The sequence below is a fragment of the Apus apus genome, chromosome 2, assembly GCF_020740795.1.
Source record: "Apus apus isolate bApuApu2 chromosome 2, bApuApu2.pri.cur, whole genome shotgun sequence".
NCBI classification, from domain to species: Eukaryota; Metazoa; Chordata; class Aves; order Apodiformes; family Apodidae; genus Apus; species Apus apus.
The window spans coordinates 109488595-109699706 of record NC_067283.1 but is presented as its reverse complement, the minus strand read 5'-3'; the positions used below and the strand labels follow the sequence as shown (position 1 = coordinate 109699706).

At 41.1% G+C, this 211112-nt stretch overlaps 2 protein-coding genes across 6 annotated transcripts; one reads left to right on the top strand and one right to left on the bottom strand.

The window, feature by feature from the left end:
* Positions 1-19284: 19284 nt before the first annotated feature.
* Positions 19285-94796, bottom strand: TAF4B (TATA-box binding protein associated factor 4b). Its single transcript, XM_051610278.1, has 16 exons — positions 94502-94796; positions 94228-94395; positions 77958-78106; positions 77110-77217; positions 72728-72895; positions 72500-72622; positions 69611-69700; positions 65982-66560; positions 60725-60860; positions 60042-60147; positions 54749-54921; positions 51880-52010; positions 46331-46456; positions 45246-45302; positions 32197-32316; positions 19285-20962 (listed from the first exon to the last, which is right to left on the bottom strand). The coding sequence occupies exons 1-16, from the start codon at positions 94794-94796 to the stop codon at positions 20795-20797; spliced, it is 2697 nt and encodes an 898-aa protein (XP_051466238.1). The 3' UTR covers positions 19285-20794.
* A 23073-nt stretch (positions 94797-117869) lies between these two features.
* On the top strand, positions 117870-156798 carry SS18 (SS18 subunit of BAF chromatin remodeling complex). 5 transcript variants are annotated; one of them, XM_051610558.1, is made up of 11 exons: positions 117871-118016; positions 120938-121014; positions 123349-123433; positions 135042-135195; positions 139293-139514; positions 146218-146385; positions 147086-147190; positions 149347-149439; positions 150159-150281; positions 152912-153045; positions 155099-156798. In XM_051610558.1, the coding sequence occupies exons 1-11, from the start codon at positions 117948-117950 to the stop codon at positions 155123-155125; spliced, it is 1257 nt and encodes a 418-aa protein (XP_051466518.1). In that variant the 5' UTR covers positions 117871-117947; the 3' UTR covers positions 155126-156798. The 5 variants fall into 5 exon arrangements, with proteins under 5 accessions (XP_051466520.1, XP_051466518.1, XP_051466521.1 ...); XM_051610560.1 differs by lacking the exon at positions 147086-147190 and having other exon boundaries at positions 117870-118016; XM_051610559.1 differs by lacking the exon at positions 149347-149439 and having other exon boundaries at positions 117872-118016.
* Positions 156799-211112: the final 54314 nt, after the last annotated feature.

Sequence of the window (211112 nt, the reverse complement as noted above, 5' to 3'; positions counted from 1 at the left end):
CATTAAGCCAAATTGCCCACAATAGGCAGCTGCCTCATTGCACTGCTCTTAGAAGTCCAAAATGTGTTTTCTGAACCTGAGGCATTTGTCTCCTTGCCGAAGCGCTGTGCTGGCGAGTATTTCACCAAGAGGAGAGGGAAGCATGATGGGGGGGGGGAGCATGTTGCTCTGCTTCTGAGACCCTGGATAAGCTGTGGCCAAAAATTTCCAAGCACAAGAGAGAGGACAGGAACAAGAAGAGAGGTCAAAACTGCACTCCCAGCTTCATATACATGGACCTGCTTTGAAACCTGGTGGTCAAGGAGCATTCTGTACCATCAGTGTATGTCACATCATGTGCCTAACAGTGACAGAGTTGGGTCTGTGCAGTGAGCTGCCCACCCTGGTTAACTCAGCAACCTTTCAGGCCCCCTTGCTCCCAAATATCTACGTGCCATGTAGGTGTGTAGAGGCAATGCAGAGCTGCAGCCCTTTGGCCACCCATGTGGGCCATGGGTACCCCCTGGTGCTGGCTTGCAGGGTGGGAGCAAAAGGGTGGTGTAGAAAGGGGTGTGCAGGTGTGTGTGAGGGCAGGGGGGATGTGGTGGAGGAGCCATCTGGCTCTGCCCTGCTCACTGTGCTGCACACCCTTGTACCGTGCTCCTTGGTCCTACAGGAAACCCTGAACCCCCTGAGCAAATAGCAGGGACTCCTGCAGCACCTGCCTAGGCTTGGTTGCTGGGGCACATGCAGCAAGGTGGGTGAGACAAGGGGACCCTACCTCCATTCCTTCCCTGCACCATTACCTCTGTGTTTTTTTCCACAGAGACCACAAAGAGCTCAGACATTTTACAGCTTCTCTGCACCTCAGAGGAGTCTCTTCCTGTCACTGATGAGGCTCAGATGTAAAAGCCCTATTGTCCATGCCTGTACCCAGCAACTTCTGTGTTTCACACCAATGTTCCTCCACTTCTGTCCTCCTTTCATGTCTTCTTTGGCCTCTCCCTCATCCTGGGGTCAATTTTCCCATTCATTTTCCCAGCTTTTATATTTTCCTCCTCCCTTAGCCCATTTTTCATCATCTCTTTCCAGTCATCTGTTTTCTTTCTTCTCCTATAATCCTGTACATTTGGATAATTTTCATTTGGACTGTTTAACATAACCACTGGATTTGTGTTTTAGCCTTGTTCGGCAGGTTAAAGGCTCCCTTTTCTATCTTGTGTTCTGTGTTTTCTTCTCCATCTTAATACATCAGGGCTTACAGACTTGGGATCCAGCTCAACTTCAGCAGGAAGCTTAACCAGTGATTTCCACAGGAACAGGGAGAAAACTTTCAAAATGTTCCAATCGGAGAGGCTAAAACAAAGCGTCTAGGTTTGTCTGTGGCTATATTTCTTCATGCTTCCAGCACCTCCCAGCTTTAAAGGGACCTGTAAGTAGAAAGAACTATGTTTCTGAAAAGCAGGCCATTTCCTCAGGTTGCAGATGAATGGAGGCAGCATTCTACCTGGTTTGATTCAATGTGTCAGAGCAGGGACCTCAGCCTCAGCAAGTCCCTGCTACACATGGTGCCCAGTCCTTCTGCTATATTTATATGTATCAGTACTGTGTTTGGAAGAAGGAAGAAAATCTTTTTTTCCTCCCATCTTCCTTCCAGGGGCAAATCGTAGACGTTCACGTGTTTCAGGCAAGCCAGAAAAGTCTGTCCCATCACCCAGTTTACACACTCACATGTAACCTGACTCTGACGTCCCACAATAGTTTTTCTGAGCATGTCCTGTAGATGTGCTGTGCCCATCTCAAGCCAATAGCTAAGATGGGTGAAGCTACGCATCCACATAGCTAATCTAACAACAACAAAAAAAACCCATCATGTACTTTCAGTGATGTGTTAGAAAAATCTGCTTTTTCTGGCAGAATTTATCCTGTGACCCTGCTCTCGTCAGACAGCAAAGCAGGGACTGATGTGAGTGATGCCTGCAGGAAGTCTGCTCAGCCTTTGCATAACCTGGTATGGCTGCACTGGCAAAGCACTGCTAATGCAGACCTGGAGACAGGCAGCCGTGGCTGTGTAGAAAGACAGACTCCCACACTGTGCTCCCAACACATTGAGATGTTTTTTATTCTTCCATTGCAAAACACTGAAGAAAAGTAATCCAAACTGGTCTCAGGAGTGAAAGAAAAATGGAGGGCCAGCTGTTTTTGAGAGAGGCTCCTTCATCAAATGGTGTCTGTTCAAACCCCTTCTGCTCAGTAGGAAATGTCGCACCAGAAGGAGTCCCCCCCGTTTCCAGCTTATGGTTTCTGCAGCTGTCATTGTGCTGCTCATTGCTCATGAAGTTACCAGCACCTGTGTCTCCCTGCGATGAGATCTAGAGGCTCCCACTGTTTATTTCAATGTAAATATTTTTTTTGTTGAGAAACAAAAGGACTGGAAAAAAGGGAGGTTATGGGAATATTCAGGATGAGATAAGGAATCTGAGGCAGAAAAGAACACACCAATTACCTCAGCTCACACGCTCATCTGCCAGATGAAACCAGTTTTACCGGCAGTTGCCCAAAGGCAAAACACCATAGGGCTTCTGATGTCATGTTGGCCTTTGGTTATGAGCCCGGGTAAATGGGTACCTGGCAGAGAGAGAAAAAGGGCTGTGCTGCTTAACGCCAGCTTCATCTATTTATGTTCGTCTAGCATCAATTAAAAATACCTCTGTCTCATTCTGCCTGCCTGCTAGTGTGGTATTCGTTTTCTTTCCATAGTGCTGCAGATTGCCTTGCCTTACAGTTTACAATACTGAGACCTGGCATTTGCCTCTGGCAGGGCAGAGGACAAGAAACCATTTCACTTTCATGCTCTCCACGCAGAGCAGTGAAGGTGTGGGTTGTCATGGAGGGGTGATGTATAAGGCCAGGGCTGTTGTTAATTTGCAGTGCTTCAATAGCATGAGCTTCTTCCTTAAGATTTAAATTGAATTTGGTGACATTGCTGGGACAACATAGTGCTGTAGATCTGAAGTGTGTTCTGTGTACTCATCTGTCTTTTTTTTCTTTATTATATTAACTATTTTTTTCTTTTTTTTTTTTTCTTTTTTTTCTCCCATTTTTCTATCAGCAAGACGCAGCGAAGCAGACTTTATGTTGCAGTAATTCTGCATGCTTTGGTTATAAATATCCTGAAGCAAAGTTAAGGGTGGTTTTTTTTTTTTCATATAACTATCAAAGCAAGTGTCTGCTTCAGCACAGAGTGAAAGGAATGTTTTACACATAAAAGCTCACCAGTGGGTGGTAAACAGCTTTTGCCCTTATACACATTGCAAATACTCCGCTGCGGCACAGACTGACGGCTTAGGTGAAATTGGTAGCACCTGACTGAGAGGCAACAGTTCCCCATGCTAGTAGCTATCGTGAGAGCCTACCAGGGCCTGAACACTCAAGAAATCTCAGGAAAATCAAGTCTTTTGCCTGTTGCACTACAAAAGACATCTCTCGTGTTTTAAATTTCCAGTTGTCTCCTTGAGAACAAATAAAGGCACGATCTAATTTAAAACTAGAGGAGGTAAAAATCAGTAACTTCAGCATTAGCAGCGTAGACAGTTTCCTCCATCGCAACCTCCCATCTAGATTTGCAGAGCAGACTTGTGATTTCAGCAGCTGCCTTGGCAGGTGCCCAGCATGATGCACCTGAAAGCAGCCAGGCTGTCTGAGAGTGGATGCACAGTGGCTTTGGAAAATCAGGGTTCTTCAAGAGTTCTCAAGTCAAGCATCAAAACCTACTAAATATTTCAGTTTTCTTCCTCCTCAGTGTTGCACGCCCTCAGAATGGCAAATGTTTCATGATCTGAAGGCAACACAACAGCTCTGGTGTATCACTGGCTTGCAACAACATCTATTTGAAGGCAAGTTTTAAAGCAGTCTGCAGTGCTGGAAGGTGGCTTTTTCTGTAGTGCTTCTAGCAAGGATGTGCTGATCTGAGCACTCAGCAGCATGATTTATTTATTAGAACTTCATACCATTTTTTTTCCTCCCCATTGACAGAGGATTAAAATTAAACATCCTTAACTGCATGAGTTGAAAGTACAGCTTAGCTCGTTCAGGTAGGTCTGTACTTGACAGGTGTGTAAGTGCTGGCTCCCTGCTGGCTGGATCTTGCATTTGTGTACAGGCAAAACTCACCCTAGATAGCTTGCTTGAGTTGGATGTTCAGATGTACCATGACTATGCACAGAGGTGGCAGCGACTGGACTAGGCAAGGACAAACCTTTACAGCCTTGGATTCTCCAAAGACCCCATCAATAGCTGTCATTGGTGCTAAGGGGATCATTAAGGTTGAGGTCCTTGGGAATGCATTGGATTCGTGGCCCTATCATTTCACCTGCAGAGCATAGTGCTGCACCAACAAGCATTAAAGCCTGGTAACTCACCTCTTCACAAGAGGGTGAAGAGGAGATGTGTTCTCGGGTCATGCAGCTGCTTGACCACTGAGCACTGCTCGCTGCTGGTGCCAAGAGGCCATGGAGACACTAGCACTGGAAGAGTCCGGCCAGATAAGAGGCACCTCCACAAGTGACTGTGTTGCGGTGGGGGGTTGAAATTGTAGGAGCACTGAAGCAAAACTTGATGCATTGGCCTCAAGTGAGGTTTCTGTTCAAAGACCCTTTAAAGGTGTGCTGAGATAAGGATGGTGCTTGAGCACATGCAAATTTCGCACGGACCCCCAGGGAAGCAAGGGAGTGCAAGGGAAGGCTGTGCTGGAGGCACAAGGCAGCCACCAGAGGGATAGCCAATGGCTGACTCCACTTGAAGACTTTGCTCATAGCAGTTATCAAGTCTCAGGCTAGGGGAAATGGTGGTACGTTACAGTAGTCTCATCCCTTTATGCTGCCTCTCCCAGAGACAGTCCAGGAAAGTCTAGCTGACTGGGTGCTCTGTTGCTGGAGCACAGCAACATTGCACGGGGTGGCATCATGGGGAGCCAAAGTGCTAAAATCAGCTCTGGCCAGGAGACGGAAAGGAAAGTATCCCTCACCAAAAGGTCCACTGTCAGGGAACAGCACTTGCTTCTTTGGGTGCTGGGAAAGGAGCAGGTGCATGCAGAGACCTGGCTGGCTGATTTCTGGCCATTGCTGTGGGGACCCAGGTGACCAAGCCCTGAAAACACTGCTGGGCCAGACATGCTGCTGCAAGCAGCTTGCATTCTGCCAGGCCATCATTGCAGTTTCTCCTCCTCCATCAGGCTCAGCCACCCCAGTGTCTGGACTGACAGGCATGAGCTTGAGTGTGGAATTCAAAGAGGACAGATGGAAAAGAGCTCCAGAAGATACCACTGGCTTTTCAGGGCAGTGGTTTGCCTGCACCTCTGCTTCCCTCAGGACCTCCGCTGCCCTTGCAGCTTTCAGGAGGGCGCTGGGAGGTGGTTGCCCATCCTGGCTGCAGGTCAAGGGGCCTGCTGGTCCTTTGCTGATGAACAAGGCATGGAGAAGTAGGAGTCAGGCAATCCAGAGTCATGGTTTGTGGCAAACTAGGACCATGCATGGTTCAGACTTTCTTGGACCAGGTAGAGTCTGAAAGGACCTTATTGGGGATGCAAAGGGTTTTGTTTTTTTTTACAGAAGTGTTTCCTACAGGGGCCCCTAAACTTTGCAAAGCATGGAGGTGAGCACAGTGCTCTGAAAGGAGCAGAATGGATGGCGGTGGAAAGCGGGATCTGCTCGCTCTGCCAAGGGGTCTACATAGCATCCAGCAGAGCAGCACAGATCTGGGCTTCAGGGGAAATCAGCCCCTGTAGTGTTACCTAGAAGCAGAATGCTTCCCCAGTGAGGATCACAAAGGAGAGATGAAATACACTTCTTGCTGGAAATATTATTGAATGCACAACTTCTTGCCTTTTGCACCAGCTGCTTTGAAACACAACTTCATCCTGCATGCAACCAGCTACAAAAGCAAGGTCTACTTTACCTTCAGACTGAGTTTCCCTCCTCTTGCTGTAACAAGTATGTTACTTTGTCCATTGCTCTCTGTGCATGTTATGTATTGACATATAATGTGGTGACAACACTGGAACCAGCTGCCCTGTACTTGAGATTCCCCAAGGTTTGGAAAGGTGGCCTGGAATGAAGGCTATCTCTGTAAAGACCTTCACATGTGGGTTGGCTGGTAGGTGATTACAGAGTATGGAGGGATGAGCTAGTAGAGCTTGGGCAGTTCTATTGCAAACACTATGGTCAAGGTTCTGCTGTAGATCTTGAGGTGTCCTCATTCATGAAGCTTAGATCACACAAGAGAAGCAGCCGTGTTACCAATGCTTGCAGAAGAGCAACGTATATGAAAGTACTTCCAGTGCTTCCATCTCCCCAGAAGTAAACAGAAATTAAAAGTGCTCTAAGTGTGCACACAGAATCATTAATTTGGTATAGTTAGGGACCAGAGGGAGGGAGGGAAGGGGAATTTTTGTTACTTTCTTTTTACCTTTTTTTTTTTCTTTTTTGCCCCGGGCAAAATTTTCAACATTAACTAATTAATGTTTATAAAGCACTTTGCATATATAGTGCCTTTCATCAGGGGATCTCCAAGTATTAGATTATATTATCTTGAAGGCCCTAGGCCTGTGCATACTAGCCCTATAAAGTATTAGCCTTATAAACTTCAGTAATTCACTTCGGGTTTTTTTCCTGGGCTTTTTTTGGTTGGGTTTTTAATCTTCCTTCTCCTGAAAATGTGCCGAGCATTTTGCCTGTGTATGTAAAAAGGTGGTAAAAAGGGTGGTGTCAGCCAGAATGACCATATGAAAAATCAGGGCCCCATAATGCACTTCTCAAATCCTCTAATTGCTGGAGCTGGGGAGCAGCAACCGTGCCAAGCTTAAATTGAACTATAAATCCCACACGTCAAGTAGGGATCAGGAGGAGACATCATCACCGGTGGGAGAAGCAGCTCTGATATTTGCTCTGCATTACCTGGTAGTGACAGTGGGTATAGGGAAAGAAAGGGAGACCTCTCATCTCTAGCAGCATCAGGAAGTAAATGCAAGCTCCACGATGGGGGAAAAGTGGCTTTTCTGTGTCATGTAGTGTCTGTTACTGGTGGCTGGGAGCTAGAGACTAAGGCTGGGCATGAAAATGGCCACATTTAGCCGATCTGGAGAGTCTCAGCTGCTGTTGCCCTCCTGGGTGGAGGCAGGAGTCAGAGTACCCAAAAGCCACACCAACAGTAGTGAATCTCCCATATGTTAAATCCAGAAAGCCTGCTTGGGCGCGGGCTCAGTGGATGACTCAAACAATTACTTAACAATAGCTGATTGCATGAGCTGGCAGGGATGTAGCCAGGTTCACAATGGAAAAAATGTGTGGGCATCTCGGCTTTAGCGAAACACTTGGGGAGCAGACTTGCTGCTGCATGCAGGAACTACCAACAGAGAAAGCAAGGCCTTGGGGAGCAGAAACTTGACAGGGACAAGGCAGAGGATGTCTTTGCCCTTACTTGCACGTCTTACAGGTGGAATTCCCCCAGCTGAATTTAGCTGGGTAAGGGCGGCTGCTCTGAGGGCAAAGACCAAGCAGCACATCCAGTGTCTCAAAGAGTCAGTGGTATTCAGAAATCAAGACTAAAGCCTTCCCATCTGAGGCCATCTTGCCCAGACCAAAGTACCCTTATGAGCAGTGAAAGTTCACAGCAAAGAGTGGAGAAGCCCTCTCCTTCAAAGGAGAAAGGGAGTTCAGCAGACTGACGGCACACATAGCTAAAACCAGACAGGTATTTCTTAATGAAAGCAACCTGAGAGCTCTTCCAGAGCCTGCACACACTGGAGAACTTGATGAGGAACTTGGGATGAGTAAAAAAAGTTCGTGTGCCCCTCTTGGGCTGTCTCGAAATAAGCACCGTGGGGAGAGACAGCTGGGAGAAGACTGCAAGGGTGCTGTGGGAAATGGCTCACCAGCTGGAGTGCAGGCAGCATTTGAACATGGAAAGTTAAATCAGAAAACCAAGCAAATAGGATTCACTCATTAGGCTTGCAATGTGGACAAGCGGAAGGCAAAGCCTTGCACCCCACACTGTGCACTGCTGGACCCAAGGAAGGGTGGGAACCCTGTAGAGACCTGGAGGATGCTCACTGTGTTGACCTAGAGCAGCATTCAGTGAAGTTGCAGCTGTAGCACAGCTCTTGCTGGTGGGGAGCAGCCAGACATAGCTTTGCCGTGGAGCTCCACGTTCACTGTCCCTGGAGCCAAAGCTGTGAGGGACCAGAAGGCCCACATGTTTTGTTGGCAGATTTCCTGGAAAGCATGGCCCACATGGGCTGCTCTGTTCTTGCAAGCAAGAGAGGGTTGTAAGGGCCAGCTGTGGATTGAGAGTGAAAAGGGAGATAAGTTTCCTTCTCTGCAGATGCTATAGCACAGAATTGGTCTGGGAGCAGCCAAAGGTCTCACCACTTTGAGCCAACCAACAGTGTAGGCTGATGTGCCATATGTGACCCCAGTGAACACTGAGAAGGACTTCTGGTCTTCTCTTTCTCCCTCAGATAGCTGTGGTTGAAGAGAGACTGGGAGAAGAGGAATCAAAGCAAGAACTACGCTGGGTCTGTCCTCCTAGGCTCTGATGGTACTGTTTTCCTGCGATCTCTAAATGTGCTGGGTTCGTTCTCCTCTTTCAGCTTCTCCTGTGCTACATGCACTATGTTTGTCTCCCACTACCAAGTATGTATTTTATTGGCAAATGAAACTATCATCTGCTAGATAAAGGGCCTCTAACAAGGCAAGCAGACACGTTTACAAAGCAGTGCTGCTGCTGGCTGTGCATGTGCATGTTATTCTCACTACTTCTTTGATACAGACACTTCACTTACAGGTCAGGCTAATATGCCTGGTCCTTCAGGCCAGAATACTCCCACACTTGCTTGTTATGCAGCAGGAGGGAGTGCTTGGTGCTTTTGGTATTATCTCCAACCTAGGGCAAGAGTGGATTAATTCACCCTCATCAATAGGGAGCCAGGCACCTTTTCCCTTTCACTGAACTCAGGAAGCAGATGTTGCTGCAGAAGGCCCCAGGGAGCCTGGAGCTGGGCACGGCAGCTCACAGGTAACCATAAAGTGGCTGTGAGTCATTCCTGCCCTGGAAGCCAACCAGCTCCTGCTCGTGAGCTACCGTTGAAAGAGCTACTGCTCCTGTTACACATCAGTGGTTTCACTGCCCGCTGGTTGCTGTCCCTGCCCATCGAGTTGAAAGTCACTTGCATTCCTCTTCCATGTGTGGGTGGTACAAGGGCTTTGGAGCAAAATATGATGCTCAGCTTGGAAGGAGAAAGGCTGTGGGGCTCTTCCCATTGCATGGCTGCAGCTCCACCCTTCACCAAAGCAGGTGCACTGCCAACTACAGACTTCAGCCTCAGAAGTTACGGGGTTTTTTGGTTGCTCTATCCATTTGCATGCAATTCCCTCTAACTCTTGAATCCTCTCCCCGCGCCAGGTAATTTGCTTACCCGATAGGAGCTTGGGAAGAGCCATGCAGTCTGGGATTTCCCCACGTTTCACACCAATGAGTCCTGATGGGTACAGTCCTGTAAGTGTGAGCTGGGATGTCAGAGCAACAAGGGGGCCACATGCATGGATGAGAGTGGCTTCTGCTGAAGCAGAAGAGAAATTGGTCCAGTGCAGTGAGACAACACTAATGTGCCTGGGCTTGGGAAGACGATCTCATGGTGTTGTGGAGGCAATAATCCTTGGGAGTCCTCTCCCACAGAGGTCACTTGGTCCCTCAGTGTGGACAGCTGTAGCCAAGCAGCAGCACAAAGAGCTTGCAAGGACCAACAGTGTGGCATTGGCAGTGGCTGAGGGACTCCAGAGGGATAGACAAGAAAGGACTTGCAGCAAAGCTGACTCTGCAAGGCTGAGTTGGGCAACAGCATTTTAGATCAGCTATAGATCTAGAGGCCCTCAAGTGAGGCAGGAGACAGAGGAAGCTTCCCTCTCCTGCCAGCACATCCATATTTGGAGATGTGGGTGAAGGCTGCTCACTGCCTGGGGGCTAAGGTGCCAATTAATTGGGTGACTTAGTCTAGCACTGGGGGAAGTTCACCACAGTGCTCTCCTCCCCAGGTTTTGGGGGGGTTGGGGTGACTTTAGGGGAGGAGGTATTAATTTATACCCCCAGATAAAGTATCTTCAGCTCTGTCTTATAGCGAGCTCTTGCATAGTACGGAAGTTTCTCCAAAACAGGTGTTGTGGGCAACTTTCCCTGCCTTGGTTTTACAGCCCAGGTTATGTACATCTTTGAACTATTCAAAGCAGTGGCTCTCAGTAAAGTCTGTGGGACAAAACAGAGATGTCGCTTTCTCACAACCTATCCACAGGGAGAAGACAGACCTTGGTGCAAGCAGCTGTTGTTCCCCACCACGGCAACGTGAGCACTGGGGCTCAGCCATCCTTCCAGGCAGCTCAGCAGGGATGTAAGGGAGCAGCAGCAATGCCCCAAAGCAGGGGAGAGCACTGCAGTCAAGCAGGATTAGGGGATTGGGAGGGTGGGATGACCTTCTCAGGCTTCAGTATAGGGAGGATGGGTTCCTATAAACATGTGTAAGCCTTGGCTCCAGCCCGTCAGCAGTCTCTCCCTAGCACAGGGCATGCACCTTCCCCTAGAGCATTGAAAACATGGAGGGAAATACCCTTCAGAAACTGCCCAGATTTTGTATTTGAAATTCAGACCACCAGTCTTGCAGTTCCTAGAGATCTGATTCATGCTTTTTGAACATGTGGGTTTGGCAATCCTATGCTGTTTCCCAACCTCTTTTTTCCCCAGAGGTGTTCTTACTTTTCCCTTTTTTAGTCTTGTATACATGAAATAAACTGCTTGGGGGTTAGGGGAGTTGTTACCAATAGCAAAACTCATCTATTAAATTCACAGTGAACTGCTCAATAAACAACAACAACAAAAAATCCCCTACAACTTTATAGTCTAAAATAACCATGGTGGGTTGGAGCAACTCCTCCCTCTCTTGCTTTTCCTTGAAGTGGGATAGACTGAGTGAGGGCTTCTCTCCTCAAGGAGCAGCAGAAAAATGGTGTCCCCCCACTGCAGCCATGCTGGGGGTGGTGAACAAGCTCTGGACCATCGTGGTGGACATGACCATGTGTTTCCATGGGACAGCTGAGCTCCTGTCTCCATCAGCTACTCTGGGGATGGAGGTCTGGGATGCATACAGGCATATAATTCCCTAGGAGAGCACCTAAGGGCCTCTCCTGGGGTCATGAAAAGAGGGTGGTCTTGATTTGGGAAGTTAAAGGTGAGAGTTTTGGCCCAATGTCCAGACAGGTAGCAAAAAACCCTCCTGTTTTTTCCTCTCAAATATTGTTTTCACCCAGTCATGGCAGGGACTGAATCTTAATCGCCATAGATATCAATCAGGGGCATAAGTGCTACCTTAGCTCAAAGAAGCAGAATAATTATCCAAAGCCTGTGCTGATCACCATTTGTATTCCCACAGCCAGCCTGCTGCTGGCATGATAGAAGGCAAAACCCCACACCCATGGGAGTGGAGACTGTTTTCCATTCCCTGCAAGGATCCCTGCCCTCTTGGAGACAGAGCAGCAGTCAGGGAGCAAAGAGGAGCCCTGCTACAAGGGAAAGGGTGCCAACCTTGAACTGGGAGGCAGCATGCTCTGAGCATGCAGGACCAGGCATGGAAGGTGCTACGAGAAGTGGCCTTGTTGGTGGGTTTGGGACTCACAGCTAATTTCAAGAAAGGGCTTTGTTGTGGTAAATATTGGGGAGGTATAAATAGCCCCTGCTACCCTGGGACTCTACTGCCTCAAGCGACATGCCAAGGAGATCCCCAGAGGATGGCACATCAGGAAGGGAAACTTCCAAAACTGGATGGAGGGAAATCCCCAACACAGGGCTCGAGCTCCTGAGAAGCAAGTGCTTCCTTCTCACTGCATTTGCTGTGGTGCTGCAGGAAGCCTGACAATGGCAAGTTTTTATTGGCATCATTGCAAAGCCCAACTTGAAGGAGACATCCAAAAGGGAACAAACAGCTTAATAGCCTAAAATCACTGTGGCTGCCTAGGACAGCCTGCCTCTTCTCTGCAGTAGGTGCATGTGAGGGTCCAGGAAAGGAGAACTGATCCACCCCAGCTGTTCTCCCCTGGAGAGAAGGGAACCTGCATCTCCAACCCCTTGAGAAGCTGGAGATGACGGTGGAGACCTCTGCAGCCAGCACTCCCCAAGGCTCTTCAAGAAGTCAAGTTCAAGATTTGGAAGCGCTTGAGAGGGCAAGTGCAACAGGGGTGGCATTTCTTAGTCATTAACAGAGATCATGGGAAGAGAAAGTAACTGAGTCTTATTTTACCCCCACTTAATTTGATTTGTCAGCTGAGCATGCCCAGAGGGTCCCCAGGTGCTCACAATTTCTACCTGTGCAGAGGACAATGGATTTGCAATCAAGATCTGTGAGCTGTTAGCCCAGACAGGTGGCAGCTGAGGAACTGTTTGTGCAGGAGATACCTCCTGTGGAAGGTAATCAAAGCAACAAACCTGAAGAAGGCTGGGAAGGGACAGTAGTCATCCAAGACTAACAGATTATTTGAGGGATGGGGAGGAGAAAGAGATCAGTCATGGAAGGTGAAGAGGAAAGCAAGCTTTTGGGAAGAGCAGAAGTGCCCAACAAGCTGTGCAAGATGAGGGAAGGAGTACCCCATCTGGGCGTTGCTTGGCTGTGAGCATTTCACTTGGGTTTCACCTGAGCACAGAAGTTAAAGTCAGGCCGGAGGGTGCTTTGATGAAGAAGACAGTTTACTCCATGTTCACAAATAATTCCCCAGGCTTAAAACACTGAGAAAGGACAGTGGCCAGGGAGACCACCAAGGGAAGGCAGGCAGGGCTACAGCGTGTTTGTGCTGCAAGGCACGAGCATGGGGGCAAAATGCAAAACTAAAGCAGCTGTGCGGGGAAAAGGGAGGTGGGAAAAAGATCCAACACCATAGAAACCAGGTCAAGGGGATAAAAGGAAAGACTGCAAAAGGTGAGCTGGGTCACTGCACCTGCATCTCAGTCATACATAGCTGAAGATTGTTGTTCAAAGAGCCAGGGAGAATTTTTGCTGCATCCCAATGTTAGGAGCTTGAGCCTCTTATGTGTGCCTTATTTTCCACTATGAACACTGGCTTGTCAAGGAGGCTTCCTCAACTGGGGGCATGTCTGAGCTGACTGAGCATAGGGTGCTGTTGACATCACTGTGAGGAATCAAGGAGCGCCCAGGGGGGATCAGCTGGCCCAACAAGGGCCTCCACAGAGAGGCCTCCTATCCATGCCCCCTACAAGCTGATCCTCTGGCTAAGAGGCCCCGGACCCCAGCCCAGCCCAGCCCAGCCGAGGGGCAGAGCAGTCCTGTGGAAGCTCCATGGGGCCTGGCAGGCTGGGCTGGGCTGGGCATGCCTGGCTGCCCCGGGGCGTTGCTGTCTCCTGTGGGCCCTTGGCCAAGTAGGCGGCTTTCCCAAGGGTGCCTCCACCATCGAGGCCCCTCCGGGGAACCAGCTCCCCGAGCAGGAGCTGCAGGCCAGTCGCTGCCAGCCTCTGCCACCCATTGACCCTCTGCCACCCACCTGGCCCGAACCCTGCACTGCTTTGATGTCTCCTACATGTCAAAGCACTGACCAAGGCAGGCAAAAGCTCTTCAGAGTTTTAAATCCCTTCTTCAGCAGAAGCCTGTCTTTCTGGGGGGTGGAAATTACCAAAAGAGGCATCAATACACTGTCCCTGGTGCTCTGCAAGGACTGGACTGCCCCTCCTTGGCTTTCTTCCCTGGGGGATACTGTCCCTGGGTCACCTTGGCTTCCCCGCTCCCAGCCGTCATTGGAAACTCAGCTGTGGCTCAGAACTGCATAAAGTTTAGCTTGTAATAACGAAAAAGCCTGAAATGGCAGCCATCTACCTCAGGGGTTGGAGGAACCTCACCCAGGTATAGGGAGGTCTGGAAGAGATGGGTCCCTGCAAAGTTTTCTTAAGTTTTGACTTGATCAAGCACTGGGCCAGGCTGCCCAGAGGGGTTTTTCAGTCTCCTTCTCTGGAGACTATCAAAACTCCCTGGATGTGTTCATCTGTGGCCTGCCCTAGGTGATCCTACTTTGGCAGGGGGGTTGGGCTAGATGATCTCTAGAGGTCCTCCCCAACCCCTAACAGTCTATGATTGTATAAGTATAGTGGAAAAAACAGAAACAAAACAAAACCCTGAAAAAAAAAAAAAAAGGCCTCCTGAGTCACTTTCTTCCCAAGACTGCCCTAGCCCAGGGCATTTTCCCTGCCTTGGGAAGTGTTGCAAAATTTGAGCTTGCCCTAGAGGTATCTCTCACTAATTACTGGATATCCTGGTTTTGTGTAAGGACATAGGCAGAACCTTCCCACAGATTCTTCTTTACGGCATGGGAAAAAAAACTCGAAACACTGATTTCAGTTTCAGCATCCCCAGCAGACTGCTGTGAAGGGATGATTACCCACTTGAGGGGATCTCTTTCTGGAGCCATCCTCCCCAGCTCTGGGGCATCACTCACCAACAGTCTCTAAGAAGTGAGGAATTTCAAAGGCAAAAACCAACCTTACTTTTAATATTTGCCCTCTGTACCTGAAGTTTGGGTCACTTTCAATTGTGTTTTTTTTTCCCCTGTAATAAAGAAGGCTAAAGCTTTTAAATTAGAAGCAAAGACTCTGAGAACTGTGTGAGATGAGGCTTTTTTGAGTTTGCAGCGCCTACCAGCCATGCTGCAAAGGGCTGATGAATCGGCTGGTGAGAGGCAGGGTGCAGAAAATTACAGCCCCAGCCTTGACAAGAGGTCGCACAACCCTGATTACCATGTCAACTCGACACAAGGAAGATGCTTACATGGGCTGCAAGCCTCCATCTGTGGTTTATTCACATCAGTAGAGAAACACTGCTTCACATCTGAGATGTTGAATAGCCCATACTGTACCTACACAGTTTCTGGTATCTACTGTATCTACACATCTTCTGCACATTCCAGCCTCTTCTTTCAGTATCAGGCAGGCCACTGACTCCCATGGACAGCATATGTCCCCCTGTACTGCATTCCCCAGTGTTGCAGCTCTGTGGTTGGACCACAGCCCTGGGCTGCAGCTGGTGATAATCCTTCTTGCCACTCCTTCCAAGAGAGAGAACTACAGAGGTTTTTTCCAAATTTTAAGAGACACAAATTAAAAAAAAACTGCACTGAACAGGAGGCAACTATTTAAGAATTTCTTCCTCAGTTAGTTAATTTGTTAAATACATAGCCTGCATACACATACCCACTTACTTTGACAGATTTTATTTTTTCTAGAAAGGCTCTTTTGTGTCTTTTCTGTAAATGAAAGCCTTAGCCAGTACACACAAAAGGTATCACTGAAGCTCCTGGAGAGAGAAACAAGCTCTGTCTTCAATCCTCCGAATGCCTTCTCTTTTTCCCTACCCTTCCTTCTTGAGAAGTCCCACTGATCAGCTCTTCAAGGGAGTCTTTATTCTCTGCCCAATTTTGCACAAAGGTATCAAAGGATTTTAACATATTAAAACTTGCAACCTCTTAAAGAATTTGTCTCCTTCCTCCCTCTCTCCTTGTTGTTTGAGTTTCACACCTGGGAGCTCTTATAACTCAGCCCTTACAAGAAGTAAGGTATTTCTTTTAAAAAGTAACTTAGCTATCCTTAGACACAAAGAGTACATGTATATTCACACATAATTACTTGAAAAAAAAATACTCTCCCTATTCCCTTCCAGCTTCTAAGGACAGAAATAAGCAACACTTTCAAATAACTGTAAATAATAAACCCCGTCACGCTAAACACTTCAAAGTGCAAGAGCAAATATCTCAAGAAGCTTGGGGAACTACACATGATTATGAATTAGCTCGCAAAAACAGATACAGATTATCTGTCAGATAGTTTTTCATTCCAAGTAGATTTCAAAATACTATTCCCTGTGATCTGGTAGAGAGAATAACTCCTTACTGATAACTGCAGTTCTTCAAGGAAAGCCTGTAGAGCAGTAGCATGCACGCCAAGGTGCTAAGATGAAGATGACATTTTTGCTTTAGCAGTACACACACAAGAAGACCCTGACCCCACCCCCACCTCTGCACCCTCCTGCCAGGACACAGCCCCAGGGAAGCAGTGACACAACTGATGGGCAGACCTCTGGAGAAACACATACTGGTCACCCTCCGGGGCCTCAGTGCAGGTCCTGATACCACCCAATGTCCAGCTTAATCACACAAGACAGCTATACCCTTTCCTGCTTCTGAGACAGAAAGAGGATGAAGAGGAGATACCTGGAAGAGCTGTGGGACTGTGAGATGGGGTTTGAGGAAGAGAACGGATGACAGGCTCTGATAGGGTCTCTGGCGGGAACTCTAGGTGGCTCTGAAGAAACAATCCTGCCAGGCAAACATCCCTTGGAAGGTGGGAAGTACCTACTGCTGCAAGGATCTTGTAGAAAACTCTTGACTGAAGACAGAGTTAATGGCAGAAGTCTTGGCCACCAGGAAACACAAACTTTCTGTGAGAATCTGCTCCCTGCACAGAAAACAGCAGCCTCAGGGCATGTGTGAGCTGACCTGCACCACCACTTCCTCCCATCCCAGAGCAGCCGTTCAACTTTCAAGTCCAGGATCGAGATCCTCCTTTTCCTCTCTCCTTCACAGCAAAATCCTTTCTAAAGCAGGCTGCCTGGAAGTGAACTGTGAAGCTGGGGATCCTGAGGAGGGATTGGGGTAGCAAAGTTAGCAACTAACACATCAGAATAGCTACAAAGTACAGGCAAGGAGTGACCAGCTCATGCCAGTAGTAGAAGAGGACAGAAGAGGTGGTAGGAACAAGGACTGATCTATCTGGAACAAAAAGCCCAGGTTTCTTGCCTGCTCCTTCAAAGTGTTACAAAGCTAAAAGGGGTGCTCACCTAGCTTACAAAAGGCCTGCACCAAGTGAAACACCGGGACTGTGGCCTGCAGACAGGTAGCCTTCCTACTAGGTGAGGGTAGGATAAGCCACTGGCAAGTAGCAACAAGCCCCATACCGAAAGTGACAAACCAGAGAGGTCCCGTGTGCTATGTTCTTCAGTCATAGTACTCAATTTTGCACTCATTGAAGGAGTAAAGCCTCCACTGCAGATTGCAGTTATCTCCAGAAGAGTTATCTGCAGGCTGCAGCTAAGGGACTTTGGACAGCAATGGCTTGATCCCACTCTTGGAGGATGCGTAGACATCATGTGTGCTATGTGCAGAGGGAAGCGTGTGCTGCACTTGGCCTCCGAAACCCAGCCGCCCTCATTTGAAAAGCTGCTGGGAGCAAGTCCGTTTCAACAAGTCCAATCACTTGGACTGTCTGGCCCTTCAGGACATCCTCATTTGCCCTAGTCTCTCTTTCTTTACCCCAGTGACTACAAATGAAGAGCAAAGCAAAGAATAGAGCAGAGATGAACCTGGAGAACGGCTGATGGCACTTTTTGCCAAGCAGTGCACTCACATGGCAGGACACAGGTGCCTACCAGAGAGGAGGCCTATAACAACTTGATGCAAAAAGTAGCCTTAAGCTACTCATGTCAAAGTGTCCAAGAGAGTGCAATGGCTTTGAGGAATCATCTAGCAACGTCTCACGGGCCCCCACTACCTTCCTCATTAAACCTCAAACAAAGCTGTGGGGTATGTTAGTGCACTCAAGCTAGTCTTTCCCAGGGGGGAAAGGGAAAAGCTGGAGTCAAAGATAGTGCAAAAGGCTGGATGATGAAAATGGCAATAAAGGGAATAAGCAGCAGCTGGAGGAGGAGTACAGGGCCCCTTTTGTCAACACGTAACATATAAAACTTGGCATACTATGCTGCTAAGAGAGTAGTAGTCAGGAACCAGCAACAACAGCTTCCCCCCCCTGCAACTGTATATACTGTTTTCTCCAAAGGCTGAATACTTGGGAGGCAGGGACAATTGCCTAGACAGCTCAGTGCATCAGAAATAGCTGCTAGGCTAGCAGGCCATCTGGACAGCAATAAGTGCCTGGAGAAAGCTTTAGATCCCTCGCAGCATTGGTGGCATAGACAGCTCAGCTGCTAGGTCCCCAAGCTTGAACACAAGCATGGAAAGAACTAAGGCAAGGGAGCACAATGGCAGGGTTTGTCCTCATCATCTTATGACTGGGATTTTAGTAATCCCATAAAGTGCAGCAAGATTGGGGAAAAGCACGGAAGTGAACCCTCAGAAATCTCTCCTTTGACTCCTGCTGTGTCTGAGCAAAGCCCAAATGTCTCGTAAGTGCCACAGAAGCCAAGTTGAACTCAAATGAGAGGCAGGCTGAACCCTTGGGAAGGAGACAAGTATTTTTAGCCTTTGCACCTTGCCCTTGTCTGTCCCTGTCTGAAGAGTGTTTCTGAAAATATCTGTTACTCCTTGGAGAATAAAATTTTTGGGTTTGATGTGTGTTTTGAGGGGAAAGAAGGGGTGGCACAGAGGCAGGAACTATAGGTGAAAGAGACAACTTGCTGTGGCAGCAATGAAAGCATGTAATCTGCATTGTAGGCAGGCCATGAACACCCTTGAATCATCTATCACACTTTATAAACATCTGCTTCTCAATTAGGTTATTTTCTCCGACATCTCTCATTCTAAGTAGCACATGGATTTAAAGAGGATGAAGAGGCAGGGCAATATGCAGATGATCATCTTTGTTCTCCAACCTGCACTTAATTAATTGTGAGTTGCTTTAAAAAGAATGTAGGACAACACATATTGCTTAAGTCTGAGATGGTTTCTGTGTTTTTACTTCCCAGAACATGTGCAAAGGGCTCACCTCTGCCCAGCTGTTTAAAAAAAACAAACACCCACAACAAAACAAAAAAAAACGACAAAAAACACCCATCCACAGTGCTGACTGACTGAGGGAAAGCAGACAAACACGAGGTTGCTTTTTCTCCCTGCCCACCCCCCCCCTTCAAGTAATTCTTTGCTCTGTCACCTAGTTCTGTTTAAAAGCCTTAAAATCTAGATGTTTGCTGTTAATATGTCATGTGGGGCCACTGAGCCAGTTACTGTGACGGGCAGATAGCTGGGGCTCACTCCCAGAGCCACGCCATTAGTCATGGTGATGACAGCTTCAGACACCCAATTTTGCACATGAAGAAACAAGTGACCGACTTAGTATTTTTAATAAAATAATTGCTTTATTGCAATATTTAAAATAATTTTAAACATCTGATCAATAAGATGCAGTACACAAATATGGAAAATGCTGCACTTTACATAAAAAGTAAAGCTAAGCATTTAATTTTACAAAACAATTTTGCCTGATGCCATCAATATCTTGCAAACCATAGCTTAGTCAAAGTACTGCTTTTATTTTATATATATATGTGCTATATATACATATATAAATAATTTACAGCATTCATTTTCTAATTTGTTTACTACTGTTCCAACAAAAAACCCATAACCAATTCAAAACTTATTAAATTTGGTAACTATCTGCAGTGGTTCAGATGGTGGAGGGCATTTGAATAATTGCTTCAAGTTTTGAAGTAGCATGCCAGTTAACTGGAGGAAGCTTGTTCCTCAAGAGAAAAGATTTCAGCAGGAAGCCATTCAACACCGTCAGTGCCTTTCCCACCAGTCCCAGGAAACAGCCATGCCATACAGCATTGTGTCACAGAAGGCAAAATGTTTGAAGGCTGGGGAGAAGGGCAACCTGGAGGTTTTTCCTGCCACCACAAGGCAATCTTTACCAGCAAGCAGAAAATCTTTGAATCTATTCTAGCAGTCTTAATAATCGTCACTGAATGGAAACCAGGCAACTGTCATAATACTTTCTATTTGGGAAGTTTCCCTATTATACCACATTAAGGTATTTAATCAATATTCTAAACAAAGCAGTGCATCCTGTGCTTTGCAAACACTGCTCTTCTCCTTAAGAGTCTCCAGCTGCAAAGTTCTAATGCGTCTCAAGTTTTCCATTTTTTGCAGTCAGCACAGGTTGCTTTCATTAATTTCTTTCTACATCTATGCTCAAGTTCAATGCTATAGTTTCTAACTACAGAAAGATAAACTGTTCTGTTTACCTGTCTTTTTAGGCTCTTTTCACTCCTTGTGTTTAGTAACTCTAAATTTTCCCTGAACATCAAAGTATGCCTGAAATAGACTGTCTGATGTACTTCATTCACAAGAATGACCAATTTGTTCACCTTCCCTCAGACACTTTCTCAGAGGGAGGGCAGCTGAGGCAAGGTGGGGGCAAGAAAGCACCTCTCAATTCCCTTTGCTTGCTTCTTTGCTCTCCACAAACGAGCATCTAGTAGTAATTCTAAATCCAGAAACTTAAAGGAGATGCAAAGTCAGAGAGGCAATACATTAGCATGTTGACTGACTGCTGGTTCATGATTAAATACAGTTGCCATGCTATGCAGTGCCTTTAAAGTGTTATTTGTTTCCCTAAATAAGGTTGGATTACAAGAAGGCACTACATGTAGAACAGATGTTGCAGACTCCAGAGTACTGAAGCAAGCAATATACATAAACTAGGGACATGTATCAAGCCCTTGAAGCCTGCGAGACAGTTAAGTGCAAGCAGGTAGTCAGGTGCTTGTGTGTGCAGCTCAGTGTTTTCACTGGTGTACAGACTGGTTTAAGCCAAATATTATTAAAAACCCTACAGATGCTAAGTTTCGTATTTAATAAAAATGTTTATCTGTAAACAAGAGTTATCCTTACAACGGATCATATCCCAGAAATCGGAATTTCAAGACAGTGCAACAACGCTTCAGTGTTTTCTTTGGCAGTAGACAGCAAGTTGAAATGTAAAATTCAAATCACTTCAGAAGAGCACGGTACAAGGTTAGAGAATGCTTCATATCCCTCTCCTGTTCCATGCAGAATATCAAGTCCCTGAGACAGACGCGGGTTATTCTTGGACAGAGCAGCTGTTTCGTAAGGCTAAAACCTGATGATCCAGGAGCAATTCCGCTGCCTTTCAAATCCTAAATGGGGGAGGGAGAAAAAAAACATTAGAATTCCATGTAAATACAAGTTTTAACCAAACTGGTTGGATTATACTGCCTACTTGCACACAACTAGCCTGCTGAAACTCATGTTGAAAACCAGCAATCCAGAAGTCCTTGCGCATTTGATACTTCAAAAGACAAAGCAAGCACTTGCCAGTTAATGGTTTCTTTCACTCAAAGCAATGAAAAAACTCATAGTAAAAAAACCAACCAAAAAACTTTTTAAAAACCTATACTGTTATGGTGAGATAAATAACTGCTGTTTCACCGAAGTCATACTACATAAACATTTGAACTTGAGAAAGGACCACCTAACTACAAAGAAGGCACTACCATGGTTCCTACCCAGAGATTGGGTTGTGGCAAGGTTCTTACTCCCATGTGCAGAAAAGAAACCCCAAGCTCCAGTTTTTCCTATCTCTTCTTGAAGAAAACCATGACTGCAAGTGGGCTCTAGCCTTGAAACAGGGCCAGGAGAAACTCTTACCCCGGCCACCACCTGTGAACTGTCCTTTAAGGGAGCAACAAACATACAGTCAAAGCTTCCGCGTGTTCAGAACACTGTACCCAAGCCCATCTATCTCAGTTGGCTGCCTTGCTTGGTTATGAAAGCACAATTGGTAGGAGAAGATGATATGTAGTAGTTATACATTCAGGCTACTGGAATGAGCAACCCCCACGCATTCCAAAATGCCCCAAGATTTATTATTAGAGGCAGGGAGGAGGAAGATTACCATGAGCTGCACAATAGACTGGCTACTTATCTTGGAGCCAATCTATGCTACACAGCCAGTCTCTTATCACTACTGGAGGGTTCTCAGTAATGAATGCAATTTGTACAAATACGAGTGCTCAGTCTCTGTAACTTCAGCAAGGCAATGCCTGCCAGCATCAACACCACTTGGAGATGGTGCTGCTTGGATGCCGTGTTAACTGTATCAATTTTTACCCTAACGCTCTCTACAAGACTTCAGCAAAATGACTCTGCCCACTTTGCTTAGAGAAATTTGGTTTAAAACCCCATATATTAGAAACAAATACCAGTGCTGCACTATATAGCAGTGAATGCTACTGTTGTTAGCGGGGAAGCATTGAAATTTATTTAAAAAAAATAAACAGATTCACCAGCAAGCACACACTAACTACAGAAAACTACAGGGCATATAGCAGAAATGGAAGCTGTATTTCTTACTAGCAGCGTGCAGGGTATTCAGCACCATTTCATTTGCTTTACAGTCGATACTATTAAACACTATGAAATGCCATCATTTGAAAGTTTCAGTTTGTTAAATGGCTTGGAACAAATGCGTGCGTGGGGAAGACTGCTGGCCACATTGCACAGAGAGGGCACTGCTGTCCTGGTAAGACACAAAAGGGTCACAGTTCAAGTTTGTCATATGACAACCCTGAAGGATCCAAGGAAAAGATAGCTCTGCAATGCAGCTGCCAGCATGGGTTGAAAAGGAGGTCAATCCAACAGGATGCAGCAGAAGGCCTGAGGCAATGTTATAAATGAAACAAACCCCAAGGGTTTTCAGTAACCCAACAGCAATGTCCTTTATAATTCAAAAAACTTTATGGAGGTGAAAGTATTTTCTCTCTAAGTAGTCATTAGACTAGAAGTCTTATCTTTAAAGAGACACCAAACAAACGCACCTCAATCCTGTTCACTCCCTCGCAAAAAGGAGGCAGACAGCACAAACCCCTGAGCCTGCTTTGGAAGCTGCTGGAGCTGCAAGATGCTACAATAGGGCAGACACGTCAAGCTGCCTGTGTTTGAGACAGAGTTACAGACTTGTTTATTCTTAACTTGTTACCCATCATGCCCAGTGCAAAGACTTAAACCAATGTTATGCCTGAGTATCACATCCAAAGCCAAACTGGACTCTTGCTTGGTAAGACAGCCAGTCAATACTTTTAAGTTCACTTAGAATCACACCAGCGTATCAGAGCTACCAAGTACAGCATTCCAGGGCCAGGGACTCCTTGACTGGTTACAGAACATACCTAACCCAACAGCTGCTACCACATCCAAGTTAAAAAAAAGGTCCTTCTCTCCAAATGCATGATGGTTTAAAATTAAAGCAGCCACCTGTCAGCCTAGGTCTGTCCATTCCAGACTAGAACTGTGTTAGGAAACTCTTTCAACTAAGTTTATATGGGGATGAGCACCATTTCCTTTCAGCCACTGTCCCCTGCAGCTGCATCAAAGCACTGGTCTTCCATGGTTTATTTTGGACTTTGGACCCAAACAGTAGAGAGCGATGTGCTTACTACTTGTCATTTTGCAATAAAACGTTTGGGGAACCAGAAGTAAAAACAACTGAAGATGCCATCAGTGCATCAAAATGAACCATCACAGATGTCTCTGTTAATATCCAAGACCTTATTCAAGAAGCACCCAGCTCTGAGCTCTCCAGCTGACACCAGGCACACTTCAGGAGAGGATCCTCTGCTGCTCACTTCTCAGAGCCTCCTCTTCAGCACATTCCTGTTAGGCAGCAGGTCAATATTGTTTGGTCCTAGGCTACAGTTAGCAGTCTTCACCTTTGTATCTCATATAACCCCTTCTAGACAGAAGCTTCCCCACACTCCTTCTGAGACCTTAAATACCCTGGTTAGAACAATATCAGCCCACCCCCTGCTCAGACTTCTCTATTGTGTTCCCCCCTGTTGGGCAGAAACCCTTTGTACCTTGGTATTTTTGGGGATTCTTCATTGCAGAAGTCTTCAGCCTACCCTAAAACAGCTTTGTGAGCTCTTTCTTGTGAGCAGGGGAGTTGGACAAAATTATCTCCAAAGGTCCCTTCCAACACCTACCATTCTGTGATCCTGAGGGAAAGTGAAAAGTGCTGCTTTTCAACCAGGCCACACACAAGTATGAAGATAAATGAATCTAAAAAACATCCCCATAGAACAAATTCTAAGCAAAGGGTGCTGTAACCAGCCTGCACCTCCTTTCTGCAACATCTAATTATTATTGCCTTAACTAGCCAATTCTTTTTTTCTTTCTTTTTCCCACTTTTATTTATTTATAGTTTTTTGGTGGTAGTTTTTTTATTTATTTATTTTTTTAATTGGAAACACTTCTCCACAGGGGAAGTTGGAAGAAATCGGACATATCCCGAGCTTCCTGCCTTTCACTGAAGGCCAGCATCCTGCTTTCCTTCTGAAAGGGAAATGACACAGAAACATGCACCCCAGGAGGGGTAAGAACCAGCACAGGTATAACCAGCTGACCTGGATATCAATATCCATGCTCCAGGGAGCAGCAATAGCTCCAGCACAGCTGACAGACCCTGTTCATAAGCCAGGTAAGGTACTGTGGCAGCAGGCTCTGTACCACTGGAAGCAACTCTTCACCATACCCAGACCACTACTTAGCTTAAAGCCAGCCCTGTGAGGCCCCAGTGGGAGCAGTCCTGCTTTTGATCTATCCCAGAGTTGAGTCAAATCAGCAGTTTTCCCAAAGCAACACTCTCTCACCCCTTCTTGATCCTCAGAGCCTTTTATATACACCGGAGAGAGATCAGCTACTCTTGCTGATCTTGGCAGCAGAAGACATTGCAGAGCTCCTGTCCCATGCCTGTTGTGAAGCTAGTCTAGTTTGGGCAGTTGCCCCTGAAATCGGTCTTTTAAGATCTCTAGAGCTCTCTCCAGTGGCTGGACCGAGAATTAAATACTAACTCTCTGTAAAGGCAAGGGTGAAGTTGATACACAGCCACAGCTCACAATAAGACTCTTCCTTTACCTGAGCTATCATCACCATCCTATTCCTAGCCTCCGAGGTATTCACAGCATGTACTAAAATGTAAATGTACTAAAAAGAACATCAAAGTTGCTCAGAGCTGTTCTACAGGCCCGAATACAAAGCTCAAAGGGCTCAGCAGGCACCTCAGGCCAGGCTCAGTAAGTTGTTCCTGGTGGGGTACACACTCCATTCTTAAATTCAATGGCTTCACACCACTCATATTCAAAATTCTAAACTCTTAAGAGGAGAGCACTTTAAGAGGGCAAAGCATTCAGTCAAACATTAAAAAGTCAAGCCACAAGTTGTCATTTCAGTTTCTGGTGTTCCATAAACACACTCTGGTCCCAGAGCCAAGATCACAGGATAGCAAACTGTCATTGCAAAGCATGAGACAGTTTTCAGTGACATCTCCATACACTGAATAATCACAGCTGTGTCCAGCAGAGACCTTGTTGGAAGGTGGTAAGAGCATCTAGCAAATCAGAACAAAAGCATCCAGGTTCCCCCAGCTCTGTCACCTGTGGTCACACTCAGGTCTGTGATATTTGGTGCACCTTTCCTGTTGCAAGGTTAAAAAGCCATTAACACTTTCCTGGGTCCCAGCAGCAAGGGAGAAGGAAGAGACCCTATCAGAATTGTGACAGTTTTTCTTGTACAAATAAATGCTTAATTTAGGCCAGAGAAAACAAAGTGGAAGGAGTTGATATTACTTTGGTGACAAGCCAGCCTACTGATGCTGCCTGATCTAACAAGCCCCAGTCTGATAGATAGCCTCCCACACTCAGAATACTAAAATACTACATTACTGAATATTTACATGTTGATTTTTTTTAATAAACTTGGTTGTACTAGGTGGTTGGTGTTTTACGGATTATTTTTTTTTTAACCTTATAGATCATTACGATAGATCAAGCCAACATCTGAAAGGCTTGGATCTCTATTTCTAGGCTGCTTCTCATGCAGCTGAAAACAAACATGTATATTTATGATGCTATCTGCAGCCTACAAGGAAGCCTCACGAAGCTGTCAGATCTATATAATAGAGAATGCTATTCGACTATGCATTTTTCCTCAGATTTCACTGCAACATTCCTACAAGTCCCTTCAAATGTAGGCAACAACATGTTTTACATATTGAAACAAATTACCAGGAATGTAATGTCAGTTTATTCACTATTACGCCCAAGATTCATGTACGCATGTCACTTCGCATGGCTACATCAGATGCTTAATCTGTACCTGGAGGTAATGAATACTATACAAATATGTCATGTTAGTTAATAGACAATTATTAAGCTGAAAATTTCTGGCTCTTTGCCATATCATTTTAAGCTATGTATTGTCAAGTAAATTATAAATCTCTTGACCCTTCACATGTCATCAACATTTGCACATTACCAATATGTTCAGCCTAAAGCTACAATGCAATTAGTCATTTAAATTGCAGATATCTTTCACACATACGAAGAATTAAGTTCATCTCCAGCACAGAGAAGGCACAATATGGGCCAATGAACTGTATTTCTGAAGTGTGTGAATGGCAGTTGAGAATATTTTTGCCTATTTATTCGGGAAAAAAAATATCACATCAAGTGTATGGCCTAGACTGACAGCAGCCAGGAAATTCAGCACTGAAACTGAAACTCTCCAGGAGACAGGGGTGTGCTTAGGTCTTGCAGAAGATAAGTAAGATGCTGAAGCCATGTCTTATAATTACAGTAACACTTTTTAGCTCCCTTCTTCCCCAAAGGTATGATCATACTGTAAACTCTTCAATTGTCCTGACAACTTGAATAAGAACCAGAAGCTGAAATCAAGAGCCTTCATATGTTAAGCACGTTAAGAGGAGAAAAAGGAAAACCCCTTCTGTATCACACTAGGCCTACGGGCTGGAAGAAGGGGTGGTAGAGGCAGAGAGACAGAGAGGAAGAAACCCCTCAAATGTAAAAATAGATTTTGTAGCCTGGCTCTGAACACCTACTTACGTGCAAGTACTCTAGGTCCAACTTGAAGTGATTCCTTTTAAATTAATTTTCAGCAGCTTTTAAGAGAATGCTTTAGCAGACTATCATGTACCAATGGCAAGCAGCAGCCAGCAGCCTCTCTGCATCCTGTGGATGTGCATGGAGCAGCAAACCTATCATCATCTGCTACAGAGACAACTTCTGTGTTCAATTCACATTTAGACATAGTTACATCTTTAACAGTGCTTAAATTGATGAACTATGCTAGCATGTCCTCTCATCAGAAGAGCTTATGGCCAAAAAGGCAGCAATGTCTACATCTAATGCCTTTGAGAGTCCTAAAGCCACATACACTTCAGCTACCACACATCCCTCCTGCAAATGCCAGAGAAGTGAAAGCTGTTTGATTGTTGCTGTGGAAAAAAAACCAAACATCTCTCTTCTCCAATAATTTCAAAGAGTTGGGGCTTTCTTTCATTCTGAAGAAAAGGAATTGTTGCTTAAAGGTTTACTTCTTCAAAGATCACCCTAAAGAGCATTTCCAAAGCTTAAACCAGCACCATATACAGAATATGTTTCATCAACATGCATACTGCCATCCTCAGCTGTAAAGCAAGAAGGGTAAGTTTAAGTTCTGTTAACAATGATCAGATGTGGCAGAGACCTCACCATAAAAAAAAATTACACCAAGCTTGTTTTTTCCACAATAAATACTAAAAATTGAACAACGACCAGTGTGGTGAACAAAACATTTATCCCATTTCTTCCTGCCTAACTTCTTCCCAGAAGAAGGAAAATACAAGCTTATTTGTGGAGTGCTGTATTAGAAAATGTGCATCACACTGCCAGTATCACATTCTTTTATGCATGTTGGCCTGAGCTGGGAGTTTTACACATAGTACTCAAATAGCTCTGTACTGACCCCATGATATCAGCTGCATCATTTGCTTCTGTAGCAGCTCCTCAGCATCCATATAAAGTAATATAAATATATATATAAATATAAAATTACAGTTTCCACAGTAGAGCTAGGCTACAGGTGGCCACACTTACAGCAGTCAGTCTTGGTGGTGGATAGAACACCTACATGCAGCATATGGAAGAAAGAAGTTTCCTTTGTCATTGGATTAAGCAAAAAGAAAGAAAAGACACAAGATTTATCTCTAAGTCAATCAGTGTGACCAACCTGGAAGGAGGAAAGTAAAGGACAAACCACCAACAGCACTCTGGGGCAAGACAGACTGTAACACTTCTGAAGTAGCCAAAGTGTTATCACTGAGCCAGAAAAGGGATGAGAAGCATTCTCCCCCCAAAAAAACACACAAAGTGCAGAAATCCAATTAAGCTTTCCTGTGAATGGCCCAACCACAGTCTTCAGAGGCTGACCATAAGAGTAACAGTCATTATCATAACTCTACTTTCAAAGATGTAGGTAGAATTTTCTTTTTTCCTCCCTATTGCATGACACCGCTCTCAGTTCAAGACTGAAGACAACCTTGGACCCTGGACACTTTTGGATAGAAGGAATAAGTTTAAGGACTCAGAGATGCAGCCTGTTTCCTCACTGACAAAGGCTTTAAATATCTGCAAGGGTTTTCAAACTTCTAAGATTCCAGATGCAGAAAGAACGAGATAAAACTGTTTCCAAAATAGCTTTATCATCAGAAAAGCAGTAAAACTTAATCCAAAATAACCCCCAAGTATTTCTCAGCATCGAAAACATTATGGGGCACGTTACCAACCAATAAAAGCTATGAAACAGAACACAGAATTGCAAAAATAAGTCTATGGCTTCAAGTTTACTTTTTTTGTAATTTGTTTTAGAAGTGCTCTCCCTTCCCAAGATGAGTCATTTTTCAGTTCTTTCCACGCTTTAATTCATTACTGTTCACCACATGCACTCAAACTGGGGGAGGAAAAGAGGTGGGTAACAAATACACAAACCCGAAATCAAATCAAAAGGCCTCTCCCCTTCATTGTATCCAAGAGTGTCCAGAGGGACCAGCATGAGAGAGATGAAGATATTACCACCTCTGGAATACAAGTAGCATCAATTAACACATTTTCACAATAGAGGGATTTTCTTAATAGTGCTTTCTCAAATTACTCCTTCTGAACAATACCATTCAAATGTTAAACTGTAGTGAAGAGAATATGTAAAACTACACCAACTAGTGTTTCCAACCAGAAAGGGAAAAGAATTCCCATTATACTCATGCCTTTTTTTTTTTTTTTTTTTTTAAATTAGGCCTAGAGCATTAGCCTTGTTTTTTCATTTAATGATCTTTATGGATTTGCCCCTGCTATTTCAAGTTTAGCAATACATAAGCAATAATCATGGCAACTCAGTTTACCCTTTTTATATAGTTTTTAGGTCCAAATTACTTGAGAGACGCTCCTCTGGGCTCCTTCTGTGTTTGCTACCTGCCAATGTGATGTGGCTGCTGCTAAGCAGGCATGAAGCACATGTTCATGTTACCACATGTTCTAGTTCCCAGATTCAAATAATCCATAATAGGTCTCCTTAAAAGACCAAGTAAAGAAAGCAGAATTTCAGAAAACAAGACAGAATAAATGTGCAGGAATCAGGCTTTCAACTATCCCAGGAAAAACACTTTCCAGAAGAGGTGCAAAACCAGTATGGAGGAAACAGATATTTAGGACTGAAGAGCTATCACAGTTAAATGGAGATAGTAATTTATGGACAAAAGGAAACAGGGTATGCTAACAAAACGCTGTTCTTAGCCCTTCATACTTATTGTGAACCAAGCCAGACTGCTGAGCTGCACTCTTCCAGTACCCATTACATTCCAGTACCAAAGAAAGGCAGGCAAATATGTAATAAATGTGCTTAGAGAGTTTCATTGTTTTAATACATACTGTAACTGATTATTTCTTCCCTGTCTCCCTTAGGACTTCAGTTTACATCAATAATGGCTCGAAACAATTCCTTTCCTTTAATTATTGCAGTAGAAAATGATAAAAAGAAGCTGAGCAAAGTCAACTTCACTCTAACACAGACATGAGATATGAACATTGTACAAAGACCATTATCCAAGGATAGTTGAAGCCTTAGTTAAAAATCCAAATGCAGTCAACATCAGTAATTTAATTCAATACTGTCAAAGGACAATTCATATTCAGGAATAGCTTCTTCCACCATACCTGTCTACCAAGATACTAGACTTAAAAATAATTTTTAAAAAGGGTCACTGGAGTATCATGTAACAAATTTACTCCTTGCCATTGCACAGTCAGAAAGTTCCGACATTTAAGATTACTTGAGAATAAAGCTGTCTCCATTTGCAATTTGAAATGAGAAAGAAAGTACATCCTGCCTGTTTAAATTATTCTCAGACAGGTTGCCCAAAAAGATGATTTTAAAGATGCCCAAATGTGTATCAGCCTAAGGACGTATTGTACTTTCTTTCAGTTTCAAAGACCTCCTTTCATCTCTGAAGAATGGAATGTTGTTTACTGCTCAGTATGTTTTGCCATGTTATCATGAATGTATTACAAATATTCTGCTTCTTGAACTAGAGAGTCTGTCAAAACCATTCTTTATTCTACATGAGAAGTCTTAAGCCTTTTATAAATCCTGCTCAGATATATTGGGACACTTAAATGTCTAAGTCTAAACATCTTTGTCAAGTTTATTATCCTGCATATTTAATGAAAAGGAAAAAAGGTCTGCAGAGAATTGCTTTCTGGTAGCATGAAGCCTAAATACTAGGCACAGGAATGCAAGATTGCATGTGAGAAACGAAAGTAGTTTCACAGCCAGAACTACTTTCACCTACTGCTCTCACAACTCAGTCTAGTAAGGCCACCTATATGAGAAGCATCTTAAAATACAGCAGGTAAATTTGTGAAAATGAAATACCATCAAGGTTGATGGTCAGTTTTAGGCACATTATATCCTGGTTCTTTTAAAATGGCCGTGTAAGTCATGGATCACCACCCTACAACAGCAACACTTATCTGTCTCACTTCACCACAATCACATTAAGATTTTAATAAAGTAGACACCGCAGACGATGAGAAATAACTGAAAAGCACCTAACAGGCAGACTTGCTAACTATTCAGAAACAAATTCAGGAATAATTACAGAAAACCACTATGAAGAACAGGAGTTACTTGATAGAAGCTTGGGGGAACAGGAGAAAAGGCTGGGGAAAACTGCTAGTGCTAGACTAATTTTTTCAAGTTTTTCCAGTGGTATTTAAAAAACCCATAACTATACCTTCAACTTCATGTGAAAGTGCATTAAAAAAACTTCAAGGTAGTGAAGAGCAGCTGCTCCAAAGCTGGGAATGCTGCTTTCTGCAGCTTGTTTAGATACAGATTCCTTCACTTCACTTGTGGTATATAGGGAAAGTTCAATGAGCTATGTCAGAACAAAATCAGAGAAACAAGTCTACCTTGCCTCCTTAGAGAGGTCTCTTGCCACAATCCAGGATGAGGGAAAACCTACGGGACAGACTGTCACAGTCAGACTGCAAATAGCTGAGCTTTATACAAGGTCGTCCCAGATTCCAGCATGCAAAAACACTGCAGTATTTTCAATCCTAGTATCTATTTAAGCTTCCTAGGCCACAAGAATAAAAAAGCCTTAAGGCTTATCAAAAAGGACAACTTTACCACTGCTTCCTCCACACAGGAATTACTTTCCAGGCTTCTGCTGTCTGAGCTTGGGTCAGTGGCCAACCAGTCGTTCACTTGAGCAATACCAAGACTTTATGAGAAAGAGGGGCCAAACTGGCAACAACACTTGAATGACAGCCTGCAACATGTTTCTCCCACCTCCAGCCAAGATGATGATGTCTAACAGAAGTAGGCTGTCAGTCTCCTTGGAAAGAACATCTACAGCCCTGTAAGCTTTCCAAGTCCTGAAAACAGTTAACCTCCAGCACATCATTAAGAGATTTGTTCAGACCAAGATCTACTAAAAGCACCTTCAATGCACTTTTAAAATGCAGCGTGAGCCAGAAAAGGTGACCTGGCTCATTGCAGAACCTAAATGGTCTAGCTTTATTTACTGTTTTTTGAGGGGATCTAGCCAAGGCAAACTACTCAGTCCATATGCACTGCGCACGGAAAGAAGTCCACAACCAAATGTCATAGCAAGAGCCTCTTCAAAAGCCACCCAAAAGATCCATCATGATTTCAATAGAAGGGCCATGACAGCCAGCTACCATAGAAGACCATTACCCTCTACTGCAGATGAAAGTTTCCCTGAACCATCATTTCACTGAGTGCTTTACACACAGTGCTCTTACCCACAGTTTCTCCTACAGCACACAATTAAACATCCCCATCAAATTTACCAGAAACAATCCTTTCAAGTATCTATCACACAAACTAGTTTTCCTACAGTCTGTAAGCTGTCATTTAATGTAAGAGAATTCTCACTTCTTCCTACAGGGAAAGATAAAGATAATTCAGTAAGAAGATACAACACCATCATATAAATAATTGCAAGCCATCTCCATACCTCTAACCCAGATCCAACGTTGGACAAATCCAGTGGTCTCTTCTTCCTTGGTCCAATGGCTGCCAAAGCTGTGAGGTTGGCTTCTCTTTGTTGCATTTGTGCTAACTCCAATTGTTGCATCTAATTTGAAAACAAAACACCTAGATTAATTACGATATACAGAATCTTAAAGGTCTTGGTTCTCTTTATGGGAGCTTCAGACAGTTCTGCAGTCCCTCCTGAAAAAACGTATTTTGTAGCATCTTCTCCTGTCTTTCTGGACATTTTTGACAGATTCCAACACTCGGCCTTGAAACACTAATGGCCCCTATAGATAGCACTGTGTAAAAGTTAAGCTTTTTTATGGAGAATGCATCATAGTGTCAATGCAGTCTTAACAGGAGCCTGGCTCCTGGTTTCTCTGCTCATCAGCTTTGCCATTTCTGATTAAGAGAAAATACTGATCAGAACTGGCTTATGAATTTGTTTTAGTACTCAAAGTTGAAGTTAACAAGTTCTGTGAATTGGGTGTATTCTTAATTCAAAATCTCAATTAATGATTACACAAGCAAGACACTCAAATTTCTTTATGCTGTAGTACCCGAACCCAGCACTCAGTATTGCCATTCTGAAACATCTTATATCCAAGTGGACAGAATGCTGTCAGTTCACTGATGTTCTTTCTTTTCCCAGTACAATTTGAATCTTCATAAAAATTTTAAGCAAGTGAGAGATATACTGCATATATTTATTTTCACTCACCTCCAAAAAACATTCAACACAAAAAATCCTTAGAAACAACCTCTACTTGTGTTAGGTAAACTTGAAAAGGGAGAGGAATTAATAGTTCATAGGATTAAAGAAAAATAAATAAATAATCTCTGCATTTCAAGGTATGCACTACTTCATTCAATTCAATAACAGATGCCAGCTGTTCTGGAGCTCAAACCCACCCAAGTCTGCTGATTGATTAGCTTGGATTGGCCACCTTGCCAAAGCAATCATGCCACTTGCAGACCCACCAGCTGTCCAACTTGGAGCATGTGTGCAGGGGAGCACTCCCTCCCTCTCTCTGTAGAGAAGGAAGCTTTTTTATTTACTCAAGTTGAGTTTGTCCTTAAATACAAACCTCTGGGTTTCATGCTAACCCTTAGATGATCTAACATGCAACTAGAACAGCTTCTTAGCCCTTGCGCTCTCTACTCCCAGGACTTCCAAAATTGTTTGGATGAGAACTCTCTGCATGCCTACGTGCACGTATCTTTAAATAAAGTACAGCCTTGTCATGGTAGGAAAGCATCCAATTCTCTTCCCTTCCTCCCCTCCACAACCATAAAAACAATTAATTAATTAGAACTCCTCACCCAGTCAATACAGATATTTTGCTTACTAAACTTGTAATACACTATGGTTTTGCTTGCTTTTCAGCTCTCAGAGATCCCACTTGGACAAGAGAAATTCAGCTGGTAAGAACTGAGCTTGTAGCATCTACATAGTAGTATTACCCAATTGCTACTAGTTAAGCAAAGTAGAATCAAAAATAAAGTAATACTGTGGGGTTTTGCAGGGACAGGGGGGAGGATGTTTTGAGGAGGAGGGCTGTTTGGTTGGGTGTTTTTTTTCAAGTCCTATTTTACTTCAGATAGGCAGACTCATTCTTACTTTAGTGATACTGGCAGCTTCATATCACATACTGCAGCAGCTAGACTACTTAAAGAAAAACAGTATTTCAGGGCAAGATTCCCAAAAGGACATCCTGCCTTGTAAGATGCAAACTATAATATGCTCAAGATTTTTCAGCAGAAATCAAGGAATGCAAGACTTTGCCATACATATGTTGAAAGTACCTGTTTTGGGGGGTTTGATGTGGTTGATTGTTTTTTTTTTGAAGATGAGACAAATGCTTCAGTTATTAAAACAACACTATTTGCAAGTCAGCTTCAATCACATTATGTAGGCTTTTGCTTACAGAAATATAGTTGTACTTCTTCAATCCTAAATAGCATAATTCTCTTACCACACACACTAGTCTTTTTTTTTTTGTCTGCAGCATACATACTCATAGCCTTATTTATCAGAATTCATTAAGTTCTGAATGGAAATTTGGTTTAGAGAGATTTTAAGACTTCACATCCTTTAAGCTTGAAAATTACTAGTGTTCTGCAATTGTCTGAACTTACCTTCAGCTGGCCTACTCGCATAAAATGTTTAAGATAAACTTCTCTTTAATCTGAGTCTTAAATGTGTATACTTATACTCAGGAACACATTTTAGCCAATCAAGGAGGGGGAGAAGTAAGACTAAATCTGAAAAATTAACTTTAAAGTTCACAAACTCTGTGAAACATTGACACTATTTTTATGTGACATCTTCATCATTTCCGAATGAATGCTGAGGTTCTTTGCTGGAGGCACATGCTGACTACAGCCCCAGTTGCCCAGGCCTCCAACACCTGGAGCAACTCCTACATATAGACAGCCATAGAGCATCCCTGTAGCTGCACACCTTCCTGCTAGCAATGCAGTTCTGTTGTCACAGTAGTTGCATGTGCACCAAAGTCTCCTTGTGACAAGATGGGACTACAACATGCCAAGCACATGGCATCCTTCTGGGGGCAGATTAAATTCCAAAAGGCTCCAGTGGCACATAAAACCAGAAGGGAAAATATTATTTGCTTTACTTTTCAGAATCATTACATTTAAAATGAAAAGGACTTTTACAACCGTTAAACTTAAAAAACAAAACCAAACTAAATGCCTTTACTAACCTAATTTTGTGGTTCCATCCCTGGAACCTGTAAGAAAACATAACCTTCCTCTCCCTCAACCCTACAAAACACATAGAAACCAGCTTCACTGCACTTAAACATGTCAAAAATGGGTGGTTGCTAAACATTTATTTAATCATTGGCTTGAAGCAACATTGAAGTAAGACCCCCTCTCCTTTTTACAACTGATATAGATGGACAGCCATGGTAAAGACCAAGAACAAGAGACAGAGCTGTTCATTAAATAGTGAGAGGGCTTCAGGTTGTTATCGGTACAGGGTGGAGGGGACTGGGTGTGTTGAGGGCTTCTTGGTGGAATACCAGGATGCTGCTCTGGCTGAGGGCTGGGTAGCACCTGGACACCATCACTCATTTACCCAGCACGACTCCAGCTGACAAAGCATGCTGTCAACACAGATGCCCTGCAGGAGCAGGCACAGCTGCTGGCCGTGCTGGAGGGCAGTGGTGGCAGAAATCCCACTGCTACAAGGGACAGGATGACACTTGGTGGGTGGTATGGAAGATGTGCTTTCTAGAAATAGAACTGATGCATCTTTGACCAGGCAATTCCCAAGACAATGCCAGAAACACATGTCATTACCATCATCTGCTCTTCTCAATACATTTCCACCTCATAACCAGTCAAAGGATTTTTCAAATCAGGCAAAATCTCACCAGGGTTTCAGAGCAAAAGGAAAAAGAAATCATAGCCTTGTTGCATTCTAGACATCTTGGGGATTTTTCTGAGAACATAATTAACACAAAGAAAGTTAAACACTTAGTCTCCATAATGGACTCAACAGATCCCCATTAAGCGATACAGGCAGGCATCCAAATTACCCCACTGAAGCCAGCAAAATCAACTTTTCATCAAGTTTTGTTCCATAAAAAGCATGAGATTAAATGTCCAAACATTGTGTGAACAGTTAAAAGCACAGTATAAGGAGAAGACAGGCAGATAACATCAAGGGATACCCGAGGATACTGGCTGGCTAACTACTGCCGGATTTTCCTAAACAAGACTAGGAGAGAACAAGAGGCAACTATGTTGAGTCAGATCTTTTTTCAACAGACAGTTTTGTAGCACACAAGCTAGGGCAGATAGATCACTGCAGTAAGTGAAAGACAGCAAAAGTTGTATACACACTTTACTAAAATGTAACAGAGTAGCTACATCTAGTACTGTTTCCCTTCTGGGGGTCAGTTTTACCACTATTGGTGTCTGACTAAATCAGGATGCAATAGGAACTGTCATACACAGGTTTGTATCTTGAGAACAGATTTTTTTTTTTCCCCTTTTGAAGACAGAAGTGTATAATGGCAATACAAGTGGAGCAGGGAGAACTTGCGTTCTACATCGGACCCACAAACTAGCAGGTGTCCCCTCAACCTGACTGACTTCATATCCGCCGAAAAGATGCTGCTGTTCTATCACAACACAGGACTCCAACACACGCCCTGCACAAAATTCATTCAAGACAAGCGCTGAGAAGGGACAGTCTCCAGGCAAGAGGCAAATGAATGTTCATGCTCCTTCTCCCTCCTTTCCTATTTTTACATATGCTAAGAATCGCAGCACGGAGTTCTAAGAACCTGTGTATAAAGATCAAATTGCTATGAAAACGTCTCAGAATTTGTAAAATAGTCTTGGTTGCTGCTGGCCTTTTTAATAATAAAAATAGGGTTTAAAGTCTGGTCTTGCAGCAAGCAGGAATCTCTAGGGTGACACAATAACCATTTTAGTTAATCTGACCTGCAGCACAAATCAAGAAGTAAGGTATGTTTTTAAAGTCCTCCCTTACAGTGAAATGGCATTTGCAGCATGGCTGTAATCACACAAAATGAAAGGTTTTTAAATTGACCTCTCTGTTCTTCAATCCTTTACTGAGAAAAGTGTTTCTTTTCCTGTTCACAGAAATTCTATCTCACGTCTCATACTCCACATCTCAGAAAATACTCAAAATCTATTTTACTACTACACCAATGACATTTTTGCAGCATTTTACTATTAAAAATTAAATTTAAAGTTGCATAAGACAAGAAGTACGTCAGCTATGAGTTGCTGAGACTTTTTTTAAAAGCAATATGGCAAGTCGGTTTTAAACCCTTTAAGTTACAAAGCACAAGATGCGTGGCTGTTAGTGCTATCAGAGCTCAAATAATTCAAGTTATACAAATCTCGTAAGATCTTCATAGAATCATAAAATGGTTTGGGTTGGAAGAGGCCTCAAAAATCATAATCCAGTTCCAACCACCCTACATGGGCAAGGACACCTCCCACTAGACCAGGTTGCTCAGAGCCCCATCTAACCAGCCCTTGAACATTTCCAAGGATGGGGCTTCCACAACTCCTCTAGGCAATCTGTTTCAGTGTCTCACCACCTTCACATTAAAGAATTTTTTCCTAATGTCTAACCTAAATCTCCCCTCTTCCACTTTCAATCCTTTACCTCGTCTTCTCGCTACAAGCAAGAAGACTTGTAAAAAGTCCCTCCCCAGCTTTCCTGTAGGCCTCTTCAGGTGCTGGAAGGCAGCTTTAAAGTCTCCCCAGAACAATCTCTTCTCCAGGCCAAACAGTCCCAACTCTCCCAGCCTATCACAGCAGGGATGCTCCACCCCTCCTATCTTCTTCACAGCCCTTCTCCAGACTCACTCCCACAGGTCCATGTCCTTCTTATGTAGGGGATCCCAGAACCGGACACAGTACTCCAGGTGGGGTCTCACAAGAGCCAAAGGGGGAAATCACATCCCTGGCTCTGCTGGCCGTGGTTCTTTTGATGCAGCCCAGGACAGGGTTGACTTTCTGGGCTGCAAGTGCACTTTGTCTGCTCATATTGAGCATCTTGTCCACCATCACCTCCAAGCCCTTTTCTTCAGGGCTGTTATCAATCCATTCTCCACCCAACCTGTATTTGTGCTTGGGATTGCCCCAGCCCAGCTGCAGAACCTTGCACTTGGCCTTGTTCAACTTCATGCAGTCTGCACAAGCCCACTTCTCAAGCTTGTCAAGGTCCCTCTGGATGGCCTCCCTGCCCTTCCAGTGTGTCGCCCTCACCACTGTTTGGTGTCTTTGGCAAACTTGCTGTTTTCCCTAAACACTGCAAGGAAGAATCCCTTAACCACAACTGAAGAAAAGAAAAAGTACTACAAATAAAGTCAACTACTTCACACCAGCTAATCCACGATGTGTGCAGCAGCAGGTGGCTGTACTATCTAGGGGGGGAAATGGAAGTGCTACCCAGCTGAATACCAGTCTGCATTCTAAAAGGAGTAACAAAACCTCTCATGTTTGGTCACAAAATCCCCAAAGCAGAACATTGTACTTGGTATAAGCTTTCATAGAAGACAAAGCACATGAAATTGTTTACTCTCTAGATCCTCAAGGAACAGTTTTACCAGGGAAGATTTCTCTACAAGTAGAGACAAGAAAGTAAGCATCTGTATAAGCCAAGACTCACAGAACAGTAACAGGACTGAGGGTGAAGAAAAACCAAGCAGGTGGCACTTGTCCAGCATGATGCTGGCAGATTACATGCTTCTCAAGAAATTCATACCACTGCCCACTCCTGCAGGAGCTTCAGTATATTAAGTATTAGGAAATAAATTAAGAGAGATTTTTTTCCATTTCTCGGACTTAAGTGCTAGAACTTATGTTTAGGAAAAAAATCCCCCAAAATAATCTTTGCAATGCAATAACAAATAAATACAGCTCAGAAGAAATGCTGGCAAGACAGATGGAGACGCTAAACATCACAATTTTGGATTTGGTTATAATTAATATAAAGAGAAGACTGAGAAGCATATGTATAAGATACTGGGTTTAATATTGAGAAAAAGTGAGGATGTCTCCACATATGACATTGTAGGCTGACAGAATGAGACAGATTAAATAAATATTTAAAGTAACAGAAGAACTGGCAGGAAAGGAAACCAGGGAAGACTGAGGACAAGTTAATGTATGCCTAAGGGGTTATGTGTGCTATCCAGCAATAAGTACATCAGGAGTAATAAAAGCACTAAAGTAGATGAACAAGAATTCAGGTAAGACTTGCAGGGGTATAAAGCTAGGAATGTAAGCATACAAAAGAGGCAGAAGCTGCTGATTCTTCAAGCTTCCACAATAAAGAAATTATACAAGAAATTAATTAATATTAAAATTCAAAATAAGTCAAAGCAACTGTGACCAAGTACCAACATTTACTTCTTTATAGCTTGCAGCAGTGAAAAAAGAACCTGAACACCTATGTGGGTCCTTACTATTGCCCTTTACTGTACCATTTTAAAGAACTAAATATTGAGGTACCTTTAACGTAGGGCCACTTATCCCACTAAACAGACCTCCCTCTCTTTCCTTTCAATCCTTTCTTTTTTCTTGACCATTTTTTCAAAGTTTCACTGGGTTTCATTGTGTCCTCCACTCAGTGCTTTTAAAGGTATATACTGCTCCCAGTCAATTCTCCCTTCATTGTCTTTGGAAAAAAAGAACTCAATTTTTTTCACATTCCTTTAAGCATTTTTAGGAACTTGTGATGAAAATGAAAAATAAACCTTAAAAATCTGTTTTCAATCCCAAGCCTCTCATATTGGTTGTCATAAAGCTCAATGAGCACTACTGCCTCCAGCCTCCACCTTTCCTATACAAAACTTTCTGCCCTACAGGTTGAATGAGGCTGAATAGCAGACGTCTCATATGGGGGTCATTCTCTAAGGAAAACTGACATTTGAAGGCTGCATATTTAAACATTTATCATCTTCTCTTGCCTATAATGCAATTTCTCTTCTTGCAATTGCTTCCTTTCAAACTGTTTTAATTAGCCATACAATTAGTTTCCACTGACTTTTCCCTCTGTTGTAATTTATATTTAACAGCAGAAAGGCAGAATAGCATGCACTGGTTTGATAGGCACTCCTGACTCACAATAGGGCTGTATGCAATACTGAAGGTTTTTTTCAGGTTGATAATCCACATACACGCTTTGGTGGAGGAGCAGCCCCTATTGAGGCTGTGCTGTACAACAACAGGTGCCTTATTGGGCTAGAACTAAAGGGTGCAGTAAGATGTTTTGGAGAAGAAAAGAATTTTTTTGCAGGGTACCCATGCAGTAAACTACTTAGGGGGGTGGGGAGGGGAAAGTCTTCAGTTGATATTTGATGTTCTCCAATATATAACTAACTAGGGTGCAGTAACTTCTTGACTCTTAATTTTGCCCATTCTTGTTAAGACTTCCCCAAATGCGTGATATTTTGAATGATTTTCAGCTGCTGTTAACACTGTGCATTCATTCACTCACTCCTGAGATCTCAAAGCTAGAGAACATTCAAGACTTATCTTCCATCCACAGGTTTCTCCATCTCATTATGCGGTCCACCCAACATCTGTTCTGGGCACAGAACTCTCTGGCTTTTTCATTATCATCTTTTGTTGTACTATTAGTCCTAAAATTTCCTGTATTAGCAAGCTTCTAAACCAAGGCCACACTCTCAGCTGGTTACATGTCCATTATAGTGTCTAAGAGAAACTTAGACAAGGCTATTTGAAAATCCAAGAACAGGCTTAATGGAGTGGATGGGCTCGGGGGAGCCTAGGGGGTTTGTAGGGTTTTTTTCACTAAATGAAGATAGTTGCTATCATCTTCCAGCCAACTTGTTTTAGGGTATCTGACACAGTACCTCAGCTGTTTTCTTACACTCCTTTAAAATTCCAAGATGAATGCCACATAAAAAGGGATTTGGTTCACTCTGCAGTTTACTCAATAATCTAACAGTTTAAAGGATTTCCATCCCAGACTTTCTGCAAGACTCATAACACCCCGAATCTCTGATGATAGCCCTTTTAGCTACACTGCAGGTAACAAATTTTTTGTCTACTCAACCATCATGCTCTTTTTTCAAAACATGCAGAAGCAGGTAAGAAACAATACAGAACAACAAACATAATACAAATCAGATAATTAAGCAAAAGCTCTCAGGATGCCACTGAAGGCTCATAAAAAGCCAATTGATCGTGATGAGATCTTACTTTGCTCGAAGCATCTTGCTTGCTTTTTTGAGAGGTTATGGTTAACTAGGGAGTTTCCTCTTCCCCTGCCACAAGAGAGGTCTTAGAGCATTTGAACCATTAGGCCCAGAAGACTGAATACAGAAGCAGTACAAGAGGCATGGAGAAAAAAGAAGGAAACAAACAGTTTGAAAATGTGGGTTGGAGTTGACACAGAGAGCAGCAAAGAATTAGGTTACAGTTTTGTTATCTGAGAATGTGAGAGGAAATAAGCGAAGAGGATGGATACACAAAATAGAAAAACTGTATTATTTTTGAAAAAAGATACTATGGAACAACTAAATTTCAGTCATTACTGCATAGCACCTACAAATTCCCTGGAATCACGCAGACTTTTTTTCCTGATGGGGTTTGTTTTATCTCTAAAAAAAACCCAACACCCACAAACTAAAATTTCCTATTTTCCTCCTGTTCAGTTGATACTAGAGGTATTGAATTTTCTCAGCATATAATCTGCTGCTGTCTTGTGACAAGTCTGCCAAAATCATAACAGTAAAAAACACAAGTGCATTAAGTAGGGAGGAACAAGGAACTGGGAAGGCCTGTGAAGTCATAAGAGAGCAGAGCTCCTGGAAGGGCAAGGAATAGGACCTGCTGTCCATCAGGTGCTTGCTCCATGTGCTCCTTCTCCTAGTTCAAGGAGTGGCTGCTCACATTTATCCATGCGTAGATGCTGCAAGTTGCCACAAGTTAAGAGCAGAGATGAGGGTAGCTACTGCAGAATAAGCAAAGATGCTATCGGTATGATACCTGTTCAGCTGCTCAACCCCAAGCAGCAATCTTGCACACATACAGTCTGAAAGGTTTGACCAGTTTCAGCCTTAAGCTTCCCGTAGCCATGCTGCAAGCACATTCACTTTTGAAGAGGAGACAGAAGTACAAGAAGACCAAGGTTTATATTTAAGTTTACAGTACACACTGTTTAATAGTGACATTTTCACAGGTCTTCTGGGATGCACCGTTCATATAGCATGCTTGTGCATTTGATAGTATCCTACACCTACTCAACTCAAGTAAACTCATTTCAGAAAAGGAATGAGGCCAGAGATGAACTATAAATACTGCCTAAGAATTGCAGCAACAGAATTATTTTCTTTGTACACGGAAGAACAGTTTGAAAGTAGAAGAGGAAATAGCAGAAAGCACCTAAAAATGTTATGCTTTAAAAGCTAAAGTATCAGGGACAATGCAAGGACTGTATCCTCTCAGCGTGAAGTGGCAGATAAGGCTGAACAAAAAGCAGGGGTAATTTACCCAGGCTTTGGGAATGCAGTTGCACAAAGAGCTGGCCCATGAGGTGAGCAAGGACAAAATTCTTGACTGCACAAAGGAGCAGCTTGGGGCAAGCCCCGCAGCTGCTTCAAAAGGAATGTGCACTTTCTGTAGGTATTAAAATCTGCTGAAACAGGTGAAAGGGGGAAGTAAATAAAGGCTTGATTCACAGCAAACTACACAGACTAAGAACATAGGAAAGTAAATGACTTAGCACAGGGGAAGTCTGAGGCAACAGGTCATGCAAAAAGGGATGGAAAGGTCACAGCAATTATGTATAGCCTTTCAGATAAAAGAATCCACAACTGAGTCTCTGGATGTACTTTCAGCAATGCTGAGATGTTGCCTCCAGCTGCTGGATGAAAGCACATCCTGGATTTGTAAGTATTCATTGTCAGGATGTAGGCTCTGCATTTTGGAAAACACTGCTTTAGAACCACGCTCCAAAGCCAATACCACACACCCACTCCCTTCTCCCACGGGTCACCATCAACACATAAAAAACAGCTTTGAGGAAGAAAGGCCCATATTCATTCTTAAAGAACCTGAAGTGGATAAGATCAGGCTTTCCAGTGGATATTCAACCAGAGTTGCCTGGAAAGTATGATCCCAGCAGACAGGGGTATTAAAATTCTCAAGTGTGATTTCTTAGGAACAGGCTACACTTACAACAGGTCAAGGACAGACAAGAGTGAACCTTCTCAGGCTTTCATCCCAGCATAGACTGTGCTTCTGCATTACCAGTTTCAGACTTGGGATATTTGTTGTTTTTTTTTTTCTCTTATTCTTCTCAGCTCTACTCGTATTCGTATTTCTTCATGCAAATGGGTACTGACCATTTATCTCCAACCTGTCAATAAAGTGCCAAAACTGATGGGCTGCATTTGGGCTCATTTCCACTCAAGCTTAAGATGGTCTCACAGATAAGAAAGCATCCCTGGTACAGAACATCAGTCTCCCATGTAGCATGTGAAGCCTGGAGCAGTTCTGGCTGCCTCATTCTCTGGAGAACAAAGCAACAGGACAGAGGGCAAGGCAATACCAACACAAAGATCTCTGTTTCAAGAGGCACATCTGCCTCCTCCTCTTTTGGTGAAGCAGTTGGAGGCTGTTGCTCTAGGAGCAGCACAGCATGGAGAAATATGCAGAACAAGTGCAATGAAGGCTGTGTCAGTCTGGCACAAGATAAGATACACGAAAGGAGGTGAATTCAAGCACTTAATAGAACACCAAGCACTAAAATTAAGACACTTTATCTGCTCTGTTGGCTCCCTTTTTGTACACCTATATGCCATTTCTTTAAAAGAGATCTCAGTAACAACACCAAGCAATCTAAAAAAAAGATTCAAAACACACACCTATCTTCTTTCTCTTCTAAATACCCAAATCACTGAGTATTTTTCAATATACTACACATTATTTGTCAGAGGAAAATGGAAGAGAAGCTGCATAAATGAATTGCTTTGCAGTGTTTCATTAAAAGAAAGAACGTCTAGAAACAGCCAAATGATGCGGAGGTAAAGCCTCCTACAAAACAAGACAAATTAACATCACCCACTGATTGTTTGTCCTGGTGGCACTAGAGGCAAACCGGGAAGGGCTTTAGGGCAACTTTGTACTCACAGATTGTAAGCATGAAAAAAGAGTTATAAGCAGAAAGAAAAAATTAAAATATAGATAGTAAAGCAAATTCCTTCTCTCCCCTCTTATTTTACAAATTTCTTCTACTATGGTGCAAACCCAGAGCACTGATTTTAATACTATTTCACTGAATTTCCGTTTGTTTTTGCCTGGGCTCCTGCATTAATCCAAACAATAAGGGCCTTTAAAGCATTCATAAATAACCTGCTGCTGCTGCTGCTGGCACCTAGGAGCCAAGTGTAGCAATGTTAAGCAACAACAAATTTCATAGTTCAAGAGGCACAGTTAAGGAAAAAGGTTGCTCAGAAAATCACTCTCATTTAGCACAAAGATCCTTAAAAATTGCATGAAATCAGTCAAGTAACTATAGAAACCAATTTCTTCAGCTCTGTATCACACATCTCACACCTCAATTGTCTTTATTATTGTCTGCTGTCAGATCCTTAATCAGAAATGTGAACAGGCTTGATGATTTATTCAGCAGGGAAAAGAATCTGTAGGTCAAGTGAAAAATTTCACACACACATCCACACACACATCTTCAACCTTAGGTACTTTCATTTCATTCTGTTCCCAGTAGCTCTGGGGGCAACTCCAGTGAGATCCAATATTAAGGCTCAATTAAAATAAGCTCCAATTAGTGGAGCTTTTTTCTCTCAGGCTAGAAAAGTCAGGAAATGGATATTGGGAAATGTAAAAAGTCAGCTACTGAGAGGAGGCTGCAGACATAAATGAACTTATTTGTTGATTTCTACAGTTGCTATGCAGAGGCCTCTGGGAGTAAAAGCTTAACCAGTCTAAGCTATAAACTAAAACCCCTGCAGCTAAACATGAACTGTGTGAAACAAGGGCTCCATTCCAGAACAGAAAACTGCTGGGCCCAGAAAATTAAAAGCCAGAGGCGTTTTCCATTTAAAACTAAATCCCAGTACCGCCTCCCAGCCAAAGAATTATAAGCAGTATCAGATTTACAAAACGAACAATTACCCTGGAAAAATGTAGCCTATTGTACAGTCCCAGATGCTAAATCTCAAAGTTTCCTTTTTTTTTTTTTAATCCCACATTATATTCCTACCAAGTGTATGGCTGCAGTTTACAAAGGACCGTTTCTAGACAGAACTGAAACTACAAAATTAAAATGTTAAAAAAGAGAGCTCATAATTCATTGACCTCATTTGAAGCACTGCCCTTGCCTGTGGCAGTTCCTGTCCTTCCCCAAGGCCTCTGCAAATGGTATGCAGCAGCAAAATAAACCCTGACCTAATTGCCAGGACAGGGCTGCCAACCTTCTCTCAACACACAAAGGCAAGCATGGTAACTGGAAAGTCCTACCTCTTTCGCTTTCTGCTTTAACCGCAGTTGCTCAGGATCTTCTTTATTGGAACGGCTCTACCAAAGGAAAAGGAAAAAGATTGAATAGAAATTACTGGCATCCAAACACCATTGCATCCGTTAAATATTTAATAAATGACAATTTTCTCTGGTGATTGAAAGATTTAGCTTGAGGGCTGAATGCCTCAATCCAGACTGGCTTCCCTCCCCCTCGATGCGCAAACATGCACACTCCCCCCCCATCTGGGCTGGCTGCCTCTGCTCTAGCCTGAAGCAAGATTAAGCTGAAAATGATGCTAACACTGTCAGTCAGGTCCAGTCTAGGCATGATGTTGTTCATGTCAGCAGCAGACACTTAAAAAGGACAGGAAGTGTAGGAAAGGAAGGGAGTCATACTCATGCAAGTAAAACATGAGTTTTAGATTAGGCTTCCACCCAAGAACTCCAGAAATCAGCTTGAAACTAAAGAAAAAAAACAAGAAGCAGAAGATGAGCAAATCACATCTTATGGAGCAACAACCACTGATAATTTCTTTTTTGCTCTTGTGCTTGAAGGGAGGGAACAGGGAGGAAGGATACTCGTTCTGTCCTAACAGTGGTTTTGTCAGGGGTTTGCACATGTAAAGGTACCATCTCCAAGGCTAACCCTCTGATCTGACTACAGCAAATAAACACATCTGGCAGGGTGGTAGATCTCATCGGGCTTCAGCAGGCATAACAAACCCGTATTTTCAAACAGTACCATACACAGGTACAGAGAAAGACATACCAATTTCAGAGCCAGAAAAAGACACAGGATGGACATTTGTGGCTATATGAATACTTCTTTTTTTTCTTTTTTTACCAGCAGTAATAATTTCAAAAAGAACGTTCACCCCACCACACATCTGAATGAACTCCTGTGATTTTCTCAAATAATACAAAAAGCTAAATTCCTTTTCTGTATACCTTAAGCTATCCTAAACCTTACACTTTTCCAGTTACAAGGTTACTACACTTAAAGCACAAATAGAAGAATCCTGAAGATGTTCATCAGTCTAAAGGATAAAACTACTTCCTCAGAAAGCCAGAAGTGAAGTTCTTACCTTGGCTGCTCGAAGCAACATTTCACGTTCCTCTTCATCCTTTCTCTGCTTTTCTAGGTGATCGAGCTTTTCAAGAAATCTCAGCTGTGCTCTGGTGTCACTAGATATGATGTAGTTATCACTCCCCTGAAAAACAGAACTTTGTTATAGACAACCAGGCTTTTATACACACCACGAGAGCAAATAAACCCAATGGGAACAATCTGAAAAGAACAAAGCTTTTTTTTCTAAACTGAAAAGTGTAGGCTGTTTTAGAAATAATTCAAGTGGTAGGTAGTCATTTACACATCTCCTCTCCATGGAAGCACAATTCTTAGCATCTGTGACTAGTAAAAGGTTATTGCAAAAGTGAAACCAGTGATATCTAGTTCTATTGTTTATTGAGTGTAACAACAAAAAAGTTTTCAAGTTTAAAGTCTAAAATTTTGTTTTAAACATCCGTTTCACATCCAGTAAACAAAATGTACAAGATTGTATTCTGAACAGGTTAAGAATAAAAAAAGACTAATTGTAAAGACAAAGGGTGAAGAAAAAAATAAAACTTACAATTTCAAGTTTCTAGTGTTTGGTGTTGTAGTTAAACTCAGAGTTTGAAACCTCACCTGGTATTTCCAAAAAGAGGGTTTATGGAGCAGAGGGGTGATTTAGAAACAGTTATAATGAACCTTGGGAGGAGGAGAATGTGAGATGATTAATTATATATGGTTCATTATAGCTTTAAGAATACATTCTTCTGCCTCAGTGGACGCTCTCAAGTCATATAATAATTTCTGTTGAAAGGTGAGCTGTGGAAGTCATCTGGTCCAGCCCCCCACGCAAAGCTGGGCCAGTGAATACTAATGACAAATTCCAACAGCACCTGAACACATATGCATTGAAACAAGACTGGTTCTTTTAGGCTAAAAAATGCAATAATAAGTTTATCTTTCATACTAATTTTTTTCCTCACTGGAAAGTCTGAGTGACTTTAGTTTTAATTTGTCTAGATAAGAATTACAGAATGGTTTGAGCCGGAAAGCACCTTAATGATCATCTAGTTCTAAACCCCGTGCCATGGGCAGGGACACGTCCCACTAGACCTGGCTGCTCAAAGCCCCGTTGAACCTGGCCGTGAACACTTCTAGGGGGAGGGCAGCCACAGCTTCCCTGGGCAAAAGACAACAGAAAGGAAAATATCTAATACATGGTCAACTAGCAGTGAAAAGACTGGTTTTACTGTTCTGCTCTTCCAAACATGTGCTACTTAAGCCATGCACTGGCCAAAGGGCATTTGACAAAACAAGGCAGGGAGCCCACTCTACATGAGGTGTATTTCTGCCACCTGTTTGTACCACTCTATAATGCACATCCTAGAGTTATTTTCTGTCTCTGTTACTCTGTCAACTTGTCTTTTCTTGAAAAATGTATCCTTCGGCTTTTACCAGCCAAACACACTATGGATTTTCTGCAACCCTTACTTTTACCTCACCCCAATCTCACACTTGAATGAAGCAACCTTGACACATAACTGTTCTGGGATGAGCACAGCTTATGTTATAAACATAGCATATTTTACATATATATTTTGGACAAGGGTATATTTTAAGTATATGGATTATCAGGGACTTCAGTAGCTAATTTATTTTTCTTTTCAAACATGATCTACTCATTCTTCTTCCCTCACCCCACCATATAGCTGGAAGGAAAGTAAACTTCTTCTCTGAGGGGATTGCTGTCTCCCAATCTGAATTCTCACAATGCAGCCAGAGCATGGAATCAATCCCTCTTCTAGAACTAAGTTTGGTCCTTTTCAGTGACCCACTGTATTCTCACATATCACCAATTGTGGCTCAGACCAGGCCCTGTGTTGCAGCCAAGCAGACTGTCTTTTCCCAGGTGGAGTCTGTGGCTCTGCAACAAACTTTCCCCCCACCCCTTTTTTGACTGCTCAAGATTATTTTATTTTTACTGGCCCCCACAAAACATATGCTGCTTTAAGTCAGCCTCAGTACATTAGCAGAACTTGTTTTGAAGCAGCATTTTCTAATAATCCACTACCATGCCACAATCCTTTTGAAAGGGCAAAGAAGGCAGCCATATTACCCAAATATTATTTTTTCCTAAGTTTAGAAGTGTTTAGCTTTGGAATGCCCAGTTAGGTATCTGCATTTTTAGAGCCAAATCCAAGACCCTGTGACAATTAGGAATGCAAGTCTCTCAACCAGAAGCATCAAAATGCACTACCATAAGCCTATATGGGAAAAGAAATGGGTGCATTCATAACAGTATTTCAGCTCATCAACTGTTTTAAGATACCTTATTTCAGGTCTTTTTAGAAGAGGAACACTCGGAGTTATATTTTGTCCTACTCAATAAGTTCTTTTCTTGTGACTGTTTAGCACTGAATTACTTAGACAGAAATCATTATATTACATACCTGCTTCTAACTTGGATAGATAACTGTTATGATTAATACAGTTGGATTCAGCTTTTGTTTTTCTCCATGTTACAGTTTAACTTCCTCACATAAGGCCAAACTGTCCCCAGCGACAACAGCACAATCCTAACAAAACTCAAGGTACAAGTGTAATAGAGAGCAGAATTTAACTTGGTGATAAATACAGGACATAATCACAATACAATGTGGTTAGATTTGTATGTGCCAAAGCGAAACTTGCATCTGACAGTTAAAAAGGTGTTTTTACATTAACTGAGCTAAATTTAACTGAGTTCACTTGATATCCTGAAAGAAGCTTTCACACAACAATAGCACATTAGTGCACCTATACAGTTTTGTTATTAAATTCATTCCCCTCAAGATTTCTCCACAGATGCACTCTAAAGCACAGTCCATTCCTACAAAAACTTTTATGTTAGGTTTCTGCATATTTGAAACATGCAGCATGGAAGCAAAGCATTCCCAGGCATGTCTTTAGTGAGGAGAGAGCTGGCAACAAATTCAGGAACAGCTATATGCCTTGTCTGTGATCTGCAGCTTCCTTCCTAGATTGTCATATACCTATAAATTAATCTAAAACCTGACTAAGGCACTTGGGGTTTAGCACCAGAAATATTTTGCACACCTGGAGGTGCAAAGGAAAAACTCACATACAGTGAAGCCGTGCTCCACTTCAGTCCACCAGGAAAGAAGTTGGAAGAATCCCATAAAGACCTGTTCTCCCATGAAATCTGAACAGTTTCAGTCATGTTGAACAGCCTTGCTGAGGACAGAGAGGCAATGCAAGCAGCTGCAGAGGCTCAGCTATTTTGTGGGAATCTGTTAAGCTTTGGCTTTTATATGGTCAGCCCCTAAACCAAGTAAATAACAGAAAAGCTTCTGATAAGTTACTTCTGCACTCTGCAGCCTGATGGCAGCACAGGCTTGGCAGGAGGAGGCTGGCTGTTTTCACATCTAGAAGCACTCACTCTTTCCACTCCTTTGCTACATTTAGAGCTTATCCCTTAAACCAATACAGCTGCCACACCATATTGCCCTACAGACAGTGCAATTTAGGACTGCAGTGTTTTACTGCTACTGCACACGGGGAAAATGTTTTCATGGAGCAATGTTTATAGCACAGCACTGTGCAATGGCTCTCCAAGCCATGTGCTCATGGGCTTCAAAACAGGAGCACAGCAGCCACCTCACACCGCACTGAGCCCACCCTCCTCAAAACATTTTTCTAATCACTGCAGTGTTTAGTTGTCATTATTAATTCAGGTCTTGGGTATCATACTATGTCACATGCATACTCTTATACCTCAGCAGTTCTCCAGATTATGGCAGGGAAGCAGCTGAGGAACCAAACCAGTTAGCTAATTGCCTTTATGGTCTTACCAAGGCTCACTGCAACAAGAGTCACAGCACAGAGAGCAGCTTACAACAATCTGAAAGGCTATTCCTGCTTCAGATAAGGAGACCACCATGACAGTTTTATCCTAATTAAGGTAGTAACTTCCAGTTTTACACCTATTAATTTTCTTAAATTTAGCAAAAGAGAAGGGCCAAAAGTTGGCAAGTCTACATGGTGGCACAGTTATTACCCTGCCAACTCTCTTTCTCTGCAGGGCCACCCATCAGATGTAAGCTGCTAGGCATGAGCTGAGCAAACTAGGAAGAATAGTTCCCTGAATATGATCCCATGAATTACTAGCTTTTTGCACCAATTCTACCCTAATAATAGTTACCTTGTCATCTAGTCATCACACCTAACCCCATTACTGTCTGTCTTTTTGTAATGAAGATGGGCCACTACAAAGCCTTACAGGGCAATTACCCAGTCCTCTTGGAAAGGCTCTGGATAATTCTCTGCAATACATGGAGCCCATATTGCACACTGGTACTTATTGATAAGCTAGAGGGAAAACAGACTCCAAAACCCTGCAGTGTTCTGTTCTTGAATTTACATTTCTAAAAGTCTGTCAGCATCTCTCACAAGAATATTACTCACAAATGCAATCCTGTAGGACACTCCTCTGTAGTGTAATACCATCTTCCTAACGAAAGAGTATACCTGTGCCTCTAGGATTATTATGCCCATTACTTGTTTGTTTTCTTGGTTTTTCAGAAAAGAGGAAAAGAAAGAAAGCTTATTACAGTCTTACAATCTTATCACTGCTTCTGGCAAGTCAATCAAACAAAAACCTGCAAGTTTTTCTATTCCCCTAGTTCAATGAGAAAGAAATCAGCCCTATCAAGCTCACTGTCCAAAAACATTGCCTTGTGTCCTTGGTGGCTGCAAATCACTAAGACCTGCAGCTTACTCAGGATTTCAGCTTCCAATTCATTTTCACTCGTGAGCTCCATTGGATCTCCCACTTTGGAGAGACAACACAGAACAGATTTCTGACCTCTATACTTTTTTAGTATTGTTTCTTTTTCTACTGCATCTTCTTCTGGCAAGGAACAGCATACTCTTACAATGGAATGATTAAAAAAAAAAAAAAAAAGCCTTGAAGAGCTATTTTGGCCACTAGTAACTTACTGCTTCCCATTGGTACCATACAACCATCTTAAGGGATACTGGATCCCTGGAAGCCAATACCCTTTATATTGGATGGAACTAATACAACGGGAAATCTTAAGTAGCAATGGTGAAAAAAAGTTTTGGAAGCTTTAAGATCTAAGGGGTCTCTGCCTTCACATGGAGCACCTTCTAAAATAAAATACTCAATTCAGATTCCCAAGACTTTTTACTGAACCAATACTGCAGTTCCACCAACACTAAATGCATAAAGGAAACAAGCTCCTAAATCACCTTGACCACCAAAATAATTAAAAAACAGCTTCACATTTACCACGTATTGTGCAACAGCCACCACTTCCATGGAAGAGGAGAAACGCATACATTTACTCTTTTGCTGGGTTTTAAGAGCACTTATCCAACAAATCAGATGGAAAATACAAGGAATAGTTAGAGGCTATAAACAGTTAAAACAAAACAAACCTTTGGTAGATACTGAAAATGCACATATTGCATATGATGTACCTGTCCTTGGAAGAGGTTTACCTTCAAGGCTGCAAAGCAGGAAAACTTTGGTGCAAAAACTTGCTTAATGACTTCCTTTACCTTGTGGGTTGATACCCTGTGCTGAGCAATTACAGTTAGTTTTTCTAGGAGCCCTCGTAATCTCTCCTGTGTAGCATGGGAGATCAAGTTCACAACATCAGAGTTAAGTTCCATAATGTCATGCCTTTTACCTGTGGAAGCAGAGAAAATCCATTACGTGTTTTAGCAGTAGCTGATAATTGAAATAATTAGCACAGCAGGTATTCTGTTCCCCCTGGAAGTTATACCCATTATGAATAAAGGTTTGGAGATTATGATTTTCCTGGTAAAGTCACAACTTCAAAGATCTTAGACATTACATTAATAAAACTTAGCCTGGAGCTTCAGAAAATATAGACATTGTTTCACTTAGCCTCCAGAACCACTCTCCTTGCAAGGTCATTTATAGGACAAAGTTAATAAGAACACAAATCAAGCTTCATGTTCAGGGAGTGGGAGAAGTGGTAGCTGTAGGAATTAGTGCCATATTCTGTTAATTCCAGTAATTAAAAAAAAATAGAGAATTACATTTTGCCCTGCTTGACACCGTGCTTGTTAACAACTCATGACATTTATTCGATGAGCAGGGATGGTTTTTGCAGCACACTCCAGGCACACAGGACCCTCTCACCTGCCTCAATCAACTGGCACAGGGCAGACAGACCCAACCATCCCACAGCAGCAGCTCGGACAGCACAGATCAAGTCCAGCCAGGGTCACTGTGCCATCACCTTCAACCTTTTCTCCAGGGCTGCCACTGCCTCTCTGCGTTTCAGCAGCTGCAACCAAGGCTGGTGACAGCTCCAGGCAAAGCTGTCCCAGCTCCATGCCCAGAGCTGGGCATCACCTCTGCAACCTTCCTGTGGCTACAGGCTGTTGATGGGAGAAGCCTTTCTGTGCTTGACACCATCAATCATTCAATGCAACTCCGTGAAGACACCTGGACAGTAGAACTTTCCCCTGGTAGGCACGGCAAGCAGCAGTTTCACACGCTTCACATGCCGTACCTGTCAGAAGCACTTTTCCTTGCCCCTCACTGCATTTACAGCAGCTGTAATACTTTATGAGGCAATATACAGCACACCTTCAAAACCCATTTTGGTATTTACTGCCAAGTGGAGTGTTAAGAATGGATAAACAGTACACTGTAAAAAACTAATCACCTATTTCATTCACTTTTGCTGCTCTAACTGAAAATTACTAACAATCTCACAAGACAGGGAGAATCTACAATGTTTTCCAGATACAATCCCATTGATTGATCTTGGCCTGTACCTTAGCTGAGTGCAAACTCATTTTGCTCAAGCACCTTTCAACACTTCCTCAGCAGTTTCCTGCTATACTAACAGAATACTGAAATGTCAACCTAAAAAGAAAACAAAACCCCCCTAAACCCAAAGATCTTCCTACACACACACACAAACTTCCTAAAACAAAGAGAGCTTTGTTCAAGAGCAGAAGTGTTAATTTCTGAACTGCTGTACTCCCTGACAGTATTCCTCTCCCTGCAATCCAAGCACTTTTCATGTATTACATGAGTTGACGATTAATAATAATAATAAATAATAATAATAGTGGCACAGCTACAATGCCAGCCATGAAACACCCAGGCTTGTATTTTTCATCTTTCAGTGAACTGTATTCACACCCAAAACCAGACAATTAATCTAGAATTACTTTGTTTTTGAAGAGCTCTGTTTTTCCTTGTATCTGCTTCCCTTGGATGACTGGTTAACCCTCTGCTGAATTTTGAGAAGAGCTTCTAGGCACCAGTTTCAACATCTATTTCCCTTTTTCACTGGTAGCACAGCACTTCACTCAACTATACCCCACACAGCTCAGACAGCACATCTGTCTACATGGAGCAGGATGCACTGAGGCAGCAGATAGCAGTTGCAGGTTATACTCATCACAGGCTAGCTGCTTCGTGTGGACTAAGAACAAACTGCATGTAGAAAGACTTAAGAGATCACGTAGTTAAACCACTGTGACAGAGTTATGAATGCATGCATGAACTGCAGGCTTTCCTGAATGCTCAGCTGTAAAACTCACTGTTCCAGTACTACAAGCTACCAAGGCAGAAAGCAGGAGCAAAGAGTTGAGCAACATTCATCCAGTTTGCTTAGACAGCAGTGGTACCAATCACTGTGGTGCTATACAAATGCATGCTCCCTGCTCTGACATAACGCAACATTGCTAAGCAGCAGTTATTTTGCTCAGAAACTAACAGCTGAGATGATACATACACTAAAAACTTCTTATTACAGTTCAGTCTCAGCCATTCAACTGAGATATACATTCCACAGTATTAGTCATGGATACAAACAGCTTTAACATGTCTTTTGCATAAAATTAATGAAAGATTTTTCCACAGAGAGAGTCATAAACAAAGCTCTGCCCGGTGCATATTGGCAGTTTGAAACGTCTTCCTAATCACATGGGCAGATCTTAAATGCTGTTCAATAGAGTACATATATCTGAACAGGTTGAGGAATGTAAAAGCTATTAGGAGAGTCCCTGTAATTAACTGAGTTAAGAGCTGCAGAAACAGAAAATCATGCTTAAGTGTTTGATTTGACACTAGCACCTACATTGTTGTTATGCGACTCATTAACTCCAAGATAAATAAAGTTGCTCAGTTCTCACATGTAAAAGTGGCACCCGTTTCTTTTTTCTGGTCGTGCTTCAGACTATTACCACATAACAAAACTTAGAATATAGTTGTTTCCTAGAAGGGGAAGTAAAAACTCATAATACTTTGGTAGAAATACACAAATTGAGATGTCTGATCTTAATAGGCCCAGCTTCTTCAAAAGTTGAAGGCTGGCTGTTGAAACAGGCAAGGAAATAGTACATCCATACTTATCTGTTACATATGCTTTGTTCTCACCTATGTTCAAGATTTTCTTCTGAAGTGCTTCGGGGAAGAGAAAAGGTTCATCTGCACAAGAGTGGATCACTGTACCAATAAGCTCAGAGTTCGCTGCCCAAATGCATGCATTCTCCTCCTTAAGATTGACGCCAGCCATAGAAGTCACATCATTTATCTCATCTTCCTCCCTGCTAAAGAGAAAACCAATATTTTATGTTTCAGAATGGATACAAAGAAAGAGCCTCTCAACTATCAACAGAGTCACATTCAGGCATCTTGGAGGCTATCCCTAATAGAATAGATGTTTAGCACAGGTGTGGACAGGCACAGACGGCTCCTAAAAGCTTTCACACTTCAGTGGAATAGTTCTCAAATGTTAGCTTGACTAATGCCTCAGTTGCTAGGAGTGAAAATCCTTTACATGAAACTGAAATTTTGAACAAGCTCAGAAACTAGGGAATTAAGTAAACCTGGACTAAAAGTCCTAAGAATGCTCCCACCCTGCAGCACCACTCTGAGAGCCTTAAATTTGTTTTAAAACTCTAATTCACAAGATAGAATCAAGTCTTGAATACAGTCGAATACTGACCCATTGAACTTACAAACAAGCTCATTTTCTAATATGCCTATAGCAGAAGTGTATTAGAACACATGTGATCTACATTTTACTTTTAGCGAGTTCCCTTAAAAAGTAAGATACAAACACCCCTTGTCAGTAGTATTCAGACTCCACCCTTGCCCTTTGAATTAGCCCTACCACACGGTACTTATGTACATAGCAGGGAGGATGCTATGCTTCGGTAGAACAGCCTCAATAGCCTTAATCTTCTCCCACAAACTTCTAGAGAAGACTGGTTAGGAAAGGAGTCCAGCCTTCCCGTGCTCCTCCTCCCATTCATTTCCATGTCCTCATAGCTAAAAGTTTCTATGTGATTTGTTCTGGGAAAAGGAGACCCAACAGATTCTCAAAGCAGCTTCATTAATTCTTACTAGACACAGACTCCTGATTAGGCTTGTGCTCCAAACCCATCCTGCTAAGAAAAGCATTATTCCGTGATTCTGTAAACCCTAGGATTGTTGGAATGCTTAAGTGACCACAGTTACAACTCAAAGCTGAAGACATTACTGCCAGAACAGCTTTACTCCTCCTTATCCCTTCACAACCAGCAACCGCACAGTTCCAAGTGCATACTCATGCTCTATCAACCTAACAGAGACTCTGATCTTTCAAGAAGTGTGTAAATGAAGCTTCACTGCATGCTAATTGAGTGCTAACAGATCTTCACAAGTACACTCCAGTTTTCTCTTCTTAATGATCCCTACAGAGATGTCTTTGCTGGTGGCAGACAAGAATCCCACCCTAGTGTAGGATCTGCAGATAAAGGAGACAATAAAATCATCAGAACTAGCATCAAGAACATACATCACAAGTATCAGAGCTGGAGATGCTGGAACCTGACATTACCCCGATGGAGATGTTTATAGAATCATAAAATGGTTTGGGTTGGAAGGCACCTTAAATATAAATTAATTCCAGCCTCCCCCAGCATGGGCAGGGACAGCTTCCACTAGATCAAGGTTGCTCAAAGCCCCATCCAGCCTGGCCTTGAACACTTCCATGGAGGGGCAGTGACCACCTCCCTGGGCAACCTCTTCTGCTGCCTCACCAACCTCTCAAGAAAGAATTTATTCCTAATCTAAATCTACCCTCTTCCAGTTTAAAACCATTTCCCCTTGCCCCACTGCTACAAGCCCTTGTAAAAGGTCCCTCCCCATCTTTCCTGCAGGCCTCTTCAGGTACTGGAAGGTGCTATAAGGTCTTCCCAGAGCCTTCTCTTCTCAGATTGAGAATTTTCCTTTTTGAAAATGGCGGTTACATTTCCCCTTTTCCAGTTAGCCGGAACTTCACTGGACTACCACAAATTCTCAAATACGATGGACAGTGGAATCCAAGTAAGGGTGCTTGTGCCTCAGGTACAACTGTACAACATGCAGTTTCAGTAAGTAATTTTAGCTTTTAATGTGGCCTCATACTCCAGATACTCAAGCAAGGAGGTAAACTTCTATATTATAGAGCTATCTACCTTTCTACATACAGAAGTTTAAGTTCTCTAAAACCAGCCTTCCTCAGGTTACTATTTTCTTTAACATTTCTAAGCACACAGTCTCTCTAATGAGTACACACATACAAGAGCTTATATGCAAGTAGACATGGCTACCTGTACTATTTTTTCCAACTTATTCGTTGTGGGATATAAGCTTGCATTAAGCCACTGAGTCACTAGCCTTGATGAAAGATTAATTTACACCTATGAAAAGACTGCTGCAGTTACTTTACTTAACCTAAAGAATTTATCATTATATTTCCGTGGAAGTAGTCTCACCAAAGTTTGATGCAAGTTTCAGAAGCCATGTTAAGTTTGTAGTTTTTACTATTCTTTTTTCCTTGCTGTTCCAATGAACTTCAATCATTTTAAGATACCATGTACTTTGGGTGAGCTATAAAAATCACTCTATTGAAGTGATAAGTTTAAAATATTCCAAAGTACACATGCAGATGTTTATATCAGAAATTAACTTGCTTTTGTTTTCAGCAATCCCTCTGTAAAGCCCCTTTTCTATATCACTTCCTTTAATGCTTTTTGTATTGACCATATAACACCCTGAAATCAAGAAGAAAAAAATCTCCCAGCTGTTACAAGTCTCCAGTGATTTAAGCTTATCTAGACAAGGGGAAAATACAGAACTCAAAAGAGTTCTAAGCATTACTCTGCATGAAGTCAGGCTTGACACCTACACTGAATATTACATTAGAAAAGAAGCTCAAGCAATGCACATGCACCTCACACCTAGGAGTTTGCCTGTTTTGGCTGAAAAGTGAGTCTGTGGCACCCTCTGGTGTTCCACCAACACGTCTTCTTCAGAACACATTCTCATTTACTCCACTTTATGCAACCGTTAAAGTGAAAACTAGAAAGACACACTTAACCCAGACCTCCATGCCCCACCATGGACAACTATGTGGGACAGAACAATTTCAGCAGCGCAAGAACCACCAGCACTCCCAACCACTGAGGGGCAGGACGAGCAGCTGCCCAGATGTTCTCCCCTCTGCTATCTCCTGTTTGGCTGCTCATCGACCTTTCAAACAAAAAATACAAGTCAGAGCATTATGTGCTTCGGAGAACAACTCTATTAAATAAAATAGATGCAAAAAAAATTAAAAATGAAGATTCAAATACATGTCTTATTTTTCCATGGTGCTTTAGCACATACTCTACACAAGTATGCAGAGTTGTTTATAAAAATCTTCATGCTTTTAAAGTAGACTGCCCTTTATAATACATGCCATGGGGCAATCAAGTGCCAGCAATACCCATGCTTAGCTGAAATCTTCTCTTTCCTAGGTTTTTTATTTGTTTTTAATTTGGAGGTGGGCATCACCGTATTTTCTACTGCTTATCTCAAGCAACAAAAACAGCCAATGAAAGAGCAGACAAGGTCAAATTGCAGCTTATTAAGTACAGCTTAGTATTACATTCTCACATCCTAACCTAACTTAGTCACCCAATGGCAGTGAGGCTTGATGATGTACTGCAATAGAAGCTACAGTTTGAAGCGTCATATGTACAGTCACACCAACCACAAGACATGTACTCTGCCTAGTATGAATCTCATCACAAAACCTGAAAGTGGACCATGGTACTTCACTCTCCCTCACCCATGATCAGCCAGTTGATGTATCACAGGTCAAAGGACAGCTCTGCTGGGAGTAACAGAAGTCAGGCCAGAGGAGAGCAAGGAACATCTGTTGCCCAAGCCAGATTAACATTATGCGATGCTAGATCTGCTTGGAGAACACTGATACTTAACCTAAGAAAGCCAAAAGTTCAGGTGTGCACTGCCCAGGTTAAGAGATATAAAAATTCTCATACATCAGATAGTTTGTTTAGCATCAGGGATATATCCAAAAGGATACATTCTTTAGAGAAGAGACTTACTAGAAAAATTTGAGGTGAGCTAGAGATTTGAAATCTGAATTATCATGGATTTATACTACTTTGAAAATCATAATCCAAAAGCAGGAACAGAAATCCATCTTGAATCACATTGCAGACACAGTTTTTCCTACACTGAACTTAATTCAGGGAGAGAACATAAAGCATTTAAACTTTTTCATGTAAGACAGTTGATATATTCTGATTGGAAGATCACAAAAAATGTGTTTCTAGGCTGTTTGTGGTCATACTTGTTTTGCTGAGATATTTTAAAATGGTATTTATTAAGTAATTTTTGCAAACATCTCTAAATGAAAGTACCTCCCAAATTATATTTTGATGTATATTTCATAAGAGCTTGAGGGAGCTGAACAGATCCACTGCTTTAACATCAGCATTATATTTCAACTTTTGGCTACCAGTGTTTTAAGTCCTCAGTGTACACTGTACCTTACTGTAAACAACAGCAGCTCTCTGTCAATATCAGTGCACACAAAGCTGTAGCTTTCAAGAGATAAGAAGTAAACTGGTCAACAAGACAAAGCTGTCATGTCTACTTTTATCCCTGGAAGAGTAACTTCAAGCTTACCTTAAGGTCATAAAACCAGTCATGCAGTCTGTACCTCTGTTTCACCATCTTATTTCAGAGATACAAAAATTATTTCTGCTTTTGAAAAGTTAAAACAGTTACCAGAACTAAAAGCTTTAAGCCTTCTTGTAATCTAAAGGCCTAGAGAATATGCCAGAAGCCATAATTAGAGATGCAAGTCAAAGACTTTCACCTCTACATACAGGAACAAGCTCATAAGAGGAGCTAACAAAAGATTTTGTAATACAGCACAGAGCATTAGACAGGTTACCAGCCAGTATAAAGTTCTATGCTATCTGGTGGTCTGTAAAAAACAGGTTATATATGCCTTAATCCTATGGAGAGCTTCTAATACAAGGTAACTTTGCTTTAGATTAGATAGTAGTACTTACAGAATGCAGGAGATCAACATGCCTCCTCTACAAGTGAAAAGCCGATATATATTGATGCTCATTGTTTGTATAATTACACTCCTGTGACAGCATGATGAAAATCCAACCTCATCAGGACATTTTTTTAAAATTAAGAATAATTAACATCTCCTACAATGTAAAATACATTTAGGTTCCCCCTTGCCAATTAGTATCCTGACAGAAAAAGCACCTATCAAAAACAAGTCTCTAAAGAAAGTCACTTTTATTTGGGCTCTATTCCCGCCTCTATACCTGCTGTTGGTTCCTCTTGTTCCTTCCTATAGTAAACGTCTGATATTGTTTATTTTTACCTGAAGGAGGTTGCTCCATTCTCTTTTATTTTAGCTTTCTGAACAGGAGATGCTTGAAGGGACAGAATTTTATGTCCTGGCAGGGTAATTTGTTTCAGAATGGAACCTACAACAAAACAAAGAATATTGTCAAAACCAAAATTCTAAGACAATTCTTAAATCAATTCACACTTCTAGCAAAGGCAACTGCAGACCCAGTAACAACTAATTAGGCCCATTTGAAAACTAGATGATACTCTGGAGTCTTACATTCTACATGTTCTTAATGGCAAAAAACACTCTTCAAACACCCTACTCTGTGCTGACCACTGAAGGATTTTAGCGAAAACTGGCTGGCTAAGAAACTCACATTATGCATCAACCTGGACCCACTGAAGTGGGTCTCATGAAGTGATTCTCAACAGCATCATGGTTTAAAGGAAGTTTACTGAAAGGAGCTTACTTGTGATATTATAATAAATACAACGTTTAACTGACATGCTTTTAGCAGGTGCCAGGAGTAGACATGGCACTGAGTTTCTTATCAGAATTCCAAACAGACACTAAAAATGTCCAGCTTCTTGCACAGTGCTAGTTCCCCTCAACAGACAACTTCTTACATTCCTGTAATCTACCAATAGCCTGCATACATTTCTATACCTCAGCAGTCCTTCCCATTCTCCATTAAAGAGGTTCCACTGTACCTGCAGGGAACTGGCTAGTTTGAACAAGTGTATTCAGTGGCATCCTCTTCTCAGCAGATGTCTGTAGGGTCAGTATTGAGGGTTGCGGGAGTGTGGATACTTGCTTTACAACAGTTCCTGATGGTTGCTGGACTACCTGGAAGTGGAATATCCAATATCAGGAGTGAGAAGAGCTAAACAGAGAGAAGTAAATAGTATTAATGTGCTCATTCAGCCAGAAGTTACAGAGGGCATGCATGCAATGTCTAGCTTTCAGTTTAAAGCAAACAGAATGCTCAGAAAAAAAATAAAAAAAATATTTTTTTACTTCATGACACAGACCAAATCTTAACAACTGGTGGCAAGCTATAAGCTCCATCTCATTCAGCAAGCTCTAACAGGTACTTCAACCCTATGTCTCTACTGATTACTATATTACATAAGTTTCACTGAGTACTACACAATCCATCACACTAAGAGGCTTTCCACTCCCTAAGTCTTTCTGAGCAGACTAACAACTGAATATTCAGTCCGTTTGTCAACAAGTTCAAATGGGTAGGGATCACATACACCTAGTTAAAAAGAGAACACCAAAACAAACAGTTAGAAGTCTTGCATTAAATCCTTTTCCTGTTAAGAGTACACGCTGTAGTTACACTAATGCACTTTTGGAGCTGCAACATCAATTGTAAAATGAGATGCTGAGTTTCAAAGTGTTAAGCAAATGTATACTGAGCACATCAGTTAGCAGGAACATTAAGTACCAACTAGCAACACCTAGAGCGAGTAGAGCCTCTACACAAAAACATCAGTACACTGCTGAAGGGTGAAAAGGAAGGGGGTTGATAGTTTTGTTTAAAGAGGCTCTCAAAAGAAACAAAACCAGACAGCAGGATGTCATCACAACACAGACCTGCAGGCACAGCCCATAAATACTAATTCTTCCTCTTCAGGGGTAGCTATTAAAATGCAAGACAGTAATAAAACTGCAGTATTCCTAAAAGCCTCACTTCCAAACCTCCTAGCTAACAGAATGTGGGCTGCAGCTTTTGATACATCCTTTGAAAAAGTTATGGATTATAACATCTCCAGGTTGAAGTCTACTTTAACAGTAAAAAGCTAACACAAATGAATTTTCAGGGTAAGGAAACCACTTATTCTCCTCTACATCTTTCATTCTGACTTCAGAAAGAGTGTTTGTACAGCAACACTGGACAAGTTTAATTAAATAAAAAATTGACATTAATTACACTTCAGAAATTAGTCTGTCTCCTTCTGTCATCTAACTTTGGATTTATCAGTAAACATCATCAGCATAAGTATCACACACTCACAAAAAGATGTACTTTGCATATCAAGTAATCAAGACACACCACGCCCGCCTCCATGTCAATCTGCTAATAAGCAACATGGTTTGGCATAGCAGCAGGAACATAGAACAGCTGAGCTGAAGGTGATGTTTGAAAATCAAACAATGAATAGGCAGTTATTGAGAATAAACATAAGATCCATATCTCCTGACTTTCTATGCAGAGGAAGGAACCACAGGAGCACAGGGATGGACTGCAGACAGTCAAGGCTCATGCCTGCAGCCCTGGTACACACACTAAGGGGTGTCTCTAACGTGTTCTTATGAAAACACAATTTGATCTTTCTGAAAGATGCAGCTTCCATTGGCTGGAAGTTGAAATTCATATTACCAGCACCATTTATATGTTCACATAATTGTTGAATCATCAACCAGCTTGGATAAACTATTTACCCACCAAAACTATTGGATAAACTATTTACCACCCAAAATGGCATGCCCTTAGAGATCCTCACCACCACCGCTAAGAATGATGCTTCATCTTCAGCATGCAACATACTGAAACAGCACAGGGGGAAACATGAGCATTCAAGATGAAGGTGCAACACACAAAAGGAACAGAGATAGCCAGTGTTAAACCAATAGCCTAGGTGGAGACTGGGAGGTAAGACAAGTAACTGAGGAGTCTAGATCAACAAGAAACAGAAAGAATGTGTAGGCAGTAAAGCTGATTTTTTGTTTGGTATTCTAGCTGCTAAACTTACAAAAGTTGCAAGTCCCTGGGACTTGCAACAGAACAGGGCAACAAGAGAACAGGGCAATCCCAGAAATTTTGACATGGATTTAATGCCAGAAAATCATATTAAAAATAGCTAGTATCTGTAAGAAAGAACTGTTGCCTCCTTTCTTCAGGTTAGCAGCAAGAAGTAATAATGAAAAGGGACTGTTCCTTTCTGCCCCATTAAGTAGAAAACATCAGAGCAAAAAGCACCAACACTCTTTAAGTAAAAAAAAGAAATGCAATGTAACATCCAGCTGACAGCACAGGGACAGCTGCCTGAGAGAGACTTTGATTAGCCTTCCTTGAATGGGTTTTGCATTCATAAAGCAAAGTTTGGAGATCAGTGGAGAGATGGCAAGGTGTCATCACACACTTCATACGGTATTGCTTCATGAAGGAAGCCTCAGCAGCTGAATACAAAAGCATACATCTGGGACAAAAAAAAATATTGAAAAATAACAGAGGATATCATCTGCTCAAGAAAGCTCAGCTCTGAGGGGACTCGACACTAAAACCAAGCATTTGGAACAGCACAAGCACTTCACTCTTTGCTTCAACCACTAGCAATGTCCAGGGAGCACATTTCACTGGTAATTGCAGGGACTAAACCATAAAACTCTTGTTCTTTATGCTTAACTTGAAGTTGTAGTCTCACAGCAGCTTTCTCACCACTGGAAGCCAGTGGCTGGTAACGTAAATTTTCATTTATTTGTGCTTTAACAAGAGACAAAGAAATTCTACAGCAAGACAAGCTTTCTGTCCAAGATGAAACTTCTGTGTATGCCAATGCTCTTAAATGAGACTGAGTTAAGAAAGTCACTGGAAGGGAAAACCCTCCCCGACATGCAACTTCCACAGCACAGGCATGCAATCAACCCCAACAGCACCCCTGAAGAACAGGTCCTTTGGTGTCCACCATACAAATAAAGTTTCGATAATCATGCCACAGAAAAGACAGTTACACATTGCATCACTCTGGTAGCAATTTTGGTATTAAAATACTGCAGTGCTGAATTCTTACACAGCATCAACGTTACACCGGAGCTGGCACACGAAAGCACTTTACATTCCCCAGCAAAAGAGACCTAAATAGAAATGGGCATGCAGAGGGAGTGTATAGCATCAGACAACCCTGTGGGCTGGAAAGGAAATTGCTGGCAGCATTGTATGAACAGATTTGCACAGCTGGCATGTGCTTCTTTTCAGCTGGCAGCAGGACCCTCCTGTTTAGGGAGGGGAGGTCCAGATTTGTTTTCTTGTGGGAGGAAAACAGAACCTCTTGTCCTTTCAAGGAAATGCACCAGGGAAGCTCTAGAAGATGCAACTGCTTTTACTAACTGGCTCTTTGTGCTACTAGGTTGTCTGAATAAACACCAAGGTCTTGATATGGCTAAGCTGCAAAGTGGTCAACTCAGCTCTTCAACTACAAGACCAAAATTAAACAGGCATTTCGAAGAGCAAGTACTTTAATCACTTTACCTGGGATCTACCCAAATGGGGATAAAAACATGTTTTGTATGCAATACAATGTTTGTAAGGCACAGTGAAGAAAAGCAATTGCAATAGGCTGCCATATAGTAGTAGCAGAGGAGGCACGAGTCATTTCTTCAGTTCACCAATATCATATTCAAGAAGTGATTCGACTCCCCGGTGTAGAATTAATCTTCCTCATCTATTTGTACAGATGGTCAACCTTTCCCCTGGATTATACAGCTTGCTGTGTAGCCAACAAACTGCTCCACAGCCCTTGTACAACCTAAGAAGCCCTCATTTTCTTCTGGATGGATTTTCAAATTTATTGTCCTTAACGACAGCAAGGGTATCAACTCCTTTTCCATTTTGGCTTTAGCTACTACTATCAAACACTGTTGGTGCATATGCTTGATAACTGCTTTTAAACCAAACCCACTCATAAAAAGGCCCCTCCATCCTCTCCATATAGTTTAGCGCTTTGTTCTTTTTAAGCAAATCTGAAGAGGTGAAAAGCTGGTAGCTTAAGGTCTTTATTTAGAATGCAGGATTCTTGTATTACATCTACCTTAAGCACTTTGAAAGTAAGAAAATTTAAAAAGCAAAATATTTAAGGGTTTTGAATACTGTTAAACCAAGTATAAACAATATAGAAACTACAAAGGAAATTCCTGCATTAGATGGCCCACTGTACCTGTGAAAAGTTAATCTATCTTCATAGGAAGTCAAATGTTTTCTCCTCTTTTTAAGGAGCAAATCTTAACTAGCAAGCCAAATTCAAGAATCAAGTTCTTTATCTGCCAAAGGGTGGCATACTTGAGAACATTATTTGCAGGTAGAGCAGTCAGACAGCATGCTGCTTGTTATCTCAAACACCCATAAACCAAAACGAATGTATTTCACAACATTGCTCTTTTGAGTATACCTGTGGGCCACAGTTTTGTTAGTATTTAACATTAACATTAGCAAGAAGTTAATCTGTGCCGAGAAAAAAAAAAAAAACAACAACACAGTTTTTGAGGGTATAGTTTTAATAAGACTTTTACTCCTCCTGGAATTTGTTAGGTAATGAGGCCTGATACAAAAAGCTCACTTTTGGATGACTTCATAATTAACATGTCTTAGTAAATTTGGAGGTCAGAAGTCCACTCTGAAAAGCTCCTTGAGCTAGTCTATACAATTCAGTTATCACTAAACATCACCTAGCCATCGGTGCCAGCGAAGTATCCAGGGCAGGAACTATCAAGGTAAAGAGACTGGAATCCCTGGTGGCTAGCTGAGGTACAGCCCTAACAGGCTATCTAATATGAATTAATGTAAGCATTTCATCAGCAATTTCTGTTCCTGACACTAGCATTTCCTGCCTTCTCTTTCAGATGCCAACCCAGCCTGGCTGCATGCATAGCCCAGAACTTGTGTTCCCTTGCATTTCATGCTGGATGCTAAGTCTGGTGGAATGGTGGTCAGTATGTTTTGCAAGAGACTGAGCTTACACCTTGGCTTTAGATTCAACTTTTCAGCAAGCTGAATCTCCTTACAACAAACATAACTGATTAACTTAGAACAGACTACCTTCTGGTTAATTCATGTGAGACTAGCTTCACGTGTGAAGAAAAAAAAAAAAAAGGCAAAGATACAAATTGGTATCCTCTCTAAAAAATGGTTAGGAGTCACAATAAAAAAGCTGGATTACAGAGAAGCAAAGAAATTCATCTTACCAACTGCTTCACTTTAACCACCGGCTGAGCACCTACTGACTGCGCAACAATGGATTTTGGCTGAGAGATTTTAAAACCAAATGGGGCTCCAATGGCTGATTTCAGAGGCTGGAGAGGGGTTGTTGCTGGAGATGCCACTGTAGAGACTAGCAGTGGCTTTGCAGACTGGAGAGAGGACGCTGCTACCGCAGAGGTGAAGACTGGCTTGACAGTTTGGATAGCAGTCAGCCCTGATGTTGCTATCGTCGTGGTGAGGACTGAAGCTGCAGGCCGAAGAGATGCTGTGACCACTGCGGAGGCAGGAACAGGCTTCACAGTGTGCAGAGAACCTGTTGCCGACGTACTGACAAGGACTGGCTTTATAACTGGAGAGGCTGGGACTGTTACAGCGTCAGACACTGGTTTTATAACTGGAAGAGAGGTTGTTGCTACAGCTGAGGTTGCCACTGCTATCGAAGGAGCTGGGGCTGCAGAGGTAGAAGTAGAAACAGCTTCTTGGGTTGGAGCTGGCTGCTGGATACACTGCTGGATAAAGCTCTGAGCATTGGGCATTAGCTGTCGTAAGGCAAGTAAGCTTTTCTAGAAGAAAAACAAAGCAACACTGGACTTAACATCAGCAGAGTCTTGCACACTACCGGTATACTAGCAACTGAATCTTTTTCCTCATCTTCCAATTTAGGTTTTTATTAAACAATAATTGGCTCATTCCAAACAACTTTTGCTAGAGTTCAGGCACCCTTAAATTGCTGATGATATAGCTCAGTGAAGACTACAAGAATCACCAACACAGGCTGATCAAAGACCAACAGTCACCACTGCTTCACTGCACACAGCAAATCTCAATTATATAGGGGAATTCACCCATAACTTTGTTCTTTTGTTTATATTTTTCAATTAGAAATTTGTGTTCTAGAAAAAGACCATTTTATCTGTTGTACTACCTCAAAAGAAATTGTTTTGCCAAAAGCCCCTGCTATATCTTAACAGCTGTGTTTATTCCATGGAGTCTGTCTTGACAGTGAACTAGCAATTACCCAATAAACTCTGAAACAAGCTCTGGAGACAGGAACACTTCCATACCAATACAGCTGTATCGACACTAGGGGGGGATACCACTTTAGTAATGCCTGCATAGCTGCAGCAGCACAACTTAAGCTAGAGAGTTCTCTGCAAAGAAAGAACATTAGTAAATGCATCTGGCAACATCTCATTTTTACTCCAGCTATGTTTGAGAAGGTTAATGGACAAAATAATCTTCAAGCCCTCTACAGATTTTTCTCCTTGACTATTTACAATCTGTTATGGTACAGGATCAGGGGAAATCTGTTCTGCACAAACCCTTTTTTTCCCCTCAGTAGCAATTTTTGAAGTCTCTAAGTCTCCAGCACAAGTGCTGTTCCTCTGGGCTTCATGCAAAAGGAACATGTTGTCTCACATGCTAATATACTGAGTCAGCAAATTGTTCAGACATCTAGGCCTTTTGTGACACACCTATCTTTAATGTTCACTTTCTTTCTTTCAAAAGGCTCCTCACAGCTTTTCTCATGCTCCTGATGCAGTTTATTTACCAAAAGCATCCAGCACAGATCTGAAAACCAAGCAGGCTTTACAGCCAAAGTCAGCATACTTTCCCATCTATTGGAACAGACAAAACAAAGCACATGCAACAACTTCATTGAAAACCTGCAGCTCAAAGAGACAACTCCACAGAGTCCTCCCTAAAATTCCACTCGCTAGCTGAAAGTCAACTGGCAATAAGCCGTATCACATTTCTTTCCACACTCAAGCTGCAAGCGTTTCTCCCACAAACAAGGCCGGCACTGATGCTCGTAGCACCTTAGAGAAGTGCTCCTGAAGTCACCTTCCATTTGGCACTCATTCCTGTCACAGCTGCTCAAAATTACACACCAATTAAGACTGGTCTGTATCAAGTACACATCCTTAAGGTATTTCAGAAAAAGAAGTAATTGATGTGCAAGATGTTTTAAAGGAGGGTAACAATATAGTCAGCTAATGTTGTTTAGTCATTGTCATGGTCTAAGTTTCTGAAGTCAAAGTATTTAATTGTTAATATAGAGGAGAAAAGGGAGAGGGAGCACCTTGTTGAGGAGTATGGGGTATGGATACTACCCAAAACAGAAAATCCTCAATGACACCAGTACCTGGCAGCAACCTGCAGGAGAAAAATTCGACCACTCTGCTGTGAGGGATCAAGATCTGACCTATGCTGATGAACCCAACTTCTGTGGAACTGCCTCGAAAGTCTGTGAACCACATGTAGCAGAGCTCTCCACACCGTGGAGCGGCATCTTAACTAAGGCTGAGCACCTCCATGAGTGCATGAGGACAACATTGTGCCTGAGATAATATAACTCTTGGGGAACCCAAAGGGGTTGAAGTGCTAGCAAGTGCTGCACAGTCACCTCTTGGCCCAGTTCCTGTGCATGAATTAGCACCAGGCTGTCACGGCTGACCAGCCCTAGATGGGGTCTAGCCATGCCAGACTGAGCCTGGGTCTGCACGGACCTAGAGGTTCACCTGCAGCTTGCTTTGGGAACATGGCACCACCACAGGAGCACATGAGCTGCCCCCCCACACACACATACAGCCAGCTCATGTCAAGTGGGGTCCATCAGCCCTGCAGAAGGCAGCTACTGAGCTCTGAGATGTTTGGGTTTTTTTCCCCTTTAGCTTTTGCATGTGCTTTTAAGAAACCTCTGGGATTAGGCTGCCACTGTAACAAAAAAATTCATCACACACTTTAACAAATTGACATCAGCCATCTAAAGTAATATCAACATCATCACATGCATTGTTATATATGCTATCAAATACTGGGGGAAGAAAAACTCCAGAAAATTTCCGTCCCACCTTTAGACTTAACAATTCCTTCCTTGATTCTCAAGTGTCTATAGTAACTGGCAAGGAAAAGTACAGATTTATTAAGCTTAAGAATACTACATGCATTGCAACTAAATATAACCAAGTATTCCATGCTTTCACTGGAATGTAATACCTGCTCTACAACAGAGATGTTAATTTTTATTTTCATTGTTCACAAATTCCATTCTCCCATATGATTTTAAAAAGTTAATAGTGCATGCTTTTTATTTACATCATTATTTGCTTGAATGGCAGTAGAGTTATCCTGGTTTACTCTTCCCAAGTTGTAGTAGTCCTATGAGGACTTTCTAAAGAAAAGGATGGGGTTTTTTTCTGCCTCCAGTTAAACATCAACCAGAAAACAGATGAATACTAGATTTATGTACATTCTTAAAGCTTAAGCTTTGTGCACAGCCTGTTGTCAGTCTTCTGCATTTGAATTTATTACAGTTACAGTTTTGATGAGAAAGTAAAAGGTTATCTTAGTATAGCAGCTCTTCTGTAGATGCACCAGCTTCCAAAACACCAGTCGTCTCTAATGACTACAGGTAATTACTCTCCAATTTAAGACAACTCCTCTGAAATCCTCCCTTCCCAAAAAAAAACCTCTTTCCAAGAGCAACAAGGCTAGGTTAAACACAATTTCCTCAACTGACCTGAGCGAACACCTATTTCAATGCTCTGACTTTCTTTTTCTGGTCTTCCTCCCTCCCCTCAGTACTACATACTCACAATCAGACACTTACCTTGAGAAAAGGAACTAAATATGGTTGTGGAGATGACTTGAGCTCTATGTATAGCTTTTTTGTAAATTCTTCCGGTTCAATTTTTGCTTCCTAAGAGGAAAGTACAATTACAATAGTAAGTTATAACTATGAATTTACTTTTTTTTCCCCCCCCCAGTCAATCAAAAATCCATGAAAATTTACATTATTGGGGAACTGTTCAATGTCAATAGTCAAATGTTTTTTCCTCTTATATTTTTAAAGAAAAGGGTTTAGGATAGAATTACCTTGAAATTTAGATACAGTATTATCAAATTACATTACTTTCTTTACTCCAGGCTGGTAACACACTTAAGGATACTTGTTCAAACACCGCGCTGAAGTGAACTGATAGAAACAAGTTTAAAAGTAGCACTGAGTAGCAAGGAGCACCTCATCATTACACAGAAACATTTAAACTTCACCACAGACTCACGGAATTGTCAGAGTTGGAAGGGCCCTCTAGAGATGATCTAGTCCAACCGCTCCACCAAAACAGGATTCCCTAGAACACATCACTCAGGACTGCATCCAGGCAAGTTTTGAGTGTCTCCAGAGAAGGGGGACTCCACAACCTGCATGGGCAGCCTGTTCCAGTGCTTTGTCACCCTCACCATAAAGAATTTTTTTCTCATATTTAGATGGAACTTCCTCTGTTCCAGCTTGTACCCATTGCCCCTCGTCCTGTCACTGGGAACTACTGAAAAGAATCTGGCTCCATCCTCCTTGCACTCCCCCTTGAGATACTTATAGGCATTAATAAGGTCTCCTCTCAGCCTTCTCTTCTCCAGGCTAAAGAGCCCCAGCTCTCTCAGCCTTTCTTCATAAGGGAGATGCTCCAATCCTCCAATCATCTTTGTTGCCCTCCACTGGACTCTCTCTAGTAGTTCCCGCTCTCTCTTGAACTGGGGAGTCCAGAACTGGATGCAGTATTCCAGCTGTGGCCTCACCAGGGGGAGAATGACCTCTCTCGACCTACTGGCCACACTCTTCCTTATGCAACCTCAGATTCCATTTGCCTTCTTGCCCAGTACACAAGCATTTTGTTTTCTGTAAAGGTAATTTATGTGCATAACGATCAATTTGAAGAGACTGGAGACAAAAGACAACTCAGCACTTTTTAAAGACAATTCTAGTGTAATACACGCATAGCATAATAAAGAATACTTAACACTGTCTTTCAAAAGCAGGAGAAACTGAAGATCAGAACATCACTTCTGCATACCACTACCATAACAGTCATCTGGCATGCAGAGTACAGTCTCCTTTTGTAATGCTTTCTGCTCTTCCCCAACACAAACAACAGACCCAGAGGCTTGGGAAGGTTAGGAACCTGCAATGGACTTCTGAGACCCCTCACTCTACTTCAGTGTTATGAGGACAGGGCTACAGTTGTGGGTAGCTCCAGACACTGCTGCTCTTTCTCACCCTCCCAAGTGACACCCTGCCACAGAGTCACCAAGAATGTTACCACCTCCAGCAAGGTATAGAACCACAAGAGCAACTCCAGCATGAGGCCTCATCTCTGCAGAGAAACTACTCCTCTCATGCATACTCTCCTTCAGAACAACAGTTTCAAGGAGTTACACTAACAGTGAAGGGGTTTTAAGGACTGTATATTCACAGACAAACAGAACTTGGAGCACCTTTCCAATTTAGTCATTTGATCTGCTGCCTGTTAGATCTCACTGAGCTGTGCATACAGGTCCCTGAGGTCTCACCAATACAGATGCAGTGATTTGGTGGCCTATGTTTCAGTGCATGTAAGGTGCTTGACACCCACTTCATAAGGTGCTGCCTTAAGGACCATTTTAATTCACAGTTGTCAATTTACTCATTTCCTTCATGCATGTGAAACAATTTATTTTCCATTTAAAACATATACACATCCTGAATGGCAGAATAGCAGTATTTTTAAAATATTACATAAAGCAAACAAATGCACAATTACATGATATATTAATGTTTGGTAACAACTGTTCTTAGGAAAAAAGTAATTAAAGTACTCTAAGCACAAGAAGGAATGATTCTAGTATTTTCCTACAGAATCAAGGTGTATAGTCCACTAGGGACACAAACGCAGAAGAAGAGGAGTAATCGAGTAGTTTTACAAGGCTGCTTAAAACAGTCTGCTCTCTAAAATTACACCTTCATCTACACTACTCTTTTCTAGACTGAAAAGTCCTTTGGTACCACTAGTAAAGTCATTCCCTTCCACCATCCCACAGCCTTCTGCTACAGTGGAACAACAGAACAGCAGCAGTGGTCAAATGCCAAGACAAGAAGTGGCAGGAGAAATTGTTCTCAAGAAAACCCAGCTGTGCTGGGGTACAGCACAAAGCGGCATATGGAAGCCACCTGCAAGGAGAAAGAGAGAGAGGTTGGCAGCCACATTATTTTCTCCACCCCATTGTCTAAAGACATAGATCACATCATGCTTGTTCCACTGGAGCTTCACTATCAACGCGTATGTCGGTTCTGCCTTGGAGTAAAGCAGTAGTACGGACTTGGCACTGGCACTGCAACCTCCATGATAATAATTCTTGCCATTGATTACTCAAAATAAGACTAATATGAAAAAAAAAAACAAACAGGCAGCTCAGAGCCAGACACTATCAGTTCCTCCTGCTGTCAGTTATCTGCGTGCATAAAATGAAACAGGAATGTGAGAGGGAAAAAATACAGCATGAGATCTAGTTAAAAATAAGAGCTATAATGTAAGCTTAAAGAGGGTCAGATACACTCGGCCACAAATCCAACTCCTCAGTTGTTAAAAAAATAATAGTTAAAAAGACCAGGAACAAAAACTATGAAAAAGTCAATGTCAAAAATTATACCCAAATCATGCAGAATGTTTAAAAAAAGTCTCACCAATAGATTTTGCACCAGATTCTTCACATTCTGCCCCATCTCAGAGGCTTGAGGTCCACTAGATGCCAATTTTATTAGCGTAGCAAGAAAATTCTTACATTTCTTCACATTCTCTAACATCTCCTAGCATGAAAATAAAGAGAAGACCATTAGATGTGGCATTGGCTCTCCAACCTCTGATGAATATACAGAATGCTAATTTTTAATTAAAGCCTTTTTTTTCCTTACTGTAGAAGTGCTGGTCGGTGCTACTGTTGTGCCCTCTGCTTTCACAGAGACTGCCTTTTGGGAGATAGCTTGTGCAGGTGGTCCTGTAACTGGAAGTTTTACAGGTGTTCCAGTACTCAAAGGCTTTACAGCAGTAACTGTAGTAACACTAGCTGTTGCAGCTGCTGGCTGAAAAGGAAAATTAACACTTTTTAACCAAAGATTAACGTGACAAACATACCATATTCTGCAAGTGTATAAAGTAGCACCCTCACTTCACATTACTATTTAAAACATAAATTATTTTTATCTTTGAAGTTTGGATTTTGAGAGGCTCTATATAACAGAGAGAACCCCCACAGCTGTAATTCTGATTTTAAATCAAGGGCAGAGGGAAGAAATTACAAAGGCTTACCCAGACTGAAGCACTGCCTGCAACTTCAACTGAAAATAGAAAGGTACTTGAAGAAACCAACAGATTAACTTTGCCAGGACTCTACAGTCAAAGCCAGGAGATACTACTCTGAAGATAAATGTCTTTAAGTGATTATTTAACTTCCTTTCTTCTTCTGCAGCTCCTCTCCAAGTTGCAATATCCTTTACTCTTCCTATCACATGCACAGTAGGCAAAAGGCATTGTGTCTACTTTAGAAGGATGATCCATGTGGCAGCCGAAGCAACCAGCTGAGCAAATGCACCTAACAAGTTCTTCCTGCCTGTGGAAGTTCCTTCCCTGTGGGCAGTAATTTGGATCTCACTCTACTCTGCTTAGACACAAACCCTCACAAAATTCAGTTATTTTAAGACATCTTTAAAAAATCTTGTTAGAATTTAATAATAGATTAAAAAGCTCCAGCAACAGGAGAGTAATTCAGGTTTAGGAAAAAATAAGAACACAATTGCCAGTCTCCTTTGCAAACTATGCTAATAGTAGTTTCCAGAGGAAACCTACTAAAAACTGAAGTATTTCTACTTCAGATTTTGAAGTGGGGAAAAAGAAAAAAAAGGAACAAAACCCACACAGCCAAAAATCCCAACACAATTCTTCTGATAGAGCAGCAGACCGTATGAGTAAAAGACACTGCTTTTACAAAACCCACTACTTCTGATTTTTCAACTTGAAAACTAAAAAGCTAGATGGAACCCACAGCTTACAGAAAAACAAGAGTTTCAGGTTAACATTTGAAACCTGAAATTGCGTGTCATTTTTCCTCCAACCTCCCTAGAAAAAGGGAAAGTCTGGTTTTGTAGGCCAAATTCTGATCTGAGCAACTCCATTGCTTTCAATGACTTAGCACACTTAAACACTGTAGTTTACTCCAATAATCACAAATTAATACTTGCTAATTGCATTAGTGATAAGACAGCAGCACAAGAGTCCAACTTACCCTACCATGGATAAAACAAAATGTAATCATTTGGATGGACATAATGTAGAATATCAAAGAGCTTTTAGGTCTTAGAGTCTTTCAGGATAGGGAAAATTAATGAACAAACATTTAAAGCTAAAGCAAAGAAAGCAATGCCACTTTTGTAATTTATTTCTAAATTATTTTTTTTTCCTGGGTGTGTGTGTGTGTGTCATCCCCCTCCCCCAATAAGCTGCTGCCAGCTTGACATGAAAGGAGCAGACAGCTACCAGAAAAACTTCCCAGCTTAGGCTCCCACTGTTGGTAACACTTTAATAGCTCTCTGCAGGATCTCTGCCACCACCACTGCCTCTTCCAAGGATGAAGCTCAACAGTTCTAAGACCACAGGGAGGCAAACTGGGCACATGAATCCCACAAACAGATGGACGGGAGGAAGACCAAAGGGGACAGAGTACAAATCTGTCAAGCTGCAATGCCCTGGGCTTTTAAAAGCTGAAAACATGAGGTTTGTGGGAGCTGATCTTTTGCAAATTTCAACATGTTTACACATCAAGACCAGAACGACAACCCAGGGAGGGAACAACAGGAAGTCTGCTGGACCCTTTTCCCAAGAAGATGACTATATGGGAATTAACTTCTGTCACCTGCCCTCAACCTTTTCACTACTGACAATTCTCATTCTCACTTTGAGCAATGGAAACAGTTTCCACAAAAAAAAATGGCATTAATCCTGCATATTTTGAAGTAATTTCAAGAGAAGTGCTCTGCATCTAAATGAAAATGCCCCAGCATGATGCTAATTAGATGCTTTGCAGCTTCATTACCCCATCTGGGAAGAAGGTAAAAAATAAACGCGCAGATATTTTGTCTAACCTCAGAGCTTAAACATTCAGGAATGACAACAAATAGAAATGTTTTTGTAGATGAGGAGAATAATTCTAGAGTCAATAACCAGAGTTTTGTAGCCAGCAGTGTTCAAGTTGTACTCACCACAGTATAGGAGATACACAACCAAGCCAAGTATTATTTCCACTCCACCATCTCCCACTTTTTGTGATGACTATCATGCTACCACACCAACACTCCTCTCCTGTGACCTCAAAAAATTCTCAAGACTAACATCAGCAAGTTCTGTTAGGACTGATGAATGACCACTGCCAAGGAAATCAGACCCAAGGGCTCTTCCTTTCTTTCCCCAGAAAGTTTCTGCAACGTTACGCTTGGACTGCCTTGTCAGCACTCTTCTCCTGTCCACCCCAGGGTGAGGAGTTAAGTGGTCCTGTGATGGCAGGTTGTATCTATATTGCACCTAGTTACTCTTTATTGTACAAGGAGCTTGTACAGAGAGCTGTGGAATCCTCTGCAAAACAGAGGGGCTCCAAGGAAGCCATTCCAAATAAAACAACTGTACTAACTTTTCCTAGTCATCATTCATATTGTTTAAATCCAACTCTATGGCTCATTACAAGTGTTCAAGTTTCTACAATTGAAAAAAATACAGTTTATAAAAAATACTCCATGCCTACCTCTTGAAATATCTCAGACAAACGCAATTTAAATTGACTACATAAAAAGTGAACTAACAAAGTCCAGAAGAACTAGATATAAGTTTAAAAAGGAATAGTTAGTAGCATGACAAATCTCAATGTTTACCCAAATGAGAGTGTGAGGATGCAGGCAGCTTCATCCATTAGACCAAAGAAATCTTAACCTTCATCTCTTCTCCCCAGTGCAAAGGCAGTATAGTAGATTACTATTGCTTTTATATCCTAAAGATCTCTACGCAGAGATCACAAGCCCATGGTTTGTAAGTTAGTATTCCAAAGTAAAAGTGGACAAGGAATACCCATTAATGTTCTCAGACACAAAGCACATGTTGCTTCTATTCTAACAAGAAAAAATACTAAGAGAGACCTCTGGGTTTTTCCCTTTAGCCCCAACGTTATTCATCTGCAGTGAGAATGAAGAGAAAAAAAGATCAAAGACAGAGCTGTGTGTAGTTTTCATTTACTGATACAGAAAAACAGCAGGAGAACAAATTTGTAAGTGAGACTGTTAGCTACTGCTGTCAGCAAACATATCCCCCAACTCTTCAAACACCCTCAAGGTCAAGAACATACATCCAGCATATTTTTCTAAATGACTGATCCTGCTCATTCAGTGAGTGCTTGGTCAACTGCTACAGCCCAGTCTCTTTCAAGCTGTTGTTCACAAGATATGTGCAAGCCAGACTTCCCAATTTATCCTCCAGATTATGAGAACAGAATATTTTAGCTGCAGAAAGAAGTACTTCTCTTTTCATCACACATGCTTATCCAGAACTCTGGTCCCCAAGAACAGAAGATGAACTGTGTATCTAGGAGAAGCCTACACTCAACAAGTGGCAAGAACCTCTTCAGACAATTCCTATAACATTTTTCTCTGGAAAAAGATAAGACCTAGGAAATAAGACAAAAACACTACCTAAAAATAATGAGGCATTTCCAACCACTGTCTATATACAGTCATGTCTGTGGAACCTTTCTGCCAAACTCAATTAGTGAACTGAGGTCTTCAGCTACATCCTTCCTTCACTTCTCAGTCAGGTAAAACATGGAAAACAGTTTGACTGGTGCAGACAGCTCATTTTCCCCTCAATTGTATCTCAGGTATACTTCTTTTCCCCTTAAGGAATCAGGAAACTCCAACAGAAGAGAGCATTAGGAAGTCTCCATCTCCCAGAAAAGCTTCAGCAAGAGCTTGAAGGAGCTCTGTCACAGGGTACAAAGGCACTCCAAATGGCTCTCTGAACTATTTATTTTACCCATTATTCATGTGCTTTCTGCTGTAGTGAGAGGAGATGACCTGACATGCACTGGCAGAAGCATAATTAAATTATGCATTTAAAAAAAAAAGACATTTAGGAAAGGATTTATTGTGAGGACAAAAGTTACCAAGCTTAATAAAAAACAGTTAGAAATAACAAGAATGTATCCATATTTTCTTCAGTTTTCTGTCACTTATTCCACCACACCATAAAGCTTGCCACGTACCTGTACTATAGTACGTGGCTGAACAGTAGAAGCTACAGCATTTGCTGTTTGAGATAACGTTTTCACAGGAGTAGCTGCAACTTTCTGTAGTATCTGGGTGCCAGAGTTCTTCGGAGAAAAAAAATAAATTATACGTGTGCAGAGAACAGTTGTCAGACAAGTCAATAACAAAAGAGACACTGAAGTTTGTACTTGCTCTTGTCCAGTATAAGCCAAGACATGCACTCTTACAGTAACAATGCAGGCATCAATCACGTTGCCCATGTAGTTTAAACGCTGTTCAACAAAACTATTTGTCTACCAGTTTAATACTCCAGAACAGAATCAGAGTCATTTAGACACAAAGTTCAATCACAACAAAATGGTTAAAGGATGAGGTTGTTGGCAGGATCTATGCTGATGGTTACTCTTTTTGTACCCATTCTTAACTCCTGCATGCTGACCACATTAAAAGAGATGGAAGCAAAAAGCCAGCAGAGCTCAAGGAAAGACAAACATCCTGGGGACATGGGAGAGGTCCTCAGCTTCACTCAGCTTCAGAGAAGTATTCTACCAGAGGATCACAAGGTTGCAGTTACTAGCAGTAGTCATTTAGATAAGCTTTTTATTTTGGGTTGTTTTTGTTTCTCTTCTGAACATCTTTTACATTATCATAGAGGAATTCCTTAATTTGAACTATACCACATATAATGGCTAGCAGTTTTTTCAAACTGAGAAAGCAAAGCACATAGTGATGTTTATATGCAAAACTAAACACAATCATGCTATTCAAATGCTTATTTAACCCTCCATAACTTATTTAAAAACCCTGTTATAACTACATAACATAAAGCTATGAGAGAAGTTACCTGCACAGCACATATCCTGATTGTAGGTGTGCTGGTCGGTACAGATGGTCTCACGCTTGTGTTATTTTGTGGCTGACTCTGTGCTTGTGATACTGCTTGTTGGGATACTAGCATTAGCTGGCCATTACTGCTTCTGATAAGAACAGTTCCTGTTGGAGAAAAAACATCCAGACTGTTAGAAATTCAGTGATATTATGGCTTTCTTATGCTTCTGTGGAAGAAATAACTAGACCACACTGATAAAATAATGTAATATTTGGTTTCTTACTCCAAGGAACAGCTGCCAACAAATTTAAGAACTGAGAGTATATCAGCTTTACTCTTCATTTTATGACAGAAAGCAATTCTTAAAATCAAGAGAAAAACTTGACTCCACACACACACACTGGGGTTACTTTAACAGCAACTTCTTTAAGCATTTCTTCAACCTGCAAAATTAATCACCGCTATCAGATGTGGCTGCCTCTACACGCTTTCGCATTCTGCACAAACTTACAGGTGTCCCTCTGTCCCAGGGTCTGTCCAAAGGCATTAAAATGCATGGTTTTAATCAGAGCAGCTTGTAGCCAAACAGGGACATTCCAGTAGAGAGGGGAAAAAAACAACCAACCAAAAAAACCACAACAAAACCCAAACGGACTTTTCTGCCTTTTTTTTGTGGTCCTTTTTTTTGTTTTCCTTTCAAACCTACAGCTTCTTCAGCCCAGCACAATTTAACTCCTGCAACCTTCCTCGCATCCTGTCAGGCATCCCATCAGCCATTACTGCGAACAGTTACCAAACAATGAGTATTTTTACTACAGCTTTCAAATGGTAATCACCCTAAAGAGAATCAAGCAGATGCCACAACACAGTCTTATCCATTAGGCTACCCATTCCTCCTCCTCCTCCCCCAGACCCTAGGGGCTAGGCTCTGGAAAATCCAGACTTTCCATCAGGGTCACAAATACAAAATGCTAGCTGGATTCCTGCTCTGAAGGGCTTTGGATCCTTCAAGAAAGCTATGGCACACTCTACTGAAGGTGGTGCCTCACCTCCTTTACTTTCTGCAGCAGCTGCTGAAGAGTCCACCACTAAAACCACCATCTTCGATCACCTCATTTAACAAAGGCCTTTTGCATAAAAGAAAGGGGAAAGATACAGGAGAATGCCATTTTGGAGACCCGCATTAAACTTTCTTACAAGTTATCCAGTTCCTAAAGAATCTCAGATCTTCTTTCAACACTTAGGATATTTCCCAGTGTAAAACAAGCCTTCATCAATGGAACAGTCTTTATACTACCGGGTTAAGTCTGGAAGCTGTCAAAATATTGCTCTATAGTACAGCCCAACACACTGCTTCTGTTTGAGTTTAAATGAATACATCAGCAAAAGCCACAAACTCAATGAGCTGTTTGTTTTTTGTTGTTTAGGTTTTTTTTAATAAAATCAAGCTATAACCACAAGTTTAGAAATAGCTTGTCATCCTTCACATCTAAAAGCATAAGAGAAAATTGCAAGACAACACAAAACTTGGTATAAGATTCTGTAACATTAACATATTGCCATTTATCTAGCACACACAAATTGAGACTGCAACAGCAGCATCTGGGGCGATTAGCTTCTTTCTCAAGCAGCAGTTACTAGATGGGGCAGATGCACACAATAGTTGCACATCCAGAAAATACTGTTACTCCACCTGACTACACTTTCTCCTCCATCACTGAAGTCTTCTCTGTAATTATATCTAAGTACTGACAGATCTTTTAATTTAATAAATGAACACCTGGAATACAACAAAACATAGCAGATTTCTACTTTTCTTTTCATGCAATCTTATTTAGACAGTGATCCATGGCATACAATTTATCGTAAGTAAAGGAAGTGCTTTTCTTTTTCGTTGTTCTCATCACATGCTTATGCAGATTCTAGGGGAAAAGATAAAGATGATACATTTCAATAGCAGGAGCATTTCTCTTTGCTCTAAGTTTACATTCAGGATGGCAGAAGTGTTGCTAATGGGAGGTTTTAGGCTTTCCTAAGCTTGCTGTAAAATACTGCTAGCTCTACTCTTTGAGAAGGCACATATTTACCATTTAATTCCTTTAGAGACTTAGAATGCATTAAATGTTTTGGTTTTATGTATTTGGATATTCTGTCACTAATAATTACATTTGTTTTTAAAGTCAAACTGTTAGAAACACAATTTCTACTTTTGTATGCCACAAACAGCATTGCTACCAGTCAATTTGATTACAGGGTTGTTGGGTTTTTTTTCACTACTGCTCTGAAGATTCAGTTAGCATTTGTCAGAGATGGAGACCCTGCCTGAAGAGTATCCTCCAGTCACCTGAATGGGGAGTTTCCAGCAGATTTCACCTGACAAGAAATTAACTCAGGAGTAACTTGGCTAGCAAGCTTATGCAAATATAATACAGTTCATACGCAAATTCATAAACATCTAAAAAAAAGTAAACAAAAACCAACCTCCACAAATACTAACAAGTTCCAGTAGCCCCTTTACACTTGACCATGACTGCAATGACCCCTGACAGTGCTGTACGCTAAAACATTAATCAACCTTCCTCCTAGTAACAGGATTAGTCAACACAAGGACATCCATACCTCCTCAAAGCAGTGTAAAATAACTTCAGGCTTGTCGTGGTTTGAGCTAGGATGATGTCAATTTTCCTTTTGCTGATTTTTTTTTTTCCCTCTTTTAATTGTGTACATATTTTCTTTTATCATTAGAATTTAATTAAAACTGCCCAGTTTAGTTTTCATTCCAGAAAGTCTCTTTCTCTTAATTCTCTCTCTCCTTCTCTACCTGAGTGGGAGGGGGAGCAGATCGAAAACATTATCCTCGCTGGTTTAATTGCCAATCCTGAGTCAAACTGTGACAAGGTTCATTCCCTGTGACAGCATCCACAGAAGTTAACTAGGCCATTACAGTGGCCATAGTACCAAGCATTCAACACTGTCCTACACAACATCCTGGTCTCCAAAACTGATAAGATATGGATTGGACAGATGGACACACCCAGAGAGTTGTGGTCAATGGCTCAGTGTCAAGTGGAGGCAAGTGACAAGTGGTGTTCCCCAGGGGTCAGTATTGGGACCAGTGGTGTTCAACATCTTTGTTAGTGACACGAACAGTGGGAGTGAGTGTATGCTCAGCAAGTTCGCTGATGATACCAAGCTGTGTGGTGTGGTTGACACACTAGAGGGAAGGGATGCCATCCAAAAGGACCCTGACAGGCTGGAGAGGTGGGCCAGTGCCAACCTCATGAAGTTCAACAAGGCCAAGTACAAGGTCCTGCACGTGGGTCGGCACAAACCCAGGCACAAATACAGGCTGGGGGGGAGAATGGATAGAGAGCAGTCCTGAGGAGAAGAACATGGGGGTGGTAGTAGATAAGAAGCTTGACACGAGCTGCCAGTGTGCGCTGGAGCCCAGAGAGCCAACTGCATCCTGGGCTACATCAAAAGAAGTGTGGCCAGCAGGGTCAGGGAGGTGATTCTCCCACTCTGCTTTGCTCTGGTCAGACCCCACTTGCAGTACTGTGTACAGTTCTGGAGCCCTCCTCAGCACAGGAAAGACAGGGAGCTGTTGGAGAAGGTCCAGAGAAGGGCCACAAAGATGATCAAGGGCCTGGAGCACCTCTGCTATGAAGACAGGCTAAGGGAGTTGGGGCTGTTCAGCCTGAAGAGTAGACGCCAGGGAGACCTTATAGCAACCTTCCAGTACCTGAAAGGGGCCTACAGGAAAGATGGAGAGGGTCCTTTTACAAGGGTGTGTAGTGATAGGATGAGGGGGGATGGTTTTAAATTGAAAGGGTAGATTTAGGTTAGACATCAGGAATAAATTCTTCACCATGAGTAATAACGCACTGGAATAGGTTGCCCATGGAAGTTTTGAAAGCCCCCTTCCTGGAAGTGTTCAAGGCCAGGCTGGATGAGGCTTTGTGAAGCCTGGTCTAGTGTGAGGTATCCCTACTCGTGGCAGAGAGGCTGGAATCTGATTACGTTTAAGGTCCCTTCTAACCTTAAGGATTCTATGATTCTATGATTCCTGTTTCCTTCCAAATAAGTTACGGCAAGAACCTGTTCCACTTGGAACAAACATCAATTTCCCATATTTGATCAATTTTGCAGAATTTTTAATATTTATATATTTATATATATTTTTAATATAGGCTTTTCACGGCAGCAAATGTCTCCTGACAGCCAGAAAAATTAGAACTCCAAAACCAACAAAACCAGTATTATGGTACTGATTTTGTAGGTTTAATACTGGAAATGACTGATGCTAGTACAAAAAAAAGCAGAAAGTAAATGTGAAACAACTGTCATAGCTACAGACCTGTATAATGAGGAGCCACATGGCATCAAGCATGAAACAGTTTGGGGCAGTTATAAACTCATGTAAGGAAGTGACAGTAAATGGACATGGGAATTGTCTGAAACAGTTTGAAAGCTGTAGAGAAGGGTATTTATTTTTCACTTCTGGTTGCTGCAATTTACTTATACTTTTTCACAGCCTAAAAATACCCTCAATCATTTAGTACTCTCTTTTTGCCTTGAAAGAAAAGCAATGCTATGATCCAACAATGAAGTTAATGGTATAGGCTCCAAGAGGAGACTCAGAGGTGTCTTCTGCCAGAAGGAAAGGTTCCACAGCAATCAAAACCAATGCCTGAAGTTTTTCATACACCACATACAGCTGCACATGTGTGAAATGAAGTAACAGCAGGTGATGGTATCCTTGAGGTTCTCAACAGAAAGGTCATGTAAACACACTCATGCAGCTATCAAGAGGCTACCATCAGAAGGAACTGAAGACAACTGCAAGAATACACATTCTTCACTAAAAAAAAAAAAAAAAAAAAAAAAAAAAAAGGAAAAATATCATTTATCGTGACCTGTTTTCACATTTGCTAGGAAAGCAATTTTTGCCAAAATAAATGTGAAAACGGATCAGGTCTTTGCAGTCAGTCACTACATTGCAACTCCACAGGAAAACAGGGGGAAAAAACCTCTGAACAGCTGAAACAGTGAAGTTTCAGCTAACACCTCTCAGCACAGCATTTAAAAGTAGAAAAGACATCTGTAATCTCTCACCATATCAACACCAACTGTAGTTACTGAACAGCAACAGGCATCTTCGTAACATGAAAGGTGTCCTCTTTCAGGCAGCATTTCCAAGAAAGCAGTGTTTACAGGATACATACACAGTTTTGATAGTTTGACTGAAGCTGTTTCTGAGAGCAGAAAAGACTTTCTCACCACTGTGTGCTTTGATAGGAAAGCACAATCCCTTCAGGGCTACAAGGCTGTCCCTGTTTTCAGATAAACAAAAAAACCTAAGTGACCAGTTACTGGTGGCAGGGATTTGTTCATACAAGTTGGCTGGAGGACACAGGTGTGTCACCACGTATTAACAGCCCTTTATACAATAGAGACTTCTGACTTTAGAAATTCTGCCTGTCCTGCCCAAAACATCCATTGGAAAGTTATTTATTTTTCTTGACTGCCAGAGAAAGCAGTTAAAATCAAATCAGGTATTTTGGCCCTTTGTCCCCTGCACACCTTCCTTTGGCTGCAATCCTATAGGAATGCTGGAGGGGAAGGAACTAACAACTGAAACCCAGCTTAGTTTCCTCCAAAGCTATGCAGAGGACTCACACTGTAGCTTTACATCTTTAAGGGGCATCATTGAGATCTGTACCCCTTTCTTCCCAGTGATCTCCCTGCTCCTCGAACAGGAGCTCCAGGAACCGTATATCCAGAAAGAGCACCTGGTGTCACTCAGCAAAGGTCAGGCAGCCACCACCCAGAACAGTCTCTACCTAGGCACACCAGCAGTATGTGCCACAGAAAAACAGAGGCCTTCTATATTAAAACTCCACTTGCTGCTCAAACCTGAAGTGCCTCTGCTGTAAATTTTTGCTGCTCTCCCAGCACCACCAGCCAAGGAAATCCAGCTTTTTCTGAATGCACTTCAAATTTTCTAAGTTGTAGCATCCAACCCAGGAATGAAGAAACACAAGTTAGCAGAAGGAGCATCTTCCAGATACCTTTTCACTGTAACTTCAGACAAAGAACTGAAAACTCAATGACATGAACAAGATGTTGTGCAATCATGGCAGAGATCGGTTTATACCACTGTACATAAGGCCACCTGCGTGTGTTTCATCGTATTTCCAGGAACAGTGTTAAGAAAACCACACTGCTGTTAACATAAAGCTGCACAGCCAACCAAAGCTCTGGGTTTCATACAGCAAAACTCAACACCAATGCATGTTAAAAACATCCCACTATAAGGGCAACCGCAACTATTAAATTTCTACCACATAAGAGAAGCCCAAGGCCATATCTTGAGGGGAACATTCAGAAGGAAATGCCCAAGATGAACCAGCCAGCAGGTATGTTCTGGTGGAGATACACTATATGCTGTTATACGTGAAGCTGAAGTTGTCAGGTTAAGCCACCACTTCCATTACATGGTTTCCAAAACAACTGCTCAACACAACAACTCTTTGGAACTGCTGGCTGTGGAGCGACATGAGGAAATGCTAAGTCTCTTGCTCCTAAAATAAAAACCAAGAAAGCACCAACTGCATTAGACTCAACCAATGTAAGAGAAAACAAGTTGTGAAAGCTGCTTTCAAAAAAGGGTGAGTTTAGCTGCCTTCAAACCAAGGAGTGCCTGCACAGATATGTTGCCAATCTTGGTAAAGTTCACTTTAACACCAACTACAAATACAGGGCTAAATGAGACTTTCAGGTCCCAAATCAGTTAAATGAACAACAATAAAAATGTTTTAAAACAACTGGCATGTTTCAGTGCTCTCTGTTCCTAAACAAATCTCATTCTCTCACTGAGCTACTCAAAACAAAGGGATAGCTTTTAAGGTGGTTACAAGGTAAGAGCAAGCTTTAAAGGGGATGTGTTAACAGGAAAATAGATGGCAACTGGAAAGTAATACCGGTTTTAAATTTCTTAGCCTGACTATTTAGGATTACTCAAAATTCAGAAAATAAAGGGCCAAATACTATTAATCCATGCAGTAGCTCTGAAAAGCTTTTCTCTCTAAATGCATCCTTGATTAAAAAAATCAGGTTTTTTCTTCTTCAACCCCATTTACTGAGCCCCACAGAACAAGTCACTTAGAAGTTACAAAACCACATTACAGGACTGAAAAATACAGACCCAGAATGGACATTATTAGAGACATTGACTGTTCAGGCAGCCATAATACCAAAGTGCATTATGTTGTAGACTGGCTATAAAAGACTGCTGAGGAAGTAGAAAGTGTTAATGAAATAATGTGAAAGACACAATAGGTAAATCTGATACTGAAGTGACTTAACTTATACATGACTTACATAACCCTTTAATACATTTTCAGATGAAGTATGGACTGTATTGCATGCAGGAGAACTACTTACTCCCCATGACCCTCACTTGCTACTTGAGATTTCCTAGACAGCTACTGCAGTTTTCTGCACTGAAGATGAAGAAACAAAATACAACAGCCCAATCTGGGGGCAACACCTACCTATACTTCTCACTATCTTAGGAATGAAGCTACAATTAAGATCTGGTGGCCACCTGAGGTTACCTCATCACAGGCTCCTAAAGGTAGAGCTCTAACTCCTATTCTTTAATCAAATATAAATGGCTTTGGACAACTGATCTTCTGGGAAGCCACAAAGACTGCCTGTTTGGGGCTCTTCTTGGGAAAAAACCTCTGATTGCTACAGATTTCCCAGACAAGCAGAGTCGAGGGCTCACCTACACCGCATGTGTCCAGTTGAGTTGTTCAGCTTGCACTCTATATCCACAAAGCATTTTACTCTGTACAACAAATAATTCCAACCTTTTAAAGTCCATTTTAGTTAATGCAAGAGGAATTCAGCAAAGATCAACCCATAATCAACTCTGTTATGACAGTAACCAGAATCTCAGCACATATGCAGGCCCTCAAACACTTCACTATTCTTCACATGTATTTTCACTAACCAAATAATTACACATCTCTGAAATCGCACTCTGCACCCTTTCCTCCTGTTCCAGGTAAGTTTCTATAGTAATGATTCTTTGTAGCAATGGCTCAGGACCAGTGACTAGCATGCAGATATTGCAGTGCCACAAGGAGATGCCCAACATTGAGTCCCAAGGAAAGACACCTCGTTTTTCCCCACAATTATGGAATATAATAATTTCCAAGTCAGGAAAAAAATCAAGGGGCATAATCCCAATATGCTTTCATGCTACAAAGGAACACAGGTGAAATAAAATACAATATTACGCCCAGAGGTTCTTTAAAGAAATTGATTGCATCTTTGCCAGCTGCACAAATACTGCACTGCAGATTCTTGTAGACTCTGGCATTATCATCCAGTTGACAGAACTGTTCCACTAGCATTACTCTTTTTCAGATTGTCTGGGTTGCTGTGAGAAGCTTTTTATATCACCACGAACCCACAACTCTGTCACATTAACAGCTCGAGGGGCACCCAGCCCCAGAGAAGGCTGCTTCGGCCATTAACTTCTATCTTTCTCTTGCAAGGTTCTGTGCTAATGGTGGGCACCTGTTCCTGAGAGGCCCAGTGCAGGCACACCCATTTCATGTGTAGGGAGCCAAGAAAGGGATGAAAATCTCTCTTCTAGGCAGGATGAAGCAATCTGACAACCTATTATTCAAATAGCCTGGAATAATGGACACTACGCATTCTTCTGAAGAGTCTAAACAACATCCCCTCTTCCTCCAGAAACTAGGCACAAAGTGCTAAACACTCAAAAATCTGAAGCCAAGTTTCACATGTTGGTTACTCAGTATTACCCAAGCTGTTGGAGGCTAACTGCTCACCAATGCATTTCAGTGTTCAGATGGATATCTCTACTTAACACACCAATAACTGGGTCCCCATAGTGCTGATGCCTTTTCACAGAATACAACCCCACATTTTAGAGCTAAGAGTTCTCCTCAACAGCACGCTCGGTTGAGCTTCACCACTTGACAATACATTTATATCCACATAATTTTACAGTTATAGTAGAACTCTTGTGCAAAAACGTAACTGTCCCAGTCGCAAAGCAGTATACCTTTTATTTATAGCAAAAACATATGTCCATACCAGCCATCTAAAGAAAATCTGGACAATGCATTGATTCTTGGAGGGACTGTAAATAACTGACAGGTCATAGATGTTTTCTGGGCATACTTCCAAGATGGCAGTACTGTTTCTATTCAAATTCAAAGTATATTTATTACACTTGAATCCCAAGCGTTTTTGCTTGTATTGTGGGTAGGCATTCAGGATTCCTTGCCAATGCAGCATTCCACACAGCAAGAGTCTTATTTGATATCATGAGAACACCTAGCTCTTGTCCTTGGGCCACATCTTTCAGCAACCGGGATTATTTCCCATCAGTATTTCCTCATCTTATCTTTGTAGTTTGCAACTTCACTACTTAAGGCTTGACTGCTTGCCTATCCAAGTAATCAGAAGGTTCTAGGATTGTCTACAGATAGGATGATCTGACTTAATAGTTCTTGAGGACCCAAGCTACATCACAAAGGAGCTTCAAGTATTTGCAGAGGACTCAGCTGATGGCAGTGAAATAGTACCTCCAAGGAGCCAATGTGACACTTCCTTATTTTCATGACAACTCCTACTGCACTGAAAAAGGCACTGAATCTATACAGCACACCCTCTTCAAGTTTGCTGTGTACCCCTAGTATTCACTGGAGTTAAATTCTTTAAATAGCAAGTTAGATGCTTGGCACATTGCGGCCAAATTTATACAGGGCACAGCTTTGTAAGGACCAGAAGGTATGCCAATACTCTGCACTTACCATTTCTAGAACACTGTGAGTTATTAAGCTGTTACAGAGACATCTGAAACTTACAGGGTGCTGAACTATAAATCCTAATTTTATACCAAGAGATGCTAAAAACATAACAAACATAACTTGGTAGAGTTCTAATAAAAGACAAGATTAGCCCCCTTTAAATCTCTGTCTCCTTTAAATAAGAGAATCAACTCAATTAATCCAGATTAATTTCACAATGGGACACTTGTTTCTTTGGTGCTCATATGGGGACCAGCAGGTGGTTGAATTCTACTTAATTTCCTCTAAAAGCACATATTCACTCATCTGTTGGATGGAATTTCACTTATTTCAGCAGGGCAAGCAAGGGCTTAACACTGAATTTTAACACTGATTGCCACCTTGCTCTGAGTGGGAAGGAGTAAAGAAAATTCTTGTAGAAGACAGCAGAATCTTCATGGAAATATTAACTTCTGCCTACACAGATACTGTGGAAACTGCCACTAAAACTGTATTATATTTGTCAAGTGGCCAGTGTGCAAGCCATATATAAACATGTTCTGAATACATATACCCCCTTCAACACATCATCAGCTGCCCCAGGCAGGTTGCCCAGTCATACACCATCAAGCAGGACCTGGCTTTGAGGGCTCCACTTGAAGTAGATGGCAACTGCCACTTGGCAAGCTGCAAGTGGAAGTCCTCAGGTGTTGTGCCAACTAGGGTGTGCCATTTCACCCACTTGTTAATCTAACCTGGACATCCACACAATGTACTTTGATGGATCAGGCAACACCTAGGAGCAGCCAGCACTAACAAAGCCATCTATTCTGCCTCCACCAAACTGGAACTGTGACCTAGAAGAGGTCTGTAAACATGATCTACGAAAACCAAATGCCATCACATCTCTCTGTTCTTAGCTCACCATATCAACCCAGCAAGACCACTGAGCTTCATAAGTTCTCCATCCATACAAGATCCTGTATTTGCTCATTAGCAACAAGGATCTTCCATCTGTGGCCATTTTTACCCTGCTTGCTATCAGAATCTATGTCCTCAAGATACTGGTGGAAATGATCTGTTAGAGGACTTTGTTCTAAAGGTGACTGAGATGTCAGAACGGATCTTAATCCTGACAATCTGAATAGCAAGTCACTTAGAAACATCTCTTGTAATCTTTTTCACTTTGCAAATGATACACATTTTTCCATCTGAAATAATCATAGTTTTTAGAGAAGTAGCTTCCTGCAAAAATAACTCCAAAAAAAGAATTTGCCTTTGGGTTTTTGTCTAAGTGGTCTGGGCAGTACCAATTACTCATCTTTGATAGTTACCAGAAGCTTTGCAACTTACAGCAAAACTCACATAAACAACTGTAACACACAATCCTACCCACTAAGCACAGCACAGGTATCTACCAAAAGGCATGACAAATACTTGGTTCTCCAAGCTAACGTAAAAAAAAATAATAAACAACAACCTGGCACTGCAAACTACTAAAAATAACAACTCATGAGCTCATCTACTTTACCAACATATTTGGGAAAAGTATACTGAAATATAATTAGTATTTCTTCCAGCTGTCACTTTTGTGTAGACGATTCTATTTTTACTGCTACAAGCTGAAGGGTCCTTTAAGCACTGAAAAAGCAACAAAAGTCAGGCTCACATTCTCTTTTCTAAGAATTAAAAGAAGTTTCCTATTCACCATTCTGTTGCTGTAATTATTTGCAATACACTCCAATTGCTTGTAAAATCTCAACAGCATTTAACATTAATTTTACTGAGCATCATATTTCAGTGTTCAGAATCCATCTCGGGTTTTTTGTGAAGACCAGAAATCTAGAAGTTAGTTTTATATCTTCTGCCAAGATTTAAATCTTAATTCCCACAGGGCTGTGCATTTAATGATCTGAAGGCATTGTTTTGCTAGACACATTCAGTCCTGAAAGCAAAATCAAGACCTACAAAGCAGCTGAAATTTCTACTGGTTACAGTGGAAGACATTTACTCCTTATGTTTGAAGTCTGACTTAGTTCCTCTCAAGCCTGCCAAAGCTTTGCTGACCTCTCCTCAGGATAAAAAAAAAAGTTAACTGGTGTCGCCTAATGTGAAAAGAGAAGTCTGCAGAGAATTTATCCTGGTAAATCTGCTAATCAGAGGACACTGTTGGGATATAAAAGGTTGCAACCCTACAAGACATCCTCCAGCACGAGTATTATGCTCAGACTTCACGAGATTATCAACATCCAGAAATTGCAAACTTTGAAAGAGTATCAAGGTTTTTTTGTCTTGTTGAAACAAGAACTCTTCAGATAGCCTCCTCCTACCCAAACATAGCATAAATTAAGCAGTCTTTTAAAATCAGCACTTCCTCCTGTTCCAAAGTGAAGTAAAAAATGCAAATATGAAAATACCAAGCTTCTTATGCAGTTTTACAATGAAGAAACTACAACTAGAACACAAAGAGGGAGATTCAGAGCACTGTACTTGTGAGGTACTAAGCAACTTCTAAGGCAGAAGGCAGCATCCAGATGTTTACCAGTCCTTACCCCTTCAGGCTACCTTAGTTTCTATATCAAATTAAGAGAAACCTGATGAGATCAGGGTCTGTATCACCCTACAGAAGTTTTGGGATACCCACATCAGCTCTCCCCCACCCACAGGTGTCCACACACCAAGTACCAGCCTTCTGTCATGCAGTCCTGGCCACCTGCCATGGACAGTGCCTGTGCTTTCTGAACAGTTACTCACTATCAGCCTAGATAAGCTGTAGGCAGTGGAAAACGTGCCAAGGACAAGCCAAAACACCCAAGCAAAGACAACTGAGATGCAAACAGAAACCAAGAACCTGTACCTGTCATTCCCCTCCAAGTCAGGTGCAAAGGAAACTTTATATACTGGCCATGCCTTTCACCAGCCCACTAGCGCAAATTAAAGCAGACTTGAGGCAACCTCTCTCTTTGCTGACACCATACTTGTTCAGGTGTTAGGAAAAAGGGAAAGAGTAAAACAGAAATACACCAGGGGCAGTTGATGCTACAATGAAACATGCCAGCAGCTGCTGTCATAGCCCTGTAACCAGCAGCAGTGGCATGAGGCAAGCTTTTTGAAGAGCTTCCTGCTGTAAGCAGATCCTAAGGTAGCAATGGAGGATCCCTCGCATGTGATCAAGTTCTATATATTTTTTTTTTGTCCCTCCACAAGAGGGACATCTGCTAATTGTCCTTTCAACATCTGCTGTAATGAGCATTCCAGGGCCAGGGATAGAATGAAAGCCACAAAAACAGACACAAAAGTGACAAAAAACTAAGTTCAAGAAATGTAAAGATGAAAGGAAACCAAGAAATCACATTCCCCTTGTTATTTTTATGATGTTTCTATCCTTCATTTCTCCAAAGCAGTTTGGGGCCCAAAGACACCAAGGCGAGCTATAGATATTAATCTATGGAAACCTTGTCACTCCTTCCCCTTCCCAAGCCTTTAATTATTTCCTCCTTTTAAAAGTGCAGTCAAACTATTTCCCCCCCAACACTAAGCTCAAGTTAACCAAGAACACAATCTACTTTTAAGCAGATGGTCCATGATACAAGACATTTGGCATCAGCACAGCCCACCCAACCAGCAGAGCTCAGAACTGAGCCAGTACTGCTCTCACCATGCTGGTTTGCTCTTTGCCATCCCCACACACTGCCACATGCAGAGCCTTCTGAAATGCTGCTAACGTGGCCTTGCCAACAAAGAGGGCAACTGAGAAGGCAGGATTTGTCCAGCCAAAGGTGTATAAAGGACACAGTTGCCAGCTGGAATCCTAATGTGTGATAATACCCAGTGGTGGCCAGCTGTAAGCCAGGGATGGACTCACACCTCCTGTGTGTCCAGCAGATAGCCTGAGAAGGAAAGAGGAAGACCTTGTGTTCCAGCACTGGTCTAACAGCTGGCTATTCAGCTGAGAATCAGCACTTTGCAGAGGAAAACAGTGGAAGGTGATGAAGAACTCTTGTTTCTCATGAGAAAGTCTGGGTCCTGCAAAACCTGGAGAACTTGCAAAGCTCAGTCATCTTTCCTGGGTAACAGGTAAATTGGCACTTGGCAGAGGGACAATCCGTGCTCAGGGAGGTAAGGAGTCATGCTTGGTCATCTGCATTTCCCACCTCCTGGCCTTATTCCGGGCAGGAGGAAGCGGGAGGTAGAGACAGAAGAGAAAGAATGGCCTAAATCCATTACATGGTTGGACTTGATGATCTTGAAGGTCTTTTCCAAACTAAGTGATTCTGTAAGTGATTCTGTTTGATATCCATGAACCTCTTCTGCCCTCTGAGCTACAGGGGCAAACACAGCTCCCATGGTGCCCTTCCTTCCCCAGACTGCAGCCCTGGAGAAGCACAGGAGAAATGCCTGCTCCAGGCCACAAGCAGTTCAGGAGTACTTCAGAATGACCAACACGGGCAGTGCTATACAGCCTTCCTCAGAACAAGCCAGGTCAAATACCTCCTTTACTTTGTAACTCAGGAGGAGGATGCTTTCTGTAAGCTTCTTTCTTAGCAGGTGCCACAGGTTGAATGCTGTGATTTTAAAGCCAAATGCTTTCTCCCTTCTGTATTTTATCCTGCATGGCTAGATCTTGCCATTTATTTGAAATAGCAGTTTTTCAAGCCTAAAAATTTGGTTATTTATTCCACTTTCTTTCTTTTTTTTTTTTTTTAAGGATGCTAACATTTGTAGCTTTAATGCTATTAATCTTGCATTTAAATATCTGAATTGTTTTTATTATTAATTAAAAACTGAATCCGCATAGCAGACAGAGGTAGAATTCTACTGCTCACTCAAACCAGAATGTATTTTTAAATTGTCCTCAGGACTAATGATTTAGACAAGTTTCCATGAAAAACTGATCCATTTGAAATCTGACAACTACTACAGTCCTTTTGGAGCATTAAACTCCATACTATTGCTTTTAATTTACAATGCTGTACAGTACCAGCACCTCTAAACTTCCAATACAAAGTCTGCTTGCTTTGTTTCTTGTCCCTGGAGCAAGGAAAACAATCTGATGCAAACAAAGGGTAATGCAACTTTTCTTACACCTGCCTACTGCCATTATACAAGTCAGATGACAGTCAGCAACATTCCCTGATGTAATCAAACCCAAGCTACAAGGAAAAATGTTTCACTGAACTTACAGGTCCCAAACTACAGGCAACTCATATGAGCATTTACCTTCACAGAAAGGTGTTTAACTGAATGCAGATACATTCCAGAGAGTCAAAATATTACACAGAAATCCTAAGGATCCGGGGAACCCTGCTACAAAAATAAAAGTATTTCCATCGTGGTTCAATTCAGATGAAAGTTGGCAAAGACTTAGACTCATTCTTGACTTCTGACTACCAGGACATCATAGCATCATGTGAGTGCTGGGAAATCTTCAGTGAAATATACTGTTTGAAGGCTTTTTTTTTATTTAATTACATTAGCATTAGATATTTCCTTGAGAGGCACATGTCTTCGATAAAGACATGGGGGGAAAAGAAAAAAGAAGAAAAATGTAAATATGCAGCAACTGCACAGGAATCAATCTAAAACCAGTCATCCTTTTAGGCAACATCCTATCTGAAAGTAATTGCAACAGAAGCTCCAACAAAGGAACTGTCCTGGCAGGAAATAATTATAGCAACAATAGCAATAAAGTGATTACATATCTCGGGATCTCAATACAGCAAGTCCAATTGAATCAAAGTCACTTTCTTTTTTAAAAAACATTTAAATACCGCCTGACAGGGAAGAGTGTGAAGTTAAAAACCTACAGCGACTTCTTCCTCTTGAGAAGCTCCTCCTGCTACCCCTCGGATGCTATCCAAACTCTTAAACCATCATTACCACACAATTCCTACATCAGTCTTTTGCTTGCCGCTGTAGGCAGTACATCTTTAAGCGTGGTACCTCTCTCAACTCTTTGCTCCCCACAATACGCCTTACAGGAAAACAAAAACAGAAAACAACAACGAAAAAAAAAAAAACAAAACACCCCAAACAAACCACAAAAAACCCCAACCCACCACGTTCCAAAGGGCAACACGTAATGAAATGTCAACATTACACTCCTTATGCAGGGTAATGTTTTAATGACCGTTCACGCCGGCCTGGTACAACAAGAGAGGGAAGGGCTCCCGCGCCCAGCACCGCCTGCCCGGAGGGGCGGGCAGAGCAGCCCTCCCTGCCCCGAACCGCCGGCTTACCCCGCGTTCCCCGTTACTCCTTCATCCGAGTTCCACGAAAGCCTCAACCAGTCCTTCCCAAGTCACGAAGGAAGGCAGCTCGGCACCTGAGTGTCCGCTTAGTCCTTCTGGCTCCTCGTGCTACCCGGCACGATAAAAAAAGTTGCCCCAATCCAGAGACTTCCAGACACGCTTCAAGCATCCCCAGCGCGACCCTGCTTAACCACTTACGCTTCCAATGCGCAGACAAAAACACCTCAGCTCCCAGCAGCGTCAGGCAGAAAAGCGACTGGCCCCAAACTTTCGGCGCGCTCCCGAAACCCTCTTCCCGGCAGAGCCAGCTGCCGTTCCCGCAGCCGCCTTGCCCTTCCTCCCCACGGACCGTCCCCCTGCCACCCCCTCCTCCCGGGGAGCGCGACGCGCCAGGTAAGTCCCGACACACCAGGTCAGTAGGTCCCGACACGGGACGCGGCCCCAGGCAGGGGCAGGGCGGCCGCCCACTCACCTGGGGGCAGCTGGAAGTTGGCCGGTCCCGGCAGGGCGGCCGTTGGCGACGCCTTGGGCGCTACCGGCCGCGGGCCCCCCGGGGCGGCCACCCGCGCCACCAGGGCCCTGATGCGCGGCGGCGGGGCGGCGGCGGAGGGCGCCGGGCCGCCGGAGCCCTTGGCGGCGGGGCTGCTCCGGTCGGTGGCCGGGCCCGCGGCGGGGACGCAGAGGAGCCCGGCGGGCGGCGCGGCGGCCGCCTGCTCGGGGTGCCCGCCGGGCATCAGCCTGACGGGGGTGGCCGCCGAGGTGCTCATGGAGGAGGAGGCGGCGAGGGGACGGGGGGAGGCGGCCGTGTCGCGTCGAGCCCCGCACCGCCCCGCAGCATCGCGGGCGGGGGACGCTCAGGCGCTGCCCCGGCCGCCGGCTCGCTCACGGAAACACATGGTGGCCCCGCTCCGCCGGCTCCCGAGCGCCGCGCACGTGGGCCCGCCCGGCCTCCCCTGCCGGCGGCGGGCGGGCAGGGGAGGGGAGCTGGGAGGGGAGCTGGGCGGGCGGGCAGGGGAGGGGAGCGGGGAGGGGAGCTGGGCGGGCGGGCAGGGGAGCTGGGCGGGCGGAGGGCGGGCCCACGCCGCCGGCAGGCCCGACTGCGGCGGCCCAGCGCGGCCCGTCCGCTCCTCCCCTCGGCAGCCGGCTCAGCGCGGCGCGCCCCCGCCCGCCGTGTTGCTAGAGCCACGCGGAGCCTGACGCAGGCGCTGGGAGCCGGCTCCCTCCGCACCCCCCTCCCGCCCGCCGGCACGGAGGAGAAAGGTGGCAGCACCCTTAGGGTCCGGTGCGGGGGACGGAGTCTGGGGGGCTGGGATCTACCGCCGGGAGAGGCTGCGCTGCCCCGGGACGGGGGGTCTCGCCCCGGGAGCCGCGCCAGGGCTCGCTGGGAAGGGGGCGACCCGGCTCCCGTCCCAGCCGCCGCCGGAGCCCCGGTTGGGTTCGGGTTCAGCTGCAGTGGGTGACCGCTGCCGAGCCGCGAAGCTGGGAGCGAGCGGGCCCGGCCCTGACCTGCTCCTGCCGTGCTCCTCCGGGCCGCCAGCCCGCCGACCGCCCCTGGGGCTGCTGCGGGCGCTCTGGGGGCTGCCACGGAAAACGAAAGGTGCTCTGGCGGGGGTAGGAGGTTATCCGGCTCACGATCAGCTCAGGACCGGGGCTGAACTTGCTGACAGAGCGAGAAGGCCAAAGTAGGGCCCACCTGTAAGGATGAAGGGGGCGAAGGTTGCCCCGTTTGCCCTTCGTGCTCAGGGCTCGATGTGAGGAAGGGCTGAGGAGGGACCTGCGGCTCCGTCCCCTTGTAAAGCAAGCGTGGTTACTACAGGATACAACACAGCTCTTCAAAACAATTTCCGCAGTAAAACTGACAGTTTTTGCTTGTTCAAAAAGGGTATCAGTGATTCTCTGCAGCAATTCTGTTCTGAGATTTGTACTTATCTTACCTAAGTTTCAGTAGACTTCTGAAGCATGTTTATGCACATGCTGTTCTTTACCTGTAAAACTTAAGGTGCATTGGTCATCTGCCTAAGATGAGCACAATGTAAGTGAATACAAAGACCAAGGCCTGGTATTACAGTTCTTATAGTGGTGTGAAAAGCACAACATCCAACAAAATGTTAGGAGAGCAAAGAAGTTACTTTTAATTACTCTTATATTAAACATCTTTTGCAACTATATTTTTCTTGTGTACGTTTCTACCTGAAATTCTAATACTTGAGGATACACTGAAAATCATTAACAGAATGCAAACATCTATACAACTCTTCCATGTCCTGATGGATAGTTCTATGCACTGCTGCTTACAGGTTTGTTAGACAGCAGGAGTGAAGGAAACACTCTGCTTTTTGACGGTTTCCGTTCTCTCACCATGCCAACCATTCCAGAACAAACTGACCAAAGAGGTCACAGCAGCAATGGTTACAGTTTCTGAGCATGACAGGAGGCTAGAGAGACAGTGAAAAGAGACAATGGGATAACAGGAGGAGGCAGCCTCTGTACGCCTTAGAGCTCTGCCAAGTCTGAGCAAATATAGTCGCTTCTTAGGCATGTGAAGCTGTGTTACACACACAAAGTAACAACTGGGATAGGGTGAGTTACCTCCCACATGCCAAAGGATGCTCAGAGACCGTCAGACAGGGAAAAGTCAGTTCCAGCAAAGACCAACAGTGAGTGACGGCAGTAGGAGGAGGATGCGAAGGAAGGCGCACGGTGTCCTCAGACTTCAGGAAGAACGGAGTTGGCTTATTACTTATGACCAAGTTTTTCTCTTCCTGGGGCTATTTGACTTCTGAAGGAAGTTGAGACCCCATGCAAACGCTCAGGAGTGAAAGCTTATCTGGAAGAGACAAAAAGCTGAACCCAGAAGTGTATGCAGTAGAGCTGCAGGGTACAGCAGAGCATGAAAAGAGGAAGCAGAAATACAGCACTGTGAGAGAAAAACATACAGAGGCTGCAAAGGGAGCAAAGGAAGTGATATGAAAGAAAACACAAGAAAAGGTATAGGACAATGATAATAAAGAGAAAAAAAAACAACACTGAACAAAGCCCAGAAGATGTAGAAATATACACATCTTAAAAAAAAACAAACTGGGCTAAGTTCAAGTGCTTTAAGTGTCCTCTCCGAACAAAGCAGATGCACCCATCATTGTATGAAACTGCACAGGAAATAAAAGGAAGGGTCCTTTTCACAGTGGAAAAATGTGATTTAATTTATGCAGTCTTCATTACCCAGAGCAAAAATAAATGCAAAAAGTCAGAATAACAAGGAACAAAGAATGTCATGTAAGGAAAGTTACTTTTGTTACTGCCTAGAATTTGGCATGGTTTTTAATCTATTTTCTTGGGTGACTGCTACCAAAAAAACCCCAAACAGCTGCATTGAAAGAACATTGAAGTAAGTCATCATTCTTGTCTATAGCTTTTTTCCCTAGACCTTGTCCAGGACATACTGATAAATATGGTAACTGCTTTTCAAAGTCAGCTGAAGATACATCATTTATTCCAAGAATGCCTAGCCTTGGCAAATTGACCTGTGCTTTATTACTTCAAGTAACTTAGGGACAGACTTATCTGGCATTCATGTAGAAGTATCTTCTTTACCTTCCAGGCATAGGAAAGCATTACTGTAAACAATGGTTCAGATTTCCTTCCCAGGAGCTATTAGGTTATACACTGCCTGTAGTTTGGTCTGCATAACCCCTTCCCAACAGCTGAGACTTATACCATCCACACTGAACTGGTCTCTGCTGTACTAAGCTTTCCCCAGGGTTTCAAATAGGATATTTAAAACACAAAACAGTTATCCACCTTCACAAATTCCTGTCCAGAGAGCAGGCCTTTATAAAGACAGACCTTTATCAAATCCTCAGATCTTAAGTCAGTTTCACATTCAAGGCTTTGGGTTTAGTTTCCCACAACTCTATAAAATCCATCTAATATGCTTCAGGGTTTTTAATCTGTCACTGACTTCTTTACAAGTTTTATTTTCTCTCCAATTGATAAATAATCAATTAAATACAACCAGCAAATTGGCTGGAATAAGAAACTTGTAATATTTGCCTTAATCTTTTCTTAAATGACAGAGACTTGGCAGTACTATAGAATTAACTTAAGCATGTAACTGCAACATGGAGGGAAGAAATAGGTGTGAAAATTTAATCTCATTAGTTAAAATAGTTACTTTCAATGGGAAAAATTAAAAGCTTACTATGAAACAAGTTCAGTAGTAATACAGAACACTACCTCTTCAGGAAAAGATGCTGAAAGAAGTGAGATACTGTAGATAATAGTAGTAACAGTCAATTAATAGAAAATTATATTCAAGAACAAGTGAGAATTAGTTAGTTGGAAATGCAAAAATAGAAGTTATTAAAAAATTAATGGGAGTACAGTTGCAAATGTGAATTTATTTACTAATGAAAGCAACCAAATGAAATCATGATGTGTTATTTAATATAATCAGTAACCACCAACCTCTATGATAAGTTTGTGATTTGAGTAGATTTCTGCTAAATTTATAGTCAGTGTTACAGTCTGCCCTGCTTTTTACTGTGTTGACTGATGATCTTTTACAGAGGTGTCTCTTTCTTTTGGACATTCAGGTGACAGATGCCAAAGCAATTGTTACACTTACATAATAAAGCCAAACTCTTTGATCCATGAAGTAAAACACACTGCAGCTTCAAAGCCTTATAGAACATTTAAAAGTACAACAGAAGGTACAAGGAAAGAATTAGGCATATACTTTTATATTGTTCTCAGCTATAAAGTTAAGTTGACTTTACTGAGCTACTAATAACAAGAGAGCTAACTGAATGTGCAGCTTAGCAATTTGGTGAGGCATGTTAAGTCCCAGCAGAGGAAAGCCTACCTGGATGCACACCTGCAATTCCTGCTGGTTTGGGGAGCCCAAAACTGCAACATGAAGCCACAGAAGTGATCTTATGAGGTGGGAAGGTCAGGGGAGTGAGCACACACACCTCACAAGCTAGGCTTTGAGAGAGAAGGAAAGATCAGAAGACTAAGTGAACACATGGAAAAAGAGGGGAGGAATCAGCACAAGCAATAGAAATAGGATCCTGGAAATAAACAGGAACAGGAAATAGGTACAGTTAAAATGCCTCCACAAAAATAATACCCAGCATTAAAGGCTTAGCCACTGGGCACACATATATATTCTCTATAGAACACAAAGAGTAAAAAATATCTAAGACTTAACATTTTAAGAATTACATAACTGTACTGAGAAGTCATAATGGGTACCACTTGCTATCTGGTAAAATTCACTGAAAGAAAGCAATTTTATCACTGAAGCTGCAGTGGTCTATAGTAATACAGCATTATGTAAAGTGACATTGCTAATCTACTTTTCAGGAATAATGTACAGCGTTGCAACACTTGGTAAATGAAACAGAACAAAAATCAGAGCTTTACTGGACTCATGGTATCACTGAGCAGTAGTTATCCCATTTTCAAAAAGTTACCGTGGAAAAGGAAAAAAATATAGGGATTCTGACAGATTTTATATATCTGTCCTAACAGGGCAATATCTTATACCAATATTAACCAGGGCCAATGACCAGCTTCTGGAAAACATGTAACCTTTTCTGGCAAATACATGTTCAAGAGAAAAAAGAAGAATATCTGAATGTGTGCCTCTTTGTATAGTGCAGGTTGAATCAGCATACTTTGTTTAGCACAACTGTAGCTCCATCAAGTTTCAGGAAAATCCAGAACTCAGGAAGAAACAAGTACATTCAGCAACTCTGCACTGTAGACAATTACCGCCTCTTAGACCATCAAAAACATTGTAAGAGCTATCATAATTTTACTGTGGCTTAAGTTTTTTTCTCTTTTTCTTTTCAGATTCCCTTCCACTTCTCTGTTTCTGCAGCTTTCATTTTGATATCTTTTGCACTAAAAGTCTGAGCAAGACAATGATTTATAACAGGTTTCCCATTGCAATGCTCTCATCTATTTAGTTACATTCCAAAGCAAAAACTGTGCACCTAGATATTTGTACAGCATTTCAAAGCAATGCAAACAGTCAAAATTGGACTAATTAATCAGATCATAGTGAATTAAAAGACTGCCAGAAACCAACAGTGGAGTTACCAGAGGGCTAAATGGGGCTGCATCCCCTTCCCACCACTTCCCACCAGCCACTATAAGGCTGAGTCAAAGTCCTAACACAAACTGAACTGGTTCAATCTGAAATCCAACTGCAGACAAATTCAAACTCGTGATGGTGTTTACCTGCCTCCTTAAACAGAGATTGGAATTCTGTTGTAACATATAGAATATCTTCCTGTTCTTTCATGCTGTGCACTAGCATTAAATAAGCTCAGATGTCCCTTGGTACTATGCTACTCTAGGTACCTTCCAAAATTTACACATACTATATTTAATTGTGTTCATCAGCATTTTATAAACTTCTAAGTAGTTGTGCCAGCTATTAGAAATTTTTATTTCTAAAAGAAACAGAACACTCAAGAATTAATTCTCTGGTGAGTATTCCAACTTTGTTTGGAAAATAAACCTACAGCAGAGTTAATGTTTATCTGGGGAAAAAGAAAAACTGACACAAACCCAAACCAAAACCCAAACCCCACTACAGAGTGGAAAAAGGACATAGCAAATCAGTTTCATCAGGGCAAACCATGATTTCTCCTTCAAAGGACAAAGTTGCGTCCTTGTTTTCTTTTATTCCCCTAAGTATCACATTGTAGGAAATCATTGCTGGAGTGCTGTGTTTAATTTCCACCTCCCTGTCCTTGCATTAAGCAGGTACATGTTTTTTTAGCTGAACTGCTAGCCTTCCACTGTTCTCATAATGTGATTCACCCTTAACACACATAAAAGCATAAAAGTATGAAAATACATGATTTCTGGACCTGGAACTGCAATCTTGTTTCCTTCTTTTAGTTCCATGCATGTTTCAAACAAGCTGGTTTACTTGAGCAAAAATAAAAAGTGCCTGCAAATAACACCTGGATTTATCTTTTTACTTCCTTTGGTGAATAATAAAAAGAGCATGAGGTTTTTTTCTTCCTCTTCTCCTCCCCCTCCCCCTCCATTCTCACATTTGAAGGGGAGGAGAGATATTTTCAACGTTGACCAAATGTTAAAATTTTAAAAAATAGTCTAATTAATGTCAAAAGCATTAATGCAAGCAAACCAATTGCTTAACTTCTTAAAATATTTGGTAAAATGTGTTTACATATTGTTCTCTCCTCCGTTTTCTCTGTGCTGTTTACCTAAACATCCAAGTCACAGTCACTTACTGTATTATTGTATTGGGAGAGCTGAAATGCACACTGAATTTAAAGGCATACCCTCATTAAATTTTTTTATTCAAGCAGAAGGCCTAGAGACAGTCAATAGGAAACCCTAGGCACCTGCAGTTAGTCCACCCTTTCTCTCCATCCACACCTCAGAGATACTGGAGGGAAAAAAAAAAACACCAAACAACACCACCAAAACATGGTGAGCTGGAACAATGAACAGTTTTGAAGGTGATATCTTTATTTTTTCCACCAACTATCACAGAATCACAGAATGGCTGAAGTTGGGAGGGATCTCTGGATGTCCTCCGGTCCAACCCCTTCCTGCCCAAGCAGGGCCATCTATAGCCAGTTGTCCAGGACCATGTCCAGACAGCTTATAAATATCTCTATGGAGGAAAACTCCACAACCTCTCTGGACAACATGTGCCAGTGCTCAGGCACCCTCACAGTTAAAAAAAAAAAAATATTTCCTGATGCTCAGAGGGAACCTCTTTTGTTTCAGTTTGTGCCCATTACCTCAGGTCCTGTCACCAGGCACCACTGACAAGAGCCTGGCTCTTTCCTCTTTGCACCCTCCATCCATGTATTTACAGACATTGACTAGATCCCCCTGAGCCTCCTCTTCTCCAGGCTGAGCAGTCCCAGTTCTTTCAGCCTTTCCTCGTAGGTGAGATGCCCCAGTCTCTTCAGCCCCTTTGAGGCCCTTCACTGGACTCTCTCTAATATGTCCATGTCTCCCCTTGTACTGGGCAGCCCAGAACTGGACACAGCACTCCAGGTTAGGCTTCACCAGTACTGAGCAGAGAGGAAGGATCACCTCCCTTGACCTGCTGGCAACACTTTCTAGCATGTAGTAAGTATTAAAGTAATTGTTCCAAAAAATGAAAATACTGTATTCTGATAATATTTTTATTGTAATTTTTTGTATATACTTTTAAAGCCTGTATTTTCCACTTGTGATAGAAGCTATTAAACTACAAAGGGACCACAGCATGTCAGAAATACTGTGATAAGGATCACTACAGGATAAAACATTACTGTCATTTTCAAAGGCAATGATAATGTTTTATACAACCCACACTAGTAGCATGTTGCCATACACCTTCCTACACTGCTTCCTGCATGACATGTTCCCAACAGTGTCTTACACTATTATAAATTAGCAGCAATCACTATAGCTCCCAGCACTATCAATCTACAGAGACACTACAAAAGTCACCTAACATCGTACCACCAGATGTCAGGGGAGATTTCATACATCAAGTTGAATGCGCAGGTGTCACCTGGAATAATTTTTGTGAGAAGATTTTGTATACCAGTTATATACTTGTTTCCTATAAAGTCATTAATACATAAATGTGGTGACTGGATTCTCCTTATTATAGCAAGGTCAATGTTTTTTTTTCCACCAGATTTCACAGTGTAGCATCCTAAGAAATAATTAAAACAAGTATACTTACCAAGCATTTCACAGTTTCATGAAGGAAAGAAGTCCAAAGTTTTCTTGGAGCATTTACCACATGCTTCGTACTGGATCACTTCTTAGCAAAACAGATTGTTAATTCCATGGTGCCCTTTCGAGTTCCTGTAGCTTCTTCTGGGTAATTGTTTTCCAAAAATTGTTACTGTTTTAGCATTGCCACCAATTGCACTGGTCAGAGGAGGATGGAAAGGAAGTTATAAATCTCACTACAGCACACATTAACTTACCTGCTCTAAACAATCCTATAAAGGCTTGTGTACATTTCATCCTGGGACTCCCTCACTATCTACTAGGCAATGTGCAGTGAACAACTTGCCTGTTTGCCAAGTAAATTATTTCCCTTTGCAGCCTCTACTTAGAGTCTACTAATGTTTCAATACTTGATCTTAGGGTATCTGGGAACGTAAATATATGAGAACAGCAGTTCTCAACTTTTTCATGCCACATGTCTTTAGTAATAGTAAACTATTCTAGCAACTCCCTGTTTGCTGAAACCTTTTCTGATGTAGGACAGAAATTTCAGAACTATTGAATACAGTCTTGTGAGCAATAATTGAAGGAACTCAAATGGTGTCCATGGGAAAAGCCCTCTGAGTAAGCCAGGATGGAGAATACTTCTCTAACCAATGTATTCAGGGTTTTACAAATGCCGTGTTGTTTTTGGTATTTTTTCAGTTAAAAGCCAAGACATTCTGTTTAGAAGAACTGCCAAAGTTTGGTATCTGTATTTACATCGGAAAGGAAAAAAAGGCATACATAGGGTTTCTCTCAAAATAAATGAAAACCTTTTTTCAGTTTCACTGGCATCTAAATTGCTATCAGACCTTTCTGGTGAGCTGTGGAGTGTCCATGTGGTCTGCTGTGCAAGACTGGCTTTTCGGGATGCAGCTAATGTCTTTTCTTGCATTGTCTACTGAATAAATATTTGTTATCATTCAAGGATTATCTTACACTATCTGAAGTTTAATAATAAAAAATATTTAACATAATATTATTATTAATTATAAAAAAAGTACATATATTCATTTAAAAGGGAAGTGGAAGGTGGGCAGAAGTTTCATCTGGGTTTGCTGAGGAGCTGCTTAAGACCATCTCCACCCCATGCCATGACTTTGCCAACTAACTGTATCCCTGATGGCCCAACTGCCAACACACCTCTGCCAATCCTGCAGACAAGGTTCCTTCAGCCTTTTCTCAAATTAAAATGACAATGACAAGCACAGCGTCTTGCACTGTTTGCAATGAAAAAAAGAGTAGATTCAGAAAGCCAGAGGATTCCCTCAGCCCTGCCTCTGCCTGTATAACAACAGTGGTGATGATAATGATGATGATCATCATCATCATCTTGGTTGTTGCCTCCATGACCAACCAACATGGTAAAACCACACAGACTACAGGAATTAAGGCTTAATCAGATTATCCTTTAACATGATCTCAGGCACAGTTGTTAACAGAATCGAAGGAACATCAATCAGCCTGCTCACAGGTGTTCTGCTAGTCTTTAGTATTTGAACGTAAGAATTCGTATCTGTAAGTTTTACATTTAATTTGGCTTTTCACTGTGCTCTCTTCTGTAGTTTTTAAGTTTACATTTTTATCTCAACTATTTTATAGAGTAATATTCTTTGGTCTCTCTGCATTATTATTTCCAAATTACATAGTAAAGTTCTTCACATATCTTTACATATAAGGAACAGTTATGTTTGTTGGTGCTCCTTGAAATAAAAAAGCTCATAATGGTGATTATTTTCTTGTGAAAAAGTTATTTTTCTCAAGGTATTACCTTTTTTTAAAGAAGTCACAAAAAGGAAACTTAACCTGACTTCCTTTTTTAGCAGATAATAATAGAAACAATCAGTTTGTTTCTAATACTCAGGATCATCTAATGCTTTTAAGTGGAAACCTAGAAGTGTCAAGATGCTTACCTGCTGAAGTTGCAAAGCAAAGTGGATTTAGCACCCCCTAAAACACATATGAAAAGTACCAAGCTCCCTACCATAACATGTAATGGTTTTGGTATTGTACAACTCCTTTCACCCCACAGTACCAGGAAATTTGGCTTACAGCACCATAATAGCATGTAAGAAGAGAGGGCTGCTGAGGTACATCCTTGTTCTTCTTCATTACAAGCTACTGTAGAAAATCCAAGGCACATTTCAAATTATAACTTTCCTGACAATAAAGCCAGTTGAGTAGGTTCTTGATTTCCCAATTTCCTGGTCAATTATTCACTCCCCGGTGTATGTTTCTCCCACAAGTTCACCTGCTTGTAACGCTAGAAAGAACAGTCCAGTTCCAAAAGCAAAGGATTTATTTATTTATTTAAAAGTAGTATTATCGACTACAAAAAGCTGAAAAATTATTCTCCCACTTGGATTACCCATCTTGGGGAGCAGATAATATTCAGCATCAGCCAATCTAAGAGCACATTGCTATCAAAAGAGGAGATTCTCTCACCTCCTATCCTTCACTACATCTTCTCATTCTCTCCCTGTGTTAGGACAAGCTGTTCTGCATCTGTTAAATCAGATTAGTGTGTTGACCCAACTCAAAACTAATTTTGGGGGGTTTTTTGGTAACCTAAGTTTTGTTTTCATCCCTTCCGAAAGTATGCAAAGAAGACAGTTTCACATCCTGACAGCATGACCAAAATGGAGATTGCCACAAAAAGCAGCAGTTCTGTTCTTCCAAACCACTTTGACATAGACATTCCTGCAGCTTCCCCTGGACTGGATTTAACAATCACACAGCTTTGTGGCAGCTAACAAAACAAACAAACAAACAAACAAATCACTTTGCATCAAATCAGTGAGTTTAGGAGTGTTTTCTTCAGTAGCAGCTTGCACGCACAATTTGTTAGGTGTAACATCAAATTGCACCCTCAGTACGTGGTCATAATCACCACCAAAAAAATGGACAGCTCTATCTCCTCCCCCAATTTCTTCCTTCACTCCTGTCTTCCCTTATAGAGTTATGGGGTTCATACAGTTACACATTGAAAATTCTACAAGAAAATTTCTGTGAGGTTTCTGAGTTGAGTCAACTCACAAGGGGTCAAAGAAGCATCAAGAAAGGCACTAGGGAGGAGATGACAGTGCCTAGGGTAGAGCAAAGACAGGAGGAAGTGACGGCACCTGCCAGGAGCACACATTCATATGACAATTTAAGTCAGTGTGGCTCTCCTTTGTGAACTGCTCCCCTTCACCCTGAGACTGGTGGCTCTCCCCTGACCTTCATCAGATACTGCAAGAAACCTTTTTTTCCTGGCTCATCTCTCTGCTGGCCAAGCTTCCAGCCTGGTTTACCATGACTCAGCCAGGCAGCAAAGCTGCTGTCACAAAAGTGACAGTGAAAGAGCACAGCCAGGAGTAAGGTCTTTGTCTTGCAGTGGCAACTAGCCATGACCAGTCATTTTTGTTGCCACAGGAAACTTTACTTTGAGATGAGACGTATGTTTTAGGAAGTTGTGCTAAATGATTTGCTAAGCTCCCATGCAGTTTTGCCTTCATTCAACCCTTACCTGAAGGAAAAACTCCTTGCAGAGGCAAATGTTCACAAGTGCTAGTTCATATCCAGAAGAATAATCTCTCCTAAATGGGACAGGCATGTCAAGGAGCATAGATTTAAGCCCAAAGCTGTCTTCCAAATCTCCAGGAATATTTCCAATATCATCCTGGTTTGTTTTGCTGAATTTGATTTCTAGGTTTGCCCCTCTCCTTCCTTTCAGTTTGCTTATTGCTGTTGTGACCAGTACAGAGCAACTTATGCTATCCAAGGGGCTTGGCCCTGCTGATGACATGAAAACAGACCCATGTAAAATGGTTAAAAAAAAAACAAAACACAGCAAAGAAAACCCCAGTAAGTAAAAAAAAAAATTAAAACAAAATCCCACTGGCTACATAAGAATCCTTCAGCTATATTCAAATCAGTTCTGTAGGAACCCAAGCCTTCTTATCCTGGTACCAATCCCTCAAGCCCATCTTCACAGTTTTTCATAAAGGCAGTCTTTAAAGGACTTTTCCATACCCCATGCCTGCAACACAATGTATTGTGGAGCACTAACAGTAGGGACAATACCTGCAAAACCCAGACATGATCGCCAAGTGCATTCATTTTCCTCACAGTTCTTTCCTCTTGAAGCTTGGTGACAGATTTTTTTGTGTGTACCCAACATAGCTGTATCCAGCCCTCAAATTCCATCCTGTTAGATAAGAACAAAGACATTGTTATCACAAATATTGACTTCATTTATGTTATGCAGATGAGACATTATAATACTAAGTCTTTTTAAGAAGACATAGGCAAACAGCTATGTGGAGGCTGCACCATCCTCCTTGGAGAATAAATAATAATGTCTGACATCTGTTATAAAGGAAAAATGGTGGGGTGTGGTAAACATCACAGCAACAAGTTTCAAAGTTGCAAAAGTTGTGGTTTACAAATACAGTACAGAGAGGCAGCCCCTGAACAAAAGGTTTACAACCAAAATAGAAAACAAAGGAAATAAGGTGGTTACAGATGTAGGAGCCCAGGGAGATAGCAAGGCAATGTGGATCAATGTGATAAGCAGTATTCTCAGAACACTCACTGTTTATAGGTGCAATCATGGCTAAGCTGGTCTAAAAGCTAACTGCTGACAAAGAAAGTTGATGCTGCTCCACCCTTCTGCTCCAAGAATCTTCTTGCTTTGACATTGAAACTCCTCTGCTCCCAATCTGTGAAACTCAACAGGCAGAAAACTGCTTTTCTAGAAAAGCAATTGTTTTTCTGCTAATTTAGCTTCATTAAACATCTCACTACAAGATCAGATGAGTAAAACTGATGGCCCAGGAGGCAGAGTGGGACCACATGGCCACAAGTGACAGTAGAGGGAGCTTAAGGAAAAGCTAGCTGTGAGGTTTACATAGCTATTATGTAATGCCAGACTGCAACTTAAATGCTGGTTTCACGAGCATTTCGGTGGGGAAGAGTTTTGAAAGTGAACAATGAAGTACTGCAAACATTTATAAGAAGCTCCTGTCATATCCACAGGTAGAAAGAAGGATGAAGGCTGCTGCATTGAAAACTTCTAAGAAAGACTAATGGAAAGGATGTTAGGCTCAACATCTCAAGAGCAGATAAGAACATTGTTTCTTTCTCAGTTGGTTTGAAACTCAGCATTTCCCCTCATAAAACCTTTTCCGTAGAAGACGTAAATCAATGAATACTGAAAAGAAAAGAAAACCTGACCAGCTCTGTGTCGGGTCTGACAATGGGCTGAAGAAAATAAATGAACAATATGAACAATGTTAACTAGGATTTAGAGCTGAAAGTCTCAAGCATGACTGAAATAGCACATAAGCATCCCCTCCCTCCTTTGCTTTTTCTGATCTTCCTCAAGGACACTCTCCTACCTACACCGAGGAATTGAAGCAAAAGAGGGCTTACAGGAACACATAAGTAGTCCTTTCCTTGTAGAAATTTATTGTCTTACCCAAGTACTCAATAAATAAAAGCTGTCTGAGTACACTCCATCCAAACTCATGCCTTTTTTATGTGACTTCCTTGTGATGAATATTTACCTTATCACTTACCCAAGACCAAAGCTTTGCTACGTCCCAATCAACATCAAACTTCTCAGTTTCTGTGACTATTTTATATAAAGTACACAGAGGGTAAAATGATACATAAATGAATGCAGAAAAATGTACCTTATTTTTAAAATACATATTATTATATAATTAGGCATTTAGGAAGAATAACAGACTATGGTTTCTTACTTCTACCATAAAATGCTTGCTTTTAAAAAAAATCAAACCAAACAGGTACATACAATCTAGCCATCAATTCTACTTGTTTTAGAGCTCATGCAACTTCCATTATAAGTAGGCCAGCAAGAGTTTTCTTAGGCAATTTCTTGTTACATTGTCAATCCATTACAAGTTTTGTCCCCTGTTCTAGCCCTACAATTTATTACTTTGCTTAGAAAAATTAGATCTGAACCAATATATATTGATAAACATAGGTTTCATCTGTTTCTCTTCAACAGATTTGACCACTATCTCTTCCGCTTGGGCCTCTTCATAATTTCTGATGCATTGCAGGTTTTTTCTTTCCTATCCCCAGAGAGCAAAATTACTTTGACTCTTGATTCATGGGTTATAATTTTTTTGTCCATGCTGGTGTGTAATCAACTTTTAGAAGCTGATGCTGACCAAACACTATGAAGAGGTTTGGGAAAAACAAACATCAATGAAAAAGCAAATCTATATTTAGTATTTTCAGAAAACACATAAACCCTTAATCCTACATAACAGAATTATTCCAAATTGAATTATTCCTAATAGCTAAGTCAGCAGGGTAAAATGGTGCATCTCATAAGGCAGAATCAAAGGCCCACTTGGAAAGAATTTAGAAAAATGCATAATGAATTTATCTGTGCAACAGTACCTTATTCCTTTAAAAATATGTACACACTAGTATTTGAACATATTTAGAAATTTATGAAAAATCACATTTTATCTTTATCAAAGACTAGTAATATTTAATAATAAAGTGTAAATTACTTTGCTGAACAAAAGAATCCTTTTTTATTCGTATAGAATCAATACAAGAGAGGCATAGGTATTATTACGGCCTACATTCCCATCAGCAAGGTTTCTAATTAGTCTTTTAATTCAGAACTTTTCTTACTGATTTCCAGAACAAACTCAGCATTATTTTCAGATGGATTTAATAGTAAGTTGTATTGCTATTTTATTTGCAAAAGAATACATAGCAATTACGGAGTAACACAGTGATACTTTTCTAGAGTATAATTTTAGACTGAAGTCATGCTTTAAAATTTCATACTGAATAAAAGAAAAAGAGATGGAGTGGCAAAAAGCATTGCCATGTCCTTAAAGGAAAATAAATAGTAGAAAACAACCCTTACAAATTTTTTCTGGTTTTGTATGTTTCTGAGAGAAAATTACAGACAATTCCACTTTGTAGGTTAGTTCAAAGGCAGTTTAGCTATTTCTAGCACACATCGCTTGTTGCTTTCATTCGAAAACAAGGGAAGGCAAAGGCCTATAGTTCTACTTTGCAAATAATAACTCCCCATGGATGCAGTCTCCTGTTCTGTACAGCAGACCTCCTGTACCCTGGGACCCTGTTCTCACACACTGCACTCACGTGAAGCATCTTCCTTCTCCTCCCTTTTTCTCCTGTTTGGAAAGAAACACCCAGGCATAGATACATATTATACACCTATATACATATATGTTTATAGTAATGCAAGTTAGACACCATCCAAAGCAACCATTAATTGTACCTGCACTGTCTATGTTAGAGATTTGGACTAGAATAATAAAACATTTTGAAATGTCATAGTTGTTTTTTGTAGTGATATTCTTGGCTCTTGAATATACATACTTAAATATACACACATACTCAGTGTATTTCCACTGATGATTGGATTATTCAGGACAGGTATAAATGAGTAAACTTTCACGGGAAAGAAGTTTTGGCCTCTGGTGAATCATGGGCCTTCGGAGCAGTCCCACTAACTAAATGACTGCACACACACCAAATACAAAAATTGAGACAAAAAAATGGGGTCACACCTGGAAGGATGAATACCATGGTACAAACAATGATGCTCATATGTGTTCAACAGAGGTTTAGTTTGGTTCCTTTTTAAATATTATAAAATATGAATAAGCTGTATCTTGTCATCCCAAGCTAAAAGTAAAATGCGTGCATTGTGTATGTAAGAAATGTTACAGAGCCTCAATCTGCAACTGGATCTTCAGTCATCATCATTTTATCCTTGAAAATACTTGAGAAGTGGAAGAAAGAAAGCAAGAAAGAAGAATCCTACATTAGAAGTGGAAAACAGTAAAAGTACATTCAATATGACAAGATTTAAGAGTGTATTTTCCCAAATTGGTTTAAAGCACAGTAATACTCAGAAAGCATATTTACAGAAATGTATGTTGTTTCTTTTGCAGTGCATTGTTGTCACTGAGGTGCTGTGTAAGAGAAATGACACTGCTGGTTGTTAACAGTGACAAGACTATCTCCAGAATCTATTTTTAGTCAAATATAGCTGTATTTCCTGCTTTGTTATTAACTGTAAAAATTATTATTTTTAATTAATCTTTTAAAGTTAATATTTTAAGATTTTAAGATCTTCTGATAAAATATACAGTGACTTTAAAATATACTATGTATAGAAAGTTAAAGAACACAATCTTAAATTGCTATTTTTTGCTCTTCTATGATTTAAAAAGCAATATGTAGAGAATACCAACAAAGAAGGCAGAGAGAAGAAAACAAAGCCACATGTTGTTATGTGAGAAAACAGCAGGAATGGAGCGTGGAGCTCTGCCTTGTGATGGACGAGGGGTCATATGGGAGAACAACATGGAGGAAGTGGTTCTGGGTGTCTGCTACAGACCCTCGTATCAGGAAAAAGCAGAAGAGGCTTTCTTCAGACAGTTGGAAGAAACTCCATGTTTACAGGCCCCTATCCTCATGAAGGACTTTAACCATTCTGCTGTCTGCTGCAGGGGCAGCAGAGCAGGGCACAAGCAATGCAAAAGGACTGGGGAGTGCATTGATTGACAAATCCCCAGCAAAGGTGATTAAAAAGCCAATAAGGAGGGATGCTCTGGTAGATTACATGCTTACAAGCAAGGAGGGACTGGTTGGAGATGAGAAGGTCTGGGACAGCCTTGGCCACAGCGCCCATGAGAATGTGGAGGTCCAGATCCCAAGAAGAAGGAATAAGCAAAAAGCAGGATCACAGCCCTAGATTTCAGAAGACCTAGAATTTGGCCCATTCAGGCACCTGCTTGAAAGAATCCCATGGGATGTGAGCATGGACAGAAGAGAGCTTCTAGAGGGATGATCAATTTTCAAAGGTCATCTCTTCCAAACCCAAGAATGGTCCACCCTGACCCACAGGAAATTGAGCAAGGAGACCTGCAGGGGTGAACAAGGAACTCCTGACAAAACCTGAACTAAAAAAGGAAGTATACTAGAGGTGGAAGCAGGGAGAGGTGACCTGGAGCTATATAGTGACACTGTCTGAGCATGCAGGAAGGGGAGAGCAGTGGATTTTTTAAATCTCAACCTTGGTAATGTTTTAGACAGTTATGTCCCATTACATCACAGAATCACAGGATCCTAGGGGTTGGAATGGACCTCAAAAGATCATCCAGTCTAACACCTCTGCCAGAGCAGGATCACCTAGAGCACATCACACAGGAAGGCGTCCAGGTGGGTTTTGAATGTCTCCAGAGAAGGAGACTCCACAACCTCTCTGGGCAGCCTGTTCCAGTGCTCTGTCACCCTCAAAGTAAATAAATTTTTCCTCACATTTATGTGGAAACTCCTATGCTCCAGTTTGCACCTTTTGCCTCTTGTCCTATCATTGGACATCACCAAGAAGAACCTGTGTCCATCCTCCTGACACTCACCCTTAACATATCTGTAAACACTGATGAGGTCACCCCTCAGTCTCCTCTTCTCCAAGCTAAAGAGACCCAGCTCCCTCAGCCTTTCCTCATAAGGGAGATGTTCCACTCCCTTAATCATCTTTGTGGCTCTGCACTGGACTCTTGCAAGCAGTTGCCTGTCCTTCTTGAACTGTGGGGCCCAGAACTGGACACAATTCTCCAGATGCGGCCTCACCAGGGCAGAATAGAGGGCATTCCCATTGGCAAACTGAAGTACAGATTAAGTGTACAGTGAAGTGTACTGAAAAATAGCTGAACTGCCAGGCTCATACAGTTGTCATCAGTAGCATGGAGTCCAGCTGAGGGCCAGTTAGTGGTGATATATCTCAGAGGTCAATACTGAGGCCAATGCTGTTTAACTTCACTAATGAGCTGGATGACAGAGGACATTACACCCTCAGGAAGTTTGCAGGTGTCACAAGACTGGCAGGAGTTGTTGATATGCCAGATGGTTGTGGCCCCATTTAGGGGGACCACAACAGGTTGAAGAAACAGGCAGACATGAACTTCATTAAGTTCAACAAGAGGAAGTGCAAAGTCCCACACCTGGGGAGGAGCAACCCCAGGCACCAGTCCATGCTGGGCACTGACTGGCTGGCAAGCAGATTGGCAGAAAAGGTTTTGATGGAGCTGGTGGACAAGGTAAACATGAGCCAGCAATATGCCCTTGCAGCAAATGCCAACAGCATCCTGGACAGCATTGGGAGCAGCACTGCTAGCAGAATGAGGGAGGTCTTCTTTAGGGCATGGGATCAGGCTTGCTGAAAGAATGATCTCTCTATATTCCCTCAGCAAGTTGTTGATTAGGATTGTGACAATAAGGTAGAAGTATTGTCCTGTAACCATTCAGCCATCTCCTCTGTCCTTCATGGTCAAGTCTTCAGAAAACAGAAGCTGAGGATGATGCAGTTGATGCAGAAGTCAGAGTCCTGAGAAGTATCTTCAGAAGAATAGTATACCTCTACATTGCCAGTGTGTTGCCTGTAACAGATATGACTATTTAGATCAAGACCATTGCTACGTTTTCTTCAGCACTGCTTGGCAGTACCTTCTCATGTTTATCTTTCCTGCTTCACTTTTGACATTCAAAAAATGAGGAAGCTAGTGAACAGCAGTGCTTTGCTTCCGTGTCCTAAAATAAACCATCAACCTCTAAGAATTCTTGAAGAATTTTCAGCACTAAGGAGGCTTAGATTAGATATGTTATTCTTTATTTATAGCATAGGTTCCTAGTAGCTGGAGATTCCCTTTTGAAGAATAAAATCAGGACACAGAAAGATTTTCTCACTGCAGCTGTTGCACTTACTCCCAATAGTGCAAACTGCTGAACACACTGTCAATTTCTTTATTCTAAATATTTATACTTGCAGACGAAAATGACAGATACTAGAATAAAAATTTAGCATCCCATTGATTTTTTCTGGGTTTGTTATTGCCCCTCTGGAACATGGCAGAGAAACCAATATCTTTCTAGTGTACAGTGCTGTTTGGGTACTTCATTTTATACTAGAACATTGCATTTCAGGTGCTACTTCTTATTAATATTCTCTATAATAGTCAATGCAGAATATAAATGAGAAAATAAAAACAAAACAAAGCACAACAAAACAACAGGAAGCTGGCAGAATGAATCTAAGACAAACTTATGACAGAGACTAGGCATGTAGGAAATCCTACCAAAGTTATTAGATCACCCTCCAGCCCCCCTTTTTGATTTTTAAATTGCAAGATTGAAAAAGGAGCCTATTCTGAAAAAAAGGCTCCAATTCACCTTGTCATCCTTTTAGCAGTAGATCCTAAACTATCGTATTTAATATAGTAAAAAAAGTGGGGATTTTTCTATCAGTTTGAAGTGAATATGCTGTCACCAACATGTTAAGGCTTTGTCTGAGAAACATCTATCTCTCAGGAACCATTCTCAACTTTCATACCAAGTCTTTTAGTCAAGCAGGTGGTGCTACCATAAAATTCCTTGCTTTCCTCTTTCCTGTATTTAAAGCTTTGTAAATGCCAAGTTTTAAATCTTATTTTTAAATGTAAGTTTGAAAATTATGAATCAGCATTCTGTATTTTCCTGCTTGTGGATGGGAATGTCTGTGAGTTCCTTCTCTTATTTGTCGCTCCTATTATAGAGAATCTATGGAAACTCAGATAATGAAGATGGCAGAAAACAGAGAGAAACTGAAGATCAATTAGCATCTTTTCTCAAAATTGTTGGGAGATTGCAAATACTATAGGTTTATCCAAAACTAAATTAATTCCTCTGCAACGAGGAATTTTGACACAATCCTGAGAAGAATAAAATGGCTCTACTGCTCAGATTTCATTTTAAAAAGACAGCTTTCTCTAGGAAGTAAATGTTAATTCTTTCCAGATTCTACTCTCAGGAACTGTATCTTTACCTACTACTTGTTACTGAGAAATATGAGTTGGAAACACAGGGAAAAAAATCTTTCAGCAAATGACTCATTCTCCTCTCTCTGTACTCCTTTCTCTCCAAAAAATATGACACACTCAAATGCACATCAACAAAAAAGACACTACACTGACAAAAGTTGGAACAGAGGTGGAAGATCTGATTGAAATGTATTTGCATTTGAACTCTTGATGATGGTCTAGATTTATGCATCTAAATTACAATTAAATAATGTTAAGGTTGTGAGTAACTTGCAAGAGCAACGAAATGTGCAATTAAAGAGAAAATATACCATATGTCCTTTGATATCTAGGCATATTGCAGTGCATTAAGAACGTCATAAAAGAGACACCCTGTTGTGGTTATGTGTTCTGAGACATGTGGCACATTTCCATTGTAGCTATCTATTTCCCTGCTTGTATGCATCTGTGTCATTATTTAAATGTTGATTTTGAGTATGAATTTCCCTTTGCATGGTGACAAAAACAGAGCCATGGACTCTGTTTTCAATGTTTCTTTATCTCTGTTGCTATTTATGAATGTGGAAGTCCAAGAGGCTAAACATAAGAATGAAAAAATTATCACAAATGGGATATAAATGGATTTAAACATCAGACAAAATTAGGCAAAGGAGATGGTTTTAGTTACTATGAATGAATCATCTTATATCTTCCCTTAAAACAGATACAGCTGAATTCCAAACACTGTTCTCCTGTATTTTGCACGGAAATAGGAATGTACAAAAAATTTCACTTATTTAATTTGGACCATTTTGGGAAATACAATGGGAATTACTCCTTCCATCTTGAAGTTCCTCACCTGTGGCATCCCACAAGTCAATTTGTTTTCCTCTACTCAAAACCAACCTGAAAATGTGGGAGAATATGATGGAACATTCAGATCCCAAAAGCAGTATTTATGTGGCTGACATCTAACCCACACTGTCTCAAGTGCCATGATCACAAAGACACCCCACTCCAAAATATTTTATAAACAGTGGCTGGGTTACCAGAGGATGAGAGCAAGAGAAGTTATACCTGTGGGAAAAGAAAAACATTTTGTGGAATTTGCAACGTTCAGAGTATTTAATGAGAACATGTTTGTCTTCCAGTTGCTGAAGATGCCTGCAGCCTTGGGACACTTTCAGACACCTCAGCAGTTCTCCAGAGACAAGTATATATTTCTGCTAAAGAAATAAGTCCTTGTAATTCTATTTGCAGCTGGGTAGGAGATGATACCTTCTGATTACAGGCTGATTTGGACATGGCTGTCTTGCATTCTTCATTCCTAGGATTCTTTGTTGTCACTTGTAGTCACTAGAAATCGTATCAATCTGAGCACAGAGTTACTGCAACAGTTATGAGTTCATTCCAAGATCATACAATAATAACCATGAATCCTGATTAACTGCTCAATTTTAGGTTTCTTCAACCCTTGGTTTTCTTCTGGTTTCCTAAAGTTACGATAGTGATAATGATGGTGATAAAGTGCATGGAAAAAAACCCCCTCTAGCAGTGTAAAAAAATGGACCCAGATACTGTGGTGATTAATGAAATTGTTAGAAACACAACAACCTAATGGATATGCTGGCATCAATCCTCCTCCTTAGCATGACCTACCGTGCAAGGACTAGGCCAGAATTATTTTCTGAAAAGGAGACCAAGCCAGATTAGCATCACATCAACTCAGGGTCCTGTATGATCGAAAGAGACAGGGCAGAAGCAATGCCATTCTGGTAACAGGGACAGTCAGGCCTAGGTGGTGGGCCCTTGGAGAAGGGGATGCTGTGGGAATGCAAGAACAGCTTGGAGCCAGCATCCTGGCACATGGCTGTCAAGGCTAAAGAAAGTGGGGTGATGGACAGTCACAGTCAATCCTAGGACAGCAGAGCCAGGAAGAGCAATCTCCATGGGGCTGGGGAAAGCAGCCAGCCTAGAAACAGTCTGAGGAGAGAGCATGCCAGCTGGGAAGCAGCTGTACAGCCACAGGGCGGCCAGGGATGCCACTGACAAACGTGTGCTGTAACCAAAAGGGTTATGGCTTGCGGGAAGAGCCAGGGACTTCAGCCAGCAACAGCTGAGAAACACAGCGAGTCATGCACCGAGTAAGGAGCAAGGTTCGGGTTTTGTGGGGGGGTCTCATGTCACCGAGTCGTGTCGCAGCAGCCCCAGCAGCACAGGCTTCTGTCACCCGCCCTGACAGGGATCACGTTACAGCAGGCTTGGGAAAGCAGGCAGCACTCGCAGCCTGCAAGGTGGCCCTGAAAAAGCGCTCGGGCTGAGCAGGGAATGTGCCAGGGAAGAGCAGACTTAAAATGCTTTATTTTTTTTGGGGGGGGATTTTCAACTTGGGAGCACCGTTACCCTTGGAAACTCTCATCCACGTCAAGTACAGTCGTAGGCTTCGCGAACTTGTACGTGAGGATTTGCGGCGAAAACCGCGATTCCCTCCAGCGGCCGCCCTGAAAAAAACAAATCCAAGGCTGACTTGGGCGCTTCCGGCGCCTCTGGCGTATTGACGAGCTGCAGCGGCCACCGCTTCTCCTTCCTCCCTTTCCTTGTCGCAACAGAGAAGCCGCGGCCGCGCCGGCCGGCCCCCCTCACGGTCGGGCCCAGCGGTACCGGCACCGACACCGACCCCGCCGCAGCCTCGCCAGGGCACAACAAGACCCGGCACCAACACCGCGGCCGCCGCCGCCGCTTCTGCCCCGCCCCGCCCGGCCCGGCCCGGCCCGGGCGCAACCAACCGCGGCGCTTGGTAGAGGGGGGAGGAGAGCGCCCCGTTCGGCACCGCCATGGAAGGTGCGCACCACGCAGCTCCCATCCCCCCCCGTCTCCCCCCCCCGCCCCCGGCCGTACCATTTCGCTGCCCGCCCGGCGCGGAGGCGCGTTCGGCAGGAACGTACCAACGCCGCGTAGGGAAAGGGGTAGCCGAGAAAGTCGCGTGCTAAGGGGGAGGTCGTGTCCCAAAGGGCGCAGCGCCGATTCTTGGTCTCGCCGCTTTGACCGAGAAGTGCGAGACGGCCACAGTCTCACCGGCGCTTCCCCTCGCAGCGGGAAAGGGGGAAGGAGCAGCACGTCCTCCTTAACCCTTCCCCGGCGGGACGGGGATGGGCCGTCCCGCCGGGCAGCAGCCCTCCCCCCCCCCCCCCCCCCCCCCCCCCCCGCGCGCGCAGCGTTCTTCCCGGACCGCCGCTGCCGCCGCGGGGCGCGTGAGCGGGTGGCGGAGGGGCTGGGCCCTCCCGGTCGCGGCCCGACATGTCGGTGGCGTTCGCGGCCCCGAGGCAGCGGGGGAAGGGCGAGATCACGCCGGCCGCCATCCAGAAGGTGAGGGCGAGAGGAAGGGCCGGGCCCGGAGCGGCCCCGCGGGGCTGCAGCTGCTTTCCTGCCGCCGGGCCGCGCGGGGAAGGGGGCGGCGACGCCCCGGAGCGCTCAGGCCCCGGCGGGAAGGAGGGCGGCTGGGCCGCGCTGGGAGCACGGCCCGGCGGGGGGGGCCGGCAAGGCGCTGCTGCCTCGCTGGCTGCCATCCGGCGCTTGTTCAGGGGTCGCGGGGCCGGGGAGGGGGAGGCGCCGGGCGGGCGGGCCGCGCTGCCTGCGGCGGGGCGGGGTGCGGAGGCCGCAGCGGGGCCGGAGCGGGGCTGGCAGCCGGTGGCCCTGAGCCACCCCTCGGGCTGTCCCCGGCGCTGCCGGGCTTCCCTCAGGGCCGCGGGCGGGAATTAACCCGGCAGGACTCGGCCTGGCGCGGTGAGAGAACGGAGGAGTGGAGTAACCCCTTCCTGCGCGGGGGTGCCGGTGCGTCGGAGCTCCGCCGGGTTGTTACTGAAACCCCGCTTAACTTCGGGCTCTGCCTCCGCGGGGTTAGCGGCGACTACAGCTATCGAACTTGGCCCGTCTAGTAGTCAGGCCTGCCCCCCTAAACTTTTTAAGTGTTAGCAAAGAGGAGTATTGTGGTTGTAGCCAATTACAGCGATTCCGGAGGACTCCACTGAAGCTTTTGTGGGAGGGAGAAAGTTAACTCGCTGAAGCAAAGAAAAGCATATAGGGGATTTGTAATAATTCACGATGCCTTGTATCGGCAGAAGCCAAGGAGCATGTTCAAGTTCAGTGGTAGCTTAGTGCTATTTAGTAACTTAACAGAAGCTCTCACTGTTATAAATAGCCTTTAATCACAGTTTAGTACGGGCTCCTGGTGTAGGAGCCTTTTGGGTAGATGTAAGTAACACCTGATTTAGTAGAAAATACGAGCCTCAACAAGTTAGACATTGTAGGGGTCAAGACCTCAAAGAAAACCCCATAGTTACAATGGAGATCTTCGGAGTTAAGTAGCAGAAACGAGTGCTTGAGAAATACCCACTGGGTGGAGAGCTGCCTAAAGGTAGTCAGTAGAGACTTCAGGTCGCTGGGGTGCGTATGGTGAATGCAGACAAGTTTATCTTGTGCTGTAGTCAAAACATTAGTTTGGTGGTGGTGTACTGGCAAAACCCTGGTATAGTTAAAGCTCAAGAATCTGTAGTGTACATAAGCTGGCAGAAGCCCTGGAGGTGTCTTCATCCAGCTGGAAACTTGAATTTTCTTTTGAGGATAGGTGGTTATAACTCTTTCAAAGAACTATTTTCGTTTTCTATCAGCAGCTGCTCAGTCAAAATTGTACAACAGTGCCTGCAAGCCCTATCCAGGATACAGTTGTATTTCTTGTTTGTTTTCCCCTTGGCCCTTATATTCCTTTCCCACTGCATGCCCCCCCACCCCAAGGTCTAGCTTACATGGCACAGTGATGAACACAGCCATCTAACTGGCAGTCTGAAAGTCTGCCTCTCTGCAGTCTTCTCCTTTCTCTGGAAGGTGGGAGACATTCTGAGAGCCCTGATTGAGGGCTTCCTTTGCAAGTGCTCTATGAAAGATATTAGCTTCTTCTTCCCTATTTTTTTCTGGTGAAAGTGGCCACTATGTTTCTTACAAAACTTGATGGTAAGTGCATGTGAAACATATCTGTGTAGCAGTGTGTTTGTGATCGTCTTCAGAGTATGCAACTACAGTTCTGCCTAGTTTCTGAGGCTCAGACAGTAATTCAAAATACTTCAGTTCTGTCTCTGTTCAGTGCTTAATAACAGTGTTTGCAGATCCAGCAGTTTCAGGCAAAATAGCTCACTGATACTTCTAGTTAGTTCTGGTGAATTACTGGTTTGAATTTAGGAAGACCTGACTGGTTGTCTTATTCTTACATGGATATAAGTCCCAAATGGACTGCGTGAGGTTTCTGACTTCGTACTCTTTTCCTAGTAGAGGTGGATTAGTCGAACGAAAAAAAGTCAGTTTTTTTGGTGGTGTTTTGTTGTTTTGTTTTTTTTTTAAATCAATCAGTTCAACATTTTCTGTCTGGCAGTCAACTTTCCATTTAGTTCAGTTGACTTGTGTAACTTTGCTGGTAGCTCAGATTAGCCATGGCTCTGCTGACTCTTGTCTGATCAGAGTGCAGCAGAGTGGTTAAAATACAGGAGTGTTGGGATGTGCAGCTCTAGGTAATCAGGCTTTATTTTTTTTCCTATTTATAGAGCTTGGCGGACCTTGAATTCATGAGCTTTTTCTAGAAAGCCATGAAATCTCAATTTCCCATGACTTTAGGACTACTTTGTTTTTGTCAGAAAGTTAATTCACATATATCCATATTATTGGGTACTTACGAGGTATGATACATCTTTTTTGCCCATTAGGCTGAATATTTATAAAGTGCAGCTTAATTAGAGATTCTTCATGTAAATATGACCTAGCTTTCCAGTGTATTTCCTTGAAACAAACCTGTCTGGTAAGCTCAGTTTCTATCACTAACAATTTCAATGCTGTTTATTATTAAATTTGTAAGCAGTTGCAGGCTTTAGAAGGAGAAGGGAAACTTGAGGCATTAATTTTAAAGTAAATTTCATGGTAGAGATCAATCAAAGAAATGCAAAACTTTGAAAACTTTGTAAGAATCTAATGCAGAAGAAGCATAGGTATTTGACTGGGAAACTTCACAAATGTAGCTATAATAATGATATGAAATCCTTAAACTGAAAGCTGTAAAACTAGTAGAAGGAGGACAATGGAAGCAAAAGAGTGTTTTCTAAATAATTGGCTAAAATAGAACTTTCTGGAATACTACTTTTTTTTGATTATTTTTTAAAACTCTGAGAAGAGATGCAAGACTCAAACTTCAGTTTCTTTCCACAAAGAAATGAAACTTACTCCAAACTTGTTCTTTATCGTTTCAGATGTTGGATGAAAATAACCATCTTATTCAGTGTATAATGGACTATCAGAACAAAGGAAAGACGTCCGAATGCTCTCAGTAAGACATTAATCCAAATCTACTCCGGACTGGGTGAATTTTTATGTAGATCACCATTCTTGATTTGTTTAGCTCACCTTGTAGGAGAACTGTGCTGTGAAGAACAGAAAAGTATTGCTGCAGATACTACACTTGAAACTTATGGACTTATGGTTGTATTTGCCATATGACTATGACTTCTGTCACTGAAATGTTCTGACTTGCCTGCTGCAAATCAATGCCGTAATGTTAATGCTCGTAAAAATGGGGACTGCATAAGCCAAGATCTTTTTCCTCTGCATCATAATTACACATCAAGAAAAGGCAGTTTCCTTCTCAAGCCTATCAAAGTCTTGTAAGAATGGAACTTTGTTCCTGATGGCATGATTGAAAGCTACCTCCTTACTACTTGCCCAGGAACAAACAGGCTTGTCTTAAAAGTTTGGCTTGCCAGAATATCCCATGTAGACTTGCTGTCTGTCAGGGTCTCTGGAGAGTAATCTGAGAGAACTGTGGAAGGGGAGTGAATTTTTAAGGAATATTACTTTCCCATTACTATTTTCTGGCATGGCATGATCACAGCACCCTTGTAATCAGCCAGACAGAGCCATGTGACTGACAGGGTATTGCACTATGGCTCAAGTCCCTTACTAAGAGGATTGGTAGTCTGCGAGTAGGAGGGGTGTCATAAATAGTAGGTCTTTTTGCTTTAAGGGAGTGCTTTTTTTGGAGCACAGTTACTGCATTAAGCTCTTTGCAAGCCTGTAGTTATGTATTTGTCATTTGTTCCTACTTTCAAAGTAATTTTTGTGACTATGGGCTAAGTGTTTAAGCTCTGGAATGTGGTTCTGTAGGAGAAAAATAATTCCATAGCAAGCTTCCAAAGCCCTGGATCCTGATGAAATGTTAGCACTGTTCTTGGTCATGCTTCACAAAAATCTGTGATATCTGGGGACATAGTAGAAGGAGCTTTCTGTTCCTAGTGTTTGTGGTGGAAGATCACGAAACAGAAACACTGTGTATGTGTCCTGGTGACATAGTTTGGGGCAGGAAATGAAATGGGTGAGAACAGCATCACCCAGATTGAGATTTTTCATAGCAAGACAGAAGTTGTAGAGAAGATACAGGCTTTGATGGAGACATTGGGAAAGATTGGGTGGAATTGTACAGTCACAGAATAATTTAGGTTGGAAAAGACCTTTAAGATCATCAAGTCCAACCTTTAACCCCGCTCTCCCACATTCACCCCTAATCATAGAATCATAGAATCTTAGGGGTTGGAAGGGACCTCGAAAGATCATCTAGTCCAACCCCCCCTGCTAGAGCAGGGTCACCTAGAGCACATCACACAAGAACGCATCCAGGTGGGTTTTGAATGTCTCCAGTGAAGGAGAGTCCACAACCTCCCTGGGCAGCCTGTTCCAGTGCTCTGTCACTCTCACAGTAAAAAAATTTTTTCGTATATTCACCTTGAACCTCCTATGCTCCAATTTCCACCCATTACCCCTTGTCCTATCACTGGTCATCACTGAGAAGAGCCTAACTCCATCTCCCTGACACTCACCCCTTACGTATTTGTAAACATTAATGAGGTCACCCCTCAGTCTCCTTTTCTCCAAGCTAAAGAGACCCAGCTCCCTCAGCCTCTCCTCATAAGGGAGATGTTCTACTCCCTTAATCATCTTTGTAGCTCTGCGCTGGACTCTCTCAAGCAGATCCCTGTCCTTCTTGAACTGAGGGGCCCAGAACTGGACACTAAACCATATCCCCAAGCACCACATCTATATGACTTTTAAACACATCCAGAGATGGTGACTCAACCACCTCTCTGGGCAGCCTGTTCCAATACGTGATAACCCTTTCAGAGGAAAATTTTTTCCTAATGTCCAGCCTAAACCTCTCCTGGTGTAGCTTTAGGCCATTCCCTCTTGTCCTAACACTATGTGCTTGTGAGAAGAGACCAGCACCTACTGCTGCAATGTTCTTTCAGGTAGCTGTAAAGGTCAATAAGGTCTCCCCTCAGCCTCCTTTTCTTTACACTAAATAGCCCCAGTTCCCTCAGCTGCTCTTTTTAAGTCTTGTTCTCTAGGCCTTTCACCAGCCTAGTTCTAGTTCTTCTTCACCAGCTCTTTTCTGCACCCACTCCAGCACCTTGATGTCTTTCTTTACTGAGGTGCCCATAGAAGGTAATAGGTAAGTGTGAGGGAAAAGGTTTAGGATTCCTGATAGTGGTACTCTTGTAAGTCTCTTTAATCTTGGTCTACATGGTGACTTTATGTGTGTAGAATTGAAGTGAATTCTGATGTTACTGTATGTGTGAGTTAAGATCTGTATTGCTTTTGTTTATTTTGATAGATACCAGCAGATGCTGCATACAAACTTGGTTTACCTAGCCACTATAGCTGACTCCAACCAGAATATGCAGTCTCTACTACCAGCAGTAAGTACAAAGTAGTGTAAAAGTAGGGAATATATTTCATTTGGGTCCCTGGAGGAAAAAAAAAACACAACAAAGTGTTTGAATTAGTGACCAAACATTTAGCTTTTGGTTTACTGTACAGTGAATAGTTTTGCTTAAAATCTGACTAGTTTAACTGAAGACTGTTAGTCTGATTTAAACAGGCGATGCAGAGATTATCTACGAGGCAGACCAGATAGTATTAGATGTTTTTTTTCCTCAACACAGAACTCAAATAGTATGGCTGTTAGCTCCTACAGCAGTACTCTGTTTTTCCTCTTATATTAGGGAAAGGTGTTGCGGTGTGGATTTGGTTTTTTATCATTATTAATTTCTTCTTTCACTGGAATATCTTCCATTCTTTTGCCTTAGTGGAATGAGGTTGGGTAAACCTTTGTCTTCTTTTATGTACTCTAGGTGAGTCTCAAGTTCTTTGCCTTTCTCCTGTAATTTTTTTTCTCTCTTTTTTGAGGTAGATAGTGATAATATGCAAGAAATAAGATTGCACAGGCTTGAAACACTGGGTTGCCTTACAAATTAAGCATTTATTGTATAATACTTGCTACTTTTTTTTTAAATGGAGTTGTCTCAATCTGTGTTCCTGAGCTCTTTATAAGATATTTTTTTTTCCCCTTTTCCTTTGTATTTGTAGGAGTGAGAAGAGATACAACAAACACTGAAATAGCGTTCTATCTGTTTGCTTATTGTGTTAATAGGAAAGCTTGGGGAGTTCATTGTGAGTAACACAAGGAAGGTGTTTTTTTTTTTTTCGGTAATAAGACTTTACTTGAATTAATGTAGTCTTGATTCATTTCTGTAATATGAAACTAAAAAGAATACCTATAAAACAGCCATTCCTAGATACTAGTTTGCACCAACTGAAATTGAATTACTCTTTCTTTGGTCTCTGGAGAAGTGTTCTCCAATCATTGCTACTAGCAAAGCATCCTTTGAAGTTGGTACCTAGAGGACTATAGAAACAGTGCTTCATTATGTCCAACCTGTTGTGCCTGTAGAGGCTTCTCTTTTTATAAATCCATGCTTGTAGCTGGGGGGGAGGGAAAGAAATCTTCAAGAGGGCTGTGTGTATTACTCATAGGAGGCTTAATTCATATCCTGGTTCTGATGACAACTGAAAATGAATTTGACCTTATTCTAGTCTCTTGTGAACAGCCCTGTTCTTAAGGTTGAATGTGTGATGACATTCTCTTATTAAAAGAAAATTAAGATAGGGCCAGGAAAGACTTTTGCAGATCAGGGCTGCAGTGCATTTCTGATCTTGAGTGTAAGGAATATTCCACACCAGTGAGCAAATAGTGTAGTGTGTTTTTTTTTGGCGGGAGAGTTCCCTTTGGACCACTAAGGGGGGAGTGAAAAGGTAGCTTCTTGTCTTTTCTTTCAAACTAAAATACAAAATGACATTTAGATGTTCAGTGTTAGTTAAGTGTAGACACTCTGACCTACCAAGTCAAATCTTTGAAGCTGTGCTTGAAATGTGTTAAGCAGATAAAATTACTTTTTATTGCCGTTTTTAGAAAAATATCTAAATTCTTTGTCTTTCCAACAAATTCAATCAAATTAATTTGGGAACAGGTGAACTACTGCTTTTTGCAATGCAAGATGAACTACTTCAGGCTCTTTTCCTTTATTTGCTTTCCATTTAAGAACTGATGCAGCTCAAGTTGACGTGAAGTATTGTGTTTCTGTTCTCCGTGCTTCTGTGTCAGCTATTGAACCGTCTTATTAAATTCAGGGGTTGTTAGTGGCAACAGTTAAATATGGAGCAAGATACTGTCTGTAAACATCTACTATTCTTAATAGTAAAATACATTGATGTTATAATACTACCATTACAGTAGTTTCCCACATAACTTAGGAGCATTTGACTCTGGTTAGCTTCTGAAGTTGGGTTGCATCTGATCTACTCATAGCTGGAAGATTGTTCCCCTAGTAAACTATACTTCCTTTTTGTTTAAAGTTTATATTATTTTGGTTTTAATTGGGTAAATACACTTAAATTTAACAGTTTTTAACTTTTTACAAAAATGCTTTATGTGATAAAATGAAGCGAAAAAGAAAGTACTGCTGCTACTGTTCACACTGAAGAAAAGAGCTAAATGAGCAGGTTCATTGGAGCTTTTCATGTAAGCTAAAATGACTTGAACCTGGTAACTGTCTTCTCTTACAATACTCCTTAGACTTAATGCTTCATATTGTTGGGAAAAAATGCTTGTAGTCAGCTTCTGTGCCTCTATCCAGTTATCTTAGAATGCGCTATTCTAATCAGATGACTGCACATCGTTATAAATGTGTGGTATTACTGCCTGTAGAGAACAAGATAAAAGTTATACCAAACAATGTAGTGAACAAACTGTGTTGTGCGGAGAAGTATTTCTGTAAAGGGGGCCTGACAGTGAGGAAAAGATGAGACAGGCGAAGCAGGCATTACAGGGTGTGGGTGATGGGAACTAGAAAGACTTAGAAATGTCTGTGTTGTAACAAGGCTGCTGTTGTCTTTCTGTGTGTGATCACTTTAGAATATTAAATTATTATTTCTGAGGTTCAAGACCTTCCTTCACAGCAGAAGACAAAAGACATGCAAGGTTAATCTGCTTGAATCAACTGCATTTTTTCTCAGCCACATGAACAGCAGCATTATTAAGGGAGGGCTGATTTGGAGTGTCTTCCCAGCTGGAGGAGAGTGGTGGCTAAGGCCACATGTGAAGTTCATGCAACTTTTTAATGTCTCTTCCTGATTTATGGCAGGTATTCTCGTTTTTGGACAGTGGTTTAAGGTCTGTTTACCACCACCATGTGGGCTAAGCTAGCTTCCCAAAAAGGGCTTGTAGGGTGAGGAACACAACACTGTTGCATTTTTTTTATTTTCGTTAGTGCTACTTTTGAGGGAGGTCACAGCAAAAGTGAATGGTAGAGAGCAGAGATGTAACAAAGTTTGTTACTGAGACTTCCAAGTGAATTCCAAAAAACAGTAATGAAGATTTTTGTGGTCATATTTCTAAACACATTAAATTTCAAACAGTAGAATAGGCATCTTATCCTCCCCAGCTTCTATTTATCTTTTGTTTTCTTGAGAGTGTTCTAGTGGCATTAAAAAGTCATTGCAAACTATTAAATAAAAAAAAACCCCAACTTTTCCACTTGAATACTTTCCCTCCCTTATGTGATTTCATTTTGTCAAATATTTATAAGAAAACAACCCATGGCCATCACTTCATTGTGAAAAGTAGAGGGGAACTTTTGCTTGCACGCCAGCCTTTTCATTTTGACATTGGTTTTATAGCAGGCAAATATTGAGGCCTGGAATTATTTGGTTAAGGTGTCTTGTTTTTTTTCACACAGGTAAAGTGTGTTTTTTCTTAGTTTTTCTTGCATAAAGCAGCTTGCCTTCTGTCAGCATGCAAAGTGCTTGATTTCAGCCTGTATTTCAAGAAAGTGATGAAAATAAATGCTTATGAATATTACTTCTGTAACATAACAGGTTTCTTCTACATTGAAAGTGCTGGTTTCTTCCAGCAGCAAGCTAAACTCTGTATGTGAAGTGACTTCAAAGGAAACTCATTGTTTGAGTTGTAGAAAAACATGCACATAACATTGCATTATTTTTCTTAAAATCACAATACCGGAAAGTTCATAAACTTACTGATTAAAAAGTGCTTTATCGTTGCTTGAGCTACTTCTCTCAAAACAAGTGTTTTTTGTAGGACTTGTGAAATCCTTTAGTATAGCCTGTTCCTGAACTTGTCACACAGGTTAGGATGGAGTCCATGCCATTATATAAAACTGGTGATTCCTTTTTATAAACGCCCACATCAGCAAGCACTGAAGTGCTGGTTACTTCGAAAGAAACTGCTTGAAGAGGTAGAACCATTAAGCGTCATTACTAGCACCTGACTAAAACTTTTCTTCAGGTTCCTTGTTGAAAGATGAAATTTTATTGTGGGATTATTATTTTTAATTTTTATTTTTTTTTTAAAGCTGTGGAGTTTGGCTAAGTAGGAATCTTGAATGCAAGAATGGTTTTACTTGGTGGAAAGTCTCATATGATCTTAAATGCACTTTAGTATTTTTCAAAGGGGAAATGCTCAATCTCTAGTTTTAATGTGATTTTGTTTGTAGAAACAGCTCAGATTCTTACAAACTGAATAGTGTACTCTTTGTAGTAGCCTTCATTTTGAACATTAAAGTTGTCTTCAATATTAAAGTAATTATTTTTCTTGAAAAAAGCCAGATGCCACCAAGGAGAGTAAAATACAGCTCAGTTTTAATAGGTTAAAGTAAAATTTGGAAATACTGCAGATGAGAGGAATCCTAAATTGATAAAAATTCTTGTCCAGTTATGTACCAAATGCCTGGAAAAATCTGTTGTGTGGTAGTATAGCAGAAAGTCTGTTAATGGTATTTGCTTTCCTGCTGATCACAGCTGGCACTGGTCTTTAAACCTCTAGCTTAATTCTGTGTATATTGAATGTTAGTGTGTTGATTTAAATGAGTTTTAAATCAGATACCAAAAGCAGTATGGTGTATTATTTTCCATTAGTTTTTCAGAGCACAAGTCCATGCCAAATTCAAGTTCAACTATTTGTAAGCTGAGTTAATAGAAAATAGAGCAAAAGAAAGGTTGAGTGTTCTTTATCGAGAGGGAAGTGAGCTATTAGTTAGAGCTTGGATTTTAAAGAGTAGTTGCTCTGATTAAAGGTTTGTTAAGCAGTTTTCAGAAATCATCATAATTTCTAAGACTTCTAAAAAGAGAAATGTAAGGTATTGCATTTTTTGAGAAAGGGAGGCAAGATGTTGTATTTCTACTTAGCGTATTATGTGAGTGCTGTTCTTCATACAGCTACTATGGTTGGGAGGGTTAAAAAAATTAAGCGTCATGTTCCTGTACTGTTACTAGAAACTATTGAGCTAGTGTAAATCCATTATTGATAAAACTAATCTATTTGTGCGTGCATCTTCCCTGAAGACCTTAACTTCTTAAGTTATGCCTTACTTTAGCTCTTCATACTGTACTTTCTAATTTGCTATGTTTACTTTGCATAGCAATAAATATTTCCTGTGATTTGTGAGCTAGAAAAGGTACTACCAGGGTAGTAGTGAGTGAATTCATAGACCACTAGTGTGCTCTAATTTAAGTAAGAAGATCACTAACTTCGGTTAGCTGCTTTGAGTGTATTGCTAATCAGGTGTGTCCACATGGGGAGCTAGTGCACTGTACACAAAAATCCTACTTATATTGCTTACTAATTCATGTGGCTGATGTAGAAATCAGTGAAAATGGCAGCCAATTTGAATTAGAAGTCTGCTCTAAAGTGTAATTCTTTACGACTTGAAGATGAGATTTTCCTCTCTGTAGTACAGTATCTGCACAGTAAATGTCAACCCTAGGCAGTTTGCTGAGAGCTGTACCAGGCAGTCTGATAACATAGATGCGGAGTCCTTTAGTCCATACGGTTTTGCTGTTTCCCCAGTTAAATGTTTGGAGGGTTCTGCAAGATTCTTTCTGTTGTAATGTAGTTTATATAAGGCCATCTAGCTGGCATACAGATTAAATTATTCTCTTAGGTTACTAAATGCAAGTAAAACCTGTAAATACTGGCCTAGACATTAAAGCATCTTAAAAGCCAAAAAGGCAGCAGGTAAACAGTTGTGACACAAAGCTCCTGCTTTTGAGGACAGGTATGAGCTGCGTTTTATGGGGGAATTATAGAGTATCTCTGAAGTTGTCTAGTTTCTATAGCTCGGTGTTCCCCAAGTTAATGTCCACAGTTAACTTATTCCTGATCACTTAAAATAAAACTGTCTGAATTTGTACCAGATTTTTTAACTTTTGATTTCAATAATATCCAGTTATATCAAGAGTTAAGAATTTTGTGTTATTATTTTGGAAGTATCAGAAGGCCTATTGCTATCTGACCAGTAGGTATTTTAGGGTTACATTTTTTGCTTGTTAAAATGATGCTAAAACTCTTTGTACAGTGGTACATGGAATTTGAAACAAAGATTCCAATTTCATCTTTAAACAAAATGCTTATGTATGACATTATTCTCTATTTTAACATTTTGTTCAAGTATTAAGTCAGAGTTCTTCTGATTTTTGAAGGTTGATATTTAGAATGTGATTCTAATTCTAAACTTAGAATGCCTTAGTGCTAGTGTCACAACTGAAACTCCAGCAGTGAAAGCACAAATTACATTTGTAATTAACTTCATTGTTTAGACATGATTGTAAATGCTTTTCACATAGAAATCCACTATGTTCCCAAATATTACACATGCTGAGAATTGATATGTTTGTTAGTACTAGGAGTGTCCTAAATTAAAAAAAATAATACCTTGCACCTTGTAGAAGAAGAGTCATAACCCAGTTAAATAAATCTTGCCTCTTTTGTATCTTCAAAATGTATTCTTTTATGATCTTATTTCCCAGTCTGACACCTCAGTAAGTACTCCACAGGTGCCATCACCATCTATCAACAGAGTACTGATCTCTCAGACTGGGACAGGTGCCGTGATTTTATTATTAGCAGGGTAGGGTATCTTCTGGGATGGAGTACTTTGCTTTGCAGAAAATGGTATTTAAGAACTGAAAACAAAGATGATTCATTAAATCCTTAGTTAGAACTTTTCTTACAGAGATCAGAAGGCGTTTATGTTTGTGTTCTATGTCGTTTTTAATTGGTATTCTGAGAAAATTTGAAGAAAATTGTATTTTTTATAGTATACTTTAAATATTTATTGCTATTTTTATTGATTAAGTCTTTTATATTTTATTGATGACTGAGCTGGTATTCCATCTCCATTTTTTGTAACAATACATGTTCCACAAACATCTTTCAACCTATTGATAGTAAGAAAAATCTAATAATACAAAGGCAGAGAAGAGCTGATAGATGGAAGTTCCAGGTATACAGTTCCACCATGGCAACTTTTATTGTTTGCTCTCTTGCATTTGATCCAATTCACTATTTGAAAGAAAGTTTTCTAAAAAAAAATGCTCTTTGGCTATTGTTTTCAATGTGTGCTTTCAAATAACTTTTGGGTTCAGTAGGATATTTTTTGTTGAGCCCTTTTTAGTTACAACTGCACGTCAGTTTCAGTTTTTTTCCAGTTCACATTTCAGGAGAAGGACAATTTATAATTTATACTTTTTTAATGCTCTGATAAAGTTTAAATGCTCATAGCAGCTGTAAATTGTAATCTGTGTGTTTAGGGAAGTGAGCCAAAAATTAGTGTTTTGCAAGTGAAGCTGTGTCTAACATCTTCTAACTCTCCAATTTACTTTTTACTGATAGTAAAATATTTAACTTTTTCTACTTCATAATTGGAAATAAATCAGCAGTGATTTTTAATTTCCATTTTTTTCTGACTCACCCAGCAGAAAAGGAGGAAGTAGCCTTTCCTTTGGTTCTGTTAACCTAACTAGAGTTAGTGTCATTCCACCCTTCATATCTAGACTGAACAGGTAGGGTTAATGTGGGGTAACTTTTTTCCTCATAAAGGGTGAGAGGTTTGTTTTCCTTCTCTCTTAGTATTTGAGTCTTGAATATTTCGCGGTCATCTAGTATTTTTAAAGGTCTTTATCATGCATAATACATATTTCTGGGAATGGACAATTCATTTCTGTAAAGAACAAAAAAGGTTAAATGAGCTGGTTTTGGGAGGGAGTTTGTTTTGGTGTTTTTTATTTTTAATTTTTTGCATAATTAAATATGATGTAAAAAGTTTATGATCTGTAAAAGCCTGAATCAACTCTGCCAGAAGTAGGGAAATTGCAATTTTAAAACATTTTTTTCTTGTTTTCTTCTGATTGGCCAGTAGAAAAATACCCTGGGAGATTTTCCTGGAGAATAATTATATCTGCAAGACACATTTCTTTTTAATTACTATCAGGTAATTATTTGTTTATAGCCCTGACATGAAGGCTTATAACACAATTTTGAAATATCCTGTGTAACTTTCCATTCCATACATCTATGTGTAATTATCTCTGAGTCTTATTTAAACTTCTAGTGTCTCATGTTGATGCATTCCTCAGGTTTGTGATTTTATGTTGTGTCTTGTATTTTTAATGTTATTCCTCAATTTATTGACAATTCTGGAGGTTTTGTTGTTGTTTTAAGAATTAAATTGAATGATTTTTTTTTTTTTATGGACCATAAATTGAATCTTATTTCTGTCATATCCCCTTATATTTCTTTCCATTGTTGTGGCTGCCCCTCCCTGGAAGTGTTCGAGGGCAGGCTGGTTAGGGCCTTCAGCAGCCTGGTCTAGTGGAATGTGTCCCTGCCCATGGCGGAGGGGTTGTAAATAGATGATCTTTAATAAAAAATGATTTTTAAAAAGTCCTTTTTTTACTTGTTACATGTGAAAGAAATACAAAGTCATTAATCACTGGTTGCCTGTCTTTGGAGTCCTTCTGCTTTTATAATATCTTTTTGTGATTGCTTTCCTCAAATTACATGTGTATCATGATCACAAATACCATAGCATTTTTTTTCTCACATTTTTACCTCACTTTTGATATATCAATTATCAATGGTTCTCATGGATTTTTTTTTTCCCCACAAAACTAACTAGGTAGTGGCCAATACTACTTTTTTTGGAATTAAGTTAAAATTGGAGTTTCCTTTTTCTGAAGAGCAGTGGTTGAAAATTCAGTGTAATTGCCATATATCTGTCCATGTTGAATTTCACTTGGCACTGTTCTACTTACACTTTTTTCCACTGTTTTCAGTAACTAATGTTGCAGCATCTTCAAATGTTGACATTTACTAACAAATGTTTTCAGGTGACCCTTGTGTTCCTTTATTCTTTGACCTTCATGTGAAGTTATTGCCTCTTTCTTTTGGTTGGGCAGTTTCACTTCACTCTGGGAAGTGAAAAGTGTATACACCTGGACAATGTATTTTTCTAAATGGCTTTGTCAAAAAACTTGTATTAAGAAGTTTTTGTTAAATGCACAGCTAAGTGGTTACATTTATATCTTTGAAAAATTCTAATAAGAAAGATACAACTTCCCTATACTGATGCTAACTCACCTTTATCATCGTTAGAGTTCTATAGAACTCTAATTATTTTAATCAATTTACTTGTAGCTTTGGGAACAAGGCTCAGATTTATGATTCCTAGAATTGGTCCTACTACTTTTTTTATAAAAAGAGATAAAGTGTTTGTCAACCATATCACCTTCTGTGGTAGTTTATTTTAATGAAAGATTTAATTTTTTAGCAGCTTGGACCTTTTTTCGTGCATTATTTTCAAGAATCCGAAATGGGTTTGCATAGGTCTTTGCCTATTTCTGTATCCAGAAGCTTGTCTTGCTGAATTATTTTCTGCTAATACCTTTTTGGGTGCTTTCAGTTACTCCCTTAGTTCTCTCAATTCCCTGTGACTTGTTAAGTCTCTTGCAGGTTTTTGTATCTAATGGGATTTTAAAAATCTTGACTACTTTTTTTTCATCTTCTTAAATGCTTTCACTCTCAAGGCTGCTTTTTGATCACCGCAGTGTTTTTCTTAGTGTTAAACAATAATTGTTTTGAAAACTTATGGAATAAATTTCATAGTTGGAATATATAGTTTTTTCTTAAATAACCTTTGGAGATTTTTTCATGCAACTTCCTATGCATGAGGGTATGTCTGTTTGTGCAGTAACACCTACAGGATAGCTAGAACCTTGATATAATCCAGGTTTTTTTAGTACTTTATAGTATTTTTCATTATTAGCATGTTGAGGTAACATTGGATTTACTAATGATTTATACTTAGAATCCCAGAAGTTTATTTAAATTCTGAAAACATTTCAACTTGGATGTTTTTTGGCTTTGCTCTTTGCTGAAAGGGGGCTCCTGTTACTCTCTGAGCTCTAGCTGCTCATGTGGAGGTACCAAGTGTGTTGGTTTTCCTTGTATTAAAAATCTATTTTCTCAATAAAAATTAAAAATACGTCGGTTTTCCTTCTTGTTTGTTTCTCTGTGTATCAGTTTTATATAATTTCTGTTAGATGCAAAAGTTAAGATGATAGTGAGCTTTTGGAGGTGAAGGGAAGAAAGACTTCCAGTGAAGAAGCCTTGCTTTGCTTGCTCACTAGTGAAGGAGAATCAAGTAAAATGGAGAAGCATTTCACTCTCTGTTCAGAGATTAGAGCTGCCTTTCATTCTTACCTTTTTTACCTTCTGTCCTTTCTGCTAATAAATAATAAGCTTGTTCATAAAAGTTAATTATCTTAATAATGGAGAAATGAAAATAATTTAGTAAGAAGTTGCCTGCTTGCTTGCCTTTTCCTTAATCTCCTTTCTTCCTCCTGCTGAAAGAAAACCTTTCACTAATTTCTGGGGAAATTTAAAAAATATTTTGAGGAAAATAATACCTGCTTGCAAGGTATTTGAAGAAATGTTGAGAACATAAATTAATACCATTCCTCCCTTCCCCCTGGGAAGTGAGTACATGCGTGTGGGTCTATTACCCAGATGTTGCCATCTCCAAGGCCAGAAAAAGGGTCTTGCCTTAAACTAATTTGGAAAACGTTACTCTTTTCTACTGTTAAATGTTTCTTTCTATAAAGATAAATGTTGAAAAATACAGGATTGTCTCATGGAAAGGGTTTAGTATGAATAGTTAGGGCCTTTTAGAGAGGGTCTGCAAAAGCCTGAGACCCAGGCATTTGCTTTCACAGAGATTATTTTTATTCCCCTGAAAGCACTTGGCTAAGGTATGTGAGGAGGATTGTGCAGTCTCGCAGGTGTTTTTAATAGGAAAAAGAAGCTGGCTACTAGCAGTTTCTGTGTCTCCTTATATTGCTGTGAGTAGAACCTAATAGTAAATCCCCCCTTGTGTTCACTGTTTTTCTTGCTCTCCCTCTTTGAACTCTCAAGGTTATTCAGTTATTTTCCTCACAATTTCATTAGGAAATTTGCCAAAAACATCCTTTCTAGGCAGCTGTCTCTGGACCTTTGGAGGCCAGCACTAATGTGCTTCCAGTCTGTAGGGGGTGTTTGGCATGAAATTATGAACTAGGCCTTCAGCGCTTCAGGGGAGAGAGAGGAAGAGATCGCAAGCGTTTTACCATACCCAGGTGCAAATTTTTGCTATTCTATGAGCATTCAGAGGCTTTCATCTCTTGTTGTACCTGTTTTGTCCTGGTGCAAGGTCTGTTAACAGCAACAAATTGTTGATGTGAGAGAATTATAATGGTAGGGTTATTTTTCTGTTCCCCAAATGTTGCTTTGAAGGAAAGCTTTTGTGTGGGGGAGGAAGCAACTCCAGCAATCTTAAACTGTTCAGATATAATTTTTTAATGAGGCATTGATTCGTATTTTTTTTATAGTGGTGCTTGAAGGTGCTGTAGTGTTGTCTGCATGTAGTACTTCATGTAAAATTGATTGAAATATTAAACACTTTAACTCCTCTCAGTATTCATTTTGGCAACAGTATCAGAAAGAGCAAGAAATGTTTTTCAGTGCTTTCTTTCATACCCTGCTTAACAATATAGGCAACTGCTGTACCATATGTACATATAATATATTTGTCAGACTAACTGCTTCTTGTGTTTGACTAAGCTGTCTCCTTTCAGCCACCCACACAGAATATGCCTATGGGTCCGGGTGGGATGAGTCAGAGCGGCCCTCCCCCACCTCCACGCTCCCACAACATGTCTTCAGATGGTATGGTAGGTGGGGGCCCTCCTGCACCACACATGCAGAACCAGATGAACGGCCAGATGCCTGGTAAGTTTTTCTCCTCTAAGACATTAACACCAGCGTTGCCTGGCAACTGAAACGACATGGGGGCTCAAGGGATACTAGATTGTTGATGACAAAACTGCTTTGAATGCCCCCGAGTACAAGCTCTCTTAGAGTTTGTTAGCTACAGAGATACGTGACCTGTATTCAGTGTTTATCAGGCTGCCCTTGGGCTTTGATGTAGCTGACACACAGCATTCCTCTGATGAACAGAACTGGCTAAATTTAGTCTGTTTGAAACCGTGCAGTACAGCTGGCTTTAGAAGGCTTATTGGGGAAAGGTATTGGCCTGTGGCTGAGTGAACACAAATCCTTCCATAAAAAGATAATGTGAAATCATCGTAGCTACATAATTAGACAATAGTAAACTACATGCATCTTGGAGGATGTTTTGAATGTGGGTAAATGTTTTTGTTTTATTTTAAAAAAAGATTACTTTTATGCATAAAGTCATCCAGCTTCCACTAATCCTCTGTGTTCTTTATTATTGAAGATGTGTTGAGTCCTAAGGGATTTGTAAAGACATGGCCTCCAGGTTATTGTTCTAGGTGTAAATTTTAAGTCAGTTTTTCACAGAATCATAGAATGGTTTGGGTTGGAGGGGACCTTAAAGATCATCTAGTTCTGACCCCTCTGCATGGGCAGAGATGCCTTGCACTAGACCAGATTGCTCAAAGCCCCATCAACCCTGTTTTCTAAGTGCTCAGGAAGTCAGAAGCAGTGAACAAGATGGTAAAATTCTGCATTGTGCCTACCTGTACTAGCTTTGGAGTAACTATTCTGTTTAGCAGTCAGATCAGAATGGAGTAGGTCCTGTAAAACTTCTTCATGTAGAGGCTGTTTTCCAGAGTTTCCACTCATAAAGCCATACTGCCTATTCCACATGAATTGGCTTTCAACTTAAAATTGTATTCCCAGGATTGCTTTTATTATAATTATTTTTTTTTGTATGGAGGAACTTTTTGTGCAAAGCTCTTTGAGGTATTGATTTTTCCAAGCAAGGAAACTGCTGTCAAAGGATCTTTGCAGATTCACATCTTGATGGTCACAAGGATAAGCTTCATGATGACAAACACAGTAAATAACTACGCAAAACTTAATACAAAGTAAAAAATACAATTATTGTAGTAGCCCCTAATTTCTGTGCAAATCTGATAGTGACAGCTTTTCTGAGAAGAACAGCTGAATAGCCTCCAGAGGCCATGTATAAGAAGTGTAATAAAAGATCTAGAGAAGAAGTGAGTTTCATCATACAATTTGGTCATGGTCTTCATTTGTAAGTGGAAAGAAGGATACGTGCTGCTCCCTAAGTAGGGCAGTGATTCTGGTTTTGAAGTCCTCTATCCATCTAAGATCCATCAGCTCCCATGGAGAATAGCATTGGCTCTCACAGATCAGTCTCTTTGACCCTCTAGTGTAATCATATTATTGTTATTATAATGATCTTTTCCGAGGAGAAGGATTACTAAGTCACAATGTAAGCATAATGACTTCACTGCAGAGCCACGAGGGGAAAAAAGTCACTCCTTAAACATACATATTTTGTAATTAGGTAGAATAAGAAAAGAGCTCTTAGGGAAATACGTAAAAAGCAAATGGGTTTGTTTTGGTATTCACCTAGACAGATACTTAAATACGGTTTCCAACTAAGCTTTAATTTAGCCTTTCTTCTAACATACTCCCTTTTTTGAATGTCTCCTCCTTCCCTTGACTGTTTAAGGTTTTCTCTGAGGGTGTAAAGATAAACAGCTTAGGATGAGGGCATCTCTAATATCAGAAAGACATGCTAAAATAATTTCATAGTTAGATGTTGGAAAAGGGGAAACAGAATTATCTTAAGTGGATGATTTTTTCTTAAAGCCTATGCTAGTTTACCTCTCAGTAAGCCTTTCTGTATTTCAAGGCCATGTGTTTATAATACTTTTTGCAGTGCATGCATTTGCTTTCTGTTTATAGGGTACTTTAGTGTTACTTATACACTTTGTAATAGAAGCCAGATACAAAATCTTGAATATCTGAAGAGATAATCTGTCCAAAAGGAATAAAGTTGCTAATGTGCAGAGAAAATTCAGGGTTGACAACCACAAGTTGACAAGCCTGGAAGAAGTAAAATGCAGACTCTTGAAAATACTAGCTAAGACTTTCTGGAAGAACTTGTCTTAGTAAGGGCTTCCACAGCACTGAGGATGGGTGAAAGGGTTGATGGAATGATTAAAAGAACTGCCTAATAACGGTCAGGACAGGAGTTGATTTTAAGTTCTTCTGTAGGCCAATCCCATTACTTAAAGGACAAAGGATATTTTTTCTCGTTCTTGTGTTCTGTTTAATGAAAGACCTGAAGTGCTGCTGAAGCCCTTAATTGCATCCCCTGATAAATGAGTGTATCCTCTTCCCAGAGAAGACAGTCATGATGAGCCTTTTTCAGCCTATGCTGTACCTGTGACAGATTACAGCTTTTCACTGAAAAAAATTATCTCTGAAGAGAGAGTAATTAAGAGTTTGTGTGATGCAAAATAAGGGTGATCTGGATTTGGAAGGAGATGAGGAACTGGGTAGCAAGTTATCTTCCCGATTTCTTGAGCTAGTTTAATCATACATAGAAAGTTCAAAGGCAAGATTAGCTGTAAGGTTCTCTGACCTTTGACCAGGCACTGGTTGGTGACCTTCTGAATAACAGGTGCTTGTGAATTACCAGCAAGTTCTCTCAAAGTTACTTCCTTCCTGCAAATGTAGTCTCAAATGCACTTAGGCTGGCTTACAGCTTCTCATAGCTAAGACACTGTCTGTAAGTGGTTAAGAGGAAAAAAGACTTCTGTTTATTGTCAGGATAGACATGTATTTCCATAGCCTTTTTAAGACAGAATCTAATCAGTATAGCATTTAAAGCTGTAACTTTAATGGCAGATACACACTTTGTCTCACTCGTTCATATTTAATTTGTATTCCATTCTTCCTATTTCCTTTATTCAAATGAGGAAAAAAAAATCAACTAGTGTCCTTATGTGCAGGGGAACGCCTTGAAGTGTTTTGCCAAACTATATTAAAAAAAAGTGTATTTTTACTATTTTTCACTTGCGAGGTTTTTTGATAATGTAGTCCTAGTTCTCTCTCTGTCCTTATCTTCTTGTTTATGACTAATAAAATTACCTGATACTGACCCTGTAACACATTCCTGACATTTCAGGTGCCAGCTTTTTCTTACAAGCACTTTCTCCTCTTTTGGTGCTACTTGAAACGTAAAGCACAGACAAGCTGTTTAGAGAAAACGTTTTATTTTTTCAACAGTTTCTCTCTTGTGATGATTTTTGCTTTCCCTATTTTGCTTCTTGCATTGCCAGTTTTTAAAAAATTGTTCCAGTGTGCTCAGCTAGTGCTCTGAAATCTGTTCTTGACAATTTCTTCCTTTAAACAGAAAGGAACAAAACCACTTCCGGTCCTTGACTTTCTGGCAGTAACCTTGTGTATCCCTGTTTTTCCAGAGGTTAACAAAGTATTCTTCTAACAGTCCTGAAGCTGTTGCTTGACAGTACAGTCTGGAGCTTTTCTTCACCTTAACTTTAACACATTGATCACATGGTTAGAGAGGATCTCACTTTTTCAGAATTAAACTTTCTCCTTGTTCTCACTACTACAGAGTTAGGCAGTGTTGAATTGAAGAGGGGACTACATAGGCGTCTGTACTCCTCTGTCAGGATCATAATTCTATTCAGAGTTAATTTTTATGTGGTGGTCCTGTCTTTGTACAATTAAGCTGTCTTTGCTCACCTTATTTTGCAGGAACAGTGAACTGTGCATATACCTTTTTCAGATTTTTATCTTTCCTAGATACTTTTTTTTAGTAGGTTCAGCTGTGCAACAAAAGAAAATGTGTTGCATAGTAGAGCTGAGCTTTTAAATTTTGTTCCCAAAGTTGGGAAATCATGAGCAAGCACTGTTTTAGCTTTGTTTTAACATTAAAATATGATTACATTCAATGACTTTTATTTAGTTTTGTGATTCAGTATGTCTATATTTACTTGTTGTATGATACTTAATGTAGAACCTTTTCCCCTTCTTTTGTTTTTTTTTTTTTTTTTCTGAAGGACCTAACCATATGCCTATGCAAGGACCTGGACCTAACCAACTCAATATGACGAACAGTTCCATGAACATGCCTTCAAGTAGCCATGGGTCAATGGGCGGTTATAATCATTCAGTGCCATCCTCACAGAGTATGCCAGTGCAGAATCAGATGACTATGAGCCAGGGACAGCCAATGGGCAACTATGGTCCCAGACCAAACATGAACATGCAGCCAAACCAAGGTAAGTGAGGTACTTGTGAACTTTTGTCAAAAGGAGATATCTGAGGTACAGACTTTTTTTAAAGGTCGTATCTTGTAGATTTCAGTCTCTAAATGCAGTTGTACCCATGGTTGAAGGACTCTTATCTCCTTTCTCCCATGTGTAACTTCTAGTTATTTGCAGACACTGACCTGTTTTCAGGTGTTTTGTGAGAATCTGGGTATGGATCTGCTTTCATCAGTTATAAACTTGAACAACTGTTTATCTTTCTCAGACTTTACACACCTATCCAAGTGTTATTGTTGCTTGACTTGATAAACTACATCTCTACTTTTCAGTCTTGTGTAAACTGAAAAAATTAAACTCAGGTAGCACTTGGCTTTTTGTACCTAGTTAATCTTTGTTCTCTGCTGCATGCTGTTGTAATATGGAATGTCTGTTAATCTTAAAGAAATAAAATTCAGTTCCAGGAACAAATCTGTAAAATTCAAAACTAATTTTGTATCTAGGATAATTGCATAGCATAAACAGATGATGTGTCCTGGTGACAGTATGATCCTTGTTGAAGTGCAAGGATATTGCAGAATTAAAGTACTGCTTTAGAGTCACAACAGACCAAATTATTAAATTGTATATATACTGCACACATAAATGCACTTTACAGGTCAGCAAGTGTTATTTTCAGTTTACCTGTTAAGTCTTGTTACTACATTTCATCTGGTCATACCACCTGCTAGAAGATATACTGCAGAATCAAAAAAAAAGTTTCTGCTACATTTGCAGCAAGAATAGGATTTTTTTTTTCCTCAATATGGATGAACCATTATGGATATATTAGCTGAAGAATGAGTTGATTCATAAATCTCTTTTCTGATGTTGTAGGAGAACATGGTTTGTTTTTTTGTTAAGGTTCCTTTCCTGGTCATTGAAGAAAAATGTGGTGTGGTTTGTGTGCGTTTTTTTTGTTTGTTTGTTTGTTTTTGTTTTTCTTATATTTAATTACTCCTGTTGAAGACCAAAGCTCCAGTTTGTTAGGTAGATACCATTTTGTTCCTGAGGTGTACAAACAGACCAGGTCTTAACTGATCAGTTTGATTGTTAGATCACAGAAGGGTTCAAAACAGACAAAAGGCTGTTAATGAGAGACTAAAAATGAGTCAAGAAACATCTGTTTCTGCAGTTTTCTTACCAGTAGTGAAAGTGGGAAGTCTGTGTCCTTCATTGTCCACATTGTTAATGGCATTTTTCTTAACATTTAACAGCTGAGGAAACAAAGACAGGTACATAGCAGAGGAAACCATCTCAAGTGGGAATATTTTTATTGTCTCTCTGAACTGACAAGTTATCTGTGTCTTTTGGGCAGTACACAGTGGAGTAATTTTGTAAACAATGTAAGATGTTTGAGAAAAGTCCTGTGCATGCTCAGTTGAAGTTTCATAGTTGCATAGAGTTAGCAGTAACTATGCAGCAGTGTATGTGGGGGAGCCATCCAGTAAGTCACTCCACAGAAAACAACTTACTAAGTGTGACTGGCTTACAGTTGAGGAATAGGGATTATTCTAAAGCAGTGTTCTGTACTCTTCCTCATTCCCCTGTTGTAATTTCAGTACTCTGTCAAACTTGAAAATTGCTCATTAGAAATAGGCAGAAAGATACTTAAAAGGTTTCTGATCTGAACAAATAATAGTACTGAAGTGGCCTCAGTGAAGAAATAATAAAACAAACTAACCAAATCACATGTTCAAGAACAAGAGATAAATATCTGGTTAGAACAAGAGTGGTACCTCTACTTGCACTTAAGGCCACAGTAAACTTTCACATTGTATAATCCTAATTTTGCCAAATTTTGACCCTTTAGGCTGAGGCTTTTCCATTCCAGATGTTTGGGATTTTTATTTGTGGAAGTTTCACGGAAGTGGAGAGCCATTTCTGACAGTTGGGTAAAAAGTTGTGTTCTTTAAAATATTTCAAAGTCTCACAAAAACATGACTAAATAGTGCATCTCATATGTAAATGTAGGAGTGCAGGTGCCCCTTGCTGTAGAGCAAGGCTTTGAAACTTGTCTGTTATGCCAACAAGGTGCTATTTGCTGTTTTAACATAGTATTGTCCCAAATTAGTTAAACTTTAAATAGGGTGGGAAGAAGAGTTTAAGTTGGTTCATGTTTGTTATGTATTGGAGGTTTTTGGTCTAAGAATATTCCCGAACAGGTCTACTTAATAAATTTCCCCCATTCTTTACTCTTAGTGACTGCATTTGTATTGAGATTTGGTGACAAATTGGGGGAAATATTTATGTATATTTACTCCCTTGTGAAAGCAGGGGACAGAATGGCAGAGAAATCTGTGAGATCATGAGAGATACAGATAGGTAGCCAAGATCCAGCCTGGCTGGGCAGAGACACTGCAGGCTTGTCATCTAGGGGAAGAAGCAAGAAATGAGCTGCTAGCAAATGCAGCTTAACAAAATATGGATAACAGTTTGTGACTTGAAGATTTCTTAATTGGTAGCATGTGCTGCCATTCAGAAACAGGAAAAACCCAGAATTTTCTGACCCGTTCAGTAATTTTGTCATGAAACATATTTGAAACCCTAAACATGTTTTGTTTCCTATAAAGAGGCGATCTGTATTGACAACGAGAGATCCTACTATATCGGTCAGTTAATAACAGCCCTAGCTAAATATAATGCTAAATATTCTGCAGGATAAGGTCTTCAAGGCAACTCAAGCTGGCTATTAAAAATTAGTAGATTTTTTTTTTTTACCCTTATTCCCTTCCCTCCATGGGTTCCCCATCTGTAGCAGAAGGAATATGATGGTAAGATTATAATACCATCTGATTTCACAGGAGTGTTGTGAAAGTGTTCATTATGAAGATGTGGACGTTTTCGTTATGAGTGCCATAAGAAAAGCCATGAGTAATTTAATAGTTCTGTCTTCAGTGTTTGACTAGGCGTGGCATCTTACACAAACAGGGGGAAACAAAATACTGAAGTAGCTTTTTAGTGACTAATATCTGTGTACTGAATGAGATCAGTACTTATAGAAAAAAACCCATGCTATCATATAATAGATAAACACACCATATCATGCAGAAAGGTTTGATTTAACTTCAGGGTGGCTTTAGAATAACTTTTATACACTTTTTTGTAGCAAAATATATTTTCCTGTATATACACGTTTTGAGGCAAAAGGTGTTAGTAAGAAAAGTTTAAAGTGCTGATTAAGAAATGAAGTGCGTATTAACAAATCTACTGTTGGATTTTTGTTTTCATATCTTTGTACTCATGATTGATTTTTTGCTAACGTATAAAATGCTAGCTGGAGGAATATCTTAAATGAGAAGTAAACTTTTTACAGTATTGTTTCTGTATGATTCTATGATTCTATATAGTCAGTCCAGTTAAAAGAATTTTAGTCATTTTGGATTTAGAAAGCAGAATGTTGTAAGATTCTGGAGGTTACTTGGTTATAACAGTTGTTACAGTGGCCTGGGACATCCACAAAGAATACTGGCTATCTTTTTGGAAAAGGTAAGAAGTAGCAAAAGCTGAGTGAATGTGAAAGAAACTCCTTTCTATAGGTGCATTTCTTTTTGTAGGAAAAGCTACTTATGTTGGATGAAATATTTCAAGTCTTGGCAAATTTGAGTGTTCAGAGGGGAGGTGTAAGCTCAATTTTCTGAAATCTGAAGATCTTTCACTGTCAGAGAATAATAATAAACAGTAAAATTCAAGTACTTTAAGGACCAAGAAATTATAGTTTGGCCATCTCAGAAGCTTTGTTTCTCAGGTCTTTTGCTCAGATTCCATCCCCTTGCTAGAGGTGCTTCAAAGTTGCCAAACTCCACAGGCTGTATTTACTGAGCATTATATGTTGCTTGGGGTGAGGGAAGAGAGCTAGTTTCCTTCTAACAGGCAAACTCTACATGCGAATATCACGTTGACTTTCCCATTTGCAATGGTTGAATCTGGTTCTGAGATGTTTTTTAATGGCAGTTTTATTTATATAAGCTTACAAAAATTGCATCTGGTCATACCACCTGCTAGAAGACATACTGCAGAATTTAAAAAAAAATAAATGTTTTTGCTACATTTGCAGCAAGAATAGGGTTGGTTTTTTTCCCCAGTATGGATGAACCATTATGGATATATTAGCTGAAGAATGAGTTGATTCATTAATCTCTTTTCTGATGTTGTAGGAGAACATGTTTTTTTCTTTTCCTAAGGCTCCTTTCCTGGTCATTGAAGAAAAATTAGGTGTTTTTTATTGCAGTATACTCCTGTTGAAGACCAAAGTTCCAGTTTGTTAGGTAGATACCATTTTGTTCCTGAGGTGTACAAACAGACCAGGTCTTAACTGATCAGTTTGATTATTAGATCACAGAAGGGTTCAAAACAGACAAAAGGTTGTTAATGAGAGGATAAAAATTAGTCTTCTTACCAAGTCTGGAAGAGATCATGACTTCCACTGAATGTAGTTTGTTGTGACCTGATTGTAGATTCAAGAGCTGTGTTTTAAGTAGGCTGTAAAAATACGTGCTACAAATATTAAGAAGGTCTTAGATCACGAACTAATGATTTTTTATACTGAAGTTCCTTGAAGGGGTTTTCTAGGTTAGGTTTGTGTCGTATTATGTATCATATGATGAATAAATGTAGCTTTATTGTAGGCTTGATTTTTCACAAGACAAATTTAAAATTCTCTCAATCCTCAAAACTACTGCAAAAAATAGTTCTGCTGCATGAGATGATAGAGACCATGGTTGTTCTTCTGCATATCTTCTTAATAAGAGAGAGATGTGAACCAAACTGGAAGCAAGCCAGGCACTGTTATTAACACAATACACAGTCTGGTACAGGGTAGTGAATTCTCATTGTGGCTCTACAAGCGTTAATGAAGTTCTAATTTAAAAAGCAAACAGAAAACCTCTACATTGCACCATGGGGACCTAACACATTTTATCACATTGTATTGTGACTAATGTTAATATTGTTAATTAACAAGCTTTCTTGAGATCTAGGAATGTTATGGCAACAAGTTTTTGTTTTTTTCCAAGGCTGCCTAATGTTTCTTAGCACCTTCAAACAGATGAGCATGAAGTCTAATGATCTTGTTCAGAAGATCAAAAAATAATTTTTACTGCATTAAAAAAATTACAGAATCTTAGTTTAAGGGTCTTTTTTTACTTTAAAATCAGGACAGAGAAACTGCAGTGCAAAAGGATAAAAGCATAACTGGATCATTTTTAGGAATGGCCAATATTTATCTTCAGAGAAAAATGAAGCTTAACAGAACTAAGGCCACTTCTCAATGAGAAATTCCACACAGGGGTTTAATGGGATTTAACTAATGCACTTTGAATTCATATCATTAATTAATTTGACTTAACTTTCTCTTCTAACCCCACATAGACAGGATCTAATTGACTACATACTCCTTTCCTTGCATAAATCTATTGCCAATATTGACTGTATTTAGGTAATTTCCCAGTTTTGTGGTTTCTCTGTAAGACCGTCTGCTTGTGCTCAGGCACCTAATTATTATAAAATGCTAAATGCAATGGCAAAATCTAGCATGGAGAAAACTGTCTTTTTTTCTGGCATGTGGAGATAGAGTGGCTGTGCGAGTTTGTTTTGATTATTTTAGTAAAAAAGGCAAAAAAATGCTTAGGGTTTCACCATTACAAAGTCTACTTTGTGCTGTGGTTTGAATTAATGTATTATAAAAATATGTTGTTTAAGAAGTTTAGCTGCTTATCATAACTCTTTCCTTCGCATACTTTAAATACTGGAATAACTCTTCTGAAGTGGTACTACAGAGGAAGTGAAGAAGCTGTTCTTTGTTAAAAGTTATATCTACTTAACTTGCAATCTTACACAATGAAATGACATAATTTTTGTTGCTGTATGGTGTCTGGGTGCTCTTTAACGTTTTCACTACTGCACTTTGCAGTTCTCTAACTTCAGCCTTAAGATTTTCTCAGTTGATAAAACATGGAAAGTACTTGATCTCTCCTGGTCTCCTCTGGTGTCCCGTAGAAACTTGGTGCAGTTTGGTATGAAAGAAGTTTTGTCACAGGCTGCTTAGAACTGTTCAGTGATGGGCAGAGCATGTATTCATTCCTGTGGGCTTTTCTGTATTCCCCTGTTGTGTGATTGCCTGACTCACTGCTATGCCAGGTTTATCTTTACAGGCTGAATACAATTGTTTATTTTGTGGTAGGTCCCTTCCTACCCAAACCATTCTATGATTCTGTAATAGCTAAGTGATTCATTGATGGCCTGTAGCAACAACTACATTTGTATTAAAACTATGTCCTGAGGAGTTCACAATGTTAAATAATTTTTCCATGACTTACCAAGTTTTCACCATCAAGTTTTCATTTACACTTTCTTTGCAGATGCTTTTTCAAACAAAAAACCAAAAATGTTAAAAGCATTTGGTTTACCTTTGAGCATGAGTGAAAAGTAATGTCTCTGTAGTTTGAAGAAGAATCAACTGGAAAGCAGCCTTTTTTAGGCTGAGTTCTGTTTTGTAACTTGTTTACTGAATTGTTTGCCTGCAGTTGCATAGGTCTAGAAACTTAATCCTAAGGAGAGCACTAGAAGTACAGAGCCTTTTCTAGTCTATTTTTACAAGTTGGGTTTTTCATTTTCTTTTTGAAAGATTTAATCACAAATCGTGTTACAGAAGACTTGTTTGCTACTTTTCCTTTACCAGGTCCAATGATGCACCAGCAACCTCCCTCCCAGCAATACAATATGCCACAAGCAGGTGGCCAGCATTACCAAGGGCAGCAGCCACCTATGGGAATGATGGGCCAAGTTAACCAAGGGAATCACATGATGGGTCAGAGACAGATTCCTCCATACAGGCCACCACAGCAAGGTAGGACTTCACTTCAGTGTTTTTGCATTGATTTTAAATAACCATCTTTAAAACTATTTAAATTCACTTCCTTGGATACACCCAAATTTCAATCAAATCATTGGGTGTCACAGGCTTTGTTTGCAGAATCTTTTTGTTACCCTCTTAAGAGTGTTTCTTGCAGCAACAGATTACTGGTATCACCATGAAACACAAAACCAAGTAGTTTTGTTTCGAGTTTTTTCTGACAAAAAGCATCTAAAAATATGCATCTTAAATATGCTGATGCAAAATTCTGCTTTGATGTTTAAGTGATAGGTATAGAAAAGGAACAAAGTACCAGCTTGGTTCCGAATTTGTTCAGTTAGAAAAAAGGAACAGTGTTCCACAATCTTGTTTTTTTTTTTTTTCTTTAATTTTCAGTCCTTTTAGAAAAGGAATAACTTAAAGCCTTAGTCTGTTATACGCCTGTTCCTAAAATGAGCTCAAAACTGAAGTTTGGTATATGTGTGCTCAATCTAGTGCAGCCAAACAACTTGTGTGTGTATATATGGAGATATTTTTTTTCTTAAGTAAACCAGATTACATGTGTTGTCTGAAATGCAACGATATGGGTGGGGAGTACATTTGAGAAATATTTCTCATACTAAAATCAGAAATTAGCAGGCTTTATAATAGAGAAAACAAGTTATTTACGTATTGACTGGTTGTGGTTTTTCAGGCCCACCACAGCAGTACTCAGGCCAGGAAGACTATTATGGGGACCAATACAGTCATGGTGGACAAGGTCCTCCAGAAGGCATGAACCAGCAATATTACCCTGATGGTAATCTCTCATAAATGTTAACTTTCCCATTTTCTATACCTGCCCAATATTAATGTAGTCATATGCCCAAAATAAGGGAATGGGGCAAGAATAGTAATTGGGTATCATACCTCTACATTTACAAAACCTTCCAAATTCAGAATTGTTACTACAGTTTAAGTTACTATGACTAGTTAATTTTATAACGTACTTAAAGTATGTAATTTCTAATAGTCCCATTTGAAACTCTTAACAACAGCTTTAGTATTTCAAAATGAAAATTCTGTAATTGGTTAATCTAAAAGTATGGAGGGTTGCTTAGCATATCTAGTATAATTGAGGTTAATTAAAACAGTCATTACTTCTATTATAAATGAGATGGGGCAATATCTTGTTATTAAAGATGCTATTGAAGTGGAAAAACGTCTTCAAAAGATGTGGTTTTTCTGTAAATACTCCACTTTTCAACTTAGTGCTTAGTTTTAATATAAGTCGCACAAATGTGTTCTTGGTGCAGTGGATGGTATGGACCTTGAGCTTAACTTGTACAACAGAATAAAATGGTCCCTGCCCTGAGGAGCTTGTAATTGTGGAACCTCTTCAGAAGTCGCCCCAGTGTGTTCAAGACAAAACTGTGACTTTAAATTGCATAAATCTGTCCTTCTGTCTCGGAATTCAGAGCGCTCAAGGCTATTGGATTGTTCTGCAAGTTAGAAAAGTTGCAATTAACCTGTTTTTAGGCTGAGCAGAGAATTGGAGAACAAAGATGCTGACTCATGGCTCATATGATAACTGTGTGTGCAACTTAGTGGTATCTTATGAAATTCAAGGAATGTGGTAGCTGTTAAATCTTTGCTTTGTATACATTTTAAATGTTATAATTGCCAAAGCAGCTACTCATTCATTGCAAGGAAAAGGATACAAGTTAGTTGTTTGATTTTGAATTTCTATTAAATTGATTTTAAGATACATCAAGCCATGTCTATCTAAGCTTACATACATAATCTTTTGAAGATATATATGGAGTTACCTTACAAGTTGCATTAACTTTCATTTTGGAACTTTGCTGTTATGCACATGAACTTTAAATGGTCACAGGCATTTTACTCTAGTAGGGGCAGTTCTGTTACCGTCAACAGCTCCCTGGTAGCACAGATTTCTTCTCTACAGACCTATTCCTTCTTAAGATTCATTCTTCATCATTACCTCGTTATTAATCTTAGATCTTAAAGAGAATATTTTATAAGGCTTGTTTTAATGGTTATGCGTTTATATTCGGTTCAGTCGATGTATGGTACAGTTGCAGAATTAATAACTAAGACTGCTTAGTTTTATAACTGTTTTCTTCTTTCCTTATTTTATTCCAAACTTACTTAATTTGTATAATTGAACTTCAAATTTAAACAAAATATTAGTTTGTTTTCTTGGCCAGGTTAGCAATAAGATATATTTTGGTCATCTGCAAGGCAGAATATATTTGTTCTAAACAACAGGTGGGGTGGTTACTGCATATATTGGCTTCTTAATCAGAGATGACTGTAGTCTCTGAAAGGGAAGGTTTGTTGGTAATGATCCTACTCAGGACTGGAATGTAAGGGGAAAAGTTTTCTTAAGACTTGTAATAATTCTGTTTATAGGGAAAACCTTGAATTGTTGTTTTTCCTTCACTTAAATGCGAAATTCAATGTAGAGTTCGGTTCATAACTTCATTGAGCTTTACTTGTTATACTTCACACTGCTTTTAGCATATGCTTCTGAATTGGAGATCAGCCGAACAGGTGTTAGACCAAGTATGATAATTGCTTTCTTTGTTCATTCTAATTTAATTCAGGTTATTTACATGTGAAAGGCCTAAATTCTTTTTTCTTTTTTTTGAGTGAAAGAAAATTTTTTTTCCTCCCTCCCCCCAACAAGCATTATCAGAAGGTTAAGACCATCCGTTGCTGTGATGTTGCTGAAACTACTTCATTAAGCCTTTTTTTTTTTCCTGTCACATGTTAATTCAATATGAAAGGAAATCATATTAATAAGTCTTTGGCTAATACAATTGAAAAATTCTTTTTCATGTATATCCAGTTGACATTTTTTTTTTCATTTTTCTGAGAAATGAAATATTTTTAGGGTTTTCACTCAGAGGCCATTAACGTTTCTTCCTGTCTCTTGTCGAATTGATGTAGGTCATAATGATTACGGTTATCAGCAACCGTCGTATCCTGAACAAGGCTACGATAGGCCTTATGAGGATTCCTCACAACATTACTACGAAGGAGGTATCTATATACCTTCACACACATACGCACATACATTCCCTTTCCTCTCCCACCTGCAGCGGGAACAAGAATTCTTGCACAACACCACTTATACCCATGCAAAGCTCTTGTAGAATACTAGTTGCTGGCTGTCTTGAAAAAATTGCAGGGAACCTGAAGCATTCAGAATAATTTCTTGCAAACACCTAAAATATATAACCACAATTTGCCATTTCTAACAACAGTAAAATGACTAAAACACTCTAGAGACTTTTTTTTTTACCTCATCGGAAATTTTTATTTAAACATGAATTTGTTGGTTCAGTTGTATATCTTTTTGTGTGTGTATATATTTTGTATAATTATAGTGCCGTTAGGAAATAGCTTGCTGATCTTGTGTAGCTAGTCTGTGCTCTTGTAGCTGTCCTTAATTTTGTCTTTTTTTTTATTTTGTTTAGCATAGTCATGATCTTATGACTGTGATGTTCCAGTAAATGTAATGCTCGTTTGGCAGAGATGCTGAAAATGCTGCAGTTCAACTTTGCAAAATTGGCTTTAACTGCAGTTTGTTTGGCCGAATTTCTTCTGTTTGGTTTGAGTTTTCTTTGTTTTGTTCTGTTTTTGAAATCAATATTGCATTTTCATTTTGTTCTTGTGTTGTTGGCTGTGCATCTTAGAAGGAAAAAAAAATAATAAAGTAGGTATCTTTAAGTTTTTGCGTTCTTGCAATCATCTTACAGGGAGCTCGCAATATGGTCAGCAGCAAGATGCATATCAAGGACCACCCCAACAGCAGGGTTATCCACCACAACAGCAGCAATATCCAGGCCAACAAGGCTATCCAGGACAACAGCAGGGTTATGGTAAGAACCTGCAGACACAGTCAGAGAAGGCCAAGGGAGATCCTCATATGTTACTCTTATCCCTGTTTTACTGGGTTAAAAGGCCAGGCTTGTGCAAAAAACATGTATGCCTGCAACTTCACTGGGCCAAAACAACAAGGTGTAGAATACATCATCTTTTGGGAAGTAGAACTGTTGACAATCTAGGACAATGAGGTAGCATAGAAAAGGGTGGTGGCTAGAGCACACTGTTATAGTTGTATGTAATTTAGAAAGATAATTCTGCTGTTCTTTTCAGTCCACTGTAGGTCAACACAGGGTCAGGAGGGCAGAAAGATGGCAGAGGACCATTTATACCCTTTCATCCTTCGATTTAGAACAAAATATTTTAAAAACTAGTTTAAAATTTCATCCAGCATACACAAATCATTCATATAAAATTCATGTGCACATCATTTAAGGAATTGAATATGAGCATTGCCAATGCAGCTTTCAAGAGTTTGTCTTACAAATTTGTACTAATAGTTCAAACTTTTTGATGTATGGCAGAAACGAGAAATTCTCTGCCACAAGTGAGATAATGGAGTCCTTGGATTCAAGAAAAAAAACTCCCAAACAGGAAACTTAATGCACAGACATTACATACTACTTTGCCTCTAGAAACTTAAGGTCAGAAGAACATACCAAAAATACTGCTTTTTTCAGTTTTGCTTGCTTGCATGTTGTAAAGTTTTACATATTTATCTCAGAAGAAGGACCCTGTAAAGTCTACTTCCATGTATTTTAACTTTCAGCTTTGTTCCGAGTTTAAGTGCTGGAAGTTCTTTACCATGTAGATAGATGCCAGATTTGTATTAAATACACTTATGTTGAGGCAGAATTAAGCCTTAAGACAATCCACTGAGATTTAGCAAGTTTCCTCCTTTTGGAGGTTATGAATGAATTGATAGTTATGAAATAATACTCGTGTGCTTATATTCTGGTAAATGTAACATAGGGAGAGAATGAAGAGCAGAGTGAAGGTACATCTAGCTTACTATTGTAAATTTTTGAAGTAAAGAAATTACCATAGTAAGTCAGATTTTAAGTTAAGTATCAGAAGAAAGGAATAAAGAGACCTGTTGGAGCAACTTACCCACTGTAATTTATATACCCAAATAGTATGCTTCTCCATTTCTATTTTTTAGCAGAGATAGATTTTTGGAGCTCTATTTTTATTTTATAAGATCTGTCACTGGACATCTAGAATTCAACTATAAAGAACTACCATAAATAAGTAAAACCAAGTTTCATTTGTCAGATGAACACAGCATTACTTAGGATGTAGTATCCTTGCTCAATTGAATATTTAATTGCTTTCTAATTTGCAAAAAATAAATCAACATCCCAGTCATTATTATCAATCTTTAAGGTTTTGTTCCACTGTAGAAAGCTGAAAATTCATTGTGCAAGGGGATTTGAGGCCTGAGGAGAATGGTAATGGCCTATGGAGCTTTTTTCTCCAGGTCATGTTTTTTGACTGTCTCGTAGATCCAGAATTACTGAAAGAGTTATCAGTCGATAACTGATGTCTAGTCCCTGTAGCTAAAACTAGCCCTCTCCAGCACTAGTTCATATTACTGCTAAACCACATCTGTGGTGGGTGGGGGGGAAAAATGTTGTGTTTGGGTTTTTGTTTTGTTTTGTTTTTGTTTTTTTTGTGTATGTGATTTTTTGTGGTTTTGTTCTGGTTTTGTTTTTTAAGAAAGCACTTTGGAAGAGTAGCAAATCTTCCTGACTGCCAGTTTTTTTAAGAGGTGGTGTTAAGCTAACTTAGATCCACTGCATTTGATTCATATGCAGTGTTGCTGAAAAACACAGTACACCATCACTCCCAAGGTAGGAGGGGATGAGGTTAATTTTGTTTGGAACATGGCTGCACTGTAACATGGTAGTAACGTGGGAGACAGGCTGTGAGTCCCTGTGAATGGTAACAAGAGTTTGTATTGACAAAAGAAGTACTTCCTTCTGCAGCCAAAAAAAGGCTAAAAGGCTAGAGCCAAAGCTGTTGTTGTTACCCTTTTCTTGGAAAGTTAAGATGATCAAAGGGCTATAGAGTAGAGGGTGCTTTTTCCCATCCAACAATAGCATTTTACTAGTTGTCACATCTCACAATTTATGTATGTAACTTGCTTGTCTGACTCAATTGCCTGCTTTGGTGTGAGAACTGACTTTCTGGCAGTGCAGTGCTGCTAGTCTCTTCAGAAAAGAATTGCTAAATGCAGCTGATCAGCTGGCTGCTCCTGCCATTGTAAAGTTCTGGAACTGGAGCAGCATACAGCAGAAGGAGAGTGTGCCTTCTTTAATCCTGGAAAGTGCTCATGTTTATGATTTACCAATTCCTGCCTTGTTCTTCCATGTCCTGTGAACTCTTGTGTGGAACTACAGGCATTGGTAATAAATAGTGAATATATAAATAAAAGTATATGTTGGTTAAGGTGCTTTCCAGGTTGAGAAGAGGACCCCTGGATATCTTAAGGCAGGAAAAGACCAATTGCACAGTAGTGATACTACCTGCTCAGCTGTAAAATTCAATGCTTTTACTGTTCTCTTCTTCCTGTCACCTTAGGAAATATTTTTTGTTTGTTTGTTTACATTTTAATTATCTCCAGGCCCCTCTCAGAGTGGTCCAGGACCTCAGTATCCCAATTACCCACAAGGACAAGGCCAGCAGTATGGGGGATACAGACCCACGCAGCCTGGGCCACCACAACCACCACAGCAGAGGCCTTATGGATATGACCAGGTATTCTTTCATTTAATGAGAAAGTTGTGGTTCTTACACACTCATTTGATAATCCTAGATTCTTTGAGACATTTAAGCAAATTAATCTGACGTGTGGTTTCTCAGGTGTGTATGTATAATTCTCATGGATTCTACTTTCAGGTGAGTTACCCAGAATAATTTGTGTGGAGTGGTAAGTCATTCTGTTCTGGGTTTGAAAAGTTTTAATGCAGTTTGTCAAAGTGAGGCACTCCAGACAATAATTTTGGACCTCAAAAATTAAGGAGATCTATTTCATAGTCTCATGGAGAATGATTAATATGAAAGATAGTGTTCCTAAATCTCCTGGTGTACAGATCCAGTAATCCTCCTCTTCAGTGGCAGAACCAACGCTAGTGTGTAACTGAAGTCCCTCTACTGTAGAGCTGTGTAGGGGAGACATGAAGCTGAATTTTGCACAGATTTTCTTTTGAGCAATATAAAAGAACACTGACCATGGGAAAGAACTGACCTGGAAAATCCACTGCTTCTTTCCTGTGACTACTAAGAAAACAAACAAGCTAGACCCACCAAAACTCTAGGCTGAAAAAGTAGTGGAGAACTCCTGTAATGATACTATGTTCTAATTAAAGGATGAAGCAGAGGTTTTATTCCTGTAGAAGGTATTAAGCTGTAAAAGCTTAATTTTTGCAATATGAAACATCCAGAAATGTCAAAAATGTACACTGTTGCTCTTCTCAGCATAATAAAATGGAGAGTAACTAAATGCATCTTATGATCAAGTTGAGGTTCTAGTGTTTAAATAAAATTCTGTTGTAGTATAAGATAAGTCAAACTTCCAACAAGTGAGAATAGCCACAGATGCCCGTTTTTTCTACAGAAATTAGAAAAGACAAGGAAAGAACAAACTCTTTTTCAGTGTGGTAGTTCATAGGTGCAATTGCTTCTAATTATTTAACAGGAAAACAAAATGCTCATGCACTGAACTAATAGATTCCTCCTGCAAATAATAATAAGCGACAAGAAAATGCTTTGCTTGTAGCAAATACAGAGTCGAGGAAACTTAATCAGTTTGAGTTTCTTCCAGCTTTCTTCACAGTAGAAGTGGATAACCCTCTCTGTAGACAGGCTCTACTCCAGTTTGTGCAATCTAAGTTCCACTGGAAAGTTCAATCTCTTTCATGCTAGCCATTCCCATAGAAATTGTGCTGCTTAAATTCTTGTCTGGCAGCTGTTCTGAAACTCTTCTTCCTGACTGATTGTCATATTACAATGAAAAAAACCTGATATTGCAACATAAAACTGGAATTTCAAGTGCTGCCTTATCATGGTGACACTTAACATGAAATGGTGGTGGGACTGCAGTTTGGAGTATGTTCACTTGGTAGCACTCTACTTGTTTCTGCAAGCCTTCAGCTTGGTTGTGAAGGATCACAGTAAGCATGTGGCATTGATGCTTTCACCTCTTCCCACCTCTGCAGTACATGACATTGTCAAAACAAATAGAGAATATCAGTAAAGGTAATAATTCTATGTATAGGATCTATGGAATAGTTTGCTCCCATAGGATATGTTGACTGGCTTTTCATGTTCACTGGGATGTGCCTTGGAATTTTTTGAGATACACATATCAATCCATCCTGTGATGCTTGATACATGAATATTTTTAGGTATCTCTGAAAGCAGGTGAGTTTGCTGAATTACTTTGAATTTAGATGACTTTGACTTTTTGAAACTGTTTTCAAAGTTAGGTGGGAAATCGTTCCCATCTTTTATTTTTGACACTGCTCTGCAAATTTCACAGCAGTCTATTGAATTTAAAGATACACTCTTCTGATCAAATAAAGTTCCTGGCTTTAAATCCATATTCTCAGTCTTGCTTTTACATTAAAACACAGTAGATTTTTAATGAGATGAAATTCTGTACCACTTACTCACATTGATTTATCATTTATTGTTATTTGTTTCCACCCTTTAACATTATAGTTTATTTGGATGGACTTACGGCTTCAGCTTTTCATACAGGAAAATACACTTTGTGGTCTAATTATGTATTTTGAATTCATTTTTTTAGGGTCAGTATGGAAATTATCAGCAGTGAAGAAGTACTCACATTCCGGTAGGCAATATCTACTAGCAGCCATATTGTCTCCTCAGCACTGTGGACATCTTCCTGAGATGAGAGCCTTCCCATTCCATCTAGATTTTGGAAAAATCTTGTGGCTGTTTTATGGTATACAGTCTTTATGGGTTAATAGTTAAAGACTGTAGGTTCTCAGAAACTGGTTTCACATCTCTACTCTAGATGGCAATATTGGACAGAAAATACGTGACATAACAATTTGCAGTGAGTTGAGAACTGTATGTCAAATAAGACTGTTACATGCTGAAAGGTGCGAACAGCTTTGTATGTTTATGAAGGTTATGGGAATTTAATATTTTTTCCACAGATTTTTTTTGTAGGGGAAAAGGGGAAATGCACACTTTTTACAGCAGCAATATTTTGTATATTATGTTTTTCATGCGATGAATATGCAAGACAGTACACTATTCATGGGGCAGGATAAGAAATATACTGTTAAAAAGGAGTAGGGGCATGAATAAGTGATTGTATAAGTCTCAAAATGGTGTACAATAAAGATAATAGTAAAAAAAGATGGAGAGCATCATGCATCACTGATAGGTTCATGTACACAGAAGAAGAATCCCAGTTATCTAAATGGGAACATAATTAATGACAGTAGAATACAGTCTTGTGCAAAGATTAATTTTTTTAAGCTTTTCTGTTTTTCTGACTGAAGCATTTTTGTAAAAATTGTTTCTAACATAGTTTGGCAATTTTCTGCAGCATTTTTTGGGTAATAACAAACGTTTGGGTTTCATTTCTCAAGTGTTTTGTCACAGCTTTGCCTAAGTGAGCTGTAATAATTGCAATAACAAAGAAAATGACAAATGTTAATTTCACTTGACTTGAATATACAAAGGAGTTGAAAAAGAATGGGGAGGACAGGACTGTATTGTGTAAGTGTATTTTAACCTTTAGTTTAATAATTTGTATGTATCAAAATAGCCTAGAAGACTTTGTAAAACCTATCTAAACTTTCCTAACTGGGAGTTACTATCTTTAGAATGGTGGCATTTTTTGTGTGTGTCCATTTTTCTTATTGGTTAACATGAGACCAAGGGATGTTTTATGACATCAAATATAAAACCTGTTGGTGAGGTAAATGCCAAATTTTGGGTTGTACTGCATTAATGCTTATAGTGTTGCATGTGAGATAGAGGCAGCACCTTGATCCAATAGCATAGTACACAAAAATTAATTTTGAGACTGTCCTGCAACTGTACATCAGATAAATAAACGGATATTCTGTTGTGCAGGAATATATGCATTCAAGAATTTCTGGCGACTTCTATAAAGGACAAAACTTAAAATTAGCCCAGGTGTAAAATCTGTTTGTGGTTTGTTTTGGTTTTTTTTTTCCATTGAAGATCATGTTTGAGGGGAAAAAAGAAAATTGGTGTTCATAATATGTATGACAATGCACATGGGAGACAAGATTTTCAATTTGCTCACTTTAAAATGCAAAAACAATTTTCTTAAAATCAATAGAAAATATACATCAAGGTTAGAACAGATATGGCATGAGGAACATTATTGTGAATGAAATGCTTGTAGGTTCTGTGCCAATTTTCTACCACTGTGTACTTCATTGCTATTTAAAACTGTACTCCATCAATTCTAACAGAAGAATAAATTATTTGTGATTTTAATTTTCTCATTTGTTTCTTTAAATTAGATCTCCATCACTCTGATGTCTCATCTGGAGGCTGCTGTGGATTTTTATTTTATAGAAGTTTGGCCAGAGTAACCAAACTGTGTTTGCAGTCTAGGACTTTATCAAAATTCTCTTGCCATAGCCAAGTTAATTAGAATTAACTGTTCAGTAATCAGCATGTTGTGTAGGTTGTTTGTTACAAAATTCTTACTCTGAAAATGAAGGTCCATGAGGCTATAATCAAGATGACTGAATTAGATAAATGAGTTGAGGAGGCAAAAATGTGTTGAACCCAACCTGGTGTAGATATGTTATCTCATTTGAAACAAGCTCAACTTACATTAAGAAATAATTTGTCTTGCCAGCCCATCTTCTGTTGTCTTATTCTCCTTTTTAATGGAAACTAAAATTGCAATTTTAATAAGCAGAATTTCCTCCAGGGTTTCCCTCCTAGAGACTACTGCATTTGCAAGGTTTAATTGTTTTATAACGGTCCTGTTTCGTAAAAACTTTTTAATTGGTGGTGACAAAAATTACCTTATTCCTCTGATACTATGCCAGAAGAACAAGTTGTATGGAGAGAGCTCCACACAAAAGTATCTCTGCTAAAATTATATATTAAAAAAGAATCGGTTTTCCCTGAACAAAAAAGCAAATACTTGACAGGACCAGAATGAAAAATCAAAATGCAAGGTTCATTTTGGGAAGTATTCTTTACTGAATAAAGTCCAAGCAATAGGAAAGTAGTAAAAAAGGTGTGTTGTTTGGAATTTTACATGTAGAATGTAGAAAACAAAACCTAAGAGAGGGATTGACACAGCAAATCAAATACGTGAACAGAAATTATATGTCCAAAGAATACAGAGGAGGAGTTAATTAATTGACTTGTAGTTCTCTCAGCACTGTGATTTTTGCCGTCAAATTTTGCTCTTTTCAGATGGTTTTATTTTCTTTCTGCTCCGTGAGGGGCTCGCAGTAGGGAGAAGCTGGCTCACTGTTTCAAATAAAATCAGCTTCACAATACTGTAGCATAAGTAAGCAAAGGTATCACTTCATAAAGCAGGAGAAATGTATCTTTTTGCAAATAGTCCTGCTTTCATTTTCATATCTAAAATTACTTTTAAATGTTTGAAGTGATTTTTCTGAGAAAATGCTCCTGATTAAAGAGGATCAAGGACTTCAGTGCAAAAATACCATTGTACTTCTACAGTTCTCACCACAGAGGATGCTGAAACATACTTTAATGTGTTAATGTTTTAGATTCAAAAAAAGAAGAGAATGCTTAAATTTACAAAATTAAGAGAAACTGTTACATCAGCAAGTCCATGTGGAATTCAGTCAGAAGCCCTGAGGAAGTTTAAAAAGAAAGTATTCTTTTCATACATGGGCAACAGTTGCTGTATCATAAAACGGAAGTGTAAGGGTGAAAAACCTATGAAATGAAGCCAAACAAACTTTCTGAAGTGAACAGATAACTGGATAAAGTCATAAGTTGAATTTAAAAAAATAAATTCAATAGTATTAGTACATTTTTTTAAGAGACAAAAGAGATCAAAACCTGCCCTTTAATCAGCTAGAATAATTTTTAAAAAATGCTAACAGTCTGATAGTATTGATTGTTGTTTGTTGTGTTTGGTTTTTTTGTTTGTTTGGTTTTTTTACTTGTACATTCACAAAGCCTGAAGTTCTCTGAGAACCTGCTACTATAAAAATAAAACATGCAGTACGGTGGGCTGTGAAGCACTGGAAATTAGATAAGATGGGGGGGAGAATAGGAATAAATGCTGAGCATCGAAAGTTGTAGAGACTGACAATTATGCCAGAGCTCTTCTGGGACTGCTGATTAACACTTAGCAAATAAATGTAAAAAGAGAACACTTGATCAGGTAGCAAAAGAGGTGGAAATGGTGCTGCGTAGGTTATTCTGGACTTAAACCTTTGTGGAGATGCAGTGGACCATAGCAGAACTTAAAAAATGGCTGATGTTCACAAACCAAAGTAGGTACTGAGGAGAATAATACCAGTTTACTTACTGTCAGGAGACGTTCTGTGGCTAGTACGGTGAAACTTCTGTTCAGTGGGTGTCAGAAGTCACACAGCCACACGAATATTCAAAATGTGGTGGTAAGGGTATGCTTAACACAGTATCATAATAATCAGACTTACCAAAACTCTAGATTATCAAGAAGAAAGTAGCTCAGGTAAGAGATAAGTGGGTGATGAATGGTCAAGAGCACATGAAGTATGTTTGGGGTTGTTTATTTCAGAAGTCAGTATGTGGAAACCAGGGGTACATAACAGGTAATTTTTGCAAGGTTACAGACAAAAAGATAAAAATTAAAGGCAACACATTTTAAAATGGATAACACAAAATGCTTTTTAGGAAATGCACAACTGTAAACTCTGTCCTCAAGATAATATTGAAACCAGAGGCTTAGTAGAATGAAAAAAAACAATTTGAGATCTATATGTAGGAGAACATGCACAGGAATGTTAGATCAGACAAAACAGTTTATTTTGAAAGAATGTAAAGCCTCATGCTTGACAGCTTTATGCAAGAAGCAGCATGCAAGAGTTTGGAAGGTATTTCTGTTGGTGACTTGTCAGTAAGCACTGGAAGTATATTTAGGTTTTTTTATCATAACTTTTAGAACTTCATTCTGTGAAACCTGGAAATAGGCATTGTTACTATCAGAATGTTGGTTTGGGTTGCAGAGTTCAACTGAAATGTAGATCTGGAGTGGCAGTGTTCTGTTCAGAAAAATTATTAATAAAACTGCAGAAATACTGACTAGCAGAATGTATTATTTTATTGAGATCTGATCAAGAGGAGCGGGTTTTTTTTTTAAGATATGTTGTTTTCTATTTTTCCCCTTACTGTTTTTCAGTTCATCTTTAAGAAATGGAGGTAGTTCAGTATGTCAGTGACTGCATATATACACCCCGGGTTTCTGGCGAGGCAGAACAGTGTGGCTGGAAGGGAAGCTGCTGGAATAGCCAGAGCTATTAGACTGTGCACTCTTCAGAGCACTGTGTTACTTTTCACTTGCCTTGACACTTCTTAAACAAACGGCATAGGTAAATTGCCTTAAATGCTTTTGCATTTTGGTTCATGATTTTCATTTAATCTAAAAGTTAATTTTACACAGCATAAATTCTAATCACCTACTGCAGTCAATGTTGCCAAAAGTGTGCTGGCATCTTGACATAGGTCCATTACAGACACTTGTGTAGAAAAATGCCATTTGCTTGGGCAGGCTTGGTAGAAATACATTTTTATGAGATTAAGTTACATCAGTTATACTTCCTGACTGTTTTTCAGCAAACTTTAAATCAAGTGAAAAAAATTCTAGTCTCCTGTATTGATGCCATTTTTACATTTTTCCAGTAACATCTTTTCTCATCCTGGAGCCTTTAGGCTTCCTTTCCACAGTGCTACAATATAAAAAAGTGCCACTGTTCCTAGAGTTTCTATCTTGATACTGGCCTTACTTGTTAAGGTAGTTTCTTACCTAGTTTATATGGTGTCACTTGCAAAGGTTAATGATACGTAGATTTTTCTTCCCCCCCGCCCCCAGTAATGATGCAGATAATTTCAGAGCTAACTCTTATTTGAGCACCTAAATAACTTCTATATGTTTGCTCTTGAGGCTTTTTCCAGCTTGGATAAAACTTTAGAAACTTCCTTAGGAGAAAAACAGTTCTACTTATAAGCAGTAGCGTGTTTAATTTTTTAAGCCCAGAGACCCTGCCCTTCTGAGTATGACAAAGTATTTACTAACTTGACACTGGTCTCAGATTTATCACCTGCTTCAGTGTCCGTGTAGGCTCAGGAAAGGTAAGAACTTAGCAAAAACTGAGGCAGGTGTGAAGGTTTTTGCTGTATCCTCCAAAGGTTTTGGCTGATGGCTGTAAGTGGATGCTTGGTGGGCACCGGGATATCTGTAAGTGCTGCGAGTACCTCGTGTGCCTGCTGATGTGTCTAATGGAGCCTGGTGTTCACTGGTGCTTGCTACAACTGTCGCTGCAACGACGGCGCTGACACTTTATTACCTCAGAAGCTTAGTTCTGTATGGCCTGTATTATTTGCCCTTTAGTTCTCATTGCTTCATGTTTTCCTGCTCTCTGCCAGCAAATAAGGATGGCAGAAACCCAGGAATCTTATGTGAGACACACTGCTGAGGAAGGAGCAAGGAGCATGGAGATGAATTACTTTGCTTCAGTAGCTCTTTTGCCTGTTAAGAAGTCTGGAGTTTAAAATGTAGTAGACCTGAGGTCTGTGGGCCAAGCAAAGGAGAGGTGACCTGCTGACTAAGTTTTCTTGATAGCTCTGCCCTATTATCCGTATTTCATAGAATCAAAGAATGTTAGGGGTTGGAAGGGACCTCTAGAGATCATCTAGTCCAACCCCCCTGCCAGAGCAGGGAGGTGACTCTGGCAGCTGGTCACCATTTGAATGAATACTTGGAAGTATGTATGATCAATTTGTATCAGTTGTTTGAACTGAGTGAGTGGCAATAACTAATTGGAAGAGGGCAAATGCTGTCATTATGGTGAGAGTTCGCTACAGACTTGAAATTACATCTTCCTGTTGTACACCAGGCCATTCTGCAACTGATCAAGCTGAGTCATCTGAAATGCAGGAGTTGATAGTAATGGGGAATGGTCACTGTGCAAAAGGGCCAAAGCAACTTTTTTGAGCTGCCTACATTTCTGCTGAGAATTGTTACAGGAGGATGCTGCAAGGTGTCATGCTGGCTGCTGTGTATTTGACTCTGTCTTTGCAACACGTTGGTCCCCTTAGTAACTTGTAGGCTACTCCGTGTTATGCCATCAGTAGTGCAGACAGTTTGTGTATTAAGGTGAGTACAGAGAAGCTCTCTTACTGCTATTTCTCATCATGGGACCATGCTGATCATCTGTACTGTTTTTATAAGCCATGATCGCTCCCCTTTTGATCATGCCCATCTTCTAGAAGGATAGCAGGCAAGACTCACCTTGGAGCCTGACACAGGTGTGAAGGTAGAATTGCTGCTGGAGACACTGGAAGATGTCTGTGACAAGAGATAGCAGTTATTTATGGAACTGCCTACATGGATGGTAAGATCATTTTTAGTTCCTCCTTTGGTATGTGTTTGAGACCACCTTCTCCATTATTAGGTGGAAGATCTGAGCTTGAGACAGGCATGAATTAGTGGATTTATGTCATACCTATCATTTGGAAGCAGGGCTTTTGCATGAAGATCTCCATGGGGAACTGTTCCCAGAGTTTCTAAAGGAGCGTGCCACCTTCCAGGCACCAGTACATGTAAGGGAGAGGGTGCTCAGGAGACTTGCTTCTGTTACTTAGTGGCTAATGACTGGAGTGGGAAAGACTGGGACACTTCTCTCTACCACCATCTTCTGCGTGTGTAGATCTTGAGAGCAGGAGAGACTGGTACTCATTTTTCTTCAGATAAATGAATATCCAAGGAGAGTAGATCCCTAAGTACACTCTGGGCAGTAGTGCCAGCAATCTGTGGCATAAGATCATGAGAGTGTAAAGGGTCCATTTATCCACCATACTGTACATTGTTGAATCTGAGAGCTGTGTAGTCTTTGAAAGCAAAAAAAATAATGTTTGAGTAAAGGGAGAGTGTAGAAAGTTAGAAGGAAGTAGAGATGAAGAGACTTAGAAGCATCCACAAATATAAAGGCTTCTTAAATGTAGACCAGGAGACATGCAAGAACAAAGAAGTGTCTGTATCACCAGTGCTAACACAGGGACAGGGGAGAACTTGATGCTTTATAACTTTAATGACTAATGGCATTCTCAGAAGGTGAGGAGTCCGATCATAAACTAATACACGTTGGAAGGGACCTAAGGAAGTCTGTGGTCCAACCTCCTGCTCAAAGCTGTGTCAATTATGAAATCAGATCAGGTTGTTAGGTCTTCATTCCTTCACGTCATGAAAACCCTGAAGGACAGAGGATGCACAACCTCTCTGGGCACTATTCCCTTGCCTGACTTTCCTCCATGAGAAAAAGTTTCTTCTATTAACAAGTCTTAACCTCTTTTGCTTCAGCTCATGCTTGTCTGTTGTCCTCCAAGCATGCACTGCCATGAAGTACCTGGCTTGGTGTTTTTAGTAACCTTCCTTTAGGTTCTTGAAGGCTGCTTTTAGATCCCCTCTAAAACCATCTGACCTTAGCTGAACAAGCCCAGTGCCCACAACCTCTTCTTAAAGGTCAAGTGCTCCATCTTGAATTTGCTTCACTTCATCAATTCCTTTGCTGGGGGTAGGAGAAGGCTGGACACTACTGCAGGTCCATGCATCTTCTAATGCACACAGTCCCTAGCAGTCAAACACGTCAGTGCCCAGAAACAGAAAATGTCAGGAACTGAAGATTACATAGGAGGAGGTATTGGTTTGTAAGATCAGAGGAGGAACAAGAATGAGGACAGTGAATCAATATGCTTAAAACTTCAGATACTTGTTTATAAAAGCAGTAAATACAGGAAAATACAGGAAGATTCTTAAGTGTATCATCAAAATTATTACTGCATTGGCATAATAGAAACGTGGTTCTATTTATTTATTTATAAGGCTTGAACATTAACATATAGAGAATTCTTTTCAGGAAGGACAAAACTTGAAAAAAGAAGATACTTTGTCAGTGAACAGGGCAGTATGTCTTCTTGGAGATATGGAAGATTGACCAGTTGGTAAACCATGGCAATAACGAATTGGAAGAGGGCAAATGCTGTCATTATGGTGAGAGTTCACTACAGACTTGAAATTACATCTTCCTGATGTACACCAGGCCATTCTGCAACTGATCAAGCTGAGTCATCTGAAATGCGGGAGTTGATGGTAATGGGGAATGGTCACTGTGCAAACACCTCTTGGGGAGAGGAATGCTGCAGAACACAGGCAGGTTCCTAGGAGAACTTTGATACAGAAGGCACAAGGAAAGCAGAAAAATGGAAGAGGTATTCTTTGTTCATTCTTGCCAGTGAAGAGAGTTGCCTCATGCAGCTCTTAAAGTCAGCTTGAGTAAGAGATCATGAGGTAATAACAGTTTACTCTCAGAAAAGGAAGGAAGGGGAGGAGCAAATAATGTTTTGAGCAGCAGAACCAATATTGTCCATATTTACATTGTAGTGTCAAGAATAAGTTTATGATTGGATTCTCTGGTGTGTAACAAGTTGGGCTCTAGCCACAGCCTTTTCTGAACTGAGTCATTCCTAGATGAGTTTTTTTTGTGACCCTTGTAGGAATGTAATGTCTTGAAACATCTCTTTCAGATCTGGTGAAATGTGTCAAATTAGGCTGAAATTTGTCAAGGACTTCCCTTTTACCCAGGAAGCCTAACAAACAGCAAACTTCCACCAGGAAGACATCTGTAATGCCAGCAAATGAAGAGGCAACATCATTTGGTGAAAAAAATCTAAAGGAAAAGGAGTTCAGGAGAGCAGGCAAGTCCTTAAAGAAAATATATTATGGGTAGATGTACAAAGTATCCCCGTATGAAGGATCAAGAGCTAATCAGTGCCTTCAAACAAAGGAGGAAGTGCACAGGAAGCTCTCATTGATAGGATTGAGCTTAAAAGAACAGTAGAACACATTGGAGTAAAATCAAGGCAAGCCACAAAATGAACTGTAATATTCAGAGATACCAGTAGAAAAGGAAGAGGTGGTCTTTCAGGAAACAAAACCTGGAGACAGTGTTGCTGAGACTATTCAAGCTTAGGACATTCCTACCTAAGCTTCTAGATTTACACAGGAATAATCTGTTACACAAATACCTGATGAGGACCAATTAATTAAGTACAAAGAACTTTACTATAGTTACAACAAATTACTATATTACTACCCTATTTTAGGACCAAAGAACTAGTAAAATAACAGCGATAACAACAATACAGTCTAGATTTGTTATCTTAGTGTCTGTATCAGACCAATTTATGTCAGGAGGAAAGACAGTGGGCACATTAAAAGTAGGGTTTTGGTGGGGATAATTATCCCCAAAGGACTACTGGAAAGAGGTGAGTATGGAGAGATGATGGTGGTTGGATCTCAGAGGGGAATAACGTATTGATTGTATTCATCAAGCTCTGTGAGCTGACCACAAGATCCATAATAGTATATTGGCTCATTATAGTACAAAACATACATTATCTCTGACATAGATTACACCTTTACTTTTAATCCCCACCACCACTCAGGGAGCCATGAACTTCCAGCAAAGGATCTGACAGGGAAGGGAGTAAATGAATGGTCTTGGAAAGAATCTGGGCCCACTGAAATGGATGCTGGGAAACCAGAAGGAGAAACTCTTATTCTGAACATCAAGTGCTGCTGCTGTTCAGCTGTACTATTACTCCTTTTTAACTTCAGAAAACATCCTCTAATTTTAAACTCTGCCTATTCAAATTCATAATGTTATGATTCAGGGGGTCTCATAGTCCTGAGTGATTATCAACCTTACTGAGCATCAGTGCAAGTTTCCGAGTTGGTGCTGAGAAAATCTGGCTTTCAGGCAGGTGAGAACCCAAATTCTCCACTAAGTAGGCTGTTCTTCAACTCATAGAAGATGGTGGTGCTTTTTCTGTTTTTGATACAGGGACCCTACTGATGCTCAGGATATCCTTCCGCCATCTTCAGCTGAGCTGGAGATGTCCTGGCTGGAGCTGCAGACAGTGCTTGTGCTAGGCAAGGAGGCTGTATCACCTGCATGAAAGGAGTTCCCATTCCCTAGATGCTCTTGCTTGAGCAGGGAGAAAGAGGAGGTGTTCTTCCTCTTTCTCTGGAGGAAGAAGCAGGTCAGCTGAGCAGCTGGGTGCCAAGCACAGGGGCAACTGCTCTTCCTGGGGTGAGGAGCACTGGGGTGGCACAGCAGAATCGCTGCAAGACACAGAGCTCAGCAGGAACGTTTTTTCAGCTTAATTGACCCACACCTACTGCTTTTAGACTGTGCTAGCTGGAGCAAACACAAAAACAAGTACTTCTGAGGTGTGCTGAAAAAATACTTTTGAACCATCTGTGGATATTTCTTAGCTAGTAAGTATAGAGACTAGGAAGGGATATGTCAGGGAGGGGGGACACACATGGGTGGATGATCCGTATTATGCATATTTTGGCATTTCCTGGAACATCTGAGACCACAGGAGCAAAACAATCATTTGTATTTTATCTGCAATCCCCTCACATTTTCAAGAAAAACAATTCAAACTCTCCTTAAAGGTTTATGAGCAGAATCCTAAGGACTGCAGCCCTCTTCAGCAGCTGTAGCTCTAAGCCATCAAGACCTAGTACTTTAATTTCAACATCCCTCTCACTAGCAAGTTGTTGAAGCTCCATAGCAAGTTTGAGTACTTCAACTCCTGCCAGTTAGAGCTCAGTCTTCATTCCCACATAAACACAACCATTTTGCAAACATGATCTGATATTAATTACCCCCCTGGCACCAAAAGTCAGGATTTCCTGATGCAGCCCACTAATGTAAAATGCATTAGTGAAAATGCTGGCTCCAAGGGGTTAGGTTCTCTAAATAAACTCCCAGGCTATTCTGAAAGACTGATTTCTCCAACAAGAAAACAAAAAAAGACTGAAATCATCCTCGGGTTTTTAATAGGTTATAAATGCCTTTTTTTTCTATTCAGTTGCAGGAACTGAATGTCAAGTTGTAGATCAATTAAATCTGACTCTTTCTTGCCTTAGAATTAAGTTTGTCCAAACTGCAGTCATGTGCTTTGTATTGTGTCTCTAACAGCAGATGGCTGAGGATCAACAGGGCATGATTGCAGTTCTGATTTTTGGGCAAAGGTGGCAACACAAAAATCTGTGGGTAAAAAAGGAAAAATTTGTAAGAGCTAAGGAAGATTATTATGTAAAAAAAAATAAATCTTAACTTGTAGGGCACTGACTTAGAATTATTTTTCTTCCACTAAAAATGGGAAGGGTAATTCAAACAAAGCCAGCTTGCAATGAATGAGAAATGTTCAGCTCTGTTAATAAAATATGGCTGTGAGGCCAATGATTTCCATCTGAGAAATTGCCCGTGTCCTCATTGGCAATACCAGCTTAAGGCATTGTCACCTTCTGCCAGTACCGCAGTGCATTGCCTTCACATTTGTGCCAAGACTTGGACATGATCAGGAATCTCATCTGGCTTGAGCAGAAAAACAAGGAAACATTTTTAGAAAATACCCCAAACAACAGGGTAAATCCCCAAAGCCATCCTGGGCAGCGTTGTCTTGGGACACTTTACAATGAACAGTGGGAATGAGAGGCAGCAGCAGGACCCCATTACCCAAAGCTACCCATTGCTGAGCTGCTGCTGCACCCACCTGCCAGCAGTGAACAGCTGGGGCTGTAACTCCGGGGTTTGCACTGGAAGCATTGGCAGGGGGAGAGCTGCCTGCCCTGCCTGTGCCGGGCATGGCATGCTGGTGTTGCTGGGGGAGGATCCCACCACAGAAAGCACAGTGTAGAGCAAGGTAGGAGAGCATCAGGGAGAGGTGAGCTCTTCTTCCAGGTGTTCTTCCATCTCTCACTGGTCACACCACCAGATTCATAAGCAGCTCCAAAGTCCTATTCTGTAAAATTTCCACAGTGGGTAATAAAAGGCACCCTTAAAATGCCTGCATGAGATGCCACAGAAGTCCTAGTCCAACAAGTTATAAGGCAGCTTGAACTCCCCTGCCTCACTGACTGCTCCCCACACACTTTTTGCCGAGGGTTTTAGAGGGGTCTTTGGAAACGAAACTCTTGTTCTGCCTCTTCTATTGCTTGCATTTCCTTACCTTTCCATCTTTAGGAATTAGGGGAGTGTGTTAAAGCCCTAGTTTACCCTTTTATACAATACAATGGCACTGAAACAGTAATGAGGATTTCAAACCGTTAATGGCAAGTACTATATAATTAGATTGTCAAAATAATGTATACTTGGTCCTCTTCCTAATTCAGAGCAGCAAAAAATATATGCACTGGTACAATATGATCAGGTCCCAGTACAACCATCTCATCCCCACCTGATCTGGAACACAAATGCCTGTGTAATATTACTCCATTACAAATAAACAAATGTGTATCTGAAATGCTGTCCAGCACATATATTAAAATCTACACAGCTAATGGTCCTGTCATATTTATAAGAAAAGTTGAAACCTGTGATAGGTTGAAAGTAAATTAATCTACAGTTTCAACAGAATATTTTGTTTGAATCACCTAATGAGGCACATGTAATAGCTAGAAGACTGCAGCATTTTTTGAGCCATTTTCAAATGTTAAGTCTGAGAATAAGTGCATCTTTTTGTTTCAAGAGTTGGTGAATGCCATATTTGATTAGAAATCTAACTTTCTTGATTCTAGCTAAAATGAAAATCTTTTCTGTCTTGGTATTCTAGCCTTGCATATTCTGTTCTTTAGTTGAACCACATCCTAGAAGATGTTTTGCTTTTGTGTCGTACAGTTTATGGAGGGACAAGAGAAGTGGCAGCTTCAGTTTATTTCAAATTTTTTCCTTAATCCAAAAAAAAGGTTTGCTGTACAAGTTTTCTACCAGGGTCAACCTCTGGGGGAGGGGGTAGAGTATTCTAAAATTCTGAAACTAAATACATCTTTTCTACCCAGAGTTTTCAGAATTCATTCTTTGTCACACAGGTCTGAAAGGTTAAAAATAACTGTACCTCCTGAGACTTCTCCCTGGACTGTGCTCTTCCCTGGGATTCTGTAAGCTTTTTCCACCCAATCTGGGTCAGCCTCCATGCCTAATTTTAAAATCTCTGGGATCCAATGCTTTATAAAAATCAATGAGAACTTTCCCATTATATAATCCCAGCAGTCACATATGATACGCTCTCATCCGATTCTGCTGAAGTTTGATTTTATATATTGAAATGGTGATTATTAGTTCTAAAGAGCTGTGAGCTCCTTGTGGAAAATTATGAGGAAAATTCTTGATATGTGGAGTCTTTTCTCTGTCTCTTTATGCAGATTCTCTCCTTTTCAGGCAGGAAAACTACAGTTAAAATGAGAATGTTTCCTGACAGAACTTAGGAAATTGTATTTAAAGGTTGAGAACATACTTTTTTTTGGTACAAACTCTGATTGTGTTTGTGATCTCTTTTACTCTCAGAAAACGTAATTACAATAAATGTTAATGAGGGTCATAAATGTATCTATAAATATCGTTTTGCTAGACGTTTTGATACCAGAGTTGTTCATGCAGCTGCGAGGTCTGGGAAGAACTCAAGCAATATTAAATAACATAGAGGATCATTACTATCAAATAAATAAATAAACAAAAATTATTTAGGCATTTTATGTAAAATACCTCATTCTTTTTCCAGTCTTTGCTTAGACTCTTTACTGTGATGCCTACAGAATATTTTAACAACTGTTCAAGTGCTGGCACCTTGTACTCATTGACACGGCCTTTTTCTGTGCTCAGGCTTTTCTGGTGACACGCAGGTGTTTCTAGGCTTAGACTTTGTGTCTTGGATTTAGAAATTTTTTTTCATCTGTGTTTCTGCAGCATCTAGCACAGCGTCATCCTGATGCAGGAAGATGCTTTTGCAAAGCAAATTAACAGTGTCTTTGGGATTTGGAAGTGACATGAAGAATTATTCAAGATCCAGCTCCAGAAAGTAAATCACTAAGTCAAATTGTGACAGGCTGCTTGGTAGCAACACATGGTTTGGAGCATTACTGTAAACAATTTGACAAATACTGTAGGTAATGAACAAAGTAATAAAAAATCAATGTCAGTTTCCAGATAATTTGTGAAAAGGAAAAAGGAGTATATTTATCAAATATATTGTTTCTGCAAATAGTTCACCCAATAATTTCAGAGGTTAAACAGGCAGGAAGAGAAAATGAGCTCAACAAAAAAACCATTGGTTTCTATGTCAATATCCTTGTAAATGGCAACGACAGAAGGGAAATACAACTAATACAGTATGGGAACAAGATAATTTCTAAACTGAATATTTGGTTGCAGTTCTTCTGAACCTCACCAGCTCCATAACAAGGACAAATTCGAGGGGTCACACACTGCCACACTCTGCCGCCTGGGACAGAGCCATAGGAGAGCCCTGGCTGTGCTGCTGCAGGAGCACTTCCCAGCAATCCCACTCTCAGTCGCCATCTGGTGCCAGGTATTTCCTTTTGTCTCTATTTGTCTGAGGCAAAAGGCTGTTTGGGAAACAAACAGGCACATTTCTGAATTCCAGGAAAAAAACAGCCTGGCTGACCACAGATTTCCTTCTGACTTTTTAGGACAACAGTAATATTATTTATAGTCATCTTAATCATTTTCTTTGACAGAAACAACCTCAGAAGGGGGAAGCTTCTTCTAAGGGATTGATGCAGCCCCTTTAATTAGGAAGCCAGAGGCAGGCTTAGGAGCTGGCCAGGTTTGGAGGCCCCAGGACTCAGCCAAGGTACAGATCTGTCGGCATGGCCTGCTGTCACATCCTTTCCTCAGTGGCATAGAGTTTCACCACAGCTCTGCTCCAACCTCCCAAGGTCTTCATTTCAGTGTGGTGGTTGTTGGGGTTCACAGGTGGAGGGAAACAGCTGTTCCAGAGAGGTATGAGAATTTGTTTTGTTTCTGATTGGAGTCATCATTATTTTTTAATGGGTGATTTTTAGCCTGATCAGATGTAGGAGAGGGAATGGGTCACCCATAGCTGAGATCAGGATGGAAAGCAAAGCCAGAGGATTGTGGAAAATCCACCTGTGCTCAGCCTGCCCTTGCTGTAGGAACACCTGCAGAAACACCAGCTCATGACCTGGGAAAGCAAGGCAGTAAACACCTGCATATGTGGGTGGGTGGCATGGTCCTGCCAGTGCCCATTTCCACTCCCTTTGGTGCAGACGCTCCTCCTCACTCTTGTAGGAAAAAAGGAAGAATGTGAAGTTTGAGGTTTGCACTTTCAGGTCTTGTCTCCAGCCAGGAGGGTGACAGGAGTGTCTCTTGCAGTGGTGACAGCCACCAAGCACAGGATGCCAGCTTCAGCAGCACTCGGCACCTGGACAGATCCCACCATGCAGTCTCCTCCTGAAGAGCAAAGTGAAGCAGTGGTCTTCTGCTGATGAAATAGCACAAGGGGTAGTGGAGTCCTTAAGCTACTTCTGGGTCCTGAGGGCCTGGGAAGGTGAAAGAAGACCATGGTCAGAGCTGGCAGCTGCTTGCTGTGCTGTTCTACTGCCCCGGCTCTTCGGCTGTGGGCTTCAGCTCTGCTACTGCTCCCCTGGGTGGTTGAGGAGCAATTCCAGAGCTGGCATTCTGAGATCTGTGGCCATCCCTCAGACCTCAGTGTTTTATCTCAAAAAATGGGATCTCATTAGATTCTAGTGGGATACACTCTGGAAAAAGGATTTTATCTGCCAAATACCAAGACCCTAAATAAGAATGAGACTGCAACTGGAGAACAGGCTGAGTATTGTGAACCCCTCAGGAGGTCTCTTTCCCATTAAAGCCCTAAAACCAGGCAACATATATCTGTTTCATCTTCCTTCTTTCCACAGTATTAGCCTCCATTAGCAGCAGTAATGTTTTAGTGATGTGCTCTCATTTTCTGAGTATCCCACTAAGAAGAGAATCAGGTAAGTATGGGCTCCATGTAAGTGCCTGTTTGCAATGTAGGGAAAATGACATCTTGAGCAGGTGGGTGGCACTGAGTTCTCCAGCCTCAGCTCTACATTTGCTCACACCTCAGAAAATATTTTAGGATCCTGAGGAGGGGAGACCATTTGCATAGCTTAGTAATAAATGCCTACAATATTCAACCCATTTTTGGGTGTCAGATACTCTTCTGCCATTATGCTCATGCAAAGTTAAGATACCCTGCAGCAGGGATTAGAGTAAGAGTGCTTGGCAGCAGAGAGTAGGCATCAAATGCTGCTATAATCAATGAAGGTCTATGCTATAACTGACTTGTAGTAGTATTTAAATCTCAGACATCTGTGGAAAACATCAACTTAAGGAACTTTCTGTCCTCGTTACTTTAGAGCGTGTTCATTCAAACTGAATGAAGTCCATTGAGGACTCTAAAGCTCATTTAAAGCCTATGCAAAGTTACAGCCTCAAATTCATATTTAAAGTGCAAAAGAAAAGGAAATCTGACTTTAAAAAAGCAACTGTAAGTTCTAGTTTTAAAGGTTCAATGAAATTCCTAAGGAGGGGAACTGTGTATCATATCCTCTTTTGTTGGTTTCAGACATGCTCCTTGGCTTGGAGAAAAACAGAAGCAAAGAGTTGGGAAAGTCATTACAGGAGGGATTGATTTCAGTTTGCAGAGGTTACTCAAGTCTTGCCCTGGCTGCTCTAGTTCTCCAGGAGGCTAAGTGGTTATCTTAAATGTGAGGGAGTCTCTCCAGGTGCAGCAGCCAGTCAGGATACAGCAAGGAGCAGTAAGGATCTTAAAACCAAACCCAAAAAAACCCTACAAAAAAACAGTCCTGATATGCCCAGAACTAAGATTTTTCTTTTACCTACCTGACCTGATTTGCAGAAACGTTATTTGCAATACTAGCATTTTCCCTTCTGAGAAGAATGAATTTCCTTCTACAGACTCCAATTCGCCATCTGCACTTTGCTTTCCCTTGCACAGTCTGAATTTGCTTTTTCTGAGGACCGAAGAGCACAAAGACCAAATAGCACAGTGCAGGGGGAATCTGGCAAGCCTGGTCCTCCTGATGGGTGAAGTATTACATCTCACTGTACCTGATGGCAAATTCTATGTTTTGACAGCTTTAGATGTTTAGTGCCGGTTTAAAAGGTGGCACAGAGATCCATGCGGTTATAACATATTGGAAACCAATGAATGCCTAAGTCTTTTTATGCTAAATCTTAGGCTTCTAGCCAGAGAAGTTTGGCTTTTCCATACAATTTTCATGCTTGTAATTCTTTGGGCATTTTAAAGATTGTTTTTGAACTGTTCATTTTGCCCGCAGCTGATGTGGGAGCCCAGCCTAAAGCTGTTTAAATCTGTAGTAGTAGTTCTTCAGCTGAGTTTCACAGCCTTCCAGAATATCCATATTTCTGGTGCCTTGCCGATACGTTGGTTTGATAGAATGTGTCGTGGAGTCTGGGCAACTTTACCCTCAGAGCACTTGAGAGACTCCTCAACTACTCCCCAGGCTAATTCCCTGGGTGGGAGAGACCACAGCACCCACTGTTTGTGGGATCCATGCATCACATCCTGGCATCAACTCTGCAAAATGATTTTGCAGCTAAACTACATTAGATCCTTTGGGATTGATGTTAATGCCCTGCAGCATGAGCTGACCCATCCCAGAGCACCACCACCTCCTCATCCCAGTGCTTTGGATTTCCACGTTGGGTACACTGGGACTTGAACACACAGGTAAATTTGGAAAAGGATCTGAAATCCAAACACTTCTTATGATGGTGGGTACAGGGCATTTGCTGAGCCATCTTGCTTGGATCTGTCGTTAAATTGGACCCCTCCTTGCTAAAGGATGCCTCCCTGCCTCTAGGGCTGGAGGAATCCAACATGATGAGCTAGATTATCTCAGGAAAATCAAAGTGAAAAGGCTGCCCTCCCCCGTATTTAGATTATGAAAAAAATTCTAAGTAGTGTTTAAAAAAAAAAATAAAATCTGTGCCTTCAGTTCTTTAAACTCTTCTCTCCTTCCTTTGCACTGTTTGTGCATCAATTTTATTTGAAAAGCCAATTTTTAGCACATCCAGAAGATAAAACCTCTCCCTGCCTGCTCAAGTAGGCATTCTGCACATGCTGAAGACAAGGGAAATCCATGTCACCCAGCAGTATGAACTTTCTTCTCTACCATAGCCTCATCTTTCCCCTGTACTTCCTCAAGTGTAAGGGTTCTAAAATTAAGACGTAGGCATATTCTTTATGCTCCTACTGTGAAATTATTTTTCAATACATATTTATGTGAACTGCAAACATCTTTAAATGTAAAGCTGTCATTACAGTGTCAACCGTCTTGCTAACTGCTGGAAAACCCCTAACTTAAGCAGTGCTTTTTATAACTCAACACATTAATTATATTTAGAATCCTTAATTATTTCTTTCCCGTAGCCAACTCTAATAAATTCCAAACATTTAAAAATAATTTTAAATAATGCAGCTTTCTTTGCATATTTTCAATCAACTGCACAAATATCTAAATTAGCTGGTGATTATATGTCATTTGGTTTACTTTAAAAGAGAGCAATTTTCTAGCACAAGTCTTTTTCAGTCTCCGTTATTCCTCCCCCTCACTGCCCTGGGACCTGCTCCCTGGTGCTGGGATGGGGTCCCAGCTTTCCTCTGCTCCTCACTCCCTTCTCCAGCTGCCTGGGTGTCCCTCCTTGTCCTTGAGTCCAAGCAGAGGTTTCAGCCCCAGGCAGCAGCGGAAGCACTGGCTGCTGCTGCAGTGGCCACCACCTCCACCATCCTTCTGCACCTCGTTATTCTCGGTGGCTCCACTAATTGCAAGTTAAGTAATCATCATTTTAGGAGCAACTAAAATTGGTAGTAGCTACAGGCTGTTTGGTAGTAGTATGTTCTGGCCCTCAGTGCATGAGCTACTCTGACCAGGTGTCTTCTTCTTGGGAACATTTGACTTCATTAAATCTTTGGATACTCCAAGGACCTGTAAATAAAAGAGGAGCACAAATCAACTACAAATGTAAATGTAAATGGTGAGCAGCAATATGTTTAAGATTCAGCCACACACATTTAATAATCCTTTCACTTATACAGACTGTGATCAGTCACATTAATTGACTTGACAGAAAAATGTATTTTTAATTATTTTTTTTCAATACAAATGTACTTTTAAGACATTTTTTATCGTGGGATTTTTTGTGGGAAGGAGGCAGAGGATTGAGGGAGGCAGGTGATCAGAAAATGAGAGGTGTTCAGGCAAATTTTCAAAAACAATGGGAGAGAACATCAGAAATTGTAACACTTAACATTTTAATTGGTAACTTATTTTCTCCTTTTGTTGTACTGGTGGATATAGCATAGTGTACCTGCACAAGGTACCCACAAAAACTCCCCATACGGAAATGAGATGTCTTCAGAGAAACAAGATGGCATGAAGGGGAAAAAAAAATCATTCCAACAATCAGGATGAACAGCTCACACTTGACAGTTTCACATTTGTTAGAGAGAACTTCTTCCTGAAGAAGTGTTGGGTTTTTTGCTAGGGGACTTTCTGAAGTGATTGCCTTGGGGAGGAGCCACCTTCAGACCTAGCTCTCCTGTTTGTGCTTCGTTTAATAGTGTTTCCTGATGGGGCAGACCTGAAGAGTTACAGGTTGAGTGGGAGTACTGCTGTGTCCCATTGTGTGGCCTCAAGCAGGTCATTTAACCTCCCTGGGTGGATGGGACCCTCATTGCCTGCTCACCTTTGTAAAGCACTTTGTCAACTTTGTATGAAAACCCAGTGCTTTTATTTGGAGACGGTCCTGGCTCTGTGGCAGAAAAAGGCGATAATAAAACAGGGACTGAGTTTGCCTTTGGGGTAGTAAAAAAGAAGATGAACATTTGAAGATAGTTGAAGAAATATTTTCTGGCAGATCATCACATGTGAAAGAAGGAAAGTGGAAGCAAAGGGGAAATATGCCTAACAGGAACAGAAGAGAGATTTGTGTCTTGGGGCTTTCTTTTTTTGTGCCAGGACTTCTGTGATGCAGGTCTCCACCCTCTTACCATCCTTTAAATTGCTCTGTACTGGGGATTTCTTACTGTTATTGGAGTGAAGTGAAGACTCTCCCAAGGATATGACTGAGCAAACTCTCTCAAAAACTGACAGGCCAGAAAGTCTCTATGGCTTCTGTGAGTGGTGAGCCTGGAGCAATGCTGAAGAGAGACAAGAGCCAGAGAATGGAGGAAATTAAGACACGCATGTAGGCAGATAGTGAGGAAACACAGCCTCTCAAATATTGTCTTGGTGCCTGTCTCCTGCGGCACCAAACAGGCAACCTACAGCTAAGGAAAATTATGACACGCTAGAAAACTCAGGGCAGATCCTTTCATGGAATGGAATTAGGAAAGCTGGTGGTTAGAAAGAAAACACCACTCCTGACATCGTGGTAATGCAAAGATACTTTTCCACTGACAGGGCTGAGAATAAAAGTAAGAACTCCTTTGGTTTCTTCATTACTGACTATGAGAAAAATAATACCACCATTTTACAGATGGGTAAACTAATTGCCAAGGGAATGAAATTTCTTGCTGTAGTCACTCAATATATCTAACTCATACCTAGGCATGGATTCCCTACACATCAGGTTGTTCACCTGTCAGTTTGCCTGTCAGCTCTAAAGAAGGGTCATACCATTCACTCAGCAGAAGCTGATTACAAGGCACCCACTCCACCCTTCTCTGCCCAGTCTATGGCACCATTAATCTGTCCAGGCAAGGAGTTTCCATCATTCATGAACTGCAAAAGGGGTTTTAATTTTTTTTTTTTTTGTATCTCAGAGTTATCTTGTTATGTAGCTTCCCTCATGAACAAAACTGTGGATACACCATTTGCCTTTGTTTTTCACATCATGTGGCTACTAATGTTTGCGCAAAGTGCTTTCTGGGTCTTTTGTTCTTTTCCTTGTGTTTTGAACTCGTTCTGCACTGCGTTAATAGCAAGATACAAGGCAACAGAGACTTAAACCAACTGACTACCTGTTCACGTAAGGGCAATCTGTGCATGCTGGTTTTTTCTGCCTCTGATTCCTGTAAAGCATTTTTCCCTGTAGGATTATATTTTAAGTTGTGTTATAAAGCTGATGCACATTTCCCCTATCCCAGGGTTATTTGCACTGGATTGCAGCTATAGAGAAAACTCAAAGGATAGATGTGCAACGAAACAACTCAGACGAGATACAGACTGCTACGAAATACATTATTAAGTATAATGACATTTGATTTGTAGCTGTGAGACCAACCCCTTTTGACATTCAAGGGAGCACAGCTATGGGCTGTCTTGAAAGCCTCCACACATCAATAGTTTTTCTGTTGCTAGGAGGAAAGGTTTTGAAGTGGGAGTAGAAGCAGAGACCCTCCAGTCAACAGAAGGATCCTCATGTAAGGGTCAAGAGGGAACAGAACTCAGAGAGAGAAAAAAATTCAGCTGACCCTGCTGTGCTATTCTCTATTCACTTTAGTACCTACACTTAATGATATGCTTTAAAGCTAAACCTCAGGAATGTCAGGAGATTTTTTTTGTTTGTTTGTTTTTGTGGGGTTTTTTGGTGTTGTTTTGTTGGTTTTTTTGGTTGTTGTTTGTTTGTTGGTTTGTTGTTTTTTTTTCCTCATAGTGACATCCCATGTAGCAGGAATCTCCTGAGTTCTCTCTTTAAAACAGAAAGATGAAAAAAATCTTGCCTTGGAGAAATTTCCTCTGGATTTGAGCTTGTTGGTGTGTTGTTTACTCAAATGATTTATGGACTGGAGATTAGTGAAGTCATAGCAACACAGAAATTGCCAAGTGAAAATAAAACCGGCCCTGTATACTCTTATTGAACGTAATCAAGGAAGCAGCTGACAAACAGCTTTTTTTTTCTTTTTTTCTTTTTTTTCTTTTTTCCCTGTTATGCAGAGACTTTGCCTGAGACAAAGACAATTCTTGCCTTTCAAAACTCTTTGAGCAGTGTCTGGCATTCCAATAACTGGCATGTTTAATAATAATAACAGAGTATTTTGTATCCTGCCATACCCTGTATATAACTAACAAAGACTTACTTCCTTCTGGAGAAATGACCCTGTTCTTCTAGGAGGCGAGAGCTGGGAAAAGAGTCATTCCCAGCACTGCTGCAGACCTGCTGTCAGTTCACACAAGGTGAGACTTGTCTCTGTAAAGCTAGTGAAGAGCCACAGGGCTGAGCTGAGCTCATACCCTGGCACCTCCAAAGACCATGGAGAGGGCTGTGCACATCTACATGGGGTAGGCATCTTTTCGGGTGAGACAAACAGCATCTGGATGGCTGCAGAGGGAGCCTTTATGACTGCCTTATGGAGACAGGTTCAGGTCCTCACCTTCCTGCTCTGAAGCCTCACCTTACTTTTCTAACCACAAAAGTGGCATGATGAAGATGACTGAATGTGTTGCTACACCAGTGTAGCAGATCAAAATGTCAGTGCCATTTTCCACCAAGGCAAATCAGGGCTGGACGAATTTTAACTGGTTGATTTAAATGTTTGTGGGTTCAGCCACTGTATAAAACTTTTTTGTCATATCTCTTAATCTGTTTTATCTATTTAGATTGCCAGACTCTGCAGAAGAGGACTCTCTTGTAGTTTACTTTTTTGCACAGCAGAGTACACAGTAGGATGATGTTCATGGTGGCTGCAAGCTGCGGCTGCAATATCGTTAATAGCTCACCTGAGAAAGACCAACCTTGAAATCTGACTTTGGAAGCAGTGTGACAGGGGGATGGCATCTTGTTGGCTTCCTTCGGCACATTCATGAGTGGCCTTGTGAGAGTGCAGCAAAGCTTTGGGATCACTACATTACAGTGGAATTATTTATTTGCTTGTTCACAAATAGATAGTTTCCCCATGTCCTATACATACAAGGTAGGTAAGTAGGGAGAAAAGAAGAGTGTCTGTGGGCCTGGAAACTAGAGGAAGAACAGATAATGCACTTAGGAAAGATGCCAAACTTCAGCCTAGTGCAAAATCAGGGGAGATGTGTGTCAAGACCAGTGAGAAGAGCAATTTGTTGAAGTGGGAATTTAGGGGCAGGAAGATCAGTCTAAGAACTAAACTGAAAATATATCTGTTCCTTGCTGGCATTTCTATATGTAGCTGAGTAAAAGCACATCACTTGTAAAGAGAAGAGGAAGGACAACACTTCTTGACAAGTTCTGTATCCATGAAGACTTCTCACAGTCAGCCAATGCTGTGGTTCTTTAGGGAATGTTCACAACTTCAAAGTTGAAGATCCAATCAAGAAGCGATCTGGTGGCTGTCAAAGACAATACAAAAGTCTTGTGGAGATGCAGGTAGTAGATAACTTAGAAGATGCTAATCTAATAGAAATGCAGATCTGCTGGCAGGAAGAAGTGGCACGTGCCCAAATAGAGCTGTATGAAAATGGACCACCTTGAGTGTCTTAAAATCAGCATTGAAGAAAGCAATCAGAAAAGCTTTCCTCTGCTTTGTAAAACTCCACGTGAGATAGCAGGTCCTCTGATGTAAGACTCTTGTGATGGTGGATTATCCAAGCTCTAATCCATCGCTGTTGTCTGGGAGACAGTCATCTCCTCCATTAGATCTGATGCTCCTGACCCTGCTGGGCTATTTGCCGCAGAAGTCGATGTGTATCAGCAGTGTTGGTATCACCGTCCCAGACAGGTTACTGGGAGCTCATATCCTACCATGCAGCATTTCCATGTCTCACACTGTGGTTATTTTGGTCCGGCTACCTCTCTGTAGATGGAGCTCTGCCAGGACAGCTCAGAGAAGTGACATTACCTTTACCCAGTTCTTCTTGTAACAAGAAGGAATAACATCTTTTTGGTTTGTTTTTTTTTTAACTCAGCATTGACACAGTGGAATACTTCCAAACCCCTGGAAAGCCTCCAAATCAGCACATTTCTCCTGCCCATTAAAAACTAATACAGTACTACCAAAACAGAAAGCACTGTTGACAAAAACATATTTTTCCCACAATTTAAGATCCCAATTTACATATAAAATAAACATTGAATAAAGATTTAATTCACTTTTTACATCATATGATGGTGTATAATAGGAATAACACCTCCTTTAAAGTAAACTAGAAAAAAACCCCAGACTTTGATGCACTGAATAAAGATCTCAGCTCACAATTTTGGCTTCCTTGGCACACAGCGCTAGTTTAGTTCCTAATTTCCTCTCAAGTGACTTAATGGTACTGTATTGCTTAATTATAGCAGTTGCAAACTCCATCCTCTAAGAAATATCACTGGGACTCAAACATCTGCATGATTTTGAAGGAGGAAGATACCACATAAAATGCCCATTTCTGTATTCTTTTGTGTTTATTAGTCTGTCACACAAAGCACAGCTACTAAGCAGATGGAACACAGCAGCATTTAAATAAGAACCAATGATAATGAAATATAAGATATTAAGTTTCACAAACTGTCTCTCCATCAAAGACTCAGGCTAGAGCAGGGAACACTTGCATGTAATGTGAGTTTTTTAAAAGCAAATTACAGGTGAACCAGAGATCCTAAAGGTGGTATATATCTACTGGGACATCCTAGCCCATCCCACCCTTAGCCAGCAAGTGTTGTTCTCAGCTGCTATTGTGCCACATCTTCTTCTAAGTGTCCCAAGCAGAATTCTCCTCAACACAAAACCGGTTTTCACCAGAACAGGGCACAGGTTGCTATAAAGGAAACAGCATTTTCCTATTCAGAGTCTCTGTGATACTTGAAACCTTTAAGCCTGATGAGTAGGAAGAAAGTTCAAAATTTTTTAATGTAGTTGCTGCTGCTATAGGAACTATTTCCTGGGCATCTGTACGCCCCATGTGTTTGTCTCACTTAGTCCCTGGTTACCCAAAAGAGGGCCTGTGGGATGTGAATGGAGAAGGTAGGGGAAGACATCCAGGGTACAGTGAGACCATATTGTTTCCTATTGCCTTCTCTCGAAAAGGTGTTTCAAAACAGATAATTGTGTCTATTACCCATGAAAGAGAGGAAAAGAAGTATCAAGATCCAGAGAACTAAATGCTGACAAAGTAGCTCCAAAGGAATTTGTGTTTTGTAGTCTGAAGAACTTGGTCCATGTGACACCCCTGCCCAGATGTTTTCTAAAGGCATCTGATTTTTCAAACTTATGAAAAAGTTAAGTACTGATCTTAAGAGTTTCTCCTGTACTTTCTGAAAGGGATCAGATAGAAATACAGCTAAAGAAGTCTCCGGTTTCCAGGGGCTTGATCTCACTTTTGGAATAACAGGATGAGAAATTAATGGCAGAACACTAGAAAGGATGTTGACAATGGAGAAAAAAATTAGCCCAGGGCATTCCTAGAACTTTATCTCTCCTCTTTGTGTTTTTTATTAAGTTATTAAAATGTTAAAACTGAACAGGTAGTGCTTTCCTTTCCCATCACCTTCCTCAAGCACAGTGTTTAAGTGGGCCTATTTTGAAAGGTGGCTTTGTTTTTCTAAGCAGTGGATATGCAATTGCAGTGAGGTCAAGGAGAGGTCAGGTAATGCCAGTCAACAGGGAGGTCAGGCGATCTCTTTTCTCTTCCCTGGAAAGAAAAAACTTACCTCTCAGCAATCAGATTTCTTGTGGGAAGGGAGTAGAATCCAAATGGGGAATGAAGAGAAGAATTTATGCATGCAATTCCTGTTAATTGTGAGCTTGGGTTGTGGGTATTAAAATTTGTCTAGACTATTTTAAAAGTGCATCATGCAGTCAATAGAGAAGCAGTGTGGTTGTCCCCCTTGGAAACGCAAAAATGAAATAAATAAGTACACAAATCCCCATAAATAGCTGATGACATCTAACCCCAGTTGGTCTTCTGCTTTGCCAAAACTGTCAGCTAGATGTAAGGAGCCTGTTGCTGCTGGTACCTCTGCTGTTGGTCTTTTTGCCTCCACTCTTCTCTCCAAAGACCTCCTCTGGAACAGCAAACTGTTAGAATATTGAATAACTGTCTTCTGAAAAACAATTTCAATTCCTTTTCACTTCTTAATAAAACCCACTATGGTGGGGAACTTGCCTACTGCCTTTTGCATTTTTTAATGAAGACACCTAAACGTTCTCATCATTCTTTAGAACTGTGCTCCTCCTGGAAGGGATTTAAGGTTAACTTGCCTCCACAAGAAAATATTAATAAACTCCTTAATAGAAGTTCCCTAGTTCTCTGTCACATATCTCCTTCAGACATCTTGGCTGTTTTTCCTGGTGGCTTTGAAAAGACAAGGGGAAAACTTTGTTTTATAGACTACCAATTAAAATGCTGAGAACCACAAAAAGAGCTAAGAGAGATTTTTGGTTGAATCCATGTAATTCACTGAATAATGCTATTTCTGTTTGACCAAAGCTATTCCATAATGAAACCCAGATGAAATGAATGGATTTAACTGAACAGGACTGGAAGAAAAAATACAAGTTTTGCAAAGGTGTATCCAGAGGTAAGTGGAGTCACCTGCCCAGGGAAGAAGAGTAAACCCTGTGATTGCAGGAACAATTTTATGAGCAGCTGAATCAGGGAAGAAACAGGCTGCTCCAAGGGCAGCATGATGAGTGAAACCTGCCTTCCTACCTCTTGGCAGCTACCTCCACATGCTGCCCTGCATTACTGCCCACCGGCCTGGAGGCAGACCTGGGGGAGCTGGACCCCCAGAACTGGGGGCTGAGGCTGGTCTGAGGTGCCTGGGCAGGAGGCTGGGAACAGGCAGCAAACCCTGCACGGGCAGTTGGCCTCCCTTCCCCTCCGCCAGGTCACTCATCAGGGTTCTTCTCATCTATCCAGTTGTGCATTTTTATGACACTTGTAGGAGCTTAATATCTTTGAGACTTCTATTGCTCCTTTCAAATTTGTCTGAAAGTCACTAATGGGTTGGAGAATTATTAAGGGATGACTGACAGCCTGATTGAGGAAACTTTGTTTCCTCCTGAAGCCCGGCTGAAAGCTGTGAAATGATGGGAAAACTTGTGCCACCTTCTTTGGTACGGATTTTTCTTGCATGTCATTTGGATCCCTGCCCTATTTAATATACACTTTTTGACAATGGATGTCTATTACACAGCTAAGTTAGCTGTACATAAATCTGCAGCTTATTCAGCCTGTCATCCAGCTTCTGGGAAAACATCATCACTGATAAAAAGCACTTTTTTTTTTTTTTCTTTTGAGACCCATAAGTCAAACTTCTACCAACTTCCAGCATATTTCTTTCATTAATCCTTAAATTGAGTGTGACGTCCTGGTTCTTGCACTGGGTGCTCCTGCTGGATAGTTCTTCTGAATTGTTGTTGTTATTATTGTTATTAACAATTATTACTGCTATTAAAATGAGGGGAAGAGGGCATTACTTGCTTCTAGGCTTTTTTTCAAAAGTATTCTGACTAATATTTATGCCCCTTCTCCTAAAAGTACTGCAAGTGGCACCCTAGAATGTGCCCTGGAATATGGGAAAAAAAGGGATTGCATGAAGTATAGGGATAACGAAATAATAAATAGGATTTTCTAGTTTTTTACACTTGTCTTTCTTCCCACTTGATTCATAAGGACAAGAATAAATATCTTCCTCATTTTTGCTGGAGATCACCTTGGGTAACCAGAGGAGAACATTTCAGAACAATCAGATTTATCAGACTTTAATTTAGATGCTGAATAACAGAGATCTTTTCTCCTAACCAGTTTTAGGTATGGTAAAAAGATACTATGAAAATATAACAAATAGCTTTAAATCCTCTGACTAGAATTACGTTACTCTCATTTTTTTCAGATTTAATTTCTGTCATGCTTTTTACTCTGCTGTCAGTTGCAAACATTCCTGAAAAGACAAGAAAGACATGGTTTAATCTTTAGAACAAAAAACCAAGAACCTTTTGCCCAGCCCACTTTAATAATGGTTTATAAGGATAACAGACTTCACAGCAGAAAAAAAAATTAAAATATATAGATTTAAAAACCCCATGTTGATCCCTTCTGTTTTCAGGTCAATTTTATCTCTGCCTATTGCTACCTCCCACTACATAATAATAAGTGCTCAGTAGGCACAGACAGTGTTTTTCCCCCTCTCCCATTCAGTCTCTCGCAGCTGACTTTGCTTGGCTTCCAGGTTATATTAAGATTTTTGGCTTCGTGGCTGCAGGGAGAAATCTCAGCACAGACATGGAGCTTAGCAAGGGAGGGCTGTGAATAGAGTCAGCCAGAAGTACTGACAGTAAGTCAGAGGTGGGCAGCAAGGGACCAAAGAAGCAATTGACTACTGGAGAAGTTGAGGATTAAAAGCATATCATTGGGAAAAAAAATAATAAAATCAGCAGAATATGAGATTCCCTGAAATGCTCTCTGACTTAAAATCAGAGCCCAAATAAAAATGGAAACAAAAAAGTTCTGACTTGCTCTGCTTCATATAAAATTCCCTCTTTACCTTTCAGACACAGATCAGGTACAAGGTGTTTCCTTTCCTTCTGTTCTTTAAAAGCCAAATTAAATCCAGGATTGTTTTATAGAGAAAATTGTAAGCTAGGGGGGTTTATAAAAAGATCTATAGAATGAAAGGTTTAGTCTTTTGACAGGGAGCTAACAGGAGTGCTGCACATACTCAGTTATCGCAGCCTTTCTCCTGCAATAATTTTTACTGACCTCAGCTCCAATTTTATGCTCATTACTCAGGCAAATGGCTCATTGTTTTCACTGGCAGCTTTGCCTGAGTATGAAATTCAAGAGGAAGCTTAGAAACTGCAAAGACATTGTAGAAATTTGTAAAGGTTGGATTGATTTAAAGTGAAAGCCAGAGTAGTGATACTGCAAGATGTCTGAGAGCCCAAGGCAGCAAAGACCTGTAGCCAGACACCCTCTTTCCTGGCCAGGCATCCCCAGGTCTGAACTGGATGTCCTGCCTAAAATGGTAGGGGATGCCTGTCACATTAAGAGCTACATTTTAAATGGATTTGCAGCATGAGTACAGGCTGTGCAAGGGTGAAATCTGCAATAAACAAGTGTCAGTGCGTTTCTGTAGGTAAAACAATGTGTTGGGGCATAAGCAATTTGTGTCTGTGAAGATGTGTCTGGCATAGAAAACAAATCTTGTAAAGGATTGTTTAACAGCTCCACTCGAGTTCAAGAGCCCACCAGTGAGGAAAAGGCCATGTCTAGGGTGTGCTCCAGAGGTGTAGCCCCTGAATGAACAACCTTCCCAGGACTTGATGATTTTGCAAGTTTTTAAGGAGCAGCTGTTAGCAGAGATCCATCTGGCTTCCTTAGCTGACACTCGTGCTAGCTTTTTTGAAGAAAAAAAAGGAGCTGAAGGGAAGAGTGCCAGAGCTGCAGGGAGGCCAGAAGAGCCCACCAAGCATCCTCCAGATGGCACAGGCTGTAGGACAGGGCCACATTAGGGGAAGAGCTCAAGAGAATCATAGAATCATTAAGGTTGGAAGGGACCTTAAAGATCATTGAGTTCCAACCACCCTGCCATGAGCAGAGAACCCTACCACTAGACCAGGTTGCACAAAACCTAGTCCAAGCTGGCCTTAAAAACCTCCAGGGATGGGACATCAACAGCCTCCCTGGGCAACTCATTTCAGTTCCTCATCACCCTTATAGTGAAGAATTTCTTCCTAATATCTAACCTGAATCTCCTCTCTCTCAGTTTGAAACCATTACCCCTTGTCCTATCACTATCTTCACTGATGAAAAGCCCCACCTCAGCTTTCTTCTAGGCCCCCTTCAGAGACTGGAAGGCCACTACAAGGTCTCCCTGGAGCCTTCTCTTCTCCAGGCTGAACAGCCCCAACTCTTTCAGCCTGTCTTCATAGCAGAGGTGCTCCAGGTCTTTGATCATCTTGGTGGCCCTTCTCTGGACCCTCTCCAACAGGTCTATATCTTTCTTGTGCTGAGGGCTCCAGAACTGTACACAGTAGTCCAGGTGAGGTCTCACCAGAGCAGAGTAGAGGGGCAGAATCCCCTCCGTGGCCCTGCTGGCCACACTTCTTTGGATGCAGCCCAGGACATGGTTGGCCCTCTGGGCTCCAACGCACACTGGCAGCTCATGTCGGACTTCTCATCTACTACCACCTCCAAGTCCTTCTCCTCAGGACTGCTCTCTAGCCATTCTTCCCCCATGGATCCAGCTTATGCATGAAACTGTGAAGCATGTCCCACACAGAACCAGGGGTCGTGGAAAGCATGGACATACCTGGCATGGGGATGTGGACTGGTCATGTGGCCCAGTGAAGTTAATTTGTGGGGTGGGACCCAGTGCTCCAAGGCTTCCTAAAAGCAGCAGAACACCAGGGCTGGAGCTTGCTGTCAGGCATATTCTCCAGGAATGCCACAGTTATTAGGGCATAGGACCAGGCTCCTTTTTTTGCCTGCTTACAGCTCTGTGCATTTGGCATCACAGATCCCTGTTTGTCTGGGGCTCCTGAGAGCTTCAGGGTGGTGCAGAGGAAGACTGGCAGGGAGATGGGGTGACAAAAAAAACCAATGCTTTTGTAAAACTTGCCCAATCCCACCGGCGAAAGTTGACAAAAATGTTGTGTTCTGCAGGAATGTGTCAAGGTTGTGGAAGTGGCATTTTCTCGTGGGGGGAGAGCATTTACACATTTCTGAATATTTTTACCCAAGAGCAAGGAGTAAGACCTGCCTCAAGTGTTCTAGTCCACCTCTTCAATTACAACAGCTTCTCCTTTTATCTACAGCAGCTTTCCATGCATTGCCAATAGCAGCAGCATGTCACCTACTGATGCAGATTTAAGGAGCTATACTATAGAAATCTAGATGAGGGGCATCTTTTTCTCTGAGTCACAGACTTTATCCTTCTATATGATTCACCCGTTCACCTTCAGTGTGTTGTGTGAGGGATCTGCCGTGGCACTGGGTCCTCCAGCTATCCAGTGCCACCTGGCTTCTTCAGCCCTGTGTGTCCTTTGAGGTAACACAGAGAAAGGTGTGAGTGAGCTGAGGGAACCAGCCTTGGATTGCTGAGCCAGGTAACACTGACCAATAGGACAGGATTGGAAATGGGGCATGGGGCAATGCACCTCCTCCACAGGCTAGGCACCAGGAGGCACCATTAATACTTACATGTGCAGAAGATGAGAAGACAGCAGATGTACACAGAGATACTATCTGCAAGTGGGTACTCCATTTCAGCAGCTGTTGTGGATATACTACTTGCCTCATATTTTCAATTGTTTTTAACAAAAAAAAGAGGTAAGATTTAAAAAAAAATGCCACAAATACTTTTTCCCATGTTGACTGAACTCACAGTTGCTTTTACTCCTTTCCCTGTCTGCTGAGTTTATCATTAAGCCAAAAAAGCTTCTAAGCACTGGAGCTACGGTAGCAGGTTAAGTGATTTGGGGTATATAATCTCAAAAAAGCTACCAGTTAGCAGACCACATTGCCCTAAGTAGGACAGTGATTTCCTGCTTCATCCTAGAAAATTGTTTTTTGTTACTGGTGACTGCTGTTATTTATTTAATAATAATCTTTTTATAAGCTGTTGGACAACTGAGAAGGATGTAGAAACCTGCAGAATGTGTAAGTGTTTAAGATGGCCAACAACGTTGTCTTCTACGAAACTCCTACTTAAAAGTCTATGATGTTTGTTTGTTCTTTCTGTCCTTCCTAAACATCAATTTTCTCCCACAAGCTCTTGATTTTGTTTTCTGTAAGCTTTGATGTAATTTTGCAAGCTCCAACCACTGCCTCTTAGACCTTCGCTTCTTAACTAAAGCCATTTATTGATATACTACATCTCTCAGTGAAGTAGTACATCAATAAATTAAAGATTAGTTCAGTGTGTCAGCTCTCCCTGAGCATTCTGGGAAATGTTTGCCACTTTGAATGACTGTGGAGGCCATGCAACATCCTCACACAGGAAAGATAATAACTCTGGAAGATTTAAGCTTTCTCTCCAAGATATCTCCTCCTGCTAAATATTTTTTGAAAGTCACCTTTTAAACTAATTCATGGATTCTGCTTGCTACTAAACAAACAGGTGGCAGTAGGTTTATATACTATAAAGAAAGGTGCCCAAACCAATTTTCCAGTCTCTTACTGCATTTAGTTTTTTCTGCTCTCTGATCTGATTTTATGCAGGCTACTCACAATGATAAACAGTTTTGTCCTGTATTTAGATGCATCACATTCCCTGTGTGACTCAGGCTCCTATTGCACTTGTGACAAATGTGACTGCAAACTTTCTTTGCACCTAATTGTTTACACTAACATGGACTGAGGCGTGTTGCTGTTGAAGAGGATGCTGTCATACGTATTTTAACTGTTCATGTGAGCTACTTAAATGTTCTTTATTTCTACTCTTCTATTGGCACTCCTGCATTTCTCAGTGTTCAGGAGTTTGTACTATTTACTTGATAGATTTTATGCCTTGACCTTGTAGTAGATTTCTAGGACTTTACTTAGAACAAGATTTCAAAATGGGAGCCAAAAATCAAGAGTTTTAAAGACAATATTTGCATTCCTAAACAGATGCTTTATGTACAAATGTTCTGATGGCAGAGCAGATCCTATTAATTTGATTTTGGAGATGCAGAGTGGTCTGCACTAGTGCAGATACAATCCTCAATTTTGGTGCCCCACTGAAGCCTTGGCTTCAGTCCTTTCAAATGGTACCTCATTCTTTGAATGCACATCCACTTCTTCATGCTTCCCTGGATGAAGATGGATGAGGCATGGCAAACTGGAACAGTTGTAGGCAGACAAAAAGCCCTGAATAAAAGTAAAATTAGGCAAATTGGTTCACTCTGGTATTTTGAATCCACTGCTTGGGAACATGACTTTTCTCTGTGTTCTGCCTGTTGGTGAGACAATCCAGATTTCCGCTGTGCTTGCACTAGGATGGTACTTTGAAACCACTATGAAGGACCAGGGCTTACCTGTGTTAGATGTTACTATAAGAGTGTGTTTGTGACTTGGGGGGTGGTCTTTGCAAGTTGTTCACTTCTACTATTCACTGTTGGTGCTGAGCAATGAGGGGTCACTGAAGTCTCTTGACTGGGTACAGGGAAACATTTGAAATGGAAGAATAATGAATGATACATAGCAGATAGGCCTTGTAATGAATATTTTGTGCACAGAGACTCGTGTTAACATATGAATGTGGCCATTTGTATGAAGAGCAGTTGTTATCCAAACCTTCACATGGAACAAAACCCTGTTTACACAAAGGTTCATGAATAATGTATATAAACAGGGACATGAAGAGGGCACTTAGATACCATGGTGATGGGTATAGGATAATGGTACACACATAGCCAGATGGCTCTATACAACCAATTGGAAATTAAATGACTGAATGACTCCTGATAAACCTTTCCTGAGTGCTTAGCCCAGGCTGTACAAGAGATAACCATTAAGGTCATCTTAGAATAAAAGATATTTAAATATTTTGAGGCAAAGTCCTTAGCAGAAACACATTATTCTGGCTTGGAGCCTTTAGGAGCTGTACATTCTGGTGAAACTTTGCCCTGTTAGTGGCTATTATTATCTGTACTGCATTTGAAATGCAAGATGATGGTGCTCAGAGTGCCTGAGAGGATGGATGCCCTATGTGCCCGGTCATAGAATCATTTTGATTGGAAAGGACCTTTAAGATCATTGAGTCCAACCATTAACTTAACTCTACAGGGCCAGGGTGCTAAACCATGTCCTTAAGCAGCACATCTACATGTATTTTGAACAGCTTCAGGTGATTCAACCACCGCCCTGGGCAGCCTGTTCCAGTGTTTGATAACCCTTTCAGTGAAGAAGTTTCTTCTAATATCCAATCTAAACCTCCCCTGGAGCAACTTGAGGCCATTTCCTTTTTTTTCTATCATTTGTTATTTGGGAAAAGAGACCAACTCCCATCTCTTTACAACCTCCTTTCACGTAGTTGTAGAAAGTGATAAAGTCTCCCCTCAGTCTCCTTTTCTCTAGGCTAAACAACCCCAGTTCCCTCAGATGCTCCTGATAACCTGTGTTTTCCAGACCCTTCACCAGCTTTGTTGCCCTTTTCTGGACTCGCTCCAATGACAGTACTCTGTGTTCAGCAAAGCTGGGGTGTAGGAAAAATCAACAGCAATAGTCACATGCAGTGCTGACTCTTCTGCCGCTGTACAACCATTTGCTGTAGACATTAATGGATGTATTCACATCCGTAGTTACAGAATAAGGATGTAGATGCTTACAGGTGGGGGCATTTATCCAAATGGATATTTCTGCTATCTAGTTAAATAGGTAGTAGTTACCAGCTATTAAGAAACTTCCCATATGTAGGCCATTGATGAGCTTTTGCTAAAGCAAAGAGTGAAATGTAAAATGTCAAGGAACCATCTCTGACTGACACTTGGGAAACTCAGCTGCTGATGATTAGTATCCCATTTACAATTAAAATCTGGCCTCCTTTTCTAATTTTTGTTGACACGCTGTTGGTCTGTGGGCTCCTAATAGACAACCTGGGTTTTAAAATAGACCTTGCTTTGACTTCCAATTACCACACAATTAACAATTCTAAAAACTCTGCCTTTTCATTTCACTGCTTGTATTCATTTTAATGTGCACTCTTAATTTGTTATCCTGGCATGTCTCTTGTAGACTCTGGCTTAGTACATCAGATGTCTGTATTTCTATTTAAGATACAGAGGTATCTAGTCTATATATCTCTACTGGATCTATTCTTGCTTCTGAACAAAGGAAAGCTGAATATAGTTCCACAAGCTATCCTTCCCCTTAATCCACTGCATTTACTTGGAAATACCATGCTGTGATTTAATCACCGTGGTTTTGAGGCAGAAACCCCCAGCAGTGGGAACCTGTGCCAAAGGGCCTGTGGCCCCCAGCTGGGCCACACATGCAGAGCTGTGCCTGCGTGAATGGAGCTGCTCAGGTATTTCAGTGCATGGTGTGCAGCTCTTGACTGTCCCTTCCAGCAGCTCTGGGAACAAAAGGTTTAAAAATGCTGGTTAACCCAGCTGCCTGTTCCTGCATGGAGTGCAACAAGAAGGAAAATGATCCATTGCATTGGAAGCCAGTAAATTTTTCATGACTTGCCCTTATAAGATGCTGGCCCCTCATATATGTCCCTCTTCTAATAAAAACAAGACTTTGAAAATGTCTAGGGTCCCAGGAAGGATGTGAGGACACAGTGCTAAGTCAGAAGGTGCAGTTCAGAAGGAGCAGTGCCTTGTGGAGAGCTGCACTACCTCTGATGCCTGCCTATCAGCACCCTGCCTCTGCAAGGGAGACCAGGGCTCACATGGGACAAACAACCAGCAGTACAGTTTGGAGACAGATGTCTGGTAGAAAAAAAAAATTGGGCCAAGTCACCGGAAAGTATTTACAATGGTGCTTCCTCATTTTAAGAAACGAATTAGGTAAAATTGTTCCTTGCCATCACCCAACTTTGTACTAGATGACCCAAGGGGTCCCTTCAGCCCTGTGTTTCCACGGGCTGCAGGAATAGTCAAAAAACACTGTGGAGAGTATTCTAATTATCATTCATTTGGGTTTGTTTATTGCTGTGTTTTCCCAGGCTGATGCTATGTTACTTTTTTCCCCTAAGACTGTTCCTGCTTCATACAAATACTCAGAGCTTTGAAGAAGAGAAGTATTACCTATTAGTGTGCCCAGGAAAGGTATTTAGTAATCCTAGGTGCTTAAACTGGTAATTTAACTGGTATTTAATGGGTGGAGGCTTAGACTGGTAATGTTTGTTTATTTTATAAGACTTCCCCAGTAAACCTATCCTTCTTGCTGCTGCTAATCCCTAGCAGAAGGGATATGGGAAGATTACAAAAGCTGCCAGTAATTTTCAGGACCAAAATTCAGTCTCCTGGTACCTCCCTGATCTCTTCATTGCTTTGTTCCAGCAAAAGGCCCTTGGTAGCCAGAAGGACACTGGTTCCTGAAAGGAATTTCAAAAAGTGCATAAAGTTGGTATCTGCTTAGAAGTAATACAAAACAGGAGCATCTGCCAGAGACAGGAGCATGTTGCTGGCTTAGTAAAACAGCAGGGGAACCTGCTGTTGACCAGATTTGTCCGTATCAGTGCAGGTGTCTCTGCAGTTAATAAGAATTACTATTTACACTTGTTTTCAGAGATTTGGAGACATGGGGATAATACAGATAGTCTGTAAGTCATAAAGAGCAAGTAGATATGACACATGTTCCCATTAATGTATAGTGTTACTCCTTGGAGTTTGTGATATTGAGACATTACAAAGTATGGCATGAAATACAGATGGCTCTGAACCTTGACTGTATTTGTTTAATTACAGCAGAATATATATTCTGAGACAGATTTTTATCCTGAATTCACGATAAGCAAAAGGATGAGAGAAGTTATACGTAAATAGAGTGTGTTCAGAATTACCAGGACATGGCAATGGGGCATAAATGGGATTTGCTCTTTGTCTTCAGAAAAAAAGCAAAGGGAATGTTTAAGCACAAGCAATCATCTTTCTTTGACAAAGTGTGTTCTGATCAGTCAATAGTTGCATCACAGCTGTTATTTAGTTGGTGTAAATGAGTGTCTCTCCATGTACATCGGTGTCGCAGAGGCAGATTCACACCCCCCAGACGTGCCTGCCAGGCTGCTCTGGCTCTAAAGGGAGAAACTGGAGCGAGGGGTTTGGATAGAGGAAGGCAAACCCCTCAGCAGTGGGGCTTATTTTTCTTGCTAGTACTTGGAGTCCAGAGGAGCCTGGCAACAGCTACAAGGTCTAGGAGGGACTATTTTGCCTTCTTTTCCATTTGCCTCTCACCAGCAGTAGCTTCACCTTGTATGCCCTTACCAACCTGGCTTTGCTAGCCTCTGGCACAGGCGAAGGAGCCATGTGGCAAGGTGACAGTGACTATTTTGATGCCTCCATTGCTGATTTTGGAGTGGGTGATTTCTGTGAAGAAATAAGCCTCAGTGAGTATTTTGGTTTTGGTCCTACTCTCAAGTGTAAAATTGGATCACTTCCACTACAGAACAACCTCTGTGGCAGGCTGACTACATTCTCGTTCTCCAAGAAATTGTATTTTTCTTTACAATATCGGGTGGGAGTAAGAGAAAACCTTCCTTCTGGGAATCTGTATAATCTGTAATTCTTCCATGGTTTCTTACATTGTGGGTTACATCCCATTCTACCATCAAAACCACACAGAGGAAAACTACTAAGTAAGCTGCTCAGCTGACTTTTGTCCTAGGAGTATGGATGCTATCCTAACACGTGGTGGAATTGGCAAGAAACTGCCTTTGGTTCTGGACTCTCAGTGACCAGTCCTGCAGGATCTGTCACCTAATAGGGGACCTTGATCACCTGGTGGCACCTCCTGGCCTAGCTCAGGGGAATGGGAAAGGGGGAAACAGGAAGAAAGGATAGTCCATCCTTATCAGCTTATTCTCTGAGCTCACAGTGGCAAGAGGGAGGGGGAATGAGGAAAAGCAGGACCAGAGAAGGTGAGTCACCAGAGAAGGTGACTCATGCAAGGATGGACCAAACCAGAAATGGGTCTGGGTAGGATTATTGTCATGAAGATTTTTACATTTAATGCTCCTTCTAATTTGGGAAACAGCTTAATTTTTTATGTATTTATTTATTTATTTTTAAATTAAATATGTAGAGCATGTGAGCACATGTCTCTGTGGAAGAAGGGGAAGGGTCGAGAGAGAAGCCTGAAGTACTTGCTTCCTTTTGGATATTTACTGCTTCAAAATGCTGGAAAGGGATGATATCTTTCACACTTGATTTTTGCTGAAGTACAAAGCAAATCCTCTCTGCATTAAACAGTGAAGAGCATTCTTGAGAGTAAGGACCCTTGAAGACTCTTGTGTTTTGTTTTGTTTTTTTTTTTCCTTCTGGGCAATGAATGACTACTCCCTTGACACCACTAACTGTTTATGTAGAAAAGCTAATTTCACTTCTGCCAATAAAGTTCTCTTGCCAGTCTGAGTTTCTCATTAAAATTAATATTCTTATTGTATGTCCCTGTCTTTTCCCTTGCTGAGGGAGAAGCTAATAATCTTTCATTCAGGGCCAAATTCCCACCTCTTCCCTATCCCAAAGCAGAGGAGGGGGGGAGAAGGTAATTGCACATGGAAAGGCACATTGGCAGGAACACAGTCCTTTGGAGATGTGCTTCATTTTATGGTAAGGAGAAGCATTTCAGTGGCTGTATCTTTCAGTCGGACTGTAGAAGACCTTGGTTAACGTCTCTACTGGAAAAAGCTTCAGGCTTACATCTCATGGGGGAATACCATAACTAACGGGCCAGGGGCTGCAGGGGATTGTTCTCGATTTCTCTCCAGTGAAGCTGCTCTGTTTTGTAAGAGAGAATTAAGTAGCCAGGGAGAGCAAGTACAGAGGCATGGCAGGGAGAATTGGGCACTCAGTTGGGATGTTTCAGTTCCTGCCTTACTTAATATGAAAACTTCACAGAGTCATTAGATGAGAGGAGGCGTTATTTCCCCGCGCTCGCTCTGCCTGCTGCGATGCTGGAGCTGTTAAGGGAGTACCTACTGGAGCATTCATTGGAGGTGGGGAGGAGAAGCTGTTTTGAGGAGCCTGTCAGCACTTGCTGTGAAATAGGTGGGACCATCTCAGTGTCCCAGTTGTGTGATGCCCACTGGCACATGGGGATACATCATGCAGAAAGGAGAAAGCTGGGAACCACACAGCTTTGGGCTTAGCATGCCTGAAGGAGAAATGAGGTGGGAAACCCTCTGTGGCTCCAGCCTAGGAGGAACGTGTGGCCAGGCAACCATTCACACCTGAGGCTTAAGCAAGTGTGTAGGCAATCCTGAAATCCTTCCCCGGCCACAGTGGGGGATCGTTCACACACCCAAATAGCATCAACACCATCCTGTCCTCATTCCTGAAGGGAAAATCCCTTTTACTAAGCAGACTAGTTCACACTGGCGTTTTCTTTCTGCACTGGTTAAACTCAAAGACCTGCTCAGGGACAACAGGATGGATGGAAGCCCAGCTAGAACAAAGCGTCCCATCAGGTGGGACTATAATAAATGGGGGCTTCAGCTCCCTTTCCTCTTTAAATCTTCCTGCTGCCTTTTGGACTTGATTTTTCAGAAGGAGGGGAACTAAAGGGTGGCTTGGTGGGTTTACTGGATATCTTGGAAGTTGGCTTGGAAATAAGACCCAGCCCTTCAAAAAATGTCTAGGAAAGCAATTCCTGACAACACCAAGAACATAACTAATGCTAAATGTTCCTTTAATTTTAATTTTGAGACAGTTGCCAATCTTGCAAATTAAAGATTTATTGCCTCAGAGTACTCAGATCACAACCTAACACAGGTTTAGTTGCTTTGTTCCATCCTGTTTGGAGTCAGTCCAGAGGCTAAGCCCCCGTATTAGAAACATCACCAATGCAAAGATTGAACAATCCATCAAAGAAATGGAGATTATGAATTCTCCTATGCAGTCTTCCATAAAGGGGATCTAAAGAAGCAGCTATTTTCTTCTGTTTGTTTTTGGCAGTGAGCCTTATGTCAAAGTCTGTGAGACTAGTTTGTAACAACCTGTGTCCTTTATTTAAGGAGATAAACTTTGCTAGAATAAATATTTTTCAAGTGAACGAGGAAACGACATAGCTGAGACAAGACACAAAAATGAAATGTTCTGCACAATTCGTCAGGATAGACCAAAGATAGAAAAGGGAAAAGGTATTTCTAACTTCAGAAACTCTAGAATAAATAGACTGTTACTGACGCACACTCCTTCAAGAAAACAAATAGGATGCACTTTTGCTCTGTTTTGAAATTAATTCTAAGTCCAAGGAATGGAATACATAATATGTGTAATAATTTCAGTGTGAATCCCAGGGATATTAAACATTAAATCTGGGCTGAGATCTTGCATTATAAAAATTACTGAGAGCATGTCATTAACATACATCATTCAGCTTCTTACTGTGTTTGAAGGGGCTAGGTTTATACAAACACATCAGAGTAATACTTTGCATTCCAGGGCATGACCAAATAATCAAATTACAAAGAATGAAGTGGTTAGGGCTTGAGTTAGCATGGTAAGCACTACAACTCAAAGGATCCTCTGTTGTGGATCAGATCTTGCTCTCTCTAAACTGCTTGCAAAATAAAGGAATAATTAGGTGTGAAATCAGGGATGTCTTTTTCAGACTATGTAGGTATCATCCAAAACTTTAACACAAAAAGCAAACTCAACAATTGAGCAAGAAAGGAAACAATCCACATCAGGTGCTGCTCCACCTACTCAATTTGCCTCTTAGCCACTCAGTTTGAAGTTTGTCTGATTATTGATCATAATATTTACCCCATCACAAATCTCTCTCTCCCTATCAGTAAAGAATATTCACTGTCATTCTAGTTAACTTTCTATGTTTCTGGCACTTTTTCCCACTCTAGCACATACTGTTCTATTGCTACCACAACTATGAAAAAAAGTGTGTCTAAATCTGGATAAATCTTCTGAGAACCAAACTTGTAATTAACTCTTGGAACTTGTAAGACATGAGGTAGAAGATTCTCTTGAGCCTGTAGTTTTTAATTTAGGTTCTCTGCTAGAAAACACAGACCCGTTATCATGGTTCCTTTTTACTGTACTGCATCTCACCATGAAGGTGGGCAGCTTTGTGACTCCTTTTGATGTGAGCAGGTAGACAAAATTCTACATTATTCCTGATAGAAGGGGAAAATAGTGATAGAGATGGTGTATTCGAGAAAATTCTGCTTATTTACAGAGATGTACCAAATCCTGCTTTCCTGACACAAGAAGGATCCAGAGACAGGCAAGGAAAGCCCTTTGCAACTCGCTGTGAAAAAAAAAAAAAAAAAAAAGTGTACTTTCCCCTGCTCTCAGGCAGCACACGAGTTATTCCAAAAGTGGTTGATGCTCTGTTTTTCCTTCAAGTTGATCTGTCTCTTGTCTACTCTCTCTTACACACCCTTCCTGTTTTACCTCAAATACCAGGAAAAGCTTTTCTTTTCTGTGTCAAATTTTCTTTATTGCAGATGAAAACAGATGGTTATTTACCTTGTAGAGTTATGTTAGAGGCTGACAGGTAAACATCCTGGTCTGAAAGAGTTCAACCTGATGTGCCTCCTTCCCCTCAGCTCAGTCCACTGAAATGGTGCCACCTTCTTTCAGTCCAAGTCAATATAAAGTTTTTCCACTTTTTAACAACCCAAAAATAAATCACAGAATCATAAAATGGTTTGGGTTGGAAGGAACCTTAAAGATCATCCAGTTCCAAGAAAGATTAACCCTTCCCGCATTCATAAACTCTTTATTTTAAGCTAATTTCTCATCACCAGGCATTCTTAGTGCTGATTCCTAAATCTGATTTATTTTCTTCCAGTTGGAAGAAAATGGAAGTCAAATGGAAGGTTATCTTTAATGAACACTTGAATTTCATGTATCCCATATTTTCTCTGTAAGATTCCTGTATTTTATTTCTGGGTCTGTACTGTCCCCTGGAGAAAGCCACTCTCTCATTTTCCAGTATAAAGGAATTCTAATCACTGGTAGGCTACAAAAAAAGCAATCACTAGAACAGCATGGTCCATTTTTTCTAGTGCTACAAACCATGAACCAACAACTTGCTATGGTCACATGCATAATCAGGAGATGGGGACCCTCTAGGGATGCCCTACAGGAGGTAACAGTAACTGGGGCAAGGCAAAGTCCCGGTAGAAGTTGGTAGTGACAACTTCAATAGTACTTAACGGTTCAAATTTTGCCAGAGATCCAAGTGACTCCACTGAGGGTTGTTTGATATACTATTGGCTTGAAAGCAACTATAGAGATACTGAGGAATGTGGTTCATGAACTGAAGAAATGGTCACCATTTAGCAGACTTGGTCCTGGAGCACAGAACTTTGATAGGTAGCAAGAACTTTAGTAGGTTTCACCAGATTTTTGGGCCACAAAACAGATTTCTGTCACTTTCATCTTTCTTCTGTATAAAAGATAGCAGAGAATGTGGCTATTGTTATGGTTTCTAACCCTGGAAATAGGACATCTTATTTGCTGCAAACCAGCTAGAAAATAATTAGTTTCAGCTAGCCCACATCTTTAAAAGGATCTTCCAAAAATCATATTTGCAATACACTTTGCGTCTTGTTACTAGGCATGATAAACTCAAACTCACTTATTAATTCATCTACTACCTCAGTTGCTCATACTTCTTGTTGAAATTACAGGGGTCCTGCTTTCAGAATCTATTTTTCCAGTTTTTGGATGTGTTCACATTCCCCAGACATTCTCTCCATTTGAAATCAGTTAGGAGGTTCTGTTTTGGATCTCCCAAATCCCTAGTGTTTTTGGCTTGTCTAGTCTAATAAATGCAAGGTTTGAGACAATGCCTACGACTCCTTTACATTTCGCTGATTCTATTACACATTAAAAAATTGCCAAAATTCCAACTATTTTTGTTACCTGTCCAGCTTGAAATAAAAATGGTGTGCTGGTGCTTTTACAAGTCCCTGAGTTTCGCTTCTTCAGTTTGATGTCTTTCCATTTCCTGAGCTGAAGAAGTTCTCTAGGAAGTAAAGAAGGCCTGCCAAGGCCACATTATGTTCATAATAATCTTCCTTTTCACAGGGCCAGTTTTCAAATGAACTTGTGTGGGTTGCTTGTTTGCTTGTTTGTTTTCACTGGGCTAGTTTTTTCAAGTTTTCAAATTTAATTTTACTGGGAGAAATATTTCATTTTTATTATTAGTCAATAGCATCATGAGGCAGATTTGTATCCTCTTTCCCTGATACAGAACTGCACTGAGAGAATTTGTAGCGACTGTCTTTCATGCCTCTCACCAGAAACTGCTTCCTGCTTTGGTCCAGCTGCAAGGGGTGAATCACAATTTCCATGGTAAACGCCAGAGACCCCTTGGAGTGTCTTTGGCTGCCATTCACTGACCTTAGTGTGAAAGTCTAAGCCCAATTCAGCACATTTGATTGATCTCTTTCCAGTTTATCCTGACAGCCCCCGCTGTCATCTGCGCATGCCAGAAACACACGTTTCTGCAGCTTCTCTTGGAGTTCAGCTAGAATTTCCTTACCTTTTCCTTTTTCTTCTGGCTTTCAGTTGCACCTGGACCTGTGGATGGTTTTAATTGAGAAGCAAAGATTTGCATGAAGCCTCTTTTCAGGAAATCAGAGCTGTGGCACTCTCTGGGCATGGCTATTAAGGCCTGCTGCTAGAACTCCTCTTTGCTCTCCAACTTCACCAGTTTTCATTCAGTCCATGACAATCTATTTAGCAAAGTAAATATCAAATTGAGTTTTTCCTATAATATATTAGATATTTGCATTATTTGACCTATGAAAGTCCTGCCTCTCCTATGGGATTCTGAGACTTGCCAACCAAATAGAGGAACTGCAATAAATGTTTTTGCTTATGCTCTCTGATTGGCCCAACTGAACGTCCAGATGGCTGGCTACCATGGATGGGTCTGTGACCAGACATTTCTTCCAAGAGCTGAAATTTAGCCAGTGAGTCCTTGTTCCTCTTCATCTCTGTTAGTGCATCCCCAGCTGTCATCTCCCTGCCTTGAAGCATCTATAGCAGTATAGTTGCCATTTACCTTTTTAGGCTTACCAATTCAGACTGGAATTTTTGCATCTGGCCTTCTCAGTCTGTTAGGACATTTTGTAGTTATTACTCCAACAGAGAGTTCACCTCTGCCTGCAAATCACTTCAGCCATTTCTGGGAAACCTCCAGATGCTGCTGTAATTCCTTTTGTAAAGTTTCCAACTCTTGTTTTAGCACCTTCTGGTCTTGCTTTAATTCCTTTTCGCTAGTTTTGTTTTCTGAAAGCAGGTTTGCTATTGGTTCAAGAATACCAGCTCATAATTTCTCTATTAGAATGGGGTCCCAGTGTTGACACCAGGCTTTTATCTTGTGACCTGATCAGGTTATTCCAATTAGAAGGAGAAATCAATGGGGAAGATACTACTGATACACTTCCATTAATTTATAACAACATATGAAATTCTGCTCTCTTAGGGCAAGTTTTAATCATGCACAGATTTCTTGGCCACAGCTCTTTCTGCTGGAAACCTGTCAAAAAATTCCCCCTATTGTTCTTCCCTTGAGGCCTGTGGTAAGGTCATAGATCTGCACAATGAAGGCAGAAACACCTTAAGGAGACTCCAGTCACAGACAGAGGTAGGTATGGCAAGCCAAAGAGATACAGGCAGGATAAAAGGGAAATGTTCTGAAACCAGCAGCCACCAAGAAAAGGTCCAGATAGCACAGAGTATGCAACTGTGTGACAGGGTTAGATGTAAAGGGCATTTTAGTTTTCATTAGTGTTTTAAGACCTGCTCAAACGATAACCTACTTTGGGCCCCTGCATACAACAGCAGGCAGAGAAGAGAGAGACTTTTACCCTAAGGCAGAAACACAACAGCACTGAGAGGACTGTGCATTAGAGCTATTCAGACTGCTGCATCTTCATTCTCCTTGTACTTGGTTTCCTCTGCATAGCTCTACCTCAATAACTCTTCTCTATCTATGGAGTTAACACTCCTAAGCCTTTTTATGTCCTATATTTAGACAGAGACATGCACTAACCTCCTCTTACAGATCTCTTAAGTGAAGGACAACAATTACATTTAAGCTCAGTACCAATCACCATACAGATACAACCATTTCATCAGCTAGCCAGCAAGATACCTGACAACTGGTGAAAGAATCAAGGAGTCAAGATCGTTGGCCAAAAGAGCTTATAAGTTAACAGATCAAAACAAATTATAATCAATGTTGAGAGGAAAGAAGGCTTGGGAACACAAGTGGTGAGATCAGGATAGTGCTCCCATGGGTTTTAAGGCAGGACACAGAGGAAGGAGATGGGAAAAGCTAGCTCAAATGGCATGAAAGAAGACAGAGAGCAGAGTGGAAGAAGGGGTCATGGGGAGCACTGTGAGCAGCCGAGTCAGAGCAATAAGGGATCAATGAGGGAAACAGGATGAAAGAAGTGCGAAGATAAGATTGTGCATGTTCCCCTAAGGAACAATGGAGACAGCTGAGGTTGATACACCACTGTCTTCTGATTGCTAAATTCAGTTAAGGATTGGTACCTGTCCTGTACAAGGACAGTTGCAGATGAAGAGCACTGCTGCTTATGTGTTGCTGAATTCCTCACCCTTGGGAGAAGAAAACTGAAAGGACAGTAGTAGCAGGGCATGCAGAGGACTTCAGAGGACTGAGGTAAGAAGCAAATTCTTAGGGAAGTCCTCTACATGAAATGATTGCTGGCTCAGCCACTGACACAATTCCAGTTTGAATATATCTGCTGGCCTCAGCTATGGTAGTCTGCTACAGGGAGAGATACCACTTTAATTTAATGGATCCTCAATGATGTTGAGATTTTTAATTTTTCTCAAAACATGTCTTGAGTTTCAACTAATAAAACGACTAAAAGACTGTGAAATGGTCCGGGCTGGAGATAAGGTGATTTGTATGATTAAATGCAGACGAGAAAAAAGTGACATTTGGAGCAGTATTTGCACTTACTACAAAAAGAAGGGAAGAGGAAGAAAACAGGAGATGTCACTAGGATTAAAGAAATCCAAGGCAAGGAGAAAGAATTCTAGTCCTGTCTAGTGATGTCTCTCTTCAACAAAGCCAGAGGATCGCACACAGTGATCCCTGAACAGCATATTTCCAAGGCCACACCAAGTACCTGGAAAGATGATTTTCCCTCTTACCCTCTGATGTCTAGCCTTAGATGTTCATAGCACTGCTAGGAACACCTGCAACCTTCACAGTGAGACATCAGGCATACATCCCCTACACCCAACCTGAACTTTCTCCTAATGCTTCATTTCTTTTCCTGCCCTGTCAGCTGCACTGTCCTCTCCATTTCCTGCCAGATTTAGAAACAGCTTTTGCTCCTTGTCCTTATCATATTGTGGCTCTTCGTAAGTACCAGCATTTCCGTGCAGTCTCTCACAAACCTCTCTTATCCTTGTCTGTCCCCATTTCTAAATTCCTCCCCAAGGGCAGCATGTGTAGTACATGCACTGTGGCTCAGCCAGCAATTCCAGTGCCTGTGACTCGTGTTTCCTCCAGATGTACCTGCTTTCTCATGAGCAGATTGTTTTCATGCCTTTTCTGATTCACCACGTTGAGCCACCAGCTAGGCATCTGGATACAACTTTGAACATGTCCTGGTGGAGTTCCTCAGATTGCCTTGAGATTAACATAGTCCTTTAGTTTTCTTTTGTATGCTAAACTTTATACATTTTTGAAGGAGGCTGGATTGCTGTTCAAGAGGCTTCCATTCCTCTTGCAGGGGCCGTATCACTTCCCACTGCAAATAAATTCACTAGATTTTTGTCATCATCTTCCATAACCAATATAAAAGAAGGCACTGTCCATACCTGAGAACATTGCAGTTTCAGTCTGACACAAATTCTGACTGAAGGTTGATGCAGATAGGTTTGGGGGTGTGTGGGGAAGGGATCAGTAAAAGGTGCTCGGGAAGAGGTGAGTATAAGAAAGGATTTAAGTAAGACGTAGGAGGCAAAACAATGTTTTTATAATATAAGTTGATGAAACAGAAATGGTATGTGTACGCCCAAGAACGAAAAGATGTATTGCACTGAAGGACGATAAATATGATCTTTATACAGAATGAGAAAATAAAGTAGGTAATTGGTCTGAAACATTTAGTGATGTGGATAGCAAAGTGGTGGCAGGATTTGCTGTGTGTTTGGAAATGAATTAGCAGGAAGAAAACAAGGGGCATGCCCTGTAATAATGTTTAAAAGAATGGAAAGGAAAAAAGGGAGTAAAGAAAAAGACCAGTGCATTTGTATGTAGAGGAGATTTAGCAAATTCTTTTTGTTAGAAAGTTTATGAGCAAGACATCAGAACATTATATAGATGTAAAGTTACTTACACAGGAATGTTTACAATATAAATGCAATTTTCAGCAGTGGGTTTCATTATCCAGCGGGTGATAGCTCAAGGAATGTAAACTGGATTTTAATTCTGTCTAGCACGTAAAAGTAAATGACAATTAGTGGTGTTTGGTGCAATGGAAAGCATGCTGTTCAGATGCCTGTATAAATTTGAGTTTTATTGGCAACCATAGCATAAACAAGGTGCCCTATCTGTTATTTCTTCATAGAGGATTCTTGTTGTGTTCAGCCTGAGTGTTGCAAAAAAAATATAAAGTCATTACAGCTTCTGGATATTTTTCTATACTTTAGGGTTTTCATCAAGATTCAGAACCATTTTCAGAAAGTGCATGCCCTAAGACCCTCTCTGTCACTTACAGAACGCTGCAAATTGACTCTGTCTCTTTACCCGCTGCTGTAAATTGGCTCTGAGCACACATAATGTGTCAGGTTTGCCTACTCACTTTCAGTTTTCACCCACCTCTACTGGGCATATCTAGGAGTAATGGGATGAAACTGAGCAAAGGAAAATTTAGACTGAATATCAGGAAAATTTTCCTAACAGTGAGATCTATTAGAATGTGGAATAGTCCCCCAGGAAAAGTGATGGAAACCCCGTTGCTAGAATCATTAAAAATAGACTGGAAAAAACACAGTAAAAATACAGTAGAAAATAATCTGCATTGTCAGGGGATGGACAAGATGATACCCTAGGTTCTCTCAGGCTCTAATTTCTAGGATTTTAGGAGCTGAACTCCATCACTATTAAATTCCCTGAATGCCCAAGATCATCTAATTGAAACAATAGAAAGTTTGCTCATAGGCATGCCAGGGAGAGTGCTCAGTAATGATCAGGCTGCATTACTGCTGAGAGTGTATCACTTGATCTGCACTGTACAAAGAAACAAGGAAGGAGACAATTTTTGACACAATCTACCCTTTGCTAAAGCTGCTCTTGTAAGTCAAATATGCTGGCTTGATTCAGCATTGCAGATGTAATAGAAAGAGATCTGTAAGCAGGTAATAATGGAGTCCAGATTGCCATTTGTAGTGATGGAGTTTTGTATCAAACGCTAACCTCATGTTCAGAACAGAAATTTTCCCCTGCAACACACATACTTTTTACCAGAAGTCTGTGCTCCTTCCATAGCAAACAGATGCTGTGCACTGCCATTTCATTTGTCTATGGAAGCCTTGCCTGTATATTGAGGGATAACAGATTACCTCCACAGGGAAAAGACACCCATTCTGAGTTTTTCCTCTCTAAAATGAGCTTGCTATTGAGATTTCCCATTCTCATTGGTCTTAATATTTCAGTCAATGTAAAAAATCTCAACAAATGAAAAAATTAAAAATAAATTGCCAAGGTAACTCCAAGTACTGCAGCCATACCCGAAGTCAGTCCCACTTTCTTATATTCAGCAACACTAAAATTAGTCCCTTCCCTGATTTCTGTGAGTAGGATACCAAAGAACAAGAAGGGAGAAATGACTTGGCAAACTAGCCATGCAGGCAAACAGACTATCCTACAGCCGGCTGAGGAAGACACAAAGTCAGAAAATCCTGTTATTTTTTTCCTGGCATGTTGCCATGATGATTTTCCTCTTCTTGCATCATTGATGACATGCTTGTTGGAGCAGGCACTTTTCTGGGGCCAAACATGAAGACCAAGACACTGAGTGAGGTAGAGAACTGCTCACAAACTTTTGAGCACAGGATCCTCCTCCATCGTCATACATATCCTGGAAAAGCCTTTTGGAAAGACCTTCTGCCTGATCACATAGCAGTGCCCCTTTTGGGAAGTTACTTACCATAATAGCTGAATTTTGTAACTGTTATTTCCAATGTTGGTGAAGAGAAGAACATTGGGGAAATGGAAAATAAATAAAGCAACTGCCCTAGTTCATGGCAACAAATTCCCAGAGTTCCCTCCTCAACTGTTAAAAGCAGCAAAACTTTGTGACTCAGACCTTGAGCTCTGCTTTGGATGCTTTGTCTCTGCAAAGGGAGGTAGAGGGGAAAGGGCTGTAGCCATCTAGAGGGCGTTCAGGAGTTGTGTGTGGCTAGGAGACCTCTGCTCAGCTGCACCCCTTGGCTTGGCAGCACTTTGGGGGAGCGATACCTTTGGGGTGTCGTGGGGGAGAAGCCAGCTGGTGGCTCCCCACCCCCCTATATAGCTGTGGGGTGTTGTCGACTCAGCCCCTCAGTCATGCAGCCCAGCAGGCACTGTGCAGTCTTCCGGCCAGCCCTGGCCCCTGGGTTGCACAGCTGAGACTCCCACAGAGCTCACCCTGTCGCCCCCCTGCTCCTTAGCCAGCTCCACTCCCTAAATTAAGGCAGCCATTTCTTCGTGTTGCTTTCCAAAGTCCACAGGTTGTAGTTATAAAATCAAAGAATAATCACAGTTGGAAAAGACCTCTAAGACTACTGAGTGCAACCATGAACTCAGAAAAAAACCACTATGGCGATTCGAGCATGTCCTGAAGTGCCATGTCTACATGTTTTTGTAATACCTCCAGGGATGGTGGCTCCACCACCTCCCTGGGCAGGCTGTTTCAGTGCCTGACCACTCCTTCAGTAAAAATAATCTTTCTAATATCTAGTCTAAACCTCCCAGCTTCAGGTAAATTCCTGTTGTCCTATCATTATCCACCTGGGAGAAGCGGCCAATGTCCACCTCACTACAACCTCCTTTCAGGTAACTGTAGAGAGCAATGAGGTCTCCTCTCAGCTTCCTTTTTTCCAGGCTGAACAGCCTCAGTTCCCTCAGATGCTATTCATGAGACTTGTTCTCTAGACACTTCACTAACTTTGTTGCCCTTCTTTTGCCCTGCTCCAGCACCTCAATGTCATTCTTGCAGTGAGGGGCCCAGAACTGAACACAGCACTCAAGGTGCAGCCTCACCAGTGCTGAGTACAGGAGGACAATCACTTCCCTAGTCCTGCTGGCCACACTATTTCTGATGCAAGCCAAGATGCTGCTGGCCTTCTTGGCCGCCTGGTCACACTGCTGGCTCATGTTCAGCTGGCTGTTGATCAGCACCCTGAGATCCCTTTCCTCTGGGCATCTTTCCAGCCATTCTTCCCCCAGCCTGTAGTGTACCACGGGTTGGTGTGACCCAGGTGCAGGACTCAGCACTTGGTCTTATTGAACCTCATACAACTGGCCTTGTAACATTGATCCAGCCTATCCAGGTCCCTCTGCAGGTCCTTCTTATCTTCAGGCACATCAACACTCACACCCAATTTGGTGTCATCTGCAAACTTCCTCCTTAGCAGCAAAGCCTTAGAGATCCCTCTCCCCCTTCGGAGGCTGCTCTTCCCAAATGTGATGTGCATGTGCACACATGTCATACAGTATATGTTTGTAACCACTGACTGAATAGTAGTGGCAACAATGTCCTCCTCCTTTTGCTTTGAGGACTGTGAGGGTCTGGTGAGAGCCTGGAGGTGCCAGGAAACAATGGAACTGCTTCGTAATTTCTGACAGTTTATCCCTAGCTGATTCAGGTTATTAGAGTTATTTTGCAACGTTCTCTTAATAACCTGCAGACAGTCTCCTTCTATGCAGAAATCATACACAAAAGGCCAAGGTTTAGGAGGATGAAGACAACGCTGGTAATGAGTCCCTGATTGATTAAAAGTAAATACATTTTTATTCAGAGAAAAGGGCATTTGTTACCACAAACATTTCACCTTCAGCACAAATAGGAGTTGTGCTTACATTTACTAAAGGATTATAGCAGCACTACAACTAATTACTTCCCAGCAGCTATTGGCCTCAGGTTAGATGTAAGCTACTTCTGGCAATATGTGGTGTGGGTTCATATAAAAGGGAGCCTACATCTTCATTGTCTTGGTAGAAAACACTGCAATGGTGAGATGTGAGTGAATATACTATGCATAATGCAATACAAAATAAGAGCTTATTACAAGGAGAAGACTCAAGGAGATCAAACAACATTAGTCCATCCCACCATTTTATGTTATGAGGGAGATATTAATTATTCTGTTTGTATCTTGCAGATGGCCTCAAGTTGTACAATTATCACATAGGAAGGTGCACATTACTTGCTGGAGACCGATTCCAGATTCAGACTCCTTGATTAGCTTCAGCTGCATGGAGTCAGTCGCATGTTCCTGACGTGACTCCTGGACCTCATAGTATGCTTTTGATCAGTAGAATGTTGCTTGTCCCTAAGTTCTTTACCAGACCTTTGGTGTGACGATTTTTTTTTTTTTTTCTGGAATCCCAACACAGTCTTTGCTATTCTTATGTGGATCTCTGAACTCCCTACCCTTCCATCCTATGATATATAATTTTTGCTAAGCCGCTGGCAAGTGATGAGATTACTTAAAAATACCTATTAGGATTCAAAGAAGGTGGTTCCTCCAGGTCTAGGCAATGAACTGCCCTGAAATTATTGAGTTATTCATAAGTTTGAGCAGTTACAAATTACTGCTATTAACTGAATCCTGTAATTACAGCATGAAGCTAGGTATTGTAGAATGATTTCTGGTGTGGATAGTTTTTAGTGCATGTCTTAGAGAGGCATGCAGAAAAATGGCAGTTTTGTTCCTGTAAAAATACTTGATGTTTCCTAAACTGGATCTGCTCTAGATCATGACAAATTAAAACATTCACCTTTGATCAGGTACAAGTCCTTACTCTGATTAAAATAGTGCAGGAATGGTGAATTACTAGCCCAAGTGAGTGCTGTCACTGCATGGACTATTTTTCACCACAATATGAAGAAGATACTCCTTGAAGGCTTCTCACCAGAAAGTTCGTTTTGACAATTGGCCTGCAAAATCAAGAACTTGCTGATGAACTCTAGATAATGCCTTTGAGGCAAACCCTGGAGTGACTGGCCTCAGGGACTGTATCACAGAGCAAGCAGAGACCTCGGAGCACCTCAGCACCGGTCTCCAAAAGCCCTGTGCTGTCAGCAAGCAGAAATGCAACACTGCAGGCTGGCTGCTTCTTTTGCCTATGCAGCTAGTGCTGGCATCGCTTCTGTGCCATGTCTTTTGATGCGTCTTGAGCACAGAAAGCACTTAAAAAAAAATTAAGACTACTTTAGTTGCAAAAACAAACATATCCAAGCTGTTCGGTTTCTTTTTTTAATTCCTGATGGTGGAGATGAGCACACAAAGTATTGCAAAGTATCTTCTGTGGCTGGGCACAGCAGCTGCATGTGAAACTGGTTTGCATTTTTGTGCTTCCAAGGTGCAGTAAAGATGACTTCAGCCTCTGTCTGCTAGTAGCCATACCCCCTCATTTACCTTACCTTCAGAAGGAGGCCATCTGGAGGGCATTTCAACCTGAGATATTCCTGCACTTGTGTTATGTTTTGCACAGTCAGTGAGAGACAACCCTTAATCCAGTGAAAGCAGAATGAAACAGAGTGATTTAGATTTTGTACCATGTATTTTTGACCTTGCTGTTGGAAGAGTAACATGAAGCTTGTTTAAGAGTATAAGACTGATGTATGTTTTGTTCTGAAAGCAATGTTGTTAAAATGGTACCTTCTTACACAGCAGATCTGCTCCTTTGTGTATTAAGAATCATTGCTGTTTGTGTTCAAAACAAAAAAGTTTATGTTTTTTAGCTCTGTGGAAACAACCCTGTTCAGGACAAGTGAGCTGGTTCCTCTTTATTGTATTATTAATAAACTCTGTACTCCTTATCAGTTACCAGGCCCATCAGTGTGCACACTGACTGTTAATAAGCGTTCCCGGGTCTTTTCCTTTTTCACCTTTAGCATTGGCATGAGTGGAATTTCTCCTTGTGGAAGAGGCCAATAATATTTGCACAGTGATAATTCTTTCATATTTGGTCTGGCAGAGATTTCATAACCTGTGAGTGATACATTGGAATGAAACAACTTTGCCTTCAGAGCACGACTGAGTTTTCAGTGGAAAAAAATATTTACAAGTAAATAGTGGAAATCCACAAAAATCTTCTGCTAACATAAATGGGAATTTAAATGGCAAAGAAGCAAAGAGCTCAGGATTTCACCTTAAGCAAGTCTATTCAAGTGAAGCATCTCTTAAAACCGTACAGAATGGCCTATCAAATGCAGATTTCTTAGTGGAGATTGTCTTTTACAAGAGGGCAAACATACAAGGTAAACTCTCAGCACTGAGCATGTTTTTATTGTAAAAACGACTTGTTTGCTTAGGTATGGATTAGCTTTCCAAAGCAAGAAAAACAGGAAAATGTTTAAACACCATCCATTACTGCTGGAGCTAGTAGGCAGATTCAGAGCTTCTCTGTTTTCTTCCCTCACACAGTTCACCATAAAGAAACTGCAATTTTTGTGAGCGAAGTGATGCAGAAACCAGGACCTTTCCCACACCAGCCTGGAGAAAATGCCCCACTGAAACCAGAGGTGACAAATAACGGTGCATGTCTATACACTACTTACTTGTCGAGGTCTTCACATGCAGAGGCTTTCTTTTAGTGAACACACAAAATTGCCATCACTTTTGGTTACTGATATTGTAACTGGTTTTGTGATCTCCATTAATGACAACTGTTCCAACACCACTAATGAATATGGTCCTTTTACTGTTATTTCCCATTAGGAGGTTGTCCACTCTGTTGTCTGTGGTGATCGATGTGAGTAAGGAAGTACTCACTGATGTGATGAAACGCTGCTTGCTAGAGACTTTGACAGCATTTCAAGTCCTAGTGCAAGACAGATGCCGAATTCAAATGCTGTAAGAAAGGGTTGACGTGCTGGAATTGTCAGGCTCTGGAGAATCCAGGTAAAATCCTTCGTGGACTCGTGAGCTTAGAAAAGGAAGATCAGAAATCTGATGCTATTACAGGGGTTTGCCTAGGATCACCAAGGGTGAAGGAAGGTTTCCTCACTTGTCCAAGCTTGTAAGAAGGTGAGCTAAAAACACCAAAACCACTTCCTAGTCATCTTCTCCTCCGAACATAATTACTTGTCCCTCAAACACTTCTGTCCAATATGGAGAGACACAACATTTGGAGGAGCAAAGCTCTTAGAGGGACTGACTGGCACGACTACATGTTTACACTGCTTACAGAGTGAAATTACTTGGCGCTGTGACCTCTCAAGATACACTTATCACAGTCTGAAGTGTGCCTTAAAGAGCACATGGGCCTCTGTGGGACCCTCCCCACAGCACACCATGAAATTCATCTGGCTGTGATCCCCACAGCTGCAAATCCATCTTCCATCTCCATTACACATTCTACTAGTCTGCCGTGCCTCCCCTTTAGCATACATCAGCACAGCTCTTTATTTTAGCGTTATTAATTTTTGACATGAAGTCACTCTAAACATGGTAAATACAGAAAGTAATTGGTATGTTAAACAGGGGAAGCATAATGAGTTTCATGTACAAACGCGACTTTCTCCTGCTGCAGAGCTGGACTGAAACAGAATACACAATCACACTGCCAATTTCAGCAGGAACTTCTTTATCGAGTCCCCGTGGTTCACAGGCAGTGCCTCGACCTCTCCTGTACTTATGATACATCCAGCCACAGTTTAATGGCTGAAATGACTTTGAAGCTTTCCCAGTGGAACCAATTTTCACCCTCTGTGAATACAAGCTCCAGCCTTTCAGCAAAGAGTTTAGTTTGGTGGTAAGTTAACATGTGAGGCCAGCCTGAGAATAAATTTTGACTGCTGCCCTGATGGTAGGGCTTTCACATTGTGACTCTGGCAAAGACGTAGGGCTTTTTGGGAGAGGCGCACTCTCCAGACTAATACTGGCTGACGAGATATTTTGTCAACGAGGAGAGATGTTCCTTGTAGCTGGCAAGGCTGCTGCTGGCTTGTCAGCACTGACAGCAAATGTTAGCTAGGAGGAGCAGATAGAGAAGTCATAGCCCATCTCGGCCCAGGCTTGCTGCGAGAACAGGCTGATTGTGAAATACAGGGCATGAGCTTTAAGGGTACAGATGAGAAATTATCCCCTAAATTTGGCTAGAAGTTGATGAGAGATCTATTAGAAGAAGAGTTAGGAAAAAATACACACCAACAACTTATAAATGCAAGCTGCAAAATAATACCAATGCCAGCTTGTGTCTTTCTCTTAATTTTAGCCTTTTAAAATATTCTAGATTTGTAGTTTTTCCTTGGGAATAATACACACTAATACAGTTATTCCAGCTTCTGTGTTTAAGTTTCAAATCCAATCAATTTTGTCCACAATCAAGGCTGAAAGATCAGGTCAAAATTACTACACAACCCGAATTAACAAATCACATAGGCTGCTTGAGATGCCATTTCTCCTACCATCTCTAAGCCTTTTCTTTTAGTGGTGATTCACAAAGAAAAAGATACATTTGGCTGCAGGATGGGACCATAATATTTGACCAAGAATGGAGCTGACATGCATCAGCAAAATGCCCACAGACAGCATAATGAGGAACCTGACCTGTCTGCTGCTCTACCAATGGTACTGCATAAATAATTGATCGCACCTGCCAATGTAACATACAACATGAGGTAGTTCTTTGCTTTTTGTTTTCTACAACAAGCCTTGATGTTTTTCTGCGTTAGCTGCTGTAGAAGAAGAAACTGGAAGAAAGAGAACAGACCCTTGTTACTGGTGAAATAGCCTACCTGCTTTCTCTGGTTATTCTTGAAGAGGGGTTGTTGACAGGATATAACACATCTCAGCAGTGCCCAGCAGAATGAAATCAGCAGAAAAACCAGTATCTCATTACCTTCGTCTTAGTTTGGTGTGTGAACCAAAAGAAACCACAGATACAA

Coding starts and splice junctions, on each gene's coding strand:
- TAF4B (XM_051610278.1), bottom strand. CDS start 94,796: ATGAGCACCTCGGCGGCCACCCCCGTCAGGCTGATGCCCGGCGGGCAC. Junction 72,623..72,727: donor CACCGACCAGCACTTCTACA/GTAAGGAAAAAA, acceptor TTTTCATGCTAG/GAGATGTTAGAGAATGTGAA. Junction 69,701..72,499: donor ATCTGGTGCAAAATCTATTG/GTGAGACTTTTT, acceptor CTTTCCTCTTAG/GAAGCAAAAATTGAACCGGA.
- SS18 (XM_051610558.1), top strand. CDS start 117,948: ATGTCGGTGGCGTTCGCGGCCCCGAGGCAGCGGGGGAAGGGCGAGATC. Junction 139,515..146,217: donor GAACATGCAGCCAAACCAAG/GTAAGTGAGGTA, acceptor TTCCTTTACCAG/GTCCAATGATGCACCAGCAA. Junction 146,386..147,085: donor ATACAGGCCACCACAGCAAG/GTAGGACTTCAC, acceptor GTGGTTTTTCAG/GCCCACCACAGCAGTACTCA.